Raw genomic sequence first — 287,135 nt, 5'->3', positions numbered from 1 at the left:
TGGCAAATTATTAAGCACTTGAGTCAGGCAAAGCTGGTCCTTTGCATTATAAAGCTGTATGAACAGACTTTTTAAGTTTTCCCCCAGCCCTTGCATGTGGCTTGAAAAATGTGGATGGTTCTTGTGTAGGTAGACTTGAGCACCTTCAGATCTGCCATTTGGAAATCTGGATTCTCTATGCCTTTTGGAGCAGCAGTTCTTTCCAGGCAGCCATCAGTATGCCTCTGTGTCACTTCCCAAATGCTTTTCATCTTCGGGTAGCTGTGCCTGCTCTTTCAGGCTTGCCAGACTTCTTAAATCTTTCCCACTGTTACAGCTGATCCATATTCCTATGGATGATTTTGCATTTCAATGTTGTGAAACTTCAGAGGTGACTTCAACTCGCCTTAGCCTTACCTTCTGCTCATGAGTCGTTTCTCAGAAGATACTGACTAAAGCTGGCTGAGTCCTGACAGGTAATAAGGTTGCAATCAGAAGAGGCAAAAAATGCTCTCTGCAAAACTTCTTCCCCATGTTCTTCTTTCTCTGAGGAAAAAAGTGCATGTTTGCAGGTGCTGAATCTGAGCAGCAGCAGATTCTGCTTTTTCTCATTTTCCTGGGAGAACAGGGAGTGACAGGCCAAACTCCTTTTTGCTCCCCTGGCTTGCTGGAAGAGTGGTGTGCAGCTCCGTGTCACGGGCGTGGGAATCTGCCCAAATCCTGCACGCCTGATCATCCGACAAGTAGTGTTCCAACTGAAGTTTGTGTGAAGGCAAACTGCCTGAGGAAAGGAGCCAGAGCAAATGGAAGTATTGCTCCACCTGACCCTGGGAGGTCTCTGCTTACTGCTTTTATTTTTTAATGCTTTATGAAGAATGGACAGGGAAAGCGAGATAGTGGGCCGCTCGTAAATAAAATCCGTGCATAGTTTGGAAACGCAGACAGTTACAGTTGCATTCATTTAGTCCTAAGCTACTGAAAGTTCAGAGCATCAGTTGGAAGTGCATGCAGATTTCCCTCTCTCCATCCCTAAACTGTTTCTCCTCTCTCAATGAACATGCAGAGATAGCATCTTCTGAAAATATCTTTCGGTATGTACTGTTGTGTGAGGCTGTTTTCTCCAAAGAACTTGTGGCTCCTTGGCAAGAGAGGACTTGACAAATGTGCAGTCCTCTTAAACATAACAACTGTTTTTAGAAACTGAAGTCTTTTGACCCAGAGAAGGGACAGATTACACACACATGCCTCTTCCCACCCACCCCACCCCCCACATTCTTAGGTTAAATGGCAAGTAATGGATGAATTGGAGACTTGGCTTTGAGCAGTCCATATTAATTAAAAAAAAAAAAAAAAAAGAAAAAGATGAAGTTCCTTCTTGTTCCCCCTCTCCCTTTTCTTTTGATTCTCTGTCAAGGTGATGTTACTAAATTTCTGTTGTCAGGCCAATGACTTACCCTGTGTGTGTCTAATGACCAGTGAACTTGGGTTGAATGTGGGAGCTTAGGTGGGAGTTTGTAGGTTATCTACAAGACAAAACTCCATCTCATAATGGCAGTGTTCTCAAAATGTTGGGTTTTTTTGCCACAGCTATGCTTCTAGACATTTAGCAGCTTGCATCCTGTCTCTACCCTCTGACTTAAAAAAAGGTTTGTGTGCTTGGTTTCTGCTGCAGTATATCTTCATTTCAATTGCAAACTGTGGCTATTAGTATTCCACAAATAACCATTTAGGCAATTGGGTTTCTCAGTAAAAGGAGAACTTAAAACAAGAATGGATGTGATACTCGGGATAGATGTCTCCAGAAAAGCTTGAGGTTTTGCTCAGAGGCTGTCAGATCTTGTTAGTGACCTGGGCTTATTTTATAATTGCCCCCCCCAATATTCTTCACACACACTTTTTCTGTTTGTAACAAAGGCAGACTTTGAACTTGCATTTTATTTTATGACTTTTTCCCTGTTGGGCACAGGGAACATTCCTCTTGCTTAGCTACCAAAAAGCAATACAGAATTGAGTGCTTTCTCCTGAAGGAGTTGAGTGAATAATGAACTATGTACAATTTATTTCAAGAACAAAGTGCCCGCGCTTTTGTTTGTCCAAGAGTTGATAAACATTCAGAGACCCTCACTACTGACTTTGGAGATGCACTAAATTCTCGAATTGGTGACGTAAAGAATGTACTAACTACTGAGGCTTCGGATTTCTGTTATCTTTAAAAAGACACCTGGTCCTAATGATATGAAGAAATTGTATGGAAAAGGGACAATAAGTTAAGTGTAAATATATTTACTCAACGAATGTAGGTATAGTAATTAGGTCATGTAACCATATAGTTTGAAAGAAATAATTAATGAAATAACTAATGAAAGAAGGGGTCTGTTTCTCTAACTTTCTCTGACAAGGGACCTGTTTATAAGTTATCTAGAGGGAGCGACTAAAAGAAATAAGAATAAGACACAGATGGTTGACAAGGACATAAATTAGTTCAGCCCGATAAGAACACTGCAAGCTTGCAAGACCATCACATTGCAGGCAAAGGGTGAAAAGTACACCATGAGGAAGACCTACAGCCTTCCTCCCAAAGACCACTGCCCATGTCCCGCAGACCCCTGCCCACAATTCTTGGAAGAATTTGCGCAAGCACGAAGGACTGATAAGCTAATTAACATACGAAGCGAGAGTAGGCGGGTTTAGGTAGTGAATATGTATAGGCGTTAATTGAGTATTCATTGTTTTATTATATGAATATGAGAGAGTTCGTCACTTAGGGCGTGCATAACTTTGGTGGAGCGATTCCCCCCATGCACCCAGCGCTGCCGAATAAAGATAACCTCTGCTCACTTGAATATTGGTGACTGATTCTTTAAATCATGAGGTAGCTTGTGCCGTGGGAATTCAGGGAGCCTGCAGGTCGAGCTGGTGAAGGCAAAGTGTGCTGGGAGGGAGCCTACTGCTCCTCTTGGTCTGTGGCCTCAGGCAGCCATCCTCTGGCTCTGTTGTCTTGTTTTCCCTTCATCCTGTCTTCTGACTCCCATTCATCCGTGTCAAATAAGCATGGATAAAGCTGAATTGCTGAGTCCCTGGGACTGCACCAGGTCCCATCAGTACAGAGAAGCTAACTCTGCTGAGGAGCAGTTAGTGCTTGCCATGGCTGAGTGCGTCTGAAGAATGTAAAGGAATTTGGGATGCACAGACTGTAGTGTCTTTCATCTTACCCATGTATTACCCTACAGGATCCTTTCTGGGTGCTTTGAAATTTTTTGGGATTAAATGGGGCTCTCCAGTGACCTCTTCACTTGCCCTCCCATTCCTGCGAGGGAAGGCATCTTGGCTCTGGACTGTTAGCATGATGGTATTTTTACTGCAGAGAAGTTGTTTGCTTTGTTGTTGGTTTTTTTTTTCTTTTCTATGTTTTCTGATAGTTGAATCGGGCTGGTTCCAGCCTAACTTCATAGCACAGCCTTTCTGTCTGTCGTGAAGGGCTGAAGGCATAATCACTACTTTCTCATTTAAATTCTAAAACTGCCTTTCAAATCTCACCTTTTCATTTCTTTTGTAAAAGTCTTCTCTGGCCTTTTGAGGGATGAGCAAACACAGTTTCAGTAGTGCAGTTTTGGAAAAAGACTATAAATTGCTCTCTGTGCACTTAACACAGAATTTACATAATCCCAAATCGTGGCATTGGAAGAGTAACTTCTACCCACCTAACTACGCTTAACTTTTGTGAAGTTGGATCCATGTCCAGGGAATGTTGGTGCTTCTGTCTCAGGGGATGTGGTTTGCTTGTCCACTCTTTGTGGTTTGCTTTATTTTTAAAAGCTATGCTTGAGCAAGGTGCCCCTCTGCCTCTGTTCATCCCTGGGCTGAGCCTGCATAAGAGGGCTGCTTCCTTTGTGGAAAGCCACAGTGCTCAGCTGGGAGACACCGAGGTGCATGGCAAGCACCCCACGAGCAGCAACCGGGGACAGTGAGAGGAGCTGGCGGCAGACCCAGAGCCCAGCCTCAGCGTAGGGAGCACTGACCCTTGGAGCAGCTGAGAAGGCAACAAGGAGAGAGGAGTCCCTTGGTTTATCCCTGCTTCCCTCTTTGCATGCTCACCTAGGAATGGCAATACCGGTTTCAGACCCTTTTATTTGAGTCTATCACACTTGGTGCGTTTATGGTTTTGCCACTGCAGAATTTAACCTGCTTTGGTTTGTTTTCTGCAAGCTAGCTCTGGAGATTCAGTGCTCTTTTGGTATTTTTTACTGTGTTCACTTTAAAGGAAAAGTATAGGCAGATCCATCGCCCAGCTCAAGTTGACGCAGGATACTGTCACATAAATCAGAGCATCAGAATGTGTTTGCTACAGAGGACGGTCTGCTTTTTGATTATACTACCGTATTACCAAATATATTGCTCTTGGGCAAATGTGGGGAACCTTTTCCTTGCTAAAGGCTATATAGACCTTTCAAATAACTTTGACAAGCTATGTGTTAAAACACACTGGTGTGGGTTTTACCCCTTATGTTACTATTGAATAATTTTGCCGTGAGCTTTACAAAATAAGTAGTTAGCTGTAGTCAGCCGGAGGGTTTCGGATTCACCATATCAGTTTCACAGACTAATAAGCTTTCTCTTAATAGTGCCTATAAAGCTGATGCTGCTAGAGCTGTAATGCCATTTCTCAACTTGATGTCAAATACTTCCAGACGTGCCTGCCATGTTTTCTTAGCTGTGTTAGCCACTGAAAAACAGCCATACCTTGCTGGAAATGTTGATAACGGAGGGTATCTTTTGTAGCAGGATGGCCAGAAAATAGCCCTGAGTAGCAGCCCAACCTGTGTCATAAGGTGAAGAGACAGGTTGCAACTGCATGCGTGCATCAGGACTTGGAAGCTGGGAAAAGCAGAAATTCCCTTGTGAACAGAAACTTAAGTTTTGGCAGCTATCCTATTGGCCACGTGAATTTTTTTGAAAGAATTACATTTTTATTTTTCTTAAGAGAGTCTTGAGTGAAGTCAAAGGACTTCAAACGTGGCAAAGCTTTGCCATTAATGGCTGAGTTAATGAGGGACTGAAATGATTTGTCTTTGGAGGTAGCAGCATCTTCATCCCTGGTGGCTACTGAGGTCATGTTGGATAAACACCTTTGGGGAATGGTGTGGGCTGCAGCTGACCCTGTCCGTGACAGGGGGACAGATGAGGCAAACTTACTCTCTTCCTGCCCCGTTGCCTAGTGTTCTAGGACTCGCAACTTTGAGAAGTAACAATGGCCTAATGCATCTTCACCGTACATGCTGGCCCTGACCCTCAGCTCTTTTCCCTTTCCCAAAGAGGATTTTGAGCAGTGGCAGTACATTGCATTGACTGGTGCTTCAGTAGTGCAGGCATGCCAGTCCACACAAAGGTCAGCACTGCTGCTCACTTTTGGAGAGCGGTGCTGAAAAAACCTGTTTCAGGATCTAAGACTCTGAAGGAACTTCTCTAATTCTTTGAAGCTTTTATGAGTTTGCAAGTTGTTAAGAATAGGTGGTGGGTGAGGTCTGAAAGTGTTGTGTTGAAGCTTGTCTCCCTCATTACTAGCAAGTTATATAAAGGAGGAAGTGAGTAGGAAAAACACTAATGAAAGCATATAATAGTTTTTGCAAGCAATTAAGTAGGAGATAGCTTTCTGGCTCTGGAGAGAGTAAACAACTAGAAAATTATGGTCATTTGACAGCAGGAAATCTATTTTTTGTCACTTCTCTATATTGAAAAGATCAGTAAATGAGACTGTTTAAACCTCGATCAGTCACCAGCCCACACAGGATCACTTTCTTCTTTCCTCTTTCTTTTAATTTCATTGCTGAGATTGACAGATTCAAGTATGAAAGGCTTTAAATAGGTGATCATTCCCATCTCAAGGATTTGCCTGGCTTTTTAGTTTTCAAATCTCATTTCAGAACACATTGCAGTAAATGACATGAAATTACCAGGCACTTTAATTACTTTTTTTAAAAAAACAACAAACCATTCTTATCCATTGCTATTGCTTACAGGCTGTATGACGCAGAAAAGTGTAGTTACTGGTGTAATACCACGTTCTTTAATTGTATTATGCGTCAGGACATGAAGAGAAGTTACCCAGCTACAGCCGTGTGAACTTTGGGAAGCACAATGCAACTTCTAGTGCCAGAATTACAGCTTGCTGTAGGACTCTTCCTTTGAAAGTGCCTCCACATCTGCAGAGCCAGCTGTGTCTCTTGAGCTGCTTTTGCAGAAGAGAAGAAACCAATCATTGATTTGGAAATGAAGATGAATGGGTTGTATTATGTTTTTAGGTGTTGCTCCTAATACTGTCGACGTTGACTTGCTGCTGATGTAAAGTTTTGTTACCTGGGAAGGAGAAGTGAAGGAAGACAGCGCAACATGGAGCAAGAGATAAATTTACAAAGCTTCTAATAAAAAAGAATGGCAATGAGGAAAAGATTGTTGTTTCTCATTGGAAGGGACGGTGGGATCTTCCCATACAAATTACCATTTCTAATTGACTTGTAGGAGAGTGCTCGCTGTGTTTTTTCTTCAGTGGTGTTGCTAGGAAATGTTGCTAGGCAACTATTCAATGACTGAACCGACCTTTAAGATAAATATATGTATTTTTTTCCCCATTTTGATGCTGGAGAGCAGACCTCTGTTTTGTCTCTTGTATTGGTGTCTCTCTGCAGTAGGAGCTATTTGGGCATGGGGGTTGCTAAATAATAGTCCGCTTAAGATTTGGCTAAACTGTTTTGTAGGCACAACCTTTTTGTGTGTAACATTCTCAGGAGCTCAATTTCTTTCTTGCAATGTGAGCAGCAAAAGTTGGCAAATAATATCTTGAATAATTTATCTGATTAATTTTGTGATCTTTATTGAATAGATCATTGAAGAAACATTCTTCACTATTCAGGCTACACAGGGGCAGGCAGGGCAAAAGGAGAGCATGAAGTGACTGTTGGTGCAGTATGACACATAGGATTTTAAAGACTCTCATGTTGATTAGACCTTCTCGTAAGAAGTCTGGTAGCACAGCACAGAGCAGTTGCTGGGACCTATTGGGGAGTGTTTTCCTTTTACCAGCTGTCTTTGAAGCAAATCCTTTTGTCTATTATCATGTTCAAATGAATCATGCTCATAATTTTTGAATGCTTTTGCTTCTCCAAGATAAGTTGTGCCATGTGTTTTTGTTTTGGTTTGGGGTTCTTTTTGTTTGTTTTTGTGTTGGTTTTTTTTTTTTTTTTTCCCAGAGGAACAGTTTGAATAATCTGTAAGGCTGATAATTTGAGCATACTTCTACTTAAAGACAACTTGCAGAAAGCTATAGAGATACTATAGGTTTTTCCTTAGCTAAGACTGAAGTCTTAAAATCTTAAAATACAAAGACTTGCTGAGTGCATGCTGAGTGCCAGCCATGTAGGAGTCCTGTACTTTGTCTGCAGTCCTGTCGGAGAGCTGCTATGGAGAGGCAGCTTCTGCTCTGTGGAAACACTCAGGCAGAGGTTCGCATCCTTCAGGAGTGGGCTGTGCAGTCCCTCTCCAGCACAAAGCAGTGAAGAGGAGGAGGAGGATCCTGAAAGCTGAGGCAGAGCAAGTTATTTGATGGCTAGGAGCTGGTTAGTTTTGTTCCCTCTTGCAAACCCATGGGTCTCACAGTGGATGACTGAAAGAAGAGCATAGGGCTTAAGGCAGGGAAAAGCATGAACCCACCTGCAAGCACCTCTGAGGAAGGAAAACAGAGAAGCCACCAGCTGCAAGGAGGCAGGTTTTGTTTGGGTGGTGCACAGCAACTGCAACCTGCCACTCGCTGCATTATCTTGCTCCCTTCTTTCCTCACCTCTACCTGGACCTGAAAAGAGCTGCAAGTGAGAATACTCACTCCCCACCTCTAAACTTCCCAGAGACTTCACAGCTGGCCCTGGGCCCATCTATAACTGTCTTGAAGGATGCAGACAGAGATCTCTTCTTCCCTATACATTGACCCCCCACTCCCATATATACTCTGTGCAGTGAAGAGACCTGATTTCTTGCAGTGTGTTGCAGACATGCAGCTGATGCAATGCTGCTTTTGAAATAAACCCAGATATCCACCACTGTCCAAATTAAAATAACCCACGTTTGTTTCAAGCTTTAAGTTAGCTGATAGGGATTTCCCAGTGTCTGCCTCTACTGTGTTTGTTGCCAAGGAGGATGTTGCCAGCTTCTGCTTTTCCAGAACTTAAGCATGAAACCAGTCTGTCTCTATGTATGAAAGAAAGATGGACTGAGATTTATCCATCCTTTGTACAGCTTCTGTTGTAGTGGGGGGATTTACTTTGACCTAGCTGCAACCAGGGGAGAGAGTACCTGCGTCTGAGCACAGCAGTGGTGGTGGGAATGAGACTGCCAGGGAGGAGAGGGGAGCCTTGCAGTGAATAATGCCGCAGTAATTTCTAAAAGAAAGTGGGTTTTGCAGCACTTAGGGCACAGTACGACCTGTTCCTACTACATGTAGCAAGGACTTGGGATGATTAGCATGAAATTGAATTATGTGTTAATCAATCTAAGGCAGTAGTACAGCACAGAACTGACTAGCACATAATTTCATTCCTTCCCATCCCTTAAATAATAAGAGAGCTTCAGTCCAAACTGGAAGGGGAACACCCGCTCCTGCATGGTCATGGGAAAGAGTCAGTGCAAGGACTGCTTTTTGTAAAGGAACAGAATTTAGATTCAATGAAGCAGCCCAGGGCTTAACTGGTGGGGGGGTGGAGGCTTTGGTTTTTTAGTATTTTTATTAGTATTTGGTTTTGACCTTTCTTTTAGTTCTATGCCTAGGAGCAACAGTTGTTTTAAATTAGGCCAGAATGCAAGTTTTAGAGGACTATGACAGGGTATTGTGTAGATATTCTATTGCCAAATTTTAAAATCTAATCGGGTTTTGTAACCTCCTGATTACAAAAAAAAAAAAAAGAAGTCTTCGATCATAGTAGTACAAATGGACTTGTTTTATTCCTTGTTTGGAGAAAGCGTCATGGGTGCATGCAACACCTTACAGAGGCCAAAGTTTTAAGTCGTTTGTGGAAAGTCTAGATTCTGCAAATACATAACTCTCAGTACATGTTTAGTCACAATGGAATTAAAGAGTCATAGAATTATTTAGGTTGGAAAAGATCTTTACGATCATCAAGTCTAACTGTTAACCCAGCACTGCCAAGCCCACCACTAAACCAAGTCCCTTAGCACCACATACACATCTTCTACATACCCCCAGGGATGATGACTCAACCACTTCCCGGGGCAGCCTATTTCAATGCTTGACAAATCCTTTCAGTGAAGAAATTTTTCCCAATATCCAACCTGATACTCCCCTGGCTCAGCTTGAGACCATGTCCTCTTGTCCTGTTGCTTGTTACTTGGGAGAAGAGACCGACCCCCCCTCGCTACACCCTCCTCTCAGGTAGCTGTAGAGAGCGAGAAGGTCCCCCCTGAGCCCCCTCCTCTCCAGGCTGAACACCCCCAGCTCCCTCATGACACTTGTGCCCTAGCCCCTTCCCCAGCCCCTGCCCGGCTCTGGACACGCTGCAGCATCTCTGTGTCTGTCTGGGGGTGAGGGGCCCAAAACTGACCCCAGGATTCGTGGTGCAGCCTCCCCAGTGCTGAGTACAGGGGGACCATCACTGCCCTGGTCCTGCTGGCCACACAGTTTCAGATACAAGCCAACTTATTCCTTGAAAACTTAATTTCTGGAGGAGCAAGGCTTTCATTGTCTTTCAACTATAGAATGCCATCAGTTGTTAAACACTTCACCAAGCATTTATAATTGTTTTCAAAACTGAGTTTCCATAGTTGATTTGATGTTTTGGTTTGGATACCCCTATAACATCTAGATGGTATTAGCAAATAAAACATTAATATGTATTTGGCTTTACAGTGTTAAATAGACTAACTAAGTATACCATACCTCAATCCTTCTTGCAGGCTGCTGTCCTCTAAAATAGCACACTGCTGTTCAAAAATTACTTTCAATTGAAAAACAGCAAAAATGGGTAAGTTACATAGCTAATAAAGGACACAAAATTGTACAGCTTGCCACAGACTGCTATAGCTTTCAGAATATATTGATTTTGCAGCATTAAACAGCCTATGTGATGCCGGGGCCTAGATTGAGAACGTGTAGAATGAATAATTTACCACCTAGAGTGAGCGAGTCTGTCTGCAGGAATAAAAAGAAAACAGCCCTGTGAACTGAGACTGTGCTCTCAAAGCTGAGAGCTTTCTTGGAAGTGGGAGCATCTGATGTTGAAAGACCTCTGGACAGGGAGGCTTGTACGTGAGAAATTCTACGCAGCAAGCAAGAAGAAATGTGTGTGTCTCATCTTGTGGCTTCCCTTCCCTGTCTGAAAAGATGAGAAGCTCTGCAGATGCATCTTTGACCTGGGCAAAGCTTCAGGTCATCTTGCTTGGAGAAGGCAGATAAGGGCTAAGGGTCAAACCCTCGCCGCTTCATGTGGCCCTGTCAGCTTGGCTGCAGTGTGGAGGGCTGGCCAGGAGAGATGGATTACTGGCATATCGAAGGAAAACACAGTGCTGGAAAGGCTGTCTCTTGTTTAACTCCTTCAGGCTGTGGGTGCAGGTTTGTTGCTACGTGCAGGGAGATGACTGTTCCAGAGCCTTCTCTTGTTTCCTGTTATTTGGGTTAAAGGATGGATCGGTCCCGAGGAGAGGGTTAGCTAGCCCAACTAGCCAGGCCCAGGAGTCATTTCACAAAATGAATCATGAGAACAGCGGGTATTTCCAATTCTGTGGAAACTTTAAAACGTGATACTCACACAGAACTTCAGCAACAGAGATGGTTTTCCACAGAGCTTCTCACATCATCTGCAAGGCCATTTTCTGAGAGGTTTCTGACTGTTCTGACTTGTTTACTTAATTGGGATGAAGTGATTTTAAAGGCAGCAATCCCTCTGTTCTCCTCCCTCACCCAAAGTAAAGCACACGTATGCTCTGCCTCCCCGCATCTTTCTTTCCTGTCTCTTAAGGGGAGGACAAAAAGAATTAGAATCAAGGCAAGCACTAACAGGTTACAATTAACATACGTTTCAAGTAAACCAGCAAGTTTTCACTTAGTATAACAAGTGAAGGAGGAAAGTGGAGGTTGATAAACATGAAATGTAAATGTTCTTCTGCAAGCAAACTATGGGAAAGCACATGGTAGAGAAGTGTCATTCCTTACTGCTCATCTTCTGTGTCTCTTTAGCCTCCCTTTGCTTGGAGTTATGTGAAAAATTACAATTCAGAAAGTGTTACGTCTTACTGGTCAGGTCACGAAACCCAAGGAATCTGCAGACAGGGACTCATACCCTGCTCCGCTGTTGTTTCTGAGCACATGGTTTCACTTCCCCAGGCCTTCAGTTTCCCTCTCTCTGTAAAAGGGAGCAACCTCACATGTCTGTTCACATGTGGATCTTAAGGAAATGTGTCAAGGAGACCTCTGAAACTCAACAGCGTGTATTTGAATTCCTGGGAAGGAACCTAATACAATTTTTGATGTTTTTCTAACATTTGAAAACCAGACACAGTTAGGAAGATTAAAGCATGTGCTGTGAAACTCTGGGCTATGTAGATGCGCTAATAGATAGTAGTTGTACTGAATGGTTCAGGTTTTGGTTTCCCAGAATTGGCGCTGCCAGCCTTATGTTAATTTGTGTCTTGTTCTAAGGTACAAGTTCTTTGCCATAACATCAAAGCACATATTCTTTATTTGAATTACTATTATCAGCACAAAACTTGTGTTCACTCTTCTCCTAGCTTTACTTGAAGGAAACCTCTAGTCAATTGAAGTTCTGGGATAGAATAATACCAGGAAATGGAGAGATCTTTGTCAATTACCTTGTGCAATTTGTAGGGGTAGTGACGCAGATGACAGATCATACTATTTTTTTGTGGGGCTAGCAGGCAAATGAAAATGCTTACCTGCTGGAACAGCCACCATTGCCTCCTTTTGAACCTTTCAGAGGCTTGTAAGATCCCTAAAAAACATGGGGTTTTTTTCTACTATTTGAAAAAGCTGGTGCTAATTCTATTGCTGCTTGCCCAAAGAAAGTGATCTTGCTATAAAAGAGGCTAAATGTTTCCAACAGCTCCCAGAAATGAAGAAAGCTTTTTTTTTTTTTTTTTTCTTCTGTAATGACTGTAAATTTGTAGAGCCAAAGAAAAAGCCACTACTTCTTGGACAAAATTTTAGGGCAGTACTTCACTTTGCTTGTTTCCTTATGGTACAAGAGCAGTAAGAATGCAGTGTACTATGAAGGGAGATCTACAGGAACTGATGTCGGAGAGTCATGTGCATGGCTGGGTTGTACCTGTTCATCAAGAAAGGAAGTAAATGACCCTTTTTGCAGCTGCATTATTCATAATCAATGGCACCTAGAACAGCAGCAGGATTTTTTTCAGTCCGAGAAACCAAAAAGTCCTGAACTTGTTATTCTTTTAGTGACCCAGAAAGAATGTGGGTCTACCTGAATCATTGCAGGATGGGAGATGTAGAGCAAATGGAAGGGAACCCACATCTGATTCATGCACACTGGTTTATAAAGAGAGCACGTTGCTCTAGAGGCAGTTGTGTAGAAGGGAATGCAAGTTGGGAAGATTGTGCTGATAGCTTTAGTCCTCATATTCTGAGGCTGCATTTAAAGGGAAGGAAGAGTGCAGAGCTGCAAACAAGTAACACCCTTGAGCTTTACCCTCTGTTCAGTTCTTCACTCCTGTGTTCAGCCCCTTCCCTGTTGCCATACCAGCTCTCAAGTGCTGCTGCTGAATTCAGTCCTTTCCCCTCCCTTTCCCTGTTCCCATACCTTGAATGCCTGTGCTGGATTCCCCACCTTTGTACTCAGTAGTCGGACCTCACCTAGACCCTTTTGAAAATGCTGGGGTGAGGAAGCTGTGCTGGGGCAGACCTGTGTGAAGCAACCCACAGAGATACTACTGTGTTACGGGTAGAGGCTTTGCTAGCTGGGATCATGCAGGGTTGCACAAAGGAGCTAAGTGACTCTTCTCCTTTTGTTTAGACCTTGAATACCCAAACCCCGGCCCCCCTGTGGGACGCAGCGGGACTAGTAAGTGCTTACAAGACAGTGCAACCTTTGCCTTTTCTTTAAGCCTGATGCAGTCTGCATTCCAGCAAGAAAGTGTGCTCTGAAATTAAAACAAGTCTGTGATAAGTTTAATAGGATTCATGAGTTTAATCTCTCTTGACAAACTGAATTCATCATGATAGTAAAAGAGAGGAGTTACTAGGCAATTAAATTGTTTTAGTTTCTAGGCAGGGTATTTAATGGACAATCGGTATGAACATATTGCCTGATACTGTGTTTTAATACTAGATTATAAAATTGTTGCCTGCCAAAAACTTTCTAAATGTGGGAAGCAAGAAAATGTCTTTAAGCCTAAGAATGTTATTTAAGTATTCATAAAAGAATATTGGAAAAATGCTGGAGAGCATATTGCTAACTCCACTTTCCTTTTTAAATGAGAAGTCTTGTTAGTTGGAAGACCAAGTATTCATTTTTCTGCTAAGAATCAGAGAGGGCTTTCCACACTGGATTTACAGAGGCTTCTGGTTTTAGAAGTCCATGCCGAATCATATCAAATATATTGGTTAAAACTGAGAAACTGGCTGCAAGCCTCCAGCTCCAACATCTGTTCAAGAATGAATAGAACAAAGAAAACATAATGGCTGTGAATGATACGAGGAAGACAGTATTCTTTCATTTCTGAATAGGAGGTTTTTTGTATCACGGTAATATTTGAACACTTCCCAGTAGTAAATTAAATAATGGGGCTAACATCTGTATTCATTTATCAATTTTCAGACTGCAGAAAATTCATTTCACTTGCTCTCTTTGTGAGTGGCTCTCTTTGCTCCTGCAGCCACACACAAAGCTGTTGCATATCGCATTACTGCGCCATGTGGTCAGGTCTCTTCCAAATGGCCTTTATCTGCCTGTTTGCTTTTGATAGGGTTGTTTGCAGCACTACAGTGAGAAGTGCAGAACAAACACGTGGAGGCTGTGGAGTTCAGAAAGCAGGTAGGGCCAGGGAGGCTGCCTGGGTGTAAGTCTGCCTGCATCTCTTACCGGAGCAGCACCTCCTAAACCAAACCTCTGGGTAATGCAAGAGGGCTCCCATATGCTTTTTGTTACATAAACATAGATTCTTACATGCAGGTAGGCAGAAGGAGGACAAATCTATGCTAAAAAGCACCATATTCTGTAACGAGATACCTACAGTTATATTAGGCTGTAAGAGGAGAGAAGGCTTTGAAGAGTTGGAAGAAAATGACTGTGCTGTTACCAGCAGTTGTATCCTTCCAGCTTCAGGGATGGAAGAAGTGTAATGACCCCCTAACGGCTTCAGTAATCTACTGAATTATAGCAATGGTATACAGAGATGCAGCAGAACAAGTTTGCTGCTGTTTGTGTACTACTGAAGAGTAAGAAGTTCAGTGCCTTTTTTTTTTTTCCTTACTTTCTCTTTAATCCTCAGGGAGAAACTTCAGTGACCTGTATCCACAGTGGGTGTAATAACTTATTATAATACATCATATTCATGTTCTTGAGTCTGTATGGAGAAATATTTTAGGAAGCATCACTAAGGAAGTTAAACATTTTTTCTTGTCTGCAAAGGACTCTTTGGCCTCTGGAGAGCATGCTTTCTGGGTTAAAAATGAGACTTTTTTTGGATATATTTGGATAATGTTCGTTGCAAGACACTGTGACTTGCTTATGAATGAGCATGAAAATTAATCTCCTTCTTAAGAGGATATATAGATTAGGGGAAGCTTGAGAAATTATTATATCCTGTTTGAAAACACACCAAGTGAATAGAGCTTAATATTATTCATAATGATACATTTCTATCTGACATTAGCATAATATACCTGTACAGAAACTTAAAAATCTATTACTTCATTAGTGAAGATCAGTCGCATGTTTACTGTAATGCTTCAAACTGTCACTTTTGGCTATGGTTAAAAGTGCAAATTAGGCAGTAGTATTTTTGACTGAAGGCATCTGAATATATTGGTAATAAAGTCTGTTGTATTAATATGTCTCTCTTTGAGAATCATCTTGGGATGTAGCTCCTGTTTAAAGGCCATAGCCACACAAATGAGCCATGAATGGAAAAAGCAGGATGCATCTGGTCATTTGCTCATGAGGGAAGAGTGGCTTCTTGGCTTCATGGATGAGCAGCAGCTTTCTCATACGTCAACTGAGGATATGAACCTTAGGATAAATGGACAGATGTATGCTTTTGTCCGTGAAAATCTAACAGCCATCTAATAGCCATCTCTGTTTAACCTCTGTCTTCTTGTGCTCCAATATTTGTCACTTCTCATGGTATTGTCAAAACAACATCTAGAGAAAACACTAAATTAAGAATTGCTTAAAATGCATTTGGTAAATGTTGAGACTGTCTTGGGTCCCGTCCCCCCACTTCTCAATAATTAACTGAAATATTAATTAACAACTCCAATTCTGACTTCATCTCATAATTAAGGGTTTGGGAGTAGCTGGGAATCTGTGATTGTTGGGAAAGCAGCCTTTAGGATCCTTTAGAGTTTGTTTTCCTTTTTAAAATCATAAACAATGTTAGTGCTGACCTACACAGCCTTTGATTTTTACTTTCTTAATCTAAATTGTTGCAAAGGTTACTAATTATACCATACTCAAAAATAAATTAGTAAGCCATCAGTAAAAATTACATTAAAAGCAACATTATTTCCCATAACATTAATAAGGACTTCTTACGTGTGATTTATTTTTGCAACAATTACTGTAAAGTCTCCTGGAAGATGTATTTCTGTGTAGTTAATGTAATATACATGTATGCAATTTTCCATTTTAGTGCCTATTGATTGCTTCATTTTTCATCTGTCTCAGGCTATTCTTATAATTTCCTCTGGGCTTTCAGAAATGGCAGACATCAAGGGAAAATTGTAGTGGCATGCCCTATGGGAAATGCAAAAAAGCAAATAGATCAGAGTCTGACAGAAAGGACTGAGTTCAAGTGCACTTGCATCATGAGAATTTAAACTGCCTTCCAACCTTTTAGAGATCTGAAAGTATTTTATTGAAGAAACTTTGCTTTTATATCTTTTACCGGGAAGTGAATTCTAATTGTGAGTGAAGTCCTTGTGCATGTAAGAGAAGTGTGTCCATTCTGCTCTGTTTGGCAATCTTTAAGTTGAAAAGGTGAGGATGATTATTTCTCACTCTCAGCTATATCATTTGAAAACTTAGGTTCAAGTTATGGGTAGCTCAAAGAATTTATTAGAAGTCTAGTTCCCAAAACTCAGATTTGCTACTTCAAATGCCCAGGCCTGTCAGGCACACTAGTATCAACATACAAGAAAAGGTAAATTCTCTTGCATCCAGTGCGTGTGACCTTAGAAGCAAGTGGTTTAGTTCAAAACAAGAAGGAATGCATGCATGTGCAGTCTAGCTGCCCGTAGTTAATTACTAGCTCTTCACCTTCACCTCTCACAGCCTCCTGGTGGTGGTGGGCTCGGGGGAAACAGACTCTTTTTTCGGGGCAGGTGGTGCAATGTTAATTAGAGATATGAATTTACCTTCACAGCTCTGAGTAAGATAATTAAATGTCTTACTATTAATATATCCTGAGTGCCACAGTATGTAGCTCTTTATAATACAGTCTGAGATAATGTAGTTTATGCTATGTTGGCAGTGGTAGCTGTAACTTTTTGCTGGTTTAATGGTAACATGCTTTTACAACCAGTTGACAAAGAAGGGAGTTGGGTGCAGGATTTGGCTGCAATTGAAGAGCAAATGAACAAAATTAGAGCAAAGGAGCTGACACCTGTTGCAGCACAATCAAACTAGTAGACTGCAACAAGGCTTTACCGTTGATCAGATTCTACTGTCTGTGCTGTATCTCCTTCCTCCAGAGGTCAGAGGACCCTGCTCCTTCTTCATTCTGACATGCGCGCACCCCCCCCCCCAATCCTCAGGGCTATTTAACCACTTAGCAGGAATGAGCCACACCTGCACATCATCCAGGTCCATCAACCCACTGCCTCTGAGGCAAGGCCACAGCTGCACGTTATATGTGCTAATTAACCCACCACCTTCATTCCTCTACAAACACCCAATCCTTTAAGACCACGTTATTCTGCTGAGACCAAAGGTATTGCTTAGGGACACGGGTGAGAGAACCTCCAGCCAAACTTGTATGTAGCTCTGAGGAAATTCCTACCCTAAACCAGGTCACTGCATCCAGTCTGTACTTACTGGGGAGAGAAGGGTTATACTGGATGTTTCACCCAAACTATTTTACAAAGTGCTACAGTTTGGATGGATGAGAGTCTGGGTCCAGCTCAGCCCTCTGAAAACTTTTTCAATTTTGTCACAGAAAATAGTAGCATTGGAACCGATGAACCGGCCCACTTGTGATGAATGTAAGATTTTTCAGAAGTGCCTATGAAGGAGTTATCACACACCCAGCTAACCTTTTTGGAGGGATTTGCATGCCTGACTACTTTAGCCTAATTTGAAAATCCTAGTGGCTGTAACTATTCCGTAATGAAGACCTTTGCAAGTTACATGACAAAAGTCTTGCGCCTTTTTCCTTTCATGCATTTCTCTTCCTAGTGCACAGAGCAAAACATTGTAAAGAGATGTTTCCCTGTGAACAGTAATTTAGAGGTTGTATTTATGCCCTTCCAGAAAGGTCAGCTTAAAAACTCCATTGCAAGATTAAGCATGGGGTCAAGATAGATATTAAACAAATGGTATAAAAAAGTACAAGTTCAGTTCTTTTCTTTGAATTAATTTAACTCTTGATTGAATACTACCCTCTGCTCGTGATTTGGCACCGTTAGTGCTTTCTGCCTTTGCTATAACCTCTTCCACTGGCACTTCAGATTCAGGTAGGTCTTCCAAGGCCACTAGCTCCTGCTGTCTTGGGGGGGAAGAAAGACTTCTAGAGCTGAAACCTTCCAACTAAAAATAAAAATTTAAAAAAGTCTTTTTTTTATTGTGGCCTTATCTTCTGTGAAAGCTCCTTTTCTACCCTGATCATCCACTGGCCTTGCAGATTTCCTAGCACATTGCTACCTAGGACATTTTTATAAATGATGTATTATTAGATGTTACAACTTTAGCAAGCTGTTCCTCAAAGTATTTTGGCCTGTTTTGTACTACCTCTATAGTCAGCCTGCAGCTGTAGTACGTGGTGCTTTCGTTTGGGATACAAATAAACCTTCTTGAAGCCTCAGTACAGTGTTTTTATGTAATTTTCCTGCATGTGCAAGGATCATGCTTCTCCTGGATGATCTTTTGAGGTGTATGGGGGTTTTCTAAACTTAGTTCAAGTTGTTCTTGATTGCAACAAGAGTCTCTCACTTTTCTGTTAATCCAAGATGGACCTTGAACTGAAATACACAGGGATCCATGGGCCACAGCTGATCTGCATGAATAAGCATGAAGAACTGGATCCTTAGTGCTGACCAGGGCCAAGTCAAGAGTTGCTTTTCCTGTGGTTCCCTAATTAGCTTCTTAGTGAAATAGCCATTAATGGTACTGAAAAATCAGTCTTGGCATTATGCCTGGGTATGACATTTACTTGATGCACGTGTGGGTATCTGATTCTCCCATTACAGCTATGTTTTTTGGCACCAAGTTTCTCTAATCTCTATGAGCACACCAAAGCCATGGCCACTGGCAGCTACAGACAGTTGGTAATATAAAACTGTTCTTGTATTTCTCTTTTTAAGTCCTTCAAGATGCTACTGCTAGCTGTATGTGCAAGAGCTCATTTGTGTTGAGAAAAGGCAGCTGGGACAAGTGGGCTCTTCGTACAATGCAATATCCACATAACGAGGTGGTGTGGGTGAGTAAAGTGACTATTGGCTTTCTAATTTCATATACTCAAAACCCTCTTTTCTTCATCCATGTTAGGATCAAATTGATATAAAATACTAGATGTCTGCTGGAAGAGAGATCTTTCCAGCTAAGACTGGGGAGGATGAAGCACTATAGACCATATTTTGTATGTACCAACCTTGAAACCCTGATCAAAACCCCTGAGAAATCCTCACTGCTTGAGCTAGCTGGGCCATGCATGTGATGCAGGTGGCAGCCAACCTTTTCAGTATCATTGACTCTTCAGATGTTCTCCACTCCTGCTGCAGAATGTGCCAATTCTAACTGCACAAAGCTTACCTGTGTTCCCTAACGTGTTATCCTTTCCCTACCTTTGATGGGCCTAAGGATCTTTGTGGTTTCATTTCCATTGTCATTTTTTAACAAACTTCCTAGAGTAGCGCACGCATGTCCTATCATCTGTTTTTATTGGGTGTGATGCAACTAAGGAGGGGATTTCTGCTGGGGAGAAGATAAGCTCAGAAGGCCTGAGGATGAGCATATCTTAACTACCATTCTGCTTATTGCTCGACACAACCTGCTTAACTTTTCAATCACTTCCCCAAAGATGACTACAACCAAGAACCGTAAGTTTGGCTATTTTTCTGAAGCAACTGATAATACCAAACACTGTTTCACATTTTTCTAGGCTATTTTTTTGCGACATTCCCTTTATTGGGAAAATATAACATTTGTTAAAATTTTAATACACAGGACAAAGTTGCCTGAATAAATTTGCTGAGATAAGGCTGGAGCATTTTAGTGATGAGTTTGAAGGGAGGATTAAAGAGGTAGGTAAGACACACAAAATTAAGTAGGCAAACTGTGTCGTTGCTGAGCTGACGTTGCTCTTGGGAGTGTGGAGACTTTCTTCCAGCACATGAGAAATTTTATAAGGACACAGACTCAGGCAAAAAGCAGAGTAATTCAAAGATCATCCATCTCTTCTAGTTATAATTTTATAGCTTTTTATTTCTCATTGAATCTAAAAACACTTAGAAAGGAATTGGTATATGTTTTCCCTGCTAGCCTGTGGTCAACTAACAGCTGAACTAGAAATCAAATTTGAGTGCTGGGTTGTCACTCTGGTGAAACACTGGTATCGGGGTCTTTGCCAAGATGAGGAGAGGTGGCTCCTGCCTGACAAAAGTGGCGCTGAACTTTGCTGTCTCGGATTGCTGTACGCCTCCGCCTGTTTCTGAGGTCACAGCCGTTGGATACCCAGCGTACCTGCGGTGTGTGCCGCTCCTGATGCTCTGCCGCCTCGTGCGTGGCACTGCGCTGTGGCAGGGAATGCAGGGGAGGACATGGGGACTAGGGGTTGTGTTGGAGCTTTTGAGCCAATTTGCTCATTTCTTTTGGAGTGGGCAAAAGGGTGAAGAAGGCAGGTTTTGTACAACAAAGCTTTCTTGCAGCTGTACTGATTGCGCTGGGAAAGCAGGCCAGCCTGATAAATGATTGTCTGAATGTCATTATTGCTTTGCAGTGGTGTTGAATGAAAAAAACCTAGATTTTTTTTTTCTTTTTTAGTCTACTGAATCCATTGTTATCAGATGATTTCCTGTTATGGGTCCTAAATTTATTCAGGAGATTTTAAAGGAAACCCTTGTAGCTACAGATGTGTGTCTGAAGCGTAGGTTGGTGGGGTTTTGGGGTTTTTTTTTTGTAAAAAAACCCCACAGTCATAAGCTAGTTAAAAATAAGTGATTTCAATATATGAGGCAATGTTGCAATGACTACAGGCTGATTAGCTCATCATGTCGCCTGGATCAAATTACTTACATGTAAGTAAACCATTTCTGAATCCCCCTCATCAGGTTTTGATATTATCAGTGTGGACTTAGGCAACTCAAAATGCTCACAATAAGTACAAAGAAGTAGGTATTTTGTCTTTACCCAAGAAGCAGATAAAACCCTAGGTGTGTGTAATAACACGAACGTATGTCATATCTGGTTTCCTTTTATATCTTCTTATTCCAGTTGACGACAAGAGTCAGATGTACCAGATACGCTTAATCTGGAAAAGAGTGGCAGCGGTATCAATTCTTTCTGTGCTTTCTTATTTCTTGCCCTCCTAGTACTGGGACCCACTGATCTTATTTCTCCTGGCTGCACTTCTCTGTGTGCTCTTTTTCCTATTTCTATTTCTCTGGCTTTGTGCAACTCAGTGTATATAAATGTGCACATTCCTACCTTTACTTGGTTCTTCCAGAAGGAAAAGGAACTGCAATAATAAATGGAGTCTGGTAGGTGGAATGAAGGTTGAAATAATGTGGCGCAGTACATCATGTCTGTGACTGTAGGCTACTTTGTGGTAGATCTGTGTTTATTTTGGAAGTGTCTTAGTTACTGCTAGCTTTCTTTTACCTCTTCCACACTTTAAAAAATACACTAACAATTCTCATGCAGCAAACAGAATTGTAGCACTTTATGGCTTTAAAAAATTGGAAGCAAAGTCACTTTTCCATACTGAAAACTTTGCAAAATGATAATAAAAATCTTTTTTCATCAGAAATACAATTAAGACCAAACTACTTTAATATTTCTGAGAGGAAAAACTTGTAATTTGAAATGTTTAATTGAAATTTTCCTTTTCTTCTACATTCAGTGCGAGAGCCTATATTTCCAGGTCATTGGTGAGTTGAAGGTTGGTATAACACAATTTTTCCTCCTGGAATTTCTTCTGCTTTGTGCAATTTCAGTTAAATCGCCCGTGTGAGTGGGTGGGCACACTCACCACAGGGGCCAGACTGTGGTGGTGTTGTGAAAGGGTGCACGAACCTTTGCCAAGCTTGGGGGGCAGGTACTGCAGTAGTGGAGATGTTGGCCGGTGGCTTGACTGGAGTTTTAACCTCAGCAGTCTGTCTCCGTGGTGTTATTCTGAGATGTTGTTCAGAAAGCATTTGCAGTGAGTTGTTTTCCAGAAGATCAAATTGCAGGTGATGGCCAAACCGTGAATGTGGGAAAGGGTGGGGCAAGGAAAGCATGGGGGTAGTTTCAGTGGAAATGGGTCATTTGGTTTGAATTTATGTTTGGCGAATATTGTAGGGGAATTACAAGGAGGTTAAAGTCCAGTTCCTCCTGTACAGGGACACTAGTCAGGGAGAGAAAGCAGATCTTGGTACAATTCAGTGGGAGGAATTGACACATACCTCTGGTAAAGAGGGAAGAGAAATCTTTAATGCAGATGGGCTGGAAATTGCATAAAGGTATGAGACGCAGTGAGCAGGTGCACGAAAAGGGCAAGGCCAAAGAGGGCATGTCTGGGACCACCAGTTCAGCTACTTGGCCTGGGCAAGTTGAGCCAAAGCCACAAAAGCCATGAGGGTGAGGGGTTCTCTGGGCTTGCCGATGGGACCCGTGCCCAAACTGGACTGCCGCACAGAAAGCCTCAGCAATACAACCACCAGTGCTTGCATGTTCTCCTGGTCTTTGAAATGAATCAACAGTAAAAAGTAGAATTTTATTTTTTTTTCTCTCTGGACCACTCTGTTTTTTAAGCTACTGGAACTGGTACTAAGCAATTGAAATCATCACAAATACGACACTTGCATACACTGAGGGTCAAGACACTTGTTTCTGAATGGAGGGGAGAGGATGTTGTGCTGGTTTATATCAAAGCAAAACTGCATGTTTACATAAGGAATAGGAACTAGAGAAGTTTTAACACGGGTATTTTGTTTGAAAACTAATTTTTCATGTTAATTAAACCTCTGCAGAGCAAACCTTATATATGACACTTGGTGTTACAGATGGCAAGGGCTGGCTTCTAAGATCTCTGGTTTGAATCATTACCCCTATGTAATATACCGTGGGCCAACCATGCATGATATTCTTGACAAGGATAAACCCAGCTGGCTCATATTAGCAGAAACCAACATTTATTTCAGTCAGCTATTGAGTGATAGTCCTTTCAATGTTGCTCTTGTTGCCAAGTCTGTTTTCCAAAGCCCCTGAGGACATTGCTGAATGTTGTCAGGAACAGTGATTTTTCACACTCCTGCTCTTTGTGACCAACTTACCATTACTTTCCAAGTGTAAAACTGTTTTCTTTATTATCTAGCAAGAACATTTCAAATGAATTCATATGGTAAAATAAATTTGGAAAGCTTTTCCTGTCTGTTCTGAAGAAAGCTGCATTCCAGACATTGTCGGATGAGAGTCTTTTGGTGCATGTGATACGCTTTTTTTAAAAACAGCTTAAGAAAGTACATGAATAAGAATGCAGAAATTCAGCTCATGGGAACTAGAAACCGAAATGGCTCCAGGATCTGTGGGTCAGGAGGAAAACTTGGTGAACTTCTGCATATAACAGATACTTTCCTAGGGCTACGCTATACTTTTCACCTGTCCTAAAATGCAAACTGTGCATAGCGAAAAGAGAACCAAACGTGCAGTGGCACTAATGAGAAAAACAAATGGGAGGGGCAGGGAGTAAACTGATTTAGGCAGTGAAGTACCAAACAGTTGGCATTGACTTTGAGGGCACTGCAGCACAGCCTGATTTGGTGCGGAAGGGTACTTCGCATCCCAGCTGAGAGCTTGTAATCAGTGCTCTTATATCTTGCGATCTTGTTCTTGGTGTGACTGATCTTACTTACTTACTGAAGAGCATCAGGCGTCTACTGAAAATACTACAAACATGAGGAAAACTGGTTTTACAGTAACACAGAGAAATATCTAATTTAAAAAGAAATTTATTTCTTGAAGCAAGGCACTTCATTTTACTGTTACCTACATATTTAAGAAATGTACATATATGAAATTTGGTTTGCCTATAAACTTGTTGAATATGGGCTTTGCATTAGTTTGGACATGAAAGCATTCAATTGACCCTCCTTAGCATACATTACCTTAGTTTGAGTTTACTGTTGTTTTTCTCTTCAACTGTTGCCTGGATTTTTGTTTTCCTTACCGATACTCGTTCTTATTCATCCTTCTTGTTTGCCCTCATAATCTGTGAGTACATTTGAATTTTATTGTGCATCCAGAATTCCTGGTTATTGCATTTGACACACGTCCTGGATAGAGCTATTGGAAATGTAAACAAGGTGCTGAAAGCTGAGTTGCAGAAGGAATGTGTGAGGACTCTCTCAGCCCAGGGACATAAATCCACTCCTAGAGAGAGAGGAACAGGATTGCATTGGTTGTTATTGCCAATTCCAGGCTCCCTTCTGTCCGCAGAAGAGCTGCAGGGGACAGAACAGGCAGGATGATTTATACTTTATTCTTCTTTCCTGTTGACCCATCCTTGCTCTGCTCTTGAAGACTGAAATCTCCAGGAGCTCCCGTGTGTAAAGCTTATGTCGTCTTACAAACACAGAACAAAACACCCATCTGGTATAAGTGTTCATTACACGGAGGAGATAATCAGTGGCTTTAACAGAAACCATAAGGTTGCATTGCTCAGCTCACTGGATGACTGCCCCACTGTACCACTCTGTCCAGAGGGCCAGGTTAACTGTGGCCAGTTTGAAAATTATGTGCAAACCCTCTTGTGCTTGGTAGGAGGCGTGCCTGTTTGAGTACTAGAACTGAGTGTGTTGCCTAAATGCATGCTACTTGATCCACTTGACTGTGCTTCTTTATAAACTGTTTACATAAGTGTGCCCAAAATAAATTACATTCTGATTACTTCATCACTGTGAAGTTATTGTAATTGGGAAGATGGTCAGAGAAGAGTAGCTAAGAAATTAACAGGAGCCTGAAGGATCTGATTAATAAGGCAAATTGCTAGAAGGTGCTGAAGGTGAGGGAAGGAGGGAACAAAATACATTGTAAATATTTGAAGAACAAAAATACGAAGAGGGATTACTCAAGACAGAAGCAAGCTGAAACTAGAGAGGTATGAAATCAGTGCAAGGAAGAACAACATTCTTAACAGCGAGATGTTTCAGGCTGTGTATGCAGTACCTCGGAGGGACACTTGACCAACAGCATGTCTTTAAACTGAATAGAGAAGGAACAACAACCTATAGCAGGCAATCCTTTATGGTAAGGCAGGAGGAGATGATGAGCGACTTAAGACATTACTGGCAAGAGTAGGCACTGGTAACATGGATGGCACTCTGACATTTTAAAGTTGAAGCATCATGTAGGTGTGTGAATGGGAACAAGATAGTTGAGCAGTCTAGTGCATAGACCTTGTGGAAGGGAAAAGCTGGAAGCTGTCAGTCCTGTGATTTCTGGAACAGAAATACTACTGTCAGTACAGCTTCTAATTTCACCTTGGATTAAAGAATTACAATTTTGTGATAGAAAATGGATTTTTTTCATTGCATGTTAGATAGATACAGTTGTGGTTTAGACCTATCCCAGTTGCTCCACCGTGCAGCAGCTGTCAGATGTGTGAAAGAAGTCCCAAAACCACGCTGTGGAAGGAACCCTGCGCTCATCTGCCTCAGTCCTGCTGCAGGGTAGGACTAACAACCGCATGCTGCCTGCTCAGCACACTTAATAGAAAGCACACTTCTAAAGCCTATCAAGCAACTTCAAAATGCAAACCAGTGGGACTGCAAATAAGGGTGCAATGAAGTTACATGGCAGTGTACAACTCCTAAGTGTTCCCTGCCCCTGCATGGGGGAGTAAGGTCTCCCACTAGCCAGGCTCCTGCAGCCCTGAAGAGCCACAGGTCTCCTCTCCCCTCCTTCAACCACCTCCTTTCGGTTAATTCCATACTATCAGGCAAGAAAAATGAAATGGATAAACTCAGGTCTATGTGGTATGTCTTTATATTATAATGTTTCTCAGTTGTCCAAAATCCTCTGCAGGAACACGTCCCGGTAGATCTATATAACTATCTTCAGTATTTAGTACAAATTCAATATTGTCAGCAAGAAGGATTGCTTACAATGCTCACATTGTATTTTACTTTTAGCGAGCCATTACTGGAGTCATGTCTTTTATTTATATTAACATGTTGCTAACTGTAACCTAATAAAGATGCAAAATGCATGAAATCAATTACCTACAGATTTAAGGGCTGTACATAAAGGAAACTTCCTCATTTCCCTTTGCATTTGTTGAATACAGACCTTGCACTAGCTTGAACATGAAAGCATTCAATTGACTGTTTAATTCCATTAATTAACTTCTGTTATCATTTTCCTTGCCCATTTACTTCAGTTTAAAAATACCTGGATCCCAGTTAGAAAATTCCCTTAAGTCATAACGATTTCAAATTATAAGGTTTATTATAAAAATATCATTTGGGCTCTAAGAGCTTATTAGTTAAAACCTATGTTCCAAGGTAATCTTCAACTTCACAGAGGGATTTCGGGTTTTTAAGAGATTTTTGTTTCTGTTTTTCATTAATTTGTAATTTAGAAAGTGTGGAAAGCCTCTGATTCAATAGAGAGAACTTTTCAAAACATGCCCAAGCCGATAGTACTTTGGGGTTTTGGGGTTTTTTGTTGTTGTTTGGGGTTTTTTGTTGTTTTGTGTTTTTTTTTTTTAACAAGCAAAAAGCATATTAGCTTATTTTTTGCAGTATTTTGTCAAAAATATTGAAATCTCTATATATCAGTGCTATCAAATTAGATCTGGTAGGAATACTTTTTTTTTCCTGCACTGTCTACTTGTGAACCAGATTTCCATAATGCTTTTTTGTTGTTGTTAAAAAGCTGCTTCTGAACTGAACTGCAAATAGTGGCAACTGCAAAGCATTTGGGAAACTTGTTTGTTGGGTGGGTTTAGGTTCTTTTTTACTTGTGTTTAGCTTTTTGTACTGGCCATGCATGGATAGCATGCACATCCAGGTTTTGTTTTTTTTTATTTGTGTTTAGCTTTTTGTGTTGGCCATGCATGGATAGCATCCACATCCAGTAGCTCTACTGACAAAATAAGCATAAATGAGTCAGTAAGAATCTGGAGATCGGTCCTGTGAGCCAGTCATGTGGAGAGTTGCTAATGCCGATGTGCTGGTCTCGTTAAGATTTCTGTGCATGCAAGTAGGATGAGTTATGTTGCTGACTGGCTAATTGGCCTCTTGTCTGTCGTGCAGAGCAAACGAGCAGAGCTTGGTCAGTTTGGTCTCCCAGGGCTTTGATTCCTGCCAGCCCCTGGGTATCTGCAGTCAAAGGAGCCCCTGTGCTTCCCCATGTGATGGCGTTCACTTTGCTAGGAGCCTTGCTGTCCTACTTCTGGTGTAAACTTTGTCACATTTCTTTCAGATTCCTTACCAGAATCATTTCAGGTTGTATCTCCCCAGGTGAAGCCTCTCGGTCCAAGTGGAAAAAGCCCAGCTGTCTGTCCAGTGAGCAGAGCTGGCGGACAACAGGACGTGTGCAGTCTCTCAACAGCCTGCTCTTCAAAGCTGTGTGTGTGCACGTCGTAGAGTGAGGATCAGGCCAGTGTGACTTGTAGCTGGCAGCAGTCTTTTAATAAAGTCCTTTAAAACTTAGATCTCTGATGCATTGAACACGCTGCCCCAGTCTCTGGGCACCTGAGCGATGTTTGAAGGTAAGGATGTGAGTACTTGGTTCCACAGGCTTCACGGGGACTTCTAGGTGTCAAATTTAGTAAATACTTAAGTGATGAGTTAAGGGCTTGGAGACCGAGGATCCTGTGCCAAACAGTATAGTATTGAGCCTCCAAGACAGCTGACAATCCTAAAACCCATAAGGGTTTATTTTTACAATTAAAAAGGCAAAAGCTCATGAATAATGTATGCGGTCAAATCAATTGTGCACATTCAAAACATCAGTTAATCACAGAGAAAGAAGCAGGCTGTGTACTGTGCTTTAATGTCTGCTGTTGGGAAATTAGGGGGGAAGAGGCCACTTCTATTTGTTCTTTGAAAGTAACAAGCAGCAACAGCAGCTGTAGTTGGCTGGGGCAGAGGCTTGTGCTATGAGATCACTTTGGAAAACAGAATTAGTAATGGATTGAAGTTGTAAAGTTACGATCTGACCCATGGCTGTGTCACCAAGCGTTTACAAGGGAAGTGCATCCAACATGCTCCTAAATGCTTATCATCTAATGAGACAGAATAGAGTAATTCTTCAGGGAAAGGATGAATAAAGGATAGCAGATATGCCACACCACTCGATTCACAGTACTTGGCCAGAAAAGCAGGGGTTTTTAAAAGGCTCTGGGGGGTATGTGTATCGGTGGCTCAGGTGGGATATACCAAGCCAGGGATAATCAAAGTTTTTATGGCCACTGGGGCTCTGTACTGGTTGAACTCCATAGCTGTTACAATGGAAACAGATTTGGGTGGGATTTTTTTGGTGGGTTTTGGGGTATTTTTTTCGCTTTTGAAACCAAGTGGCTTATTCAGGCTTCCTTCATGGCAGTTATTTGTATACACTAACTGGGAATAATTTTCTAGGTAAATCTAATTTAAGCTGTCTCTCTTGCTGCTTCTCTTGGGGCCAGCTGAAACTGCGGAACGCCGCAGCTGGGGATGTTGTCTCCCATTACAGCTGGAGGCAGAGAATTCTTTAGGGACTAAGAGAAAAATTCCACCAGGACCTTGCTGCATCTTATAAAGAACAGGCTATAAGTGACTTTTCCGGTATGTGACTAAAAGTCCGTTGGCACAGCAGAGAGTTGTCATGGATACTCCAACTCCAGGACACTATAAAGCCCATCATTCGCTACATTTATAGAATCTTCAACACTTTAAAATCTGCTCTCGGTACCATTACAAACCTACATCAAAGCAGGTGGTACAGCACTACAATAACCTCTTTACCTCCTCAGGCATGGTGAGGGCTCTTGTGCAAAACACTACAACGGTGCCAATGAGCCATCACCTTGAGCACCATTAGGAGACTCTTTAATGTAAATAAAGGTAAAATTCGTCACGGTTTGACTGGAGATCCCTTATTGCTATAGATATGTGACTGCATTTTTCAGTCTAAAGCATTCTGTGTTCCCTTAATTGAGGTGAGCTATTTTGGATACATGACATCACTTGATAAGCATGGACCTGCAACCCCAGAGCTGGTTTGTATGTTTTGGAAGTTGGGGTAAATGCTAGGATAAAAGGTTGACTCAATTATTATTATTTTGTTGTTGTTGAAAAGGTGTGGGGAGAAATTTTCTTCATGTTAAAGTTGCAAACCAGAGAACATAAGGAAAAGTTGGAAATAAGACCCATTATTAAAGTGCCTTGATTTGGAGTGGGTCTATATTTAATAGTCTGGCAGACTCTACCCTATTTCCCTGCTTAATTGCCAATTAGTGCAATAGGTCTCTATGCATCTCTCTAGAATTAATTTTAGCTAGGTGATGACTGATCATAAGTAGAAGCCAGGCAAACAGAGGATATGTCCTGAAAGGCAACTTCTCCCATGTCTCCTTCCCTAAATATTCGTTCTAGGAGCTGACAGTAACAACAATGCCCATGTTACTGCTCTGTTGAGCAGATGTAAGGAAAACAAATACATTTTTTCAGAAAACTTAGCTTTCAGGCCTGGTTCTAGTAAAAATATTTAAAATTACTTCAATAAGCAAGCTGTCGAGTGCATCAGTATTCGCATGATTCCCCCTTTTCATGTTAAAAAGGATGAAATGTAACTTCTCTGAGAGCGTGGTGTTGATACTTGGTTGTCTTGAGTGAAGCAGATAGCTAATTAAGGTCTGATTGAAAAAAGTGTATGTGGTAATAGTAATGCTTTCTGGCTGTAGTTAGTATGGGATAATAAATTTGTAATTAAAGGTGGTGTTTGCTTCCTGAGCACTCTCTGCCACTCTGCAGTGAAGAAATACAGCCTCGCTGGCCACTGACTGCTATGAGGGCATCTCCAGCTGCCAGAGCTCTTTAACGTGTGCATCTGGAGCCAGAGCGGACCTGTGGGCAACTGCTACAGGTGGGTTGTGCTCGACAGGTTCAGAGCCTGGCCCAGGGCAGTTGTGGCACACCGTTGGCCTTGTTAGGTGAACAAAGACGAGCATGTGAGGGTTAAAACTTTAGAAGAGCTTCGGACAAATTCAGAAGAGAGCTGTCTGCAGGGGAGGACTGCATTCCTGAGTTGGACAGGATGACCTCTTGTTGTTCCTAAGGAAAACAGAGGGGTTGAGTTGGTCCATTTTCCTGATGAAAGTGCATGTCATACTGACGTCTTCTGCCTCATCCTGGCCCTGAGCTAAGCACGGGAGGCACAGAATGCTGCAACCCTTCTTTTCTGTCTGTTCTCCATGCTGGGAAGTGAATCCAGTGACAGCATGTCGCTACAGAACAGATTAAGAACAAATACAACCTCCTCCTGAGCTGTACTTCAAGGTCTTGTCCAGGGTCTATCAGAGATGATAAGAATCTTTCTTGCAGCCTTTGCTGCATTAGGCCCTTATTCGATATATGCAGTGCGTTTTGCAGCGGCCTCCTTTATCTCGGGCTTTGTCCTGTTTCCCAGCTGTGGTGTGTTTGATGTTATTTTCTACACCCATGTGAAACCCTGTACTACTTATCCTACCACTTACTACTACTTACCACTTATGCTGTACCTCTTTATGCAGAATATTTTTCTGGTCTCTCTCTTGCGAGTGAAGGTGAACAACAATATAATATTAGAGAGGATTAGGCAGGGGGTACTCTCCCTTCATGCTGTCAAAAAAAATTGTTTTGGTGGTAGTTTTGAACTTTCAGTGCAGGAATAAATACAGGAAGTTAGCATTTCTTTTAATCATGCCTGAATTGAACTTGAATGAATCATTGATTTTATTTTTTTTTTGGTGTCAGAGATATACTGCATCAAAAAAATGTGTCTGTACCATAAAATTAAAAGTAATGGGTTTGTGTACGTGCTTATAGAAAATGGTCTTGTCTTATTCAGTGTGATAGTAATAAATACTGAAAGCCATGCATCCTACTAGGAAATATGACAGACCTGTAAAAAGAACAACTATAATTTGAAGGCTCTCTGCAATAAAGCCTCCTTTGGTGTTTGGTGAATCCGCTGAGGTTAGTAGCAGTGAAGCAGTGTTGCTTTCAAAAGGGGTCAGCTTCCTGAGATTTTGGTGTAGATGCTGGCATTGTCCATGGGAATGAACCAGTGTAAAGATGCAATACCCTTTTCTAAAGCAAGAGGAAACTTTCTAAGAATAGTAACTTTTATAACATAGTTGTGCAGTTTGAGACTTTGAGGGGTTGCAATGTTTTTTCTTGAACCTAGGAGAAACTGTAAAGCTGTCCTCGTGATGGGGTTGAAAAAATGATTACGGTAAATCTACACTTCAATGGATCTCCGTCATTAGCTTCAGCCTCAGGTATACTAACCTTTCAAGGAGAATAAATAAAAAATGCTTAAAAGTTTTAGATATGCTGAAGGCAACACCCACCTTTTGCATAGTTAGAACATCAAAAGGGAAAGAGGGCTTGACAATAATGAAGTTTGGGAACTTGAGAAATTACAGAGGTCACTTCAGATCCCATTGGCCCCGAGGAGAACTGTTTCAAGGCACTTTTGTTTTCTGACCTTCTTTGTACGTATTTGAAAGCCACAGCTTTTTACCTGAAGTGCTCTAAAGAAGATTAAACAGCTTTTTAACATCTGCTATGTTCATAGCATGTGGGAAAAGTTATCAGGTTTGGTTGCTATTAAGATGGATGGGTTTTTACTTGATTTGGAAAAGGTGTTTAAACATACTTTGTTTTATTTTTTTATGTTCTGATATACTCTGAAAATGAAGGGAAAAAATACCTTGCTTTAATTTGGTGACTTTCATTTAAAAGGAAATAAATGCTTTAAAACCAAATTGCACCCACATCTAGAGGTCAGTTCTCTTGCAAGCATAAATAGCAGCATCTGTTTAACAGCAAGCAGCAACTCTGCGCAGTGCTGTAGTGTAGAGGTTTATCAATACAAAGGAGAACTGGGGAAAACTAGAGGATAAAAATATAGACTGGTTGGTTGAGTTGTAAGAGCAACTAGCATTTGACAGTTGTGTGCTGAATGAAGGATTAATCTGCCTGCCTGATTTTGTATGATCGTATCCTGCCTGACACGGTGTTAATCAGAGGCCCTTTTGCTCAGGACAGAGCTACTCGGAGCGGAGAGGAGTCCTGGGACATCAGGACTTGGCATGTCCCTACTGGTCTCCATGTTAGTTACTGGGTCCGACTCACCCCGGCCTGACCTGAGACTACTGGACGGCGAAAGGTCTTTGATCTGGAAAGGAGAGTGAAGCAGTGCCTGGATGAGGGGACTGAGAGGCGCCCAGGTCTTGCAGGGGGCAGTCAGCTTTGACAGGCCAAGGAAAGGCTCCAGAAGTGGCTTGTGATTTAGGTATGGAGACTGCATACGAGCACATCTCAGTGACACTCATCTCTGCATGAGGGCATCTTAAAGTCAATGAACAACATGTATTGAGATGATGACTGCTTCTGAAGAACTTTGATTAGAGACGCCTAATGAAAATGGTCTCAACTGGAGCAAGCAACAAAACATAGTTGCAGCTCAGAACTGGGGAAATTGTAAGTACCCAAGACTGTTCTTGATTAACAGGACCATGTTCTGGAGAAAGGTGCCAGACCTAGGGCCAGGAGGTGCAGGTGAGAAGGACTGAGAAGACTCTAGAACTACAATTCTTAACCTTCTGTTTTTATTCTTCCATGCCATTCTCATTTTTCCTTTGGGTTGGTTTTGGTTTGGCTCTTCATGTGACCTCAGTCAGTAAAAGGTGTCTGGCCACATAGAACATTTGGAGTCCTCAGTGGAAGCCCCCTGCACTTCACATTGGCATGTTACTGGATGTACAGAGCTCCCACCAGCACGGCAATGTCAACCTTTTGGTACAACTTCAGCTCTGAGGCAGTGGAGGAGCTCGGTTGCCTTGCCAGCAGCAGTTCCCAGCCTTAGATGTTTTGTTTTTTGTTTTTCTCAGGGGACTCTCATTGCAAGCACAAAGGTGAAATCAGGGCTGTACTCTGCTCGGTTTATGAATTCCCCAGGGATCATCTGGTAAGACAGAAGAGCAGCAGACATTGAAAGGGAAATGGTGGCGTTTGCAGTATGCTCTAGCACTGCTAATTGCAACCTGTGTTGCAGGGCTCTGATTCCTTCGTGTTCACCTAAATTCCCGCTTGGGGTTTCTAGCCCGGGAATACAGGCTTCCTGCCTGAAATGGCCTCACAATCAGATCTGGAGAAGTAACTGTGGATTTTTGAACTTCAGATGAAAAGCCAGTTGCTGAATCTCTTATTTATCTGAATTTCTCTTGACTTTAATAAGAGATTGAAATGAGCAGAGGATGCAGCGATTCAGCCTGACGTTTCTGGAATTCAAATTTGCTGTTGCCTGATACACATTGCTTTGCATAAGTCAATTAGCCTGTGTTGAGGATCAATATTTCTTCCTGTTCTATATTTACATGCTTTGCTTAGAGCTTGCTTCTGCTGGGATTAACAGGTTTCCTCTTTGTGAGGTTATTCCAGTGATGAGTATAAAACCAAACTTGAGCAGAGCTTATTTGATGTCTGGGCTCCAATAAAAGCATTCTGTAAATTACAGCAGTGGTTCTCTGGGCAGGTTATCTGCACATACAGGATGCTTCTGGTGAGGAGCAGGCGGCAGTGTCCAGATGCTTTTGTGTCCCCCAGCCTCTGGGATAGATTTCACATACAGGTAGGTGGGGCTTTGAATGCCACCTTGAACTTCTTGGAATATTCATGCTGTTGGAGCCAGCAGGACTGATCGTGCTTCCCTCAACTCTAATGAATACAGCACATCAGTTTGGTGTGTTTTGTCCCAGGGATAAAAGCTTTTATAGCTCAGCATATTTGCTAAAATCTCCACTGCTCTCTCAGTAAGGAGATTAGTTGAGGAAGTAAGTTTTGCTCCCTTAGGAACTGTGGTGCTTGCCAGTTTTTAAATACATAGATGCCATTGCAGGAAAAAATCCAAATAGTGTATCAAGCAGTGATGTCTGAAACATTGTTTTATATTCTAAAAGGCTCTTGCTTTAATATTGAAGATGTATATGTCTCAAAAGGGTATGTGTATTTAATTTTTGCAGGGCTACAGCTGAAGAGAATGGCAAATTGCTAGTGGTGGCTACTATTAGTATATTTGCAGGAAAAAACCCAAACATCTTACTAACGTAAACTTCATGCTGTATTTTCTGGAGCGTGTTAGTCACAGTGTAACAGTCTTCAAGAGAAGGGAAACAGGAATATAACCAACCCTCTCTAGCCTCAAACTAGCCTTTATAATTGCTCATCTCCTTTTGCTTAGCTCTTGGCTTGAGTGTCCCAGATGATTCGAATTCTCATGTAGAGTTGGAGGACAGTGAAGCTGCCAGATATTCTCCTGTAGCTTTGTGTTTGTCACATGAGATGTTTGGCTTGGAGAAATCAATTCCAGTTTTGTTTTACTTGAAAAAGGAAATACATGCAGCACCCTGCGTGCCATGAATAGGCTCAAATTATTTCAGGCCTGAATTTTCTTTCACGTTACAGTGAAAGAAAGATCCCTAAAAACTTGGTGATAGATTGGGCTGTTGGTGCATGAGATGTCAGCTGGCACCGTGGTCTTGGGGACCTTATCCCCTGCCTTTCTGCTTCCTTCTCACAAAGAAGTAGGTCGTTGCTAAGTTGCTTCTGGTGCTGCTGTATTAAGTTCCCTTGTTCACCTCATTTTACTCTGAACTGAGTGGGAAAAGATAATTTGCAGTAATCTTCAAGGACTGATGCAAAAATCCCAGTGTTGACATGAAAAAATGAGGTTATGTGAATCTGCGATAAACTTGTGGTGCAAACATGTTGGTAATTCGGGAGGAATGATGAATTTAACAAACATGTGCCCTGTGTTTTGGTGCTGTCACTGCTACCATCAGGCTAAAAAGGTCCCTGCTGTAGCTTTGACGTAGGGTTGGCTTCTTTGAGCTTTAATTTCTTCTGCTTCTAATTGCATGCAGATACAGTATTTGAGAAATCTATATACATGGTGGCTGCCAAGCTAAGCTGGGCTGTTGTCTGCCTCCAATACCTGGTGCTAACTGCTGCTCTGCCAATGCTGCTGCACCATGTCCTGCTGTTTGTCCCCAGCCCCCAGGAGCCGTGAGCAATGCTCCTGCTCCTCTGTCCCTCACGCTCCTGCTTGTCCGTCCCTCATGGCAGCTTAAAAAGCTTAAACACTTCAGGTCCGTGCCCTGCAAGGGGCCTTGCTGCTCTCTCCCACTCCACCACACCCAGGTGAACAAGCCCAGAATCTCCTCGCAGGCACATTTTAGTAGTTCTCTCTTACCATCCTTATCAGTAAACCTAGGTGGGGAAGAAGAGAAAGCATCTTGCTACGCCTCATGTTTTTAGAAGCTGTAAATAATAGAATATAACTTAAACTTTCCTGGAAAGGACTTTGTGCAATCTGATCATTTTTCACCCTGATTTATAATCTCTGTAAAGTATCTTATTTTCTTATAGATTTATTGTTTTCATTTGCCCAGTAATTCCCTAAGCCTGTCAGTGAGTAACATTTTATTTAGTGTATATACGATAAAGGGCTTGGCAATTAAAAAAAACAAACAGAAAAAACCCACCCAGAAAGTACTTTGAGGTTTGGTTATTAAAAAATTGCCCTGTCCCTGTGGAGTGTCTGCAACGGAGACAAGTAAAATCTCTTGGGTTTGATCTGGAGGTAGAGCCCCTTGGAGAAGGGTTGTGGGGAGGAGGAGGACAGGGGGGCTGGGAGCCAGCGTCGTGGGTCTGGACTCTCGTGCTCTCACTATAGGATGCTTGGGAGACCTCAGCACGTTGGCTGGAAATGAAGATCTGATACCCACTTTGATCTGTCAGGTTCATTAATGTTGTGGGCATGATCCCTTAATAAAAGTACCAATATGAGACAGTTTAATTGGTAATTAAACCTGATGAGCCAGGAGGAGGTCCCTTCCCGCTGTGAAGTGCTCTGTGGCAGAAGGAAGCGATTTAAATTCCTTGAAAGACAAGGGCAGCTCAGCAAGGATGCTGTACAGAGGACAGCACAGCAGTGTCGGGGGTTTAGTGGCATCACCCTTTGGAATTTCTGCATGGTTTGAGTTTATGTAAGCCACGGAGAGTGCTAGGCAGGCAAAGCATCACATTAAAATTAAAATAAAATATTCAGCCATCTTGGACAAGTTAATATGCACTAAACAAGTACATACGTGAACTGCGTAGATCAAAGAGAAGTGCTTGATAATGTCTGAATAAATGCTTCCCTTTAAGGGACTTGTGCTAAACTGTACTTTTCCTCCTAAGACACAGGTATGGGCTAATTGCAGTGCTGTCAGTCTGACAGCCTTGGGTGTAGCTCCTGCCCTATGCTTTCTTCTCTGAAAATAATCAGAGATTGCATTCATAGGCTTTTGCTTGTGGCTTTTTATAAATGACCACCAAAGTCTGCTTCTAATGAGTTTAGACATTAACAGGTACGGATTTACCTAAGGAGGACTTCGCAAGGAGGTACTAAAGATCCTCCTTTCCCCTTGGTACCAGTTGCTAGACACTCTGAAGAGCTGTGGTGTGATGTTATTAAACTCATGCATCCTCTGGTTTAGAACAGAGCTGCGCTCTTTGCAGCATAGCAGGGATTTGATGTTTGTTGGTTATTCTACTTGTTGTCCACTCAAAGCTGGATTAACCTATCATTTCAGATTTTAAAAAAGCAAACCCTAAAACCACTATACAGTGCAAGTAATTTTAAATAATGTCAATATATATTAGACTTTTTGACAGGCCTGTGAGCATGGCTTAGCATAGGTGGATCTCTGACCACGTAAAATTGTAGGGATTACTGTTGGCCTTTCCTGGGTTGCTGGAGGATTTCCCTGTGATGTCTGTGGGCCTGGAGCATTCCTTGGTTGCTGGGGTGGGTATTAACATTCCAATGCAAATGTCATTGTGGTGTTTGGTGAGGGCATTGCTATACGGTGCAACAGTCCTAATGACTTCCATATGATCTTAATTGCTGGTTGTACCTTCTGGAGTATCCATCTCCTGTTCCTCCTCAAGGATTCTCCATCACCTCCCTTCAAAATCTAGCCAACCCCATCTCCCTGGTGTACAGGCTCCCCCCCCCCCCCCCCCCCCCCCGCCCCTTTTTGTTGTTTGCTTATAATTTGGAGATGAGCTGTAAACACTTAAACACTGGCATGTTAGCAGGTGAACCTGCGGGCTGCTGCAGCAGGCATTGGACCCGACCCCGATGTACTGAGCTGAGCTGCAGCTACGGAAGACGAGGCTCCTGCAGGCTGAGAGGGATGGCATGCTCCTTAACATCATCACGGAGTCACCTGGAGCCAGGGTTTGGAAGAGGGCTAAAACTGCCAGTTGTAAACAACTGTAATTATAAGAAATATACAAGATATACGTTGCATTTAATATACTTAGAGAAGGCCAGGCTTTTCTATTCTTATTCATAAGATGTTAAAACTTACTTTGTGATTTATTCCAGGGATACAAATAGGCTTTACTAGGTAAAGTGCTACCTAGTATAAATAAAGATGTCAAATAATAGTCCGTAACAAAAATCCAGATAATGGGTGGAGGATGATGGCTTTCACTGTGTACCTAGGTCTCTTATATCTAATATGCCATAAAAGTGTTGTATTTTATAGCCATGGCTTATACTGAAGGTGAGTGATGTTACATTGCTTAGCCTCCAGTATTCCCTTTGAACATGCCTTTATGCTCAGCCATATACTAGCAATTGCAAAGCCCGGTAAGTTTTTCATTTAAGGACCATATGGGAAGCATGTGTGAAAATATCTCTTTGGTTGACCTGTCATTTATTAACGGCACCTTATGAAATCTATTGTTTGTCTTTGCTTAGGTGTTCTTGCCTTCCCTTGAAATTCAACTCTCCTCCTCTGGGCAAGCTGATACTGTTGTCTGCTTGCTGGGGAAATGAAAAAGATATGCCTGCTGTGGTGGGCTGAGAGGGCCGGGTGCCCACCAAGCCGCTCGGTCACTGCCCTCCTCAGCAGGACGGGGGTTAGAGGAAATGTACCGAAGGGCTCGTGGGTCGAGGTAAGGACAGGGAGAGATCACTCGCCAGTTACTGTCACGGGCAGAACAGGCTCCGCTTGGGGAAATCAGTTTAATTGATTACCAATCCGGTCAGAGTGGGAGTACGAGAACTAAACCCAAATGTTAAACCCACCTTCCCCCCAGCCCTCCCTTCTTCCCAGGCTTAACCTAATTCCTGATTTCTCTGTCTCCTCCCGGGGAATGGGGCTGGGGTCAGCCCCTCACACGCCGTCTCTGCCGCCCCGTCCCCCGCACGCTGCCCCGCTCCAGCGTGGGGTCCCTGCCCCGGGAGCCAGCCCTGCACCCCCTGCTCCCACGGGAGCCCTTCCCACGGGAGCGTCCCTCAGGAGCTGCCCCGGGGGGTCCCCGCGGGGTCCCCAGCCCTGCCCCAGCCCGGGCTCCTCTCCCCATGGGCCACGGGCCCTGCCAGGGGCTGCCCCAGCGCCGCTGCCCGCGGGTCACTGCCTCCGTGGGGCTGGCAGCCGGCTGGCATCGGCTCCGTCGGGCACGGGGGAAGCTTCTGGCAGCTCCTCGCAGAGGCCACCCCTGTAGCCCCCCCCCTACCAAAACCTTGCCACGCAAACCCCATACAATGCTGAGGGTCAAAGTTCAGTTTGGGAGAATAAGCAGCAGTAGAAGACAAGGACACTAATAAGGCTCTTGCTTCTGTGAAAGTGCCCTTGATGATTCAGATGGAAGGTAGATCAGCATGGAAAACTTGACCTAGATGTTCTTTCTAAGCAGAATACTTGTATATACACATAAATATATATATAATTTTGTTCCAGGCACTGGCAGCTCTTTAAAGGAGCAGCAAAAGCTCTTTTTTTCAGAGGAATACCACATCAACAGGCTTATTTGCCTCAGCGCAGTCCCCAGTGATTAAAGCTACACCTACAAGAAGAGCTGAAATCTTTGCCTACAAGCCTTCCTCCTTGCTAATGCAGCTGAAAGACCATTCATTATGCCACCCAAGGCAGAGTTTAAAAACAGCTCCTTTCCAGACTCCCGCATCAAAAAGGAGAGATTCAGGCATGCTTTTGTTCAGCAGCAGAATCAAGTATACACAGAAATATTTTAGCCCTTCTGCATTGATTCTGTGTAGGACACCCATACTATAGGTATATAGACTATCTGTGAGTGGTCAGTTGATGTGCTTATTCAGAAATTATGCACGAAGTTGTTTTGCATTATGAATGTTTTTTAACATGAAGTCTAATTTGAGGGTTCCTGGATAGCTGATAATTATAGCCATGAATAACTTGGATATGGTTAGTTAACATGAGCTAGAGAAATGTCATTTTTATAAGCAGATTTATCAAGTTATTAAAGTTCATAGCATTTGAATAACAATTTATTAAACATTAACTTGGTTAAAATTAACCCTTTCTTGGCTCACTGCATGTATTATGTCAAAATGTATTTTTTTCCCTGGTTGCATTGTAGTCCAAATTAATGTTGTGACCTTGGAGCTGTAGATCACAAATGATCTCATAAGCCAGAGTGGAACTAGGTAAACAGCATGATAACTCAAACACAGACTTGTACATGCTGATTATTCATGTGATTCAGTTCAGTGGGCTACTGTAGTGAAATTTTAAATACGGGGCTTAAATGGGTTTGAGTTATATGTAGGTATTATCCTGGCCATTTGCACAAGAATGATTAACAGGCTGTAATATATGCCTTCAGGTTCCTGTTGCAGTACTGAGACTGTAGTTATTTATTAAGAGAAATAAAATGTATCTTTGCAAGCAATTCGCAAATGCAAGATTTAAATCCTGTAAATGGTGTTTTCTTACTCATTGAATTGCTCAGTCTGAGTAACTTCTAGTAACTTTTCCCTGCCCTGCCCCGCCTCCAATCTAAAGCTTTATTCCAAAACCCAGTACTTAGGATCACCGTTTCAGCACTTACTGATGTAGTACATTTTGTCTAAATGAGTGGCATCGCTGACTTCAGTAGGACTCTCCATGTGCTTGGAGTCAGGTGTGCTTAAGCATCAGCAGTCTCAATAAAGCGATTTCTCGGTGTCTGGATGTCCGACTCCAAAGGCCGTTCTGTGCCTGCAGGGCTCTGGACACTAGGCCTTCAACTGGTAGCTGGAACTGGTCAGCTTAAGACCTGAAGTCCTTAATTTCAGTTATTTGGAGAGTTACTCTAGCAAGGCTGCAAAATAATTTGTATGTGGCACCTCTCCCTCTGTTAATCCTGAAAAGCGATAGCTGGTGTGCTCTGTGCACTTCTTAGCCTATTGAATTTAACCTATTGAATAGTTTCTTGTGATCCTGTCCGTGATTCCTCCTTCATCTGTACTGAAGGCAGCTTAGCAGATAAACTGAGTGAGTAGCTTTAGTTTGTTTTGGTTTTTAAAATGTATGTGTATATATAATTTCCACATGACCTACTCAGTTTTTACTTGCTGCAATTTTGTACAAGCAGAAAAAAAAAAAAAATCTGTGTAATTTTTCTGTTCAAGATTACAAATGCTTGGTTTGAAAGCAGGTTTCTTCCACTGGGTTAGCCACAAAGCAGGGATAGTCAGGCACATGTGTTTGCTCGGAGCTATGCTACATGCATCTCACTCTCCAAAAGCCTGTTCCCTGCGTGCACATGCCTTTCTCCATATCCAGCTGCTGCAGAAATGGGCTTACAGTGTCGGAGATGGAGATGGCCAAAATTACGTCAAAGAATCCTCCTTCCACCTGATTCAAAGAATCTATCACCAATATTCGAGTGAGAGGAGGTTATCTTTATTCGGCAGTGCTGGGTGCGTGGGGGATCGCTCCTCTAAAGTCATGCACCCTGAGAGAACCTTTCAGCCCCCTCTGTGTACAAGTCACTCATGTCTATTCCTTAACTTTCGGGGAACACATTAACATATCTCACACCTGGACAATTAGCACATTCCCATTCAAGGACCTAGTATATCTTCAAGTTAACAATATTAACATATCTCGTGCCTGGACAGCTAGCACACTCCAACATTAACATATCTTGTCCCTGGACAACTAGCACACTCCCATTCAAGGATTTAGCATATCTTCGAGGTAACAACAAGGGTCTCCTCAGATAAACATGAGCACACCGTTCTTTAAATAAATCATATATGGCCCATTATTCACACCTTTGCGTGAATTTCTGAACAGCAAAATGCCGCATACTGAGAAGAGAAAAGTTATGTCCCATATTAGCTGTCCTGTCTTATCTGTTGTGAATTTTCCCTGGAGTAGTTGTAAACAGCCTTTCTGAATAGCCAAACCTGTGGAGTGAATTCTGGAAATGGGAGGATGTTTCCCAGCGAGAGCAAAGCAGTTTGCAGAGCTTTGGGATGTGTTCAGCCTCTCAGGCCTGTGGATCTTGCTCCTCACGGACTATGATCTCTGTGGGTCACAGTAACCTTTCTTTCTTGCCAGAACCGTCTCCTCTGTACTTCAAGTACTTTGTTTGTAATTATTATACTGCTAGTGACAGCGCCATGGAATGAGTCAACTCCATACTGCTTACACTCGGCTGAATGAAGGGATGCTGAAGGCATAATTTCTTTATTACTGAGACCTGGTTTTGAATTCTAGAATTTTAGAAGCATTTTAGAATTTGGTGCTTCCTTGTAGATATGTGTGTTTAACTGATCAAAAGCAAACACCAAAGCATCATGTAGAGATCAGAGGCACATCACTGTGGCAGTAAGTTGCATGCCCCAATATCTGCTGATGCAGGAAAATAAAAGCAGCAATGCTCTGGTTATTTAATCTGCTACCTCCCTTCCTTTATCTTTTGTTTGTTTGTTTGTTTTTAGGGGGGTGGGGGGGAATAAATTGTTGCATGTAGTAGGTTATTTCCCAGACAAATACCAAAAATATATATTTTCCATGAGTTTTAGCCTTTCTGCAGTAACTACTCTGTAGAAAATGCAAATACACTGTCCAGGCCACACACAAACCCACGCTGGGATGGCATCACCACCAGTGTGTGGTCCTGGCTGTATTTCTCCATTTCATCATCTTTCATTTCCACCTCTGCTGCCTCTACCAGGAGGCTCGAGCACATAGCCACAAGCTAGAAACTCACCTTATGTCCTCCTCATGTTTTCCAGTTCTTTGAGGCTTTGAGGAGCTTAAAGATCACCTTACTCGAAATATTTGACAAAAGTATCTCTACTCTGTGAGAAGGTAACTCCTGCATTCCTCGCCTGAAGCATTTTTCCGTCTGGCTGGTCTTTTCATGTTCTCTTTCCCAGAAAAATCACCTTCCTCCTTTTTTCTGTTTCATGGCCTGTATCCCCTGGCAAGAGGAAAGTTCAAGACCAGGTACTTACAAAGATAGGAAAGAAGCAAGGGATGGAACACAATTAGGCTTTGCATATGAAAATCTCAAACTTTATTTCCCGCTTGCATTACCCAAAGACTCTTTCCTCCCTGTCCCCCCATCTCACGGCAGCTCAACCGTTCCTCTTGCAAAGCCCTTCAGAAATAACCAGGGCATCTAGGATTAATAGGTCCACTTTAGTGTTTCCATCCACAAAATGGATATTGCTCATCTGGTGGTTATGGTCAGTGCTGATGGTTCTAAAGCTCCTTAAAGATATGATGCCATAAAAAAAAATGCAAAGGCTATTTATAGTTTATTATTTTTTATGTGTAATATTTACTGCCTTTCCCTGCCTTCTTGCATAACATAACAAATGGTATTCTGCTTCCTGAAAATGTGTGGTAAATCAATTGTTCAATGTTTTTTTCAAGTATCCTTACTTAATGTTAGTTTTCACACACACATTTTGGAAACTATGTAAAATATGTCTTAAATGGCAGAATAAAATAAATGCCAGGGCTCTTATAGCTTTTTCCACCTGCTTTCAATGCAGACTTGCCAAACAATTTCAGTGTTTTATAGCCTGTTGCCCCAAATCAAATTCTGTGTTGCTTTTGGTTTAAGGGCTAATAGCTTTTTGAAATATATTAGTGCTTTCTGGTGACAGATCCAAGATTAGCTGTTTATCCATAGTTCCAAGAGGTATTCTATAATCTTGTGGCACAGTAAACTTTATGAGGAATTTTACAAGCTTTCACGAGTGCGTTGTGTTTTAAAATGCTAAAAAAACAGTTAAGGAGAGAAGAAAACAAAGCACTGCAGTGTCTCTGTCTGATGTTCCTCCGGTCTTTGAAGTGCAGCATTGCTGGTGAGGGAGGAGGAATGACTGCAGGAGGTATGGTGAATGAGGAAGCCGGCAAGCCAAAAGCTTTAAGTGCTGCAGAACTGGTTTACTAGAGGCAGATAGGCCTTAATATCATGAGCATCAGGCATGGTGTAACTCTGCCTTGAGCTGAACTCGCTGGCAAACCTTGAGCATGCCGTCGGTGGCGATAGCACTGGGAGAATGACATCCATCTGATTCACCTTCACCGATTTTTTGCTTAATTTTTGAAGCAGAGTGGAAGCAGGACCTTTGGAGCACATTCCCTGCACCGCTGCCAGTCCTTCGGCAGGTGGTTCACGCAGGGCAAGGAAGAGACAGAGCACTTCTGGGGTGATGGCAGGGCAGAGGATGGCCCTGTTTTCTTGTGCCATCACACACTGTGGATGTGACTTGAGGGGATCCCCCCATCCCGTAATGCTTTATTCCCTTTCTCTATGTAGAAAAGAGGAAATACCCAGGTGCTATGATGAGGCAGACCGAAGGCTCAGCACAGTGTTTTTTCCCCTTAAAAAATACTCTTCTCTGCAAGATCTTCAACCCTAGACATGGATGTATGTTCCTTCAGGGGATGCATTTCAGAGGCAGGGTCTAGCACATAATTCTCCCTCCCTCTGCTTCCTTAAAGCTGTCATATCCTTCACCCACGACAAATGCTATTGTTGGAAGGGAAACAGAAAATCTTTCTGGCCATTCTTCTAAAATGAAAGCAGCAATCCTCAAAGCCAAAACCAATCCCTTCAGGGTAATGCAGTAACTGCTTAGACCTTATGAAAACAGGCAGTTTGTACTTGTGAGGTATCAAGATTTGTAACTGTTTCATTAGGCTGGAGCTGCCTGTGGAGACGGTTGCACCTGGCAGTGGCTGGAACCGTGCTTCCCCCAGGTAGGGTGGCTGCGCTTGGTGACAGGGAAGATTGCTCGAATCCTGCTTTTATAACTGGGGAGAAAATTGCAGTCTGGTTTGGGCACAGGTTTTGATTTGATGGAGCAACTTACAAGTTTTACTCAGCCTGGGATCTGCCTTTCTTTGCAGCTCTGGCCGTCCAGTGAGCGGTGTGAGCGGGGCGGACTTGGCTGTGGCTGGTTGTCCTCCTTCCACATTCTTGCCTTGTGCAGCCTGGTAAGAAAGTGCAATGCAGCCAAAACTCTGGTTTGTGTTGTCCCCAATCTCCTATAGAGCTTCACCTAGACATTAACGAAGGGGGGGGAGACAGGGTTTTGCCCTGAATGACTTCCCAGCTGAGAATATTTCCAGTAGAAAGGAGACTCCACCCTGGAAAGAGCTGCTTCCAGGAGCCTCCACACTGGGTTTTGCAGTTTTGTGAACCCCATCTCATAAACTAACCACCCGAAGCTTGTGATGGGGAATATTTCAGCACCGTTGCTGAGATGAAGATTCAGATCTGTTTCTCAGGGCTGCTTAAAAATATGAATGTAGCAGCAGAGAATGTGGGTTTGCACAGTATTTGTGCAAGAGGACAGATCTGCCAAAGAGCTCCCTTTCCACGCAGGCACCAGCTGTTCAGAGGGGCTCAGCACACTGGGATTTATGTGCAGAGTGGAGCTCTTCTGAATCCGTATGTCTGAATATTTGATCCATGACTACCCTGAAAACTCAGCTCTGGGCACTTTGCCTGGGGACACCCAATGAATCAACAGCAAATCTGGAATAAAATCCCATTTTGGTTTGGGTTTGTGGGTTTTTTTCCCCCACCCTACCTTTCATTGAACTGCACAAGGATACGCAGCATCCTGTATTTATCTATGAGATATTGCAGAGACATGCACTCAGTATGTTTTGGCAAGTGGTAAAACAGTTGATATCCAGACTCCTAAAATAAGACAAAAGGCTACCTGACAGGGAAATTCAGTTGTTTAATTCGAAGTATAAACATATATATGTCTGTTTCTTGACCTACTTGATTTTCTACATGTTAAGAACTGCTTTGAAGTATTCTTTTTGCTGAGATGCAGGCCTCTTGAAAATTTTATGAGATGTACCTTTCAACTTCTGTAACAAGAACTGTATTCATATTTGTCAATGATAGTTAATTAGTGGGAAACAGTACATAAACTGGCATTCATTAAGCAGTTGTGGCAGTCTGTGGTACCTCTTACTGGGAGGTTTACATTTTTAAAGTTAAAATTGTGCATTATTTCCAGATGGTCAGCCTACCATTCAGAATCACAGCAGGATAAAAGCTGCCCTAGCATGACTGTAACATAGTTTAAGCACAATTCCAGTGCAAGAGGTATCTTCATTATCTGGAAAAAAAAAAAAAAAAGTGAAAAAACTACATGACAAGACATGAAGAAGCAAGTCTTTGCACACACTGGCTTGTAAAACATTTTTTTTCTTGGTTTTCTTTATTTAAGATGACATTCTTTGTATTTTTGACATCAATTCTTGGAGAGCTCTCACAAATGTGGAAAAAACCATCAGGTGTCAGTTTTCCATTGATTTCTGTGGCTGCACCACAGCCAAGTCTAGAATATGTAACTTCAGCGCAGCCTCCGTGGCTTCGAACCAGGCTCCAGCCCCAGCACTGCTCTTGGGGTGGGGGGAGCAGGGTGCAGGTGGGAGCCATGCATTGCACCCCCAGGAGTCCATGGGGTCAGAAAAGGCTTTGCATCTTGACGCTGACCTGAATACTTGATATAAGGTATAGGACAATAAGTTATCCTTGAGCATGAGCTGTAGCATCTAGGCAGTCCTGAGAGCCAGGCTTAACGAGCAGCAGACAGAGGGGATACTCTTGTTTCTAGATCCCCTCTGCTGCAACAGAGGCCAGGTTGCTACGGGAAGCAAGATCAGGCTTTTAGGGAGAAAACTAAACCCTGAAAGGTTTTACTACATCCAAGCAAACTGATTTCTTGTCTATGTTTTAGTTGCACTATCAGATCTGCACTTCTGACAGTCAGGTGAAAGGCAACGCTGATGTTAACAGGAACAGGGATATATTTAAATTGGCTTTGGGGATCTTTGTGGATTTCCCTGCTTTCCGCTGGCATGGACATACTAGAGTGCTGATGAAGGAGCCATCAGCTGAGTGTGTTGAACTTAAGGGGCTGGTGGCAAACTGAGCTCTTGTGCTAAAAGCTCTTGGTTTGATCCTGGGCAGGTTGTTTTTGTTACATCTTCATTTTCTTGGGAATTTAAAGTAAACTTTTTCATAGGTCTTTAGGTATCTTTTTATTTGCATGTGTAACATGAAGAAACAATAGTATTCCCTGGCTCACTTGAGATGCTCTGAAGGACTAAGGTGATTAGGTGCTGAAATTATATGGGCTGTATAGATATCTTCTGTAATAAAAAGAAGAGGGGAATTTTTTTCTAGTCACACAAAACCCCAACATTTAAAACGTATTTTCTTTTTTTTAAATTTTGTCAAAATTTCAATGAACTTGCGCATCTCTATTTCTTCCTGCTTTTTGAGAAAGAAGCTGAAACTTTTCAAACCAGTTTTAATAAGAAAATGATCTAAGAACTACATTCTGGTCATTCAAGATGAATACTGAAGTTCAAAGCAGCAAAACTGAAGGGTAGTTGAGCTTTAAGCCATGGTTTTCATAGAGTAATAGAATCACAGAATGGTTTGGGTGGGAAGGACCTTAAAGATCACCTCGTGCCACCCCCGGCCACGGGCAGGGCCCCCTCCCCCCAGCCCAGGCTGCCCAAAGCCCCGTCCCACCTGGCCCTGAGCCCTGCCAGGGATGGGGCACCCACAGCCGCTCTGGGCAGCCTGTGCCCGTGTCACCACCCCCACAGCACAAATTCCTTCCGAAGAGCTGGGGTAAATCTCCCCTCTCAGCTGGAAGCCATTCCCCTTGTCCTGTGGCTACAGGCCCTCATAAAACGTCCCCCTCCAGCTTCCCTGCCGGCCCCTCCAGGCCCTGGGAGCTGCTCCAAGGTCTCCCCGGAGCGTCTCTTCTGCAGGCGGAACAGCCCCGACTGCCCCAGCCCCGCTGCACACCAGAGGGGCTCCAGCCCCCCGAGCATCTCCGTGGCCTCCTCTGGACCCGCTCCCACAGCTCCGTGTCCTCCTTATGCTGGGCCCAGAGCGGACGCAGCGCTGCCGGGGGGTCAGAGGGGGGGAATCCCCCCCCGGCCCTGCCGGCCACGCTGCTGGGGATGCAGCTCTTGCATTTCTGAACTCAGTCAAGAGTTGAAGCCATTCTAGAAGCTTTAGAAATGCTGATCCTGAAAGATCCTTATTGATAACCATGGCAAAGATATCTTTTTAATATCCTTGAGGGAACCATAAAGCAATCTCATAAGCCAGAAATACAATAAGTTGCTTGTTTTTTCACAGCATTTCCCTGATGTGTCAGTGATGAGCTGTCCATGCTCGCAGGCTGACCTTAAGAATTCATGAAATATGAATTGAATTATTGTAACGTAGAACTAAATATGTTCCCAAACTTTGAAGATAAAACTGAGGAAAGTTACTTTTGTGCATTAGCTGTTCCCATAGTGGAGGAAGATTTCATGGTTGGAGATAAGGGGTTCGCTCCTTGCTGTTGAATATTTGCCTAAATTACTGTCAAAAATGAATCTGGAGGGAGCAGACAATGCACCGTCAACTTGTTAATATTAGATTCTGAAAAAACCCACCAACCCAGCTTCGTTTGCAAGCACTCACTCATTTCACATGGCCAGTAAGCTGGGGGTATGGAAAGCCCAAGTGACAGTGGTGACCCTCGCAAGGCCGGGACCACTGCTGCACATGAGAGGTGGCCCCGGACTGGGGGTGGTGGTGCTGTGACCCTCGTTAAGCTCCGCCAGTGGGTGGGCGCACGCCCCAGCCTCCCGTGCAAGCACTTGGCACTTGGTGGAGCAGATTCCTGCGTGGAGAGAACGTTGGCATGAAAAACAAAGAGCCCATAGGCGATGTGGAGGCTTCAATTCACCTGGGCAGATGTGGGAGGACCGTCTCAGGGCAGCAATTCTCGAACGCCTGAGAGAAAAAGGGAAGCCTAGCAACTCCTGAGCACCACCTAAAGCCTGAAAACAAAGGAGAAACCCAACTGCACTAACAATACTCCAGCAGAGCTTGCAGATTTTGAGGAAACAGCTCATGGCTTTAAATTCAACCCTTGGGTGTTTTTTTTGTTTGTGGGTTTTGTTGTTTTTTGTTTTTTGGTTTGTTTTTTTCTCCGGATCACGGTTTTCATACAGGGATTCCAAGTCACAGAAAGGCTAATGTATTTTAGACAACCCAAACATCTACTTTCTTACGTTGGTGTTTACAAGGCTGGAAATGTAGGTGTTTAGAGTTCTCCGGGTGGGTGCAGCCCCCTCCTTGCTGGCTGCCAGCCCTGGGAGCAGGTGGGAGAACTGGAGCTGCAGGGACGACGCCTTTGCTGCTCGCCCTGGCCAACACGCAGTGCAGCGCTGGCTGCAGCAAGTAGCGAGAAACCATTTTTTTCTGCCTGTTTTCCACCTACCAGAACGTGAAGAGAGTTTGCCCCTGATGCGTCATGGTGTTGTACTATCGTCGCAGACTTCTAAAGCAATCAGGATGAGAGAACTTCTAGAAACCAAGTTATTTTTGTGTTTTTAATTCTTCTTGTAACTGGCAGCTAGTGTTCATTATATTTTAAAGAGCAGAGATTTTAGCTAAAGGATTACTGTGTCATTAATCAATCCATTGAATATTCATGATTTAGAGATTTTTTTTCCCCCCACAGAAGGAGAGAAGTAATTATTTTGGCTAGCACTTGAAAAGTGCGTGTGTGCTGTTCGTAGAACTCCACTGTATGTGGCAAAAATAGAATTTTTCTATTAGACATGCGAACTGATCTTCTTCCCCCAATACTGATAAGTACCCTTTAGCTCTTCTTCTCTATTTAGTAACAATATTTCATGCTTTTTTTGTAAGAATGTAATGAAAATGGAAAAAATGGGGGAAAAAACCCCACCCAAAACCCCAAGCCCTCCAGTGGGGGTTGAGCTAGTCCTTGTTGAAACCCTGATTTACAGAGTGGGGTCTGGACAAAACTTTTCACATTTACAGCAAACTGCCGTTTTTGTGTTTGTTATTTCAGGTTTGTTCAGTTGCGCAGCGATGTGAAGCTCAGATGAAATACTGATTGTGGAGCGCATGGGAGGCTGTTCTGAAGACTTGTAACGGCACAAAGTGTAACCTTTTCTGGTCTCCTACAGCTACACCCCATGGTGTCCACCCTCAGTGGACTGTTTGGTCCTCATTGGTGTTTGTTATCTAAACTTTGCTGCTTTCTCCTCTGTCACCGCAGGGGAGGTATCAAGGTAATCTGTTAGTAGGTGACACTGCAACTCTCGGTGACGCGGGTAGGGTTAGGTGATTTGGGAATACAATGGAGTTGGGCAAGTCTCATGCTGAGTGTGCTAGTGGTCGCCTCTCAGGACATGCTAAAAGGGCACATAATGATTGGTGCTAATTCTTTGGGTTTTGCTTGATCATCAGGCCAAAAGGGATTGTAGGACAACTGAGCAAAACTTTAAAATCTTTCTCTGAGTAAAAGAAATTCAGAGAAGGTTGTTGCTGCTGCTAAAAGGAGCACACTGGAAGGAGTCCTGTGGAACATGCAACATGGCAAACCGGTTCAGGAGTGGGGGCTCAGTATTTTGTAAGGTTTCCCTCCACCCCCAAAAAGCCAATGCTGATTCATATCAGGAGTTTTGCAAAGGCAAAGAGCATGCCCAGCTGCTCCTCCTCCTGGTGAGGCCAGCAGCAAAAAAAACTTTCTGCTCTGTGATGGTTTGCAGGTGGCTTGGTGAATTTCTCAGGTGATGGCTGTTTGTGTCAGCTAGCAAAGCTTCAGAGCCTGTACTGCTTAGTTCAACCCTTCGTATAAAGAAAGGCAGCAACAACACCAGCTACCTGGGAAAGTTTTTGAAGTGAATCCTCCTGGACAGGGCAGGGGGGCTGTATGGTTGGCTGCGGAAAGCATCTGTATTCTTAATTTTCAGTCCTCGTGCTAATTTCCATATAGGGCATTTTTTTTCCCTACAGGTTTTTGGATGTTTGTTTGGCCCTGGCATGTTGTCCTCATCGGGACCACGTACCTGCAGCAGCCGGGTGTCCTCTAACTATACACACCAACGCAGAGGCAGTGCAAGTTGTTGCTTCCTCCCTCCCTCACTGCTTTCTTGAGGGACTTAATCCTGGCCCTTTCTTCTTGGGTGGAAGGGGGCAGAAATACTCTCCTTGTCCTTCAGCGAGGAGCTGATTCAAACTGTGAGGTTTTTTTTTAAAGAGGCTACAATTTTATTTTATTTTTGCATTAGGGTTATATGTAGTAGCCATGTGCCAAACTTATTTAAATTTAGCTTTTTCCAACCACTGTTTTGTAATTAAAATAGATCTTGCTGTTTCTGTGCAAGGCAACAACGCTAACTTCGGTGGGAGCATTGCGGGAGGAAGGACTTGCGGGAGGAATGGGTCTTCTTTATTTGAGATCGTTTTAAAATAAGCAGCAGGTAGTTTTTCTGTTTGCACAGAGATTTCTGCTCCTGAGAGTCCGAGGCCATGTGGCTTCCCTTTTTGGCAAACAGCTCTGCAAAGCTGTGTTGTTTTTTGTTTGTTTGTTTGGGGTCTTTTTGTTGGGTTTTTTTGTTTGTTTTGTTTTTGTTTTTTAATAAAAAGTGCTTTTTTATATAGAAAAATGTGTCAGTTGACAGCTCTGGAAACAAAACTCCTCTGTTTATCCACTTGCTAAGACACCCCAGCAGAACCCCCAAAACTCATGATAAGCTTCCCCTCAGTGCCAACAAAAAGCTCTCACGGTTTTTAGGAGTTTGTAAGGTTATTCTAGCCTCATGTCACCAAAATTACTCGCATCTTTACCCTTTTAGCTGGATAATAAACGTCGGCGTGGACTGACCGTGTTCTTTTAGACTCTGACTATGAGTTATGTGCCTGTCTGTCATTTTCAGGTTCATAGCAGGGTCCTGGGTCTGAATGCAGAAACAACAGAAGATTTCATGTGCAGCTAATACTAAATTAAAACTCCAAATCCTTTAAAGCAATTTAAGGTTTGTTTCCATGGCATTGATTTCTTTTTTTTTTCTTTTTTAAATTATGCCTTGAAGGTGAGAAGGGGATATTCTGACATCTTGAAAAGTTGCCTTGTAGGACACAGTGACTCAACGTTGTTTGAATTTCTAATCCACATCCATGTCACCTTTGGGAAAGGCCGGGCTGGCTGTGACAGCGGGACACAGCTCTGGGTACTGGGGTTACTGTGGCTGCGCGGTGGTGGCCGAGCTCTTGGTTGGGGATACCTGGCACGCTGGGGTTAGAGCCTGTGTTGGGGATGCCGGGTGCTGGTGTGCGTTGGAGATCTGCGTTGGGGACACTGGGTGATGGTGTGTGTTGGGGACGCGGGGTGCTGGTGTGCCTTGGGGACGCGGGATGACAGTGTTCAGCACTACCCTGTTTTCGTGTTTGAAGCATAGAAATGCAGGAGACCCTTGCTGGCCGCCCGGGTGCCAGCCCGGAGCCGCCCCCTCGCACGGTCAGGGTGCGGGGGCGGTGCGGAGCAGGCCGGTTTCTCCGGGGCTCGGTGCTGCTGCTGGGGGACAGCGCTCCCGGCCGGGGGCGGGTGTCACAGCCGGGGGGAGGGACACAGCCCGGGGGGGAACAGCCCGCGGGGGGCAGCCGGGCGGCTCAAACTTTCCGCGCAGCCGAGCGTCCCCCGCCCGTCCCGGCGCCGGCGGGGGGGTGGGGTGGGGGGCTGCCCGTTCTCGCCGCTCGGTGCCGGCTGCCGCCGTCGGGCGCCTCCGGGCCCCGCTCCACCGCGCGGTGCCCCGGCCTCCAGCCCGGGATTTACCGGCAGCCGGGCGGCGGCGGCGCCGCTCTCCGCAGGCGCGGTCGGTGCGCGGAGCGGAGCGGTGCCTGCCGCAACCTGCCGGCCCTGCAGCCCGCGGCGGGCCGGGGGCGGATCCGCCGCCGTGAGCCTCCCCCTCCGCTTCCCCGTGCGCCGGGAGGGGCGGCCGGCGCCCGCCCCCCGCGTTCCCCCCGCCCCGCCGCGGAGCGGCGAGGCGGCGGCGGCGGCTCCGGGCGGGGCGGGGCGGCGGCCGGCGGGGCATGCCCCGTCCGCGCAGCGCAGCAGCGGCCCCGCGCCCCGCGGCGCAGGCAGGCGGAGGCGGCGGCGGAGGCAGGCGCGCCGGTGCCGGTGCCGCAGGGCTGCCGGCCCCGCAGCGCTCCCCGGCCCCGCGGCCGCCCCGGAGCCCCGGCGCGGGTGCCCTGCGCGGGGCATGAAGTTGCGGCGGCGGCAGCGCGGCGGCGGGCGGGGCGGGGCGGGCGGCCCCGGCGGCGCGCGCTCTGCGGGGCCGTAGCCCCGGGCGGGCTCGGCGGCGGCTCGGCCAGCGGTGCCGGTCCTCGGCGGCGCCCCCAGCCCCCCCCCCCTCACCCCCGCGTCGAGCCCGGGGCCGGGCCGGGGCGCGCAGCCCCCCGCGCTGCGGCGGCGTGGGATGTGCGCGCCGCGGCCCGCCCCCCCCTAGCCCCTGCAGGCAGCGCGGCGGCCGGCGGAGCCCCCCGGGAAGTTTGATGGCTTCTTTGAGGAGAGTCAAAGTCCTGCTGGTGTTAAACTTGATCGCGGTGGCTGGCTTCGTCCTCTTCCTGGCCAAGTGCAGACCCATCACGGCCAAGAGCGGCGACTCCTTCCATGACATCCATCCCAGGGCAGAAGTGGTCAACCTGACAGCCCGCGGCATCAGCTCCATCCAGGATGCGGTGTTGAAGAGACTCTCCCTCCTGGAGGACATCGTCTACAGGCAGCTGAACGGTAGGAGTCGTCCCCCTGCTCCTAACGCGTCGGGGTCCGGCACGGTGGGCAACGGTGGCAAACGCCGAGTTTGCACCCTACAACCTGGCCTTGCCCCCTGCGTTACCGAGCAGGCGGAGGCTCGGTGGACTGAATCGTGATTTCCAAGTTCTGCTTGTGTTCAGCGCTCAGCGTGCCTCGCACAGGCTGGAGGAAGCCGTGCTAACATAACGCTGCCGTTCGGGTTGGTGGTAGCGGGCAGGCAGCGACAGCGTCGTGATTTCCGCATCAAACGCGGAGGGTGCTGGCTGAGGCAATGGCTTTTACTACTCCAGAGTTGGTTTTTTTGGAAGGGAGTTTTTCAGCGGCTGAAGTACGGTGCATCATTTGAGTGCAGAAGGTCAGAGAGCAAAATGTGCTTTCTCTGATATGAGTTGAGCAAACTATTCAGTATTTCCTATGGCTGAGCATTGACAGCTGCTAATTAAAATCTCAAGTAATGCTTCTCTTTATAGCATAACGAAGGGATTTCTATTAAAATCTCACCAGGTTCAGTAGTTCTGAGCTGCAGAAAGGGAGTTTTAAAGATGCCGTATGGGATAGAGAAACATGTTGTGAAGATGCTAGAAATCTAGGTGAGGTATCTAATTAAAACACTGACTGTGGAAGCTAATTTTTTTAAAATTGTTCCCCATAGATTCACAACTGGGAATGTAATCTCAATTAAGAGTCCCGTTTATTGCTTCCAATCTCCGTAGCTTTAATGACTGCAAGTTTTTGTGTATTGGAATTAGCAGAGTTAATGTTTTTGGCAATGTCAGTGCGATTCCCTCTCTGAGTTTTGAATATGAAGCTGATGCACGACTCTGTGCCGTGTCGAACTGAGAGCTGGTGTGCGCTGGGTCTCCGTACTGAATCAGAGCTATTGCTGATTATCCTTCTGCACCGAGGATGTGAGACAGGTGCAGGAATGTAACATGCCCTTCCTGGTGCATAGTCGTCCTCTCGGTCGGTGTGTGTGCGCTTTGGAGAAGGATAGGGTACGGAAGGAGAAGGGCTCAGCTGAGTCGGAAAGTGTTATTTATATTGCTACTTTATACGCTGGCATGAAAAACCTGTCCTGCCTGTGAAAGCGCCTCGCACCACGAGATGTTGAAGCAGCACTGTTGGGTGACAAACAAGGTGAAACTAAAGAATATAAAGGGATAAGGTAGAAAGCTGGATGTTATTTACAATCAAACTGTGAAACTGGCTGCTTCTGGATACTGCTGGGGCAGAAGTTCCCAGGAGGATTTAGGGCACTTATTTAAAAAGGGGTAATAGCTGCAGTTCAAGACAGGAGACTTTATGCTAGGACCTTGGGATTGGGCAAGTAATCATGCTGCTGCCTACTGTTCCCACAGAGGGAGAGATGAAATTGCAAGTTACTACCCTTTTCTGTGGGGATTAATGTGGGCTCCCTGCTCCAGCAAGCTCTGGGGGCTGCTTTTGGAGGTGGCTGGTGCTTGTAAGGGAAGCCGTGAGCACAGGGACGGCTCTGAGTGTGTGTCTGTCTGTAGGCTGCTGCGGGCACTCAGGGAAGTGTTAGTGGTGTAGTACAGGAGCCTGCTCAGTGCTGAAGAGCAGTCATGCACCTGAAGACCAGGGGAGGCAGAGGTGATGGGTATGTTGCCCATAGCACAAACGTTTTCTTAGGGTGGCAGAAAGCTGAGCATGTAGATGTGACGTGTTGTCTGGCCCTTGCATACTGGCGTGATTTATAGCAGTGCTGATGAGTCTGGCTAAAAAATAGCTCTGGCATCGCGCTTATGTAACTTTGGGTCAAGTATATATTTGGTGCATGTGTTTTTCAGAAAAGTACGACACGGTCTGTTCTCTGGGTGACACCTGTGTGTTGTGCGCTTCAGGAAGGCATGGGTTTAGAGCAAGATGTGGGGGGCCGGGTGAACCCCCGTCACCACCCACTGGCACTCAGAGGAAACAGCAAAGTGTGCTGAGACAGTCCATAGGGCTGAGGATGCGGAGGCAGCTGGACCAGCTTCCCTGCCAGGAGCTTTCTGTGCCGGAATCAGCATTCATTCTGGGCACTTAAAGACTACCTAAAGCTGAATTCCTGGTGCCCGCTTGAAGCATGCAAATACGAGCTCTTTTTTTTTTTTTTTTTTCTTTTTTTCTTTTCTTTCAGGGTAGGGAAGTTGAATGCTGGTGAGAAGTGCCTAACAAAACCCACCATATGCTCTTAGACAAGCTCCCTGCAGAATGCATCCACCAAGAGAATTCCCTTTCTGTTGCATAAGGTCCTGTTTTGTTTTAAATCTGACCTGTGGTTTAGCACCTACAAAATCACAGAATATAGTACCCCACCGTGTAGCATGTGGGAAGGCTGCACTTCAGGGAGCATTGGGAAGCGTTTGGCCAAAGAGAGAAACTAAACCACAGTTTGGGTGCAGTCAGCTGTGGATTTCTTTCTGTATTATGGGACTTGGCTGGATTTCAGTGGGAGTTGAAGCCATCTTTAAAAAACTGAATCTCTTAAAAAAGCTCCATTCTGTAAAGATCAAATGAGCAATCTGATCATACCATTGCTGTGGTTTTGTTTTTTGAATCATGTAGTGTAAAGCATATTGGAAATAACAGCTCGCTGTGGTATGGCAAACCTTATTTTTTATGTATGTATATTTATTTCTGTAAATGTTGGCCATGAAAATAAGCTAAACAACACTGCCTTGAGTCTGGTAAAAGAACAATTTTACACAGTTGTTCCTTTTGAATGATATTTCTCTGCAGTGCCATTCTGGAAATAACACCAGTGCTCCCTCTTACTTCTCCACTGTCCTAAACGTGGTCCAGTCTGCCTCCTGCAATGACTCCTCGCTTTCCAGGTGATGCATCTTGCTGGTCTTGCAGTGTTTTCCAGCCACTCTTAGCTGGGGTTGCAGTTGCACAAAGCCACATTGTCAACTGTGGGAGACTTGTTTCAGACAGTGTGTGGAAGGGTGCCTTGGGTGCTGCATGGGATCGGGGAGTCATCGCAGCAGACGGTAGCCTTGCTTAGTTTTCTCCTCGTTGTAATTCATAAGGTGTCTTTGAGAACTGTATGTGTGCTTTGTTCTTTCTGAAAGTTTATTATTGCTCCTTAGTTCATTGCACAGGTCTTGTGGGTTTTGCTTTTTGCTCTGCTGTTGCTCTTTGCAACTGGATGGCTCCCATGGTCACAAAGAAGTATAAAGGTGCCCTTTGGAATGAAGAGTTTTGTATGTGAATGCACTTATCTTAGAATTCAAAGGATTTTTAATTTCTGTAGTCGCTTTTATGGATGGAATTTTCTTGTTCAGCAGATGTTCAGAGAAAGCAAATGAAGGTCGGGAAGGAACGTGTGTATTTTACTTTGGGTATTAACTGCAACTTGTCTTTTTGATCCAAACCTAATTTTTTGTGTGCTGACATTTACATAAGCAAAACTTGTGGTCCAGATTATCTCCAGCTTCGGGGAGATACACACAAATGAACTTTTCAGTTTGGTTCTATGTTTACAAAGAGAGGGTTTCTGTGCTTATATGACAAACTAGTTAGCTAGTGAGGAGCTGGAATGAATAGAGACCCAGAAGAGAGCATTCAGCTTTTGCGGCTGCCGGCTGTCGTGTGCTTCCTGGAGAGTGCTGGACAAACTCTTCAATTAACCTAATCCTCTTCCTCTGGGGCTAATGTGGAAACCCGTTAATGACCATGAGAAATTTGAAATTGTGCTTTGTAGTATCCTGACACAGCAAAGGTGGGCCAACTTTTTCACATAAAAGTGACATATAGGATGAGTGACACGACTTGAGGAAGGGTGCAGCTTGTGTCACGAAACAGCATATAAAACTCACCATGAGACTCACCTCAACGGGATGGGTCCCATGTCCATTGCATGGTGAGAAGCTGCTCATCTCTCACATCCTATGAACGATGGCCTTGGGGGAGTTACCCAGGCAGCTTTTGTCTGGCTGTGTTTCTTCTTCCTTGGGCTCTTGCATTACTCTCTTCCACCTCCCTTGGTCCTCTTGAAGGTGTGCTCGATCCCACCCTGGGTGTGGGGAAAGGAAACGTTCATGGTGGTGCAGTGTGCGTTCACCCCCTCTGCAGAAGGAGAGAGGATGAGGCTGGTGCAGGCCCTTGGCGTGCCAGCCCTCGACAGGAGAAGTGTTGAGCAGCTGGACATCCACTGCTGAGGCACTGAGAGGCTGGCGGGATGTACAGGGTCCATAAGGAGGTTTCCTTATGTGCAGAGCGCTGGGGCTGCACCGATGTGGAGTATTCATCCCAGGTGGGAGGAAAGAGCCTGGATCTGACTTTGTGTGTTGGTTTTTGTCCCCATCCTTCGCAGTCTGATCCCGCCCAGAACTGGGCAGTCCCCTCTTCTAAACCTTGTTCACCAGAAGCTCTTGAAGTCAATATATAAATGATTTATTTATTAAATAGCACTACCAGTTTGAGAATAAGATGCGCAGGAGGGGAAGCACTCTAAATAAACCCTTGGTTTGCATGTGGGGAAGCCATCTTCCATATCTACTGTAGCTGAGCATCTTGAACCAACATAAGCAGATCAGTTTTCTGCTGGTCACCGATGATCTAAGGATGTGCTGGGGCCAACCCCTGCAGGGGCACGTGCAGCAGAGGCGGGGGTCTTGGGTTGAAGCCTCCAAGCAGCATGAAGGCTGTGAGCTCCCTCTCCGGTGCTTGTTGGCTGAGACACGCAGGCGCTCAGCTGCCTGGGAGCCAGTGAGCAAGGAACGGTGCAGTGTCTTTCTGAATTGTGTGGAAAAAAAAAAAAAAAGTATAAAAATTCTTTACTTCAAGCTAAGTATTATCAAGACAGAAATCACTGTGAAAAGGCACTGATGACTCATCCTAAGCTCTTCTTTTAAATGTTATTTTGTAAACTCACAGCAGCTTATGTATAAGATCAGGGAGAATAGAAGCTTTTTGCAAATTGTTGTAAACGAGAGGGCATTGATGAAGAACCGCAGAAGTGAAGCTGGCCAGAACATGGATGAGCAGAGAGGGCTTTTCCTCTCCTGCTAAGGCAGTGCACAGAGTAAACTGCAGCTTTACGAACGTTAAAGGTTGAAGAGGAACCTCAAATTCCTCAGCAGTTACATCAGCCTGTGCTCATTATTTAAACGAACTTGCATCTGTGCTTGTGCACATGGAATTATTTGCACACGCTGAGATATGAACAAGTGCATGTCAGCAGCCTCCTGCATACAGATTATGCTCTCCTCTGCTTATCCAATTAGGAAATTAACTTTGTGAGGGTTGCATATGGACATTGAGGCCGATACTGAAACACAGCCTTTTGCACGGTCTTGCTATCCCCCTTGTAAAGTGGCACTTAATTAACTTTAAACACTTTAGAGATATGTGGATTTACTTCCCGTAAGGATAAGATAATGCTTATCTTCTGTAGCACTTATCATCCTCAAAGTACATTACAAACTTAGCTAACTACCGAGTATAAAAATTATATATGTAAATAAGGCAGATTAAAAGCTGTTCTATCAGCCATTTAGTAGTATGTAATAGTGTTACACCCACAGACTAGTAATATTAAGATTTTAACAGGTATGTATTAACTAAATTGCTAAGAAATTCTCTGATTAAGATAAACAACTAAATGTAAATAATTGAGAGCAGGGAAATGCTGTTTGTAGGCAGAAGGGCCCAAACTTTAAATGTGTTAATGAAATAAAATACCTCGTTATATGAGAACAGCCTTGCTGAGGGAAATCCTTTGATACAAGAAATGATGATTTGGAGATAAAGTGATACGCTATGGGGCTGTGACTGCCGTGTTAGATCCCGTCTCATAACCATCGGTTGAGATGCTGTTTCCCTGTCTACCCTGCTGCTGTGGTATTTATGAAGTAGAAACTATTGTTTTATATGGCCTTGTATAGCAACTTGATAAAATTGCAACTTTAATATTTATTATATGCCTAACAGATTTGTTTACTGTATTCCCCATTAGGAATAACACAAGTTATTGAGATTCAGTACATGCTTTTATAAGTTCCCAGCCTAAAGTTACTAAGTGCGTAGCCTGCATGGTCTGCACAGGCTCGAGACGCCCAAGAGCTGCTGGCTGTAAATTATTCTTATCAGGTTCATGGAAATCAGGCCTGATACCAGTCAAAGGATGACTAAAAGAAATACTTCTTAGAGAAATAATAGAATCCAAAGATGAGGCTTCAGATAGCGATTTAGGAAGTATCTGGAAGCTTAGGCATTAACATGACATTTAGTTTACAACCAGGCTGACTAGGAACTGATAGATAATTTTTGGTTTTGGTAGTTATTTGGCTTCATCATCTGAATATTCACTGTCATTGGCAATGAATGAGTAATAAGCCTCTAACACATTTATCATGCAGAGACAACACAGGGTTCATGAGACGCAACAGCAATGACCAGAAAATAGTGACAACATAGGAATGTTATTCTTGCCTATTGATTCAGGTTTGCCTAACAGAGAAACAGAACCTTACCTCGAAGGTAAAATTTACAAAGGTAAATTTACGCTGCCAGATTAGGTAGGCAGCTTTTAGGAATTTTTTTCTAAGGATACAAAAATTTGAAAGATAGGTGCTTTACTTATGTGAATTACAGTATTATTTCCAAGCCTCAGTCTGAATCACCAGTGTGCTATTGTGTCTCCAGTAAGAGACATTTGGAAACGGATGTATTTGGCAAAACGTGGACATTTAGTGACATTTCAGTGCCAGAAGGCATCCTGCCTGGCTTCCAGCTGCCACTCCAGAAGGGCACGACTCAGCCTTCAGTGGAGTGTCACATCTGCTGGGTTTGCACAGCATCTCGGATACCCCGAGGCCTTTCGGCTGGCAGCAGGCACTGCTGAGACAACAGTGTCCCGTGCTTTGCTGTCTTGGAGATCTTCTGCTTTGATCAGGGAGGACAGACAGACAAAGTTAGCTTGAGGCATATGCTGTCAGTGGGCTTGGATTTTGGGGAGTCTGTCTGGTCTGCTCTTGGCCACCATCTTCCCTTGGTACTTCTCTTCTGGCAGAAAGCACGTGCATTTCTACTAAAAATATGCTGTACGCAACCTGTGAGCAAACTTACCTGTTAATAAGGCATAGCAGAAAAGAAAATAGAAATCAACCTTTCTCAGGTAATTAAAAAGGTTTTACTAGTTTCATGATTTATGCCACTAATCTTTATCTAAAACTGAACAATCTGGTCCAGATGTTACGGTGGGCTGGCAGACTGCCAGTTCCCAGCTCCTACAGATACGCCTGAATCCTGGGGTAGGTGAGGACGTTTTGCATGTTGAAATATTAAACGTAAAAGGGAGACATTTTTTTGGTAAGGTGTCATTACTGAAGTCTGTAAAGGGCTGTTCAAACTGAATGTGCGTAGTATTGACCGTACTGAGGGTTGACAACAGCGGTTCAGCTTCGGTAATGTATCCTAGGGGTACAATATTATTTTTCCTAAACAGTTTTGGGAGTACTGGCAACCGTATTTTCTAGCCCTCAGTCCCTGTGGTTGAATTTCTTAAAGAAATTGTCAAATGCTTTACATCTTATTGCTACAAGCATAGCTATTTCTGCCTATAAATCTAATAGCTATCGACCCGCATTCTGACATTCACTGATGGTTATCTAAAAATAATGTGGTAACGATGCAATGGGAGCCCTACGTAAAGCATTACGTGCAAGGCGAGTGCTGTGCTGAGCCTGGCTGTGCTGTCATTGAGCAATTACATACCGTGGTTCGTTCTGATGCAGTCTTAGGGCTTTGATACTTGTGCCACTGAGGAGATGCAAAGTTACCTGAAAAAGAAAGACAATTCCCCAAAATCGGGAGTGCGTTGGATAAAAATCACAGTTTGTCTTTTCCTTTTTTAAAAACCTGATGATCTGTGCTTGCATGCCTCTTGCTGTGTGATGAGTTCCTATGATACTGCCCTCCCAGGGATTCGCTCCCTGTGATTCACTCTGATACCCACAGACAGCGATGCTAAAGGCTATCTGCCATATTACAGCACTTGTTCCCTCTTTGAGCAGGGAACACCTACAGCTTCACAGGATCCGTGATATGGGAATAATAGGAGAATTCTTGGTAAATGGACTTTTAAAAAATATGGATCTTCCTAGGTTGTCCAACCTAGGCTGTTGTGCAAGAGCGCTGTTCTTCCTGCTGACAGGGAAAATGATGGATCTCTTAAAAGCCAGGGCTGTCATACGTGGTAAATCACCCCTTCTTGCTGCACAGCTGGCATGCCCTGTTGCACCCGATTACTTAATTTTAGCGCAGTAAAACCAACGCTGTGATGTGTCGGCATTTGGTGCGGAGGGAGGAAGGGGAATCCTCGGTCCCTCTACCCTTCGGTCCCTTCGGCGTCAAGCAGAAAGAGCTTGTGTGCCAGCCCGTGGCTCAAAGAGTGGCTGCCCAGCACGAGCCCCTCTCTGGGCTCTGGCAGGAATCTGGTGGGAAGGCAGGAGAGCTGGGCTTCGGGCTCTGCTGCCTTTGGACCCGAGCATCCTCTCACTGCACCCAAACGGGTTACAGGATTTTCTTTGCTTCCATCTCCTCTACGTAAGAGTAGGGCCTTTCTGTGTTTGCGGGCAATGGAAATCCAAATTGCTTTTCCTTGGCGTGTCTGTGTGTTGCTGAGATACAGAAAGCGGAAAACCATGACAAGAGAAAACCCAGTAGATTACCAGACACCAGCAGTGCCTCGGCTGAGTTATTTCGGGTGATTCCTCAAGGTGCAGAGAGCATGAGAGAGTCAAGCAAGGTCTTCTACCTGGTGGTCGTCAGAATTTATTTAATCTTCATTTGCTCTTGTATTTTGGGCAGTGTAACAGCTCGCCATGGTTGTGTGTGTTCTCAGAACATAAAGATGAAGCGGGAAGGTTAATTTTAAAATGCAACAATTACAATTTCTTTCTGGGTCTTTGCCTATATTACGCTTTAAATTAAATCATGAGAGCACTTGTGTTTGTGCCAAATTACTACAAATTCTTCCAAAACAATTGCTTTATCATACTCTAAAAATGCAAAGTAAGGTGGGGGGGCAGGGGCCGTTGGCGAAGACTGAAAAGCCGTTTTATGGTATTTTTAAAGCTTGCTTATATTCCGTTATTGAGTTTAAAATAATTTTTGCTGACCTTTATGTGTTTTTAGCGTGTACCACCTTTAGTGAAGTGTGCTAGAACACTGAATGCTTTAAATAATTTCGAACATAAACCTCCTATTCTGGTAGATTTTATTTCGTTTTTTCATATTTGCACTGACAAGACAATAATAGTAATAACCATTACACTTGTCTAAACCTGTAGTCAAGGCTGGGGCCCTGTTGTGCTTTGTCCTTTGCTAAGTGTAGACCAAATGCCATAATGTGGAATTTCGGTTTACTTGAAGATGTTATTGATGTAATCATGAGGGACTGGTGTCACCATTAAGGGCACCAGGCATCCAGGAGGAAAGGTTTACGTCCCGGTTTATCCCTCCAGTGTTCTGAGTGATACTGGACAACCCACTTATATTTTTTCTAATATTATTCTAAGAGTTAGGGATTCAGGTTCCTTTATGTATTACTGAACGAATGTCTCAAGGACAGAAGTGCTGATGAAGAGCTTTATAAGTGGGACGTGGTATGAGAACAGAGAAAAAGTTGCAGATGTGTTTTGGTGATTTGAAGATCCTTGGAACTGGCGTCAGAGAGGTAGGAACAGAAGAAGCGTGAGGGGTGTTTGACTGCCTCTTACTCCTTACCATAACAAATGGCTGGAATGGATCCTCAATTAAGTGAACTTACCATCCAGTGAGATAAATCAGGCAACAGAACGAGGCAGAAGATGGGGGGAGAATTACACCTAATGTTGTGTTAATTACCTCCGGCTTTTGGATTTAAAAAACTCTCCGTTGGTTTAAATCTGTATTAATTATACGTCGACTAGGTTGAAGGGGAGATGCGTAAGGAAATGAAATAGCAGAGCAGGGCGATGTGCAGGTGAAGCTGGAGGGAGGGAGGGCTGCAGCGGGGGGGAGCAAAGGCAGGGGTAAGGTTTCATCCAGCAGCAACACGCGGAGCGGGGTGGTGCAGCCGAAGGGTCGGTGGGCTCTGAGGGCTGGGGAGGGGGCAGGCGGCACATCCTGCCTGCCCTTCCTCGGGGTTTCTGCCTCTGGGAGCTTTACCTGCCCCTGGATTTATGGAGGGCAGCTCCGACATTTGGTTCCACATTAGGGAAATATCCGCCGTGCACCTGTGGTGAAGGTGAAGGGCCAGACGGGGACCTCGGCTGTGGGAAGGAGGGGGGACCAGTTGCAGTTTGGTGGGACAGGTGCTGTTTGGATAAAACTGATCTGATCGACCCGGTGCAATGCCCGAAGGGACAGAACTGGTTTCTGAGCTCTGCAAGTAGAGGTTGGAGACAAACCTGCATTATCTGGGGAAATAAATGAATAATTGACCGAGTGGGCCCAGGGTGGGTGAGCTGCCTTCTCTGATGTGAAGGGGGACGGTTCAAACGTGGTGCTCTTTGCTTGGTGCTTGTGTCTGAAGGGGCAGGGTGACGGCTGGATCATGCAGATGATTTGTGGGCATACAGACAGCTTTCATTTAGAAATCTGCCCATCAGGAGTGTCTAAAGGCAGTTAACAGCTTTTGCAGTGTCTTACATGGAAGGTGTTACTGGGGTCAGGTCATATTAACTTCAGTTGTCTTTGGATCAAGCGTTGAGTCAATAAGTGACTTTCTGGGGGACTTTAATAGCTGTTCTGCACAGACATAAAAGGGGTTAGACAGTAAAATGGGATTTTTCGCTTTTATCAGTCTTTTCTTAGGAAGTTGCTCAACTTCCAAATACTAACTAATGCTCTGTTCCTTCCACAAATTTTCCTCCTTACTGATGCCGCCTGTTTGATCCTGTCGAACAATATCAGACCTTGCAAATTAGAATGGCCTGACAGGCTGCGCTGTGGAAAGAGGCACTGAATGGAAAGGAGTAAAACTTTGATGTCACATCCTGATTTGAAGCATCCAGCATAATTTATACTCTTTATGCAGCTGTTTGGAAAATCCTGGAATTCCCTTGAATGGTAAGCTCTGATGAGAATTACTGGAACTGCGTATCCAGAAATATCCAGCTCCAATTACAGTTACTGGAGTTGTATATCCATGGAAAGTAACTCATTCCAAAGCTGCAGACCTGGGTGTAGACACCTTTGGGTAGCATCTTTTTATGACCCTGCCCAGCCTTTTCCATCATGGGAAACTGCTTTAATTTGTTTATAATTTTTCCAATTAGGCTAAGGTGGTCAGGTATTGTCAAGATCATGTTTGTCTTCAATCTCAGCAAACCGGTCCGGATGTTTTTGGAAATGATGTATGAGGAAAACGTGTACCATTGTCCCCATGGAGGGACAAAAGCTGGTACAAATGGGAAAAGGAGTGGAGGGACTGAACTGGCAGCTCTGAAAAAATGGGGCTGAGAAACCACAGGAGAGGAGAAGGAGGGAGATGAGGAGGCTGACATGGGTGGGCAACATGAGAATCCGTGGGGAGAAGAGGCATGGGACAAGCTGTCCAGGCAGGGAGTAGCGGCCCCAGGGAGCAGAGGTCCTGGGAGCATCTTTGTTTTGCTGCAGGGATGTTTGAACGCAGCACAGTTGCTTGATGTTTTTGTTACAAGCAGGCAAGAAAAGTGTTATTTTCAACTTGATATTTTATATAAATGAAATATAACTAGAAAGATAGGTTACTTCCAGAAATCTTAATGCCAAATGTGGTTCTTGGGATATTTTTGCTCGTTTGATGATTAAAGTGTTAGCCTTGTAGAGCATTCAGAAGATGTGTGGGTATAAAGCCAGGGCAGGTATTATTAGCTGTGTAAAGCAAAACAATACAGTCACTGTGGAAAAATTATGGGTTTTGTGCTGAAGCAGATATTTAACCTTTGTTTTTACAACTCCAGAAATGAAGCAGTTTGTTTCTTAATGTAGGCTTAATGCTCAAAGTGTATGCTGACTGGATTTTCACATCTGAATGTATGAAATACTGGGCTATTAGAATCTGTTTTAACGATCTCTTTTCCCATAACTCCTAATATTTGCCATTTACTAATTATGATGTGCCTAAGTAGTTCTCATTTGTAGTAGGTATTTTAAATGCTGCAGCTGTCCTAGTTTCAAGCTAACTGCTGGTGACTTTTTTACTGCCTGAGAATTGAGTAGCATGGGTGATTTTTTTGCAGGTTGGTGTTACTGCTTGCCTTGCACTGTTCTTCATTATAAAGTTTTTGATATGCAGGTCCCCAGTGGAAGCAGAAATAGGTTTGGCAGAGGAGCAGCAGTGCTGAAGAACACGTAAACTCATGCTGAGTCAGCAAGGGCATACCCAGGTGGTTGGTGTAAGCACTTGTGGATTTGGGAGTTCCTGCTCTTTTTTTTTTTTTTTTAATCCTTGGGATTTTCCAGCAAATTTATAATAGGGGACAGGGGGGGCGTTTGGAAGGTAACAGCCTGAGCAGCAGCTTTGCAGGCTTCCCAGGCAGCCTGTGGGGCAGGGGAAGGCAGGGTGTCTTTGTCAAGGTTCATTTTGCTGCTCCAAGGGCTGCTGTGACGGGACCATACGAACTAGTTTAAGGCCATTACTAGTTGTGAGGCCGTTGACATTTGTATGGGGTTTGCGTGGCAAGGTTTTGGTAGGGGGGGGCAACATGGGTGGCTTCTGCGAGGAGCTGCCAGAAGCTTCCCCCGTGCCCGACGGAGCCGATGCCAGCCGGCTGCCAGCCCCACGGAGGCCGTGACCCGCGGGCAGCGGCGCTGGGGCAGCCCCTGGCAGGGCCCGTGGCCCATGGGGAGAGGAGCCCGGGCTGGGGCAGGGCTGGGGACCCCGCGGGGACCCCCCGGGGCAGCTCCTGAGGGACGCTCCCGTGGGAAGGGCTCCCGTGGGAGCAGGGGGCGCAGGGCTGGCTCCCGGGGCAGGGACCCCACGCTGGAGCGGGGCAGCGTGCGGGGGACGGGGCGGCAGAGACGGCGTGTGAGGGGCTGACCCCAGCCCCATTCCCCGGGAGGAGACAGAGAAATCAGGAATTAGGTTAAGCCTGGGAAGAAGGGAGGGCTGGGGGGAAGGTGGGTTTAACATTTGGGTTTAGTTCTCGTACTCCCACTCTGACCGGATCGGTAATCAATTAAACTGATTTCCCCAAGCGGAGCCTGTTCTGCCCGTGACAGTAACTGGCGAGTGATCTCTCCCCGTCCTTACCTCGACCCACGAGCCCTTCGGTACATTTCCTCTAACCCCCGTCCTGCTGAGGAGGGCAGTGACCGAGCGGCTTGGTGGGCAGTCAACCTTGTAGCCTGTTAGACCTCCCTGCAAAACAAAAGTGTGGAGAATGCAAAAAAAATGGTAATGAAGAAGAACTTGTAAGGTGTAAGTTAGGAAGCCAGGACTGTACTTAAAGGAAAAAGGGAAATAATGCAACTCGGAACAATTTAGATGCTCTGCAAGCAAGGAAGGCCTGTTAATGCAGTTGTCTGTCCTCCTTGCATTTAATTTTATTTTGAATTTTACCTGTTCATGTTTGTTTTTTTCTTTTTTCTTAATCCCTTTTGTCAATCACCTTCACCAGAGGCAATCCAGCTGTGACTTGACAGCTGCTACTGTCTTCTCCAGCATGTGCTGCCAAAAATCCCAGTTGATTCTAGGGCTTAAGGCACAGTGCTGTCTATTTTATGTATTTCTTCCTACATATTAATATTAAATGCGCTTTCCAAATTCAGAAGCCTCCAAGCCTATTGCAATTATGCTATTTTTTTAAAGTTCAGTTTTTGGCAGGTATGTCCTGGCAGTAAACATGGCTTATGAGCACGTTGCGGAGTATGGGCAGTGCGGGAGGGCTGGGTGCAGTGGACAGTACTCGCGTCTGGAATCAAATCCTGCAGCTCTTAAGGAAACTTGAATGTGAGTGAAAGCTTTGAATACAGTCTTTTCACTTTACATTCTGTGAAATAATTTCTTCTGATTTGGAAGAAGAGACTGTGGTGCCAGGGGTGCGATGTGCTGCGGGTCCTTCTTGTGCTGAATGTTTCCAACCAGCCACGGTGACTCCTGCACGGTCCTGATGTGGTTTCATGTTTTCTGAGCTTGTTTCTTGCTTCTTAGCCATAGGCTTCCCTTCTGCTGTCTAGAAGGCAAAACGCTGCGGCTGTTCAGGCAGCGTCAGACCCTCAGCCTCTTTCTCTCTCTCTTCCACAAGGCTAAAAAAAGAAAAGGAGAAGAAATTTTAACTTTTTTGCCTGCTCCTTCCTTTGCATGTCTCACACCTCCATGCTGAGCCTTGGCTTAAAACCGTAAGAGCTGAAACTCAAGAAGCTGGGGGGAAAAAAAAAAAAAGCTGATCTAGGAGTCTTCTGACTGGATCAATGGAGCAAAAGAACAGGCTGAAGCTGCACAATTGTGAGTTAGAACTTTGTGGAACATGCTGCGTCAGGGTCTTGTACCAGGCGATTATCTTCAGAGGTGCACAAGGCAAATGCTTTTCCAGTCTTAGGAAATTCCTTTATGCTTGAATTTAAAAATGTTGATCTGTTTGTTTATTAATTTTAAAACAAAACTGCTGGTAGGGACATTGAAGCTATAATGAAATTCTTATGGGTCGTTTTCTTTGACTCATTTTTTGGAGGTTATTAGATAAAACCTTTTCAGTATTTGCCTTCTGTGAGTGCTGGAATTTCTTTTCAAGCCGTTATTTGCATTTCCTGCAGTGTGTATGCATACTCCGTCCTGCCAGGCGCCCAGAGCTTCCTCCGAGCAGCTGAGCAGCAGCATCCATCCCTGCAGGCTGCAGGAGCCCAGGGTGTCTGAGCCCCGGAGCAAAGCTCAGCTCCCCCCATGGTGGTCCCTTCTGTGTTCAGCGATCTAGGCTGAAATTAGAGCTGCTTGGTTCGATCAGCACGAATGATTCCTGTGAGGCTGTAGGGGGACAGCTCAAACTGCTGATAAGTGTTTAAAACCCTTTAGCCCAGCCTGTCTGGATTGGAAATTCTTCTGATGAGTGGATCCTGCCTGCATCCCTTCATATGGGTGGGTTGGGAAAAAGCCAAAGAACTCACTTTCATCATCACGGGTGCCAGCTGTGTCGTTTCCAGGGACTTCAGCAGGGTTAGGATCAGGCTTGTCTTATGCGCTTTATTAATCAGAAGGCTCTGTGTTCGGTTGAAGAAATGAAAAGGTAGGGCCTAATTTACAGGCTGAAATTGGTATGAGCTGGGCTTCTTTTACATCAGTCCCTCGAGTTTTTAGTCTAATTCAAGAGATTTTTTTTTTCTTCTTTTTTTTTGTCCCCTTGCTAGGTCATGAAGACCCTTTGTATTACATTTGCATTGTGTTATCTGTCAGGGACTTGGACGTGTAGCTACGTACCAAATTCAGAACTAGCTGTATGGCAGCTACTTTGCAATCTTCCATTCATTTTTCATGTTTCAGGGTTTTTTTGGACAAGTAAATACAGTTTCATATTTATACCCATGCCAGGAATAAATCAAATTAGTCTGAAATTAGCCTTTGCTCTTACAGTGCTTTGCACACTTCTAATATTAAGGAGATAAGGAGGGAGAAGAGCAAACCTGCTTTGAAGACGAGCTGATTTCCATAGCAGGCAGTGTGACCTACTTAAAGGGAGGGGGCGAGTGAGCAGAGTTGAAAATGGGCTCTTTATTTATTTATATAATTTTCAAGTATCTGCGTCACTGCTTCCCAGGCTGAGCCCTCCCCTGACACTCACCTGACACAGCACTGAAGAAACGTCGTTTGTCCTACAAGAGTCTCCTTTGTATGAAAGATTTGTGTTGGCTTTGCAGCCGGGGTAGGACCGCGCAGCTCAGTGTGGAGGCATTTGGTAGATGACAAGATTCAGACAGGGCTTTGGGGGGATGTTAATCACAGTTTAACATTTGTAGGAGATCTTCTTCATTGCTTCACTTAAATGAGAAGGAGCAGTGTGCGTTGCTTCAGGGCTCTTGAGCATTGTGTTCAAGAGCACGGGATGTTCGGGAACAGCCTTGCAGAGCGTTGCCAAACTGCTCAGCAGATCCGGAGATCCCCTGGTAGATGGGTTGGAGTAGCAGATGGGCGGTGAAGTGCTTCTATTCTTACACACTCCTGGTTTGGTAGCCAGGAGATGCACAGAGTCATGTGTGCACGTATGTGCCATCAAATAAACGCTGGCTGGGTAGGTGTATGGTTTGTTGCCTTTTTTCTTTAAAATGAGCTCCTTTAGTAATAACGTATGTCTGATTTGGGTCTGGTACCATCTTAGTAGGGAATTAACTACAAAACATCAATCATCAGTGTCTGGAGGGCTAATGCTGCTCGTGGGGCTGGAGTAAGCAACGCAAGCGCGTGAAGTTACAGGTTGCTGCCCTGTCCCTGGTACGGTCATTTCCTTTGGTGTGAAGTCAGTGTAACGTGCACCCAGATCAGAATGACCATGGATCGCACCAGACACTGAAATGCATTAATTTATCTAGTAAAAGCTGATTTGTCAGTCCTAGTGGTTTTATAACTTTTTTAGAGAGCGAACACAAGGCTGGCCATGCCCTGCTGGTGCTGGTTTCTGGTCTGCAAGCTGGGTTTGTGTCTTAACTTGATTCACATCATCTGTAAAATCATTTCTATATCCAGGACCTGAGTTGGGTGCAGCTCATGCCTTGCAAGAAACTGATGATCTGAACTTTCACATGCTCAGAAACTGATAGGCACTCTGCTCTTGTATTTAAAAGTATGATGATGTCTTGATGGGCAGAAGGGGAGACAAGTTGTTGGTCTGAACTTCTGACCGAGCTCCGAGCTGGTCTTGTCTGAGCTGTTCATGTTGACAAGGTTATGTAGAGATGAAAATTCAATCATTTAGTCAGAGAAGGTACCAAGTTTTCTTTGCTCACCCTGCATAGTAATAAGTGTTTTGTAAGAGCAATGTGTGTCTGGTTGTCTTTGCTTGAAATCTTTATTGCTTCCAATACCTGAGTAGAACGAGATGAAAACTTCCCTGCCCTGTGGGTAGTTACATTTCACTGGAGCCATATGTTAAGTCTGCAAAACCCCTTGGGAATTTGGCAGGATCTATGAACTAAGCTAAAAATTAAGAACTGACAAGTAGGTGAGAAAAGACTGCTCACAGCCACCTCAGGGCATTAATGCTCCCATAACACCTTTGTTCTATGCAATTATTGTCCCCTGTTGCTTTTTTTAATAACATTTCTTTTTCTTTGAGTCAAAACTCAGCTCCTTTTAACTTCCGTTCTTCACTAAGCAAACCTGAGAAGTCTAGAGGAAGTCTTATGGCCTGTTTTAAAAGTCTTGTATGTTTTAAGTACCATATATAAAATAGAACTGGACTGACCCATTGCAGAGAGGAAGATCTGTCAGGTCAAGCTGACGGTGTGATGCTGCTGCTCCACTGCCTAAAACACCACGCGGCTGTGCTGCTCCTCAGCCTTCCCATCCTGCCTGCGCTGTGCAGGGGCTCGGGGTGGCTGCTAGTCCCTCCCGGGTCCGGTGGGAGGATGAAGAGGATGACTCTTAACTACATTATGTTATGTGGAGAAGGAATGTTTCTTGGGATACTGGAATCAAGCACTTGATTGCAGTGGAAACACTTCGCAAGGAACATCAAGGTTCTGTGGGAAGCGCAAGCTCACCTGTGCCGAGGCAAAGCGGTCACAGCGGCGCCGGGATCACTGCGCGGTGGGTCCTGTGGCTGTGGGAGAACCTGGCTTCCCAGCTTGGCCGAGCCAAGGGACCACCTCTCCCAGCGCTACCAGTGGCAGAGCTTTGGGGAAGGACCACGGCAGGGCTTCTTTTTGGCTTTTAGCAAGTTCTGAACTGCCACTGGTAACTCCTTTGGTGACCTCAGCTTCTGGGGAGGGGCAGTGAGTAGCTGTATCTTTATCATTCAGCTTTGCAGAATTCTGTCATGTCCTCTGAGCTTATCTGCCTTCTTCCCAGGGTGGAAAGTCTTCATTTATTTAATTTCTCCAATATAAAAAAGCATCTTTAAAGTCTTTCATATCCTGTTGCTTTGTATTCCTAGATTATTTTTTTATATACTCCTGTTGGTTTGGTTTTCACTGGAGGTGACTCGAGCTGTGCCCAGCATTCCCAGTGTGAAAGCCAGGCCCAGAATAAATACGGACCGAATGCTTGTGCCAGACATTGGCAAACTGGCATCGGTATTTGCTGGAAGGTCAAAGATGTTCCTTTATATATAATTCGTACTATTAATGTTTAAAATGGTCCAGGTCTCAGATGGACGGTTTCCATACCCTGGATTGAATGGTGCTAATGGTTAAAGTCCTGCTCTCTCTACTTTTTTTTCCTGTGGTGTCTTGGTGCTGCAGAAGGCCAGACTGGGTGATCCCTTCAGTCTCTCAAAACTTTGGGCTGTTTAACAGGGTCTGTAGAGTCTCGGTGTATCAGAAAATAGAAGTAAGCTGCTTAAAGCTGAAGCTGGAATGACATGGGCTGCTTGAGCCACTTGTGGAACTTTAGACTATTAATTTTGTTAGTATCAGGATGTATGGGGTTCTTAGAAGCTGATGTTACTCTCCACCCCCAAGGACGTGTCTTACCTGTTGTAGATGGGATTGCAGATGGATTTCCATCCCCACACCCCCTTTCTATGAATGTGCATGTTGTGGAAGTCTGTGGAGCTCTTGCTGAGCAGAATTTGGCAAGTCTGCGCTTGTTCCAGTCTCCGTTCTGCAGCTATTCCTCTTGCCCAGTGATGCAGTTCAGTCTTTTCCAGTCTTGCATGATGGATTATCTTGTTAATGTCAGAAACCAATAAGTATTTGAATTTTTTTTTGTAGCAGTTGTATTTAATATGTACGTCGATATGATGCACTTCAGATATGTGTGTGCCCATGCTGCAGAGTATGAGCAGTCCAAACAGGAATGTAAAACGTAAGACCTTTTCCAACATAATTCTGTTTCATTAAAACAAGTTGTGTCTATGGTAGGAATTTAACGATTCCATTCAGAAGGATTTATTTTAATATAATATTTTTAAAAACCCACTTTAATCTGCTGAACTCTTGGAGAGCTAGCAAGGCAGTGCTGTCCTAGTCATTTTGCCATTTGATTGAACAGTAAAACAGGTAAGTTTTAATAAAAATCTTATATTACAGAGCACTTAGAGATTTAAGAATTCTGAAAGACCAACTAATTCATTTTGGCTCAGCCCTGTGTGGCTGGTTAGAGGGGGGGTGTAAACTGAGGGGTGAGTATTTGATTTACATGACTGAAGCCTGGGCGCTGGATTCAGCTCTAGTCTCTCCCTCCAGTTGGTGCTGGTACCAGCAGCACCTGTGCTGTCAGCCAAATGGGTCAGCTTTGAGCCGGAATGATTTGCAGCCTTGGGGAGCTCGTGTTCGAGTGCAGGTTGTCACCTTGAGCCCTGGGCCACTGGGTTCGCTCTGCTGCTGGCGGGCACGAGCCAGCCCCGGCCCGAGCTGTGGCAGGATCAGTGGTTGAGGGTGCGGAGGTAACAACCGGGTTGTAGCTTTTGTCTGCCCATGAATCTGGTCTTAACCTCACAGTGCTGTCAGACACAGCAGGAAAAGGTGGGGAAAGCTGTGAAATCCTGCCTCCCCAGCTATGCTGCAGGTCGCTCCCCAGTGGGGTGCAGTGTGCTTGAACCCTCTGAAAACAATTTGCAGTCAAAAGGTTGTTATACGAGCAGTGTTGGCGCTGCTCAAGGAAAGAGTCTAGAAATGTGCTCAGGTTCTCTGGCACTGGTATAAGGGAGAGGTTGTGAAAGGCAGGATATTGCCCAAATAAAAGCAGTTACCAAACCAGGATGCTTTATTTTTACCAGAAAGCCTGCTGAGAAGGGAGAGCTGAGAAGTGGCTCTGGTTCATGTCAGGGATTAACTCTGGGAAAGGCTGGCCTGAAAACAGGACTTGGGGATTGGTACAAACTGGAAGGTATCCCAAAAGGGAATAAAAAATCAAAGCTGTTTTATTCTTTGTTATTATAGAGCTGTCCTCAAATACATGGTAAATGAAAGCTTAGATTTTTAGTTCTGTAGCCTCTTGCCTTCAGCCGAAGGCAGTTTGTTATGGATATTGGCTTCAGATGGCTGGCAAGCCATTGCCAAGGTCTTTGGGGTACTGAACCAGTGGTGGCCATCTCTCACAGTGCCCAGAACAATAATCTGAAATCAAAGGTAGCGAGGGTGTTAGGGGATGCTGCGATCTGGTTTCATTTCAAATCTGAAAGCTGAGGCATTGGTGAGATGTCTCCCAGGGATGTGATTTAATCCTTGATACACATCTAGATGAAGGGTAAGTCTCCCCATGTAATAGCACTTGCTTTGGGTCAGCAGTTTCTCTGCTTCTCACCATCTTTTCATTCAGTTATTCTGCTCTGTCAGTGAGGTTATAAACACAAGGATTAAGCCTTATGCTTTGAAACCTAAAGCATTCTGTTATCGGTTGCTCCGTGTGGATGGCAGTGGACAAACTGGGCTGAAGCCTGATGATAAATACCCCGGAGTTTCTGTCCTCAGTGTTCGGTAGCTGGCAGAGTTTAGGTCTGGGGAGGGAGAGTGCAAAAATAGTTGAGCAGTGACAACGACAGTGTCCTTTTTCAGACATTCTTGTCCATGGCATAGGATAAAGACATTCCCGTGGGTCTGGCAATACAAATAAAAACAGTGGAGCTCTTGGATCCAGTTGTGAGAGATGGAACAGATGGGCCCTTGTGTGCAAACAGAGGGTGTTCTGCATTCGCTGGCACAGCAGCCACTGCGTCTGTTGTAGGAGTGGAGCTTTGATAATGCCAGGCCCTGTAAAAGCCCTGGAAAATCATATTTGCTTGAGAAAATTAACTAACTAGTTGGGTTTTTTTCTAATACATGTAAACTGACAACTTGTGGTGTTACATATGGAGGTTCTGCATCAGTGAGGCTTAGCATTCCTTCCCTCTTGCTCCTGTTAGGCTCCTGCAAATCCCTCGCGCTGAGGGCAGTGAAACTGCTCCTGCCCCTGGGGCTGCTGCCTCTGACCGCTGCTCCTGCGAGAACACCTGCCCCTGCCCTTGTGTAGGCACTAAAGAGATGCAACAGCTTTCTGGAGCCACGGGATGGATAAATAATGACAAAACGACTTTGAGATCTTACCTTGGTGTGGAAAAAGGATAGATGCAGCCACTTGGAAAGGGTTAGCGGCTGCTGGGGTGCCTCTGAGCAAGGCTGCGTCGTATGAGCTAAAGGTGTGCGGGTGGGGGCTGGGGACGGGGTACATCACCTGTGCCTGGGGGAGGGAGAGGAGTGTGGCTTTAAGGGCTGCCATCTGCAATGAACTGGGCTTGGGGAGAGTATCTTTCCTGGGAGCGAGAGGAGGGTGCAAGTCTGGATTTTGGAAAGAAATTCTTGTGTCAGGTTTCTGCCTTTAAAATGATTTTGTGCAGCTTGGTGGGACCTTGCTCATGGGGCTGTCCAAAGAGATGCTGGGATTGGTGCTTCCAACAGATCTCGGAGCCAGAAGAGGGGGTTGATATCAGTTCGGTGCTTCTGTTCAGGTGTGTAAATAAAGGAGCAAATGCTCTGCATAGCTCATTGCAGCTGAGTCTTCCTGAAGGGTAAAACCCAGAGTGCTGCAACGTGGAGACCTTGAAGTGGAACATCTGGGATGCCTCAGGGTCAAAAATCCTCTCTGGGTTTGGAAGTGAAATGACAAAGAGTGTGTTGGGGTTTTTTTCGGTTGGGATTTGGGTTTTTTGTTTGTTTGCTTTGGAGATTTTCTTATTTGTTTTGTGTGGTTTTGTTGCTGTTCTGTTTTTCTGCAGCCCCTGTGGACTGGCTTGCAGCACAGTGCTGATAAAGGGAATACAGTGGTGGTGGTGCAGCGTAGGTGGGATCTGAGTCTCAGCTGAACATCCTGACCAGTGCAATCTCCTTGCTTAAAAAAACCCAACAATTCAAACGACAAATGATGTAGCCACTTGTGTATGGAAGGAAACGTAGAAAACGATGTCAGAAGGAAAATCGACACTTAGGCCCTGTAAAATAGAGCTTTTTATATTTTCAAATATCTAGTACCTGTTGTCCAAGTGTGGCTTGATAATGGGTTTAATTTGCTGCATTTTTTTGGTCTGGCTGTGGCATACCTGAGAGCTTTTGATCTGTCCCAAGCCTGTGATAAGCAGCTTCCCTTTGGCAAGAGGTCTCTGTGTTCCTCCCACTCTTTCTCTTTATGGCTTAATTTCTTCGGCTGTGCCACAGTTTGATTTTATTTTATGGCTTGCCGCATGAGGTCCCCAAATCGTTTACGTTTGTTAAGCAAACACCTATTTCTGGGATTGATGTTTTAATTTAATAAAACATTTTCTAATGGGGGTCAGCTGCAGCCATGAATTTGTAACGAGCGTTTGTTGGAAGCCCCATCAAAGGGCAGCGTTTAGCACGGAGCACGTGAGGGTGCTTGTTCCAAGCTTCTGCAGATGGGCGATTTGTCGGAGGGGCTTTGCATGGCTCGTGCTTCTTGCCGTGCTGCTTGTGTTGGATCAGCTGCTCACGCCTGCGCTGTCTGAGCCCCCATGTTTGCCCTTTTCGTGTAATCTCAGGAACTGTACGGCACTGACATCTGTACGAAGAAAGGCATATTGGAGGCACAGTGTTTGGATCCAGCTGGAGACAGTCTCAAATGGAAAGAGCAAATACGTACGCAGAGGAGTTGAATATTAAAAGGCACTAGGGGCTGTTGCGAGGAGCTCAGCTAAGGGATGGTCTTCTGTAGCACACATGGGAGATTTTGCCCTGAAGTGTTCCAGAATATTTAGGTTGAGATTATGGCAGATGAAGGCGTTGCTTTCCCGCGTAGCCACTAGGAAGCCCCCGCAAACAAAGTGCTTGGCTTGTGAAAGCAGGTCCAGGGCTGACAGTCACGGATGCCCGAGAGCACCTCACGCTGGCTGGGGATAACTGACTTGTTGCTTAGCATCAGGCATTTCCTAACTATTTCTGAGGGTTAGAAAAGCCCCAAGACACAGATTGCTGCTCCAAATCTATGTTTAGGTAGAGTATGTGTAAGCCAGGACACAGGATTTTTGCAGAGGTCTGTGTCTAGTGAAGTTAATTGGGGTCTTGTTTGCTTGCTAAAGCAGCGCAGAGGGATTCCAGGCTGCTGGCTCTGTGCTTGGCCCTCAGGACACCAGGCAGAGCGATCTTGTATAAATTATGTAAGATAGATATATTAGTTTGTATATTCTTTCAGTATGGCCTTTCCTATCTTTGCTAATCTCTAGTAAATCAGGGTTTGGGGAAAGAAAACAGCGGCATGAAAAATCTCATAGTAACAGGTTTTTAATAAATTCTCCTTTGAGCCCTTCATTTCATTTTTCACTTTAACATGCTCTGTCCTGCTGCCAGTCCCTTCTGTTGGGGTAACATTTTAAGATGCACTTCCTTTGCCAGACTTTTCCAGATAGATTTGGGATAGAACATTAAGCATCTGATTAAATTTTGTTTTCTTTCCCCCTGTACCCTCCAAAGAAAATCCTGACTCTTTTCCAGAAGACGGAAATGAATTTCTAATGCAAGTCAGTGAACTTCTTTCACCACTGCCTTGAAGTGGTTTGCTTAGCCAGCCTCCTGCCAGCTCTGACCGGGGTATCGCTAGTCACACAGAGTGGTGCTGCCTTCCAGGGTATAAAATTATCTGTAACCTCTGATTTTAATTCCGAGATGGCTGTCAGGGACCCCTCGGGCAACAGAAGTTTTGTTGGCCTGTGTTAAATTCGAACTGGTGGTTTTAATTGGTGAGATTTTGCACCTTCCTAAGCCCCTCTAACTCTCTGCAGTCGCTTGTTTGTGGGTGACGTGTCATGCTGTGCTTGCACGGTTTTTTCTGCTTTTCCTTGAGAGGTCTGTTACCACCTGGTTTGGACCATGTGTGTGACCCAGAGTGGCAGCTCTAATGATCAACACCCATGCAACCTTGACTAGCAGTGTTAAGCTTTAAATCTTTTTTTCTGCACTCTTCATGCCTTCATGTCATCTTCCTTTTCCTTTCTTTTGTTCTGTTTTTACATCCCTCTATATACTTTTTTTTAATACTTCTCCCCTTTATTCCAGTGGTTATTGGAGTTGGGCTTTAGCACTGATCTACAATACGGCTTAAACCTTAGCAGATGGACAAGGGTACCCGTCTTAAAGTATTAGGGAGATGTAGCTGTCTGTAGGGGTGGTGGGGAGGAGGGAGAGGAGCGACGTGTGATGGCAGAGGTCAAGTAAAAGACGTCTAGATCCAGACAGAAAGACGCTTAAGCAAAAGCTAAACTTGCCAAGAAGTGTCATAGTTCTTTTGATTGGTTTAGGTGGTGTTGGTGCCCCAAGTTATGTAAAATATTCTGGATGCTTAACATTACTGTCTGTTGACCAGCCATGGGCACCTGTTCTTTAAAACTGTTGTCGATAGCTTTCACCAAGAATTATGCTCTGCTTACAGCTGGAGCTTTGCAGGTAAATAACTTGTTAAGATCTGTGGGAAACCTCCCGATGTAACCATTGTTCTCTGATTGCAAGGAGTTGATGCTTTTCTGTGTTTGCCTTGTATTTCTCTATTAGGGACGTATGATTATCCTGTAGCAAGCGGCATTGCTGTGCAGAGAAATCTATGCTCAGTATCTCCAGCCTTAACCATTATCATGAGAAGAATGGATTTCTCCTTTTCTGTGTATTAAGGATATGTTGTGACATTGTGGAATCACTGCAGGAGTAAATGATGTATGAAATGAGAAATCTCTGCTCCATGCGTGCAGACACAGCCAGTGCTGTAAAACGTTCAGCTCTGATGCAGCCAGAAAAATCTCTGAAGTATTCAAAATGACTCCTGGTTCTTTCTCTGGTTAAAGCATGTTCCACCAGGTTTGGCTTAAATTTCTTCCACAGGTCTTGATTGATCATTTTGGAGAGAGATGTCCGTGCAAAATGATGACACTGTTCCCCTTGAAGCCTGTAGTGAAGGACAGACGCTCGTTAGCTTGGGAGGAAGTTTCATGTTCCTTCAGAGTCCCTAACCCTTATATATTAAAGCCCTTATATAAAACTTCTTTTGTAGATATCCCGCTTCCCTCTTCTCCCCAGACAGACAGGCTGGAACTGGCAGGTGTTATGTGGAATTAATGCCCAAGTGAGTCTTGGAAAGTTCTGCAGTTTGCTGATTTATTGCTGTATGTGGATAAAGCCCAAGGCTGAGGTTAAATCTGCATCGTGACACACAGCTGCCCTTCTTCTGGGCCCTGATCCTCCTGCCCTGTCTCCCGCAGAAGAGCATGTGCTCCCCGTGCAGACGGCGTTTGCTTGAGGGTGAGAAGCTGATGGCTCATGGCTCATGCTGGTTTGATGACCATTGTCCAAGCTGCATGCGGAAACTCAACCGTTGCTGCCAAAGGGCTCGTTAAGCCGTCACCTCCAGTGACAGTGTTCACTGGCTTGAACCTACGCGGCGTAAGATGATGGTACTTAGCTCAGACCCAGTTCCCATTGCTACTATTGCTGCTTTGCAGACTCTTCCACAATACTTCTCTGTTGTCCAAGAGAGATGATGGGGTTTAGAGAACAGAAAGAAGTACTGCAAGAGGCGAGCACACAGGGTGTTTGGCTCTTGCAGCTTGTTCCATGTATGTTTGGTACTGCAAGATGGGAGGGAGCATGGAAAGGAAGATGGTTACTAAAACTAAACTGATGGAAGGGAGTTCTGTTGGGTGAAAAATGCAGAGGAGGTCTTCTGAAAACTTCAAAATTTTAAATGTCAGATTTAAGAAATTTTAGAGGAAAAAAACCCCAACTGTAGGAAACAACAAAGGTTCACATCAGAGAAAGGGTGCAAAATGTTTTAGTGGTCATTTCTGTGCTTTGGTGTATGGATCAGCCAAAAGGCACGTACTTTTTTTACACTGGAAAAAGGCAGCAACAGGAGCCTAAAACTTATTGTAAGGTAGGTTCATGGGGCTAAAAGGGTAGGACTACGTGTATTTTCTAAAACAATCTCACCTCCCTTCCTGGAAAAGGAGATTCTGTAGTTCTCTGTGAATCCCTGTAAGATCCCTGCAGATAATTCAACTGGAGAACAATTTGAAATTACAAAGGACATTTTTCTTCCTATCTTTAACAACGAGGCAGAATGACTGAGAGATAACTCCCTTGGATTTGTAGCAAGAAGCTGCATCAGTGTTCCTGGGAGAGTGCCTGGAACTCACAAAAAATGTATCATCTGTTTAGCCAAGGCTAGATGAGTTATCAATTCAACACAAACTGTACCTCTCTTGGCTGTTGTAAGTGGGTCCTTCCTACCATAGTATTTGAGATGAACCCTTTTCCTCTTCAGACTTTCTGTGTGACAGATAGGTGACATTAATCCCTGAGGTGCTTCAGATCTCCTCCACCTGCTCCCCTGGTTCCAGATAACGTTGAGGGATTGCATCTTGCAGTGGCAGTGACCATGTTGCCTCCTGCGCAGGCTGCTCTTTCAGCCCTGCGGCTGCCGCCGTGCCTCCCCTGCATCCCTCCAGCCCTGGTTCCCGGGAGCTCTCCTTGCCGTGCCACATTTAGTGCAGGGTGGAGACAGAGCGGTGCTAGCTGCTACTCTGCTGTGATGTATTAAAAATCCTGTAAATGGCGCTTCTCTCCATCAGAATGTTAGGTACGGGGATAATATGGGTACAGCTGACCTCTTGCAGTCCTGCAGACACCTTGCTCACTGTTTTTTGGCGGAGGTTTCTTGCTGCATTAGTCATGCATGGGGAAAAATGACGGTGTTCTGTCGTCAGCTTCTTAACTGTCACCCTCAGTAAGTCTCTGCCAGGAACAAATAACCCTAAGCTAGGGAGGGGGGGAAGTAAGGTGGTGGTTGTTGTGGTTGTTGTAGCACTGATGTGGCTCTTTTTGCTTTGCTGTGCGTTTCAGGTGTGCTTGATCAGCTGTAAGAGCTCCTTCGGTGATTGCAGAACATGGCTGTTCACAGCAGACCTGTAGCAAGGGTACCGGCAGTTCTTTTAAATTTTAAATCACAGCTCTATGTGATCTTCTATTGAGAAAATAGCTTTATCAAGCATTTGTTTGGGGGCTTCCAGCAGGCTCTGAAAACTGTTTAACATAGGTCCTCCTGCTGTCTCCTCCCAGGGACTGTTCTGCAGAGTTGTGGGATTGGCTCTTGTGTCTTAAAAACATCGGCAGTGCGTCTGCCCGTGCATGTTCATCTGGAGGTCGGTTCGCTTTCTGTATGGCACGTGGTGCTTTTCGTGTTTTTGTGCTGCTGTTTCAGCCTTGACATTTCTCTGCCTTTGCGTGTTGAGGACTTGTTTTTCCTACAGCTGCTGTTTTCTGTGCTTGAACCCCTGTTCTGCTACTGTTGAGCAAAACCCAATTTAAAACTTCTTGAGCTGCCCTCTGCGTTTCTGGAGAGACTCAGCTCTTGCAGAGCTTTTACCAGCACAGCAGCCACTTGCAACTGGCTCTTGAAAGAGCATTTTCACCAGTGCCATTCCCACATGTCCCGGTTTGTTCTCCTCCACGCACTCTGTAGCAGGGTTATTGTGTTGAGCCTTCTCATTGATGTTATGTAGTATTTTAACTTTTTATGTTCTCCTTGCATTGCAATGCTGTTATGTCTGCACATTTTTTTCAACGTGATTTGTTAGGTCTCTGCTGGCAGACATAGCAGCTCAATAACTATCTTGCAGTTGGTTTTCGACCTATCCCTCTTTTAACTTTTTTTTCAAATGTGGATTTGGGGTACCAGACAATACACTGCAATGACTAATTGAGCAGCTGATGTATGAGCAGATGGGGAGGTGCCTGCCGGATGGAGGGCTGTGCACAGATGGGGTGGTGGGCCCTGGGCTGCAGCACTGCTGGGGTGGCATTTCTGGGCCTGATTAGAGATTATGTTCACGCCATCATTAATAGTATATGAATTGCCTGGGCATTTAAATGTACTGTCTTTTTGGCCATTTGCATGTTGTAAGTCACGAATGCCAGACTTTGCAAAGGTGGCTACAAACACGCAAAGGCAAACCCCCCTAAATTTTTGTATAGAGTGCATTAAACCCCAGATTATTGGTTGTTCCCGATAGACCTGGATCAATTTGCTCCCAAGACCAGTGGTACCATATTTCCTTGTCCTTTAACATAAACTGATGAGAAGGTCCTTCCAGTGTCACATGGAGTGTTTGGCCATTAGAGGACAACTGATGACTTCTGTTTTGAGAAAGGTGTGTTTTATTTTTCTCTAGCATAGACCTGCAAAGGTCCCGGTGTAGTGAGCAGCAGAGCACAAGGAGGTCTCTGTGGGGCTTTTGCTTTGCTGTTTGAGGTTTTTGTTTTGTTTTCTTGTTATAGGTTTATGTTTATGAAAAGTGGTAGGTAGGTTCTTTGGTTTACACTTTTCGTCACAGTCTAATGGTTTCAGATGCGTGTTTTATAGTGAAATTAATAGTCTGCTTTAAAAATACAACCACATAACTTAGCTGTGGTAATATAATAATGTTCGTAGAGAAATGTAATAAGCTTGTGGTTGAAACCACTGTGCCTGGAAACCTGCAGAGCATGGCTGTGAGCGGGAGCCTTTCTGTCTGGGTTTTGAACCGAGGAGGGGACATGGCTCTCCTGAGTTCTGCAGAATGGTTCAATAAACCTCATTTTGTGACACTGGATAGGACCTCTCCATCAGGGCAAACTGATAGCACCGGAGGCTCGAAGCCCTCCTTTAATAATGCACAGAAGTATTGTGTGGTCTGTAACTGCGCAAGCTTCCCAAAGAGATGGATGTCTTTCATAAGGGTAGCTCACAGAGCCTGATCTTTTTGGTGTGTGTGCAGGCTTGATTCACCTAATAAACCCAGCCGCATGTTGTGCTGTAATTGTAAATCCTGGAGATCAATGCATTTCTTTTCCATTTAACAACTCATGAATGAATGCGGAGCCGCACAAAGGCGGGTGGTTAATGATAGTGGTTAAGCAAGATGTTACAGGCAGGTGTGGTAGTTAGATGAGCCAGCAATCCCGTGGGTGAGTCTTGATCCTGATCTATACCATCCTCTGCCAGCAGCAGAACCTTCACCGCCTTTGTACTAAATGCCCGGGTCATTTGGGGGCATTTAGGAATTGTTTTTGTCTTCATTTTCAGGAGGGAAATCTGCTTATCACCCGTGTTTGTGGAGCGTGGCGTTTGAACTGCCTGCCTCCCTTGCGGGGAAGGAGAGGACGAGGCGAGTGGCTGCTGGCAGCTCTGCTCTGCTCTGGGACACGCTGTGTGCAGCGGGGCAGGCGGGCAGAGCGGTGTGAGAGGCGCAGTCTGGTCCGATGACTCGCACACTAACTTTTCCCCAGCTCCCGCTGCCCTCCTCCTGTGCTTAATGGCCTCACAGCTTTGTCCTGGGAAGGAGGGCAGGATTTGTAACCCACAGGAGATGTGCTGAATGATCATTACCACGTTACATCTCTACACTTTGATTCCTGGCTTGCCAGGCACATCCTCTTTTCAGTGTTTCAGCCACAGGCATCTTCTCTCCAGCTGCGCCGTGTCCTGTGAACCCTCCCAGCGTTCCTCTTAGGCTCGTGTCCTCCTGGAGAGATCTCTAGCCGGGGATATGTACTGGCACCAGCCCTAATCAGAGGGTGACCCTGTGTAGGGGAAGCACTGTGGCAGTGATGTGAACTCCTCCCTGCAGCTGAATTTGGGGTAAAGTTTTGGAATAAGGAACTATGTTAACGTTTTTGCATTGTTAAAGGCTTGGGGAGCAAAGCTCAGAGCAAGGCTGGTGCGTCGCTGCTGGGGCTGTACTGGGTTAAGTCGCTGGACTCATTTAAATTCTGCCTGGGCTGCCTGATGTTCAGATTGTTGGATAACGGCTGGTGTATGGGCACAGATGGGCTGTGTGGTGCGTGCCGGGGGTTGGTTTCAGACCCGGTGTACCCAAGGAGCCCACCTGTGTGCAGGTGCTGCAGACAGGCACAGCTCCGCCACCCCGCGCAGACATGCTGGGGCTCCTCGGGCTGCCAGTGCCGGGGCGCCTGGTGCACCGCACCTCCTGATCTGTTGTGCTGTCATCTATGCTAATGTTGCACTGTTTATATTAACATAATTGCATTAACATAAACAAAATATTTATATTAAAGTCATCAAGGGAAAAATCTCTTTCACCTCCTTAATCTGTCTCGCATCTCCATGTTGCCCAGTCTTCTTTCATCGTGAATGTTTTAATCTTCGCTTATATTGCTAACAAAACCCCCCGAAGATCTCGAAAGTGCGGCTCACAAGGAGTAAGAGAGCTCGTACTAGAGCAGGAATGGTGTCAGCCTTTCAGGTACGGTTTCCAGAGCAAACGCTTCTGAATCCTGCTTTCTGTGTGAGGAGGAGATTTTCAAGGGCATGGCACTGGATGACGTCGGGAGGATTCAAAGGCAGTATTTTCAAAGGAATCCGTTTGGACTGAAGACCAAATTTTATTCAGAAGTCAATAAGAGTCTTTTACAGAAGTTAGGCTTTGGACAGTTGCATGTGCTTAAATAAAGTTCATCAGTAGAGCTGCTCAGCAGTGTATTAAGATAAAAAGATACATAAGTTTCTGCAAGATGGCAATTCTAGCGGCCTTTGGAAAAAAATCAAAGCATTCAACTTATATATAAGGCTTTGGAAATACATTCTTTAATCTCAAGACCTAGCTTGAAGAGCCTACTAGCTTTAGGGAGCCAGTACTGAAAATCTTGGCCTCAGCCCGAGGCATACGGGTTTTGTATCTCCCAGAAAGCAAGGGCGTTTTACTGTACCAAGACCAAAGGTTATAGTAATTATAATTAATAATAGTCTCAGATTTTTTTTTTTCCCTGTTGCTCTTTTCTGCTGCAGGAGGCTCTTAATACATTTTCTTAAAACAGTTGCTCAGGGGCAGAGGCTTGTATGTCAGGTTTCACCCTGGAGCAAGTTCCTCTTTTCAGCTGGAAGGTACAGATGTTCGGGGAGATGCTGACAGCCTCCTAACGACACGGCTCCTGCACTGCGCGGGGAATGACGCATGATGGTCTGGATCTTCCATGACATTGATCTGTGTGAGAAGAGAAGGAGATTTGATAAGTTCAGCTACACCAGTCATGAGTTGTTAGGCCTATTCTGTGTCTTGAAGATGAATGTCAGGAAGTACCTAAGGCAGCCCCTATTCTTTAGACTTTTGCCCTGAATTATTTAAGCATATTCATATCTGCTTTTGCACCATATTACATCGGTGGCCATATGACAGAGGTGCTGTGGTTTGTGCAGAATACTGAAGCAAAAACACAATTTCCAAGCTGTGGTCACTGAAGAGGGTACCTTTGTCTTGTCCACCTTTTCCATCTTATCCATGATATCTTGGTAAAAGCCACATTTTTTCATTTGCTGTCCTTCCTATTAAATTGTTACTCATTTTTTCATTTGACCCTGTTACAGTTTGAGGTTTTTGCTTGCTTACTTGTTTCTGTTTGGTGTTCAACCTGGGTCTTTCTTACATGTTTGAGGTTAAGGAAGTGCTTGATGGCTGTACAGCAAGGCATCAGTGTTCCCTGTTTTTTTGTTTTTTGGGGTTTGGTGGTTTTGTTTTGTTTTTGTTTTTGTTTTGTTTTTTTTTCAGTTGAAGCCCAGAGGAAAATGCTGTGTTGCATGCCATGGGAATACTCATGTTTTTAAAGTTAAGCACAAATGAGTAGACTTAAATAGTTGCTGGACCAGTGCTTCTGACTGTAGTGCTGCAGAGGATCTCTGTGCAGTGGCTCCTGTCCCCATGGAAGTCTGCTGGATGTATGGGATCCATCAGGAGCTCAGGGCGTGGGGAAAAGTAGTTTTAGTTAAGTTAGAGAGGAAAAGTGGGGAGAGAAGATCAAGGGTGATACCTTGGATCATGAGGGTCTCCTGTAGCCCACGTGAAAGCCTTGCTTCCTTTTAGACTGCAGACCTCAAGGAATTTACTGGTGCCTCCAGAGACATACTCATCTCCCTGTTCCCTTTGACCAGAAGCAGAAAACAGTGTAGATGCAATGAAGCATTTCCACAGAAGTGAGCATTTTGCGTGTGAGTTGGGGGTAAGCATGTACCAGCCCCCCATGCCTTGGCTTTGCTCCCCCATCCATGAATTATACAGCTCTCTTCTTTGAAGTGCTTGCTTCCACGCTGAAAATGGCTCCCGGGACAGTGCTCGTCAGGATTTAGGTTTCCAAGAGCGTCCATGCAGTACCTTCCCTCAGACTTAAATTCACTTTTAAAACCCATTACAGGTCCTATTATCAAGGGCACTATTAAACCCCTCTAGCATTCATCTCTTTGGTATATAAATTAAGTGGATGATCTATTTCCAGACTAGAAGATACTATGACACCATTTATCACAAAGCTGCAGGTATCTCCGTGCCAGCAGTTAGATTCTTGGCTCGGTTTGCAAGGATGCTAAGCACAGATAGTTTCCTTCAATGTCAGCCATGGTCGTGTGTCCAGGTAAATTTGGTGTGAGTACTAAGCAAAGCTGGGCTGACTGTGCTCTCCCACTAAAATATTGTCAGTCCTTGCTGAAGGGAGTGGGTGTCTTTTTCCAGGTACAAATGGCAGCAGGTACCGTGGGGATGTCTTTTAGCCAGGCATCAGGCTTCCTTTCTTGCCTGTACGCATCTGCCCCCTATTAATCTGTTTCATTGGCCTATAGAAGTGTTTTAAGACCCAGAACCACTTAAGCACATCTTTAGCTTGAAGTTGGTTAATAGCCACAATTTAATGGGACTGTTCACATGCATAAAAAAACCCCATCAGGCTACCAAAAGCACTTAACTGCCCCTTCAGCTCTACTTAACTGTGGTCTGGAGTGTTTGAAGTCCTTCTCCCAAACCCAAATGTTTCTTAGAAGCCCAAGGGTGTGTCACAGAGCTTTAGAGTTGAGCTCGGGGTTGGGTAGGCATGGCTGGCAGGGTTTCTTTTCTCCCCAGTGCAGGGTGCGACACGCTTTGTCCATCGGAGTTGTCTGGTTTTTATCATTGGAGGGTATTTTCCAGACCTGCCCATTTAGGTTGTGTAGGGTGGTGTGGGTTAAGGTGCTTGCTCACCCTCACACTTGTGGGATGCCACGGGGAGAAAATGAGGGGTTGCACCAGCACTTAGGATCCCAGACCTTCATCTGTGAGCCTGGGACGAGTTCCTTGGTGCATGGTCACATCGTGCACTCGGGAGGTGCTGGGTGAGCAGCAGCCGAAATACCACTGGTGCTGTGCCTGGGCCCTTGCAATGAAACTGGTTTTTCACCATGGCAAGGAAGATGCTGTGCCGTGCCGGGAGGAGTCTCCTGCCCTTATTCATCACCGGCGTGATAAATGCATCCACAGCTGCAAGGGTCAGGCGCTACAGAAGCAGCCAGGACTGCACTGAGAATGGGGACACAGATGGTGTCCGAAGCATCTCCTTCTGTGTCCCCAAGGTCCCTGATGTACCAGGAGGAAATATTATCTCTAGCTAAGTTTGTTGCTGGACAAATTGCAGTTCTGCCTCTTTCCAGCTGCCTCCTGTGACCTCAGGCAAGACAATTGGCTCAGACCCTCATAGATAATTTGTATTTCCAATATGATTTAACATGTAATGAAATTGGTGGAAATTGGAGTCTAAATACCCTTAGACACCTGGTTGTAGGTGCTTGTCTGGAAAATCTCACAAGGTATGCAAATTGTGTGTCAGATGCCTAAAATAGAGCTTTCATTTGGCCAGAGGACAGAGAATTTTTTTGTATTTCTTTATCACAGCTGGAAACATCCAGTCTGTAAAAGAAATGGATAATAAGTGGGGAGACAGATAATTTTTTTTTTTCCTGGTCAACTCCTGTAGCCACCAGCTGGTTCTCTGTATACATATTTTATATGCAGCATGATTCAGTCCGACTGGGCTTTTTGCTGTGTGCAGTGAGCTCTGTTCAAGGTAACAAACATTTGTGCTGCCTCAGTGGGAAGGAAAATGTGTTGCTTTGAGGACTTAAGCTTCTGCAGTTTGCTGTGGCACGTGCGAGCATCATGCACCGACAGAAGATGGAGTGGAAACGAGTTAAGAGCTCCCAAGACGATGAATTTGCTGATGTACACCAGTTTGGAAACGTGCAGCTCGTGCTGTGAATGAGGCTGGGGTGTGTAACAGGTTGTGATGTGCTTCAGCAATCTGACGGGGCAGTGACATGGGAGATAACTGGGGATGTGGTAATGCTGCTTGGATCTGCTCCAGCAAACATGCCGCCTTGCTTCTGTAGTGCCTTTTCTATAATCTCTGCACATTGTTCACCTTTCTTATCTTAATCATGCCTTGCTGCCTTTGAAAGGCAGTACTGTGATACTATTGGTATTTTATTTAGTGTTTGTGCTAGCACACTTGCATAGCACTAGCTAGATCTGTTGTATGGTTTCATTTTTCAAGGGGTGCACAGAAGTATTAGGAAATAAATATTAGAATATTAGAAAAACAGGTATTGGAAGAACAGCAGATAGAAAAATAGAACAGATACTAGAAAAAGAGCAGTTTTTCCATGGGAAAATTTGCCCTATGAAATCATTTTGCTTCTGATTCCGCTTAAGTATCGTTTAGTTGTATGTATTTTAAAGCAAAGGCTGTTCTTCCTTTGCCATTGGCTGTGTTGCATTGATACTTGCATTGTCAGATCCGAAACAGTTGTGCCTCAGAAGACAAAATCCAGCGGTCTGCAACTGAACTTACTGCTGAGATAGCGTGGAAACAGGGGACGTGCCAGTGAGCTGTGGAGGGCACGCTGGAGCTCTGCTGGGAGGGCTCGCCTGCTCTCCACCAAAAGCTGCAGAATCCAAAATCAAATGCAAAGAGGAATTAATAGCTCTACTCTTGCCGTTGCCTGCCTTTAATTACTATCATTATTTATTCTGGACCGAATATCTGAGTCCCAGCGCTGTCATGTCTCCACTCTGCTGTGGGTCTGGTGGTGTGGGGGGCGGCAGGAGCACACGCGTGGTGACACCAGGCTGGGGGCAGCTCCTCTTCCTGCAGTTGAATGGTCGCCACCGAGATTAAACAACACCCTTCATTTTGCAGCATCTTAACACTTAAAAATGTTTTCTATCCAAGCCGAAGTCAGATGCACAGAAAGATGCCAGAAATCTGCAGTTCCTCCACTTGTTTTTTATATCTCTGTTGCCCTCCTCTCCATCTGGCTGCCTTCCGTACGTGAGTGTTGGCTCTGGGGCTTTCGTGTGTCTCTACATACTCCTGGTTCCCGTGAGTGCTCTTCCTGCAGCCGTTAAGGGACAGAAAGTGCGTGGTTTTGGGGCTGTGTTTGATGGCACGTGGGATGGCAATAAGCGGTATCTGCTGGGGAGTGGCAGCACGTGCATAACCTGAATGTTCCCATGAGTGGCTGTGGTGGGACATCCACAGCTTCCCAGACCTTTGGCTTTTGAGGCTGGAATTCTCCAGACTTGCCCTGGAGGTGAATAGTTAGTTGGTGTATGTGTATGCCTGTGGATGATTTTTTTTTTTTTTTTTTTTTAGGCACAAGTAAACTTAGCGAGTCTGATTTGAAAACATTTTAACCAGCTTCTCTGTATTTCTGTAGCGATAACATGATGTGCAGAAATTACTAGAAAAAGGTCATGGATTACTTGCCTCTAACCTCGTTGCTGGTGCAGGGGGAGATTCTTGCTCTACCTTTACCTCAAATGGTTTAGAATTAAAAATAATCTTAACCCACTACGGTGTAAGACTTTTGAGGCCGCTCAGCTCTTTGCGGGGTTTAAATGAAACCTCAGGGTCCCAGACTGCTGGGTGGGATTCAGAGAGGTGCCTTCGGGAGCGCTGCGTGGTCCTGATGGAAAGAAAGGGGTGATTAGGCTGTCTTCTTTCCCAGGCAGCTGCAGACAGCTCTAATGTGTTAGATAACACTGCAGTTCAATAGTTGCATGCTAATACAGACCCATCTATCTTCATTTACTGTCCTGCTGCTGTTCTTTATTTTTTTCTCTCCTTATATTAGTGTTTTGGTTAGTTGACACAATTAGTTTATCAGCTCAGCAGGACTAAGCCTAGGTGTTGCCTGGTCGGGAGGCACCGAGAGGGTGCAGTGCGGATGCCCTGGTGTCAGAGAGCCCTCCAGTTGGCAGCACGCCGGTGTCTGTGTGATGCTGTTGCCGGTGATTGAACTTGGAGAGAGTTTAAATCTGTGGTCCTGATCCCTTTAGCAATTTAGTGATTGCTAAAGAGCTTTGGGCTCTTCCAGGAACCTGATATCAGCTCAGCTGGCTGCACTCAAATAACAGATTTCTCTACCTAAACCTTGATGTGGTGTCAGTAGGGATTTATTTCCCTTCCTCCTTTGGCGGTAGGATGTTGCAACTGCACGTTGTTACTTCAGTGTGGCTTTACGGAACAGATTGCTTGAAAGAGCGGTGTGCTGGGAGGAGGGTAAAATTAGCTTTGTGGAGCTCTCGGTGGTGGTTTGGGCCATGAGGTATGTGGTGGATGATGCCAATGTATGGATTTCATTTAAATTTAACATAGTAGCGAATCATGTGGATGAAAGCATGATGTGCTTTGCTTAATTTAGGCAGGGGAGCAGTGACTATGTTAGTCTGAACATGGGATCAAGCCTAAGAAGAAAAGTGACTGAATTTTCTCTTGGCCATGAACTGGGATTACCTGAAAACTTTTACTGGAATCTCGGAATTTCTTCTGTTGCTAGTAGTAGGAAATAGTACTTGATTACTAAGTCTAGGATATCATAGGATTAGACTTTGTACGTGTAATGATTTGCAGCTGTTTAGTATTTCATTTGACTAATGCAGAATTCACAAAAGCAGTTTTAATAAATGCCAGAAACGTGCACAGCAGGGGTTTAGTGTTGTTTTTTTTTTTAAACATAAAGAGCAAGTTGCTTTCTGCAGACAATTACAGGCATGTAACGTATGGGGAATTACGGAATGAGGTCTGCAGTCGCCCTGTATTTATTGCAGAGTTCATATGGGAAGCATTTGTCTTGCTGCTTTGTGGATAGACCTTCCTGTGCAGGCAGCTCTTTGGCACGGACCCCGGTGGTCCCGAGGGGCTGTGGTGCCCTCCGTGACTGAGAGCCCACACACAGCCCTGCATTTGGAAATTATTTGTGATTTCATTGCCCTGTGATCTTGCTGTAAGGCAAGAGGTAGGTGATGCTTGGGAATGTTGGATTTCATAGGCATTAATGTTGACGAATAAGAGAAAATTGTGATTGCAAACACCAAGTCCAGTTGGCTCACCCTAGGAAGTTACATGAGCTTCTCTGACTTGGAAACCAAGAAAAAGGTATGTGCTGCTCCTCAGATGCTAATAAAAGTTTCCTGCTGGTAATTCGTGGGGCACTTGCCTTTCCTTCCCCTCCTACATTGTGTAGCCCAGTAGCAGTCAGCAGATGGGATCTGCTTTCCCGAATGAGATGCAGCTCTTCTCTCCAGCCTTGAGAGGGGAGGGATGTTCATTTCATAAAACACAGACAAGTGTTTAAAAATAAGTCAGCAGAGTGGCAGCCAGTGTTTGCTGGAGATGGGAGTTTTGACATTGCAAAAGATAAAGCAGATTTGGTAAAACTCTGTTTAGTCCCTGAAATCTAACCAGTACAATAAGCAAATCCCGTTCAGTTTCCAGTCTCGAATGCAGTGTAGTTTCTGGTTACCATCTATTTTTCTTTCGCACTAGCAGACAGAGCCCTCCATCCAGGTTCAGGTCTGTGCTGAGGCACGTACTGAGGGTGATAAAGTTGTGCTGATTAACGCCTCCGTCCTGGAGTCTTGCAGTCACCTTAAATGTTTTGCATTTATTGTTGTCATCAGTTACTTACTCCTAGGTAGCATTTAGGAAATCCAGTCATGTATCAAGATCTCGTTGAGTTAGGCTCAGTACAAATAAACAGTAAAATGACACACTGCTCCACAGACCTTTACAGTTAACGGCTTAACTAATTGCTTTAATTAATCTGCGCAAAATTTGGAGTATTTGCCCCAAGACCTTTTGAAAATTAGTAAACGTGTATTATCTTTTTTGTCTATCAGATATTCTTATCCGGCGGTTTTTAATCTCGGCTCTCCATTACAGAGGAGCAGAATAGCCACGGTGAGATGTTGAACTGTAGCCAGAAATGTTGATTTTTGTCCTTATTTGCCGAAGCCCCTGCTGGGGGCAGCAGGCTGGCGCTGAGCAGCACTGGGGGTGCCCTTTGGGGGTGCAGGGGGTCGGCGTGTGCTGGGGGTGGGGGGTATTTGGGGGGTGTGTGGGGTGGTGTGTGGCACGTGTGCTGTTTCTCTGCTTCAAAAGACGTGGCCCAGGAACAATTGGTTTTTGAGGCGGGTCTAGTTGAAGTGAGCACCACGTTTCTTACCAGAGTGCCTGTATTGAAAATACGACAAATTATTTGGCCTAAAGAATGCAATGCTGTCCTTCTAAATGTATCCTCTTGGGTAGCTGACCTTTTAAAAAGGAATCTTTTTTTGTTGTTTGCTTTTTTAGCAAGTTATTTTCTCGTACCTCAGACTACCTTTTTTGACAGCCCCATAACCATAGCCAGTTTGGAATGAAACCTCAAAAAACTCAGAGCAGAGATATTATTTTTGTGCTGTGTTTTTGTGTGCCTTTTTCGCCTCCTCCCCCCAGTGCAGAGCGTAGAGCATCTGCATGCACATATGAAGAAACCTGGTGCAAACTGCTAGTTACCTGCCTGGTACCAAAACTAGGTTTGTACCTTTGAGAAGCGATGGCAGGTACAAGTAGGTAATGGGGGTGATGTGTCACAGAGAAAACTTTTCCTGCGTCTGAAATGAGATTCAGTAAGTATGCAGCTCCAAATGGTAGTGACCCTCAGCAAATTGGTAAGTTTCAGATAAAAAGGTATCTGTTTTAAGGCTTACTGAAATAAGGTGAAGGACTCCCGTGAAGCCAGACTGCTACGAAGCCATTAGCAACTTAGGTTCAGTAGTTCAGATGCTTGTTTTAATCTGTAGAAGGTGGTATGGAGAGTAATTGCCAATATTGCAGTGCCTTCAGGTGCTGTCATGCAGGTTGCAAGCCTTCTGCCCTTCCACCCAGGGATCATGACTTTGGTTTGTGATGCATATAACTTACTTTTGCTCATGCAAATTAATCTAATGGCTTGCTTTTAAGTTCATGTGGAGCACAGCAAGGCACCAGCAGTCGGATTCACAGGTTCTTTCTGCATTTCCTCCAGGGAAAGCTCTCACAGAGTTACAAAGTTAAACTCCACATTTCACATTTCAGAGTTCTGCAGTCTTTGTTTCAAGCCCAAGTGCATACCTGGATTGTGGATTGATGCCAAAGCAGCACCAGCCTCTGAGCACGTTCACCTTGGTAGTTTGGAGTCTGGATTTCTGATGGTGATATGCTTCTATCAGTACTTTGAAAACTGAGTAAGGGTGTATCCAGAGGAATAAATCCAGAGCAGCCTGCATCATGCTTAGCGTGGTTACACAGGGTGAAAGGGTTTTGGTCCCTGGCGTTATCTGCGGGTAAACTCATGTGGCAGACTGAAGTGAGAAGGATCAGTTTTGAGGAAAAGAGGGATGAATGCTGTCAGCCACTAGATGCTTTAGTAGTAACAAACACCAATATTCCCCTCTCTGGTAGAAAGAAGGTGCTTCAGCATTCTCGTTTCACTGGAGGGTGTTTCTGAGGTCCTTGAACACGTGTAGGAGTGAGGTGCCTGAGCCGAGGGGTGGATTGTAGTATGGAAAGTGTAGGAAAAGGGAAAGGAAGGGCTGGGTGGTGCAGAGGGTAGGGGTTGTGGGTGGGGATCCAGGGCTGTGGTCTGGAAAGCCACTTCCATGGAGGCTGAAGGAGGACCATGCGCGCAGGGTGATCGTAGCAGTTCCTGGTGGTCGCAGGGAAGCAGAGATGTGAACATCTGGCATGATGGAAAACTGCACTGGAAAAGCAGCACTGAAGAACAAGTGCTTACAATACTTCAGTCTACCACGTTCCACTTTGAGAGTGTGTACTGTAAACTAAAAATTTAATCCCCAAAGATGAGTTGGGAGAGCGAGTCCCCTGCTCTGTCTGTCTTTCCTTGCTTCCTGCTTGACATTTCTTATTCTCTTTGAATTGTAGATCCAACTTGCTCTCGGGTGTTGTCAAAAGGTGGTATATCCTTAATAAGTAAATATGGAGAAATGAATGTAATGCTTCTGTTTTTTCTCTTGACCCGCATCTGAAGCGGGTGCTGTGTTTTGCTCATAAATAAATAATTTCCCCAAGGAGAATGCAATCTCTGCAAACTCGAGGTGTGTGGGAGGCTTTGTCATGGCGAACGGGAAGGAAAAAGGTAGCAGATCCTGTACGGATGGCTTTGGGAGAGAGTGGTGGAAAAGAAACAATCCCTTTCAGCCCTCGTGTGAGTCTGGGGAGACTGTGACCCTGTCCTGCTAGAGAAAGGGGTTTGCAGCTTGTGTCCCAAGCTCCCTTTGTCTACCCTGAGCTCCCAGTAAGGCCTGGTTTTCATTCCTTGCTGTGAGCTTTGGCTTTGTAACCATTTTGGAGACTGTAAGCAATACTCTCCTTTCCTGAGAAAGAGCATCTTTTTAGGGCACCTTTTCCACAGCATTTCCAGGACCTGCTTGAGCAGTGAAAAGATGGGGCTGGGGATCTGGCAGCTCGATGTCCATTGCAGCTGCATTTTCCACTGGGAATCTGATTCCTGAACTGGAAAGGCAAGGAGCTGCTAAATGAGGTTGGTGACCCTGGGTATTGTACAACCACCTTTCCCCACCCCCACCCCACCCACCTTAAGTCCTTTAATCTGCTTAAGGGTGAAGAGGGCAGGCTTTTCCAGGTGGGTGTTAATTGCATTCCTCCCTAGATAGGTGGAGGAGCAAGAAGAAGATAAAACGCACTGTTTGAGCAGTTGTGAGGTACATCCCAACAAGTCTGGACCAATTAGCTTAGGCTAAGGCTAGGTTGGGCAAATTTGTTTTCTTTGACCATCTAGAAAAGCAGTCAGGTATATTTTCTCTTGTGTTCTCTTGTAGCACCAAACACAACGGGACCAAGACCCTGTTGTACCAAGTGTTTTATGTAAAGAACAAGGACAGCCCTACTTCAGGTAGCTTAAAATCTGAGTCATATATTTAGCTCCCTCTCAGGAGTGCTCTGAGCGTTAATTATGTTTTTAAAGTACTTAGTGCCTATCATCAGAGGCTCTCTATAGAAACACAAAGTTAAATAGTCACAGATCTGTGGCCTCTTAGGAATTGCTTCCAATGCTGTACGACATAACCATTCATAAATTTGCATTGATGGTAGAGAGCAAGCTCCAGTTCTCCTTCCTCGAGACCCCTGTCTGGCAAAGCATTTACACTTATGCTTTACTTAAGCACTTGAATAGTTTGACCAAGCTCAGTAACTTGGGTTTGGTAGCAAAGTACTTGAACTTAAACAGAGCTCTGCCTTCACCATATAGAGACCAAGACGTGCTAGATGAATTCCAGATTTTTATCTTAAGAGGTACCTATTGTGCTCGTATGTTCATTACAGTAATACATATATTACATAAAACATTTTGGATCCTTTAATAGTGGATATGGTTGGAGAATGTAGGGATGTGGTTGGAGAATGTAGATGTGTACAAGAATAAAAGCATTGCAGTGGAGAATTTCTCTCTGATAACTAAATTAGCATCTTTATTTCTGTCCTTAGATGTTGCAAGTCATGGTGTGTCACCTCTATGACCTATTTGCAAAGCACAGACAGATGGGAAGAAATTTGAAGAGCAAAAGCGCTCTCTGGGGTGTCCCGCACGTCTGAGAGTGCTGAACGCACGCCAGTAAACCAGCAACAGATTGGTTCAGTCTCTGAGCGAGAATAGCAGCTGAGCACAGCCAGAACAAGTATTATAAAAGGAATTAAGTGCACTAAGCAAAACCCTGCAAAACAGACTTTCCTGACCTTAAAAAGTAACTAGTAGGTCCTCAGCTCAGTAAAATGCAGTTAGCAGGAAGAAGCATGTACACACATGCTAAGATGCATGTTTTAACTCTTGAGTTTCCTTTCTGCAGCTACATTAACATAATATTTACATGTTGGCTTCAAATGTTCGTTCATCTTTTGGGAAAGCCCATTGTGGGCTATTTCATCCCTTCCCTAATGTGTTGGTCTTTAAAGAGTAGCTTAATGAGCGGGTTTAGGGTAGTCCAGGGAGGAATAATACGGATCGAAGGGCCCCGGTAGAGACACTTGGAAGCCCACTGAGGACCCCTCTGAAAAGTGCTATTTCTCAGGGTACAGTCCCACATGCCCTTTTTTCTTTCTGTCCACTGATTCCCAACGTTTTTAGCATCTTGTCTTAGTGGTGTGGCTCTGCTTGGGGCCATGGGTTAAAAATACCACCCGTGCTCGCCTCCTTTGCCTCCCACGCTTCAGGTGTGGGAGCGAGGGGAGGAGGAGGGAGCTCTTGGTTGCCCTGGTCAACCTCTGTAAGGTTTTAGAGCCTGACCTGGTACAGCACTTTGGTGACCGTCTCCAGTTTTCTGCCGTTTCCCGTTCCCTGGCTCCCGGTAGCTCCGCAGAGGAGGTGCCGTGTACACAGCCCGTGTGCTGAACGTGTAACCTGTCACGTAACCGTACAGCCCAGAGCGGAGTAGCCAGCTCTGTGTTTATGATATCTGCACTATAGTTATAGTGTGGTATCTCTTCTTTTCTTTTCTTACCAAATTGCAACATTTTATGCCTTTCCAACAGGCTAATCTATAGAGAGAGGAAATGTTTTACGAAAAGGAAAACAAGAATATGCATTAAAAGAAACCATAAACACTAACAGCTTGTTATAGAAACACAATCTGGAAATAACAGATTCCTTTTGAAAATAAAAGTGCAAAACATTATTTTTAACCTTTGAATGGGGTTTACACAACGTTGGCTTGTGGTTTTGTAGGTTCTGTTCTCTTCCTGTTTCCACACTTGTTCCTGTGGTTCTGCTCCTGTTCCTGGGGCAGTCCTGTCCCTGCTGGTGTAACTCTAGTCATGGTTTCTCTGGGGGCAAGGTGGTTTTAAGAAATTCTTGTTTCCCCACCTTGGGCTGTGTAGTCCTGTGCTGGCACTGAAGCTCAGCATCCCTGTAGTGTGCCCAAGTGGCAGCTCTGCCTGGATGCAAAAGAACTGTGGTGGGGGTGGGAATGGACTGCATTACCTAAAGAAGTTAAATTTTACACTGGAGCATGAACACAGCAATGTGGAGTCAAACAACCATTGGTCTGACCCTGGGTTTCTGGCAGTGGCTGGAAGGAGCAACTACCTGGGGATAAATAGTTTGCAGAATGGCCCCACAAGTCACTGCATCGGTGCAAACAAGAGGGGCGGTGTTTTGCTGCTGAGGACAGAAAGAGTTTGGGAACTTCTTAAACTGCCTGTACTAAAGAAGAGGTTATAATGAGCAATATATCCTAATTTGCCTTTGTGCTTTCTGATGCTTGGGCTGGATCTCAAATGAGGAGATCTCAGTGCAGACTTACAGAATCATGGAGCGGTTTGTGTTGGATTAATGATCATCTAGTTCCAGCGGTTGCTCAAAGCCCCATCCAACCTGACCTTGAACGCTTTCAGTGATGGAGCATCTAGAACTTCTCCGGGCAGAATTGCTGCGCCTGCCATCTTCTCTGAGCCGGTCTTGCACATAGGCACGTGTCTTGCCAGACTGATTTCCAGGCTACTCAAACAGGAAAGGAAGATAGTTTTACTTGCTTGAATTGCAGCCTACCTTCTAAAAATAAAGCTGCAGACAATTGTTTAATTCATCACCCAAACGGGCTCATGGCTGACCAGCATAAATATGCACGATTGCTTTTGCCCTTGGCCTTTCTCATTCAAGCTCCTGGGCCCTGAGCTATCTGGTAGGGACGGAGTCAGTGTGTGTGGGAACAGCTCGGGTGCTTCGGGAAGGTCCATCAAGTGCAGAGCTGGCGCTTAGGTGTTTGCTGAATCAATACCCCATCAGGTGCGTGGACCAGGGACCTTGGCTTTCTTTTGAATGGTGACGCACCCTGAATTGATCTTCAAAGTTACTGGAACAATGTCAGATGTTTAATGTGAAGTCCTGCCATGGTTTGTGTTATATTACGTTGGTACGCCACTAATACAGACACTTCTTATGATACTTCATCAGTTTTTAGATGGCTGTATGTTACCTCGTAGCAGATGTATTGCTGGACAAAGCTTTTAGTCTTGCTCTTTAACCTTGCTGCTGTCAACGTGAAGAGAAGCTGTGATGTTTTGCTCCTGTACAGAGCATCCCCCTCTCTCAGAGCACCCACAGCAGCAGCTGCGTGCCCAGAGTCCCCCACTGGCCCTGGAGCCCCCCGCTGGCCCCGGAGCCCACCACTGGCCCTGGAGCCTCAGCAGGTGGCTCCCAGGTGTATGGCAGGTGTATGCTCCAGGTGGTGGAGCAGCCAGCCCTGCTCGTGTGGGATGAGTCTGGTCTTAAGAGGGGAAAAAGGCCAGACAGGCCTGGTGGGAGATGCTTATGGAGCATCTTGTTGGCAGCCACTTAAGTGACCACTGGTGGAGGTAAGGATCCTTGAAAGAAATTGAACCTGGATCACTGATGCTGGAGTGCCTCACCATGAGGGTGCGTTTCAGCCATACGGATCTAGCTGTATTGCCTCTGAGTCCAGCTGCGTGTCCCGGGATGCTGGGCTGCGCTGGGGCAGACCTGCTCTGCTCTGTTGGGCATCTGTTCTCTCTCCAGTTAGGTCTCGTTGCTTGTATCTGGTCATGCTGGATGTTCTATAGATTATTTTCCCTCTACCCTCTCTGAGAATATTTGCTTTCTTACTGTTACCTGGGCATGACAGTTCTTCGTGATGTTTTATGCCAATATAAAATAACAGTGTGAAGATGGCTTCAGACTGTTCTAAACACTTCATGGAAATATGTTGCTGTGTGTTGGTGGGGAAATGATTGTGCCTGAGTCCCAGCAAGTCCCAGCAAGATTGAATCCTTGAAAGCAGGTCTTAGGCAGGGCTTAATAAAGTGATCTCTCGAGTTCAACATCTTGAACGTGGATGCAGTGTGCCTGGAGTCAGCCATCTCGATAAATTATCTTAGTGATATTTTGGAACCCAATTTTCCTTTTCGTTATGCATTGCGATCTACTACCTTTTGCTTCCCTCCTTCTCTGCACTCGATAACACAGGTATTTCCAGAATATGATGGTCCCATATGTTAGTCAGAGATACAGATTTCTATTTGTGTTGTAACGTGCATGTGGGATTGCTACAACACATTCATTACCTTTTCTGCAAATAGACTTCATCCATCCCCCTCGCAGATCCAAGTCTACTGTCTGGAATTGCAAGTCAGCTGCTGGTGCTGCATATGTCACTCCATTACTTGGCAACTGCCTCAAATACATCAGTGCCTTGCCTGCGAAATACATATATATATATATTTGTCTTTACAACGCATGTGTCTTGCACCCGCTGGTGTAACGATGTGGCTCATGACAGCATATTTCATCCCCAGAAGCACAATGCACTGCGTAGCAGTCACCAGGGTCCCTTCTCCCTCGGTTGATGCAGGGGTGCTGTGGGGTGCAGACACCAGCTGCTGAACACCGTGGTGAAGGGGGGCAGAGCACGGGGGAGCCGTGTCTGTTCCCTGCTGAGGGTGGCAGGGTGTAATTGGTCATTTTGAGACAAACCTTTCACAAATGTAAGCCATCAGCCTCTTGATTATAATTTCTTATTTGAAAGGGGGAGCTCCCAGCAGCAGGGCATCTCCCGGGGTCTTTTGTCGGTGCACGCTTGGGAAGAGCGTTGCTCTAATTAAATTGCCAGGAATGCTTTGCATGTGTCCAGGGTTTTCCCTGGGATATAAATCACCTTCAGTCTTTTGTATCTGAACGAGATGTCTATACATTAAGACTCCCATTGAAGCACTGCCTGTTCTCCCTGCTGAGCTGCAAAGAGCTTTTCCTAGCCTACGTTTTTTTGACTCTAAACCAGTTCTGTTGCTCCATCCTGTCTTTTTTTCCGCAAGTTATTCTAGAAATATGAAGCAGAATGGTAGATGCTAACATCTTCAGACTTTTGGGGAGCATAGATCTACGTCCAAGCTTTTCTACTAGTTCCAGGTCTTAGAATTAACTGAATAATTCCTGCAAACTAAACAGCTTCAGCCAGTTGTAGGCCTTCTGTTATTTTGTGCCTGAGGTGAATTTTGATCGGGAAATTATCACTTGGAACCAGAACTTGGTGGTGTAATGGCCTAAACGGGGTGAGACTGGCTTTGAAATTCTCCTGCTGTCTGTGTTCTCCTTGCAATGTGCTGATCCTCCCTCTGGCTCCGAAGGTAATTTCTCTGTATTTCCATATAGATAAGAAAACTTCAGTTCTGAATATGTGTGTGTATGTATGTACATATATATGTGTATAAGTGTATATTTATGTTAAAACACTTCAAATGAGTCTTCAGACTCCATGCAGTTTGCCTGTTCTCTTCTCCCATCCTTTCCATAGAGTGCAAGGTAGGAAGAAGCCTTGATGTTGTCTGACTGTTCTGATAACGGTGTAAGCGCAGCTGTGCTTAAATCATCCTTGACACAGGTGTTCATCTAATCTATCCTTAAATATATTTAATACTGAGGAGTTCTGCCCATCCTGGGCAGCCTGTTTTGGTCCTTGCCTGGCTGGGCTGCAGGAAAACGCGTACAATTCTCGCACACCCACCTGTCACAAGTATTTCAGTGAAATCTTAATGGTCTGTTGGACAAATTCATCTTAGTGAGAATTATTCAAATCATTTTACATACACAGGAGCTTTTTTTAGAGATGAAATATGTTGGGTTACAGGTGAAATATGCTCTATTGTCAGTTGGTCTGTGCCTGGCTAAATCCCCTGCTTGCCAAGCATGGGCGCAGCAGCATTCGTCTGCTGCTTTTTTTGAGTTCACATCTGGCATTCAGCGTGAAGCCAGAGGCGTGAAACTTTCTTGAAATCACCTGTTGCCAGTTGCAGTATTTTGAACCAACAAATCCTTTGCATGGCAAAGGACAGCAAACAGCTCTGCTGGATCCTTGCAGAGAAGGAGGTGTTCAGGTCAGCTAAAAGTGCACTGGGAAAGTACTGTCCCAATGGAAGGTGGTGGCATTAATCCTTTAGTAAGGGGGGTTTGTTGGAAGCCCGCTGCAGCACCTGGTTTTGGGGACATACTGGCTTTTGATAAGTGATCAGCCCTGTGAAAAACATACCTAGCATGTACACTGAATGAAATTGTATATTTTCCACTGGATTCTAGTATTTAAGTTAACAATAATAATAAAAAATATTTGGCTTAGTTTTCTTTTTAGCCAAAGAAAGTGATCTCTTTTTCTTCTAATCCCTTTACCACTATTTCTGGTTTCCTTTGCAAGAGTGTAAGGATGCCTGGGGAGGCAGCGGGAGCAAAGGAAGCTGCCAGAGCCGGTTCCATTAGGTAGTTCCGAGACGATTTCCATAGCTCTTGAACAGTGCGTGGTTGCATGTTGCATAGGTGTAAACCTGTAGTCAGAGGAACTTGCACTGTTTAGTCTAACAAACAAAAGGTCTGAGCAGAGACTGGGTAAAAATTGTGTAAAAGATGCTGCAGGGAGAAAAGAGAAAATCCCAGGTCTCGATTCCACCAAAGCTGCAAAGGAAAATTGGTGCCTCTTAGTCTGCTAATTGCCCTTTTCGTTAATGAGTCCTCCCTTTAATAGTCTGTATTTGCAGCAATCAGCAGGACAACACTAAAAACTTCAGCAGTTTTCCATAATTTCTAGCGTTACCTATGGCATTTCGCCCTTCGGTATCTATTCTAGTTTCTCATAAAATACTCCTAAAAGCCTGGCTGTTGTATCCTCTCTTTCCATCTTCACTGCGAGGTCGCGCAGAGGCGATGTCTGCAGCATAACACACGGCATGTATTAGGCTCATTTACTTCATCGGTTTTGGTTTTTTTTTTCCCTGAGTCAGATATTTCACGTTAGCCTTGAAATCTCTGGCTGAAGTGCAGCAAGCAGCACACATCCCTAGAAGAGCCGTTTGGGCTGGGAGATCCCTGGTGCTTAGCTTAGTAAGAGCTGTACTTTTCAAAGAAATCTACTTTAATTTTCTCTTTATGCTTCCCTTATTTTTCAATACCGTTTCAGTGTTGATTATTTATTCTCGAGAAGGAAGCCTTTGTGTTCCTCTTCCCTGTAGCAATCTGCCTTTCAATCCGAGCCCTACGTACTCTAACTCGTGCAGCAGGGTGACATGAACAAATAAGGATGCGATTAAAACATCTGCTTTTCCAGAAATCTTTTCTATATTATTTCTTCCTGTTCTTTTCCCTCCTCCTCCCTCGGTGTTAAGGCTCAGGACCCCTGTTTCTCAGAAACGCCTTTCAATTCCAGATGCTCTTCCCTGGCCTTAGAGGTTTCTCTGGCCGAGGTTTGTCGCGGTGGGGTTGATGCTGTCCTTCATCTGGGCTGACATGTAGCAGCAGAAATCTTTTCCACCACGCCTGCTGCCTGGGAGCCTGTTTGGCTGGTGCTGTAGAAATGAAGGCTGTGTATCCCGTTATATCGTATTTTACCAAAGGTTTTCTCTACCCTAGAAAACTCCTGTCTCCTCAAGAATTATACTGCCAGTTTAAGGAGAGACTAATATATTTACTATAACCGTACTCAGCCTGGGAATACTTTTGCTGTAGAGATTAAATTTTTTTATCATCTTGAAGAAAACCAACTCTTTTTGGGTCCCCAGGGGATCTGTTGTCTGGCCATTTCAGCAGGAGTGGCTCAGATCTTAGCAGCTCTAGGTGGTGGCTTTTTTTTCTTTCTTTTCCTGCAATATAAAGAGCAAAATCCTCCTTTTGTCCCAAAGTTCAGATGTGGTAGGAGATTCTGAAAAAAATTTAAAAAAATTCCTCGTTTCTTTTCTAAGGTACTTGTTGGGTAATGTGGTTTAAGTATGAGCAAAGCTCCAAAATGTTCAGAACTCTGATCTACACTGAACATCTAATCTTGATGCAGCCGATTACCATCTCATGAGCTTGAAAAATTCACCGGGGAGTGAATTCACTCCAAAGAACAAGCTTTTTGTGTTGGGGATTAGTGCTGTTGATTGCGGTAGATAGGCTGGAGCAGGCATCAGGAGAGGCTGCTTTGGCAGCGGTTCGGCGCTGCTGCTTTGGTGCCTGCCCAGAATGAGAAAGGATTTGGTCTGTGACCTGGGAACACTTCTGACTCTTCATTTTTTAGCCTCATTCTTTAAGGAAACAAGCTGATGGGGTCATGCTCGTGCTCTTCCTTGCTTGGTGTGTCTCTGTGTGTAACTTCTGGCTCTTCTGCACCAATTTTGAGCAAGTTTGGAAAAGGGCCAGAGGTTTCAAGATGTGAAGATGCTACAAGCACATCCTAGTAAGAGGCCACAGCAGAAGGCTCTGCTGGAAACCAGCCCTGGATGGTTGTGGCGGGGAACCAGTGGCTTCAGAGGGGATGTCCCCTTTCTGCTCCTGCGCCACCGGAGGCACTTAATCATTCATTTGCAGTGGACACAATATGAGAGATTGCTTGTCCTTTGAGACCCAAATGGCATTTCCCTGCAGGCTGTGGAGGGCAGACAGAAGATGAAGGGAAGCCTGTATGTGCTGTCTCTGGAAACCTGCAGGCTGTAGCTTTCTGCTCATGCCGTGGGCCAGGGCCCCGCTGCAGGGACTGGGAGATGATCAGGTGAGCCCTTACTTAGGCTTGGGAAGTGTGTGGGTGTCTCTGTGCCCCCAAACGGGGGTTAACGTGAAGCCCCGGGACCTCCCTGCTGAGCAGGAGCTTCCCTTGGGTTCCTGCCTGGCTGAAGGGACCACAGGGGCCGGGCTGGGGGTATTTTCTGAAGCTATAGCAAAGGCATCTCAAACTTAAGGAAATGCATCCTTTTTTTTGTACAGCCCTAAATTGGGGCAAATAAAAGGAAATGGATGAACGAACTGACTGGGCGAGAGTCTGCTGTAACCGTTTGTTTTCAGTCCTGCTTCTCCTGAGGCATCTTTCAGCCAGCTGGAAGCAGATTTCTTCCTCTTCTGTTTGGCATGAATTATCTTTCTTGCCAAACATTACTTGAATCTTGCTTCCAAGTGCTGTACACCAAAGTGACACCCCGGCTGCACAGATGAACTCTTCTGACAGCCCAAGCTGGAGGATGAAATGTTTAACCAGCACGGGGTCAGACACGGAGATCGTCCGTGTCACATCGCACCTGGGGGTGCTCGAGGTCTCTGTGACTGGCCCTGCGGGTGTGTTTGCTGGCCTGGCTGGCACCAAACGCGAGGGTGATGGTTTCACGGTAGTGCCCTGCCCAGCACCTATGGATCCATCACCTTCACAGATTCCTTTGGGTAAATGACACGGATTGATAGGTACTTACTGAGAGAGCGTCTATCGTAGTAGGGGGACCGAGAAGTTCATATGCAGAAATAAGGGAGTGTACTCGGTGAGGAGAGAGAAGTGCGTCCTGGGGTGTGTTTGTGTGTGCCTAGTTGTCGTGTTTATGGTCTTGGAATAAAGCAGCTAATGGCATTAAAAGCTTTTCAGTCAGATCTGCTGAATGTAAGTCATGCCTTGGCATTTCTCTGGTGCTTCTGTGGTCAACAGAGAGGCTTCGTTTCAGCAGGATCTTCATTTTGCCTTGTCACAGCAGAGCTGCTACCTTGCGACAGCCAAGGGCACTGGGGGCACAGATGGGTCCCTGTTGGCTCTGCCCATGTCGTGACTGTATTTTGGGAGAGACGGTGTGTGCACCACCCCCTTGTGTATCTCTGTTCCGTAATAAGACCACAGATGGGCGAGTAAAGATGTCCTTGTGCCGGCTGGCAGCTCGCAGCCTGCTCTCCCCAGTCTGCCTTGCTGGTGGATGAGGGTTGGAGGTTTGGCTGCAGAGTACACCCAGTCTGCAATTTCAGTGCAGCCAGCTGAATTGCTTGGCAGATACATCCTTGCTCCCAGTATCTCTGGCTGCTGCTAATACCAGCTCAGGTTCAGCAGGCTGAGCAGCGTGGAAGAGGCTGGTGTAGCTCATTCCTGTAGTTGTGGGTAGTTTGAACATGGAGAGCTGGATTCCTCATCTCTAGTTGCAGGTACTTTATCGAGATGCTGTAGCTGGGAGCCCAGTTACCGTAGCTGAGGCAGAGGTAAGAGACAGATTCAGACCCTGTGGTGGATGAACGAGCCTTGGAGGGACCAGTCCTTCCCTGTTGACTTCAAGTGCGGAGCTCTGGGAGAAGGTGCTGCTTCGGCTGTCTGAGTTACGCAGTCACAGCCTGCTGGTAATAACCCGAGCTTGTGGTTTTTAAACCTGCTTTAAATGGAGCAAGGTGCCGTGATGTCGGTGGTTTGGGTACCCCACTGAGCAGGACACCCAGGTGCTGCTGCCCAGCACCAAGGTCCGCGGTCCGCAGAGCCTCTGCCAGCCCTAACCCAGCTCAGAAACTTCCCACTTCAGCCCTTCTGACAGATGTGTAGATTCAAAGCAGCAATAGCAAAAGCACTGGGGAAGTGAGAAATGTGTTAAAATGAAGGAAGAAAGGGAAAATGAAGCTTTAAAAGCAAACTGGTAGATCCTGAGGGTGCCTATGGTAGAGGTGTGAGCGTGCTCCATGCTGCAGGAGGAGCTCGTAGCTCTGCGGCACCGTGTGTCTGGCTGAGAACTAGCACTGGCAGACAGTACGCATGTGGTACGGATTTTGGTGGAAACATTTCATGGGGAAGGTGAAGAAGGAATTAAAATTAGGAAGTGAATTTCTGTTAGAATGTGTCTGTTATAGGGGTACAAACCCCTCAGCTCATGAACTGAGGAAGCTGTTGCCTTTCTGGGTAACAAGCGGCACGATCTAGGGTACCCTAAAGGAAATATATGCATCAACAGCTGCACTGGTCTGGGGTAGAAAGGTCTGATTTTGATAAAGGAATAGACATTTTGAGAAGAATTGTCTCTCCATGAGAATTTTTTTTTTTTAAAAATACTGTTGTAATTCTGTTGGAGCCTATGTCTGCAATGAAATTGGTGTATCTTCTCTCCATAAGCAAGCTGAACGCTGACCCATGTCCCTCCAGCCTTTTGGGGCTAGGGGGTTCCCAGAGTGATCTGGCCTTCTGCAGGCCAGAAAGGTTCAGCTTTCCCATCTTTGACTTGCTCCTCTGGCTGTTGCAGAGCCTAGGGATGGAAAAAGGCTGCTTGGATGGCTAATCCATCCCCGCATCCCAGCCAGCTGCTCCTGGCAGTTAATTTGTTATTATTGTCCTCAGATAAAATCTGACCAAACCCAGTGTGGTCAGAGGGGCTCCATCACCACAAGCTCCCTAGCAGGGAAGGCTGTTTAGAGGTTCCTTGTCAGAAGGAATAATAATAATGATAATTCCTATTCATGTGCTTCAAACTGTGATGTACATTCACCGATGATTTCCTTACTGCCACGCAATGCTACTTTTTGATGGAAAGGCTGTTTAAATCTGTTTTGCTAGATGGGCAGACAGTGCTTTGTCCAGGGCAGTGGAAATAAGTGGTGGGTTTGGGGGCTGGACCACACTCATCGTGCATGACCTCGAGGTCATTGTCCCTTCTGAAGCAGCAGTGGAGATGATGGTCCGTTCTGCTTTCAGAGTCAGGGCTCTGCCATTAAACAAAGGGGATTATACCCTGGTGTCTTCTTTAAAACTGAAAACCAAACCCAAAACATCCATCTTTTTGTTGCTGTTGTTTCTGTGAAAGAGTGTGAGTCTCTGCTAATGAAAAACATTAAAATTTCAAGTGTCCTGTATAACAAATAATATCAGTATGAACTTGGGTTCCTACAATCACCACCAAATCATCAATATAGCTCTTTTTGTGCTGCTTGTTTTGAACTTTGCCTGTTTCCTTCAGCTATGCAGATATAAATAAATAATTCCCCTTGATAAAGGTCTGGGAATGCTATACTTAAAAAGATAAGAAGAAAGCTTTGAGGGGAAATTGGTTTTAAATCCATAATATTTGTATGTTGTTCCCTGTTCATACTGAGCAAAAATTTGTTCAGCTGGCAGTTAACCAACCCTATTTTATTTTTATTCTGGTTCAACTTATCCTTTTTCTGGGAACATCTAACTTTATGTGTAATTACCTCTCTGAGGGTGGGAAGGATGCCTAAATGACCTTCTTAAAAGCTAAATAAATGCACAACTGTCTGGGAGAGGTTATCAGTTGCAAGCTGGTGGCAGAGCTGTCAGGAACAGTGTGCCTGAGCCATGAGGAATTTCAAGACTTAACTCATTTTTCTTCAAGCATTGGGCCAAAGAACTAAAATTTGAATTGGTTTCAGAAAACCAAAACAGAAGACCCTGAATTTTCAGATTTTTGGTTTTTTTGATAGCTTGGAAATAACAGCGATGAATTTTAAGTGATGGCGTTTGCTGTTTTTTTTTCTCTCGAGGTCTGTCCAAGTCACTTGGTCTCATTGAAGGCTATGGTGGACGTGGTAAAGGTGGGCTTCCAGCCACCCTGTCCCCTGAGGAGGAGGAAAAAGCAAAGGGACCACATGAGAAATATGGCTACAACTCCTACCTCAGTGAGAAAATTTCACTGGATCGCTCCATACCAGATTATCGTCCAACCAAGTAAGTACCTGTTGCTCCTGGAAGGGGTGCGCATGTTGAAGCGTCATCCGAGAGCCAGGAGTGATGGTTGCTTTTATATTCTCATGTGATACTGTTCGCTTTTCCCTCCTTATCGTTCGCAGGACCATGCTCAGTAATGAGCCACCGATGTAGTTTGGCTGAAACTGAGAACAGTTCATAAAGCTGATTTATTGGGGGGGGGGGGGAGGGGGGGGGGCAGGAAGAGCATTTCTTCCCACTCTTCTCTCTCTTGCTGTTTATTTTCCTAAAGCAATACATTATTTTGGGTGGTAGTAATGCGATCAGAAGCTGGCATCTGCTTTCATCAGCAAAGGGCTGTTCACTGAGCTATTGGCCTTCGGTGTTAATTATCCTGTAAATATGTGCAAAGCTTCTCCCTCTCTCCCCCCTTGTCAGCTCCTTCGTGTCCCTGCAAGACCTCCGGGGCTGTCCGGCTGCCCTCCAGCTTCTCCCAGCACGGTCCTCCTCCTGGGATGCTGCTGTGGGGTTCCTGTTGGGGACCTGTGCAGATGCCTTTGGTGGGAGTCGAATGGCTCAGGTGCCAATATCCTTCCTCTGCTGGTTCCAGAATCACCTTTTAAGATGATTGTGGTGGTGATGTTTACCTGCTAAGCACCACAGAAGAACAGACTTTAAATGCGGTGCCACATCATTTTGTTCGGAGTATGAGAAAAGACATGCCTTAAGTTTATCTTTATAAAAGTTAATTTTAGATATGGCCAGTGGAGTGTTCCTCAAAATAGGAAGGTGTCAGTTTGTCCAGGCCTGGAGTGAAATCCCTGATAAAAAAATGAGCTGAGAGAGATTTAGATTCTGAAAGGATACGTGTCCGATGCCTGTGTCATCAGGGCAGTGACAAAGCCATTGCTTGGCATCTGCAAACGACTGAAAATCATGCAGCAGGGGGATGCAGCTACTTGTCTCCAGCGTACTGGCAAATTGTTAAGGATGTGAGAGCATGGAGAGCTTTTGTTTCTTCACTTCTTTGCATGCTGCATGAATTTCAAGCAGCCACTCAGAGTTTCCAAGGCTGTCAGCCACTGACAACAGAAATATTTGGATGAGTTTTCAAAGGAATGGCGGCCCAGCCTCCAATTCTGCTGCTGCAGTTTGTCTGGACAGAATGAATTGCAGGTACAAATTGCACCTTTGGCTAGATGATATGCAAATCCCGCTACAATGACAAATCCTTGAAGTGAGACCTTCTCTAGCAGTTACCTGAGCCTGAGCTTCTTATTTTCATTTCTCATCCAGAACTCTGACTTCTAGCAGAGCCAGCATTACTTTGTGAGAATTAATTTGAGAAGTAATGTTTTCTCAGATCTTGGGGGGAAGAGAAGGATTAATTCTGACATTTTTAGGTTTGCACTTATTCTTCCTCAGTGCCACTATCCATCATTTCATGGGAGGATGGTGGAGAGGATGGAGCAGACACAGCAATTTATTAAAAATGCACCATTTTGGAGCTGGGCTAATACTTTGGAGAGAGAATTTGTGGGCACTGACTGCAGCTGCATAACTTAGTGCCTTTTATCTAGATAAAAAACTTCAGGAGCATGTAACATGTTTTGGTTATTGCTGCTTTTTTTTTTTTTTTAGGGATCAATTGTCTCGGTATTGTAAGAGAGCAGTTGGTCTGGTTGTGAAATAGGCTTGAGTTTGATGGAGGATTTGAAAAGTTTCGGCTTTTTCTACTGACTTCAAGATCATTCGCTATTTTGTGCATGCAATTTTATGGCTGATTTTATGAAGGGTTTAATACAAACCATTTAAGTCAAGTATCCTGGTCTCTGATTAAAATGGATTCAAGTCAAAGGAAATTAGCCTGAATGGTTTTGAAATTGCTGCATTAGTGGGGAAAAACTGTTGAAAACCCTCCAGCTGATAAGCATTACAAAGCATGTATTAGTTTTAAATATAATAGTGAAGCCTGTTTGGTTCAACTGAAGACTGTTCAGCATCCAGAATGCTGATGGACTTGAACTGTTCCTAGCAGCCACTGTTGCTCATGTATTCTTTCCTTTTAGTCTTCTCTTTTTAAAAAGAAAGATTAATATGGTCAAGTGTCACTCTCCTGAGTGCTGAGCTATGCTGGATCAGACCTCTTTGTCCTTTTCCTGCCCCCTTTTTTTGTGGCTGCGGCCAAAGCGAAGGGGAGTTTAGGGGAAATCTGGCATATTTTGTAATCTTTCTGTATTAGGCTCCCTCCACCTCCTGGTCAGCATCACTAAGGGTTCAGAGGCACAGGTGTCCCTGCTCAGAGTGATTTGCAGGCAGATGTTGGCAATGAGGAGGCATGACGAGTCCCAGCTGGTGGCCTGAGTTGCTGCCCGGAGGCAGCAGGAAGGATAGAGGTCAGTTTCCCTGGGGAAGGTGGTCCAGGAGGTGCTGAATACAGATGGTGCTTGGGAGAAGGTGAGGGCTGTCCCAGGAGTGGGGCAGGGTACCTTGCTGGTCTTGATGCAGGGAACCGCAGTGTCTCTTTTTGTTAGTTTGGATTATCGCCATTGTTTTGATAATAAAATGCTGTTTATTTAAGCATTTTTCTTAAAAGATGAGGTTGCTTGCCTAGGCTGGAAGGTAGAAAGTTTACCCTGCTCTTCACCACTGGAGCAGTACTGGGCTTTATACTAGACTGATGCCCCCCAAAATGCTGCTGATAGTATGGATACAGGAGATGCTGTGTGTGGTACTGATACCATAAGGGAGCTGTGCCTGTAAGACCTTAGTCTTGATCTCATTAATACAGATGTTTCTGATCCTGGCCTTCTGCTGAGCAGGAAAGGTTGGGTTGGGTGTGCTTTGTCATCTGCTTTTAGAGTGAGTCAGGTTAACGGTGTTAAGATTTCGGGTGAGCGAGAAACCTACCCCTTTGGCTGAAATGAGGGAGGACTGGTGTTTTGGTTCCAGGAGCCTTCTTTTAGGTCTTGCTGTGAAACAGTTGCCTAATGAGATGGGCATAGGCAGCACATTTCTATCTTGCTTGATTAGGTTTTTGGACTTTAAGATGAGATTCTTGCGTGTTCTGGAAAACAATTACTGCTTCTGGATTAGAAGGACCCAAGGTGCTGCCTGCAGACTGCGGGACTTCTACACAAATCTCCAAAAAATGAGCCAGAGAGATTCTCTTCAATTTTCTGCAAAAACAGTGAAGGACAAAGCTGATCTGTGAATTTTGTTATTGATCAATTCACAGCATTTTCCGCTTGCCTATGAAGGCTGGTGGGGAGGGGAAGTTTAAGACATGTTGCTTTCTTCATTGAAAGTGAAGCGTGTTTACGTGGGATCCTGGGGGCTGCTAACGTTCCTGGCTTTGATACTAGATTTTATGCACCTCTCTTTTGTTCTGTGATGTATGATTTAATGGGAACCCCTCCTATGTGTGGCAGGAAAATAAAAATTGCTGTGTTAGTTCAGTGTGCCTGTCCATTTTATCCAGTATCTAATCTCTGATAGTGGAATTACCAGATGCTTCAGGTTGAAGAAATCATATTAAGGAAAACTATGAAATAATCTGCCCATCTGGTACGTTCTGTCTGCTCTATTCTCTCTTTTCAATCCTATCTTATATAAATGTGGAGTTCTCATTATCTCTTTAAAAAGTCTGTTCCTTTCTGGAATCCTGCTAAGCTCCGATTCAGTGGTATTTTATGGCATTATAGGATTAAGGAGTAGATTTAAGAAAAATAATACCCACAATTGTTAGGACTGTTGAATCATTGGGTGAAGATGACACACTCCTGCTGCTGTGAATCTCTTAACAGCTGTTCTTGTACAGGCAAGCGTCAAGATACTAAAGGGAAGAGGAAAGACAGTGGAAGTGATAAGCTTACACTTGTGGAAGTTGCTTATCACAGCTTGATTTTCAGGTGTTTTGAGGGCTTTCTAGCCAGCAGAGCCTGTCCCTTCCTCCTGCCGGCCCTGTGGGTCCTGCACGTGGGTCAGGCAAAGCCTGGGAGAACTTCGGCAGCGTGTATCAGGAGCGGAGTCTGCTTTTGTGTTGTATGCAGCATGTCCCTGGCAAAAAGTTTGCATTTACGAGCTGGACCACATGGCCTTAGAGCAATGTCCTGGGTAGAGCTGCACCATCGCTGGAAGCCATTGCTAAGGATTAAACAGTTACATATCACTGACTTGATTTTAATTTTTCCCAGTGGTGTGTTTGGGGGTTGAGTCAGAGTCATTACACTCAAGTGTCTCAAGTGGCTGAATCACCCGTTTATTTCTGTAGCTGCCTTCCTTGGGAGCCGGGGAGCAATTGGGCTTTTTAGCACCATCTGGCTTTAGCTGCTTTTATTACCTGAGAGTCCTGTGTTGCGGCAAGTTGAAAGTCTTTCTTTGGGGTATAGTGGAAAAGACAGAGTTTTAGAGAAGGCTTCGGGTTGTTCTTTGACAACCTAAAGGTATTAAATCCGTTCTTGGTTTATTTTTATTTCAAGTAGTCTGTGTGTGTCCTTTGGGGGTGCTCAGCGTGTACGTACTGGGTGCTAGGACATACTCTGGGGTGGAAGGAGCCAGCTGTGGTGGGAGACGCTGCTCCCTTTGGGGTCTCTCCCCATCCCTGGAGAGCCTCGTGCCCCCTGCCACGGGTCTTAGCCTCCGCCTGGATTACTGGGATGTTGCAGGGCCAAAGAATTGGGTTTGGGTTTTATAATCAAAACTGAATACATCTTTGGAAAGTCGTGGATGTGGATGCCACTTAGATCCATCAGGGCAGTCCAGGAGGATGGGCCTTGGAGACCTGTAATCGTCTCCCTCCTGTGAGACCACACGTGCCTTCACATCTCGGCTGTGCCGGACCCCAGCCATTCTTGTCCCATGCTGGACGCTGGCCATGCTGGCTCTCGGGGGCTTCCCTTGCAGACTCCAAGACTGGCAACGTTTTGTGTCCTGAGGCTCGACCTGTGCCCTCTGCTTGGCTGCAACATGGCTCAGGAAAGTTTGAGGTGCTGTCATATTTACTTATTTTCCTGTGAAGAAGGGCAAATCTCCTCCACTGTGGAAATAACTAAAAAGACCTGGCTTGGCACGTGCCGTTGTCTCAGTTTTCTCTCATGCCAAGATGCTGAGATGAGATCATTTCTTAGCACATACCATGACACGGGCAGGAGACTGCCCTGTGTGCTGCTTCATACATCTGGCACCACATCTGCCTCAGCCTTTTTTTTTCTTCCCCAAAACAGAGGTCATACAACCTCCTTCAAGCTTTGCTTGAAGCAAAATGCTTCTTGCCTTTCACTCCGCCCAAACGAGCGTATTCTTTTTGGTAGACATGGCTGAGATCTGCGAATATTATTGCAGCCAGTGAGAGCGCTCTTTATTGGTGGTTTCCTCAATTTTTTTATAGCTGGAACATTCCTGGAGCCACACGTTTGTGGTGGTGTGGCAGTTACTTGGTCACGTCCTGCCCCAGGGTGTTTAGCCAGGCTTGATGAAATGAGTCTGAGGAGAAGGACAGCGCTTAGGAAGACGAAAACAACCTACTTGAATTATGCTGGTGATATTTGCTGGGAAAAGATTTCATGAGTTTTTATTTGTAACCATTGCTGTTTATCGCAAACAAAGGAGGTCAGAAGAGCTCTTTCTCTCTTGCATGCACGATATGTGATTTTACCTTTTGCAAAGAGGTTTTTTGGTTGGTCTTTTTTTTTTTTTTTTTTTTTTTTTTTTTCTCCAGTCTTACATACAAACGATAGCAAGGAAAAGAGCAGCAAGACCTAGTGATTTTTCTTCATCAAATAACTGAAGGAAAAACTAGTGAGGAATCAAGACACTGTAAGAAGGAAAAAAACTATGGCTGTTTCAGATATGAAATTCTGTTTGGATAGCATGTGGGAGGATATTAAAAGACTTTCATTTCCAGGAAAAAGTCAAAGTTAGTTGTGCATCTTCTCTCCTACTAGATAGTTGTGGGTCAGATCCAGCAGTATGTGAAAAACTCTTGCCCTTGGGCGTTTTTTTATGGCTGAAGCTGTGTAAAAGGGAAGGTAATGTTTTCAAATACTTGGAAAGGTGCCACCTGAACGTTTTCTGGGAGAGCCAATAAAGAAATCAAGTCGTTGAGCATCAGTGTCAAAGGTCTGGCATAAAGGAAATGTGCCTCAGAACAAGGCTCATCGAAACTGGGTCCGTTTCACAGTTAGGAGACAGGTTGCCAGATGCTTTTGGTCTGTGCGTGCCACCCTGCCCGCTCCCTGATCTCTGCGTGGCTTTGGGCATTTCTGTTGTGCCAGGCTGCACATGTTCCTGGTGCTTTCCAAAGGAAATGCTTGTGGTTGTGCCCCATCCGTCCCCTCTCTGCTGTGAAGATGATGGGGGTAGGAAGGTACTTGCAAACCCAGGTTCAGACCTGAAACAATTTGTTTTTCCTTTCTCTGGCATCATCAAGGGACGTGAGCTCTGCAGAGCCACTGCAGCTGTGCTGGGCCTGCAGGTGCCGTGGGCACTGCCTGCCTCTCCAGGGACGGTGCTGCAACTTTGGGTGATTTTTGAATGATTTGCACGAGGAAAAAGCTGCTTTAATGCTGCGTTGCTTTTCCAGGACTAATACAAACCAGCGTGCTATTGAGTAAATGCTGGTATTGATCTTTATTCCGCAGCGCATACCAATGTGCGTGTATGGAGATATCGTTACTGACTTCCAGTCTTGGAAGTCCAGACTTTTTCTTGAAAACTGGTCAAGTCTCTAAAGACAGACTTTTCCAGCTGTGCTGGGTTTTTGCTGATTAATTTTTACGCCTGCTGCTGTGACCTCTTAGGGGGAGCCAGCTGCATGGCCCGGCACGGGTGGTGCCTGGTACACGCGTGCGGGGAGGCAGTGCTGGTGTGACTGGGGGTGATGCGGAATCACCCTGGACCTGAAGGTGTCTGACTTCCTACTGAAAAGTTCAGGGGTTCATTTTTTTTATTGCTGTTCTGGATTTAGATAGGGATGCAGGCCAGCTTTCCCTTCCCCCCCACCCCTTTGAAGTAAGGCTGTTGAAGTACACTCGGACAGCTGTGTATGAGTCAGTGTGTCAAAAGCCTTCGGTGCTTAGAAGTCTCAGTGTCTTCTTTAAACTCGGTCGCTAAGAAAGTGCTTTCAGGAAAGTAACTCGAGAGTTTGTTTAGTGGCTGTTATGATATTCTCCTGCTATCATTCTGCTGCGTAGTGTAATGTTGAGCTGATGTGGATTGATACACATGGTAGCTATTTTTCTTTTTAATGCAATAGATTCCAGTAATTGTCAATTTTCCCTTCCTGACTAAAAAATTATTCCCTATTCTTTGTAAGTTTGGAACATGATGCTTCAGGGAAGACTTCTATGAAGTGTGCTATAAAACATTTACTAATGTAAACGTAAGTATTAAATGCATGCTTTGGCAGAGGATGGGATTAGTATAATTTAACAACTTGCATTTGTGCTCTTCTGAACTCTGGCACTGAAAAATACCTGCATTATCATAAATACTTCTGACTAAACTATACTTAGGAAAATAGATGAACCAAATTAAGCTTTGGATACACTTCTTTTAAGTTGGCTTCCAAAGCAATCAAAGCTTGCGTGTGCTACTGATCTGCTGCCGTGTGTTGCAGGGGGCTTTTCTGTGGCAGCAGAAGCTTCTCGCTAGGTTGTGTGCTCACAGCCAGACCAGGCAGTGTGAGTCAAACCCTGGTGTCCTGACAGAGTCGGTCCTGAAGGAATTTATTTAGTTTTCCAGCATCCAGGGCGATCTGGTGTGTTGGGTTGCTGCCTTCAGCTGCCGCTCAGAACGCCCACAGCGGGCTGGGAAGGGCAGAAGGACGGGTGACCCGGACAGGGCTGAGCTTCTCCTGCGGTCGATGGCTTGTTTCAAGGGACGATCACCCGCAAAGCATGAATCCTTTGACATAAACCAGTATAACTATATGTTTGCATAGATTATAAAATAGTTTGAGTTTATTACTGAATTGTTCTCCTTCTCGTCCCTGCTGTCCCCAGTCGTGGCCGTTCAGTAAACCCTAGGCTGAGGAGATCTTGATGGCTCTTTTTCTTCATACATGTGAGATAGCTCATGTGCACGGGGCGAGATGGGTAAGTGGATATGACAGTCGTAATTGCTCTGGCTTTTATGTCCCTTACGTCTGCCTGAACCTAACGGCTTTATTACAAGAGCCTGTCACAAAAATAAATCAGCTTTGTAGATAATTTCTTGTTAGAACTTGTGACTAAGTAATGTGCATTTAGAAATGCCTGTATGTCCCTAAATATTTACATTGTAATGCATATTTTGTTCCTCTAATCCTAAAATATAAGGCATAGTATTTCTGAAAAATTAGTTACTGGAAATAAGGCAAGTGCTTTAAAATCAAGTTTCCTGTGGATATGTGGGGAGTTTTACAGCTTTAATGATCAGAAATAGTTTATGAGACTCTTGTGCTCTGAATCTATAAGCACTGAACTGTACCAGACAGCAGTAGGTCTGTTAAGATGTTTGGGTAATAGAAACTGGTTTGCTTTTCTGTGTACTTCATAGGGTAGACACAATTGATTGAATATTGATAATCCCTTTTGCAAGAAGACGTGTGCAACTGAATCAGCAAAATACAAACGAAAATAATCATTAATGAATGGAGCATGATTGGGAAGTGGCAATATGAATAGCAGTCGGAACACTTGATTTCTTTTAAGCTTGTTCATAATCATTACAAAAACCAAATGAAGATCAATTCATTTCCTGGTGAAGCTTTATTTTTGTGAGGAGAACAGGAATGAAGCTCGTTTGGTATCAGTAGCTTCAGTTTGTGGGATTGCTCGTCACCAGTGCAGAAGGATATGGTTGTTTTTTTCCTTTCCTATGGATGTTTAAGGACAAAAAGCGGTGCAGGTATGTAAGGAGTAGCTGGGCAGCAGTGCGTGTGGCTGGATTAAGGAAACCCGAGCAAGCTTGAACCTGCCTGTGTGTATTCACATGTGCTACGTGCGTGTAGATGGTGGAAGATGGTAACTTGATTTACAATATATTGTATTTCAGCCGTGGTGCTGTGCAGCCCAGTCACGAGTAAATCATTCAGTCCAGTCCGTGCCCCACTGATAGATAGGGATTTACCTCCCAGGTTTTCCGCTGCATCAGGACGAAGCACGTATCGGTTTTCTGTGGCAAAGCAGAGCACGTGCTGGGCCAGGAGGGAAGCAAAGCCGAGTCTCGGGTGTGTATTTACGTGTTGAGTTTGGCTGTGCAGGTTGGAGAAGATTTTGTGTTCGGTTTTGTGGGAAGTGGGTGAAAGTCAGATGGCATTCCTAAGGTGAGGAGGAGAGGGAAGAAGGCTCCTGAATTTTCCTGCTGTGTGGTTTTCAGGTGTACATCCAAACCTGTGGTAAATGACAAGTGTAGGGAAGATGTAAACTACGTGTTTCCATATTGTATGTGTTCCCATACAAGTTTGCTGTTTGTGCTGTGTGTCTTCTACTCATACCAAGTATATCATGGCCAGTGCTGCCTAAAAATGCATCTAGCACGAGGTCTGTACTTACAACCTGAAATTGCAGTATAGATCTATCTCCTTTGGAGGCTCTTGGTGGTGGCAGGGTAAGAAAGAAGCTGATGCCAAATGTGTCAGGCTTTAGATATGCCTGTTAATGTCTCTGATGTGGCAGCAAACAAATCTATAGCCTTAAATCATGTTCTCTTTGTTTAAGTAATAGTAAAAGAATTTCTAAAGTGTCGCTAGGTGTTGTCACTTGGATCCCTGCAGGTAAAGGCAGGCATTGTCCAGCCATAACAAAGATGATGATACCCAACTCATGGGGCATCTGCAGCTCATCACTGAAAATGACAGAAGTGTGTTTTGGGGTTGGGTTGGTTGTTTTTTGGTTTGTTCCTTGTTTTTTGGTTTTCTTTGAGGTGTTTTGGGGGAGTGGGGGTGGGGGTTAAGTTAGGCTTTTTGTGTGTGGTTTTGGGTTTGGGTTTTGTTTTTCTTTTTTAATCCTGTAGCAATTCCACTCTTTTTTGACTGATTGTATTGGTTTGGATCCTTCCCTAACCTGCTTACTAGGCATTTAAATGGTGTTACTGTTTTGTGCTGGACTAAACTGGATGGCCTTTCTCCTTGTGTGCTCAGGCTCTGAGTTGGTTAGCTTTGTCTCCCAGTCTTGCCTACCTTGTATTTTGTTTTGGCAAAGGTGGAGAATACAACCTGTAACATTAGAAAAGCCATACAGGAGCAAATTTAATGATAGAGTAGCAGTGGTGGTGTGGATCTTCATCTGTGGAATAAAGGGAAACTTCTAGTGTATTGGAGTGAATGCTTAGCCTTTTGCATGTATTGCAACAACAACAACAAAAAAAAAAAACGCATGAAAAACTAGAGTACAGACAGTGTGGCCAGTCGCTGCTTTTGAACTCTTACCACTGCCTGCCTATGTGGTCTTCAGGTTTATTAACCTCTCCATGCTTAATGTTCCCTGTCATTAAGGGGGCACCAATATTTATAGGCAGTTAATTGTGTTCAGTTAACTAGTACCTGAAATTGGAATGTGAGTAGAAATGCAAATCAAAGTCAGCCTCATCCTCTGGTTTTTGACCTTTTTCATATTGCTTGTGACTTGATTTTTTGGTTTGGTTGTCCCCCCCACCCCCCAGCTAAGCAGTACCTATCTCTGCTGATGTTGTGCTAGCATGACCAACTGGTTCATGGCAGTGGTGAGCAGCCGGCGCTGCGGGGGTGGGCTGGTGGTGCCAGGGTTGCAGAGCTTTCCTTTGTGACTTGCGCAACGCAGACATTTGCTAGACGGGGCTGAGCAGCGCCCCTCTGCTGAGGCTGACCTAATTCTGACAGAGGTTAAGTAAACTTAGACAGCGAGGTCTGCACATAACGGAAAAGGTTTAAAAACTTCATCTTCCCAGTTCATAAACCCGTCAGCAGAGTGGATCTGTTATTACAAAAAAACCCTCCCTATCTCTACAAATCCATTGTGCCTTTTAAGTTCATCATTTTTACACTGGCTGTTCCAGCGATGGCATCGTTTCACCCTGTGTTCCAGGCAGCACAAGTGTTGGCCACTTTTCTTATTCATTGCTCTAAGTATGTGCTGGGGATGTCAACATCTTGAGTTCCCATGAGATCTATTCTAGTAAGCCACTCCCACGGTAAGGCTATATACCATGGGTTTCATTTTCAGTTTGGCAGGCAAGGCTATAGCAGGGGCGGTTTTATCCCAACGTACCTGAGCAGGGCGGTGAGCTCCTTGGTAAGGCTGGCGGCTGTGATTGCCACCCTGCCGTCACCGGCCTCGGGGCTCTGATGGGGGCGAAGGGCTCTCTCGCCTGGACGTGCCCATCTGAACCTTCAGGCAAGGTCTGTCCGTGATCGAGGGAGGGAAAAGGCATGTCCACCTGCCCCAGAAGTAGCTGCGTCAGTCTGTTGTACCATCGGTGACATGCTTACACAAAGGTGGAGGGATGGAGCACATCACCCTTTGGCGGTATCTTGGCATTGACCTTGAAAGGCAGCTTTGACTTCTGCCTTCGACTGGATGTCTCTGCGTGAGCCACGTGCAGTACTGTGGCTGCGCGGTGTAGCAGACCCCGCCGACAGGGCATGTCAGAACATATGCTGCTAATTTACAATTTGACATTCCTGCCTTTCATCCCTCCGGCTCTGAGCACTTCCAGGCTTTCAGGTTGTGGTTGCCCCATTGTCGCGGAGCCAGCGTTCCTCTGCTTGGCCAGTCGTTCCTCGGTGGGGACGCGCGGGGTCTGCTCAGCAGTTCAGTGATGAAGTCGAGCACAGACCTTGCATCACTTGCTGGCTGCTCAGGACCCACGCCGCGTAGGAGGTGGGGGTTCTTCTCACTTGGGTGTAGCGATGCCTGCCTTCGTAAAATGCTACAGGCAGCCATTCTCAAAGCCCCTTCCTGCAGTCCGTGCCTATTTGACATAATTCAGTGTTCAGCTATGTCTGGAGGGGGCTGTTTTAAACCATACGGTCAAAAAAGTGCTCCTCAATTTCCCTCCTGTCTGATGCGCTGTGCCTGGAATGACGGAAAGGCCAACGGACTGGCAGAGCTGGTGCAGCAGGACCTTCGGTTTTTGTTCCTGAGCCCTGCTGGCCTCCTGCCACCTTGGGGTTGATGACTTAATTTCTTCATTCCTTTGTTGGAAGCGATGATAACGTTAACTTCTGATGAACATGATGTGGTGCTTAAATCACTGATACTTTAGAGCAGCCTCCTTCTCCTGAAGACTCCTGACAAACAGAGTCCCCAGCTCTGCTGGGGCTGTCCAGGTGTGGCCCTGGGGGAGGTGTGTTCAACTCCTTGCAACGTAACATGGTCATGCAGGGCGAAGGCACCGCTCTGTGTCCAGCCCTGCCCCTTCATGGGGTATTTTGTCACTGTGGGACTGATAAGGAGCAGACAAAGAGCCCGGGGGCTCTGTGCCAGAAGCAGGTACAGTGAACGTCACTGCTTGCGCTGTCCTGAAAAGGGTGTCGCTGGTGATGGGCACCCATGGAGTGGCTGTGGGATTGTAAATCACAGTGCGTGTTAACCCGCTCTTGAGACCCTGCTCCACCCAGAGAGTCCTGGTGCTCTGTCTCTGTCATGGGGTAACACTGTTGGTACAGTGTATTTGGGGGTGCTCTGAAAGTGCAGTTTTGGGAACCAAGGGGTTGGAGCTTCCTAGGTGCCGGGAGATGAACTGGTAATTCTTTTAGTTGCAAGGTGATGTTTGCCCCAGCTTGTCTTTGTAAGAGCTTAGTGAAACAGTAATCTATATGATAGTAATTTTGGGGAGAATTCCACTTAACGTGCAGAAATTCCAACCAAGTAATCTCTTACGTGCCCTTAGCTTTAATGTTGCAGTTCCATATATCATTTTAGGAAAGGCATTTAAAAATGTATGAGCTTATTACATTGAACTCTCGCTCTGCTGCTGCACCACATTTTATAGGAAAATGTACAAAATCCTGTAAAAGCTGTGCCAACATAGTTGAGCACTTTTGTGACGCTAACAGTATTTTTAAGGACACTAAGTAACAAGAATCATTTATTCTACTAATCAAAAGAATATTTGCCTATTTAAATATTCAAACCCTCAAGCCTCATACAAGAATAAAATGTCAGGAAGGGATAAGCTCCTGATAAGCATGTTAGCTGGATTTATTTTGTGTGATGGCCAGCAAAGAAATGATTAATAACTATACATCAGGAGCCAGATTGGGAAACTACTGGGTGCTCAGAATTAAAAATTGTGGTTGGGGAGGGGGGGAATCCAGTCACTGATATGTAGGAGGGGAGGAAATCTTTGAAAACCTGCTATCAGGATCTTAAATTGAAGAAGTGTGGTCTCCATAATTGGAACCACCAAATTCTTTGTCTACTCTGTCTTCTACAGGCATGTAGGATCTGGGTTCTGCTGCCCATTTTCTTCCACGGTACAAGTGGCACAGATTTTCATGCCTAATTATTTCTGTCTGCCCAGTTCATGAGTGTTTATTATGGCTGCTCACAAAAGAGATGGAGAGGGTTCAGTAGGACCCCCAATAGTAGCAAAAGGGGTAGCTTCATAGGATGTGGGGGCAATATGGAGCCCCAAAGACTTGGGGCATTCTGCATACCATGGTTGTTTAGCCTTCTCCATTGGTAGTTCCTGCTGTTGGAATTTAAAAGGACATGTAAAAGTGATGTTACCTTCATGCAGTGTGCGAGAATTGTGGCTTGACCAGCCCTAAAGAGCATTTCTGCAAAGGTGAGTAGTGGCGTAGTATCAAAGCCAATGATGATGCAGCTATTAAATAGACACACTGGTCACCATCCAGCCTCAGCACCCATCAGGTCTGGCACAGGGGGCTTCTGCTCCTGCCACCCTCTGCCACGTGGAGCAGGAGCAGCGGGTCTAATACCGGCACGTGGCCATCTGTGTGTTCCCTAACTTAAGAGCATACCACAGTGCTGTGTGCTCCCAGAAATTATCTCATATGGTGCTGCCTCATCCTTACCTGTGCCAGACCTAAGTCAGACCAATTAATTTGTTCCAATGGCTACAAAAAACCAGCCTCCTGTTACTTTGTTGACTTTTCTCTCCTGTGTATGTTTTTTTCATACTTGATGTTCACCCAAAGCAGAGCAGAGCCCTGGCCGTCCTGCTTATAACATGGACACTATATGTAGTGTCCCCCGTACGCTGGGTTAGGGGGAGGGGGATCTTAGTGGCTTTGTGCTGGAGGAAGGGCACAGAGTAATAGGTAGCCCAGGAAGGGCTGAACATCAGCTGGGAGAAAGTCAGAAAAATCTTAGTCTAATCTGATACCAGGGTTTTACAGCAGCCTTCTACGTTCCTGCTCTGCCAGTAACTGTCTTTGGGGCAATCACTCTCCCGTGTCTCTGCAGCTGTCAAGCGGTGACCCTTCCTGCACTGGTAGCAGTGGGAAGCTTAAAGCCTGCACCGCTTTTCAGTCTCCAAGGAGGACGTGCTACTTTCTCCTGACAACAGTTACCTTGCACTGATGCTCAAAGTGAGCAGGAATTAGTCTCACCTGGTGCTGTTCTTTGGGGTGGGACTGTGTTTTGGGGATCTTCAGCACGCTAGTGCCCTTTCCTGCTGTGCGCAGCATATAGGAGGGTTGCTGGCTTCTCTCGGTTATTGAATGTAAGGATTTGGTAAAATCCCTCTGTGCTTTGTAGAGCACTAAACGGAGTGCTTCACTTACTCATTAGGTGTGTGTTTAAAAATAAAAAAGCAGCTATGGGGATGGTAATTGTCCTCTCCTCAGGCTCTGATGTGGCTTCTGCTCTTTGGTTTCGGCACCATGGTCTTGTCCAGGACCCCATGCGCTGCTGCTTCCCTTGTGATGTAGGGCACGTTTGAGTGCTGCTTTTATGAGAAGGGTTTTTTTTGTTTTTCATTGGCATTTCTTGAACTTTCTGTTTGGCTTCACCTGCCGTTGTGTTGGCATCACTTACAGTAAGGAACCGAGCTGAGCGTGGGGTCAGAAGGGACCTTCACAGCAGGGGTTGTGCTGTGGTGGAGATTTGGGTGAGCGCTTTGGGGCGTGCATTTGCACACCGAAGGGTGAATGGCCAAATCCTGCAAGCAGAACCTCTGCCTCTGCTCCAAACCAGAACCTCTGCTCCAAACCAGAACCTCTGCTCCAAACCAGAACCTCTGCTCCAAACCAGAACCTCTGCTCCAAACCAGAACCTCTGCTCCAAACCAGAACCTCTGCTCCAAACCAGAACCTCTGCTCCAAACCAGAACCTCTGCTCCAAACCATGCCTCGTGCCTCGGGCAGCGCTGGGGTGGCACCAGCCTGGAGGAAAACAGCTTGTGGCAAAATGTTGTGTCTGTGTGGTTCCATACAATGCAAAAATACGTCTCAAAACAGATGGTGAGACTGTTTTACCCAAGTGTTTTAAGGCACGGTAGGTGTGAGGTTAGATTTTTCTCTACCTTGCTTAAAACTGTGATTTAACCACATCATCAGTGTTCTGGGTCTGCAGCAGCGGATACTTTTCCTTCAACAGTATTTGTCTAATACCTCTTTACCACCTGATAGTCCTCCCAGTTCATCTCTGGGTCTTGACAGACAACCTCTGCACCCCATTCCTCACTTGGAGGGATGGCTCCAGGGGACTCCAGGGTAGAGAATAGGCATTAAGAATGATTTATTAGAAATATATCAGTAGGAAAATCAGGTTTACTGATGGATCGTTTTCAGATAGCCCAATGAAGCCTGTTTTTATTTAGATCCAAGTATGACCTTTAAAACACTGGACATATTTGAAAGCCAAGGCACATCTGACCAAAGCAGGCTTTTCAAATTTATGGAGTTCTGCCTCCTCACTGCAAGTGAGGACAGCTATACTTTCTGCTTAATGGTATTTAATCGTCACTTAAAACTTTGGTAGGCATATTTATGTTGAACTGGGGGGAAGGAGGCAGTAGAAAAGGCACAAATTAGGGAAAAGTTGACAGTCATGAAGATTTGAGGTTCTGTGCAAAATAGATGTGTGTGCTGTCAAGAGTGGATGGCCTGAGTGAGACGTATCACGGAAGGTGGAAGATAATTTCTAGAGCCAGCGATGAATATAATCTTTGATGCAGCCCCTGGGATTAGTGATTACTGGATCTCTCAGCATTAGCAGTGTTTCTGCTTTGCAATCTGGGAAGGAAAGCAAGTTGCAAGTCTGTCTGTCCAGCCCCTCTCTGGACCGAACTCTGTTGCTCTTTTTTTCCAGAGGATGAGTTCATGGTCCTGTTGTCGGTGGTTATGGACTTTGAAAGAAAATAATGCGTTATTGTATCTTCAGTTAGATTGGTGGGTTTTTTTGTGAAAGGTGCTACTGGACAGCACCTGTCATCCATAGGAGGAGGCGCACCACACTCTACCTGTCGAGTCACACTGTCGGCGTGGACATCCACCGGCAGCTCTGCGCAAGCACGGCTTGGTCTGCAGCTGAACCGTCAGCCACGTGAGTGCCTGTTCGGCCCTGGGTCAGTCCATGTTCCCGGGTGTTCATAAGCTGCACTGATTAGTGATGATAAATGGCTTGTATTGGGACAGTAAAGGTGCAGAAACCACCTGAGTTTGGCTCAGTTGCCTGATACTGGACAGTGTGATGCTGGGTGATTATGGCAATAGCTTTGCGCCCCAGAAGACAGTTGATACGCATTAATTGAGTAATAGAGTGGGATAGTGTTAAATCTCCCTGAGCAGGAAGAAGTGTTTTGTAAATGTTACTTGCCATTTTGTGGCCTCTTTGTGCTCCAGGAGTGCTTGCTGTGGTTCCAGGCTATTTTTCTGCTGTGGGATCACAGAGCAGTAAATGATAGGATATCCCTTTTCTGTTGCTGGGACAGCCAGTAAACACCCTGATCTCACTTGCTGCACTGAAGAGCAGATTTACAGCTCTGTGGTGGGCATAAAACAAGTGATCGGGGGATTCAAAGCCAGGCTCCTGCAGCAGACAAACATACATAATAGCAAAACTGGGGTGGCTGGTTTGGGTTTTTTTTTTGGGGGGGGGGGAGGTTGTTGGTTTTGTGTGTGTGTGTTGAAATCAGTTTTCTTGATTGATACGGCCTGGTGTATGCCAAGCTGTCAGCATAAACTCAGCTGTATTTCTCCTTCCCCCATCTCCCCATCTAATCCTTCATTTGTTCCGAATGGCTTTGGACATAAAGCAGTAATTGCAAGGAATTCACAGTAAAAAATATCCTCCGTTAATATATTCTATTTCATATATTTCCTTGTGTGTTCTCCTGATTGCAAACTTGGGTTTCATGTAGAGTAAAGGTTTTGGACCCAAGAAAGGTGACAGTGTGCGTAGCCCAGTGGTGCCATAGCCCCTGCGCCCGTCCGCCACCCTGGTTCCCTTGCGGGGCCGGTGGGGAGGACACGGGGAACTGCTCCGTGGACAGGCTGGGCAGGGTTTCATGCTGGGTCCGGTATCTGTGGTTGGTCTGTCAGTCTGTTTTTGAAGTGAATAAAAGACGTGTGAGAGCTGTGGACCAAGGATGGAATGAACCCCCTTTCTCCCCAACTTAAGGACAAGTGACACCTCTCAGTGAGAGCTCAGCGAGGTGCTTGGATGCCGAAATGCCAGATGCCGGGAGGTTTTCCCAGCCTCTTGAAACTTGGTTTTGTGAGCATGATTTAATGGGACATAGTCAAGCATGATTTAATGGGACATAAAATGCCTCTTACTCTGATAACCCATTGATCTAAATGAGAGACAGGAATGTTAGGTATCTGTTTCTTTTGGCTATTGATTCCTGGTATTTTGATATAAATCCTGCAAGCAGGTGCCAGCCTACATTTAAGTGGAGAGGGCAGGCTTTAGCAGGGAAATGTTATTGTGTAACCTGTGCTAATTAATTTACAGCTGTTGGCAAGTAAGTAGTGTTCTGTGCCATACCAGTTGAGTGTTTCTCATCTAGCAGAGAGGGGATTGATTGCAAGGCATCAGCTGCAGCCTCCTCAGTTGTCCCTGGTCAGGCCAGGTATCGCCCTTCTGTGCCTGGGGCCTGCGGCTCTGCCTCGGGTCCACCTGCAGGTTCAGCACCTGGAACATGGGCAGGAAAAAGTGTCTGAGGCAGCCTTTTGGTAACGATGGACAAGTGAAAGTGGGCAACTTTAAATTTGAAACGAAGTGCTGGTCTTTAATCCCATGGGTAGCTAGTCACTGACACCAACAGGAACACGTTGTGGCGGTCTATCCATTGTATTTTATTTAAATTCAGTAGTTTTCAAATGTATGGAGCGTTCCCTTGAAAATCCCAACTTCCTGGACCGAGGCTTGTTTGTGGGCAGGCCAGATGCGGTGTGAGCTGAGTGTTAGAAATAAACCCTGAGATTCTCCCCTAGAAGATGTTAGGAGCTGCTGCAAAGGTTTTCCAGCCTACGTGTAAGATATGGATTTGCTTTGCTGTTAATTCAGGTTTTAGAAGAGCTTTGCAAAAGCCTCAGCACATGTTTATTCCTAGAGCTTCTTGTCTCCCGTGTGCTGCTTGGTCTCGAGCTCCCCTGAGAACCTTCTGGAGTATCACATTTATCTCATTGATTTGCTAATCCCCAAAGAGACCAGCCCACGGTCTGAGCTGAGGACTGCAGCGGTGCTGGGATCCAGTCCTGGCCCCATGTGTCCCTTTTGGGATAATTAGCAAGACCTGAATCTGGAATTTGGAAGTATTTTGGCCCGGGATCTGAATTTTGAAGGTAGCCCGGTGAGCAGCCAAGCGCTTTCTCGCCCGAAGGCGGTGGCTGTGGGCAGAGGGGGACATGTCCCTCAGGTGTGGGCTGATAGCCCCTGCATTGCCTGGGGCTCGTCCCCCAGCCCCTTGTCCCTGCCCCAGCTGGGCCCTGGGCTCGGTGCTGGCTGCCCTGTGCCGTTCCTCCACGTTCCGCTTGAAGTGCTGGAGGTGGCGGAGGTTTCACGTTATGTGTCTTCCCACCTCACGCAGAGAGTGCAGCCCCTTAGGGCTGGAGAGGTGCTGGGCTGGGCTGCGGGAGGTGGATGGGGCAGAGTTCTGCAGGCTGCAGCCATGGGCAGCCTCGTCTGCCGGTGGGACCCACAGCGTCCTGACCTGCCAACTCGCCGTGGGACAGTAAATCCTCCCAGAACTGCTGTCTCTGTTTCTAAGAGTAAACCAGTCATACCTCTTTGCCTCCCCCTGTAAATGGTCTGAACGATAAGGCTGAAGCACAGAGTCCAGGTCAGTCCCTTTTCTATTTAAAATACTTAACAAGAAAAGCACCGAACCACCAACCAACGAAAACCTCACTTCCCACCTTGTGTACTCATCATTCTTGCTATTTCTAACAAGTTCTCTGCTGGCCCTTCTAATTATGTTTGAGCTCAAGCACTTTTTAAAAATTATTTTTATTTTCCTTTTCCTTTTTTTTTTTTTAATTTTTATTTTCCCTTTCTCTGGCCGCAGGAGAGCCCTGGTGTGCCAGGTGTTTCTTTGCATGCTGCAGGAATATCTGCTGACAGGTCAGCTTGTCCGTAGCAAACCGCTGTGCTGGAGCCGGGGGCTGGAGTCCGCCAGCACGTGGCTGCGGGCAGAGCGTCGCTCAGCCTGGCTGCTTTTTGCACCAGCAGTTGAAGAGGACCTGTGCGAGGAAGACTGACAAACTTGATGTTGATTTGGTTTTAAATTGCTGCCTTCCCATCTCCTGTGGTTGCAACCAGAGCCACCTGAGAGCACGGTGTTCGCGCAAACCCTTGCCTCCCCGCCACCCCCCGCCCGCCTTTGGAGAATTGCAGCTTTGTGCATATGAACAATGTGGGTATTTGACATGCCCACTCCTTCCCCGGATTTATCTCTTCTCTGTGTATCTTTGTTCGCCTGTCCTCAGCAATCCAGGAAGGAGAACCCTGATAAAGAGTGGTGCAGGGTGAATGCGAATGAGCGGGAGATGAACCTCAAAGGGCTTGGTTTGGATTTTCCTCCAAACCTCTTTGATCATAAATTGAGCTCGTTATCCCCCCGAAGCACGCCCCGGGGGAAGGCTGCCCAGAGGTGTGCAATGATTAAAAGGAAATACTCTTGCTGCTGTGACCACCTTCTCTTCAGCTTAGCATGTATTGACGTGTATGAAAAGCAGGTTTTTAATCTCTGAGTCAGTTTAGTTTGACTCCCATGGTAGGATTTCAGGGTCATTTGTCACTTTACCCCATCACGACTGTTCGCTCATTCTAAAGAGAGATCTTCCCTTTGGAAGGTAGTTTTCTGTATTCGGCATGCTCCCTTTTGTAGAGAGCTTGGCTTGCTTTAGGGTAAGCAGTAGTTAAATCAAGAAATACAACCTTGTTTTTATCCAGTATACTTGCTTAACTAGAGAAGATTCATAAAGAACCGTGTTTCTGTGAAAATCTTTGTCTCCCAAGTCTCATTTTGGAGTCTGAAGAATGCCTGCTGTTGCCTGAGAAACACCCAGCACAATTAAATACGGAGTCGTTCTTGGGGAGTCAATGAGCTTGAAGCAACCCTGGGATGATGTCGTTTGTGCGTTCGGTCTTTCCTTGCTTATCTGGGCAGGATTTACTTGGTAAATGCTCATTGTAATTCTGCGAACACTGCTAATGTTGCATGTCTAATCTGTCATGAATGCGGAGAAGGGAGCGTGGTGGCTCATTTTCTTCCCTCACACACATTATTGTAGGGAAAGCCGGAGAGTTGGATTAATTTTTTTGAAGTATTGGAGATTGCGTGTTTGCTCTCTGCGAGTACTTCGTTAAGGTTTGTTTCTGGTGAGGATAAAGTGTGGCCTGAACACGCCGCCTGTACGTCGTTGGGAAGGATGTGCGCTCCCCGGGGAGCTGCAGCTGCCTGGGACATCCCTTCCACGTGGAGCTGCCCTGGCTCTGCTCCGTGCTGAGCTCCATGGGCTCAGGGTCTGGCGTGTCGGTGGAACGTGAACCTGTTGCTGGCCAGGGACAGAGCTGGTGAGGGTGACCTGAGAGCTCCCTGCGCTGTCGTCCCTCTCTGACACCCAGAAATGCGTCTAAGCAGATGCCCAGCCACAAACCCGGCCCGAGTTAAGCAATTACTCCTGGAACCCAGATCAGTGGTGGCAAGTTTTTGGTTTTAACCTGTCTATTCTGGCTGTGAAGTACAAAGACACCAGTCCATGGCAGTGCTCTGCTGGGGTGCTCCAGACAGATATGTATTTAGAAGTATCTGCAGAGAGAGCTAAAACATTTATTAAGACCATTTAACCAAGAGTCATTTCATATTCATGTCATTCCAAAGCAAATGGGAAGAAAATTCACAAGTGCCGTTTAAGAGCAAGGCTGGCTTCTGAGCACCAATTAATCTTAAAACAAAACAGGAGCGAGCAGTTTCACGTTAGATGGTAAAACCATTTTCTCTCCTCTGGAGGCTGGTTTTCATTACCCACGTACACATGGGTGGTGTCCCTGTGTGCCCAGCCTCAGCCGTGCTCTGCACGCTGCCCTCAGTGCTCTCGGAGCCCGGAGGAGGCTCTGGCGCTGCTGCCTCATGCCGACAGCCCTGTGGACCGCGGGTGGCACTGGCTGTGCGAGGCGGGGGGGATGTCGGCATCATCTGGCACTGCTCAGTGTGTGCCTGGCTCCAAACGCTGCGCTGTGTGCTCTGCTAACCATGCCTCTCTCTCTGCCCTTCGTGCTGCAGGTGCAAAGAGCTGAAATACGGCAAGGACCTACCCCAGATCTCCATCATCTTCATCTTCGTGAACGAAGCACTCTCTGTTATCCTGCGGTCAGTGCACAGCGCGGTTAATCACACGCCAGCTCACCTCCTGAAGGAGATTATCCTTGTGGATGACAACAGCGATGAAGGTTAGAGGTGCTGGGATCCCAGATCTCCAAAACACCCAGAGGGCGTTTCATTCCTTAAAACCTGGTGGAGCAGTCACACTGCTTTGGGAGCGGTGACGCTGCTGGGAGGTGTGGGGTGTGGGGCGTGCTGGCCGCCACACCAGCCTTCTCCTGTAGCGACAGTGGAACAGCATCAAACCAAAGTCAGAATCTGAGATAATTATTGATGGAAAGTGTAGCTGAAAGGTAGAAGGCTAAAAGAAACCAGAAATGATCTTACCTTTAAAATTCAGTCTGGTTTCAGTCCTTGTTTCTCATAACAGCACTTTGGTTGCGGAGGTGCACCCCGAAATACTTAATACAAAGTTGAGGGACAAGAGCCCAGCGAGCTACCCTGCACTGGCCCCTGGCAGGGGTGTGAAATGAGACTTTCTCTGCGCGTGCCTCAGTTTCCCTATCTGCAAAATACCGTCCAAGGCTTGCTAAATGGCTGGGCCCCTGCAGAGGCCCTCTGTCCTCTTACATTATGTTTTTGATATGAGAAGGATAAATAAAGAGGCAGAAGAGGAAACAAACACACTTAGTGTGCTCAGGTCAGGCCGTGACAGAATGCGGAAAGGGGCTCTCTGGCTTCCCACGTTACACATGTGTCGTTTGGTTCCACCTGCTCGGTCACTGCTGTGATCCCTTCCCTGCTGGTCTTGGTAGCACAAGGATGCAGGAGGTGGTTTCATGTGGAAGCATTTTCAGACCGAGATTCTTCCAAGATTTTTTCCCCCCCCCAATATACAGTTGGAGAATCCCATTAGGGTAGTTAAAATCTTAATGAAGAACAGCAAATAGTTAAGTTACTCTGATTACTGCCTTCTTGATTTGTACTGCAGGCTTTTAGTATTATTTAAAAAAAAGAACAGGCATGTGCTGTGGATGTTGCGATCGGAAGGGAAGAACAGGGAGGGTGTGGGACGTGGAGAGCTCATTTCCAGAGGGAGCCTGAGAGGTTGCTCGTCTGTCTGCAGTGAGATGAGATGGTATACAGCAAGCTATTCAAGCCTGTAAAAATAGGCACTGAAATACCACAGTAATGAGCACCATAGAAAGCTGATGAATTATAATTACCAGTAAAAGAAACAGGAGGGCAGCTCCTCAGCTGATGGAAATCACAGCAGCTCTAGTGCAAAACCTAGCATGATGTGCACCAGTGAAGCTGTGGGATTTGGAACTGGAATGGTTTGGCTAGCCAGGAGAAAGTGCAGGTGATCTGTCGCTGCAGTATTTAGCATTGCCCAGTGCTTAAGGGGTTCAAAATTTCAAAATGAGATGCTGCTTCTCAAAATCTTACTGTATCGATGGGTGGAGGGGAAGAACGCTCTTTAAGGGAGAGCCCACTGGTAATAATTACTGAGCTTCTCTACCCATTGCCATGCACAAAGAAACATGTTTCTGAACAGCTCCCACCCATCATTCAGTATGCAGCACTGAGGCTAATACTGAGTCAAGGACTCTGGAGACACTACTGAAAAGCACAAGACAATGAAACAAATCCTTTCAAAAAGCATCACCCTCCCAGTAAGCCGAGCCTGCAGCTGGCGGTGAGGATGCAGAATGAAATCTCTTTATCCGCTGCTGAGATTGCAAGGCACCAGCTTCTCTGGCAGTCTGCTGCGAGGGCTGGGCTGGTGCTGGTGGGGTCTGGTGGTGGGGCTGGATGATGGCAGGGTGTTGACAGGGCAGGGAGATAGGTGGCCGAAGCTTGCAGCGTGTTCAAACACATCCCTGAGCCTGCTTTTGCAGGCTGACCAAGCTGCCTTGGTTGTGTTGGAGTGTCCTGTGGCACCCGCCTAGCCAGGGATGCAGATGCAGGGAGCTGACCCACACCGAGGGACAAATTCATGCGTCACATGCAGGAGGTGGGAAAATCCCAGCCTCCTGTTGCACCTAGGTGACGTGTGCTCTGGATCCCAACAGAGGATGCATTGGTTGCATCAGGATTGCGAGTGCCCAGGGTCCCTAGTGATGGGCCGGGACTGGGTTGTACAACACCTGAACACCGAGGTGGTTCTGTCCTCAGAAACCTTGTAATGGAAGTGTACAAGGAGGGTGGGTGTCGGGAATGAGGTGATGCTACTAGCTGGTAGGGTTAGTTAGAAATGTCAGTACTGTGCTGTTGAATCTTTGTAGGCATCGTGACAAACGATCTTTTTAAGGAGGGGTTTGAAGGACGATAATGAGGTAACTTGGCAGGTGTTTATGGAGAGCTCCTCCCAAGCGTGTAATAATCTAGTTTTCTCATGTAAAAGAATGATACAAACCAGAATGTCTCTCTGGGACCCATACATTTGCTTTCTGCATCAACAAGGAGCTTCACTGACAGCAAAGAATTATTAATGGTAATAACGTTGTCATATAGTACCCACTAATGGTAGGAAGTAATTGTGAGCAGCAATAGCAGCATCATATTGTTGATGCTTTAGATATTAGAGTCATTGTAATACGTACATTTGGCTTCTACAGGAAAATAATTACGGGAAAATAGTTTCTCGTGAGTTCTAAGATTTAGAGATGAATCCTGGAGGATCAAGCATATGTGTTGAGCAGAGGATGGGGTTGCATGGATGCAGCTTTCGCGGTTGTGACTGAGCAAGGGAAGGAATGACTTTAGCCTCTTTATGAGCAGCCTTGAGTGTTGGAAAGACGATTTCTGTGGGTGTATGGCTCGTTGCTGTAGCCCGGGCAGAGCCTTTGGAGGCTGGGTTTTGTACCCCTGAAAGGATGGTGACCTTCAGAGAGCAGCAGCTGGCAGCTGGCGGGGTGTGTACCCCACGGGGTTGTTGTTCAACACTTATGTCAGGGCTTCACACCGTGGGGTTTCTGCGTAGGTTTTGTCAGGGAGCACTTTGCACAGATGTGAAGAGGAACTACAGCTCCTAAGGGTGATGGAATAACAAAGCGTGTTCCCAAAGCAAACATTAAAAGACCTTTGGGATTTCCAAGTCAACATAAAGTCTTAAAATTAGTCCCAGGGACAGAGGTAAGAGCTGCGCACCCTGCGCACCCCAGCTGTTACTTGCCCTTCAGGTGGGCCACTAACTAGTTACACAGACACGATCAAAACCTTGCGGTGTTTTGTGGTTTTCAGACTGGAACGAACTGCTTCTGAAGACTCAGTAGACGTTTGCTCTTAGCTTTGTTGTAACGTGGTATGTACAACACCACTGCACAACAGAGGAGTATACAACGAGAGATTAAAAGTTAATAAACACAGTCATTCTGATTCTTTATATCTGAGCTGTAAATAGATAAAAGATACCAATGTATTGTAATGGGGAGGAAAAAAATTCCCTCCTTGAAGGAAGAAGCTTGGGGAGTTGTAGTTTGAACCCCCTTCTCCCTTGAGCTGCACATTATACTTCATAAAGACTTTTTGAGGCTGCTTTTGTTTGTGTTTGTTGCAGGGGTGTAATTACAAAGCCGGTGCACAGGTTGTGTTTCTGAGTGATAACATATTTCCTAGGTTGTTGAAGGGATGCAGCAATGTGCCCCTGAGATGTTATGTTATCTTGCAGCTGCACACTTTGTCTGAGTCTGTTGCTTAATCATCACCTTCTTCTTTTTGTTGTTGTTGCTGTCTGCCTTTTAGTATTTTTAATCTGGGATAATATCTCTTTGAAAAGCAAACCTCTTCGTATAAAAGAAAACCTTTGGATAAAAGACTTCTTAAAGGAGCTGGCTACACTCAGGGAGACACGCTATGGGTTGTAATTTACCTCGGTGTAACATATTAGCTGTGACTTGATATATCGCTTTCTTGGTTTGCAGCTCATTTCAACAGCAACAACAGCAGCTTGTGCGCGCGCTCTCTCCCGGGAGCTGGCTCACTTGGGTTTTGTTTGTGTTTCGAGGAAGGTTTTAACAGAATTGCAAGAAGCCGAGTCATATCTCAGGTTTTGCTTGGTGCTGCTCCAACCCAAGTACCTCCTTATTCCAGCTGCTCCGACTGAAGATGGGTCGCTTGGCGCAGCCGCCCTGGTGCTGCCCCAGTGTGCTCAGGTCCGAGGCTTGCAGGCCCTGCCGGGGCGAGGAGGGCAGCAGACCTGCTCCCCTCGTCTCTGTTTAGCTTTTGCTAAACCAAACGAACCAGAGCCTTGGAGGCAAGTGCACCGAGTGGGGACCAGCTTTGCCTGTAGCCCTGTATGAGAATGGATTCATGCACCTGCTCCCCATGCCACCGTTTCCTCTTCAGTGTTTGCAGGCAAAGAGCTTCAGAGACTCACCCAGCTCTGAGTCTCGCTGCAAAAATTCTCATTTTCATTTGTTGCCTGTTGAAGGAGTTTCTTTTATGAGTTCGTGCTGCAGCAGTCCAACCCACGATGGCTTTGGTGTTTCAGGCAGGCGAGGGTGTGGGCAAGGGGGGGCTGGTGTCTCCCATGGCACTGGCGCCCTCCCAGCCCTGACTCCTGCGTCCCCCAGCCTTCAGTGTTTCTGATAACAGCCTCGGGCTCTGTAGACTTTTCCCACCCATCTCAGCCTGGCAAACACAACTATGTTTTCCTTAGGGGTGTAGAGGAGCGGCAGTCTGCTCCCAAGGACCACCTGGGCATCATCATTCAAGAAATTCTCTACTGTTGGTTGTTCCTTGGGCTCCTCTGGTGCCCTTGGTCTTTGTTCCTTCCTTTGTGCAGCAACGGGCAGTTCCCACCGTTAGTTCTGGGGACTTCAGCGGGATTTGGGGAGATCTGGGCAGGGTTTGCAGTGTGGAGCACTGAGCAGTGGATGTTCCCGTGGCTGCGTCTGGGCTGATGTCAGTGCGTGGTTACTTCCAGTGGCATCAGGTGGTTCAATTTCTCTGGCAGGCCTATTTCCCAGACAGCTCATGTAGGTGACAAAATACTTTGTGATAGATAATGTAAGTCACTGCAGCTGTCAGATTAGTTTTTTAATAGAGCAACAGGTCTATTGGATTCTAGTTCCTTGGACTTGCCCTTCCGTGAAGATTGATACGGACAGATGGAGAACAAAAGGCAGGATTGAAATTGAACCTGCTGGCATTTTCAGTAGGGTTTCTCTCTGCAAACCTTCCTTGGAAGTAGCTGATGCAACAGCAGAGACCAAATGTTCACGAGGACTCCCATGTACAAATACGGATTGCATCCTTAATAAACATGACTTAGGAATTACATGGGTGTGCTCTGAAGGGTGGTGCAGTGGGCTTGCTCAGAGGCTGCGTGAGTGTGGTGGCCGCAGGGTACAGAAGAGAAAGGAGTCTCTAGATTCCGTTGCAGTGCTTAGTTTGGATCAAGCTGTGGGTTGTGTAGGTCCACCCACTCGGATCCCTCATGGGTGCGTGGCCTAAATAAGTGATCCTTGGATTAAGAAGGGTGAAGGTGAGCTGGGGAGCCACTGCTCTGCTCCCACCTCAGCTCCTGACTTCCTTTGTCATTACTTTGCATCCAGAATTATTATGCATATGATTGTCACGCCAAAATTGTCATTGGCTTAGTATCTAGTACATATCCTCATTTTCAGCAGTGAGCTGAAGGGGTGAAAGCACCGTTAGGACCCTGTGGAAGGCACAGATGAGAGAATGGCAGCAAGTTATCTGGACTGTGAGATGCTTACTCCCCTGCTTTAGTTTGCATGAAGCCCTTGAAACAGCAGATCCAAAGGCCAGGTTGCCAGTTCATGTGGAAGCTGACTCCCTTCAGCGAAGGGTATCTGCTGTTGTCCGTTAGTGCAAGTCTTTTAATTCCTGGCATACTCCTTCAGACCTCCCAACCTTCCTATTACAGCCCTGGTGCGTGCTGCAAAGGTACAACAGTCGGGAGTGAAATATTTCTTAAGTTCATATGACAGACGAAAAGCTTTACTGCTACTGACCTTAATGCAGCAGCTCTCCGCACCTTCGGCCTGAAGCCACGTGTTTTTGGATAACGCACGTCAGAGCTGCCGTGAGTTGTTTTCCTGTTATGCTGATGGCACTCAATGAGCGGGTGCTGAGTGAAGGAGAACGTGGGGTGAAATCAGGAGTGACTTCAAATGACTTGGATTAAGATTAGATTTGCATGTGAGTTATGATTTCCAGCCTGCCAGACCTCATGTGGAAGGAGCTGAGCACACCTGGTCCCATGGGATCAGTGTCTTTGGGGCCGGGGAGCTCTGACGGTGCGGCTCTGCCCATGCGGGGCTTCCACTGATGCTTTTTGCCGCAGCCAGGTCAGCCCTACTCGGTGGCGAGGGGAGGCTTGAGCCAAGGCTTGCTGGATACGTGAGTGGGAGTTCTGCGGAGCATTCCTGGAGACTGGCATTTCGCTTCTGTTACCCAGTACCAGATTTTTCACACCTGCACTTCTGGAGGTGCTGAGAAATGAAATACAGAGCCCACCCCGTCCCTGTGCCTGCTGGCTGCACACCCAGTAGAGTGCCAAGTGTGTATCTCATAATACCAAAATGGTGCTTGGCAGCCACTGTGCACCATACCCCGCTCCTGCGGAGCTGCAGACCAGGGCGAGAGGCTGGCACAGGCCAGCACAGATGTGCGGCTGCCCTCTCTGCCCCCTGCGCTTGCGCAGGCACCTTACACAAGCGGGTTCTCACCCCAAAGGCACATGCTGTGGGCTGAGCCAGATGGGAAGGGAGGGCAGGGAGCAACGCCTGGAAATCTGTGCAAGGTTGTAAAGGAAGCCTTTGGTGAAGAGAGGGCCTGGAGCTACTTTTCCCATGTCTGGTTAATGCTTTCGTCTCTCTTGAGCGTTTCTCCACTTGGGTAGCAGCCCGTTTGGGACGCTTGTAGCGTGCGTTGTGGGCAGGAGAAGGGGCACTCTGGTCTCTGCTAATGAATGGGGTGATGGGTCAGGATGATGCTAATCATAAACATCTTCTTGACCAGCCCTCCATGGTCACCTCGCACCGTTTCGCAGGTGCACAGGTGTGCTGTACTGGCCTTCATGCTCCCAGCACCGGTGGGCGTCCAGCATCCTTTCAGAAAGGAGGAGGATGTGGCTGTGGCTCCCCAGGGAGTTTCTGACCAGCTGCTGGTGACACAGCGTGCTGGGCGTAGGAGTCTCTCAGGCTTCACTCTTCGCTGCCTTTGAGACATGACGTTAACAATTCTTCCCTGTTCCACTAGAGCTATACTCTCTTTCAAGCCACTCAGACAATTCCCATGGAGATTTTTCCTGTTTTCCTTCAACTGAGATGAAAACTCGAATTTGAAAGTTGTTTTAATTGTTCAGTCTAGGCTGTAATGCAGTGGTCTGCAACATTAATGACTTACCTTCTGACAAACCCACGTGAGATGCCAGCACTATGCTTTTGGGTTTTCATCTGTCAAGAAATCTGTGTCTCTGTCTCCTTAAAACCGTTTGGGAGAGTTGTTATCTCAATAAAATACTGTTTTTTTCACTGAGTGGCTCAGCATGAAATGGAAGTTGCTGAGTGATGTATGTATGTGATGCAGATGCTTTGAATTGAGGAAGGGGCTCATTTGCTTTATTCTTTTTATTCCCAGTTCAGCATAAAAGTGAAATTAGACTTTTGGGAAATTGATGTGTGAGGGGAACCATCCCAAAAAGGCAGCCTGAAGAAAGCACATTTTATGTGCTTGGAAGAGGGCACGGAAGGGAAGGGAACAGATAATCCCTTTTCCTTTGATGATTTCTTGGGCTGAGCCCAGCAGATGGGACTTGCTGTTTGCTCTTTTGCTCTCCATGGCCACGTTTCCTTCGTGTAGGAGCCCATGTGTGCTCATAGCTCATACGTCTCAAGTATTTTACCATGTGGATTATATTAATGGTAGCTCCCCCCCCGCCCCCTGCCTTGAGAGTGAGCATGTGTAAAGGGTAGTAGACTATAATTTGGGGTCACAGACCATATCTTAATTTTCTGCTGTCCTGGAGCCTCCTACAGATAAGAGACATTCTTGGGAACTGCTTTCACGGTGTTAAGAGTCCGTGTTGGTACACAGTGGTATTGCTTAGCTTTTACAGAGTACTTCTCATCAGTAGATTTCGTGCATTTAGCTGATACACTAGCAAGTAAAAGGATCAAGGTTTCTGGCAGAACACTAGCACTTTTCCAAATTGTTGAAAAAAAACATACTAGTACTTACCCCTTATTGTAACCTTTCATATGCTTCCATGTTCAAAGTCCTTTGTGTCTTTTATACTCAACACTTGTAGCAATAAAAAAGTTTAATGCTGGTAATGACTGCAGGCTGACAGATCCATTACCTTCACAGCCATAGAACGTATATGGGCTCAGACAACATAATTAAATGATCAAGTTTCCAACGAACAGGAGCTAGGCAGTATGAGGATCTCCTGAACAAAGCCAAAATCTCTTTCATCCTACCATAAAAGCGGGGGGAATTTCGACTTTTCTGGTGGCAGGCTTGGAAAACATACGGCAGATGCCAAGAACTCTGGTAGCTGAGTAAAAAGGATAGTGAAGCTCATACACAGTTTTGATGTAATTTAAGTTACTTCAGATGGGTTTTGCAGCATTTCTAGCAATCCGTTCAGCTAAAATCTCCATCAGGAATTCAGAGCACTAGTGTCTGGCATCCATGGATGACTTCTTTCTATTCTTGTGTTTCAGTGGGGTGATACCTAGATATTGCAAGGTGATCTAGCTGGCCTCTTGCTGCCCTTTGCCTCTAAAGGGCTCCTTAGTTATCCAACAGCAATGCTCTTGGCAGCCTTGAATTTCTTTTGTAAGGGTTGTGGTCGGTCCAGCATCGGTGTGGTCGTTTGCAAGTCATCAGTGATGAACTCTAAATTATTATATCCCTCCCAGTGGTGTTGAGAGCTGTGTGGCTCTAGTAAGTTATGCTCATATACATCAATAAAGTGGGTTTATTTCAGGTGAAAACTGTTGCACCATTTCAATGGGTTCTCTGGCGCTTCTTCTCTAGAGGAACTGAAGGCACCGCTAGAAGAATACGTCAATAAACGGTACCCAGGCCTTGTGAAGGTGGTGCGCAACCAGAAGAGGGAAGGCCTTATCCGAGCTCGTATTGAAGGCTGGAAAGCTGCCACTGGCCAGATCACTGGGTTCTTTGATGCTCACGTGGAATTCACTGCTGGCTGGTAGGTGCTCAACCTTAAGGTCTCTGTTAGAGCTTGTGGGGTGCGTTAAACAAGGGACAGTCCATCATTTTGTAAGGATGTGCCTGCAGATAAGTCCGCTCATTTATTAATCCTGTTTTCTGTAATGAATGGCCACTGATGAGATGCGATGGGAATGTACAAGGAAAACCTTTCCTTGCCCTTGTTTTCTGTAACCCTTTTCTCTTCCCTCCTTTTATGTGTGCACACTCCCCTGCCCTCTGTTTATATTTTTCAGGTTGATTTCCCATTTTCCTTAGCCTTAAATAATTTCTGTAAGTTTAAAAAAAAAGCCCAAGCAACAATGGATTGAAAGAGGAAATATTTCTTGCTTCCTTGCCTTTTGCAGCTGGACCCCGCTGGGGAAGGCTTGGATGGTTTAGATTGATTTGTTTCTTCTGCAGCTGGGAAATGAGTTCAGAGGTGCAGAAGCAGTGAAAGGTGTTTCGCAAGGATTTTTTCAGAGGTTCAAAACATTTGAGTTCCAGTGGCTTAAGTTTGAGTCTAGAACATGAGAGGAGCTTGACAGTGATCTGATTTTTTTTTTTTGCTTTTCTCTAACCGAGTTTAAAAAGTAAATGATCCATGTTCAGAAAAGTGGAGGTAGAAGATGCTAACTTGTGTCTAATTTGAACAGAGAGTAACATCCACCAGAAAAATGCTTTAGCAGCTTCAAACAAGTTCTGCGCAGTTATGAATTCTTTGTAACAGCAATGCAGCTGAAGGGTGTCTTTAAGAGTTGTTTCTTATGTTGATATCTGTATTCCCAGCTAAATGTTCCTCTCTTCAGGTCATGAAGTCCTCACACCTGATTTTATTGAAACACAGAGAAAGCTCCCATTTCCAGACCTCTTGAAACATCTTTTCTAGGGATAGAGAGTGAGCTTTTCTGCTGCGTGGGCTTGACTGGCACTGGTGTTCTGCACCAGCCGCTGTCACTGGAGGCACCCAGAGCGCAAGTTACTCCTCATGCTGGCAGCCTGAGCCCAGGGCAGTCGGTGGCTCTTGGGCTGCAGAGGTGAGGGTGAGCACCCCCCCAGCTCTGAACACATTCAAATGTCCCAGGGGTGAATTTTGTAGCTATAGTCCTCAAACTGTGTCCCAAGGGAAAAAAAGACCCTTCTGATAGTCCTGCTTTCAATACTTTACCCTGTTCTGCCTAGGGTCGCAGGTTGTTTTATTTTGTTTTGTTTTGTTTTTTAAATTATTTGGGGGAAGACTGGACTAGTTAAAGCATGGTTTAAGCAAAATGCATCTTTCATGGCCTTGCTGTGCAAAAGGGAAGTTTTTGAGCCAGGCTTCCCAGCCTGTGGATGGTTTTCATGCAGGATGCCCACCCGTGCGTGACAGCAGAGGAATCCGTGTGCAGTTCCCCTGCAGATGCACATCACGCCTGTGCACGGGGTAACGAGCCAGGTGGAACAGGAGTATGTGAGAGCAGCTGTGTTGCGTCAAACCGAGAGCCTGTCTAGCCTGATGTTGTGACACTAACCATAGCCAGAAGCACGGGAAAGCATAAACAGGCAGGGTTAGGATGTACAATATTCCTTCAGAGCATGCTAGCGAAGTCAAACAATTTGCAGATGTGAGGCAGACATAGTGTCTATATATTTAGATACCCTCACTGCATTTCTCTTGAGTTTTTTCCTATTGAGCCCATGTAAACCTCGGGTATTCACAGCACCGCTGGGCAAAGGTGCTCCACAGCTTAACTACCCGCTGTGGAAAGAGCTGACTCCTTGTTGTCCATCCTGAGGCTGTTTCTTTGGATGGTCTGTAGCTCTTGGATGGAAAGTCTCCAGGTGGTCATTGAGCACCTTCTCTGAGCTGCTTGTGCCTGTGCAGCTGGCCCATGCTGCAAAACTGAAAATTAAATAGTTCAGAATATGGAATTATTATTCAATAACGCCTTTTTAAACCAGCACACCAGAGAAAACATGGCATAGTAGGTCTGCAGGCAAAGATATAAGATCCACTTTCAGAGGCTTTAATTAATTTCCACAGCTTAATGCCTCTAGTTTGTGAAGATAGTCCTTTCCTTGTGCTGAAAGCTTCAGCTGGTCCATGAATTTGCATGGCCAGCTGAGCAGGAGAGCGCTAAACCTGCCCAGACCTCCAGGGCTGCAGCTCCTGAGCTCCACGTGTGGCAGCTGCCCCCTGTGCTCCTGTGGCAGCTCCACGCCAGGGACGTGTCCAGGTGGAGCATCTCCCTTGTAGCTGACAAGGCTGGGCAAGCCTTTCAGAAATAACCTTTTAAACTTGGTAGCATGACTGCTTTGCCTCTGTGCCATTTGCACACGGATAAAAGCCCAGATGAGTGGAAGGGCGAGGCAGAGGCTGGCGTGTTGCAGGAGAGAGGGATCGGTTATTCCCTTCCATTGACTGAATGGTGTCAGGAATGGCTCTTTTCTTATCCTCATTTAAGTGCACAAGCTGTACGAAAGCTACGGTGTTCATCTACAAATTACGGGAGAAATTAACTGTGTCTTCCTGTGCTTTGCTTCTCTTTACCACTCAGGGCTGAGCCGGTGCTTTCACGAATTCAGGAAAATCGGAGAAGGGTCATTCTTCCCTCCATAGACAACATCAAGCAGGACAACTTCGAGGTGCAGCGGTACGAGAACTCTGCCCATGGGTACAGCTGGGAGCTGTGGTGCATGTACATCAGCCCCCCCAAGGACTGGTGGGATGCCGGAGACCCCTCACTGCCCATCAGGTACATCATGGAGCCTGGGGGCTGCGCGCTCTGCGGCGGTGGGGTGCAGCAAGGCAAAATGCAGGAGGATAAATGAGATGCCAGCCTGGGGGGTTGGATGTAGTGTCATAACGTGAGCCGGCTCAGAGAGGCTGGAACACATGCCAGGAAGGGTCTTGAGAGGATGAAGGGATTTGGAAAGGGGTATTATTTGGTAACAATGTGCAAAACCTCTGGGGGAGTATAGGAACTGTGTAGATTTGTACAGTCTTACGTTTAACTGCATATGACAAAGTCACTTCACCTTAATTACAGCATTAATTTTTGCAAGTCATAAGGAATAAGGTGATTGATTATTCCTGTGTCATGAACTGAGCCTGAGTTCACAAAATACAGTACTGTTTTGTTTTTTTTTTTTTTTCTTGAATAAAAAGTATGTTTCCTCTCAGGCCAAACTTTGTAAAAATGTATCTCAGGTTGTCCAGCCCCTCCAGACTTCAGGTGTGGGACAAGCCCATTTGGACGAAATGTAAGGAGGAGAGGGAATAGCTGGGTGTGGGTGGGAGACGGGGGCTGCTCGGTATGCAGAGGGCAATGACCTCCCCTTAAGAGCCCCTAAGTACCAGAAGTGACACTTAATATGGAGAAGGCTTGTCCTCGGGCATATAAAGATGCATAGAATCGTTGTGGTTGGAAAAAGCCTTTAAGATCATCAAATCTGACCATTAAACCAAGACAGTTTTTACCTAGTGGAGAGTACGACTGTCCAAGCCATGAGCAGCCGGTTTCTCCAGGAGACGCTGTGGGAAACGGTGCCAGAGGCTTTACTAAGGTCCAGGTAGACACCATCCATGGCCTTTCCCTCATCACTGAGTGGGTCATCTTGTAGAATGAGGGGAGGTTCATCAAGCAGGACCTACTTGTCATAAGCGCGTGCTGGCTGGGCCTGATGCCCCAGGTGTCTGGCACATGCTGCATGATGGCATTCGGGATGGTCTGCTCCATGGCCTTCCCTGGCACCGAGGTCAGACTGACAGGCCTGTAGCTCCCCGGATCCTCCTTCCAGCCCTTCCTGTAGGTGGGCATCACATTTCCTAATTTCCAGTCCACTGGGACCTCCCCGCTTATCCAGGACTGCTGGTAAATGATGGAAAATGACTTCGTGAACACTTCCCCCAGCTCCCTCAGTGCCCTTGTGTGGATCCCACCCAGCCCCAGAGACCTGCACGTGTCTTAAGTGGAGCAGCAGGTCACTGACCATTTTCTCCTGGACTACGGGGACTTCATTCTGCTCCTTGTCTCTGTCTTCTAGCTCAGGAGGCTGAGTACCCTGGGGCTAACTGGTCTTGCTACTGAAGACTGAGACAAAGAAGACATTAAGGACCTCAGCCTTTTTGTCACCCTTTGTTCCCCCTTGCATCCGATAAAGGATGCAGGTTATCCTTGCCCTCCTTTTGTTTCTGGGTTTTTTCGCTTGTATTTGTAAAAACATTTTTTGTTATCTTTTAGAGCAGTGTATATGTGCAGATTTGTGCCTGATCTGAATCCTGACCCAAAATATCTGTGCTTTGGTCAATGATATAATCCCTGGAAGCTGAAATGGGATCTATTCCCATTTACACAGAGACCTATTTTATTCCTTTGGGCTCCCTTGTTCCAGACAGCATATTCAGCTGTCAGTGGAGGAACTGACAGTTTATTCTGGAAAGGAATCAAGTCTATGAGCAATAAACAGTTATTTTAACCAAATGCAAGCTGCTGGCCTTGTTCAAGGAGGGGCTGAAGGACTGGGGTATACAGGAGGTGAGCGGAGGCGTTGGGAAGCCCTCAGCAGCGCGCTGCTGGCAGTGCCCAAGGCAGCCCCACTGCGCTGCCCACGGTGGTGCCTCTGCAGGGGGATGGAAGTGGAGCATCTGTTGGGAGATAAGCCTTTCTTGGCCAGTGGGTGTAAAAGTCAAGAAAGACTTGCGAGGAAGAGCAGCCTCTTTTGTTAAACTGCTTTAGCTGGGAGAAACCAGGCAAGCTTTGACGTGCGGGATGTCTCCTGCGGCTGTGACAGCAGCCTGGGAGCTTGCTGTGGCTCAAAACCTGTCAGGCAAGGGGCACCAAGGAGGCTGGACCCACCCAAACCTCCTGTTCTGCTGTCTTCCAAGAACGAGGTTTGAATTTCAGTCTCCGTGGGCTGAGGGGAGCGGTTCCGGGGGGCGAGCTGCGGCAGGGGCAGGTGGGGAGGGACTGGCTGCCTTGTGGCCCTTGGTGCCTGGTGGCAGGTGAGAGGAGCAGGGGGGAGAGGTGATGGACTGAGGAGGGCGAGAGCTATGGGGAGCCGAAGGGGTGAGTGACTGTGAAGAGGCAGGGTGGGCAGGTCAGTGCCTAGTGCTAGGAGGATGTCATATTTTTAAGATGATTTAGGCCAGGAGTGTACATGGGGTCACAGGGATGCTGGATGCTTACGCACAACTCCAGATCTACCGACATGCTTTTTTTCTTGTTTCAGTGCTGAGAGCCAGCAGGTACTGCGAGCGAGCGGTGCCTGGAGGTTTTATGTGCTTCTAATACCCTGCTGTAGGAATGATGGGTTTGCTGTGGGACTTGTCTTGCGTTGGGCAGAATTTCGTATTGAGTTGTTCTGGTGCTTGTTTTACCTTTAAAAAAAAATCCGTGCATGGTGCTAAAATGTGGATATTGAGCCTCGTATTTCTGCTTTTAAGCAGAGTTCAAACAGTTACTGCTTAGGAGGAGCTGGAAGGTGTGAGAGGTGTTGCTCTGGGGTTCCTGTAATCTTTCTGCACCAGTTGCATCCATTTTCATCTCTGATGAGACAGCCTAGGAGCAGCTGATGTGTGGGGAGCCCCATGGCACCCACAGCCTGGCAATGCCAGGGGTCTGCCTGCTGGGCTCTCCAGTGCTGCTGAGATGAGCCACTAATGAATGAGAGGAGGCTCGTGGAGACACCTGACTGGCAGCAGCAAGGATGTGTGACCTGATCGTCCACTCTGACTTTGTTAAAGGCGTCTGTAATGTGGGCACGGGTGCTGGAGGCCATGGTGCAGGGGACTCGGGGCTTCAGGGGAGCCAGGAGGGGGAGGGGCACTGCCTCCAAAGCGAGCTCTGGGAAAGGGCTTCTTAACAGACCCAGCAGCCTCCCAGTGATGCTAAATAATTGAACAACATACTAAAATAACATTGTTAACATGCACTGGGGGAAGGATTATGAGAAAGATAAATGGGCAGTGTCCACAACAAAAAGCTAATGAAAAATACTGTCTCATTGCATTATGTTCTGTAACCACATACAGACCAGAAATAAATGACTACAGTTATTTTTTTTGTCGTATAGTGCTATGAAAACTGTACACTTTATAGCAATATTTGTGTGGAAGGGATACTAGTGCAGTGCTCCATGTAATTAGGCATGGGATTAGAGGAAATTCTGAAATTATAGTATACAGAGGTACATTAGTTTTTTAGAAGCTTTTTAGGATAGAAGAGTGGGAGCAAAGTAAAGCAGTTCATTCCTTTTTTTTTTTTTTTTTTTTGTTTTACTCTCTTTTTTTACTTTTGGTGCGTAGGGACCATGGCAGCCCCAAGAGAAGTTCCCCAGCCCACGAGAGCCGCTCCAGCGTGCTTGTAAGCCCTGGTGTGGCAGCCTCTACCCAATACTCCGCCGTGGAGACTGGAGACAGACAGCTGTGTGAATGTGTTTGGAGACAATTTTCTCTCATGGATAATTCACAAGATATAATTATCCAGACAAAAAGAGCTGATGGCATGAAACCCATCTAAAATATGGCCCAGTCTCAAACTGGCTCCAGGCTCGTGCTTTATCCAATAACTTCCCTTGCAAGAAATAGTCTCTCTCGGTGCCTAGGAGGGATGCTGACGCAATACCTAGGCTCTGTAATACATCTTCTTTTGTATTTATTTTTTTCATTAACACTTAAAATCCTGATACACAAAGGTACCCTCACTCTTAGCACTCAGTTGTGCATGCATTTCCCAGCGAGGCTTCCCTTGCCAGGCTTACAGACCTCTTCTGCCCAGAAGATAAAATTGTGATTACAGCATAGTGTATCATGTCTAAATGAGTTCTCACAGAAGGCAAGACAGTAAGTGACATATGAAATGGCCATCCCATAGATCCTGATCTTCATCAGCACAAGCTCTCGCAGAGCTGTTTTGATTTCCTAGTTCAAATGGTGCTAACGTGTGTGTATAAATGAATACGTGCTTGCAGCATTACGTATCTGGGCATACTTTGCTCCAGGAGATATAGCCAGGATATAACCAGTCCTTTGTTATTAATGATGTACCTTGCTCAGGGTTTACTGAGAGTCTGGAAGACCTGTGTGTCAACAAAAAAAGGAAGAAAGATGATGCTTTCCATGTCCTGTGAGAGGTCCAAAAAAGCTGTTTGGAAATGCTGTGAATTGCGGATCGATGACCTGATCTGGTCTTGGGGTGTCCCAGGGTGGGGTCTGCCTTCTAATGATCTCTGGGAATGATTCATTTCCCACCTGGCAGAGCGTGAGGTTTTGGGGGGCTTACTGGGGCCTGTCCAGTGGTGCAGCACTGGTGGGCGGCAGACCTCAATGCCAGCAGTTTCTTCTGCCTGACTTATTTAGTTCATGCTGCATCAGGTTTTGTCAAAAAGCAGCTTTGGAGAAATTGCTGATATCTGGAGGATTTACGGCTAGATGTGCTGATTGCGCTTCGGCTGCAAGACCCATGATTTATAATTACATATGTGAGATATTGATGGCTCCAGGGGTCTGATTCTGGAAAACAATTAAATGCACTCTTGCATCTGTGTCTCTTCAAGAAGCCAAGCAAGCAAATGGTGCATATTAAGCAGCCGTGAGGATTAGGAGCACTTACCTGAGTGTGGAAATTGGGGTCGTCGCGCTTTTCTACTGGCAGTAGTTCATGTATCCCACCAGAGAGAAAAGCAACTCGAATCTTTGCTGCTTGTCGATGGTTTGTGAGTCCATTGACAGTGCTGTGACCCCACAGTTCCCAACTGATAGATTATTTACAATATAATGCGTTTCCTGACTTTCTCTTTGCATTTTCCACACTTGGCCGGGCAGATCAGTTGAGTCCAAGAGGTAAAAGCGCTGCTGAATGGCTCCATTAATTAGCAGCAACCCCCTGTAATGTGTTGGGGCTGAAGGAGAAGCCCTCGGGTGACTTCAGAGGTGACAAAAGCGGCTCTTCCCAGGCACACAGTGCGTGAGGCACCAGCTGGGAGGCAGCTCAGGGGTTAAATTGGGCTTTGGATGGGGCTTTGCTGCAGCTGTTTTATGTGGCACTTAATCTTTACTGATGTTGGAAGACAAAAGCTCATTTAATTAGTATTAAGTTCACCGCGAGGAGGAAATCGGTTCTGAGAGTTATGGATTGTAAAAGAATAGAAAGGCTGTTAGGTTTGGGTTTTTTAAAGATTAAAATAATTTGAATTAACCCACCCAATTACCTGTTATCTCAGCCTCACAAATGCTAATGAATTTGCTCTTGCAACGTACTTATGAAAGAGCGAACTCTCATCTCGGTTGTGTAAATGATGCGGAGGTCGAGATGGAAAAAAATCGGAGGGGTTTTGGGTTATTGAATGCGTCATGTGGGTGGGGGGAAGGTGCCTAATTGTACTGCTGAACAAAATGCTGGCGGTGTTTAATATAAACTGTTCCCTCAGTCATAGACTGCAAATGGAGTTGAGGTCATCTCCCACTCTGGTTGCTGTGCATTTCATTTTCAGTAAGACTGGAGGTATTTGTGGTGATTATTATTGTTACCTATGTTTATATGTATTTCTATTTCTCAATATATATTTAATTCCAGAAACCACTAGCTATTGTTTTTCCTGAGTGCTTCCAGCAGCCATCCATCCCGTGATGACTTTCAAAAGCACAAAAAACTTGGGTGTTTTCTTTATTTTAATCAAATAAATGGTGTGTTCTTTCCTGTTTTAGTATAACCACTGAAATTTCTTCCAGGAAACCGTTCTACACTCTGAAACGTTTCTCCACACAGGATATGCACAAACCCTGAAAGAGCCACAGGAGTAACAGAGCTCTTGGGAATAACCTCTGCAGCGACGTGAAATGATGCAAGTGCATCTTCACGTCCAGAACAACGTGTTCCCTTAGCACGTCTCCACCTTTGCAGGGCTAAGCATGATACAGCAGCACATCAAAACCTCGACAGAAAGGTTTAGACAGGTTTGCTTAAACTAGCACAGATATTTCCACCAACATTTGAGTACTCAGTGTGGCAGTTTACCAGGAGCCATGTAGCGGCTCAAGAGACGTGGCAGACTGTTAAACGTAGGTGATGCGAGCAAAGGGCAGAATTTCAAGGATTATTTCTTGGGTTTCTGTTGGTTTGTTTTGAAAAAGCTCAAACTCCCAAGAAAACTATTTGTACAAACTGCTGAATATTTTTAAAATGAGTGCTTTGTGACTTAACATCTACAAACTGCAGGAAGATTCCCGTTTCTGTATGAGGGCAGCTGTGAAATGTTCCCACTCTTCTGGCATACCTGCTTTGGAAGTCAAGGGACAGCTGATTTCCATAGGAGCCAGACGTGGGGCGGGAAGGATAACTTGCATGTGGAAAGCTCACCTGGTATGTCTGGGAAGATACTTGTGTGCAGGTGTTCGCTTAGAGGGGCTGGATGTGTGTGAATGTCACAGCAGCTGCAGAATGCTTATGGAGCTCTTTAGCAGCTTCATATAAAATTTAAATCAAATGCAAAGATAAGATAATGGTACTGGTGATCCATCTCAGTCTCTAAAGCCTCTTTTCTCACACAGCTCACAGAAAGCAAAGCTCTGTGTTGCCCACCCAGATGCTTTCTCTTCCTTGAAGCCTGGTTCTCCGGCAAGCCCTGTCGGGGCTGCAGTTGCATGTCCCGGAGGTCAGCGTCCTCTTGTCGGGTTTACAGCAAAAATCCCCCTGGCCCCCAGGTACCTTGACCCAGACCTCAGCCCAGCATGGGGACAGGACGGATGTTCTTCCACAGGCAAGGTTTTGTTAGTGCTTCTGGGAAGAGAGCTTCTAGAAGCATCTTCTCATGTAAACGTCTGAACAAATCAAACCCCATCCATCCGTAGTGTGGTTGCTGGAGACTCGTGCTTCCAGGTACGTGGCTCTTAAGGTTTGGTTGCTCCGGGCTGGCCTCTAAGAACTTGAAAACAAGCTAACAGAAGAAGAAATAGAGGGATTTTTTTCCATCAGTGTTCAATTTGGGGCAGTCTTGTTTGGGCTCAGAATCTAGGAGTGGGAAGGTTTAGGTCAGTATCGTGACCTCAATAACTTTGTCATCCATTTCTGGATTAAATTAAAACCATCAAGTGCTTTACCACCTTCAAAAGTACTTGGACAAGAACGTTTTCAGTTTTCTCAGTTTGGGTTTTCCTTTTAGTCATGAGATATATATAATTTTTTTGTGTGTGATGATTTGAGGCCACAGATTGAAAAAAAAACATTTCATTGACTTTCTTGATTTTTATTTTAAAGGTATCAGGGAGAAGTGAACCTCAACCCACTGTACAAAGTGACTTTCACTCACTAGCATGCTAATTTTAAGCTCTTAAACTTCACAGAGATTCCCTGTGGTGTGAGATACCTGCTGTGAGCTTTGGACATTTTGAAGCTGAGGTTGCTGGTGTTGAGCATTTTTACAATAAATTCTTCATCTGGTCATTTTTAATATTACGTAATTTTGTGCAAAGCATTAAAGAAGAGTGTCTAATAATTTGCAATAGTGTCAGGTTTTACAAGATGAACAGATTTATGTGTCACTGCTTGAAAGACTATAAAGCCTGTGCTTGAAGGTGCTCCTGAGATACAAGTGTACGTAACCAGATGACCAACAATCTCCATGCAGCGTAGTGCTGTGTGTTGTTTCAGGTCTCTCTGTTTTTCTAAGACTGTCCTTGGGATTGCAGATGTTGGCTGCACCCAGAAGCTGGGGCTGACCCAAACCCCACTTGAAACACGGCGAGGTTCCCCCCAAACACCAGGGTTTGGGCATGGAGACCCTACAAGCCACGTGATTTTTGGGTGAGCTCGAGAGAAGCTGCTGGAGCGAAGGATCAGTGTTTCTGGTTTTGCAGCTTCTGAGCATCGTGGCCGATATTGTCGTTGTAGATGCCAGCGGGTCATGGCACGGACACAGCGGAGGGACCCGAAGGGGCTTGTGCTTGGCCACTTTGGCCAAGTGACCTTGAGAAGGCAGCATTTGTGTGCTTTTTAGGTAGACCATGCTGGAGCCTGGAGTGGGGTTTGGGTGGTGCCCAGAGAAGGCTGTGCTTGTGCTGGGGTGGAGGAGACCCCCATCCCTTGAGTTCAGAGCCTGGGGCACATTTAACCCCTCCTGCAGCCAGGAGCCCTTCACAGCCTTGAGTGGGAGCTTGTTTTCATTGAAACCGCGGCTCTTTTACCTACAGTAACACCTTCAGTTTGGCAAACTTTTAAGTCCTCCAAGCACTGAAGTCAAAGGGGGCTTCTTCCTGAAAAGCCTTTAAAAGTGGGCAAGGGCCGGTTAGCCTGCGGGCTTGTCCCTGCGGGAGGTGACCAGGGGGTGCAGGGAAAGGGAGCAAATCCTCCTTCCTGAGGGGAGTCATAATTTATTGGTATAAAATGTTAATGTAACCAATCTCTATAAAGAAAGCAAGCTGACCATACTGGAAGCATTTGCCTTTGTATTTTTAAAGCTTTGCACAAGGGAAGTATTTTGATTAAAAAGAAAAAAAAAAAAGAAAAAAAAAGCTTGCTCCTGATTTGAAAAAAGAAAAGTCACACTATCAGAACTTTTAATCTGAGCCCAAGTCATAAAAACAGCCTTTTCTGATGTCAAAGTTGCTTTAGAAAAGGAAAGAGTAAACAGGATTTGGCCTTTAATTTGTGAAGGGTTTTGATTTTTCAGAGGCGTTAAAGAGACAGAAAAGATGGGTATTGAATTATTTAACAATTTCTAGTAGAATTAAGCTTCAGACAGCCTGTTTTCACTGAAATAGTCTTATGAATAAAAACAAAAACAATCTGGGGCAACACCAATATACAGAGCTCATATCCCGCTGACTGGATTGTTTCAAAGTAGTCCATGAAGTGGTTTTGCAAGTCAAAGCCAAACGGCGCCTTTTCTGTGGTCTGTTCACACTCCCCCTAGGAGAAAGCTGCCGTTGATGGATTATACAAATGTCTTTTCTCTCTAAATCTGAAACTGAGGGGAAAATATGCAAAAAGGAGTTGGGGGAATTTGGCTCTTTGAATGTCTTTTTTGCTTTGGCAGATGGCATTTAAGTGATTTATTGGCCAAAACCAGTCTATTCTCGTTAAGAAGCAAGTATTTAATGACTTTGGAGGTGGGTATTCAAAATAAAGAAGTGATAATCGAGTGGATTGCGCTCAGTGACAAAATATAGCCGCCCTTCATCAGGCAGACTTAAAAAGAGTGTTTGAGAGCAAGTGCCGAGGGCTATGATTTTCTTTCATGTGCACTTTAATTCACTGTCCTTTTCAGTCAGTGGCACATAAATAGGCATAGTTTAAATTAAAAGAAAAATAGATCCTTATTATCATATCCATCGGCTGAAGCAGTGTTTGATGCCATGGGAGCTCCCAGCTGCCTCTGCTTGGGAGCAGCGGAGGATTTATGAACTGCCCTGCTCTCTCCATGCCCAGAGCTCTGGCTCGCTGCTCTGCCTTGGGTCGCCTCGACCTTCTCGAGGTTAACGTGCTGAGCGCTGTCATGGTGCTTGTACAGCATGTGCGCCTGCTGTGGGAAGCGGGGTTGCATGTCACAGGTTTAAAGGACAAAGCGTGTCGTGGGGGTTGTCCCTTAAACCCGGGCTTGGGCAGCACGGGGCGGGTGGCCGCGGTCCCATCTTGGGTGCTCACCTTGGCCACCTGTGGCCATCGCACGTGCCTCGTCGCCATGCTGGCCAGCCCAGCCAGCCGTGGCCACCTCTTCACCCCTGGGTCCTGGGGCTAACACGTTGTTTTGGGAATCTGCAAGTGGAAAGAGCTGGAGAAGGCCGGGTTTGTGAGTACCTGGTGGTTCTGCCGCTGTCACTTGTCCAGGTCACTGCTGAGCCTGCCTGTGTGTGGTTTTGGGTATTTTAAAATTCTGGCATTTGGTTTTGGTTTCTTAGAGCTTCTCAGGGAAGTTGGAGGTACCACTGCCAGCTGGGCTGTGTGGAGGCGTTTGCTTTGCGGTGGGATAGGATCAAGGCCACAGACCACCTTGTGTGGGGCAGCAGTCCCCTGCCTTGCTGCGGCATGTGTGGGGCTAGTGGGCTAGTGTGGACCAGCACCTCCAGAAACGCACAGTTGTGGGATCCTGAGGACCTTGGAGGTGTGGAAGGACGTCTGATAAGGTGAGAGTCACACAGGGGGCAAAGGGAGGGGATAATGTGGCAGGGCACAGTTGTAGGTAGGGTGTGACTTGGGGGCAGCAGAGAGGAGCGATGCTGTGGGTGTTCTGGCGTGTGTGAGAGATGTCCTGGCTGCCGGCTCTCTCCAGTCAGTCACTGTTACTCTGAAGACCGGACTTTCCTGGGAGGATTTGTTTTACAGTTGGTTCATGCCTGGATCAAGCAGCACCTTTGAGAGTGCTATGAGCTGGGTGCAGGTTTGGTCTGTAGCAGACACTGCTCTTCTCCGTGGTGGGCTGTGCACATGCATCCTATGGATGGAAGAATCACTGCTGAATGCCGAGCTTTGAGAGAGAGACTGCTTGTCTCTGGAACACGGTCCCATGGCCGCATCATTTGTCACGGGAAGTGACACATCAGAGAAGCTCAAACTTCAAACTGAGCATTGCAGGTTGGAATAAAGAAGAGTTTTGACAAGAGGCTGGCTGTTGGGTTCCTGGAGGCATGGCACTGCAGGGTGGTGGTCCCCCACCCCCACACGCATGCAGGTGCACCCACCCTTTCCCCACCTCCTGGTCTTTGGGGAAGAAGATGTGAGAAGTTGGTGTTTGCTGCCTTTGCAGCCAGGCTGGTGCTTGCACGGCCCTTGGCAGTTACGTGTGTTGGACTCCTTCAAAGAACAGCTTGGGGACTGGCAGCCCATGGTGTTGCCCGTGATTTTTTTTTGCATTCATATGTCAATGAAAATGCGTACGAACACGTTCTCATTGCTGGGTTTTGAGGCTCCAGACTGCAGCTCTCCCCGGTGCCTCTCCATGACAGTGTGCAGTGACTGCCGGGTGTCTGGCTTCGTGCCGTGGCAGGGGGTGCCTGCCTGGTGAGCCCCTGCTGCGAGGCAGCTTTCGGAGGAGCATCAGCTGTGCTGATCCTAATGGGTCTGGTGAGGTGCTGGGTTGTCACTGCTCCTGCTTCCCCTGCCATGAGCCCTGCCGCTTCAGCTCCTGCGCTTGAATCCTGTGTGCAGGGAGGGTGAGGTGGGGGACAGTCCTCACGTCACATTAAGGTTTCTGGGATCCCCAAATCAGAAACCGACTGTGCATCCAATCCCGAGAGGATCTGGGCAGAGCAAAGGACTGTTCGGGGGAAAGAGGAGGCTGGGAGCTCTTTGCTGTGATTAGCTCTCTGGCCAAGTCCCTGCCTTGACATGATGGTTGAGGATGTTGGGTTTCTCTGTGCTGTGCGCCGTGGTGTTTAATGAACACCTTTCTCAGATCCCAGTTGCCTTGTAGCTGCTCTGCTCCTTAGAAGATGAGCAGGTACTTGCTAATGAGCGTCAGGCTGGGGTTGTTCTTAGCGTAATCTGACTAGTGCTCGCTTTGCTCCGATTAATGCCTGGGCAAACTCCCATCTGTTCGAGGAAGGAGGGAACTGGTTCATGTCTGACACAGCAAAGAAATGAGTTGTCGGTAAGGAGGGGTGGAAGTTGGGCTCTGCACCGGGCTTGTCTGCCTTGCCCTGCAGCCCATCCTGGCCTTCTTTAGCCTGGTCCTTCTTTAGCGGTAAGAGTCTGGCGTGGTGTCTCCGTTAACCCAGCGCAGCCTGCGGCACTGCCTGCTAGCACCGCGTCGCTGCTCGGACACCAGCGGAGCATGGCCATCTCCTTCCTTACCCCTTCTGTCACTCTCTGTGGTTTCCCTTCAGGAAAAAACAGTTTTGGAGTGGGGGGAGACATGAAGTATTTAAGTGAACGCCTTTCAGTGGCTTTGCGTGGTGCCATAAGACCTCAAAGATTTTGTAGTTGGAGCAAGCTGGTCTGGGATGGGAGAACTGGGCTGAAGAGGAGGTTTCTGCGCTGGGATAAGGTGGGCTTCCTGGCTCGGCATGGCGTGGGCTCCTCCACGGTGCATCCGAAACAACCTCCACAAGAGAGGGAGGTTCAGGTTTGCTGCTCTTCGTAAATTCTTCCCAAAGTCCCTACCTAGAGGTGCTTTTAAAGAGCTCTGCTCTCTGCTAAGTGTTAGATTGATGTGTGAAAAGGCAACCGTCCGTTCTGTTACCATTGCTGCCCCCACCACCACAGCTCTATTTTTTCTTTGCAATTAGAAAAGCCATCAATCATTTTCACAAATGCACACCTTATAATTGCCTTCTCACGCTCCCTGTTTAGCATCGATGTTCTTGTCAAGTCCAGCCCTGGGAGAAAAGAGCATCCTGATAGGTTTCCCAGAGCTCGGCAGAGATTCTCCATAAATGCAGTTTCCACGTGGGATTTAATGACTCTGTGATTTCCTGTTTCTGGCTGCTTTTTTAGGGGAAAGAAGTAGTTTTGGTTGGGTTTTTTTTTTCCTATTACAATGACAGAAATTTTTCTTTAGGTGTGGGAAATGATCTAAGGCAGGGTGCCAAGAAGCAGTTTTGTGAAATCCTCTGTACAAACCTTGTGTAGGCAGAAAACCAGAAGAGTTGGAGAACCGCAGTCTCCAGGGGAGGAGCTGCTTTGGATGTTGGAACTGGTGGCGGTCCTGAGCAGGGCTGGAGCTGAACCATGGAACGTGTCGAGAATGGTTGTTACCAAAACAGAGGCAGAAGCAGAGGCTGGCACCGAGAAGGGGTTTGGGGATGCAGCTTGTTATGTTTTTCTCCAAGTGTAGAGGGAATTGGGATGTTCCCTGGTGCTTGGTGGGCTGTGTGCACTGGAAGGGCCGATAGACAGATTTTGATACGAAGCTGTTCGGACAGATTAATTCATGCAGCAAAATGGGTGTGTGAAAAGCTGCTCCTGCCTGCGTGTGTTTGCATTGCATAGAAAAATCAAACAGTTGGTCGTAAGAACGAGTGCTGCCATTATAATGTTTATTCTATCAGCTTGAAAAGCAGGTGTTAATTTGGTTTATAATGGAGGATGGGGTGGCTGAGAGTCGTTCTCCTGAACATTCCTTTCTCTTCTCAGTATCGCTGCAGCGTTCACAGTGACATGGGGTGTCTTACTGCCTTGCCTTTTTTTTCGGTGAAGGAAAGGGATGTGAACACTTGGTAACTAATGTTGTATCAGCCCAGTGGTTAGGCTTATCTTTTTGCTTCAGTTGACAGCTGTGCGGGTATCAGCCCAGAAGCAGGCTGAAAATACAGAGAAGAAATAAACGGCATGAGCACTGGGTTTTGGCTTTTTTCTTTGTCCGTAGGCATCTGTACTTTTATGTGGGCAGTCATGAGATTGTCACCATTTCCGAGAGAGGGGAAAAAAAAAAATCTCTTTTGTTTTAGATGGCAAGGTTTTATGGAAGGTATTTCACCTTCCTCTGAGTGAATTTCAGGATCTAGATCTATCTAATCTACGTGATGTTTGGTTTTCTTCACATTGTAAAGCTCTCTGTCCACTGCTCAACAGATGTAATGTTTCCACTATAATTCTGCTGGAAGAAAATGTGGTTGTAAGGAGAGAAAAGCAGACATTATGCAGTATTGCTTACTGGTGGGGAACTGAGCTCTGACTGAAGGATGCTCTAAAAATAAAGTGGAAAGTGGAAGAAGAGGAAAGGAGAGATTCCAGTTACTTCTGGAACAGAAAGGAGGGGATAGGGGAAGCAGATGGCTGGCTTGCTGCTAGCCATGGTGGGTTGTTCCAGCTGATTTTGGGATGGGGACTTGCAGTTATTGCCAAGGAAAATCACTTGGGCCTTCATGAGGACAAGTATAATAAAAGATTAATAGTTTTCCTGGACTGTGGCACCAGGCTGATGGCCTCCTCACGTCCGGGACAGCAAAGCAGCGATCAGCAGGGACTCTTAGTGCCGCACGTGGTAAAATTGTTATGGCTGGGATTTTTTGGGAGGTCTTGATGTAAACCAAGGAGCTTTGCAGACCTATTAGTTACCGGGGCTGTACAACAGTGGCACATTTTCCATTTTAGCAAGGAATAGCCTTGTAGAAAGACAATATAGCATGTCTTGCTTTTTTTCCAGTGATCAATCCTTCTCTTGCTGATTTATGGGTAGCTTAGTCAAGAAATCCCTGCATGTCTAGTAAAATAGGTCCATTTTTAACTGCGAGGGAGCATTTTCTTTTTATACAGTAGTTTCTTTTTGTGCTTTTGTGGAATAGACTTTAATACAGAAATAAATCATCAGAGCATTACTAAATTAAAAATAAGTATAAAACCAGACAGTGGTGCCAAGCCAAGGTTAAGCTTGGATCAGGAGATCAAATTATAGTTTCATCAGTCTTTCCTCCCACTCTTTGCTTAATTTGGTACTTAAATGAACTTAATAACCATTTCAAAGATATGTACACCCAGCTGCTTTGAAGAGTCTCCCGGTCCTCATGTTCTTATTTTGGGTCACGCGCATCATTGCACTAATGTGCTATAACTGTACTCCTAGATGCCACAATTTATTTGGATGCAAAAGAATTATGCTTGCTTGGAGCAGAGATTAACATCAAGTTTACCTATCTTCTCTGTGAAGCAAAAGAAGTAAAGGAAGCATTTTCAGTCTGTCGGCAGGTTTTTGGTTGGTTTTGTTTACTCTCAGATCTTTCCCCTGGCTCACTTTTAAAAAGTGTTGAATTGACAGCATCGTTAGGAGGAAAACTTACCACCAGTAACAGGCAGCTTGGCACTTAACAGTCTTAAGGGACAAATTGGCAAAGGTATATAGGTACCTAATGATTTACTGGAGCTGCAGAGGATTTATGAAAATCTGTCCAGAGTATGTTTTGTCCCTCGCAATTAGTCTAACCCAAGAGACCTGAGTTGGTGTTTCTAACAGCCTTGCATTTCAGAAACATTTTGTCCCTTTCAGGGGCTCATCTTTAATTACTCTGCACCTCTATTCCCATCAGTTAAATGTATGTGATGATATTTTCTTCCCGCTTTTCCCCTTTCTTCTACTGAAAGTGCAGTGCAGCAAAAACACTCAGGCATGTTTTCTTAACTTGAAGACCTAACCAGGGATGTTTAAATGGCGCTAAATGTGTTAAACAGCAAAGTACTTTGCTGAATCGTGGCCACTGTTTGTAATGGCTTCTGTACAGGTCTTTTTGCTGTTTGTTTGCTGTAATCTCAATCAGTTGTCTAGATGCCATTGCTAAACAAATGAGATGATAATTAACATAGCAACATCAGAGGAAGTTGATTTTCCATCTGTAATAAGGATGATGATAATTAAACATGCATGACCTCATTGGATTGAATAAGAATCAATTAAAATTAAAGCTTGTTGGCAATTCTTTTTCTCGTTCAGTTTTTTAAAGGAAGCAAGAACAATATAACAAGTCCTAATGAAAAGAAATCGGGCCGATTTGCACCCTCAGTATTGAAAAGTGAAAATGTTTTGAGATTCATCAGGGGTGGAATATTGAATGGTACCTCACCCACCCTGCCCCAGCCTGGTGTAAATGTCCATTTTAATGAAGTTTTTAATTTTTTGGGAAAAAAGAAGTTAAAAACTTTTCAGCTGTTCCTAATGATGTTTAGCAAGACTCAGATCAAACATGTTCAAATGCTTCCTGAGTGTGTGTGTCAGGGGAGGCATATTCCACAGGCGCTGTGGCCAACAGGGCGCATAAATTAGTTTTATAACACATTTTAATTTCCTATGCATGAGTGAACAGCACAGTGGAGCAGTTTATTTTCAAGGAAAATGATTTATTAAAGGCAAATTGCAGAGATAAGGCAAAAAAAAAAAAAAAAGATAAAAAAGGGGTTTTAAGTTGGAAGCCCAGGTCTGGTGCCCGAAGCGAGAGTTTGTGATGCCCTCACCCTCGGCCCGAGCAGTGGTACCCAAGAGGGCTCCTCTGGAGCGCAGGTGGGAATGCATTGGGTTGAATTCCTTCTTTTTGCCGTTTTTCAAAAATGACATTTCAGTGGTGCTGTAGCTGTTGCAGCCAAACTTGCCTCAGGCTTTTGGTTTTGGTTTTCTGAGAGCTGTGTAAAACTTCTTATCTGGGAGCAAGATGCAGCCTGGTTCAGTTCAGAGCAGTGACCTAGAAAATGGGAAACCAAAGCTTGTGTGGTCCCAGGTCAGTGTTCAGTGTTTTGGGATATGCTTCCAGGCCTTTTGGTTAGAGCTCTTCTAATCTGTATAATTTATCAAACATGAGAAGGGGTTGGAAGCAAAATACAATAGCTGATGCTGTGGTGAGGATGCACAGGGCATGTTCTGGATTCAGCTGCTGCTTGCCCTTTTTGATGTCCTGGTTGAATATCCTGAACAAGATATTCAGTGTGCTTGCCCTGAGATAGTGTTGTCCTTTGGTCACCTTTCCCCACTCCCCAGGAGAAAAAAAAAATAAATCCCATTGTATCCAGTGCAGAGTACAAACAAATGCTGAAGTCTTTCTTTTTCTCCTCTTCTGAAAGTGTTTTGTTTCTTGACTATCACCGTAATTGGTAATATGGAGTGTGTGGTAGTACATGTGTGTGGTGGGAGGTAGCTGCTTAAAATCTAGATGCGGTCCCTTGTGCAGGTTGGGGTTTGGTACTTGGCTGCACTTGCACAGGGGATGTTTACGATTCGGATTCTCAGTTAGCCTCGTATCACCTCATACCTGATGAAGAACTGTCGCACTACACCATGTCTATGTGGGTAGTAGTCGTGACCATGGTGTAAGCCATGTGTTGTCTTGCTTGAGCACGTATGATGTGTGACAAAACAGTATTGTGGCTTTTGTTTTAATATGTCAATTTAAACTTATGTGTGTCCTAAATGTTTTTGTTCATCTGTCATTGCTATCTTCTGTGAATGTGGAGAAAATTTCTGAGGAAAACGGTAAGATGCATCTCCGATAGCATCAAAGAAATAACCTATCTTAGACTAGCAAATTTTAGTTTTATTTCATTTACATCTCACTCTGGCTTTGTCTCATTTAGGCTTCATTTCTGCAAGATGGGGCAGTTTTAACTGAACGCAGTGGGTGTATTTTCTGTTATCTTTATAGACTTGGCTAGGGATACAGAAACTACTATCCACGGGTATCAACTTAAAAGGGGTTACTAGGGATGCAGAAATCGCCACCAGCTGAGTTCACATGAAGGCAGCATAAAATGCTAAACACTGCTCTGAACAATCATGCTGTCTTTCCATGTGCCAACCCCCATCCGCTTTCTTCTTTTATTTGGCCATGAAGCTGCACATAAGGCAGCTCTTGCCAGTGGCTTTCCAACTGGGAAGAATACTTCCAAGTTTTCTTTTAGGAAATCTCTACCCACTTTTTTTTAATTATTTTTTAATCACACACCATGTGAATTGTTCATGTAAGTGCCTCGGGTTCAAATCCAGCCTCGGGTAAGCAGCAGGGCTGTGTGCATGCTCAGCACGCAGGGATATGGGGGTACACTACAGCACCGCACTATTTGCTGAACTGATGCACAGTTTTAGTGGGGAAAAGGATAATGAAGAAGGTCTTCTCCTAGCTGTCTGCTCCTCATCAGGTGCTTCTCTCAGTGATGCGCATGGAAGAAGGGTTTATCCGTGGAGGAGCTCCTGTGCCAGACCCTGTGGGCTCAGTATGTGCTGCAGCCCACGAGTGCAGTGCAGGGCCCCCTTGCCTGTGCCTTCCGCCTCCGTGCGGGGGCTGCTGTGGCTGAGGGGGGTTGCCCAGTGGGGTCAGCACATCTCTCACCTGCTTCTTTGGTCTGACTGCAGGAAAAGAAGCTTCCTTTGGTTATGTCCATCTGCTTCACTGTCGTCTCCTGTTATCCTCAGGTCAGTAGGTTAATACCCCAGCTCGCGTTGGGTCGCTACCGTCGCGCGTGACCTGCTGAGTGACTCTTCTCCGTGGCTTCTGGGATAGAAAAGACCAGAATTGACTCAATAGGAGAAGATCTGCAGTGCTAGTGGTTAGGAGAGGGGGGAAAACATTCTTTAACTTGGAAACTGAGTAGGTGTTGCTGCCGGAGTTGCAGAGAGACAGTGGAGGTGCCGGGTGTGCCTATCGTCACACTGCTGTCTTCTTGGAAGCGGAAGTTAAACGTGTACATTTGAAGTGGGTATTTATAAAACATGATGAATTCCATTAGAGCTGAGGGTTACGTTGGGTTGGAGGCAGCAGCCTGATCAAAGGACGAGGTTTAACGTCAGGGCCTCCTACTGTTCATTAGGAAAAATCTTGGAAAGAAGTTCTTTCTTTTGCCTTTTAATTGCACTATCAAGGCCAGTATCAAAAAGGCAGGATGCAAGTGACTGCTGCTGCCCAAGATGCTGTTATAATTAGAGTACTCCCTGAACCTCATCCAAACTTACAATGTAGTATCAATTCAGGTTAAATTGGGAAACTGAGCAGAAAATTGCTGTCTGGTGTTTTGAGTGGGTTTTGCATCTTAACATTATCTGATATTGGATCATTATGTACTGATGCAAAATGCCAACAAGTAATGGCACGGCACCGCAAGTAATGACACTGGGACATGAGAGAAGGAAATAGTGAGAGAAATGTAATTTCTTACGCGGTTTCATGAAATAAAGTCAACTCAGGTACACACTCGTTCAGATTAAATATAATGATCTGTGTCTGCAACCGAACTCTGCTGGGAATGCATATCTATAAGTTGAGGAGAGTAGGGGGAGAGTTGCCATGGAAATAAAACCAATGTCATAGTTGCAGCACGTTGTAAATGGCTCATGTGTCATGGCTCATTTTCCAGAAGAAGCGGAGAGAACTGGGAATTAAGGGGAAACGTCTTTAAATGCTTGCAGCAAGAGACGTCTGGGACTGTGCAGGGACGGCTTAATAGGCAAATGTTGGAAGTCCTAAGCACTTTGTGGGGAGAAGGAAGCCGCAGGTACGTCTGTGACAGAGCTGCAGCTCTCATGTGCTGCCTGGTTCATTCTCCTTCCTCCTCCTGATGGCTGCTCTCTGGGGCTGCTTCCCTCAGGCTGGCACGGGACAGTGTCGGGTGAAACTCCGGTGGTCTGGCTAGGCTTCACCTTCCTCTTGGGAAACCTGGCTCCCTGCGCCGGCCGTCGAGGTTTCCCTCAGTTTTAGGGCCTCTGAAGTCTTTGGCAGCCCAGTTTCCTTCTGCTTGCTTTTCTTTCCTTGCTCTCTCTTGTTCGCTTTCAGCCTGCAAAGGAAACCTTGGGTGTCTGCGGCGGGTTTGTGTAGGAAGAGAGTTTGCTGCAGTTGCGGAGCGGTGCCTGTTCCTTTCCAAGTTGCTTGCATTATGCCAAATGGTCCAGAGTTATTGTTTGATCTAATCCCTTAATTGAGAATTAAATTGCTCACTGTTGTGTGAACTAACACATCGCTTACTTTAAAATTGGATGAAGCACTCAAGGGTATTTTTCTTATTTTTCTGATTTTGGGGGGAGTAATTTCTTCACTATGCAAAAATAAATGAGGCTGCTAGACAAACAGCTTGGGTCTTTATAGCCTCTCTTTAAGTAATTACGGTGCAATTCAGGCTTCTGAAATAAGAAGCGAACAATAAATAAATGATTAACCTGTCTTTATAGTATTGAAATCTCTATGTATTTTAACACAGTCCCATTTGCCACAGTGGGTAAATATGAGCAAATGCATATTTGAACATGCAGCATAGGAGTGACACGGGGATCAGGGGATTTGGTGCCAGAATCCGTGAGGGTTCACCAGCTGGGGGCTTGCCTGGCTCCCTGCGCTTGGGTCAGTTATCTCCGTTTCTGGTATCAGAGTTTCTCTGCGCTACGGGTGTAACAGCCCTATTGTGGCTGGGGTTCACCTGTGTTTGCAAAGGGACTTTCGGGGCGTGCACAGAAGTGGCACTAGCTGGAGGTTTTCTAAAGACAGGTCTGTTCTGCAGAGCAATTTCTAAATGCAGGGACACGAGAGCTGACCAATTCTTTGCTTTGGTGTAGATGGCAACAGAGCTCGTGTACGTAAATGAGTGCTGAACCTCAGACATGGGGTAATTTGGTCTGCTTTATAGAAATGCGAGTATATTCTCAGCTGTGTGAGACCTTGTGTCATAGCACAGCCCCCAGCTGGTGCCTCCAGATAGTGCGTTTTTAAAGGTGTGGACAAACTCTGCCGTTGAGTTGAAGCCCACCAAGCAAGTGGGGACCCCTTGACCCCGGGCTATGGAACACGGGCGTTCCTGCTGCAGAAGTGGGAGTGAGGCAGAAGTTAACACAGAGAGAAAAATACGTATCTTCCCTTTCCCCCCTATCTTCTACTCCAAGCGACTTGTCAACATCAGCACCTTGAGGTGAAAAGTGAGTAAAATCAGAATGTAAGTCTTCGGTTCCTCCACTGTAATAATGATGCTCTCATTTTTGTCAGCTGAGAAATGCTGCCTTTCTGCCAAATCCCACCTGGGTGTGAATGGTGGGGAGATATCCCAGAGCTGCAACTCTGGGTCTAGTTTATTTTCTAAAGCAAGGTGATGCTCCTTAAAATTAAGTGTCATTTCTCTTTTCTTGTTGATGTATTTCCTTTAACAGCAAAGAAAGGCTGCAGAAAAAAATTGAGTAGAGTTTCTACTGAATTCAGAAACACTGTAGTGATAAATATGGTTCTGAATAAACCTCCTTGTAGTCACAAATCAATTAATCTTTTTTTCCCCTGTGCACTCCATCCTAAGGATTTACTTTTTCATTGAGGTTTTGCTAGCTAGTGCAGTATACCTAATTCTTCACCTGGATAAATAACTAGTGGCATTTTTATTCTAAAGCAAACCAGCATTATCTTTCTTGCTGTGTACAAGCGAATGGAAAATAACCTTTATTTTATTTATTTATTTATTTTCCCCAGAGCAACCTCTGGTGATTTGTAGCTTAGAATAAAAGAAGAGTTGAGGGCTTGGCTCTGAGGAGTAGCGCGCTTGGTCTCTGAAGCCCTGGGCAGTGTCAGGCTGCTTGAGCCCTTCGGTGTGCCATTGCCCCTTGGCGGATGGTGCTCCCTGGATTCTTATGGCAAGGGCTGTCCCTTGTCCCACTAGTCCTGGCGAAGGTGGTGGATGGAGGCATGTTTGCTCTTTCTCCGCCTGGAGCCAGCCAAAAGCTGTGCGGTGAGTTCAGCGGAGCTTTGTGTGAGCTCGGCAGCTCTGGGCTGAGCGGTGCAGCGTGTGGGCTGAGCTCGGGGCAGGGACAGCAGGCACAGCGTCCCTGCGATAAGCAGCAGAGGCACACCCTGTCTGATGGAAGCTCTTTCTTCAGCCTTCTGCTTCTCTTAAGTGAGGTAGGAACAGAGACTGAAAGAAGACTAGGCATGCACAGGCAGCCCGTGTCTTTCTGTGGGAATCCCATGCATTGCCTCGGTGACACCTGGGTACCTGGAGGCGCAGCACATCCTCAGCACAGGTTATTGCTTGTGCTGCTTTTTAAGCAGGGAGACAGTCTGTAGTAAGTCCAAATGGTGACTTGCTGGCTGTGTGGGTTGGGATTTCTGGTGGAAGAGGTGTGTGCCCGCGCTGAGAAGCTGGGAGGTAGGGCAGAGCTTGCTTTGAAATGAATCAGAAAATTAACTTAACCAGAATGGGAGGATTGCTGGCTGTATCCTGATGTCTGGCCTGTGTCAGCTAACTGCACTATCCTGTACAAGAGTTTCCTGCGGGCAGAGTCTCCTTGTTAAACCCTTTTTTCTGCTCTTCCTCCTCCCCACCCACCCCCACCCCCCACCCCTTCCCCCTTTCCCATGCTTGCACGTTATGATCTGGACTCCACAGACCTACCTCTGTTCCCTGCAAAACACAGGGGAGAAACGATGAGAAATAATCTGCAGTGTTGTCCTTAGGCTAAACTTTAAAAACTAATTCCAAAGGTCTTCTGTATGACCAATTTAATACTAGATATGAATGTGTATTACCAAACGGCTTATGCCTTTGCAGAATGAACTCTTCGGATCTTTAGTGACTTAATACTTGGCTTCAACAAGATGATGAGCATCATCATCCTGCAGCCTAAAAATGGAATGGTGGTTTAGTTCTCTCTCCCGCCCAGGTGCTGAAGGTGAAGGATGCTGCAGTGCCCCCCTGTATGCTGCTGGGCATGGTGGGGGCAGCCAGGGACAGTCAGTGTGACAGTCTTGGGGAGTGCTAAGAGGCTGCATTGGTAACCTATGGGTGGAGGATTTGTGTTCTGAGTTACGACATCACCTTTGTTTTGGCACTGTGGTTGTCTTACAGAAATATTTCTAAGAGAATGAGGCAGAGGAGTGGGAAGCTGGAAGCTGGATTGCAGAGCTCCCACGAGCTCTTCTTTCATCCCTTGTAGATGTGAATGTTGATTGAGTTCTGAAATCCCGAGAAACAGAGCTATTTTAAATCTCTAAAGAGCTCTTCTGCTCTGCAAGATTGTCTCTCATTAACATCCAACATCAAGGATGCTCCCTGAAAAGAGGAATCGTCCGGTATATAAGTGCAGTGGCCCATTAAAGGTCCTGCTTGTCTTGTCCCCTGCAGTTTATGATGGAGAGATTTTTTCCTCCTCGTTCTGGGTGGGAGACAAAAAAAGGCAAGGGAATACTAATGACTTGCAAACGCTCTTTCACAAGTCATGCAAAGTGTTAGCCACTGGATGTGATCTTTGTGGAAAGCTCCCTGTGTTAGACCTGGGGTTTTCCCCTGCAGGGTCTGGCTTGTTAGGTTTAACCAGCAGATCACAGAACTCGTTTGCTGCCTGTTAGAGGTGGCAGGGAGCGAGGTGGGGCTGGAGGAAGGCAGAAGGATGCAAAGGGGCCGGCTGGGCTACCTTTGCAGTCTTGAAGAAGTATCCTGTTAACAGCAGTGTGAGTCATAAAAGCTAAAATTAATTTATAACAACATGAAACTGTGTTAAAATGACAAAGTTTAACAACTGCAAACATTAGCTACGTTGAATAGCAAAAATAAGCCAGTAGCAGATGGTTCATAAATGCATTTCATTGGCTGTCTAAATGGTCATGGTTTAATTTACTGATGGCAGTTGCAGGCCTTTATTGTCAGCTTGACCAACTGAATCTCATTTTGGTCAACAAGCTTTATCTCCTCCTCCTTCTTTCTTTTTTAGCCCTGGGAGGAAGGAGGAGTGTTCAGCATTAGCTCTTACGTGTAATGCATGCACGTGGTTGTTCCCTCCTTGACCTGTTGATACTGTGGTGGATGTTTTTTCTCTGCATCACAGTACTTCCTATAGAGGTCCCAAACAAGATTAAACATTTAATAGGCATGCATTGAATACGTAGAAGCAATGGGTGTTGGAAAGGCCTTGGAGTCTGAAGAGCTAGAGGAAGGTGTTTACAGGTGGAGTGAAGCATGGTAAGTATAAGTGGCTCACCCAAGGCCACGCATCAAGCTGTAAGGAGGATATGAATAGAGCCATAGGCCTGTACCGTGAGAGCAAAACACTAATTCACATCTTCTCTCAGCACATTTATTTGCTGTACCAGCCTCCTTTAGACTAAGCTCTCCTGTAAGGTGGTGCGTGCACTCTGTCTTGCACAGTATGAAGCAGAAAAGAAAGGATCCTGCTGAGAAAAAGTGCATTGTATTCTATACCGTCCCGTGGAAAACCTGCCAAGGTATGATACAACTTCCTAGCACATCCGAGACCACGACCTTTAACATCCCAAACCTTGAATGGATCCTGAAGAGTGATGCAGGTGCTGGATAGTCCAAAAATACCTCAGCATTGCTAGTAAATGGTGGCAGTCCCCAGGGCTGACCCCCACTGCTGGTGTGACTTGGCAGGTGAGCACCCCCGATGATGGCATGGCATGATTCTCCTGCTCTTTGTGGCAGGGCACTGCCAGCAGCAGGGTGATGAATTTGGAGCCACTGAGCCCGCTCTGTGTGTATAATTCATGAGGCTCGTTTGGTGACAGTTTGAAGGACATCCCTGTCACTCCAAAGCCAGATCCCTGGGGCTGTCGTGTCGTGAGCCAGCTCCAGGGAGCCCATACGTGGTTTTGCAGAGCTAAACTCTAAACTGCTGTTAGAAGAGAAGCTGCATGTGTAATGGATGGAGCAGTTTTCTCCTGTGTTAGCAATCAGCTGCAAAGCACGTGTGAATGCTAGTGCAAGCCATCCGGGGATATTGGTGTTTCACACTTTTTGCCCCTGTGGCACCAAGGGAATCCAGTTGTGGAGCAGAGAGATTTTTAACAAGCTGTGACAAAGTGTAGTGAGTTTGGAGTGATTTCATCCAAAGCAAAGGCTGCCTGGACAGCCACAAATACAGTGTGGCTTTGGAAGGAGGGAGGCACTACCACTGTCTTCCAAAAGAAAGTCTGTCTTCGGGAAGGCTCTGGAATAAATGTCTACTCAGGAATAATGTACCACAGGGCTGGGGTGGTACATGTCTGCAGTGGCTTGAAAGTCAGTGGTTTGGGGTTTGCCCTGGCACACCTAGGACTAGCTGTTGGTTGAACATATCTTTGGGATTGAAGAGTGGCTTTGGAAAGACTTGGGAGGGTGGAGTGAACATAGGAAGGGCATGTGGTGGGATATCCCCATGGCCCTAAGGACAAGGGAGGCCTAGGTGGCCTTGCCGTCACTTTTGGGAGCTCTGGAACATGTGGAGGTCACGACGCCTGGCTGCAGAGCTGGTCAGGGTGGCTGCTGAGTGTTATATCAGGGCCCAGCCCCAAATGCACAAACAGCTGGGAAGAAACATGAAAATCCAGGTTGCTACCAATATCTCTTCAGGTATTTTGATGACAAAGCTTCCTGCTGCATTGCTGAGAAATAAATAGTCGACCAAATAAGTCACTTTGTAGCAGTAACACCCCGCTGTTGATGTTGAGCGTCTCCTGCGGGATTAGGGGAGCTAATGGGATTGCAGAACCATTTTCTTCATTTCTCATAGCAGTAAGAGGAGAGAGGGGATCTGCCCCATATTGTTGTGGTTCATGACTGTAGGCATCCAAGTCACATTTGAAAACTGGATTTTGGTTCTGAAGACCTCTAAGCTCTATTGAGTGATTTGCTTCAGTGAAACAGCTGAGGTTTTAGGATGCAATTGCTATTCACTGTGAACCAAAACTTTGTGAACTATTATAAACTGCCATTCACTCTAAATGAAAACAACATTTATAGAAAATTAACTTCTCTATAGACAACTACTCCTGCCCTTAAACTTTAAGCCATATCCCTTGGTTTTCTTCCAGAGATCAATATGTTCTCATCCAACAGCAGAGTCTTTTCTGAGTGCCGCTGAATATTAAGCCTCTGAAACAAGAGAGGGGGAAATAAATGAGGCAGTGAGGTTGAAAATGCATCTTGACAAGGAGAGCTAGACGATCCCAGCAGCTGAGCTGGGATGCTGATGGACAAGAGGTAGTGAGCATCCTCATCACATGAGGTTTGGGTCTGTGGATCTGTCTCAAAAGTTAATGATCAGCACCTTGCAGGATTTGTCCCTTTTATGCAGTAATAAGAATCAGACAAATACTGGCATATTTATTTCCTTCCTGAGATTTCATCAGAAAAATGGATAAGTTCTGAATTATTCACCATATGTTTCACACTTGGGCATCAGGCTTTGCACTCTCTCTTCCTTGCTGATGGGGACTGGAGTGATGGAGCAAGGGTATGTTCTCAAACCTGGCTACCATAATCTTCCTCCTTTGCTCAGCAACTTTGAAACACTAATATTTAATGCAGTGTCTTCCCATCCTTCTGCTGCTATTCCCCCCAGACTTTTCCACCCACTTGTGTAGTCAGCATGTTCTGCTCCCCCTTGCATATGGTGCGCATAATTTCCCATATATTAAAAACCAAACGCAGGAAATATTTAATGTTCCAATAAACATAACAGTGAAATTAGAAACATCAAAATATGATAGCTACTGAAAGGGAAGGGAATTCTACCCAGGAAATAACAAAGGAATCTGTCTGTAACACGTCCTGTTGCATTAGTGAGTGGTATGTGGATGGAGCTCTTGGAAGAGCTGTGTATTTAATCATGGTGACTTTGAACATCTGGCTTTGGGAGAGGGAGTGAAAGATCCTGGCTCTGTTGTCTTGGTAAATGCCTTGCAGGTATGGGAGGCTATTAGCAGGTGTGTGTCCCCAAAGCCTTCTCCCCAGGCTGAGCCAGCCCTGTTCCCACAGCCGTCTCGGGGACCTCTGCCAAACTCAGCTCCCCATGGGCCAGTCCTTCCCTTGTCCTTGAGCCCCAGCACTGAATGATTTTTCAGATGTGACCTAACAAGCGCCCAGTAAAGGGAGATAGTCCTCTTGGCTGCTGGCTGTCGCTGCCAGCCCGCTGTGCTGCAAGCCTGGGGTGCTGCTGGGGTGAGCTGCTGGTCAGCCTGCTGTCCCCCGGGTCCTCCTCAGCCGCACTGCCCCCAGCCTGTCCTCGTGCACTGGGTTAGGCTGCTCCAGGTGCAGGGCTTGGCATTTCTCCTTTGTGACTTTCCTGAAGCTCCTGCTGGCCCGTTCCTCCTGTCTAGGTCCTCTGCATGGCAGTTTGCTGCTCCTGGAGTGGTTGCTGGAGAAGTCACCTTGGTGTTAACCAAGCAAGAAATTTTGGGATGGGCAGTCAGAGATACATGCTGTTGCATTTGTAGGGTCTTCAAGTACTCTTGGGATGACTCCAGGCACTAAGGGCATCCATGCAGCAAGCATCACATGAGGCTGTTTTCTAGCAGCTGTCAGGACTGGTCAGCCAAGCTCTGTTCTCCGCAGGGACCTTTGGGCCCGCGACCTGCTCAGTCAGACCCTGTAGCTGGCCATCGTTACTGGGGAGGTTTGGCAGAAAGGGCAAAGGAAAGCAATACAGAGGTCATTTCAGTTTCTCGTGAACAATGCCCCAAACCAAAAAGCTCCAAAGAATATTAGATCTGAGATCTGTCCAGTCCTGTTACTATCATTACTGTTTTTTGAAGGTTCTTCAGTTAAGCAAGTCCATCTTACATGCTTCCAACATATGGCCTGAGTAAGTGATTGCCCTATTTATATCCCTGGAGTTTTGTCAAGCATCTGTTTCAAGCACAGTGTGGCAAGCATGAAATTTTTGGTCACGCAAACGCAGTGTACTGTATGTATTTGTTAAGGATGCAGATGTGATTTTTAGGTCAAATGTCTGGAGCGAGCAGCTTTATACAGTTGTGTTGGCAGTTGCCTGTACCTTGAATAATGTTTTTTGTTAATCCTGGGACAGGAGTCCAGTTGTCTGTACGTGATTCTGTGATGACAAGGGGAACGGTGGGCTCTGTTTTCCAAAGGTGCAGTGTATTTGTTGGCTGTACGTGACCTTGGATCCAGCCTGCCTGGGATGGGGGCTTTCAGTGGAGCTGAATTATTTTGGAAACGTTGCCGCTTTGTTCTCGAGGTCCTGATTGTATGTAGCTTTAAACTAGCTGAGTGCAGTTATTGCTACTGGGCTAATGCACGTGTAATGTGAAATGGTATCAAAGGAAAGCAGAAACGATGTGCAGTTGGGATAGCATTACTCTCTTGAATTAACCTCATGGGTGTTGCTGAAATTCCTTGATCAGATTGCCGGTTCATCTGAAATGTGCTTTCTTCTCAGTTCAGTCATGTGTGGAGCAGCCCAGAGCTCTTGTGGTGGTTCGAAATGTCAGAAGTCAAAATTTTGATGCTGGGTTTTTGCCGAAATGTGTTTCATGGAGAATGAAGACAAGGTCCTTTTCAAGAAAGCAATATTGGAAAATCCACTGCTGCTGTCTGTTTATGACCCACCATAATGCTGTATGTATCGATTGTTGGGGCATCAAGGATACTGCCTTACATTTAAAGATATATAAGAAAACTAGTTGCCTGAATCATGAAGTTTTATAAGAATAATCATATTTAATGTACTGAAACCCCCATGCAGCTTAGTGTCCAGCCTCTGTGAGTGGGTGACAGGGTACCTGTGAAAAGCAGGAGTAAGGAAAGCTCAGGATGCTCTTTTTTCTCCTGCCTTGTGCTATGAGTGACATTGGACTCGGTTTGTGCCTCAACCTGGGTATTGAAAATGTGCCACAATGATCTGCTCTCCAGAAATCCTCAATATTAGCTTTTCCTTGTTCTCTGTAGCTCCCCAGCGTCACTTATATTTCCAATAACCTTTTATTTTTGTAATTCCTTGTGGTATGTTCCTGCCTCCTAGCATCTTCTCTGTAAGAAATACCAGGTAAACTATTCCCTACTGAACCTTTTAATTCCCTGGTTCACTTCACAGTATTGCACTTGACCTGCTATTTTTTCCTTCTTTTCTTTGTTGCTTGGGGAGTATGGAACTGTGACGGTGGAATTTGCTGGCAGTTCTCATGTTCCATCAAAATTCCAACTAGTTTTAAATTCCTTTCCTGGGCACAGGAGATGCAGCGCAGATGCTGAACAGTGAAACACTGGGAGTGTGTTCATGTTTCTGCAGGGTGTTATTTTCTGAAAGCACAAGCGCCATTCTCACTGTCTGAAGTCTTTAGTTGTATTCTATATAAATTTTACTAATAAAGTTATTATAAATTATATTCCCTTTCTTATCCTCTTTGGTCGATGGAAAGAAGTCTTATACCACTAGTTTTATTTTTCTGAAGTACTGTATTAAAGTGCATTTCATGTTCGTATAAATGAAAATGTCGTATTTTACAAATGGAACGTGTCTAGTTGTTTTGCAAACTAGTATTTGCATGGAGTTAAGTATGCATCGGTGTGTAATATTAAGATCCTTTAGAAAGAAAGATACTTTAAGTGGAGACTGAAAGTTTTTTGGAGGTTTTAGTTTGTGATCTGTTTTACCTGAAGCTTCTTGCTGCAGGTCTGAGGGTCGGCTTGTCGTGCATCTTGGTGTGGATTAGCTGGTCTTTGCCTGGGTTGGGTCATCCCCCGGTGCAGCCTGTGCGCCAGCCGTGTCCCCGCAGTGGCCACGTGCTGCCAGCGGCCTGGCTGAGCAGGCACCGGTGGGTTGAGCGCTGCTGGGACAAGCGTAAAGCCCCTGGGTTGCTTGTGTGAGAGTGGCTTGCAGTCCCCATCCTCTGAGCTCCACCAACAATCTGCTGGTTTGTGCAACAAGCCCACGTTGGTCCTTTGAACATGATGTCTTGGGAAAGATGGCTGGGGGTGCCGAATCCCTGGTGCTGCTGTGTAGGTTGTTCTCATAGTGAATTATTCCCTGCCCTGGGCGGGGGGGGAGGGGGAAATAACCCACCCCCAAAGGCAGTCTGCTCCAACCTCACTTTCTTTTTAATTCTTGCTAAGACATTATGTGATGCTTATGAGAGAGCCCCCAAGCAGCTAACTCCTGGTGTGGGCGACAAGGGAGCCTTGGGGACAGGTTTCCCTGCTTTGGGAAAGTGCAGGTTAGCTTTCCCTGGCTGCATAATAGAGCGCTGTGCAGGACAACTGCTGCTCACAGCTCATCAGCTGGCAATTTTGAAGACGACATCATTTTCTAAGCCTGATGTTAGGTTCTCAGTGACTTCTGTGTGTCAGAGATTTTTGTTTCTGTCATTATTTGATGTGAAGGACCTGCCCGTGTCTTCATGTGAGTGCAGCTGAATGAAAATCAGGCTGTCATCTGAAACAGAAATGTCACTTGGGGGATTTTTGGGGGGATTAATCTCATCTAAAATCAGTTTCCATGTCTGAGAAGCTTTGGGTGGCCTTCTTTAGTTGAAAAGTTTAGTTGGGTCTTTTGTTTGAATTAAATACAGCTTTTTAGATATTTTTTTTTTGTGTGTGTGTGAAAATGGTTGCCCGTCTCTGTCAGTAAAGTTTACCTGCTACTTGCCTTTTGATGTTGACTTCACATAGATGTTTGCTGCTAGATGATGGGAGATGGAGATGTAATGCAACAACAGAGCAACAGGCCAGGTAGTTATAATCACAGCGGCTGTGTTGCCATGGATAAAATAAAACCAAACTGGTCTTGATAAAGAACAGATTTAGAGGTTTATACTGTATCTCTGGATCCTGCCTTCTCTTAAAGCCACCAGAGATGACAGTATAACCACAGATACTTGGGGTTCTGCACGTGTCTCTGGTGTTTGACTCTCGGTGTGGTTAGTCCCTTAGGAAGAGGAGGTTTGTGTTGGCTTTTTCTCATACGGCATCATCATCTTCTAGCTGTAGGCCATTTGCCATCTCTCATAGCAGTGTCTTGTTGATTGTTTATATTGTCAAAGTGGGTGGCTGATAAAACTATAGAAAATTGTGAAGCAGCTGGTGTTTTAATTAGTGTGTTCCTTATATAGCTGATTTGCTGCACTGATTTCATTCTGACCGGGCTCAATGCAGAGCCGTTCAGTTGGTTGTGCTGGACGTTTGATGGAGTTGTGTAACTGAGATCATGAATTAGCATCATATGTTTCTGCTTTAATTAAAACCTGCAGTTGCTAGAAGAGGTGGGGCAGACACAGAGGGCTTAGCTTTCGTACTGAAGTACTCTGTCAAAATCCTCAGCATCATGGCTAAACCCCTGTACCTCACTGAAGTGATTGCAAAACTCTTTCTCCTCTTTAGCCAAGATTTTCCATTTATTGAAGAGGGAGGGGTAAGTTTTCAGCCTGGTAGTGTTTATTGTTGCAACAGCTCTGCTGTGGGGTGTGCTGTGCAGAAGCAAAAGCATGTATCCAAGTTACAACTCCTACACGCTGTTTCAGTCAGCAGAGAAAGTCACCTTGTCCCTTCCCCACTTGGAAGTAGCGAGCATCCAAACCAGGACTGAGATTAGACCTCAAGCCTCCTTCAAGTCTGGATGCATTTCAGTTTGGCTGTGACGTCTATAAAGCAATAAAGGAGCCTCTTGGCTTGGAAGAACTTGTGCTCAGAAATGCTGCTGAGAGGTCAGTTGTTCATGTTTGGATGGAACCCATTGCTGCTGGTGTGAATCAGCTGGTGTCAGCAACCGTTGCTTAAATGTGGCTTACTGTGACCAAGAGTAGGTGCAGCAGATAAAATGCTCTGCCTGGTGTATTGCCTGCTACAGCCTGCACAGTGTATCTGCCCGCACTGGGAAATATTCAGGAAAATAATGGAAACAAGCAAGGTTTTAGGATCTCCTCTGCAGGAATAGTTGTGATGCTGAATTCATGCAGTTCTGACCACAGAGCTACACAAATGTTTTCCCATTAAATAATTACTCTTGGCAGTTTTTCTGAAGCAGTAGGATTAGGATTTCCTGCTCATGAGTCCAAACCCGGTGGATCTGGGGGGCGGTGAGGTGGTGGTGGGGTACTGCCTCTCCTCCTGCATCATGGGATCCAGCGTGGGAGATTATCTGCATTGAAGAGAGAGAACTGTGTGTTATTTTTCCAATCAAAAGGGTCTAAATCGAAACGCAAAAAATAGGTTGAAACAGGCAAGTGGTAAGCATGAAAATAGTCTCATTATAACATGCAGGGCATGGAGGATGGGGTGAGGAAAAAGGCAGCACAAAAGGCTGTTAGCCAGAGCACCAACCTCTTTCTTTTCTGTTTAGTTTCAGCTTCCCTTAAAATTCCTGCTGTTTATCCACTTTGCCCACATGGGAACCAGAAGCTTTCCTGCTCTTTTCTGTCAAATTAAATTAATGGGGAGAAAAAACAACCACACAGATGCTCTAAATCCCAGGCTAATACTGCAGAGTTTTGGCTCTTGCATCTGATTCTCAGTGTGGTTCAAAAGCAACTCTGGAGACTCTGGGGCACTCAGAAAGGCAAAAAAGCAACGATTTTTGTGTTTAAATTGAGAGCTCAGTTTTTCGTCCAGTTCTGGAAGGTGAGATATGATATCAAATCCTGGGTTTGTCTGTGATCTTGCTCTGCATATGTGTGCATGTATGATGGGGCACACTTGCTGCAGGCAATGCACAGGGATTTTCTACCGACTACGTTGGCCAGATGAGCTTTTTTTTTGCTAAAATAATTGTATAGAAAACTTTTTGGGAAGCTTCTGTGAGAGGGAAAAGTCTCGCCCATCTGCAGCTCCCTGATTCCAGCAAACCACCTGGGAGAGACAGAGATGGAAACCCAGCTGCTTGCACAAAGCAACGTGCGTGTGCTTTGGTGATTTGACTTTTCTGGGGGCAGTTTGATTTTTCCAAGATCCCTTGAAGTCTTCTCTCTGCCCTGAAACATTTTGCAGCCAGCACAGGACCTGGAAAATATCTCCAGATCAAATGGCCCACCCGCTTAAGGGCAGAACCGTTGTGTCCAGTGAACGCAGATAGGATTTTTGTGCAGGGGAATAATTAAGGCAAAGTTGCGACAGTCGTAGCACAACAACAGCCATCTGCTTGCTTTTTGCTCATCATATTTTCAAGTATGGAGAAGAGCCAAGGGGAGAGTGAAATGGGCTTTTGGCTTTAACCATATCTGAGATCCCAGATCACCCTTCTGTAAACAGCTTTGGTTTGGCTCTTTATAGGCAGCTCAGATCATCTTTTCCTGTCATTGCACCTCTCCGATAGCACCTGCTCTGCTACTGTAGTTCCTCTTCCAGCACTTTCTTTCCTTTTCTTTATTGTGACCTGGATGGCTGGGTTACAAAGGATGCTCTTGTGCTCCAGATTTAGGGCTGGACTCATAGTGCCACTGGGAGTTTTGCATAAGCAATGCTATGTGCTTGGATTTGTCTTTTCTCTTAAAAACTGTTGGAGGGTGGGAGAGTTTTGCAGCCTTTCAGGTGGATGGAAGCAGTTTTATCCATATTGATGATAATGAGCTGTTTTGCCCTCACCGAAAGCTGAGGCTCTGGATCCAAATAAGAGTAAAATATGTAATGCCAGGGTTCTGAAGCTGTTGGAGCTACTTGTGGTTGATGCCAAGGGTGTGTTTATGGTTTAGCTGAGTTGGAGCCTATACAAAGATCAGGAGTAAGCACTGATCCTATGGGAAATACATATTTTGGACTTCTTTCATTTAGTCATCTTTTAATTGGAAACATATTATTAAAGTAGATACTGCTTGCAAGACAAAATTTGCCAAGCAGTATTTCTAAATGCTGATGGATGGATAGATGTTTTGTGAGAGCAAAGTTTTGGTTTGTTTTGTTTTTCTCCAATATGGGAGATGCTGCCAGCAAGACAGCTTGTTTCCACAGTGTCTTTTGCTGTACCGTACATGCCCTGTTAATGCTGCACATCTGCAGGCATAAAGCAGCGATTTCTAAAAATGTTTATGCTCTACAGTGTTTGGTATGACAGTATTCTTTTACTTTTTGAAAATTGCTAGGCCAGAATCTCTAAAATGTATCACAAGACACCAATACGGTTTTAAGTGGTGCTCTTGATTCACAGTAAATTCTTCAGCGAGAGCGTGCCATGCACAATTTAGTCTCTCAGCTGTTAAAATGTCAGGTTCTTGCCTCTCAATTAAAGCAGGGATAGTAAAGTGGGACCTCTGTAAAGAGGTTCTTCAGCATAGCATTAACACTGAAGTGTTTGGATGTATTTCACGTGCAGATCCTGAACCTTTTCATTATACCACTTGTCCCTGTGTAGCTTTTGTACAGCTTTACCCACAGCTTCAGAAGAGTTTGGTTTTGCTCTTCACTCCCCATTTCTGACTCCTTAACTTTGCAACCTGCTGCAGCTGGCTCTGGCAACCAGCAGGTTAGAACTTCCCTTGCCTCCTTTGCTATTCAGTGGTCTGTCCTTAGACTGTTGCAATAAAGACATGCTTTTTCTGATTAAAGGCAAAAGTGGAGTGGAGGTGCTTTTGACTCTTTTTGGCATGTGGTACTTTGTAGAAAGAGAGGGTATAATTGTTTTTCCAGGTAGTAAAACTGGCAGTGATTCCAAGCACATGCCTATATTATTTATCCTTCCCACCGTTGATTTTGCACAAGCAAGAAGCCTCTGCAAAGACACTTTGAAAACGCAATTTAAATTAATACTCATTTGTCCAAGAATCAGAAGGCAGTTTGGATTAGGTGGTGTGGGACACATCCTTACAGTATGAACTCATTGCAGCTGTTGGTTTAGTTCAACAGTATTTGGATTTGCAGGACTCCGCAGATGATCCACTGATAAAAGTTTCCCCTCCAATCCGACTTCTTTTCTGGCAGTTCAGACACTGACATCCACTCCCTTCAGTTTTTTCCCAGACCGTGGATTCAATCACAAAGTCTTGATTTGTTCAAAGCCTGCAGCGTGTTGGAGATCTGCCAGGGCAAACTGCAGATCCTTTCCCCCAAGGAGCCTGGTGCTGCTTAACTTTTAGGCAAAACACAAATAAAAATCAGCCTTTTGGCCACAAGCATATTATGGCATGGGACAAATGTTTCGTTAGCAAAACAGGAATGGCACAGCACTTGGGATTCCCTGTGTAAAAATGTCACCTTTCTCTAGAAAATGGGAGCAGCTCCCTCTCTGCTCCCAGCTGCGTTTTAATGCATCAAGCTACAAAACCCTATTGCAGAGCTGGAGGACTCAACCATCCAAATGCCCCTCCATCCAACCTGCACCACGGTGGGTGATGGGCAGTCCCCTTTGCCTCCTGGAGAGGAGCCCATGGCCATGCCAAGCCTGGCGTGTGGGGAGCTAGCCTTCTCTTGGCTTTCTCCCTTTTAGTCCTGGGACCCTTGTTGCCAAATTGGTTGTGAATTGCCAGAAGGCACCTGCAAAAGTATGGCTGAGTGAACATTCCTGCTGATTTCTGCAGTCTGACTGTGTATAATCAGTGAATGGTGTCATATTCCTTGGGATGACAATTTGAAAGGGAAAAAGGATCCATTTTCCACATTTCTATTGCTCCCTGAATGCTGACTTCAAGCAAGCTCCCATCATATGAAGTGTACAAATTAATTCCTGGCTCTTCAGGTCCAACTCTTCTTGGGCTGATGCTGCCTTTAAAGATGGCTAAGCCCATTCATCCCAACTTGTGCAGTTGCCTAATTGTCAGGTGCCAGAGAGCGCAAACTGGCTGATGATGTACACTGGCTGCTTACGTGAGCAACCTGTAGACCTGTAATTCCAACACCTTCCCACCCACCCCACCCCCCCGGCCCCAAACATTGACCATGAACTCTTGCTGCCCCAGGAGTTAGCTGAGAGTTTTGCCAACAACTTCAAGAGGGCTTTGAATTCAGGTTCTCCAAATCAATACATTTGATGTTTGGGTTTTTGTTTTGTTTTTTTTAAATAAAAACCAGAACAAACTGACTCGGGGTAGGTTCATGTTGACTGTGCCCCATTCCAGCAGAAGTCAGTCACAGGCTAGACTGTTGTGCGTAGGCTTTGAGCTTTGTACCAACTTGAAGTCAGTAGATCATCTACAGCAATTTCATTGCTTGCACTGTGATTGGCATCACTTCACGCCACCTTTTTGAAAAGCTCTTGTGTCAGAAGTAGTGGCCACAACCTGTGCGCATCTGTGAGAGGAGATGCACAGGGACTTAAAATTTTCATAGGTCTTTTGATGTGATAAATGTACCTGGGGTGGGATTTCTGCTTTTGAAACTGTTGGCCCTAAGTTGTCTGTCCTTTAAGCAGGCAGTTTGGTTAAATCCCTTTGCAAATATTGGGACATCAGATTTGTGGTTGGGCTCTGCTGTAATCCAGACGGAGGTGAATCCAAAACAGCCTCTCCACCTCCGAGTTTCCTTACCTGGCAATCATCTTTACTGAGTTTGCGTTTACATTTCAATACAGTTCTTCCCATATTCATTTTTCTTTTCTATCTGCTTCGCTCAGTGTTTAATATAAAATAAACCCCAAACCCTGAGAAATGAGAATGACATTTACTATTAAATGCTGGAGGCACGAAATGTATCTGTTATATTTCTCAGGAATTGTGCCTCTGCGCTATGGATGCGTGAAGGGTAAGATAAACCTGAGCGCTGCCCTCCCTACGAACAGGCTCATATCAAGTAGTTGTCAAAATAAATGCATTACTCAGCTGCTGTGAGGTGCTTACAGGCCTATTTCAGTGCACTCTCATTTACCCACAAAGTGAAACTGTTCCATCTGTCAATAACCGTTACTCATGTCCCTGTTCTTAGTACCAGCCTACTATGAACGTAAATGCTTTCGCCCAAATTCTGTCTGCAGGCATATACATGAAATTCCCAATAACTTCAGTCCTCCTGAATTTTTAACTTCAACATCCATTACAGTGATATATCAGAAAGCAACACGGGTCTGTGCAAAACTAATAATGAGGAGCTCAGTCATCACCCAATGCATACTTCTGATAGCACCTTGAATTTAGTGTTTAGGAGGAATTTAGGTTTAGGAGGAATTTAGGTTTAGGAGGTATTTCAGAGTGTTTGAAAGAAGACTAAGACTGGTTGGTGACTTGTGGTTACACTGTAGGTTTGAAAGCGACTGCAAAATAACCCCCTCAATGGCATTAATCTTTCACTGCCCTTCTATTCCTGTTGTTTCTTAAGAGTCCAGCTGGGCTGACAGAGACTTGTGCTCTGTTCCTGCCTGGCAAGGGAATTACTTTTAAACTCAACTCTACTTTGTGACAGCCCAAAGTTTCATTTGTGTGTTTGTCCCCAGATGCATGGGTTTGGCTTGCAGCATCTTTGTTACAGTCAATGATTCACCAAGAGAGGTTTCTGTCTTGATTTCTGGGGTTTGGCTTGAGTGCTTAGAGAATAAAAATGACGTTTCAGCCATAAACAGAACAGGTTTTTTTTAGAGTGATGCTCACCCGCATGGCCCTCAGAGCCTGTCTTCATATTATCACCACCTTTAAAAAGTCAATTTAACTGTAGATTGCAGTTTCTTTCGGTTTTTATTTGATAGTCACTTGAAGCAAGTTTAGGAGCTGGAGGAGTATTTTGGTGTAAGCGCTGCATTGGAGAAATGCTTTTTGGGTTTGTGCAATTAATGCACCAACATCTTCCTTGTGATGTTGTTTATCTTCATCCAAGAAGGGTGAAAAGGAGCCATGCAGTTGGGATGGGACCCATCCACCGCGTGGTGTCTGCCTTCCGAGCCCCTCTGCTTGGGCTTGTCTGTGTAGGTGTGTATCAGTGCAGACTTTGTGTCGTAGATGGGGTGGTGGCACAGCCTTCAGTGCGGGGGTTGGAAGTAAGCAGCTTGGCTCGTGTTTCTGTGCGGAGCTCATTCCGCTCCACCTGAAAAGAAGCTGAGAACAGAGCCCCCTGAAGAGTGCTCGTTAAGATTTGGGAGCTCAGCGCATTAAATGGGGACACCGATTTTCCTGTTCTAGGGCACAACACTTGCCCAAGTCCCGTTTTTGGTACTGAGAGGTCTTTGGCAGCTTGGACCAGAGGGAAGGATCAGGGTGGTTGGATCCTGATCCTTCAGCTCCAGCTCAGTGCTTTAACTGGGACACAGCTTGTTGCTCCATGGGACTGAGTTGTGTCTGAGGCGAAGAGAAGTTTGTTTACCTGTGGAATTTATTCACTGTGATTTTTATGTAGGGTGGAGAGAAAAAACAGGACTGAAAGTCAGCTGCTTTGCTGCCCTTGAGGAAAAAAAATACATTAAAAAAAGAAAAGTAAATAGCATGTTCCTGTTAAGTGCCTGTTAGTTATACTTATTACATCTAAAAGTAATTATCGTTTAATTAGCAGTCTAGCAGGAGATGAAGTTGGTTATGTTGCATTTATTACTGATAGCAGGCAAAGGGTCATATTCCTGATGAAGCCATTTCTACAGCATCGATTTGGAGCGGCCCTTCGGTGAGTGTGAGCATCACCACAGGGCTGAGCCCACCAGGGCTGGGGGTTGCAGCAAGCGGGACGGCAGAGACCCAGAGGTGGGGCCACAATACGCCCACTGCAAGTTTTCCATAATTGAAATCTACTTTGTCTTTAAGGAATTCGATGTTCCCGTTTGAAGATCAGTGGGAGTGGGATTAGGATTAGATATCGGATAAGATGAGCGTGTGCAGTCTTTGTCACCCAAGCTCTGGCCTCCATCCTAGGGATTTTTAAGGATAAATGTTTGGTCTCTTTTTTTGTTTTCCCTTTTCCTGCACCAAACATTTTGTTACAAGGCAGGGGTCAGAAGTGCCAAAAGATCCTGCGTTAGAGGAAAACAAGTACAAGAAGTCTTTCGCCTTCATAGAGGTGAAATCCTAGCGTTCACCTGCTCTCATGTTGCTGGGATTTTTGAAGTGGTGCAAATGCAATTCCTTAAACCTAGCCTATATAAAAACATTGTCTTCTTGAGGAGCTGGAAAATGTTTTAAAGGTGTTGGCTGCTTAGCTCTGTGTGTTAAATCAAAGTATCTAGGAGGACTGGTGAAGGTGCCTCCCATTCTGCTCAGAGCTGCCCAATGAGGTGGATTTCAGTCACTGCCAATTAGCAGAAATGAGGTTTTAAGCTACTTCTGGCAAAACTTTGAAGCCAGTCCCTTGTGTTGCCCTGGGGAGTTCTGCATCTCTAACATGATCTGATTTGCATAGACAAACACTGCTGTTTTAATGAAAAGTTCATGTGGGATTGAAAACCCCTGAAGAAACTGTTCAGGAGGGTGCTTGCCACTTGCATTGAAGAGGTGACTGACAGTCGATAGTAGGAAGAGACCGTGACGTGCTGTTGATTAATCTTTAAAGGTATGTGCTCTCCTTACCTACCCCGCGGTAAGAAACAGCAGCTTTCCTGGGCACGGTGTGGTGATATGCAGCGTGGGGAAGAAGCTCAAACTTCCTCTCACCTCCCAGCTCAGATTAAAATTGCAGACTGCTTTGTTTTGCTAGAATTTTGTCTCATGTTGGTTATGTTTTAACTAATGAGATATGAGAAAACATCTATTTTCCTAGTGGAGCCAGGGCTTTGTGGCTTAGCTCCTGGGTTTGATTACAAGATGTACGCTGGCTGGATAATTTCTGTGCAATTAAAATGTAACAACAATCTTCAGATCTTTTCTGAGTGTAAGACCTTTAGGGGACCAGTTATACAGGAAAAGTAAAACCAGGTTAACTAAATACTGCGCTGTTCTGACTCTTCATCTGTGCTAATCTGTGCTCCCTTTTGTATTCTGTTGTGACGTGCAATAGCTTTCCAGAAAGGGAAAGTATTTTTCTTGTATTTTTAATGCATTTTACAGTGGCTTCCAGTATGAGCCAGTGCATATATGGAAATCATGCTCTGTTTTATCTCAGCCTCCGAATCTGAGACTCTGCATTGCCTCTCCTGTAGGACTGTCCCTAATAAATCACTATGAGCGATTACTATTACTTCCCCCAATTCTGCCTTTTTGAATAAATGGGATACCCTTAAGGGTCCAGTCCCTGGCGTACTGATGCTTGCAGAGGAGCAGTTGCGATGCAGAGGTTTGTGGGAAGGAGCCTCTTCCCCCTGCGCTCTCGGGAGGACCGGAGCCCATTGCTGCGGGCCAGAGGGTTCACACCAAGTGTGAAAGATTGGGTTTCCCCTGAGTGCCTGTCTCTGCAACTGCCACCAGGAATAGCTCTGCAACTGCCATTAAATTAGCTAAAATGAAGTGCCATCTTTTAAGTATATCCCAAGGGAGAATGCTGTTATTGCAGCTATTTCCTCAAAACCATTCCTGAGCAGACACTGACTCCTATTTGAAGGGTAATTTTCAAATTGACTTTCTCCAAGGTGACTTATTTAGGGCTTGTACTCTGAGACTCAGAGCTGCACACCTCAAATGCTGTGATGCAGTGTTGCTCCCCTGTGTACACAGAAAGCACAGGACCAGGGCCATCGGAGCTAGCACCTCGTGCTGTTGCCAGCACTTGGGCAAATGATGAACAGCCCAAAAGGCCTTCTGCAGATTCTCATGACCCTGATCGAGGCTCCCATCTTAGGGCTCTTGGTCTGGAAGGGTTTCTCAAGGTTGGTGTCTTTTGCTACGATCCCAACAAGATGGCTGTGGGGAGATGGTTGGGCAATTGGCACATGGCATAAGTGTCTTCTGCTTCCAAGCAGCTGTGGAAATAGGGTTGTAAGCCCCGATCCATGTAATGGAGACCTTTTGGACTGGAGTTTTACATCAGCTGACAAAATGTGTGGAGTTGTGGACGATTAGTACCTGCAAATGAGCATTTTGACAGTCTGTAGTGGCAACTTTCTGTACGAAAACTCCTGCTAAAAGTGCTGAAGAATCATGCGCATGGAGGTGGGTGCTCAGGCATCCCGTGATTTTTAGTGCTGGGACATCCTTGACTTTTCTAGAACATACAAGGAAGGAAAATGCGTTCAGGCAGTGACCTCGGCAGCAGTGTTTATCCTGGCAGGGAACTTTGACAGTTGAGCTACAGTCCTGAAGCTTGGACTTGTAAATAGAAATCTGCTTTAGGCTTGTACGCTGTGTCTTAGCACACTGTGGGCACCATAAGGGTGTGCATGCTGCTGGTGGCTTAGAGCAAGGCTAGAAACAGCAAATTGTGTGTGCAATTCCTCGCTTATAAGGTTATTAACTGCCAGTGCTTTTCTCACCGTAAGTGACTTCAACTTAGGAGGTACATGGCAATACATAACAATATACAATACATAACACCATCAGTAGTTACATACATACATAACAGTATCAGTATTTAATTCAACAGCTCCAATGTGGAAGCCACTAAACTGATTTATAAATGCATTTTCTCAAGAGCATCCAGGTATACTTATCTGACAGATGAGGAAACAGAGGTACAAAGAAGTTAAATGCTTTGCCTGAGGTCCCAGAGCGAGCCGCTTCTTGACGTGGAAATCGGAGTAGGCATACAACAGTGACAAAGTCAAATCTATCTTGAGCAAGGTCACAGACATGGGTAGACATAATAGGTATTTTAATAAATACATAGTTTTCACAGCTTCTTTGCCATTAAAAGTTAAAGTCGTATTAATCTCCAGTAAATTCAGAAAAGGCATTCAATTCAGCATCTCTTTTATGTGGTATCTCTTATTTTAATTTGTTTCACAGATTCCATAGTACTTAGCAACAGCAGGAAAATAAACCCATTTGAAACAGACAATTAACCAAGGTCACTGGGGCAGGGAAACTAGAATTATTCAAGAAACAACTATTGCAGATGCCATCCCGGGGATAATATTAAGCAAGGTATGCTGCTGTGGGCTAAAATGCCGTTCCTTCATAGAAATTTTATTACATTCTTGTGAAAGGCATCCAGCTTTTATCTGCCCAAGCCATTACGCAGGCAGTGAAGGGAAGCTGCGAGCATGGCTCCTGCCTGACTCCGCATCTGCATGTCGATGCCCCGCCGTAGGAGGCAGAGGGATATGTATTTCTCCTTTGGAGATGTGCATCGTGTGTGACATTAGTTTTGGGCTTTTGCTATCGGCATCTCGCCCTCGTGCGCTTCTGTGAGCCACCTCCCGCGGCTGCCCTGCCGCTCAAACGCGCTTCCATTCCTGCAAAGTTTTCTTCAATTAATGAGCTCAAGTTCACTTTTAAAGCAAACACCGCTCCGTAGCACGCACCGGGGCTACGTTGGGTTTCGGGGGAGGCCAGGCCGGGGCGCAGGGGGAGGCAGGGGCTCCTTGTGGTTGCAGTCGCAGTCAGGCAGCTCATGGCAGGGAGGGCCGCCAGGGCCGGTGCCAGGCAGCAGGTACCCAGGCCGCTGCCTCGCCCCCACCGGTGCCTCCTGCCTGGGGCCGCAGACCCTGTGAGGAGCAGGGAAGGGAGGCAGAGCGCGGCGGTGGGCCAGGGCTGCTGGGGACAGGCAGGCTGGGCAGGGCCGGGTTTGCCTTGGGCCTCTGGTTCGCTCTGCCTGGCGCCGCCATTGCCTGGGCGCAGTCCCCTCTTGGGGAACGGGCCGCTTCCAGCTTCGGGCTCTGCCTGGCCGCTCCAGCGCAGGCCCCAGCAGCCGGGTCAGGCTCCGCAGGGCAGCCCCCAAGGCTGCTGATGGTCACCAAGCTGAGTGCAATTGAAAAACAAGTTGGAATTTTTAAATCATTCAGTTCCTCTTCCATTTCTCTGCCCCTAAAACCTGAGGGACCAGAGGTTTCATCTGTGGCTTTGCGGTGGGACTGGCTGCCACAGCCCACGAGTGCAGCGTTGCCTGGCGATGGCGCAGCCCCAGGTGGCCCTCCGCAGGCTTGGCGCTGCCCCTTGGCCACCAGGGCCATCCTGCAGCCACCTGCGCCTTCCGCAGCAGCCAGCCCGGCCGGGAAGGCAGCCGGGGTGGGAGGGCTCCAGCCCGGAGCCCCCTCACGGGGCGAGTGGTCTCCCAGCCCCTGGGTGCAGCTTGTGGCCGGTGGAGCGGTGGGCCAGGTGGTCCCTGCCCCATGGAGCTCTGCTGCCTGGGGACAGGCTGTGGTTGACCCTGCCTTATGGCTGGGGTGGACAACCCACAGGGCCACGTACTTGTGTTTCATTCCTGCGTGTGTATTCTTTTGCTATAAACTTGTGTTACTCATCCCGGTCTTCATTCTGCCATACATTCTCTGTGCCACAGATGCAGAAGCACAGAGGTGACGGCACTGACGGGTGTTTCTGTTTGCAGTCAGGTCCTTAATTTCATCAATGGCCAAAAGAAAATCAAGTGTTTGATCATAGAGTGCCATGTAAAAATAAAGAGGGTGTTCTTCCTTACCCTGGTATCATCAGGGAAATAATCGATAGGCCACTGTTTAAAGCCATGGGCTTAATTTGACTGAATTTGATAATCTGCCTGTAATTTTCTACACATTACGAGCTGGTTAAGCCTAAGGCACAGAGCTGAGTGTCTCCCGGCATTGGCTGCTGGGGCACTGACTCCCACCAGCGACCCCCGGCTGAGCAGTGGGGGTGCAGGCGGGCATCAGCAGTGGGAAACTGCACGTTTGGGATGAGTCCAGAACATCAAAATGGAAAATAAGAAGTTTAAATTTGGTATGTGAAATGAGGGATGGCAGGTTTGAGAGAGGGACAGATGAGCCTTTCTAGGCAGGTACAGGACCACCCCAGATGCACTAAACGCGGTGCCACGTCTGCTGCCGCAGTGGGGTTGCGTTGCTGAAGGTGAGCAACTCCATGACTGAAGTTTATTAAAAACAACAGCAGTTTAATGGAAACTGGACACTCCAGCAGTTCTTAAAGTATATTCTCAGCCTTCTTGCACTCAGTGGTATGACTGCTAATTATTTTTTTAATATCCTTTTTTCTACATATTTTATAACTTGTGCTTTAGTAGAAAATCAGAAGCAAAATCCAATTGTGTAAGAAAATTAATTTCCTTGAATTGAAGAAGCAATCTACTTGAGTCTTTTTAATCATTAGATGATAACTGTGCACTAAAGAAAGGAAGACCATTAAAGTAACTTAATAGACTAGGATGGACGTTTTTCCCTCTATCTTCTTCATCTTTATTTAGAGATTCATGCTGAGGATATTTCATAAAAGATGCTCTTTCCTGACCTTTCATCGCTTGCTGTATAGAGGAGCCAACCAAAATAATGGCAAGGGACTAACGCTCTGGATTTCTGGATACAAAACCAGTAATTCTGCTAAACATCTCCGTTCATCCCTTCCTGCCAAATTCCGCTTTTCCTTCCTCATTAAAGAAAGAATAGCTTTCGGGACAAATAAAAATGCATTTAGCTGAGCTGTGTGATTTTTAAAAAACAAACTGCGTTAATGCTTTTAATTAAGGGGCAGAGGAACAAGAGGCTTTATCAGCTCTTTGTCTGCAGGCCATTATTTCATTGTGGATGGGCTATCTATTATTGTAAACGTCCACCTTTTTGAAGGATTTACTACAAAACCAAATGGTGTTTTTATTTAAATTGTCGAGCGCCGCTTGATTCCTCATTTATTTAATATGGAGGCATTGTTACAAAGAAGAATGTAGCACTTAATTTGTATTGCTTGAGGGACCTCAGATCCGCTTGGGAACGCCGCTTTGCATGCTTCATGGTATTGCGTGTTGAAAACAGAATGTGCAGCAAAACGAAGAAGAGGAAAATTTGAAGGTGAAGTTCCAAAATCCCAATCAGGCTTTTCCAAGACCATTTTGGAAAGGATTGGTGACTCTGTGGTCTATAAAGTGAAGTCATGTTGTAAAATAATAATGAAAGAAAGCTTTCTTGGGGTAGAGCTCCAGAGCATGGCTGTTGAGTGCCTTCCAGTTCAGAAAACCTTGTTTACCTGGTGGTGAGTTCCCAGTGATCCACATTATTGGGTCAGAACTCTCACCTGGATTTTTTTCTGTCTTTAACTGTTCCCTGAGTACCTTTAGCAGACCTAACAGGTTTTGACTGGAGAAGTCAAAGGTTCCCGTGCTCCACCATGCCTATTCCCAGTGGAGGAGATGAACTGGGTTGTTCATGCTCCGTGTAAAATCAGAGCAACTTACCCTTCTGTTTAATTCCAGGAGGTAATCTAGGATAATGGAGCTATTAGATTTGGCATCTGTAATGTGGTTATCATTTCAGAAGGAATTGTTTCTGCTAATGGCAGTTAACTTGCTACAAATAAAGCAATAGAATTGAAATCTTAAGTACTAGAGTGGCAGCAAACCATGAAACATTATACCGCTTATTGGAAGGAAGGCCAACCTTGCTGTCAGGGAAGAAATCTATTGAAAAAAACCTCTGATGGATTCCAATTCTAACTAATTTAATATGGCAGCAGTGTTCAGCTGTTCTACCAGTCTATTAAAAGTATTAAAATGTCCATAAATAATAATACCTATGTGACTAGAGCTTTTCCTCCAAGGAGCTCAAGGATTTCGCAGAGATGAATTCGGCTGGCTGTTTGCAGAGCCGAGCCGTGAGGTCCTTGGGGGCCATAGAGCCCTGCGGCTGCCTGGGGTGCATTGGAGACCCCAGGAGCTCCTCTGGCACACAGGGACATTTTGTGTGGTGTGGATGGAGAGGCTGAGCGTGGGTCTGATCTTTGCCATCTGTAAGCTGTGTCTTGGGTATATGCAAGGGTGCTTTCCACCTCTGCAAGCCTGAACTGCTTAGTTCAGCCTTGAGCATGCTCCGCAGCATGGACAAGCTGTGAAACGTGCTTTGAGCCAGGATTTTAGGGCCGCTGTTAAAATACACTATCCCGTTGCCCCATTTCTACCTCAAGAATAGGTTCTCTCTGAAGAACAGGCCTTTCTAAGTGGTGTGGGATTTCTAGATAGGTGGGCTACCGTTGGTGCTACACCCTGCAGGTTTTCCCCAGGCAGCACAAGGCAGGTGTCCCCTAGTCCCAGGCAAGGAGCGGCAGGGGTGGTGGCCATCCTGTCCTGCATGGTGGGGTTTCCCTCTGCTCAAAGCTTTGAGCTCAAGGTGGGCCGGGGAGCCCCACAGCTCCCCACAAAAGCATATTCTGGCAGTACCTTGGCATGGATTAGCTTTAAAATTCATTGTCTCCTCCCTGCTGATCCCTCTAAGTGGGTCCTTGGGGGTTTTTTTCTTTCCAACATGGATTCACATGGAAGCAAGTTAAATGGGAGAACGGTTTTTATATTTCTATTTTAGTACAGAAAATATCCCAGGGGGTAAACTTTCCATATACCGTAACTGCAACAGATTAGTGTATCCCCAAGCTGCAAGAGCATAATGATATGGTTTTGTTCAGTGCCATGCTCTGTGGCAAAGTGTAATTTTATGGAGAGGGTCACAAGTGTTTAACCACTCAAAAAATGTCCCCAAATGTGATCTCAGCTTGTGTGAATCAGAATAACATCCTCATCTCAGGGCAGCTGTATCAGATGGAGATCTGGTCCAGTGTTTTGCAAGGTAATGAGGGAGGGACAGTGCATGTGCATGTTGCAGCCCCAATCGTTAGTAAACACAACCATCTATTATGTCCTTGAAATTGCATAGTTATTACAGATTAACCCCTGACAATGTGGTTTTCTTCAGTCTTTCTGCTATTCTATTGATGTCTGTATTATTATTACCACCCTCATTTTTCTCTTATCATTTTCCCTGAGCGGACAGAGCGCTTGGCTGCTCTTGCTGGAGGGGGAGCTGAGCAGCGCTGTTAGCTGGAGGGCACAAAGTTTTGCAGGATGAACGTGACAACTTGATCTTTTAACCCAGAGCTCTGTTGATACTGGTGAAACTGGGCAAATGACACAGCAGATGTTTCTGCAAACAGTTGTCTTGACATTATCAAGGATTTGCTTCTGCAGATTCGCAGTTTAGCTTGCTGCTGCTGGTTGGCGATGACTCCTTTGTGATATATTATGAAGTTCTGGATTAGAAACCCTTTTTCACAGGATACCATAAAAACTAGTGTCTGTCCTGAAGTCTACGCTGTTACTAAACGTGTGGGAGAAAGTAAGAAAAAGGAAATGCCATTATTACGTTTCCTTTGCTTATGGGGAGTGGAAACCCAAAGAATTTGTGCCCTTGCCCATAGACACACCAAGGTGTTTGCAACAGAGCCAAGACCTGAAAGCTTTTTAGTAATTTAATCCCAGGAGAGCTCTTTCTCCAGTCTATACACAGTGAATTTTGGACAGTTTCATTGCAGTGGTGAAACGATGGCTTCAAAGACACAGAGCTCACTCATTGCTGCAAAGTCTCTGGGATGTCTGTCAGAGGCAGGAAGCATATGGAGCCAACAGGAACTCAGCAGAAATTAGCCCTCCGTCCATTAAAAATTGGAAAATTTCAATAATTGTGCATTATTGTTGTTCTTCTCTTCATACAGGACACCGGCGATGATTGGTTGCTCATTTGTGGTGCACAGAAAATTCTTTGGAGAGATTGGGCTTCTCGATCCTGGGATGGATGTGTACGGAGGGGAGAACATAGAACTCGGCATCAAGGTTTGTGACACATTTGCAAGAAAAATTGCACCTAACTGTTTAGGAAACACAAAGCAACACTTTAACAAGTTAGCATAAAGCTATTAGAATGCTTCAGGGAAACAGCACCGATGTGTTTTATAGCATTTTAATTTAAGTTTAAGGGGGAAAAATTACTTGCTTTTAGGGGTGTGGGTTTTTTCCTTGGGTTCTTATCTGTTATTCTTACTGTCTTATTCTTATTCTTTTGTCTGACCTGATGCAAAAAGCTGCTGAGTTGAAATAGCATGCCAACCAGAACAGGCCCGGGTCACATTGTCACACCACTGCTCTAAGTCATAGGTATCCTAAATACCAAGAAAAATGCAGTGCCGTTCTCATCACGTGAACAGTTGTAGGGGTGGTGGTGGGACTCTTGTGACTCTCTCAAGAGGACACAAAGCCTGAAAATATTTTACAGGCATTTAGCATCTGCAAATGAAGTATGTTCATAAACAGGCAAAACTTGCTTATAAAAGTGAAACACTAATAATTAGCCATGTTTTCAGAGCTGCTTCAGTGCATCCGTGCAGACATTCGTCATTACAGAATCCACTGTGTCAACATCACTTGATTACTATGTACAATATTAGATGTGGCTTAGTGATTCAAGTGTTTACATACATCAAGTGATTCATAAGCAATGAATTCAATGTTCAGAAGCAACTTGGGATGGTGAAGTCTTTTGAGATTCTTCCAGGCATGTTTTAGAGTAAAGCACTTGTACATTAACAAGCTGATAGGGAGAGGCTTGAGACTTATAACTGGAAAATTGAATTGACTGTGCTGTTGTAAAAATGAAAAATCATTGTTCAGCTCATAGATTTACCAGAGGATATTTGCTTTGCTGGCAAATCAGAAGAAACTTAAGAAATCCATTGTTATTGGCTACAGGGAACAGTAATCTCACTTAAACCAGGGATTAGAAATTAAAGGCTTTAAATATGCCACATAGCTCTTCTCCATATGAAGTAATAATGGCACGTCATCATGCAGCTCACTGCATGGGTATGGAGAGATCCTGCTCTAAACCAAGCTTCTCTCGTGGTTATCCTTATTTGCTTATTTGTGGGATTTTTTAATAATATCATTGTGGAACGAGTCTTCTCACAATTAGTAAATCAACCCATCTGCTAGGTTTTTGGGGGATTTCATGGGAGATTGGCTTCCTAACTGGAAGAATAAGATGAATGTCTCAGGGACAAGTGATGAGCCTATGTCCTCTTCATTTTCACATGCTGAACTTTTTAGAAAAGCTATCTAATAAACATCCTTTTGGAAATAAAATAATCCCTATCTTCCCCAAGTGACTTTCCCAAGCCTGCATTTCTAACACACGTTTCCCTGCTGTTTGCATGCTCATATGCTGTGTGTTCTGGTCAAGGTTTTAAAAATATTGTTGCTTTTCAGAGCCAAAATAAATCCACCTCATGAAACTGCATAGAAAGTAGACATCCAAAAATCAGTCTCTGTGCAAGGGTCTTATTTAGAGACCAGGAGTTCATAGCACATCAGTTCTGTTTAATAAATGTTGGCCATTGTGTATGCAGGTCAAGTAGCTCATACAGAGAGTGGTCCCAGAGAGATGGTGTGTCTCAATTGCCACATATTTAAATTCCATTTCATAGTAAGATTTCAGTTATAAATAGTTTATCCAAGGCTAGTCATCGCATGTGTAAGGAAACAGAGTTGTTATGGGTTCAAGCAGATGTCAGGTCTCAGGTGGATATATCTGGTTCTAGTTGCCAGCCCTTCCTTGCGTGCTTGCAGTCTGCCATGGCTGGGGTCTGTAGCAGCCTTACCATGTTACCAGTAATGAAGGACTCTGTATTAATAAAATTGTTCTGAGGATCAACTTGAACAGAAAATTATTAGGCTTTTTGTGGGTGTTTTGCTGTTTTGCCTGGTAAGTGACTGCCTGTAGTCAGAAAAGTAATTTGGTGGTTCCTTGTTTGTTCCAGTGATCCTTGGATGAGAATAAATACAGAAAGTATTTATTTTCTTTTTAGTGATGGTGAAGTTCCATCCTCTTCTGAGAATCATGTGACATTTTTTAAAAATTATATTCTTGTATTACCAAGAATGTTCAAAGAGCAAAAATGAAATGATAAACCTGTTGAGGCTATGAGAAGGTCATGGAAAAAAATACAGTGTTTCAGGCAAAAGCACAAGCTAACTACATTATGGTAAAATTGAATGCAAGTAATCTGAATAACAAAATGAAATAAATAATTGAGAAAGCTGGTCTGTCCAAACCTAGAACGGCCAAGGCCATATACTGTACAAGTGTCTTGTTTTATTAATAAGCTTCAACGATTCTAAAGTAAGCTGTATGGCACCTATGTGTGGGGAAATATATGGGCTATATGTTTCAGTTGCTGAATTCAGTTAGCTAAATGGGAAAGTACCTGTGTGAGCCACTTGAAAAAATAACCCTGTTACTCACGTTCACAGAGGTGGCTCTGGGCTCGCTGCTCTCCTGTACGTGCTGGGAAGCATCCTCGGATTGCTCAGATAATAGTAATAAAGCCATTAAGCATGTTGCTGCCCCAGGCAAATTCCTGTTCTGCTTGCGGGGTAGCTTTGGCCCTGACGAGGGGAACATGCTGTTCTCTGGATTATTCTACTTTCTTTTATTGCACTGGAGTGTCTCCAGAAGGTTGTGCTTATTCACTCCTCTTGTCCCTGATGTCCACTACTTCACTTCCCGAGGCAGAATTGAGTCTAATTCTCCTTTTCTTGGCAGAGAGCAGAGAAGTGTTTGCTATGCAAGGCAGTTTAGGTTAATATTTCAACTGAGGGGTTTTCAGTGTGCTTTTTTTTCCCTCTCTTACTCCCCCTGCCCCGCCAAGTGTGCCATGCCGTTGAATTACAATAGTGCCAGGTCGTTCTTACAGTGTTGACAGCCATGGGGACAAAACATTTGGTCTGTCCCTGCGTCCGTAACTCTCCCCAGCAGACTTTTTGGGGAAACCAAAACCTGGTGACCAGGCGGTGCCAGTGAAGGTGCTGGAACCAGGGCGTGTGGAGACATCTCATACCTGGTCTCAGTCTTGCTACAGGAACAGGGAGAGCAAGCGTTGCTCCAAGCTGCCCGTCCTGGGGAGCGTGTGGGTGCTGTGCACTGTGGACCACAACCTGGCCCCTTCCCCAGGCCCAGTTTCTGCTGTTGGTCCCAGAGAGCATGACCTGCTCTCTGAGCAAGCCTTGACCCAACTCTTCTAATACTTTGCTGTACCGAACAAGTTTCTGTTCTGATTTTATAAACCTGGTGTCCAATTCCAACAGCTTGAAAGTGTTGACACTGCTGTGAGTCCCCACCAGCTCCATGTGTGAATTTTGGCACTGAGGCTTCTCTGACCATCTCTGCTCCTTCTGTTGAAAATTTTTCTTTTATTTTAAAACTGTTTGTGGCCCTGGTTTTTAGTGACTATGGGACTAAGTAGGAAGACTGCTTTTGCTGTGTGTCTTGCTGTTTCTCTGCAGGGAGGGTTTGATGGGTTTTCATGGTTAGTCACAGACATTCACTAAAGATGCTCCATAAAATTGCGTGTGTCTATTTGAATAAAGATGCAAAAGTCTATTGCATGACTATTGCCATGATTTCTAAGCATGGGATGGGTTACAAGGTTGTTTTCAGAGTATTTTGTGCTTCTCTCATGCACTGCTAATTAAATTTGAGTTGTCTTTTAAAGATAAATTTAATCAATAAGGAAATTATTACTACTTTGATGGTATCATTTGTACAAATTGTCACTTGAAGAAAGCAATTAAAAGAGAATGCTTATTAGCTGATCCATCCCATACCTTATTTGTGTAGTAAGAATCGATTATTGAATTCATTAAGAAAAGCACAATTCAGGGGTCCCTTTGAGGTTTAATGACTGACTGGAGCTACTCTTTACTATGGATGTTAAATTGTCTGAAGTTTGGGTTGGATCTTTTCAAATGATTTCCAGAGGAAAAGCACAGCGTGTCCTCTTAATATTCAGATATTTTTTTTCCCCAGATTTGTCATATAGATTCATCATGCCAGGTTTCTGGTGCTGCCAAGCCAGCAGTTGCATGCGTGGAGCAAGCAGAGTTGCACCCCTGTGCATAACTGTAAGGGCTGGGAATATGAACCTTTGAAAATCAAATGGGTACAACAAGAACATTGAGCATATTGTTGTTAGTGGTGATTTCTTTAATAATTGGACTCTCATCCTGCAGCTGCTTAGGCACAAAAGGGGCCTCATTGCTCTGGCAGTGACATTGATCCTCTCCCAGAGGGTACCGTGCCTGTGTACCCTTCAGTCTTTCAGAAACCCTTAAAATAGATTAAATAGCATTTTAATGGTACAAATCTCTTGTGTGCGTTTCATCCATGAAGGAGCCCATTTTGTTTATATGCGTACAATTATTCATGTGCTGAAATATTGAGAGGGTCAGGCAAAAAAAAAAAAAAAAAAGAAAAGCCGTCAAATAGGTATATTTAAATTCCACAAGGGAGCTTGACTCTCTGCATTCAGAAAATCAAATCCTTCCCTTCCTGCATACATTTTCCATAAAATTATGGCTGTATCCTTTTTGTTAAGAAGAAAACAGTGAGGGTATTTAGAGCAAGCGGTTCTTCTGGCATCTGTGGATTTGTTGCATCTGAGGTGAGGGATGGGCAGCCTCTATCCAGCCCTATGGGAAGCAGAAAATCCCTGTCATGGGGTGCTGGGTGGGAGCAGAGCAAGGATGTCAGGGCAGGGCTATGAGTCATGAGAAAGATGTTTTGATTATTTTTTCCCTGCTCTTTTTGTAAAAAAAAACATGCTAGCACAGGCTTACTTTCCCAGCCCAACTGGGAGCACAGGCTCCAATGCAAATACCCTATGTCTTTAAATGACATTGTGCACGTCTCTAAAATGGAGAGTGATAGACACAAGCGTAATGGGAAGCACATAAATATCAGTGCTGGATGGTGTTTGGCTGGGTTTCTACCTGCATGAACCTAATATCTAAAGAGTTAGTGCCTGTCATCAAAATGTAAAAATATCCCTGGTTAGGGTGGAATTTGTTTTTATAATGTCAGCCAAACGTGCAGACATGTAATATCAGGTGTCACGTTTTGACTGTGCAATGTGTGTTACTGCTGTCATTTGAAATGGTGTTTTGCCAGTGCTTTTTGTTTGATCATCTTCAAATGTCTCTCTCTCAGTTCTTCTGATTAATATCTTAAAGTCTGGGTGTAGGCAGTACCTGAAATCCCTTTTTAACCACTCTGTCCATCAGCACCTGGGCATGATTTCCAGCATTCCTCCATTGACTGTCACATCTGCTGGCTTCGCCGGCCGCTGCACGATGAGCGTGCATGCCGAGGCTTGCAGGATGCGGCGCATTGGTGGGATCCATGAGATCTGCAATGATGCATTGTTACATTTTTTATCACTTCGAAAAACAGGAAGCTGAAAAGCATGTAATTTATTCATAAAGCTTTATTAGCTTTGTGAGGGTTCACTGAAACACAGTAGTTAGGGTTGAATTGAGTTTCTCATGATGTGCAGGGTTTTTTCCCCATCTACACCTAGCTTTGCTGAGACAGAATTAGTCATGAAATTACGACTGTGGCAGTGAAGGGGTTTTTTGGAAAGTGTGGGAACAAATCAGCCTGAGCTTCTGAGGGAAGGATTTTGAGGAGCACAGATACACTTTGCTGTGAGACGCCTCCCAAGCTTTATTTAGAGCTTGGCTGCAGGAGGTGTCAACGTGTCTGGTTGCAAGGAAGGAGAAGAAAAAGCCTTTGACTAGTTGAAGGCTTTGAGGTAGAATTACCAGATATCATTTGGTTGTCACGGAGTATGTACTGTTCAAATATCCACTCTTTTGACATTTCTGAGAATTTATACTGAGGAACTGCAACCTATGCACAGTTGGACAGGTGCAGATGATGCAGAAGTCAGTGCCAGTGGTGGGGGATGCTCAAGTGGGGCTGCTGGCAGGAGGGGAAGGGGATGAAACTCTGGGCTCACCTGTCAGGGAAAGAAATTTTTGAGTTAGTGCAAGCAGTTTGAGAAGTTAGAGGCTAAACCATGGTAAAAAGCAACAGGGGAACCAGTGAAGCCCTGGGAAGTTGTATTTAACAGACACAGGAGTTAGTTGGCCCAGCCTGATCTGCAGGATGAAGGTGCATGGGGCTGGAGCGCGTCTCCCTCCTCTGTCTCCAGGCACAAGAAGCCTCACGGTAGTATGGAGCAGCCGTAGCAGTGGTTTTGGTGCAGGCTATCACAGACCCACCAATGGCTTGCCAAGACCCTAGAGACTGCTGCAGTTTAAGAAAAAATAAAAAAGAAAAAAACAGAAACACCACCCCCCCCAAACAACAACAACAAAAATCCCCTAGAACCCAAACTTGCCAATAATATAAACTCAAGACCAGCTTTTCAAACGTACTTTATGAGTCAGGCACCAAAATCCACGCAGAAATTGGAGCTTAAGGCTGTTTCCACATAAAAATCAAGTTAATCTGAAACAAAATAAGAGTCAGAGTAGTACTGACCTTGGAAAAGGTCTTAGAAATATAGCTGTAGAAATAGCGATACACAGGTAATGCATTACCTTTGTGTACAGCCACAACATGTTTATTTGTATGTGTATCCCTGTTAGAGAAGTTGATTTTTCTCTTCAGAGTGATTGTTGTGTGGTTGGAAGAAATATTTCCACCACTGAACAATATCCAATCACTGCCTGCATTTATTTTAAGAGCAGGAATCAGTACAAGTACAAATTCAGATCCTGTGTTTGGCATTTTAGTTGTCAGCTCGGTATTTACTGTAGGTGCTTGAAGATGCTTTATAAGAAGCAGTGGTGTAGTTTTCCAAACGGGTAAAATGCTTTTCATCACCACTGCCTCCATGGAAATGGAGCTGTATTTCGATTATTTCTAAACGGGCTATAACCTCTGTGCTGGGAGCCAGAGAGCAGCTCTGCTCTTAGCGCCGCAGTGCCTGCGTGGCCGGCAGCCGGCTCTCCTGGGGAAGGGGGGTTGCAGGCAGGCGGCTGCACAGCTCCCGTCTGGCTCCTTCCCCTTGATAGAAAATGATTTGTCATCCCTGCCTGTTACCTGCTGACTGATGGGGACAGGTAGAAGAGGGGGAAGGGACCACTATTTTCACCCCAGTTGATTCTAGTGTTTTTACTGACAAGTTTGGTTTTATGCTGACAAGACAGTGATCATCTTTGCTGGGAAACATAATAACTCTTTTCGTGCAATAGGCCGTGTGTTGCAGTTGAGGTTTACTGGTAAGATGAAGAAATCCATTTTAGGGCTCAGCCGTGCCTTATCTTCACCTGAAATGTGGCAGGTGCCAGCTTTTCACTGATTTTTACAGGATAGTTGCCTCTGGCAAGCAGTGGTTAGGGATCTGCCAGGCGGCGGTTTAACATTCTGGGTCATGGTCAGAGTCCACCCTCGTCACCCTGGGCTTGGGGCTTTGGTGGAGAAAGCCAGATGTGGAGAGCAGCCACAGCATCTCCATAGCTAAGGGGGCTGTGGGGAGCAAGGACAAGTGGCCGTGCAGGTTCGTAGAGACTTAGCGAAGTTTGGTTTATTTATACTTTTCACCAATGGGTTTTAGAAAATGGAGCCTAAATCATGAGCGAGGTTTCTTCAGTGCTCATCTTTAGTCTAATTGTGCTCCTTCTGAACAGAGCCATTCCCATGTTGCGCTTTCCACTGAATTTTGTGGCAATTTCAATTTGAATATACCCTGCTCTAAGTTTTGGACCACACTGATGTTGTCCAGTGAGGTTGCTCCAGGGGCTATGGACATCGAAGACATCTCTAGTATCCCCAAGACAGATGGATTTTTAATTTATATATTTTTTCTATCACATGCTGTGTTTCTTGGGCATGACACCCATTCCACAAGCCTTTAACTTCTGGGCTTCCAGCTTTCCATCCTCTGTGGAGAAAGATGTGGCAAAGTCTTGAGTCTCCGCATTTTCACCCTTTCCTGCGTGTTGCTCAGGGGCACATCCATTCCTGGCCACGTTCTGCCAGTATTTTATGTGGAAATGCCTGAACGCTGCTAGGTGTGAGGTTGGGGCGGGGGCTCAAGGTGCCTCACCATCCGTGGTTTGTATTATGGCTATTGGGATAAAACACGGCAGATACATAGCACCAGCTGCTCTGACATTTGCACCCGTTCTGGGCTCTGTTGAAGATGTTTGCATGACAGATTTCGGTTATCTGGCAGTCCTGGCTTTGATGCTCAGGCAATGGTTTCCCTTCAACCCCAGACATACCTGCAGTGCCGCCCTGTGTCTCAGCCAGCCCACCCTTGCTGTTGCAGGGAAGACTCAAGAGGCTTTGCTGTGGCAGCTGTTCCTTGCCTGGCTGGGCAGGGGTGCCGTGGCACACTGAAATACGGCATCTTTGCAGCATCTCAGCAGGCATTTTAAGGACTGTGTGGGTCGGAGGTTTGTTGTGCTGATGTTCACCATAGGCTGCTGTGTCTGGGAGGTGAAGGAGTTGGCATGAGGGATGCCAGCGGGCTTGGCACAGCCATGCTTTGGCTCTCAGCCTCTGTGTTCTTGCAGGGAAATAAATTACTTAAGTCCTCTTAAACAGCAGTGATAGGTGTGAGTAGCTGAAGAAGGATTCCCATATCATTTCAACTGACATATTCCCCTCTGTACTGCAAGGCACACTGGTTTGCTTCTTTATTAGCCCTCTGGGCCCTGCTGAGTGGAACAGCCGCGGGACATCCCTTCCCGTTCCCTGTTGCCTGGGCTGTGGTCACGTTTCCAGCACTGAGCACTCATTAATGTGGGGATGATGCATGAGCTGGAGCGGTCCCGGCTGTCCGAGTGCCTGGCAGCTGCAATTTGGTCAGGAATTGCTGAGATGTAGCAAAGTTAGTCCCCCTGAAAGCTGGTTTTATAGCATCACTCCCTGGAGGACAACTGTCCTTTAAAGTATTTCTGGGCGTCTGAAATAATAACTCTCTGAGATCTGCTTTTTCCTTTCACTCTTCACTATACAAGGTGAGCAGCAGCACATTTACTCTGTGCATGTGCCTATGGTGTCTAGGATATAAATTACTCTATAAAACAAAAAATAGGCTTGTGTCTTCCTAAAAACCAACTCCAAGCCAAACTGAACTTTGTCTTCTTACAAAAAGCACGCTTGGGAAATGCCAAGAGAAAATTTGACATGAAATTACACACCAATAAATGAGGCTCATAATAAACTGAGATGAGGAAATGAGGTTTTTTTCATCCCATTATATTCATAAAGCTTTCAGAAAGCTCCGTGTTCGTCATGACTGCAAAGGCAAGGTTATTTTTTTTTGTCTTTTCATCTGTCCTTTCTTATGAGAAGACTAATTTGTGATCCACTTGCTAGGGCTGTGGGACATGCAGATCTCTTCCCCATCCCATCCAGAGCCACAAAGCTGATTTTATCCCTCTTGCCGGCCTCCAGTGACCCAGGCAGGGCAGCAGCCTCAGACCTGGGAGCGGTCCTGTCTCATAAGCACTGAGCGTTGGGTTTTTTCAAGGGTAAGGCACTCTCTTCGTTGACTACAGATTTCTCTTAGGCTTGGGGATTGTTCCTGGTGAAAATGTAATCAATGCCGTTACACTCCTGTGATTTTCAACCAAAAAGCTTGTAGTTAGAAATTCCCAAGCAGCTCTTGGTGTGTTTAGTGTCTGTGTAAGGCTTTGCAGTCATCCTCTCTCAAGGACTTTCAGGTCAAACCTGTTCATTTTTACAAACGAAAACACTGTTTTCCAAGAGTCCCTGCTGCAATCGCAGCCTTGGCTCTGAGAACTGTTCAAGCTGTATTACTTTTTCATCTGAACTCCTCACTGATACAGAACGCAGTTAAAATGCAGCTGACAGCCTGATGGTGATGGCAAGAAACAGAGAGTGACTGCATTTCCCTGCGTATGTCTGTCCCAGCTCTGCCAAGTCAGCAGAAGATTATAGGAACAGTAATGGTATTCATGACCAAATATTGCCACAGCCTTGTAGTAAGGCCAGTTTCACTCCTGAATTAAGGCAGGCCTTTCTGTCCTGCCTCCTGTGCTCGCCCTTCAGGCATCCTGGTTTTGCTGGAGGACCCTGCATCTCCTCCTGGACTCCTTGAACATCCAAATCCTTTTGAAGCAGGTATCCTACTCTTTGGGATTGCTTTATAGCACTTTATTTTATTTCAGTATATGGCCAGGTTCGATGGGTTGTGCCATGTTACACCCATTCCTCCAAGGAATTCATTCCAACGTGTTTGTATGCCAGTCAGCTGCCTCCTGACCTTTTGCTTTTTGGTGTTACTGGGCATGATTCACCATTGCGCTGTCACAAGCTCCAGCATGCTGTGAGTACAAAGCAGATGTAAAAGACTTAATAAGGATTATTAACAACACAGTGGTGCCCAGCTCTGAATGTCTCTGCCTCTGGCAGCCTGTGCTGTGTCCAGCCCATGGCTTGCTTTGATCTAAACGATCCTGTGTACTGGAGCTCACTTTGCCTACTTTACTGTATTCAGGTAGCTTTTGTATACATGAAGCTCATCTCATGTTTAGAGAAGGTGTTGGCACCTTTGGATTGTAGCAGGATTAATGGCAGTGATAAGTAGCATCAGATTGGTGGTCTGCTCAAATTAGTTGGTTCACTTCTTCCACTGCTTTTCCAGTACTGGCTGACCTGAGTGGCTTCTTTGGTGTGATGAGGGAGGAGAAAATTCCCAGCAAAATTCAGTGGGAATTAGTCCGTTGTCTCCTTCAGCCATCCTGGAAAATCTCTTTCCTTTTGTGACTGGCACTGAATGCATGTCCCTCGATGTGATATCACTTGAGACTTGCCCTGTGCATCATTGAGAATAACAGTGGACATAACTAGACATGATTTATGTTTCCCAGTGCATTTATCCTTCAGTCTAGTGTGTCCTTGTGTGATACTCGATGGAGACTGCAGAGGTGGTGCTCTGTGGGGCTCGTTTTGAACAGCGTTCACAGTCGGAGCTTCCTGTAAAGCGAATACTATCACAGCAGTGAACTTTCTGGCTTCCCTGTGGCACATTTATTATTCATAGGAAGCCTATTGCCTCATGAATGATCTAATCGCTATGACGCACCACTGCCATAATGCATAAAAGGTAGTTAACCCGCGTAACACTGCACAGTTTTCATTCATCTCCTTGACTGCAGGGTTTCTCAGGAGTCCTATGGCAAGGGGAAATGTCGCAGCTTGACCTCTGAGTCGTGGGCTGCGTCCTTGGCAGCCTCCTTGCACTGGTATGAAGCTGCAAACCAAATACCTTCCTCACATTTTATAAGAGTTGAGGTAGGTGACCAAAACTTCCTTGGCTTTGCCTAAAATTGTGGCCACTAAGGTATTAGATACCATGGAACTGAAGTATATATTAGGGTGGTTTCTGCAGTCAGGATTTTAGCAATCTTTTTGGCATCCTTTCTCTGCCAGAGCTGGATAGAAGTCGCTGGTACAGGAAGCTGGTGAAGGCAGATCAGAGAATAAAAGGAAATCCACCTTTGACTAGTCAGGCTGTGATCCAGCAGAGCACTTCACTTTCAAGCACCCGGGCAGTCCTCTTAATTCCTGTGGCACTACTGTGCCTGCTTAAATGTCAGTGCTTCTTAAGTGCATTTCTGGATTAAGGCCTCTGGAGATGAACCTGAGCCAGAAGGGTTAATATTTTCAAAACACATTTTTTCACTGGAAGGTGGTGTCATTTCTCATCCTTCCACCCCTTGCCCCCTCCAAGCAGTTCTTCCATTTTATGAGCTAATTAACTCACCTAGCTTTAAATACAAGTGCATCCTTCTTGGATTTTGTCATGTGTCACCACCTTCTAGAGAGTTATTATATCTTATTTGCACAGAAAATACTGGGAGAATACACCAGGAACTAAGCTAACCTGTTCATTGAATAAATTCATACCTAAAGCTTCAATAATAACCCCATTATTTCATATTCATCTACAGACACAAAATATGTATTAATTAACTGAAGTACTGCTAGTGGGCATATGCAAATGAAGTGGCATTAAGCAAGCCAAGATCACCCCTTTTTTTTGCGTTTTTACTTTATTAGGAAATACTGCTTTGTGCTGACCGCAGTTCCTTATTATCAGATCTGTGCCTTGAAGCTCAGTGCCAGGACCGAAAAGAGAATCAGAATTTCCTAATGCTGCAGAAACTGCCGCAAATAATGCAGCTCATGATGAAGAATTCATATATAATCCAATAGAGGAGGTAACTGTTTAGATCTGCCTTGGGCACAAAGAACCCAAGTTTATTTTTGTAGAAGGTACTTCATTCTGTCAAAGCAACAGAGTTAAAATGAGAGAGACAATTGGGGATAAATTCACATTTGGACTAAATATATACAACTTAGTAAGTAAGATAGGAGTTTAAGCCTATAGCTCTGCTTTTCCAAGACACAAGATGATAGCAATACCCAAAGCAATAGATAACAAAGTATTTTCCACACTGGCCTGCTCACTTTAGGAGGACGATGATCCTTGGTGTTGTCACCCTTCCTTGCTCCCTGGGGTGCCAGCTGCCAGAACGCCAGGTCGAGCAGCACCTCCCAAGTGCCTCACCCCTGGCCAGAGTTGCTGGGGATGCTCCTGGTATGTTGGCTCTTAAGTGCTTCAGATGTTTGCCCAGCATTTTGCACATCCCCGTCCTGCACATCTCCCAAACCACGGCAGGTGGGTACCTCTGCAGGAGAAAGCACAGTAATAAACAGTCTCATTACTGACCTGTTCAGCTCAGCAGCCTGTTTCCAGTATCTTTTATCTTATTTGTGCTTTGGCGTCCTTCAAGCATTGATTGTGCTAAGGGCATATTTTTATAATTGCCTAAGGGTGCATTTTGTTTGCTTTCCAGATGAAGGATCTAGAGCTGGATATTAAATGACGAGCCAGAACTGTGGGTGGGTGCTGTAGCCTTTAATGCTTAAGAGCTAGCATTAACATTGCTGGCAAAGACATTGTGAGTGGTAAAGAAACTCCTTGCTATATGGTCTTTTCCATGGAGAGGTGTCGATCCACCCACCAAAGGAAGGTAACTGTTAATATTCTCCTTTTGCTTATGGGGCCCTGTAGCACAGCTGTGTCTGTGTTAACCCCACGCACTCAGTATGCCCCCTGTGCCTGCCCATTTTGTCTCCAGAGCTCAGGATGGAGAGAATTGGTCCAAATTCCTGGGTTGAAACATCCCTCTGTGACTTTCCTTGGGTTCCCTGTGCTGGCAGGACACACATTCCACCCCCACCCCCTACCTCTTCCCAGTCCTCTCCAAGCAGCAGAGAACTTCAGGAGAGTAAATCTAAACCCACACCTGAGGCTCGGCTGTCACCCCTCTATTTGGTCTGATTTGGTTGGCTTTGCATCTGTAGAGCTACAAATAAATGAAAGAAAGTTTGTATCCAGATGTAAAATGTTTCCTCTCTCCTTCCTGGGATTTGAGGTTTAAAACCATATAAAGGTACAGAATTACGTCTGGTTTTCTATTCATAATTTTGACTTTGGCCATTTGTACTTGAATCTATGTGTGGGTCATCAGAAAGCTCATGATCCTTGCTGGATTTTTCCAGGACTAGGAACCTGGGCTTTGGCTGTGAACATTAAAAGAAAAATAATATTCCTATAGCTCTGGTTTCTGCTCAGGCAGCTCCAGATCTTGTAACACCTCACCATCCTGGTGAAATTGGACTTTGGCGAGCTTTGTTTTCTCCTTAGCTGTCCTTGCTCCCATGGCATATCCAGTGGGTGCTCAGAGGTGGTGAGTCACAAGAGATGACACATGCTGCCTGCCCCAGGGGTTCCCCTCTCCCTGCTTTAATGGCCACCACAGATGTCTCCATTCAACAGTCTGAAAAACCCAGAGCTGGAAGAAAATGCAGTTTTGTGATCTTCCAGCTAGCTCTTGCAGTGAGCTATTCTGACAGCACCCAAACTCTTCTGTTCCCACCAAGAACTCCTGGCAGCCATGCCCAAAGCCACAAGCAAGGGGCAGTGTGTGGCCTTGGCACCTGGAGACCAAGAGATCTTGCCAGAGCACCCAAAAGGGTGATCAGCCACATTGTCCATCCCAACCCCCTTCGCAGCTCTTGCTACCTACATTATCAGAGGGTTGCAACTGCATTTCTAGTCCAAGATCATCACAGCTGCCAAGTCCCTGGTAGTTTTCTTGCATTTCTGCTGCCCAGACAGGGAGGAGCTGCTGCCCGGTGTTGAGGCTGTTGATGTGCCACGGCGATAGGTCACCAGCTCTGCTTGCTGCTCAGCCTTACTCCTCACCTGCCCATTCATCCCGCGGCATCACTTCTCCATTGCTTCACTTTGATAGCAGGCATGGATAGCCTCCCATACTGACCATATCTGCTTTACTGGGACTTGACCTCTTGGCCAAAGGTTTGCTGATGAACCCCGCCCCCCCCCCCCCCCCCCATGTCTCCTTGCAGGGCTCCCATGTTGGCTGAAAATGCATGTCCATGTGCTTCTGAGGCCATGAAGCAAAAGCTTCAAAATAAAGAAGACTTAAAAATTATTAAGAAAACAAACCTGTTTGATCACTGCCTTGGAGGTCTTAGTTACTGTGGTTTGCGAGAGCTGCAGGAACAGCATACAGAACTTCTTAAGCAGGGCATCTCAATGATAATTTTTGCTGACAGTCAAAAATCAGCCAAGTGAACCATTTTAAAAGCCTTTCAAAATCATTCATTTACATCATCTGCTGCTTTTGTCAAATACGCGAAAGAGTGTCTTGTCATGTCTTTTGTCTCATTTTTACAAGAGTTATGTTGTCTATTTAGATTATATTACAGGAGCAAACAGTTGTTCAGGGATTATCATTTGTGTGATACAGGGAGAACATTCAAGAACAGTAACAGGATGATTACCTCGGCTGAAACTGGCATTAAATATTACTTTTTTCTATTAACGTACAAGCTTAACAGTAGGCTGAAGCTGCATCCAGTGTTGACTGGGGTCCCCAGTGCAAGGACAGGCTTGTGGAGGAGCATTTCTGGTGAGTGAAGTGTGCTTTTTGATTTGGCCAAGCGAGGCGAGGGACCAGAGGCAGGTATGGGGTTAGCATAGTGTGAAGGCGCTTTGTGGAGCAGGTTTTGCTGTTCTGGTTTAATGACCCGACCACATGGAGCTGTGTCCCCTGGTGACTAGGGAGGACAGGAGCCATGTGCCCTGGAGGAGGGTGAAGGGCCGGGGGGTGGGCTGTGAACTGTGTGGGCAAGACCTCAGCTCCCTTGAGAGGGAAATGCTTCTGGCAAAAACCTGTGTTGGTGGGATAGAAGATGTAGAGACAGGGTGTGCTGGTCTCATTTGCGTCTTCCACAGCTCCAAAAGCTGCTCTTGGTAGAGATTTACACACCAGGCAGGGAGCTTGGCTGTATATTCTGCTTTGATTTCAGCTGGAAAGTATCTCTTGTTTTTAAATTCTCTGTTGTATTTAAAAACATTTGCAGCAACTGTATTTTTATTTTTTGTGACGGACACTTCGATGCCAAATTGCTCCTCTCCTCCCCTTTTCCCAGCATCTTTCTGAACAATAAAATTGAGAACTATCTACTTAAAAACTGAGCACCCTGGGGGAGCGTGTGCCTGGGCTGCTTTGATTTCGTTTGGGCGGGGGAGCGCCTTGTTCCTGGTGTAGCGGTGTGCATGTTTAATGGCTTTGCTTGACTCTTTCTGTGACATGTGTAAAAGGAAAAATGTGTTTATTGGTATCAATTTTAGAAGACCTGTAACATTTAAGAGGGCGATATGTTCACTGCTTTTGAAAATGTGATATGAAATGGGAAATTGTCGGTTTTGCTATCTTTGCAGAAGTTTTCTCAGCTTTACTGACCAGGCTTGTGCGGTGCAGTTATAATCCAACTCCTAAAAAATTGAATGCATAATAAAATACCGATGGCATGTCATCATTTTTGGTTATATTACTGTAACTGGTTTATATATCTAAAGGCAATCATCGCTATAGAGGAGGGAGGAAAATACAGAGGGAGCTTTAAATTTCTTTAGACATTGAAACATCTGAAGGAGGAACTATAATGGTAATATATAATAAACCTCTTTTTTTATCTTCTCATAAAATTGTATCTCTCTTCCTTTTTCTCATAAAGTTGATCTGACTTCCAGTATGCAGGTTTCAGAAATAAATCAATGATTAACTAAACAACAGGTATTCATAAAATTCCTTGTTTTATAGCAACATTTGAAGTAGTGCACAGTACATGCTCTTCAAGCAGATATACACACCTTAGGTACATTATTTGAACTGTAGATAAATGAATAGGTATGTCTGGTAGAGGTTGTGTTCAGTTGGTACTTATGCTGGTGGTGTAAATTCATGTAGGTTTATGGAGAGAGAAGAACAATATTTTTTTATAGCTGTAGGAGACCTGGCCCAAGGCTGAAGAACTTTGGGCACTGCGCTGAGGGAATGATATTGGTTCTGGCTTAGGAGTACATCTCAAGGGGTGCAAATGAGATTTTTTTCTTGGATTTCCATATTTCAATTCCAGTTAAGAGTAAGTCCTGAGGCATTTTGGGACCGGCTGCTTTCATTATTGGAAAGCTTCGCTGTAAAGGAAAAAGGAGAACTTTATTCTAAATGAGCAGCTTGTATTAGATTATTCTCATTGAAAGCATTTAGCTCTTGGCAAATGTGTATCATGTAAATAGAACAGACTGTAAAGAATATCTGTGTGGTGGGTTGACCTTGGCTGGATGCCCAGTGTCCGCCAAGCTGCTCTGTCACTCCCCTCCTCAGCAGACCAGGGGAGCAGGGAGAGAGGAAATAGAATGGAAAAACCCACTTTTTGGTCAAGATAAAGACAGTTTAATGAAGCAATAGCAAAAGTTGTATGTGCAGAAGCGAAGGAAGACAGAAGATGTTATTCCCTACTTCCCATCAGCAGATGATGTTTGGCCGCTTCCGGGGAAGCAGGGCTTCAGTGTGCCTAGGAGCTGCTCCAGAAGGCAAATGTCATAAATAACGAATGGGCCCCATCCTCCTCCTTTCTCTCAGCTTTTACATCTGAGCAGACGTTATATGGTATGGAATATCCTGTTGGTCACTCTGGCTCAGCTGTCCTGGCTGTGCCCCCTCCCAGGATCTTGCCCACCCCCAGCCTACTGGTGTGGGGGGGAGGTTGGAGAGGCAGCCTGGATGCTGTGCAACACTGGTGCGTTATCACCATCTTTCCAGCTGCCAATACAAGCACAGCCCTGTGAGGGCTGCTGCGGGGCTCAGCCAGCCCCAGTACAATCTGATAATGTCAACTGAAGGGCATGAACAGCCCTTTGTGCAAATGCTCTTGGTAATCACCTGGAAGGGTCTGTGGCACTTAGGAGTAAACACACGGGCAGGTTTCTCTGTTAGCATTGCTTCAGAGGCGTTTGGTACTTTAAATATAGAAGTATTGTTATGGTTGACCCACGTTTGATACAGAGTCGTGCTTGCCCACTGATTTATCTGCTGATGTCCATTTTTTGCTCTGTGAAACTCTGTCCTCTCTGTGGGGAGTTGGGGATTGGCATTTCAGTGGCTTATCGTGGGCAGCTCCTGAAAAAGTCATGTCTGTGTCAGCAGCCATGAAAACACTGGGATTTGTCAGGAAAGGAGCAGAGGGTAAAAATGAGGCCATTGCTAGAGCTGCCCACACCCTGACCATGCTGTGTAGCTCTGGAACCTCAGTCTCAGAAAATATTTTGAGTTGGAACCAGTTCAGAGGAGGGCAGTGGGGGTAATGAAGGGGTACGAAAGGTCTCCTGCACTGGGGAGGTGCTCAGCGGAGAGGGAGCCTGGAGCTTGGATAGAGGGGGGGGGATGAGGGAAAGCTGCAGAATCAGCAGGGCCACAGAGTAAGCAAATGGAGAGTTGTTTTTTCTTGGGCCCTTCCACTGGGGCCTTCCATTTCTTCTCTTCACCAAGCACTGGCTGTTGGCCACATCCAGTTTCACTCCCTTCTCAAAGACCTAGGCCTGAATGTGGCTGAAGGGAAAGAGAGGACTCCTGAATGTGTTTCCATCTCGTCGCACTGTGCGTGCAAAAGTGGTGCCACCGCGGACGCACCTGGCTGTGGCCACACGATGCTGCCGGCTGTGCTGCCGCAACTCTGGGCTTCTTAGTTGAAGAGTCTCCTCTTCCATCCCTTGCTGAGAAATCTCAGAGGGGGGTATGTGTCCTTTATAATGAGAAGAAAGAGTTGGGCACTTGGGGTGATTCATGCTGCTTAAGTTTAACTCCTGCAGTGGGAGTTTGGATAAATGCCTTAGGCTGGATGCCTGCATTTGGGATCGCTGAGAAGAGCTGCACCTTGCGGTCCTTATGTCACCTCTGTTTGCGTGGCCTTGCTTCACAACTCATGTATGTTCATAAGACGACTCTGGGAAAGCCGTAAAGTACGGAAGATGCGCACAAGTTTACAGCAAGTGATGTCCAAGTTGTTTCTGCACCCTGCCGCTGGCTAAATCATAATATGCAGGGGAAGCGCTCAGCAGCAGGAAGGATTTCTCCTGACAGAACAAATCAGCTCAAAATCTCCTTGCAGGAGAGGTTAAGCACAGCAGACCCAGATCTGTCAAAACTACACTCATTTCATCATCAAGGCAGACAGTGTCCTCCTTTCTGCTGTTGGGAGTGTGGTATTTGTTAGCCCTTTGCCCCCTTCTTTTCTCAGTCCGTGTCCTTTAATCACCTGTTAATCAGATTAGCGTGCCTGACTTCATCCTCCTCATCGCTGCTGTGCTTGCCAGCCCATCTGAGCCAGTTAAAAGTCAGCATTGGCAGGTATTACAGATTTTTCTATTTGATTTTTTTTCCTGCTGCTGTTCCTCGTTTGACCCTTCCTTGTACATCACTAGTAGAGATGCTCAAAGATGATATCTGCTTCCTTTTGTGTGGATACTGCATTTGGCACTCGTGTTCTGCAGCAAGGGCTGATGCGTCAGCGCTTTCATTTCAAACCACTTTAGGGAGGTTTAGATGGGCCATAAAAATGTGTGCTAATCTGAGAGTTGATGTACAGGTAGCAGGGACATGCACACTGGCATTGATGAGTTGTGGAGATGCAGCTGACAGAGTAGACATCTCAAATGCATCTTCTGGCACTGCTGTTATTGCCAGAATTTGTTTTTTTCACATAAACAGCGGGTTGGAAGGAAGACGAACAGAATCAATGCATCAGTGGCGCTTAGGTGAAAAAAAAAAAATCACTGCAGGAAACATTTATACTGTCAGGAAGAGCAGCTTTGAGAAATCGTCCCCACCTTAGAAAATATGTTTCTCTTCTAAGGGTGGTTGAAATGTTGCTTTAAAAAAACAAAAAGGAAAAATATTGCAGACATGTGAAGCGTAGTGACACGGCTGATATCTAACAGTCCCGGGGCTGGGTCAAGGAGAGACAGGCCTTGGTGGCCTGAACACCTGCAGTGCTTGAGAAGTCTGAAGCCAACAGACACCGTGGGGCTGAACTATCAATGTGAAGCGGCTCCTGCCTTCCAGCGAGCAGCATGACAGTCAGTCCGCTTATCTTAAATACTTACCAACACACTGCATAAGCTAGACACTTCACACCTAAGAAAACCAATTGCTTCTTCTTCCCTGTTTATCATCTCGGATGTAAGTTTAACTTTCTAATGCTCCTGCGGTGCTGGAGCACCCTGTGCCATAACTGGTGCATCCCCTGTCTCTGGTAACTGGCCCTGGCCCCCTCAGGCCATCAGGGTCCTGGGGCTGCCCTGCGCGGGGCTCCGCTCAGGAGGACCTGCCTGTAAAAGGCTCATTCCCAGACTGTCATTATCTACTTTTTCTTTTCCCTATCAGTTTCTTTGAAAGGCGATGCTATTTAAAGACAGCAAATGTTCCTCCTGAGCATGTACAAATATAAAACATATTCCATGACGTCTTGCCTTGCGGTTCGGGCATGTTACATAAGAATCACTGTTTAAATTATGATGTCCTGGAAGTGGCATGATCATATCCTGAAGAAGTGAGCTAACTTATTTCACTACAAACATGTGCAGGACAGCAGGTAACAACTGAAATTATTAGAAAATACCCACTTTTATGCTCTCGTGCCTTTTGAGCTGATCCACAATGAATTCCCTGTAGGTAGAAAATGGCAACTCCTTGATGTTAGCTAAGGGGAAATCTTAACGTATTAAAAAGAGTAAACCCATCTGGTTTTATGAGTTGTGCAAATATAAAAAAGGCAAGTCTTTATTCAGGCATTTTCCTATTTCTCTTGGTTCGTCACCACAGTAGGTAGAAATTTTCTGTTGGAATGGGATGCAGTATCTGGATCTAGGGATCTTTATTGCTGCTATGGGCATGCCCTCAGAGTAGAGTATTGCTTGAATCTAAGAAAGCACAGAACTCAAGTTTATTGCTGAGAACCCATTTGATGATGAAATAAATGATGATGGAAATGTGATGATGAGCATGATGAATTCCTAAGCATGGAAATACAGGGCCTCACATCATGCGAAGAAATCTGAGCATTGAGAACAAATCCATAGCCATCATTCGTTCCAGGGCAGGAACGTGCATCCAGCGCCAGCCTCTTTGTTTTGCCCTGCTGTTCTCCTTTCCAGATGCCTTCAATAGAGAGCAGAGTGAGATGCAGACAGGCACGTGGTTTTCTTTCATGATCCAGTTGTCTTGTCCTTGTGAGAGTTGTCCTGGCATTCTGCTCGTTGTGGTGTAAATGTTTCCAGTTAATTGATTCAGGTGACATTAGCCTTGCTCTGCTCTCAATATTTTTGGAAGATGTATGATCCTGCCGACTCATGATACAAAAAATAATCCCTGTGATTGAGGATGAGTTAACGGAGTATTTGAAAACGTGTTTTCCCTGAGTGTTTCATCAGTTTTCTGTTTTGATGATTGCTGCTGCTTCAAAGTAATGCTCATGGATGGAATCTGAGTCAAACCACTGGTCCGATTGGAACTGAACCTTTCTTTTGACAGTGTGATCGATGCTGATGGTCGTTGTAAGAGTTTGCAGTTCTGTAGATCAGATTTTCCGTGGGAGATACGCAGAATCCTTTCTAAACCTGTGATCTGGGTACAATAAGGGATTTGGGTCAGACTTGGAACTTACTGAAGTCTCCAGTGCTTGCCGGTTTCTGTGAAGTTTGACTGGGGTCTGTTCTCCCAGCTTTGCATTTCAGAGGACCTAGGCCATGCAGAGCTGTGGCACTGCCACCATCCAGGGGCACATGTAAGACCCCCAACATCCCTCTGGACACACCATGTTGCTGGAGCACCTACACTCTCAGCCTTTGCAGGTGACCAGAAGATAGTGAGGATCTTCTTGGGATCAGTTTACAGAGGGGTTACATGCAGGGCCTGGTGTCAGTCCGTGGGACCGCAGCACAGTGAAGGTGCATCTTGGCCAGCGTGAACATCCACCCGCAGCTCTCCCCAAACCATGCTGCAGCACACGCAGCCCTGCTCCTGGTCTGGGGCTCCCCTGCTCCCGCTGCCGGTCTCAGAGACGCAGCCTGATCAGGTTTTCTAAAAGAACCATAGAATTACCCAACAGTTTGGGTGGGAAGGACCTTAAAGATCACCTCGTGCCACCCCCAGCCACGGGCAGGGCCCCCTCCCCCCAGCCCAGGCTGCTCCCAGCCCCGTCCCACCTGGCCCTGAGCCCTGCCAGGGATGGGGCACCCACAGCCGCTCTGGGCAGCCTGTGCCCGTGTCACCACCCCCACAGCACAAATTCCTTCCGAAGAGCTGGGGTAAATCTCCCCTCTCAGCTGGAAGCCATTCCCCTTGTCCTGTGGCTACAGGCCCTCATAAAACGTCCCCCTCCAGCTTCCCTGCCGGCCCCTCCAGGCCCTGGGAGCTGCTCCAAGGTCTCCCCGGAGCGTCTCTTCTGCAGGCGGAACAGCCCCGACTGCCCCAGCCCCGCTGCACACCAGAGGGGCTCCAGCCCCCCGAGCATCTCCGTGGCCTCCTCCAGACCCGCTCCCACAGCTCCGTGTCCTCCTTATGCTGGGCCCAGAGCGGACGCAGCGCTGCCGGGGGTCAGAGGGGGGGAATCCCCCTCCGGCCCTGCCGGCCACGCTGCTGGGGATGCAGCTCAGGGCACCGATGGCTCCCCAGGCTCTGGGCACACGCTGCGGGGCCGCGCTGAGCCCCTCGTCCACCAACACCCCACAGTCCTTCTCCTCAGGGCTGCTCCCAGTCCACCTCTGCCCAGCCCGTGCTTGTGCTTGGCATTGCCCTGAGCCAGGTGCAGGACCTTGCACTTGGCCTTGTTGAGCTTCATGAGGTTCACACAGTCCCATGTCCCCAGCCTGCCCAGGTCCCTCTGGATGGCATCCCTTCCCTCCAGCACGCTGACCGCTCCGCTCAGCCCGGTGTCGTCAGCAAAGATGCAACTCTGGTTATTTCTGCAGGGAAAAAAAGGCTGGTGAGCTTCCACATCCAGGCAGAGAGGGTTATCTCCGGGTGAGAACCACATGTGTCAGTCAAAAGAGATTTTTATTTCTAAGAGCTGTGTGTGAGCCCGGTATCAGCCTGGCTGAATCTTCAGGCAGGGTGTTGCTCAGTCAGCAGCAGAGCAGGTTAGCTGGCGCAGTTTAATGTGGGTAGCCACAGCACCAGATCCTCCTTGTGTGAACTGGGCTTGCACCGGCATTGTGTCACCATTTATATCTGGTGTCTGGATAAAATATGCTGCTTTATTGAGTATTGCTTCTTCATATAGTAATGCTGTGAAAAAAATAATCTCCCTCCCTGGCATTGCCCCAACCTGGGAAAGCATGAAGGAAAACAGAGACTTGGTACTTTGCACCACATCCTGCGATTAAGCCAGGTGTTGTTGAGAGCAACGCTGGACTGTTTCAGACAAGTGCTTTTTGCTGAGGATGAGCGTTACAGGCTGATACCTCTGTGACCTGTGAATACCTGGGACCGGGTGGCCCAGCAAACACTGCACGTTATCAAACATCTCAGAGAGGGAAGCAGAGCAGAGCTGGCCATGGGAAGGGCGGCTGCAGCCGCTGCATGGAGCCTGGGCATACACATACATAGCTGGGGCAATGCATTGCTTAAACCTTGCTGCTGTGGCCAGAGTGGCTCCTGGTGTTTGGCAAACAGTCTGCTTAATCCCCAGGGAAGGCAGGTTTCTAATTGAGGAGCTGCGTGCTGTGTATTCACCCCAAGCTCTGATTTATGTGTGCTGCTATTGGAATACATATTCATGACATTTTTTGCATAAAGTAAAGCAAATTATTGTTGTGAAAATATATAGGGCAAAAATCCCTTCAATTTGTTACTTCCTGAAATGTCTCTTGTGATTTGAATGAAATGCAAAGTGGAGCGTTCGGGTTTGCATTAGGCTGGGAGGGAAGAGGGGGTGTCATTTGTTAGAGAGCTGTCCTTTCGTGAAAGGGATGTGGAGCATTAACGAACGATCATAGACCCTGTCATTTGTATTTGGTTGTATCCCCAGATCGCTCTAGCTTCTGTCAGCATGTGACATCAGTTATATTATTATCAGTTACATTACAGTAACCATTGAGGTTACTGTAGTACCTTCTGCTCATGCACGTGTCATATATACAGTGTGGGTTAACATAGCTCCAAATGCACCTGAAACCAGCTTTGCTGGCCCCCCGCTGTCCCTCAGAAATGTCACCAGTTTCCATATGTTTGTTGGAACATGCTGTAGCACGTGTGCGGTGCCGAGGCTTTGGGGTTACTGCTGAATCCCGTAGCCTTTCAAGATGCTTGTATTAATATGCTCATCCTAAGCTGTAAATATTTTAAACACTTACAAAATACCAACGCTTTTGGCAGTTCATAAGTGGGGAAGGTGGTTGAAATTGTTGCCTGAACTAGATAAATTGCTCTGCATGAGTTCTTGGCCCAGCCCTGGAACTGGCCGCTGTGTCATTCAAGATGAGTTACCGGGTTTGGGTGCCTTGCGCTGCCTGCCTAGGGATGAAAGGCTCTTGTCCTTCATCACCACTGCCGGAGTCAGGCCAATCAAAGAAACGGGGGAGAGGTGGTGCTTAGGAAGCGTGAGGCTGATTTCTGATTAAATGTGAGCTTTTAGCATACTATGTAGATGAGACCTACCGTTAAATTAATACACTGTGAGCTCTAAATAATTACTTGAAGGAAAAAAAGAGCTTGACATGATGGATTACTTGCCAGCATGCCTAGCGTTTCCCGAATGGAAGACAGGTTGCTACTGCTTCTCTCCTGGAGAGAAAAATACTTTGAAAAAGGCTGTGCCTGGGTCTGTCTTGTGCAAATTCAACCTTCTTTCCTTTTCCATTTGAATTATAAAATGCTTCTGTTTGTTTTATACAACCATTTGATTGGCTTTGAGAAGGAAAGCGATGTTATTTAATGTGCTTTAGCCTTGTACTTTAATCGGTTTTTTAGTAGCTGAACAAATTAACTGCTTTCTCCATCTCTGGTAAGAGGGCTCTGGTTCAGAGCCAGCTTAGCCTCAAAACAAAGGATGCTTTTAGTCACTGCATCTTCCCAAGCTCCCATCTTTGGTGGATTATTTTATTATTCTTCCTCTGATTTGAGATCAAAAGTGGATATGTTTAAAGCTATATATTTACAATATACTAAGCGTAAGCCCCAGTGAGCTAATGCAGTTTAGCTTTACACAATTTAGGGCACTGCATGTTACTCCAGATCAAATGCTTTCCCAGAGTAAGTGTGTTCTGATACGTGTGAAATCCTTTTAAATGGCAAATGCTGCACAGGCGACCAGATACAGCAAGTGATTATTAATACCAGGAATTAGCATACTGGCAAATTACAAGGCCAAAGAGAACTTCTGAAAGGGGGGCATCTTTTGGAGACCGCGTTGTAGCAAGAGTGTGCCATCCTGCAAGCCTAGTGTGAAAAAGCCAATTCCTCCCCAGTAGGGAAGAGCCTACAACTACTCCTAATGCAACTGGGAAAGAGCATACCAGAGGGTAAAAATGATGGTGATGATAATAGTAATAATAGCAGCACAAGTACTAGAGATAGATTTTATTTTGAAACAGTATTTCAGGAGGCATCACAGTCCTCTTCTCTGAGCAAAGCTGCACCAGTCTGGTGTTGCAGAGATGCTCATGGTCTGGGAAATCGGGGCAAGACTCATCACTGGGAACCAAATCTTCTGTGTCCCTGAAGGTATTACAGCAGGAATTTGGAGTAAAAGTGGTGGAGAGCTTCAGGGTGTTGCACGTAGCTGGCTTTGGATGAAGCTTTCTAAGCAGATCCTGCCAGAAGGGATTTCATGTCCTAGTAGCAGCAAAGTGCCCCAAACAGCCATTTTTCTGTACTGCTGGCCAACATTATCACAAAAAAAAATATTATTTCCGCACTGGAAAGCTGCTTATCAAAACTTTGCTCAGACCTGATTATTTCCTGGTTCTTTGGGAAGGATTTAAAGAAAGATCATGCCTATAAATTCACTTGCATTTTTTCCCCTGCTGCCTTCACAAAAAACCTAAAACCTCACATAAAGTATCTGTTTCTTCTCAGTCTTCAGTTACAAATCACTGGATTTCATGTGTTTTCCCACTTGTCTTTTTCAAATACAGATTGTGCCACGCACAGAAAGGCGTAATTATTTAAGGCTCAATAAAAAACAGAACACAAAGCTCTCAGTTTCTCTAGGTATTTCTGTCTTTGGGTTAAATTCAGGAGAAAACTGCTGGAAGCAGAAATCATATTCCCCTGTCCAAAAGGATAGTCTGGACCTTAATGAAGCTTTTCAGAAGTCAAAATAAACATACTGTAAAATCTTATCCCCATTTTAGTTCACATCCCTTGTCTCAGTTATAACAGTTGCATGACAAAGCCAGACATGAAATGATAGAATTCCTGAAATAAAACCAGATGCTGCAGGAATTACATGAAATAGTTTCACTGAGGAGAAAGGACACTTGGAATATTATTTTCGTGACTATGAAATGGAAACCATTTTTAGAAAATGAACTGGTTTTCCTACTTAAAAAGAAGAAAGGCACGATCTGTGCTGGCTGGAAGGCAGGCCCATTTCTGTGCGAGTTTTGCATGTTTTGCTGAATTAATTGGCTGCAAAGTTACTTGGAAGAAAACACTGAAACTTTCCCCATGTGGAAATATTTTCGTTGGTTTCACACAGCTTCTTGGGTGATGGAAAACTGTGCCGATAATAGATTACTTGCCTTAGAAGAAAATGTAGTACAGATTTTTTATAGCGCCTTAAACTTTGTTTGGTTTGAATGTCAGGTGGTGGTTCCATCGCTCAGGGGATGTTGGGATTTCTCGGTGGTCTTTCCCCGCTTCCCACCGCCGACGGAGGAGGGGGCTGGAGCCATCTGCCTCTGTGGGCTGTAGCCATTCCTTTCCAAGTGTCAAATAGTTTCCAGCAACTGTAAGTCTAAGGAAATAATCCTCTTTTTGTGTAACAGCCCCCAAACACCCACGTGGACATGGATTGTCTGGATCCAGCTGGATAAAGAGTTACTGCGGTGGACCAAGGTCTGAGGTCTTCAGTGCTGACGGTGTCCCCCTGCGTCTGCAGGCACCAGGGCAAGGTGGGGTTGAGCTGGGATTTGTAGGAGCAAAGGCTTTTGAATGCAAGCATCTCCTAAGCATGGAGGTGTGTGAACATTCAATTTTCCTCTGAAGAAGCCATAAATGCAAAGCGGGAGACCCTCTTCCACACTTCTCCTTCAACTTAGGTGGGACTGACAGACAGACAGCCCAGACCATCCCCACTGTCCCCAAATTCCAAACAAAACCAGGGACTTGGAAAAATAATCTGCAAAAACACTCCTGCAGAGAGCTTTAATGATATGTATATATATATGTGCAAGTCCCAACTTGGTACTGTGCTAATAGCTATAAGCAGTTATTAGAATTAATTAAAATATAAGACATGGTCTGGGAAATGAAACTCTATTTCACATTCAGTCTTTAGTCTAGTTATTCTGTTATGAACGCAGTAATAAGTGTTGAAAATGCAGGTGAATATCATGCAAATTAAAAGGAGGATGAAGTATTTTCTAATTTTATCTGGAAAAGGATAAGGGCTGCAGCAGGTCAGCTGGTGTAGCATTAATCACTTCCCACTCCCTGTGGTTGGGCTTTTGGGGCACTTGGGCGGCTGCCTACTTGATCAGGGAAAATAAAGGGAGTTTTAGGCATTCTAGGCATCCTGCCCAGCAAAAACAAAAGGTGTCATTAACTGGCTATTAGTGCCTAGTTTTTCCAAGTTAGTTTTGATGAAACATTTGTGCAATGTGATTACTCCTGATTATCTACATGAAGTTTAAACTAGTACCAAAAGATACTGACTTACACTGAGCTAGCTATCAGCATTTAATTCTTAGTATGCAGCAGCCAAGAATTAAGCTTTCTGGCTCTTTCTATTACATTTTTTTCCATCATTTTGTTGTTATGGATCTGAACTCCAGTTGACTCATAGGCTTAATTTTTTTGCCAGCAAAGCAGGCACATCCTATTGAGCAACTGAGCTTGTATGGAAGGTGGTCAGTAAAAAAAAAAATAAGATCTGGACTAAACTGTGCGCTGTTGGATGGGTGCAGGTTGCTACGGAAGAGAAGATGCAGCCAGCTTGCTGGTTTTATAGCTGGTGTAAATCATTGGATTTGGCATGAAATAAAAATCCTACAGCCCAGCACTGTCCTGGTGAGGTATGAGCCATTGGGAAGGTGACAGGTTCCTGTGGTGGCTGGGCTGCTCGTGGGGGTTCTGGATGAGGGGTGGGAGGTGTGGGACTCCTGTTCATGACCACCCCGGCTTTCCCTACCCCCCTGAGCCTTCATCGTCTCTGAAATGGCAGGAGGGTGCTGGTGTGTTTGAAGTGTGACCAAGGGTGGGTTTAGATCACCCAGCTCAGATCTTGGCGATTCAAGCCCAAATTGCCTGATGTCCTTAAACCCATGCCCATCCCTGAGCTTGTCACTTCAGGTAGGGCTGCAGGAGTGGGGTGGGATTTGCTGCCTCGCTCCTTTGTGGTGACTGTGTGCAACAGCTGCCCGCTGTTACTTCAGTGCTGTTGCTCACCACTTCGGGCGTGCTGTTGCTCCTCTGGTTTTCTGGCCTGCCGTGTGTTCAGAGGAACAGGATCAAAGTGCTTCGTTCACCCTCCTCTTTTTCCTCCCTCTTTGCACTGGCATATCGAGCAGGACTGAGCCCCAGTCCTCAGTTTTTGTTCCTTAGAAAGAATGAATAAAAACAAGGTCAGTGCATTGGCCTCAGACTGACCTTGCCTTCCTCAAGCCAACACATCTTAAGGGTTTTTATCATGTTGGATGAAATCGCATGTGAATGGAGTATCTTTTATTATGGCTGGTTCTAGTATGACGGGGAGGGCATGTATTGCGGTATATTTTATTCTGTGATTTTTGCTTAGGCATAATGTTAGTGTGGCTTAGGGACTTGGTCGTGCTTTTGTCACTTCAGCATTTGGCATTGCCTTCTAAGGGTGCCCTCAGCATCTCATGGTCTTGTCATTGCTCCAGAGAAACCCTGGGATGGCTGCTCAAAAAGGAGAGTTGTTGTCCGGGTGGTACTGATTTCAGCGTATGTTTCATCACATCTCTGGGACAGAAGTATTCTACCTCTGATGCAGCTCTTTCAAGTAACACTTCCAGCACTTGTTTTTCACTGCAAAGTGGCCAACAGACAAGACTAAGTGATTCTTTCGTGTGTTGAAGGCCCAGGAGGAGTCTGTTAAAATCCCTGGGAAGCGTGGCAGGAGCAGGGAGGCTGTGCAAACACATACATTATGTTACATGTCATATAGATCATACCACATACCTGAGATGCTGGGGTTTGCCAAGGACCTAGCAGCGGTTCCTGCGGCAGCCGGGTGGGATGCAGAGCTGTGGTCTGCGCTGGTGTTTGATGGAGGTATCCATTTCAAGATCTGTATTTTCATGCAGTTTCATAAATTTGAATGAAAATCCATGCAGTAACAGATTTTATGTGTTTAAAGTATGAGCTTGAAAAACTGTGGACGCTTCAGAATTTAATTTCAAATTGAATTGTGTTAGGTTTAAAGGGTTTATATTTATGACTTGTACATGGTCGTGAAAGTCACAGCAGCCAACTTTTGAAGGAAATATTGCAGCTTTGTATTACAGTTAAGTTGTACTGTGTTCTGTGGTCTACTTTCTATTTGTCTCTTTTATTCTAATATGTGAGAGTGTTCCTGTGCATAATAGTGAGCAAGATACCTTTGTGTCCAGAGAAGACTATATGTTATGTATTTTTCCAATAAACCACTTTAATGCTTGAATTATTTCAAAATGATACAAAAATAAAAAAAAATGAAAAAGTGAAGGTTTTTCAGATGTTACAATCTAATGGGGAGATAATTTTTGAATAGCTGATTTTCTGAATTTTTTCAGGAACGTGTTTGTTGTTGCTTTGCCTCTGAATTCAAATAATTTAGTGTTGAATTTTTCAGTATTACCAGAAGCTGCGTATTCTGTGGAGTGTAACGTCCCTGTGATAGAGTTCATTTCTGGGCTATTCGGGGCAGTCAGTTATCATCAGCAAATATTGAAATAAGGAAGGAGGGGCTCACCAAACTTTAAGACTTTTTGGAAGCACTGAATAAAATTAGTTTTATGATCTGAGTTAAATCTTTAATCAACATTCCACATTAAAAAAACCCGCCGTACATCTAAAAGGACATTTTGATTAGCAGTCCTGGCTCTGGTGACGTCTCATAAGTGAAGCAGCAAGAAGAATAAATGAGCCCTGTCTCTTGCTTTACCTTTTCTCTTGATATCACACTTGCTAAGTTTTAAGTGCAGCAGTTAGGAGAGGAGAGGAAAGGAGAGGGTTGGTCATGGCAGCAGCAGTGTAGCAGTGAGGACCAGGGATGGACCTCTCGCTTGCATCATGTGTTTCCAAAGTGTGTATTGAAGTCCAGATGATTTGAGGACTACTTGAAAAGTAGACCAATAAAGGGAATTTACCTAGATGAAGAGATTTACAAAAAAAAAAAAATAAAATCAAGGGAACAAATTCAAGATGTAGCCCATCACAATGAAGAGTATTTATCTTCCAGGCTGTTTAGATAGTCCTGTTCCTTCTCAGTGGTTGTGTAACCTCCGGTCACTCTGCTTCCCTGCAATCTTTTTATTTCTCTCTCTTGTCACTTAGAAGTTTTCCCTGGTTTGAATACCACCCTCGGCATTTCCTACTGTTGACGCTTATTCTGACTGGTTTGGACAAAGGTGGTGGATTGACAGTGGCCTTTATCTGAAAGCAGAGTATGAATTTTAGTCAATAGAGAATGAGCTTTACTCTCAGATTTCATTTTGTTTTTTTCACCCTAGTTAACTGTGGGCAGAAATTGATGTGCCTGTCTGGGCAAATTGGTGCAAGAGGCCGCCTTTCAATTCTTTAATTGAATTTCTGTATGCAAGGAACCTTTCGGGCTGCTGCAAATGTGAAGTCTGATTGTATCACACATGAAGGATTGAGCATCCCTGGACCAGTCACGCCCAGAATCTGCTCATGACAGCACCAGTCCTGCCCGGCATCCGCACCCTTGGCAGCCACTGCAGGAGTTATAGCTGTAATATGGGATTATATATTGGAGCTTAACGTTGTTGTAAAAGTCAGGGCTGCTTTGGTGGGGGGAGAGGGGAATTGTGGTAGCATTAGTTAACTGATATAAGGGGGAAATAAATACCATGCATTTCTTTGAAGATAGCTGATCCCATGATGCACGGGCTGAAAATGTTGACATTTGGGAGTCTGAACCCAGAAGTGCTGAACGGACATGGCTGATTGTGTTTTGGGTTTCTTCCTGTTCACAGCTGTAATATGTTCAGAGGGTAAATTGAAACTACAGCCTTTTCTCCTTCCTGATGATACCCGACATGGTTTAACATCCCGGCCAGGTCCAGGCTTGCATTTCATTGCAGGGGCATTGTGAATTTTGCCATGTTTGCTGCAAAGCAGGGCTCAAAGCTGTAAAATGACTTTTCTACAAAGTGAATGTTGTCAGTTTGAGCCTCTTGATCAGGGAAAAAGATCCATTTCCGTGTCCCTTGCGAGCCTTTTGTAGGGAATGTGGCTGGCTGGCTGTGGTTCTTTACAGTCTCGTGGGTGTGAGCAGGCACATGCTCTCCTGCAGCACAGAGTGGGGCAATAAATAAGACTTTTTCTTTTTTCCCCTTAATTCCTCTCATCCTTGCTTATTTTATGTAGTGAATGTAAGATTTCACCTATTTGCAGTGCATGGGAAAGGTCAGTTCTTTGCACAAAACCACCCCGTGAGTTTTGGTTCAGTGTCTGGCTGTTTCAGACCCCTCCTGTAACGCTGAGTGATGCAACTATTGCGACTTTGGTTCCCCATCTTTAAAATGGGAGTAAGAAACATGTTTTGGTGCCTTTTTATGCAGCATGTGAGCAGCAGAGAATGTATTTGGACACAGCGTTAAGCAAATCCAGCTTCCAATTAGTTGCCGCTAATTCAAAGAGCAAAAAGCCCATGTTACCTGGGACTGCCCAGCTTCCCGCGGCACTATCAGACGATGCTCTGCAAGGTTATTGTAACACTGTGCGGTTGTTAGAGCATTACAGATACAGTGGCACCTGCAACAGTAAAGGGCCATCGAGAGCACGTTGGTGAGACCTCGGGGGTGACCGGTGCCACGCACATACCCTGTCGCAGCCCTGTCGGTGGTACTGCCTGGGCTGTCCGCTTCACAGGGCTGAGCGTGCTGGCTCCATAATATATCAGAGTGTCTTTATAAGAGAAGTGAGCAGCACATATGTCGGGAGGACCTTGGATACGTTTTCATGAGGCTGAGCTTTCAGGTAGGTGGAGAATGAGGATTTTTGGAAGGGCTCAGCTGTAGCCAGTACTGTATCAAAAGCCATCGTGGGCCATCACGGCAGTGGCTGTGCAGCGATGGTAGCTCACTGACGCTGTTGTGTGTAGGGGTATTTTGGCCTGCTTATGATCTACTTTTGAATATTCATACCATTATCAGACTAATATTAAAGGAAATAAGACAAAATAAGCTTGAGCTGCTGTTCAAGCTGCTGTTGCCAAGAGGCTGTCAGGGGCTGGGAAGCCTTTACGTGGTGAGAAGCAAGATAAAAAAACCAAGCCCATGAAGATGGGATTTTCTCGCTGACTTTCATTTTCAGGGTCCACGTGCTCAAGTCAATGTGCACGCCAGCTCTGAGAGCCCGTGTGCTGAGCTAGGCAGCAGCACGGTGCTTATTCATGGGCTTCCTATTAATATATGCAATAACTCATCATGGACTAATTAAGCAGCTCAATTTGTAAAAGAGGCATAAGGGAATTGGATACAGGGCATTTGTTTAAAGAGCACAATGCAGTGTTTTGTTTTGGGCAGCCGACCGTTGTGAATCCTGCTGTCCCCTTGACACTGGCAGCAAATCTAGGGAGCGTGCCTGCTGGCAGCGTGGGGGTTCTCGGTGTTACACTGTCACCGCGTTTCAGAAAACAAATAACTTTTAACTAACCTGGAGTACCTTGGAGAGCAAGAGGAAATGCTTCTTTTCAAGGTGACATGGTACCTTCTGGCCTGGAAGCTGCCAGCTCTGAGCGCCAAAAGTCCTGATGCCAGCCACACTGCCAGCCTCGGTGAGCAGCTGCCGCCGATGGGAGCAGCTCATCTCTCAGGCAGCTTTAATAATACTGCTGCTTTGTCAAAGGGAGCCGACCTGGGGCTGCCTGGCTTCAGGTGGACCTTGAAGGGGCTGAGATGCCATGATTCAACACGTTTTTCTCATATACAAGCCGCCATGGGGATGGAATTGGTCACAAGTGGTCTTAGTCAAAGCACTCATCTGAAAGGCAGAAGAAACCCTTGGAGGATGTGAAATTGCCAGCAGTTCGCAAGGGTTTGACTGATTTATCAAAAAAAAACCCCAACCCTTATGGTTCATCTGATGGTGTCTGGGGGTGAAATGGCAGGGGTGAGCCCCGTGTGGGACCAGCCACAGAGAAGGGAAAGGTGGAAACAGAGCAGAGAATCTGATGCTGATAGCTGGGACGGAGGGAAAAGCCACAGCACTACAGCCCCCTGCTTACTGGAGGGCTCTCGGTAACTACTAAAGCTAATTAGAGCAGGGTTTTGGCTCAGAAGGATACTGGCAAATATTTTAAAGCTGCCCTAATACCCGGAGCACTGCTCAGAAACTGTAGCCCTAATGGCATGTTTATTATCCAAACTCTTTTGGTTGCTTCGGTCAAAGCAGCAATCCTGGTTGCTGTGTGTGCTGTGTAGTCTCACAAGTGTTGCATGGTGTCCTACTGGAAATCACATCTTGTTTACTTGCCTTTAGTACACAATTAGGATGAAGTGTGTCCACAAAATGGATAATAAAAGTTAGCAAGTAAGAAAGCAAAATTCTCCTTACCAGGGAAGACATCTGGAATGACTGGCAGTTGTAAGTGTGTACCTGTACTGCGTATGGAAAATGTTTTGACAGTTCAAACCAAAAGCAGGCTTTGGAGTTTGGACTGGTTTTTTTTGAGCACACTGATTATTTTTTAAAGAACCGTGGTGTGGAACATGGCTTTGATGCTTTAATGGAATCTAGAGAGCTCAATAATACGTTTCAGGTTTGGATAAAAGAGAGGAAAATTGCTTCTAGCACATTTATTCGCAAGAAAAACAAAGCCAAAATCATCCCTCTGTGATGTCTTATCTATAATATTTTATCAGTGTGGTGTCTGATTGTAGCTTTGGTAGAGCTTGCTGAGACTTCTCAGGTCAGAGGGGAGATCCAAGAAGACTGGAACATATTCTGAGTTACTTTCTATTGACCTTACTTTAAAAAAAAACCACAAGAATTAAGAGAATTGGAATTGGGTGGGTTGATTTTCAAGGTTCATCTGCCCATGGTTCACTGCAACATGCAGGAAGCCAAGCAAGGGTGACAGGAGGCCTGTATGGATGAACAAGGAGCTCCTGACAAACCTCAAATATTAAAAAATGTGCCATGGGTGAAAGCAAGAGTCAGGTCACCTGGGAAAACCCAGACACTCTCCAAGTGTGTAGGGATGGGACTGGGAAAGCCAAAGCCTACCTGGAGTTGAGTCTGGTGAAAGGTGTGGAGGCACCACAAAAGCTTCTGTGGGTCTGTCTACAAGTGGAAGGAGACCAGGGAAAAGGTGGGTCTGCTGCTGGGTGGGGCAGGGTAATGGGAAAGGGTCAGGGTCTTCAGTGCTACCTTCATCTTGGTTGGACTGGCCCTGAAGAACCCCAGGTCCCTGAGACCAGAAGTCTGTAGCCAGGAGGACTTACCCCCAGTGGAGGAGGGTCCTGTTAGGGAACATACACAAACTGGACATACCCAAGTCCATGGGGCATGAGGGATGCACCCGTAAGTGCTGAGAGAGCTGACCAGTTCCGTTATGAGGCCACTTGAACAATCAGCTTTGAAAGCCCATGGCAACTGGGAAAGGTGCCTGAGGGCTGGAGGAGAGCAAATGTTGCTCCTGTCTTCAAGAAGAGCAAGAAAGAGGATCCAGGGGATTCCAGGCCAGAGAGCCCTAACTCCATCCCTGGGAACATGGTGGAGCAACTGATCCTAGAAGCTGTTTCCAAGTATCTGAAGGATACAACGGCAGTTAGGAATAGTCCACATGGATTTACAAAGGGGGAATCGTGCATGACCAACCTGGTAGCCTTCTGCGGTGAGGTGGCTGGCCTGGAGGATGTGTGGGTAGCAGTAGATGTGTAGCTTGACATTAGCACAGCTTTTGTCACTGTCTCCTGTACCATCCCCATGGACAGACTGGTGAGGTACAACGTAGGGAAGAGAACAGTGGGGTGCTGGGCTCAGGCAGTTGTGATGCTGGGCACTACTCCAGCTAGCTAGGGGCATTTTGTATTGCCATGAGACAGGTGTGGGTTTGGGGTTTTTTTTCCCAGTGCTGGGCTTTCTGGGGGCAAGCACATGGAATTGTACGGGGAAGCTGGCACAGTCCTCGCCTCAGCTGCATCTCATCTGTGATACGTCCCTGCTCAGCAGCAACTTTCCAGGTTCCTTGGGAAAGACGGACGGACAGACAACGCTGGCCAGCTGAGCTGAACTGAGTTGTGACAATGAAGGCTTCAGGACAGCGTGGCAGTGCGCTGGCAAACAAGCATTTACGTAGCACTGAGATTTAATCTTCAAATCCTCCCATTTGCTTTAGTTGCTGCTAATTCCGTCCTGTGTGATTTTCAGCAAGAAGCCCTATTAACTCAGGCTGTGTACAGTGCCTTCATGAAATTGCACCACAGAAGTTAATCTCTTCTCTTTCATCTCTGTTCCTGTGTTGCTTCTGAGCGATAGCTTTGTAGGTTTTCGCCCTTTTTAGCATGCCAAGCATTTCCCCCATCTCTTTATCTTCTTTTTTCCCTTTATGTCCTTATCCTTCTTCTTGAGACAGCCTCATCTGCAGGGACCACTGTGCTGCAGACACGGAAAAGCTAGTCTGAGGAGGTTTAAGAAAATAGTTATCTGAAGATTAAGCGGAGATGGCAAACAGCTGTCTCTAGTTTTATCTGCTTTTGCTCCTTGTTAATTGCCATTGGAGAGAAAAAGGGGTTTTATGTTTCCAGTGATGGGGAGCTGATAACTTGTTTAAATTATCTTACAATCTCACTCGTTCCAGTCTCATGACTCACATTGGAAGGGGAAAAAAAAAATGTCTAAAAGATCATGTGAGATAGCTGCGGAACAGCTTCTTTCTTTGGGCCAAGCTTCTCCCTCTCATTCCCAGGATAAAATGAAGCCAAAGACACAAACTGTCATGCCAGCCCCAAGCGCCGTGTGTGGGTGTGGGTCAGACATCCTCAGGGGTGATTTCTTGGTGGCTCTTTTGATCCGTGGAGTCCCTCTTTGTGCACCCGACGCCTTGCCGGGGGGGAACAGGGGGTCCTGGCAGAGGTGTGCTTTTGCCCCACGCTGCCTTTTGCAATGCTATATATTAATTTTGGAAGTTGACTTTAGACCTGGAGCCTTTCTGGCTGGCCCCGGGGTGTGAGCAGAGCTGTGTGTCGGCAGCCAGTGCTTTGGGACCGTGCCGGGTGGGCTGTGCTGTCAGACAGCTTTGGCAGCAAGGGGCAGGGAGCCCTCGCCCTCCTCTGCCGCATGCTCTGGAGGTACCTATCGAAAGGATGAGTGGACACTTGCTGCGCACAGGTCTTTTCTCCTCGTTTTCAGCTGCCGCTAAAAATTCCTGCTGGAAGGAGCTGAGGAATTTCTTCCCTTTCTTGCAACCATTTGCACTTCATTATTTTTACGAAGGAGAAATAATGATTTGCAGATGGCAGCAGAAAAACCCTCTAAGAATGTGCCTCTCATTTTGGATATGCCTTTTTACTATGGTTTAAAGCCAGTAGAATTAAGAGTCAGAGTGAAATCACATGAGGCCAAGCAGAGACTGCCAGACACAATCTGCCCAGCTCCAGATTTTCAATTCCTCCTTTGGTCTGGTGGGCTCTTGTCCCAGGAGGGTCTCAGTAAGTGCCCAGGCTGTCCCAGAATTTGCCCTTCTCCACTGCAAACCCCAGCAAGGGGGATCCGGTGGGGTGGTGCCAAAGGGGAACGTGACTCATGGTTTAACAGTTCTTCCTTTAAGACTTGGGGTTCATTATTCTGTTTTTTAATCCTGTGATTATCCCAGTTCCTACCAGTTTTTGCGATCCTCGAGTGAGTCACCACTTCAGTTTTCAAAGACATTTTCTCCCAGCATTAGCCTGCATGTTTCCTGCTGGTTTATGGATGTGATTTTATTGTAATACGTGGATGAGCTCAGGAACCTGTAATTGTTTGGCCAGCAGTGGCCATGACGGTGTGAATTGCATCGTGACTGTATTTGTGTGGTGTTTGGGTTCGTTCCTGTAGTTACTGTAGGTGTAACAACACGTGTGGAACAGCCCTCGGCTGCGTGTGCCGAACAGCATTTGCAGCTCAATTCCTCGGTCTTACGGCACGAGGAAATCTCCTCCATGGCACAGCGACACTGCAAGTGGGATTTGTTGCACTGAAAGAGAGTCGGGTAGAAATTAGATATTTAGTTCTAATTAGCCTGACCAGTGCTGGAGGGGAGCTGGGTACTCCTGCGGGTGCAGCTCACCCTGGGGCAGCGCCTGTGCCTCCCCACCGATGGCTGAGTGACCAGCAGGGACCAGGTGCCTTTCTTGTGAGCAGCTGATGGCAAAGCGAGATGAGCCTGGCTTAAAGCTTAGCCCAAGAAATCGCTGCGTGTGGAAGCAGTTCACAAAGAGGAGATGAGGCACGGGCTAGGTGGGGACCCTGGCGAGGTGCTGCTGTTGCGTGTGCTGCCATGTGCTGCCGTGTGCTGCTGTGTGCATCCCAGGGCAGTGCGGCGTGTGCCATGTCCTGCACGGGACGGGCTGTGCCTATGTCCACCCTGCAAAGGTGAAGGCCTTTGGATATTTTTTTTTTAAGATAATCTCCTGTGTCTGCTTACTAAGGACCAAATAACAGCTTGAGCTTCTTTCCGGTGACTAAATATTTTAGTCCTTATTCAATGTCTGTTGAGGTTCATAGGAATGTTTTACTGATTTTGATGGGTGTTGCCTTAGGCTTAAAATACACTGCTCCAACCAGACACGTGGAAGTGCACTGGTGTGTAGAGAGCCAAGAGCATGGAGATGCCAGCTCCAGCCAAAGCTCTTTCTAAATAATTCCATGTGTGGATGAGCTGTGTAAGATCCATCTCACCTATCTTGAAATGTTTTTCTGTGTCTGGCCCCACATCTGCAGATCAGAGGGAGAGAAGTGCCTGCTGAGGGGTGATGCATCGCACCCTGATGTTCGTGGATCAGGCTCTTTGTGGAGGTGCCTCTCTTTCTACACGGGTTCAGGAAAAATGTAGGTGATGAGCTTGGGTTAGAGATCTTCCTGTTAAAAGCCTGGGAGGAGGAGGAGATGCTCCCTGCTAAAATCTTTTTTTCCTGCTTTACTTTAATTGAAAATCAAATGTAGGATGGAAGACTGGAGCTGAATAAGAACAGCGTAGACTGGCCTTGAATTTCAAGAAGGACCTGCCACCAGTGGGAAACCATGTGCAAGTCGGCTGGTTGGCTCGACGACCGCTTCAGACTTTGCACAGCCATGACTGCAGGGTTAAGGTCTCTGGTTTAGGTTGTTAAGTCAAATCCAGCACTAGATAGATGAAAGCCGTCACGGCAGTCCTGACCCTTGCCACTGTTGTGACTGAGTGGGTTGTGCCTTTGCTTTGTAGCTGCGGCACTTTACAGCTCATATGTGGAGATCATGTGTCCGTGAGCCCTGTGCTAGCTCGGGCAGGCAATGGTGTCGGCTTCAGCCATCCCCTCCCAACTGCTGCCAGATCTCCACTGATCTTCCAGCTTGGGAAGATGAACAGTGTTATTCTTGCTGATGCCAACTAAAAAAAAAATAATGCTGTGAACTGGCTATGAAAGTATTTGACTTGTCAAAAGCTTTCCAGTACTTTCTTTCCAGAGCAGGAAGGGAAAAGCAGAAAAAGAATGGTTTTCAGCTTTCTTTTCCTTTTTTGGTGTGTAAAAGTTGTGGGATTTGCTTTTCATTTAGTAAATGCAAAAAGGGAAACAGTACCAGTGTGAAAGTGAAATACAATAGGTTTTGGTCAAAGCAAAGCCCTTTCAAGAAAAACAGCAACTACAATACCATTGTCCTAAGTAATTGTTGCTGCCTTTTAGAAGGAGTTAAATACTGCTTAATTGTTGATCTGCAGATAGTGTGGGGTTCGACCTCTGACAACACATAAATTAATTGCTACCTTTAAACCATGCATTTACTTAACAGCTGCTATTAGTTCATTTTAAGAGATTTTACAGATCTGGGACTAAAACCAAGTCCCTCTGCCATCATCACAAGATGCCATTGGCAGCATCAAGGCTTTGGCTGCGCTTTGGGCAGCACGTGTGTGACCTGGTAATATGTGACCTTAACTCAGATGAAGTGAAATCCTGTCTCTCTCCTACATGTGTGGAGCTTAAGAGAAATAAAAAGCAGCTGGTGTTAGACTGGCTTGCCACTGACGTCACTGAGGGAGGTGTCAGTTGCTGATGTGGTTGTATGGGTTTGGTGAGGAGCGTTCATAATTAAACGTTGTGTGCGTGTTCTCCCAGTGCTCCCAGTAAATCAGTGCATCTGCTGATAAATCTGCTCTGGTGACTTTATCTGGGACTGGTGAGAAGGAAAAGGAATTTCCAAACTGCAGTATTTTTCAGGGAAGTGGGAGCTCCTGGTACCTGACAAGCCCACCCAGCCTGGGCTGTGGCTCCTCGACGGGATTTCTGCTGGGGACCTCGGTGCCTGTCTCTCTCTTGCTGAAGCAGGGCTGGCCTTGGACTCCTGGCCAGCGCAGAGCCCAGGACAAGGCTGGGGTTTAGGCAGAAAATCACCCCAAACACTTTCAGCAGGGTTTTCTTGCAGCAAGAGGGTGTTGGAGAACTCGAGAGTGCGTTGGTCTCTGGGAAAGCTGAGTCATCTCTCTAGTGAAGGCATCTATCTCAAAAGTAATTATACCAAGATGAAAATAGTCAGTGACAAGCTCTGTACCAGAAGTTTGAGTTCAGATTCTCATTTCATGCTGCAGAAGGATGAATAATTCTAAATAGCTCTGAAGACATTTAAAAGCACCCAAACCATGACAGACAGAATATAGCAAATGAGAACAAGGTAAGTTATTATATGCTTTGTGAGCATATACAAAGCCCTGTTATCACTGGTACACTGATACACACGTTATCATTGTGTGTGTGTACCTGTAACGTGCTTCTCTGGTGAGGGGCAGCTTTGATGACACCAAGCCCCATCCTTTCTTCCCCGGCAGCGCTGAAGGCTTAGGCAGCAGCCTTGTCGCCTCTGAGCCGGGTCAGGTAGTGGTGAAAATAGATGTGCAGCTGCTCTGTCGCGGTGCTTGCAGCAGGAAGCAACTTACTCAAAAATACAGGGGAACCGTGTGATGGTAGAAGGAAAGTCTTGCTCTCGACCCTCAAACAGAAAGTAAAAAATACACAGAAATGCCAAGGAGACTGGAGGAGGAGATCCCCAGCCTTTCCTTGCTGGGCTATCCATGGCAATAAGGAAGACGCGAGCATCCAGGCAGGCTTTTTCTCTGCCTCCAGCACGATGTGCATAACTGTGCTTAATGGTGTGCTAGAGCTTCCTCATTTACAGGAAAGATCAATGAGCAGCTTCTAGTTAAACTAATGAAGCAGAGCTGAGAGGTACTTTTCAGACCCAGAGCCTCGGAGGAGCAGATCCTTTTGCACCTGAATGCATCTTTTTAATTAAAAAAAAAAAAAAAAAAAAAGTTTTACCAGCATATTCTGATTGAAATCTCAGCCCTGGTAGGTAATGAATGGTATTGGCACCTCCCAAGCAAACCGCTGCCGAGTTTGGCATGTGGGACCACACTTGAGGCTGATTTAAAGCCTATTGAAGTGGATGGAAGTGTTTCCATTTTCCTTTAGGGACTTGGCTCATGCTTTACAAGTGTAATTTGAAGAGCCAGAACGTGGCCCAGGCTTCATTTTAGATGGAATTTGGTTGAAGGCTTTTCATTGCTTAAAGGTCTGCAGTGACTTTAAGGGTGCCCGGTGACCTACAGGTAAAGTGAAATATCTTAACACGCCGGTATGACTTGCAGAACTATGAACAGTGTTGGAGCAGCCCTTCTCCTGCGTGACCTTGCTAGAGCAGAGGGATGCATGAAGGGCCACCTCTGCTCAGCCTCCCTGGCTGCAGCGACGGGTATTTTATCCAGCAGGCAGTTCAGAAGAATTTAGTGACAGCTGTCTGGGAAGAGTCAATGTGGGATCTTCTGATTTTATGCTTTGTTTCCATCTCTTGTGGTTTTGTGTGTTTACAGACAATTGCTATATTTGTCATTTTAAACTTGTACCAAACCTGGGAATGCTGATGAATTAGGCACTAATAGCAATTGATGTTGGAATCTAAATGAATGAGTCATAATGGCATCATGACCTGAAGATGCAGTTCTGCTCATTGTCTCTTTTCTTCTGTGTTGTTCACTTTATACATTCTGGTTTCCAAAACTCACTGTTTCTATTTGGGTGTTGAAATGCATTTCAGAAAAACCTGAAAAGTTTCCAAAACTGAGGTTAAAAAAATGCTTTAATTGATGAAAATGTTTCATTTCAGTAAATCTGAAATTTTGCTTCATTCACAGCTTTTATTTTTATTATAATTTATTATGAATTTTGAACTTGATGCAAAACCGAAAATATAGATGATCTCCATTCTGATGAGCTCTGAATGAGGCTTGGTCCATTATCTTGAAACGCTGCATTTCCTTTTTGGTGGAGTTTCATTGAAATCATCATATTCTGAATTTTTAAAGAAAAAGTTTTTAGATTATTTTGACTCATGTCCATTTTCAGACATGGCCAGAACTTTATATGCTGAGTTCACAGCAAATCGCTGTAAGGTAAATGTGTGAGAGCAGAGCGGGGCGCTTCGCATCCGTGTCCTTTGTGTTTGTGGTGCAGTGGAGTCTCCCAGAGCAAAACATGGTGCATGCGTGCTGCAGATCTGTCCCTGAGAACGTGTCCTGTGCTGCTGCTCTGGGTTTTGTAGCCTCTGTCATGCATTTGAAAGGAATAAAATAGAAGTAGCTGCTTCAGCAGAAAAGTTATTAGTTCTGGTGCGCCCTTGAATGGCAAGCCTCGTATTAGGAGGCAAAAGCTGAAATGAGACATTTTCCATTTTACGATTTTGTCTGTGGAGAAAGGCCTTTTAATCTCAATTTAATGAAAGCCTGCTCAAGATGTGTGAGTGACTGTGAGTGCTTGGAAGAGGCAGAAGTAAAGCTTGAAGGTTGCTCTGAAGCAAGATGAATCTCTTCTTTAGACAAGGCAGAATTTGGAATGTGGCTGGGTAACCACCATACACTTACTTGTTTATAAGTACATGATACTTCATTTAGATAAATAGCTTGGGAAATACATCATATACGTGGCGGAAAATGTGGCAGAATAAATTAGCTCACTTACAGCTACATCAGGAGCACCCATCCTTTTCAGTTTCTCAGACCAAAATAACTGAGAACAGTCTGGCCTCGTTAATTGTTTACTGTTAATGGGTGATGTCTTTCATCCTTCTGCACTCCTGTTAAATGACAGGGGTTGCTTTTTCCACAGATTTTTTCTCCAGATGCAGCCTTTGGAATATGTTGGTGAGTGCTGATATAAGAGCACCCACCCCTCCCACCTAGATGTCTACAAGCTCTTCTGGGACTTGCTCCTGTCCTTCATCCGTGCCTTGCAAATTCCATGAGCCACCAGAATACCCTACGCAACAGGTCCCATTGTCCCTCCCGTCCCTGGTGTGCCAGCGTGTTGTAACAGGTGACTTTCAAGATATTAGGCCAGCTGAGAGAGGGAACAGGAATGTCTCCCCTATGGACCGGGGCCATCTCAGAAGCTGTGGTGCCCTGGCCTCAACCGGATATATATCTAGAGCAGATGTGTACCAGGAACTTGGCCAGATAGGTGGATGGCATCGTGAAGAACTTGAAACTTGCTGATTTTTGAGGACATAATATCTGATGGCAAAACTATTTTGCCCCTATAAGGCAGGATGATTAATACAGGCTGTTAATTTCTGATTGCGGAAGCCTACCTGATTGTCCCCTTGCTGAGAGCTGCCATGAGTACTTGAGAAGCAGCAGTGCTTTTGCTGGATTTCTGTCTTGGTCCAAAGCACTTGTTGCCTCTGGGTGTTGGTGCCACCGAAGTCCTATGGCATGCAGCTCAGTCTGGGAAGTCCTCTTCTGCTGAATTGCTTCTCTGTAGATGTAGAGCACAGCCAAACACGACAGGACCGCCCCGTGATGGTGCAGTATCCCAGCTGCACCCACACCACATGGGCTCCTGTTCTTCCATGTTCTATACATCCTTCACCTGGAAACTCTCACTTTTCATCTTCTTCCCATGAAACCACACTGCCCACATCTTCTCAGCTGCTCTCCGGAGCCAGCTGATGTGGAGGAGCTGTTGTAGCAGGGAGTGAAAGCCGGCTGCGTCAGCCAGCCCTCTGGTAAGAGAGCTCCTTTTGTGGAAGAAATGCATGCTCTTCCCTGGACTCTTTGCTCTCTGGCTGTAATTGAGGGATGGGAGGGCATTTAGCCTCCTAAGTAGCCTGGCTTCCTTCCCTGCCTGCTCCAGTTAGCCCTCCCCAATCTTGGAGCTGCTGGAAGGAGAAGGGATGGAAGAAACGGCTTTCCCACAGGATACTTGAGTCCATAGTGTAGATGTGTAATCAAATGATAAAATGGTCATCTGTCCAGGCAGTTTAAGCAGAGCTGCTCTGGCCTCACTAACAAAGGTTCTGGGGAGCAAAGCCCCCACAGTCAGCCAGTACTCAGCAACCCAGAGCTTTGCTGCTTCTCTTAGACACCAGAGAAAGAAGAGGGAACGTTTTTAGGGAGACCAGCCCTTCTCCATGAGATGGCGTGTCCCGCTCCAGTCAAAGAATAACAGCTCTGTTTTTCACAAAGAACTATCCCTTCTTTGTTGGTGCCAGCTCAGACTCAGTATAAACAGCCTCACTCAGCTGAGGAAGACAATAACTCTATGTATTGGTGTCACTTTGAATCCCATAGAGCCCCACTGGATTAAATGCGATCAGAGCCCTCTTCTCGCAATGGCCTGAAGCAAATTAGTTGGAGAGAGATGGGATATAAAAGCACAGGTCGTGATGTTTAAGACATACCATGGTCGTGACATGCAAGAGCCCTGGCCTAGCTTTTGCAGACATTTAGAAAAAGTGAGGTGCTCTCCCCATGTCTGCTCCTGGAAAAAAAAATGGAATTAAATCTGCAGAGGGTTGTTGAATACAAAGTTTCCACCTCTTGCTCAAGGAGTCTTTAAGTCACAGATTGCCTGAAGCTGGGAAGGAGCTGGGGGCAGGTTGTCACCACGTGCTTGCCCTGTTCTTCATTCTTATCCATGGGTACCAGCACATGGTTGCCATCGGAGAGGCCAGCTGTAGTGTGTGTACAAAGCCAGCTTGTTGTTGTATTGTTTGCACAGCGTAGGTAAGGCGTGTGTCCCTGCGGAGTGTGGAGCAGAAGGTGGGATTTTCCCATTGGAGAGGCGCTGCTGGACCTTGCACCTCTGTGGCCATGGGAGCCTGCAGTCATGGGACACTCCAGTTGATAAGGCTGCCTGGAGTTGATCAAAAGGAAAAAGGGAGAAAAACATCAGTCAGACTGCGTGGCCCCAGTGGCTGCTCTCTGTCTGTCTCATCAGACGTGTGCGATACTCCCCTGTGCTGCCTGCAGCATCTCCAGCACTGGCTGGTTGAATGCCCGCTGCTCTGGGCATTCGTAACGCTTGGCAGTGTTGGGTTAGTGGTTGGACTCGATGATCTTAAAGTCTTTTCCAACCTAAATAATTCAATGATTCTCTGAGATGGTGGCATGGACTGCGAGGGAATGGGTTGGAATGCACGTGGGAGGTGGATGCCACCCCATGGGGTAGCCTGAAGTGCAGCCCAATTTTGGCAGGCTTGGAAAGCAGCAATTTTGACTTAAAGACAGTTTCTACAGCGAGAGTCTGTTTTGTATGCTGTTCCAGGCGTCGGTTGAAAAAGTAGAAATATTCTCCCTGGAAATGTCTGATTAGAATATAATCACCACTTTCATACTTCTTTGTGCTTTTTGAGGCTCTCAGTTACAGGGAATGTTAATTGGTTTCTTCGTGTTAGAACAAAATATCTGAGTATATGTGTTCATAAGTATGTATACATATAAATAAATGAAAACATTAATTGTTTTTATCAACATGCTTCATTGGGAAAAAAAAAATCCTTATGAGCTCTTTTTATGGCTCTCTAATAGCCATTTGGGTGACAGTCTGTCTGAAACCAGCATTGTGGGACTGTATCACTTCCACCACAGTTATTTCTAGTTGGCAAATCAAGGACAAGAAGAGTCAGGGAAAAACGGGTAAGGACTGTGCTCCTGTTATTAAAATGCAATCTCAAAATCGGCCTGTGCTGAGTGAGATGCAGTGCCACTAACTAGGCTTGCGGCACCTTTTGCAGGAATTGAGGGCGTCATTATTCTACAGAGGTTTTCTTTTTGGTTTTTTTAGGAGTAGATTAATTAGTGATTTTAAAAAGGCATGTAATGTGAAACTAGAGGCAGGTGGATTTTAGATGATCTTAATGACTGTACATTTGGAGACTTAGAACTGTAATTCTTAAGACCTGTTAAATACTCAGTGAGATTTTTATACGTAACAGGACAAGGGAAAACACAGAAGTGTGGTAATCACAGTAGTATCAAGTGAATAACCACCAGCCTGTCAAATAAACACATGAAAGTCTTGCTGCATGTTCTTACCAGTATCTCCATTCTGCACATTTCATCCAAAATAAATAATATTAGTTCCTAAACTTTGTAAATAAATAAATGAACTGAGTCTGTGACCCGTTCAAAGGTGTTTTGATTTGCCTTGATCCACAGACTTCACATGAAGCTCCTGTGGCTAAGCTGTGGAGCATTTGGGGAAATAACTTTTCTCACCATCTTCCAGCACAGTTTAATTCACTTGAGAGATTCGGCAGTTCAGAAAAATAGTGCTTTTATTGAACCTCAGAATTCCTGAAAGTTTATCCTTTGACAACTGGCAATATGCCTGTGTTGCCCATCTCTTTTCTCCCGATGAACTTCTCTGTTACAACTTTGTTGATGATCTTTGATCAGTTGACGTAGAAACTGACGTTTAAAAGACTCTTAACCATGGCTTCCTTGCCCACCAACCTGTGGTTCTTGTAGACCTCAGCCACAGTTGAGGTCTGTGTGTGTGCTGTTTGCTACGTGGACAAAAAGGAATATATACCCTGATCCACCTCACCTGTGTTTAGCTGTCTAGTCTGGCAGAATCACACAGTGGATGGTCCCATCTCCTCCGTGCTCCAAGGAACTTGGAAGATGTCTCAGACCAGGTTTACAGTCTGGTACAGGTGGACAGTGTCTGACCAATCTCTGTGAAGAGAGTCAGGAAAAAAAGTTTGTATATGATGCACAGTAATCTAACTTGGAGAAGTTTCTGAAGGGATCTTCTCAACTGGAAAATTTCACAAGACTTGGAGATTAGAAACATCTGAAAAACACCATAGTAGTCATTTAAGTTCAAAATACCCCTAAAATCCTGCTGTACAAAATAATTTCTTATTTTCCAGTACCTTGAATGAGCGCAGCTGAGGTTAGGCTGCCGTTGCACTAGGAACTGTCTGCAAGTGTTGTGACAGCTTCTCTGCTCAAGTGATTGTATCTCAGTTAGACTACATGAGTTGTAAAAGGAGAGAACGAAACAGATAGCACAGAAATAACTTGTCAGGATGCTCAGTGGAAGAACCAAGACAGTATTTCTCACTTTCTCTACCCTAGCCCAGTGGCACCCTCGCTGTGACCTCCAAACATCTGTCTTAAGCATCTCAGCACAGGAACCGTAGAATAATCCAGTCTGGAAAGGAATTTCAAAGGGCTGTAGGCCACTTCCAGCACAAAGCTGGCCAGGCTTCCAAGTCGGATCACCTTTCCCAGGAACTTGCCCAGTCAAGGACCAAGAACAGAGGCTCCACAACCTCTCGTGGTCCCAGTGCTGGATGCTGTTGTTGTGCATCCTGGCTGTGGGAGCTGGCCATAGGGGTGGCACAGTTTCCTGTTCACGTTAATATAAACAGTTGGAAATCAAAGTAGTTACAGACCCAGAGCTTGTTGTAAGGTGCGTGTAGGAGCAGGGACTGCAGCCCTGGGGTGCTCACAGCCATGCACCCAGCCAGCTGGCACTGCAGGGGCCGAGGGGCTGCGGCTCTGCTCCCCACCCCTCTGCTCCCCAAGATGTTTCTTGGACTACATACTACATACAGCTGCAGGGGAAAAGTCAGGAATCTGGGATATTTCAGGCTTTTCATAAGCACAGACAAAGGGCTAAACACCAAAGCGGTTGTGCGTCCGTGCGATTTAGCTTCTGCACAAAGTGCCTGCTTCGACCCGTCAAGCACAGCCGTACGTGCGATTGATTTGCAGCGATTTTGTGTGTGTAGCTTAATCTTCGACCACCGTTGAGGGCAGTGGCCGGACACGTGCCAGGGTGGAGACCCCAGCTGTCCCTTCTGGGAAGGATGATCGAAAGGGCATCCTGGTAGAGCAGCTTGTGCCACCTCTTCTGCAACGCGGCAGCCAGGTAACGCTGTCACGCGGGGACGGTGCAAAGCCAATGCTCCACTTGGGTCTCGCCGCCGTTGGGTTGCACTTGAAGAGGTGTGATGTAACGAGCACAAATGCCAGCTGGCATTTGCTTCCTGAAAAATCATGAGTTGTGATGCTCTTTGAAGTGGTGTCCGTGCTGTGACTGGACCCCAAGGTAAGTGGAACGAAATGAAGGAGATGCTTTATGGCTGGGCTTTCGGGAGTGGGGAGCACTGAAGCGTGCTCCTGGGGAATGGGGTGCCAGCTGTAAGCAGCTAATGGTGTCTGCAAGCAGCAGAGGTAGGATTTCAAAACCGCTTTGATCTCTGCTCTGGAAGTTCAGTCCTGTGGATCAAAAGAACGATTTGCAACGTGAGTTACAAGAGGACTTAATGTGAAGCCACATGCTTTCTGGGCAGCCATGAAGGACACTTCCCTACCACAGCAGTGGGATACGTGCACACAATGGCTGCCTGGTTGGCAGTAGGCAGAGGTGGATGTGGCTGTGCTGGGGAGGGTTACTGCTGCTCTCCTGGACATTAACATAATTTCAGATCTCCTAATGGAGCTGAGACCAAAGGTGCTCTTGTTCCAGTGGGTTGGGTCACTAGTAAATATGTTAATAATAATATGTGGAGACCAGTGACGAGTGGTGTTCCTCAGGAGTCGTTATGGGGACTGGTGCTGTTCATCATCTTTGTCGGAGACATGGACAGTAGGATTGAGTGCACCCTCAGCAGGCTTGCCAATGACACCGGGGCTGAGCGGAGCGGTCAGCGTGCTGGAGGGAAGGGATGCCATCCAGAGGGACCTGGGCAGGCTGGGGACATGGGACTGTGTGAACCTCATGAAGCTCAACAAGGCCAAGTGCAAGGTCCTGCACCTGGCTCAGGGCAATGCCAAGCACAAGCACGGGCTGGGCAGAGGTGGACTGGGAGCAGCCCTGAGGAGAAGGACTGTGGGGTGTTGGTGGACGAGGGGCTCAGCGCGGCCCCGCAGCGTGTGCCCAGAGCCTGGGGAGCCATCGGTGCCCTGAGCTGCATCCCCAGCAGCGTGGCCGGCAGGGCCGGAGGGGGATTCCCCCCCTCTGACCCCCGGCAGCGCTGCGTCCGCTCTGGGCCCAGCATAAGGAGGACACGGAGCTGTGGGAGCGGGTCTGGAGGAGGCCACGGAGATGCTCGGGGGGCTGGAGCCCCTCTGGTGTGCAGCGGGGCTGGGGCAGTCGGGGCTGTTCCGCCTGCAGAAGAGACGCTCCGGGGAGACCTTGGAGCAGCTCCCAGGGCCTGGAGGGGCCGGCAGGGAAGCTGGAGGGGGACGTTTTATGAGGGCCTGTAGCCACAGGACAAGGGGAATGGCTTCCAGCTGAGAGGGGAGATTTACCCCAGCTCTTCGGAAGGAATTTGTGCTGTGGGGGTGGTGACACGGGCACAGGCTGCCCAGAGCGGCTGTGGGTGCCCCATCCCTGGCAGGGCTCAGGGCCAGGTGGGATGGGGCTGGGAGCAGCCTGGGCTGGGGGGAGGGGGCCCTGCCCGTGGCCGGGGGTGGCACGAGGTGATCTTTAAGGTCCTTCCCACCTAAACTGTTCTGTGATTCTTTGTTCTGTCTTCATTGGGTTTGGTTGAGTAAGGTTTAGGGAGGGCTCATGCAAGCAGCTTTGCCAGAAGATCCAAGTATTTTGTTAAGGCGCCCTGTGATTCTTTAATTATTATAAATAATCCAAACGTGTGAGTTCACTGTAGGTAGGGAAAAGCATGAAATGACCAAGATACATTTGCCTTTTTTAAGCCACCAACATGAGGTCCTTTTTCATGTGGAGGGCATAGCAGCCCGGGTGTGCAGATTTACCCTAATCAAATCCACGTGGGTCCTTTCTGCAGCTGACACAAAGCTTTTGCTGCGGCTGGTTAGAGAGAGGCTGAAGTCCTGGCTGACGATGGGAGTTGTGCTGCTGATCCCAGGGACCACAGGACTTAATATCCAAACAAGGCTTTGATCAAGATTAGATTGTACAGGAGCCATGTTAATACTATTATTAATAAAAATAGAAACCAGCTCTGTTTTTAAACGGTGCTGTATGTAAAGGGAGGACAAAAAGCATTTTGCATCAGACACATTTTTGCTTCCATCCCTTCCAAATCCATCCCCACTCGCTGCGCAGCCTCACTCCTCCTCGCTGTTGCTTCTGTGCGCTGGTTGAAGAGCTGCATGTCTGGCTGCTGCAAGCAAGTTCAAGTCCTCTGAAGTCAGTGGCCGTGCACCCAAAGTATGTCTGCATCAAGGGAACGCTGCGGTCTTTATTAAACCAACATCGAACAGTGAGTACGAGCACTGGCTGCTTGCACTGGAAACTTTTGAAGATGAGAGAGAGAGAGTCCAAATGGATGGCCACCAGGGTGATTTGATGGTCTTGGAGCATTCCATAGATAGATTCAGCAGCTGCACCACAGTTCCCACCCCAAACGCTGCCCCCAAAGACAGGGCTGCCAAATTTAAAATCACAGCTCCGGCTTAGCAGCTGTTCTGTCCTGTCAGGAAACGTTTCAGGAGTTGGCCAGACTTGAAGCAGTGATGTTCAAAGGGTGATGGTGCCTACCATGTTGAGATGAACAGCTGTTAGTAGCTTATTAATCTTGGAGAGCCTTTGCACAATGCTTTTACCTGCACATGTACCAGAATTTTAACATCGTTTTTTAGCAGAGGTTGAAGGCTGGCTGTGACAATCAGTTATCAGTGGTTTTGCTGATGATAGCTTCAGAGCTACAGCAATTGCTCAGGCTTTAAACTTTCATACTTGCTTTGAGTTGCAAAGTATTCATTATTTCAAAGTATGAGACGGCTCCACTGAAGAGGGGATTTTAATACTGCCAGAGAAAATAAGCAGATGGCAGAGTGAATGGCAAAAATATGACAGAGCCACCCTGGTCTCTAACCATCTGGTTTGGACCTTAGTTTAACATTTCAAACTTGCACACGCTAAGTCCATCTGCAGCAGGCTTGGTGCTGGGAGGGGGAGCACACTGGGCAGCGGAATGCCACTGCCCACATGAGGATCGGTAAAACGGGCAGTTGCTTTTTCCCCTCTGCAGCAAAGGGCAGACAACAGCCAAGTTCCAGATCTTGCGTGTGCTGCCTGAGCTGCCCATAGGTCATGACTGAAGTGACAGTGGTGGCCATGGCAACACTGCATTGCTCTTGGTTTTGGCAGGACCAAGAAAACAGATTTTGTACTGGCTCCTTCCAACTCTTCTGGACATCAGTTCTGAGCATTTCCTCCTGTCTAATCCACAGTCAACTAAAATACAGTGTTAGAATTGGGAATGGAGCATTTTTCAAAGGAACGTACGTACCTGTGGTTCAGACACATCCAGCTCTGTGCACCAGGGATGGACAGGAGCCTTTGAAGCGCCTTCTAAGAAGAACAAGATTTAAAACTACCCTGGAGAGCCTTAGATAAACCTGGCAGTTTGTTTCAACGCTGTTGTTCAGGATCTTTCCTGAGCATAATGAATGTGAAAGACTAAGGCAAAACCAATGGAGAGCTTGGGAATGTCTGTCCACCTGGCCTTGAGCTCTGACGAGGCGTGAAACACCGTGTGCATGTGCGTGTCTGTACGTACTCATAGGCATCCGCACCAAATAATAGCCACACACAGACACTGCGTACGTTTCCTTCCTCTGTATTTGTGTGCTCTAGTTTTAAACTCATTAGCTGCTCTTTTTGGTGAGTTACTTGAGCAGTTTTCTGCAGGGAGGATAGGCTGAATCACATGCAATCGCAACCATCTATGAACATCCATGGAGGAGCTCGGCTTCCTTCCAGCGCCTTCCCCGGCAGGGTCTGATGAGAGGATATCTATAATTACAGATCACAAAAGCTGCAGTCGTGATGGAGTTAAGAGGACTGGAAAGAGCTCAGTGGATTTGGGGTGCTGTCAGCTCAGGAACTGCTCTATCACGCGCCTGCCTCTCTCTGCATAAATAATTCTGTTTCAGAACTGCCTCTTATGCTTAAAATGATACATGGCACTTTCCCCCTCCTCGTGCCGCTCCCCCTGTGAAATCGTGCTAGTCCAAAGAACCATCTATGGGTAATTTTCTCTAAAGGCTTTTTTGCATGAAAAATAGATCAAAATTCTGCCGAACTATTTATGCTGGTTTATTTTTACAGCTTTGACAGAAACGGTAATAGGAAAATGAGATCAAGATGCTTTTGGTACATTACGGGCAATAAAATAAAATAAAAAAAAGAGCAACCTCCAAGTAGTTCAGGGTCAAATCTTGCAGGTAATTTCTGTACTACAAGCGTATAAAGCCCAGCGTGTTCCTCTCATTCTGAAAGGGCTTACAGGTATTGTGATGCTGTTTTTAAGGCACTTGTCTTTTATGAGTCTGTAATAATCTTTGCATTATACTATTACAACATAATCAGGTCCTTGTCATGCTGCCAAGACTGATCAGATAACATCAGAGCACTGAGGAAATTTTAGTACTAAAGTTATTAGGACAGACCCAGATTTATACCACGATAGTTGCAAACCACTTCAGCGCATCGCTGGAGCTCGGTACTCTGCAGGAGTGCGGGTCTCAGCCCTGTGGGAGCTGGCAATAGAAATGTTGGCTGCAGCTCCAGCCAAGGCTGGAAGTTCAGGTGTGAGAGCATCTCTCCAGTGTCACCAAGCATTTGTGAGATGTGGATTTAAAAATACTCTGTTCCTCTAAAAAAAACCAAACCAACAACAACAAGCATTTGGAAGTGCTAAAATGACACAGCTACAGTCGCTGTGGTTGCAATAGTTTAATTTTGCAGCAATTAAAATATCAAGCCCAATGCACCGGGAAGCAAAATGCTTCTTTTCAGCAGCTTTTCCAAGCCAAGTGGATGGGGACACTTGTCATTATAGCTAATCCTCCCCGTGCTGTGCTTTGCGATCAGAGTCTTTTAGATGTAGCTTCCCACCAAGCCTATTCTTATGTATCTTATCTGGTGATAAAGTCAGATCAATACCTATTGTAGCCGGGAATGATGCTCTATTTAGAACAGGTTGTGTTGCATTTGTTGGAGAAGCACAGCATAATTTTTTCATTGGAAAAGCCTCCAGTTTGAGCAAACACAATTGTGGTGTGTGTGTATCATTCTCCTTGAACTGTGGCAGCGCAGAGAAATCACTGCTTTGCATTGATGCGAAGCTTGCTTTATTCTAATGTCTCCAATATGTCAAATGTTAAACTATTTATGTTCCTTGCTGAGTTAACAGGATGAAAACCGTGGCTGCTCCCCGATACTGCTGTACGTTAGGATTTGTGGAGTGAATTGTGCACCTGAGTTCCACTTCTATTTGGCATTTTTAAGTGGCCATTATAAAAGGAATGAATTCAGTGATCTCAGCAGGAAAGGTAAGACATTTGGACACTGGACAATCTGGACATTTCTGTTATTGGTCTGGCACAAGATAGACAGGAACCTGTCCAAAGTGGTATCATCCGTGAGGAGAAAATGTGAGAAAATTAATGCCAAAAAAAGAAAAATGATTTTTTTGAGTGTAGTGTTATCCTTTCCTCCCACTTCCATTCTCTGCCTGAACGGACGTGGTTTGAGATGGTCAGGTGGAGACATGGTCCGTTCATTTTTGAAGGAGGTGGCACATGAGTACCACACCTGATCTGGCTGCTTGGTGCGGATCTTCTGAGAAGGTTTTCTGTGGCCTCATGGCAGAGAAAAGAAACGTACAGGTTTCCTGCAGAAATTCCTCTTCCTGTTTCAGCTGCAGGATGCCGAGTCTCTTTCGCTTCTTCATCGAGGTTTCCAAGAGAATTTATGAGTTGTTCAGAATGAAATTATATTGAGATTTTCGACAAAATGTTCTTTGTTGGGTCTGTCAGGGCACACATTGTCCCTGCCCGTGTGGTGTTGCCAGAGGGTTTGTCCCTCCTCACGCTTGGAAAGGCTTCATGCCTGGGGGGTCTGGGGTTCACCTGGCCGTAGATACAACGCTGCACCTCGGCCAGGTCTGTAGCAAAATGGCCTCAAAGGTGGGACCTTCACTGCTTTTGCAGAAATTCTCACACCACCAGTCTTCCCTTGAGGTGAGGTGAACTGTGAAAATCCGCATACCCAAATTCAAAAGCAGTCCTCTTCAAGGGGTGCCTGTGTCCACCTGCAGAGGTCACGAGTGGTGTATTCCACTGTGGTGGAAGTGAAAAGTCCCCAGAGAGCTGGTTTGCCTTTTCTTTTCCCCCCTCTCTGTGTGGTTTCTTTACTCACCTTTGTGTAATTCAACTTAACGTTTCTACTGAAGTTCTTGCAGTGATTGTTCCATGCGATAGCAACATTCACATCAGCTTGGAGGAGCACTTCAGTGATGATACAGGAGATATATATATATATATGAATATTTTAAAAAAAATTAAAAGCTTGCTGTGTATGAGAGTTATGCAACTTCTGATCGTCGCCCATAAACAGCCATCAGCCACTGCTGTGGAGCTGTTTATTTACCGGAATTTGGATTTAAGAGCCTTGCTGTGGTACGTTCTGTCACCACTGTGGTACACAAGCCCTGTGCCAGGGAAATAAAAGGTACTACTGCTAAATTATGCTTGTAAGTACCAAACCATAAGGCTTTCTAGAGGGAGTAAGGCCAACACACCGCCTGTGCACTGCGCTGAGGATGCTTAAATAACAAGCGGGTGCTGCATGACTTCTCTCTTCAAGAGGGATTTTGAGTGTAAGGGATGGTTGCTCCAAAATTCTGGTGTTTTCTTGTCCTGCACAAGCGGTTGCTGTGGGAAACCTTGGCCCCAGTGCTTGGGGGTGTGTGTGATTGGTGTGGGCTGCCCTGCCCCATGTCAGCACTGCCTGCTCCAGTCTCGTCCCCGCTGTCATGGAGCACCTGTGCCCCGCTGGAGAGCGGCAGCCGTCATGCTTTGGGCACGAGGGATTGCAGAGCTTGGGAGGGGCAACTTCATCCCATTCCTGACTCCTTTCCTGCTCTGGCATCTTGGGGAGCAAGGACGTGGTGGCAGGGGCTTGGCCCTGGAGATGTCCTCCGTGGTGTCTGCAGTGACGTGGGATGGAGCACAGCCACAGTGGGAACAGAAAGTGCAGAAACTGCTTCAGCTGCGTGGCTGGAAATGTATCTGTACGTGTTGTTTCTTCCGACAAAAGGAGTAATTTGGAGAGATATCGTCTCTCAGAACTATACAAGGGAGCGTGTGGAGAAATGATTATTTCTTTGCCTTTTTTACTGTTTCTCACTTTTATTATTTAGGTCTTTGTTCTGATACATCCTTATTATTTTAGCTGCCCTGGGTAATTGTGGTTTTCCCTTAACTTTGGAAGTTACTTTTAAAAGAAGGGAGGGGGGCGAAGATAAGGCAAAGCTGTTAAATGGGAAATCTATTGCTAATTAAGGCATGGTTTTGCTAATCGCCTTAGAAATGAAGTTATCAGCTGAAAAAGCCTGGAGTCAGTGTAATGAAAGTTAGGAGCAGGGTTTTTTTCCCCCGTTTCCTTCTGTCACAATACATTCAGAGATTAAAAGTTTACCTTGCAGACTCATCTTGACACCATTAGACATGATGTCTCTTTGCATTAACTGCAGGCAGGCTCGAGCTGTTCTAGGATATATTTCAGTCTGAATAGTTAAAATTTGGCAAAGTTAAAAGCAACTAAACTCAGGATCCTTTAATGGGAGCTGTCAGTGTTCATCATAGGTGTCACTTCACACTCCAGCTAGAACACCACGTCCAGGACCCAAGGTAGTCACTGTCCCTTCTTATCTTAGTATTTTTTTTAATTATTATTATTATTGATATCCCAGGGATGAGGAGGAGACAGCATTATATAAGGTGGTGGCCCAGGGGCACCAATAGTAGGATTTTTCATCTGGAGATGCTGATGGCTGAGAGGAGGAGGTGCTGTGCTCAGGCAGGGCACCATCCTGGCACTCCGCCGGCTGGAGGGGGGCAAGAGACCAGCCCCAGGTTTGCCTCTGAGCTTGCCAAAGTCCTTCTCTTTTTTTTTTTCTTTGTTTTTTTTCCTGATAGCTTTCTTTGTGCAAAGAACAGATGGTGAGCCTGGATTCCCCTGTATGGCTTGCAGCCACGTGAAGGGGAGGGGGATGTACAAGTTTTTCTGACATGCCAGGGGAAGGAGCCCTTGCGTCAGTATTTTCTGGTGAAAATATTCTCCTTAATTAAATAATTTTATCTTCTGCTTCCCTGCCAGTGGGCACCATGGCATAGCAAGGGCTGCTTGCAGAAGGCTAAGGAGGGTAACAAGTTTTTCTTAATATATATGCATTAATTAAACCTCTGTTTTCAAAGTTGATTTTTTCACCTATTCTTTTGCTAGAGCTGTGGCTGTGCCTCCCCCTGTGTCCTTTGCTGCCTGGTGGGTGCTGGCTGGACTTCGATGCTGCTGCACCTGCACCCAAGGGAGGGAGCCCCCAGGGTCCCAGCGCTGTGGGGTGAGCGCAGGGGGACAGCACGCTGTGGAGGAAGCAGCTCTGTCCTGCTGGAGAGGCTGGGGTGGAACAAGGCAGCAGCCTGTCGTGCTCAGCATCCTCCTGCTGCTTGCCCCAGGTGGCATCCAAACGCATCTTCTGGGTTGCTCCGTCCCAGCAAACCAGGCCTGTAAAGCACTGCTGGCACCAACACTGCCAGCCTCAAGGCGTGGGCACGGCCAGCCCCTCCAACGCGTATCTCCAGCCCTGCTCAGCTGGGGAGCACAGATGGTGCCTTCAGCCTGGTGTGGCACAGGACAGGCTTTCGGCACCCTGCCGGGTGCTGGGTCTCCTCTGGGTCACCCTTTGCTGCCTGGCTGGCTCCTTCGACATCAGGCAGATTGCCAAAAGCCTTGTTTAAATAATGCTCCTCGGGAGTAATTGCCAGCTCTGGCAGACAGGAGCAAAGCAAATGGATAGCTGCAGTGCATTTTTGAGGGCAAAGGGGATTATGGACAGTAATTGTTCTGAACTGCATAATACTCGGAAAACTGTTTCTGTGGCTGCTGCGATGAGCTGGTCAAGCGAAAGTGGGATTTTCTCCCTGTATCTATTACACGCCCAGAGGACTAACAGTACACAGTGTTTTGTGAGCAGTCTTCTATTCCCCCTCCATTAGCAGCAGTGCAGTAGCCGCAGGGGATGTGCCCTTGCCAGCAATGCCAGGGTGCCTCCTCCCTCGCCTTGCTTCTGTCCCATCTAACAGGGCTGGTCACTGTTGTTTTCCAGGATGCTCCCAAATGCTGCGGTTAGTCACGTCCTAGATGCATGAAGGATGTGTTCTAGGAATGAAGACCTATAGAGTGCTCCATAAAAGCACTGTAAAAACAACTGATTTTGCAAATGGAGGCTGAAGGCTGGTGGCAGAGGAGATGCTGATGTCTTGGCCGGGAGGTACATGTGCACACGAGGGGTGCCTGGACCTCCCTTTGAAGCTCTGCTGCTGTATTGCATCAGACCTGCTCCCCATTTTGGGTTATCCCAGTGAGGTCACTGAGATGCCGGCTCTTTCACAAATGCTTTCGCACCCTATTGACACCTTCCTGCTTCTGAAGGGTGACCAGAAAGCGAAGGTGGGTTGCCCCATCACTGGAGCATGGTGATGAAGTCTCACACTAACCAGAGGTTGCCTCCCACATGTGCAAAAGCTTCTAGAAGGTAAATGGCTGGTGCAGTTTCAGCTGTACTCGGATATTTCACTGCCTGAGAGGAATTGCTGTTTTTCCATGCTGAATTGTTAGGACAGTTACATTTTGCTTGGAAAATAATTGCGGATGTATTACCCACCAGCTATCTGAAAAACACATCAAAGATCTCTGGATGATGGATTTGTTTTCTGTTTGTTTCTCTCGGATTTCTTCACTAGAATTTGGGGTTAGCTGGTTATTTATAAATCCAGGCATCTTTCTGTATGTTTGATTACTCCTATGTGTAGAGTAATGGAGAATTTACTGAGTCACCATCATTTACTGGAGGGGGATGCTTCTATTTTAATTCTGTGTCTCTTTACGGGTGGATGAATGGCAAGCTAATAGTTGTGTTGGAATTTGAATGTCAGAGAACAAGAGAAACTTGAGACTTGCTCGTCATATTTAACCTGTTGTGTTACATACTCTTTCTTTAACATGCCTTTACACAGTCTTTAAACATGCTTTTACATGCCGTCCATGCATATTTTGTCAAATGAAATGAACGTGACTTCATCCTTTGTAGGAAGCAATATAAAAGACACTGCCTTGTTGAACAGGCTAAACATGAATTAATTTGACAATGCCTTATTTTTCTGATTGGTCTTAATGTTGTCCCGGCTCTCGATTACCCATCTACTAAGAGATAATTCCTCAAGGAATTAGCAGAAATAACTTGCTGGATTGATTGTCCTGTTAATGCTGTTAGTTGCAGTAAATAGTCTGTCTTAAGGGATTGTAGGTTTATTTGCTATGAACGCGAAAAATCTACTTAATGGGAAGGTAATCTATCTGTTAAAGGTCTTTGGTGGGGCAAATAATTGCTCAATAGGGACATAAATGAAGGTTCCCAAAAAAACATCTGCCCTCAAGGTCTGAGTGCTACAGGGGTGAAGTTGCTGCAGGTTGGGACATCAGGGCGTCAGTGAGGCGATGACTTCCAGCCTTGCTGGGGGGATGGAGGTCCGCTGAGCCCTTTTGGTTGCCGTGTCTCTCAGCTTATTGGCACCAAGAGAACAAAGTCTGGGGCCTTTCTGTGGGCCATTCACCACTCCAAAGTCATGGTTATTGCAAGGATGAAGCATCACACTGAGGTTGTAGGGTAAGTGCACCTCATGCTTCGTGGCCAAGGAGGGTGTCCCTTGGGTTGCAGCCCCTGTGCTGTCTCCTGTGGACCTGTTCCCATGCATTTTTGGATTTCAGCAGGAACAGAAAGTCCTTGCCAGGCCACATGGGAATAAACAATGTCTTCCTGGGGCCATGGTTTACTCCTCTGTATGCTGAGGACAGTGATGCTGGGTGTGACTTGGCCATTTCCCATGCAATAGCTCTCTTCAACCCCATTGTTACCAGCAGATACATTTATAAATGCCTTGTAAAAAGAGTTATAATGACAATTTATGTTTTATTTAGGAGATAGAACTATGGTCTTTCCTTGCATAAGTGCCTTTTTTGAATTAAGTTTTTATTGATCTCTCTGGGACTGCGCTTGGATACGTATACAGCCAATGCCCTTTGCACAATGCCCAGCACTCTTTTCTCTCTCAGGTTATTCCAACCTGTGCATTTCAAGATAGTCTGTACAGATATTTGAGAAATCTCGGAAAGCTGTCTACCATCAAGCTATGTGAATTATATAACTAAATCATGGAAAGACATGGAAAGGCACCTTTACTGCTGGAGGCAAGCTTGCTGGAAAATGACATTTTAATTGTGGCACAGTTTTTACATTTTTTAAAATAATTATTCTGATCTCAAATCAGGACAAAACCTAACAAATCTGCCAAAGTGCAAAAAGGGGTGGTGCTGGGGATCTTCCAGGGCTGGCAGTTTTATTCAGCGTTGAACCCAGCAGCTTTGGGAGCACCCAAGGGCAGAGCCTAATGCTTCGGTTTCACCGCAACTCTGAGAAACTAAAGAACTGAGCAGGCAAAAAGCACAGGCAGTTTCTGTCAGACTGTGGCCTTGGGAATATTCTTTTTGAAAGTATTTCTTTTCCTCTAGAACTATCTTGTTCACTTCTTATTTGCTTTACCAGTGTGTGGCCTGTTGCAAAACTTGGAGCAGACCTTGTGGACTTGGCTGGGCAGAGGCGAGCGTGGCTGTGCTGGAGAGGAGGGATGGGCATGCCCCTCATTGCAGACATCAGCTCTGAAATTGCTTTGCAGTCACGAAATTGTATTTTAAAGTGTTCATAAAGGTCAAATGACAGAACAGGAGTAAGATAGGAATTTTTATTTTATTTTATTTTTTCTACATGTTTATGCACTAGCTAATAAAACAGGGCTTTGATTTTTTGCTGATACTCTGCAGTGCTGCGAGTGAGAGCAGCACGGGTGGCAGGATTACGCTGAGTGAAGGTGTCCCTGCTGCACTGCCCCTTAGTCGCGTCAGCTGGGCTTGGGATGTGCGCGTGCCCCACGCCGGGTGGGCTCAGCCCACTGCCGAGAGATTAAAAAGGGGCAGCTGATAGAGCCAGGAGGCTCCTTGTGCTGCCGGGAGAGCGGATCGAGCAGGGTCGGTAAAATTTAGGGAACGCAGAAGGGGTAAAAGGTGGTGAGCCTGGAAGAGATCTCAGAAATGATGGGTGTTGTAACAACTGTGCAAAATGATAATGCAGAGCAGACTGCAAAACAGGCAAAACTGGGATTATTAGGCCTGTTCGGCATATGTGTTTGTAATGATTGCCCGGTGCCTGGTGTCCTGGATACGCATCTTTAATTTAAGATAAATAACTTCTTGATGTAGACAAACAGGGGGGGAAGAACCCAGGTGTAGCAAGTCTTTCTGTGAATTCCTTTCCGTGTGATGAAAAGAAGACCTTGAATTTATTAACTTGTACACTGTGATTTAAGGGAATTTTAAACAGCATGTGAAAAAAAAATAATGAACAAATGTTTTTAAGTGGGAGAAATCTGTCCCTGCCATATGTTTCACTGAGTCATCCCTTTTTTGGGAGTTCTTGCCATGGTTTCAACTATTCCAGTTGCGAATCCTTTTTATTTAGTAGCAACATCACTGTAAACTCAGCGCCTGATCCTACAACGCGTTGAAACCACATACTGGATATAGACCTGATCCCTCTGAAGCTGACGTGTGTTTTGCTCTGGGCACAGGTTAAATTCTCTGTGTGTCTCACCATTGGGCAAAGACCAAACCTGGCTATGGGTTTTGGCTTGCCAGCCAAATGGTGTGATGCTCGGTGCTCACCAGGATATTACAGAAACCTCAAAACCCACCACTTCCTTCTCTTTAACATGTACGTGGACCTGTTGGCATCACGGCAGAGCCCCGTGCTGACAGTGCTGTGCGGTTGCGTTGCAGGTGTGGCTGTGCGGTGGCAGCATGGAGGTCCTGCCCTGCTCCAGGGTGGCTCACATTGAGCGCAAGAAGAAGCCCTACAACAACAACATCGGTTTTTACACCAAGCGCAATGCTCTGCGCGTGGCCGAGGTGTGGATGGACGACTACAAATGGCATGTTTACATTGCGTGGAACCTGCCGCTGGAGGTATGGCCTTTGCACCCTTTCTTAAGTCTTCACTTTGTTGGGTTAGAAACTTGAGTTATAGAACATTAGTGCCCCTGGGTGAAGGAGAGCCATAAATACCGTGGGTTGCATCCCCAGCTGTGGAAGTCAGCAGAGCTCGCTCGGCTTTGACAGAGATGCTGCAAAACCTGCAGATTTTGGAGGAATTCCTACTGTTCACATCAGCCTTTTTATTTTCATTTCTAAAAATTAAACCTGTGTTATAGTGTTTATCTCTCTGTGGTGTGTTTACACAACATGGGTTTATGTCATGATACTGCTCCGCAGATGGAGTCTGTGTAAAGTCAGTTGGCAGAAGGTTACTAATGCCAGCATCTTTAGTACATGAGGGTTTTTTCCTGCTGCTCAGGCAGGTCCATGTCATGTGCAGCCCAACCCAGGTTTCCCAGTTTGCAGATGCTGTCACTGCCCAGAGCTCACTGCAAACAGTATGTGGTCCAGGTCCCTGGGCCATTTGGTTTCCCAGTGTTGGGAAAGTCGAGACCACCAGCACTTCAAAATGGTGTTCACAGGTAAAGGATTGGAGGTTGGTGGCTCACAGAAGGAGATCCCCTCCTAGCAGCACCACATGGAAGTGCCCCAGAAATGCTCTCTTTAAATAGCTTTGGTGGTTGTATTTATTTTTGCACGGAAATGCTTGGATTTTCTTAGATCTGAAACATTATTTTTCATGTAAATCCTGCCACATCCCAGTGTGGTGCATCATTGGAAACCGTGGGGTCCCACCAGCAAGACAAGTTGGCCAGGCCCAGGGGACACATGCTGTGTGTGGACCTCTCTAGGTGATTCCCAGCACTTCTGCATAAAGCTCTATGGGCTCCAGGAGGGCTTTATGGAGGTCTGAGGCTGCTGCTCGGGCTCTGGTCCCTATGCAGGTTATGTCCAATCATGAAACCCAAGAGCATCTCCTGCCTCCCGGCTCTCAGCCCTGCCTGGAGTGCACTGGGAGCACCCCCAGCTGGGCTGGTCCCTCCATGTCCTGCCTGGGGTCCTGCCAGAAGAAGGGGTGGTGGGGAGGGGGAGACAACGATGCTCTTCAGGTTATGGGTGGGTTGAGAATTCTGGTGGGGGCCCTGCAGAGTCCCCCAACACCCACTCCACCTGCAGTGTACTACAAGTGCTGGGCTGCTCTGTTCAAGTGTGTGGAAAAACTGTTGCCACAAGTGGCCAGACCCCATGTGAGCAGTTATTTACAGCGACCCTTTTGGTGCTAAAAATAAACATGAAATATTCATAACTTGCAGATCACACCCCTGCACAGCGCTGCTGTGGTCCTGATCCTGCTGCGGCAGCATCCCTGGCTGGCAGCTCTGTGCTCCGGGGCATTTTGGAAAACATTAAAACATAAAAACATGAGCTGCTGCTGCTGCTTTCTGAGGAAAGGTTACATCTGGGGAGAGTTACTGGCATTTAGAGCCAGGGTAGCTGCAGCTTCGTACTGCATTAGGGAACAACAGGTACCTGGGCAGGGTCGATGAGCTGCCTGCGCTGACGGTTTGTGGTCCTGAGGGTGGCAGGGAGCCCTGGATTAGTTCGTTATTGAGAACAGATGAACAGAGATGGAAAGAAATGCTGTTTATGCAGCGAGCTGCAGGAGGGCGCTGGTGGTGATGGGCACCACTCCAAGTGTTCCGAGAGGCAGAGAGTTGCCTGCAGGACTGAGTGATTTCAGGTCTGTCTTAAAAATAGGTTGCAAGATCCAAACATCCATAGGCAGGAGTTATAAATTGCTGCAGGTTCAGCCCCAGTCCTTGGGCTGATTCTTTTTCAGAGGTGAGACACCATGCTTCTGCTCAGGAACAGCTTTGGAGCACAGCAAAAACGTATTAAAATTAATTGGGAACCCACAGGTCCTGTACGGCTCAGAAAAGGCAGCATTACATGGACCAGCCTTGGGGGATGGGTCTGGAGAAACAGACCTGGGTTACCCTAAAAACAATTTGAGGTTTTTACATAGGTCTTAGCAGTAAAATTAAGATTTAATTTTAGAGAAGCCTTGTTTGACAGGCGGTGTTGTGCAGGGGGTTATGGATATACAGCGAATTACTTTGTGATGCTGCTATATTAAAAACCAAGCCAAACTCCATGCACTGAATATTTCAGGTGCTGACTGGTTTGTGGCCCTGTTTTGCTCTGCATCCCATCTCGCCCACTCAGATTTCAGCCTGTCCTACCTGTCTACACTGAATCATCTTTATTTTTACCTATGAGCTACCAGTCGTGCATTAAAATGGTGTCTTCTCTAAAGCAGAGTGAATAATTCATTAGAAGATCATTACAAGTGTTGTAATGGAAAATTGCTTTCCCAGCTGTATTTAATGATCACTACAAAAGACAAGAGCAGGAGCTAAAACAGAGCAGAAACCCAGACACCTGTAGGAAGGAGCAGAAGGGGCTGCAGTGTGCCTTTGGTTTCCTTCCTCTGCCTGCTGCATTAGTTCCCCAAATTCTGTAATGGAATAAAAGGTTAAAGGGGGGGCAGCTCTCTTCAGCCCCTGCTCCTGACTCCTGTAAGATTATTCCTTCGGGGACAGGTACCATAGCTTTGTCTGCTTCTAAATTGTCTTGAGCAGTGGGGTTCCTCTGTGTCTCCAGGGAGACTATTTCACTGCGTAATTGTCAAAATTGTCAAGAGGTTTTTCTGAGGTTTAGCCTCACCTTCTCTTCTGTAATTTTTATCCTTTATTCTTCGCTCTCTGCCTCTATTATATGAGTCCTAGACCTTTCTCATTTTTCTTCTTTTCCCCCCTTATTTTATACCTTTTAACCGTGCTGTCCTCTGTGTTGCCTCTTAGTAGGGTCATGCACCCTTGGTGTGTCAGGGGAAGGGTTTTGGTGCTCAGTGCACAGACGAGGGGTTCCACTTCCAGCATTCAGCACGTGACCACCTTTTAAATCCTGATGTACATTCACCGTTAAGTTCTTCTGGAAGTCCTGTACGTCAGTACCTAAACAGGAGGTGAGATCTCTCAAAAATACTTTGTCATTGGGCCCGTTGACAGGTTCAGTCTGGCTCAGATGGATCCAAAGCCCAGGGGAATCGGTGAATAGATTCAGCTCTGTCACACTCCACTTCTTCTGTTTCCTCCAAAACCTATTCTTCTCCATTTGGGTCCTCTTTTCTAAATTACATCCCAGGACCAAAATGTGCCCAGCATCAGCCTGGTGGCCATTGCAACAATGCCTTCAGAACCTTCAAAACCTATGAGAGAAGTACATGTCCCATGCTCACAGTGGCTCTGAAACCCAAATCTTCTTTCCAACTTCTGTGAGGATGGTTTAAGCCTTGGACACACATGCCAGAATTCCCTGGCATAGCCTCTGTGTGGAGTTACTCAGCTGTTGGCAGTTTCCAGGCAGCTTGGAAGTGATATCAAACATCAGTGAAATATGCTCGTTTTTAATCTTTGTTAAGAGTAACTGTTCAGTGATGTGTTGTGTCTTTGTTTTTCAGAATCCAGGTATTGACATTGGGGATGTTTCTGAGAGAAAAGCGTTAAGGAAGAGCTTGAAGTGTAAAAATTTCCAGTGGTACCTGGACCACGTTTATCCAGAGATGAGAAGATACAACAACACCATTGCTTATGGCGAGGTAATTAAGGCTGAGAATCCCTTAGATCAGGCTGGTAATACTTCCAGCTGGTGAGGCTCTGATGGGAAATAGCCCCCAAGGAGGGGAATATCCTTGATGGGGAAAGCTGGGCCACTTCAGCCTGGAGAGGAGAAGGCTGAGAGGGAAGCTCATCCATGGCTACACATATCTTAAGGGCAGGCATCAGAAGAACGGGGCTGGGCTCTTTTCAGTGGTGTCCAGTGACAGGACAAGGGGCAACGGGCACAAACTACAACACGAGAAGTTCCTTCTGAACATGAGGAAGAAGTTGTGTTACCCTGAGGGTGGCAGAGCCCTGGCAGAGGCTGCCCAGGGAGGCTGTGGGGTCTCCTTCCCTGGAGACAGTCACAACCCAACTAGATGTGACTCTGTGCACCCTGCATGAGGTGACCCTGCTTTAGCAGGGGTTGGACTGGATGGTCTCCAGAGGTCCCTTCCAGCCCCCACCATGCTGTGATTCTGTGAACATGAATCAAAACCTATTATTTGTGTATAATTTTCTAAATTTGTATAAATCTGTTCACAGTTTCTTCTAAAAACCTATTTTGGGATTTATTCTCATCTGGAGACCATATACAGTAAAATATTCTAATACCTCATTTACTGATTTGACAGAAAATTATCTATGTTACCCATTGACTCCATGGATTAAGCAGCTGTATGTATATTTTTAATGCATAGTCATCTTATAAAACCCATTGACTTAAACTCAGCCTAATTCCTTACAAGGTCTCTGTAGGATGCAGCGCGTTGTCACAACAGCTTAAGGAATAGATAAAGTAAGGAGACTTAATTCAATCTCTGCTGGCTTTGAGACCATACTGGGAATATAAAAACAGGCATTTATGGGCTTAATACTCTGTTGCAATAGGTCTTGTGAAGCAGTGGCAGTTTGAGAAGGCTTCTTGAAGCAGAGCCTGAGCACCCCAGATGGACATCAGTTTTAAGAAAGATTTATTACCAAACTTACTTAATGCCTTCAAGCTAAAGCCTCAAAAAAAATAGTGTTTTCAAAGGCGTTATTGCAGTTGCCCTACATGGGGAGCCTGAAGAGAGGACAGCTCTGTGTTACCAGACCTGGTGGCTGGGGTTCAGCAGCCACTTGGCTTTGCAGCATGAGCCCAGCCCTTCCACGCTCCGTCCGAAGTGCATCCTTCAGTACCTGACGGCTGGTTTGCCATCGCTGTGCCTCCTCCTGCATCCCTGTGATGATTCGAAGGGGCTCCTTGTGCTAGCTGGACTTTTTTCCCTGCCTAGTTGAGCACTTTGAGATTTCAATGAAATACAAGCGATTCGGCATTGATTTCAGACTCCTGGCAACATGCTGACGATAGTCTAAAAATATGTTTGTTACCACCATGCACGGCCAAATACAAAGAAAACTCTGTTCAAGGAAGTTGGCTGCTTTGAATGGTGATTATTATATAAAAGCAGTCATCATTAGGCCTTGTATTTAAGGAAAACATATGGCGCATTAAACCTTTCTCTGCCTGATTATGCCTAGTGATATAGCACCGCATGTTCGTTCTGTAGCAAGGGGCTAGAGGCATTGCCGCGTGCCGGTTTATTGCTTATCTCTGAGGAGACAGGACCGTATAACTCTGCGCTCTTTATTTCTTACAGCTTCGAAACAACAAGGCGAAAGATGTCTGCCTTGACCAGGGCCCACAGGAGAACCACACAGCAATATTGTACCCGTGCCACGGCTGGGGACCGCAGGTGAGGACTTGCTCTGTGGGGACCACGTGTGCCAGGAGCAGGCGGTACCCGGCAGAGGCTGGATGGGCAGAGGTCAGCCGCGCACCTCGCCTCTTGGCTTCACCCTCAAATGTATAAGGCCCACCTTCTTCTTAAAAATACCTCAGGTATAAAGGTACATTTTCCCAGCTTCTCTTAGAGTAGCTATTTTCTGGATCACCATAATCACGCCAGAGCTTCAAGTAAAAGCATAATTTGGAAAAATCTTCCAAATGAGGGTAAATAATGCTGAAAGCAAATAGCCAGTGAGCAGAGCAGAACACACACAAGCAGAACGTTTTAAGACCTTTCCTTTCTCCTTCACCCAGCAGAGTAAAAACTACCCTCTGGGTAAAGAAAACAAACAGTGCTTTTTAATGGAATGATAATTAGCCATTTCAGCTGGACTGGGGTTTACCGTAGCATTAGTTTTCTAGCACTCCTTTTGCCTTTCCAAAAGTTTGGAGCAACCCAGAAGCTTCTTATCCTAATTCTAGATTAAAAATTATCATTCCAAGATCCACTCTAGATCTCATATCTTATAGAGGATTAGTGGATGTGTCAAATACTGAAAGTTAGTGATGATAAACTGATTCAGCCTCTTCTGTGGTTTTATCTCTTACCATATTTTAAAAGGAAAGCAGCATGGGCGTACTGCTGGTTCCGTCGCCGTAGAGCTGGAACAAAAGGGGGTACCACACCTGCTCTCACTGCTGGCATGTGTTAAACCAACAGCAGACTCTAAGCTGGACTTTCAGGATTTGCAGCTCCAGGGATCTCTGCCTAGTTCCCCACTAACTTTTCCTGGGTGCTTTTCTTTTATCTCTGCCCATATCCCCAGTTCGGTATTTTGCCTACATTTCCTTTGTGTTTTTCTTTTTGTATGCCTAGTGGTCATCATCTGATCATGCAAATCCCTTAGCACAGTATCCTTCTCCCCTACAATCTTTAAGGAGAAAATACAAGTTTCCCTTTAAGCCTGGAAGCAGAATGGCCATCTTATGACATACGGGGTTTTCAAGAATTACAATGTGATATTTTAGGGTTTTTTTCATTACCAAAATCATGACTGACCTTCTTAAAGCCACAAAGTAGCAGCACTTGTTCTTCTGGCATTTTAGCTCTATGCAGTGAGGCCCTGGGTGCTTATCCTCAGGATCTGATGTGTGTTCAGGATCTGATGTGTGTATCTTGTATCTTGTTTGCATTTCCCATGTAAATGCTGTGGCTATCTATGTTGGAAATTTAGCCAAGGCAGAGAGGTTGCGGATGATGGGCTCTTCTGTCACTGTGCTTGCCTGGTGTGTAGTGGCGATGGGTGGAAACAGGGATAAACTCCTCTGTGACAAGGCTGTTTCTTCTGTTGCTTTTCTTTTCTCTTTGTTGAAAAGTCCACGCTTGTTGCCAGACAGAAGTATTTCCCTGTTATCATGGATCATCCGCATTTTTACTGAAGGGGTTGCGTCTACTGATCAGCTTAGAAATTAGGGGAAAACTGTGACTAAAAGCGGTCTGAACACCCCAGTTTGTAGGCTGGTACCATCACCTACACTCTCTCAAAAGAAGGCAGGACGTGCCACAGGAGGAGACCGTGGTACCTCCCACAGCGGGTAAGTCCCGCCTGTTGTTCTCCATCGCCAAGAAGATGAGTCTTACACTTGGAGGGACACCTCACATTGATCTGGGAGAGAGTGGGTGAGACAATCCCATTCCAGCTGTGCCTGGATGCTGAGTCAGGTAAATTTAAGGTGTCTACAGAGATTTCTTTTTATTTGCAGGACAACAATCTGTCTTCGCATGTTTTAGGGAAGACCTGCCCTCTCATTGAACATATTCTCATCACTGTGCTATATGGGCTGTGTTCTTCCCTCACCCAGGAAGGCAGCCATGGCTTGTCATTCCACCATTTTCTGCCTTGGCATCATGATGTTGATTATTCTGGCATTGGCCATGCCTCCCAACAGCTTATTTTAACATCACGACTGCAGCCCAGAGCTGTCAGTGCTGGCAGGTGACACAGGGTTTAGGCTGAGAACTGCTGGATGGGCAGTAAGCCTTGTGAGCACCAAACTCCGGGTGAAATTACTGGCATGACAACAAACTGCCGTGATGAAGCACCACAGGTGACACAGCAGTGTTCCATCAGAGGCAAGGTACTGTATCAAACCTTCGTCTCCACCCAGAAGTGTATAAATTACATAGGAATGCTCAACAGCAGGGTTTGAATTCCTGCTCTGTAAGCCTACCCTGCTCTGCTCCAGGTCACTGGGATCTCCGTGCAGGTCTGGGGAGGGAAACTTCTGGTTCCTTCGTAGTGTTAAAAAAGAAAGCAGTGTTGGTTGCATTCATTAAGACCAAAACTGTGAAATACAACATAATAAAGACCAGCCCATTAAGTACCTTCAGGTATTTGCGTAATAAAACCCTGCCTGTGAAAATTTCTCCCATGAATCAGAAAGGAGATCAGGGAGAGGAAGAAAATGCCGCACCAGGCAGTAGGGTTTCCCAGTTTATTTGTGGTAATTTATTTATTGAACAGGTTTCTAATTTAAGCAGCAGAGTGTTCCAGTTCAGAGGCTGCTGTGGCTAGTTTGCTGGGGCCAGCTGCATTCTAGCCCATGAAGGGTTGCAGCCTTTGGGTGTCTTTTTTTGAATACCCCAATATTCAATACCTGTGTGAATACCAGAGGTAGGTAAGCTCAGTCTTGGGAACAGAACTTTCTTTAATCCATTGGATGTTGCAGATTATGTCAGTCTGGCTCCTTCCCAGTGCTTGTGCAGCCCCTGCATGGGTGGGGGTCTTTGCGAGGTGGGGAGATGCCCCAGCTGCTGCTTTTCAGGTGGAAAAAACAGACTGGAGTTCACAGCAAAATCTTGTAGCTGTTCCCTCAGCTCTGGGAACATGTAATCCCATTCCTGGTAGCTTTCCTGAGACAAGATACAACTTTTTTCTCACGTCTTGAGGATTAGCTCATCAAATCTGGATGAAAAGCTGGGGCATTAATTGGAGCTTAGCAAAACAGGATGTCAACGCTCTGTTCTACCACAGGCCTCCGATATGGCTTAAACATGCCTTTTATTTCTTCACCTGCAAAATAAGCCTCGTTGGCATAAGGATGAGTTGCAGATTGGGGTGGAACCCAGTGGGGACGCAGAGCTGCAGGACACTGCAGTGGTGGCAGCCTTAGTGAGTATCTGGTGTCCAGCGTGCTCAAGGAGCTTCATTTTCAGCCTAAGAAATACATAGTTCAAGTGATGGGAATGCATAAAGAGCCCAGCCTCACAATGTGGTCACCCTGAAATGTCCAGGCTCACCAGGACTAAGTACTCCCAAAGCTCACCCGAGCCTGAGCTGTGAACTTCAGGAGCCACCTGAGCCTAGGAACCAGCTGCGGGAGTCCTTCGGGGTAGAGGTAAATCTCACTTTGGTTTATCTTTGTCTTTAAACAATGATCAGTCAACTGTGGCTGATTGAGTTATTGCTAAATATAACCTAGTTGTTGCTTAAAAGGACACAGGCTTTTTCTTAAATGGCGCAAACTGCCTTTTGGACTTTCTGGATGGAAACTTAAACCCCAAAGTGCATTATAGTACGAGAAACTGAATTAGCTTGATAGTGTCTGCTAACACTGGGCTTTAAGATGAATGGTTAAAAGCAGGCTATTTATTTTTTCCTCAGCTGTTTTTGTGATTAAACTTAACGATGTTTTCTTTTCCTACCTGATGTTCTGAAGTCAGATGTTGCAGTGCTGCTGGCTCCCTTCAGCTCACCTGTCGCACAAGCTCAGCACAGATTTTTCTTCCTGGTCTTCCACCTCCACGCTGTCCCTTCCTTCTCCAGCTGAGAGCCAGTTCTTGGCAGTTCTTTTGTTTCACGATACATGCAATTAGTTTAACTCCTTGAAAATGCTTTTTAGAAGTAGCTATCAGTGAGTGCAGAAGCTTTGAAATTAGCCTTTTGCAGAAGCATGAGCGCCACGCAAAAGAAATCGGGCTTTCACTACTACTGTTTAATTAATGGGCTGCGTGTTGTAATTTATTGCTGGGAATATAGTTAGAGGTAATGTAAACGCTTTGTTCAAATAGCTCGCTTTTTTTATAAAGATATATGTGTAAAAACCACTAGGAGTTGTAATTCCTTTGGAGTTTTTCAGCATCTGAAAGACACGCATGGTGCCTGTGCTGGGTGTTCATGTGGGGCCCCAACATCACCACTTCTCTCCTTCACGGGTGGCCTGTCACATACATGTTGAAAAGCATTTCACAATTAAGGAGCAGGTTCCTCAGCGTCGGCGAGCGAGGCTGAGGTGTAGGCTCCTGCTGGCATTTTACTGGTGCAAGGACAGCGGTGTTGTGGGTCCTGCTCCCTGCCTTGCTGGGTGACGTTGGGATTCTGTTGGAAGTACTCACTCTAGGTCCATGCCCCACCCCCACCCCCCGGCTAGTGTCTGCTCAGTATCTGTAGATGAGCAGCCCCGCTCAGAGAGAGGGGGAGGGGTGTTCTCTGCGGGGAATCTGTCCCATTTGAGGCAGGGCAGCCTGTGTTATATCTCGAGTTTCTGCTCTCGCTGCTGGTGGCTGCTCATGGGTGTAAGCTAAGCATGCATCGTTCAGGTGGGTGCAGTGGGGTGTGCTGGATCCCTGCCTAGTGCTGAATGCAGATGAGATCTTGGCTTTTGCTCACAACAGCTCTGTTGTAGCATCTATCAGTGGGGAAAAATTTTGGTTTTTCTCTTGTTTTCCCTTTAGCTTTCCGTTCTCCCTGCTTTCATTCACTTCCAGGTCAAATCATTATCAGCTTTCATGATGAAGTATCCTTTTATCCTGTAATTATATTGAGCCTGCTCGTGGATTTTTTTTTCTTCCTGATGGCTTCATCTTTTAAGCAATACATCATGAAAACACCTTGCCGTAATGATGTATTGCGCTAATAATATAGTAATACCTCATTGGAGTGACAGAAGTATGATGATATATTTAGGTGATAGAAAGCACTATAATACTATAAAACTTAAGATAATGTTCACCCAGCAGAGCATTTCATTTAATTATAGGATAAAATATGTTTTGCCCATTTAAGCATCAGAACTTGAGGACAAAACCATCAGTACTGAGATCATCCAGGACACAGCAGTATCAAGGGTGACAAAATAGCACATCAGATTAAATTCTGTTAAAAAGAAAATACTGTATGCTTTACTTATGCTTGCTAATTGATGATCTGCTTGGTGCAGAAAGGAAGCTAAGCAACCCTAAATTATTTTCCAATAGAGTCAATGAAGGTCATCAAGGCTTTTATTTCCCAGGTGCTAAGATGTCTAATTAACTTTCCCCCATCCCTGAGATGCAGCCAGCCAGAAAAAATAATCAAAGAAGATGTATTGGTGGTGCAAGTTTGCCAGTGGGAGATCAGCCCCAGCGAGGTGCCAGGCACGTGTGTGGCCCCTCCGCTCCCAGCACCAGCAGGGCTGTGGGTCCCCCCCCAGGGCACAGCACCCCCCGAAGCGGTACCTGGAGGCGGGGGCTTTACAAGGTGCCATTTTACCCGGGGTGCAGTTTTACCTGGAAGGGTGTCCCTGAGGGGCTGGGGTATGAATCGGTGTGTCTGCCTGGGGACGTGCCTTTTGGCCCTTTCCATAGATTGAGAGTTTAAGACCCCATCGGTATTAACCACTTCTAAATGGTGAGCTTGTTCATCTTTTTAAACTGGTTTTCTTTGGTCCTTCCTCTTGGTCTTTCCCTTTGTCTCCTGTCCTGTGCTGGGCTGGTAGCTCCATGTTTGTTTTTTTCCTGCTGGATTGACCGTGCCCCTCGCCACTGGTTCAATGGTGCCTGGTCCTGCTCCGCGGGCAGCCAGACACGGGACAGATCACTTTAAAGGACAGACATATTTGGGGGGGGCAAGAGAGCAGGATTTGAAGTCAGATGATTTCAGTGATTTGTCTTCCCACAAAGCCAGGAAAACATAGTCTGGTTACATGTAGTATCATTGGATTTAAGAGGTTCTGTGATGTGGGCTGTCATTAACCTTCTGAGGCTGGACCGCACTTTGGCAAAACCTCCTTCTCATCAAGGAAATCGTGTCCTTTGGAAGAACAGACAAACTTCTATTGTCTTTAAGCACCGCAGTGACCATGTGAGGACGTCATTGGTGACTGCAAAGCAGCCATGGGATCTCCAAGGGATCCTGAACAGCCTTGTTCAGACACTTGCTGGCAGAGACAACATTTTTGGGGTGGTCAGCAGTGAAAGAATGAAGAAGAAGAAGGACAATCCTTAGGAAACATCTGAGAGGAGAAAGCTGATGTGGACCAACAGGTGGAAGAGCCTTCCCAGATCCTGTGGGAAGCGCTTACCTGGCTGTGCTGTGAGGGTGAGGAGGGAAAGAGCACAGACCATTCTGGTGGTGCTGGGTGGATTGCGTACACCCCTGGGCTAGAGGGCAGGATTTACACAGCTGCATCACCAAGACTCCCAGACATGCTGCCCAAAGAAGGAACAAAGTAAAGTCCTGCTGCTGGGAAGCCCTTTGTGTGCTCCCCTGAGCCAAGGAGCGGTGTTGCCCCAGGGGTATTTTAAACTGATGCTGAATAGCCCTGTGAGCACTTCCAGAAGCCTCTTACATCTTGTTCACTCAACCTTCATACGTAGGCAATGGATGAGTTCTCAGAGATCATCACCTGGGGCTGTGCTGGCCACGTTGGAGCAGGCAAGTTTGTTTGAGGTGCCGAGTTGTTGAGTTGGTGAATTGCTGCAACCACTCGGAAGGTTTTAATAACAGCAGCATGTGTAATTCACTGATACCGTCAAGTATCTGTATGGCATCTTCAGTTTCTAAGGTAGGCTCAGGCACAAGCCCAGCATCTGGAGCTGCTGTTTAAAATGTTGGTCACCCTCCATGGTGATGAGTCAGAGGTGCTTCCCTCCTCTTACCAGGCAAATCCAGATAGAAAGTGCCGGCCAGGCTGCAGCTCTGCTCCCCGCAGCTGCCTGTGTGTTGGCCTCTGCTCCCTGTTTTCCTTTTTATTGCTCAAGAGAAACCCAGCAGCAGCGGCAGCAGTGCCTCAGCGCAGGAATCCCCTGTACCCGAGTGCTTCACCCCCCACTGTCGCCTTGTGGTTGAGACCTCCTGCTTGCTCTGGAGAGGAGCAAAATAACAGGAATTAAGGCATGAAAGGCAAAATATCCCAAAAGAAAAAAAAACTGTGAATGTCTTAGGAGCACGGTGGAGCTTGCACTTGCAAGTTAGATGGGATTTTTGGGAATAATTGCTCTCAGGTTGGACAATTGGACAGGCTTGAGGGCTGTGGCTGAGCCTCCTCCAGGCTCGGCAGAGCAGATCAGGCATTAGGCGGTGTGCTAGATCCAGACGCGTGTTTAGGCTTTATTTATCAGGCTATTATACATAGTAGGTGACACATCTAATAGATGCACTTAATGCATTTTTCATAATACCCGTGTTTGTTTTTCAGCTTGTTTTTTCTCCCTGCAGCCCCCGCCCCGCTCCCTTCTCAGGAAAGATTTGATTTTTGCTTTACTTACTTTTCCCACCACATTAAGCGATAACATGTAAGAGTAGAAATCATGTTGCCTTGTGGGCATTAGGCCAACTGTCTGAAGACAAGCTGCCAAACATCATAAAAAAAGAAAGTGTCTAGCACGCTAATTATGCATGTGGTAGGAAACATTTCGGAAGCAGGAGAAGGAGTAACTTGCCCATTTGGGACCTCAGTGATTTCTTCATCTGCCGTGGAGAGGGCTTGTCTTTTTTTTTTTGTCTTTTCCTTCCTTGTTGCGAGACAAACAGCCTCATCCTGGGTGGTTGTGCTCAAATACTAACTCAGATGAGTTGCGTGGTTAAAAACATGCTGTCAGGATGCAAGCGCCGTCTCACTCAGGGCTTGGCTCATCGAAACGTCCAACTGCTACAAACAGACCGTGTGAGTCTAAGCCTTCGGCAGGGCTGGAGGTGCCGGGGGGGTCATTCCCAGGTTGCTGCAGCCTTGTGGGCAGGGCAGCTCCCTTGCTGGGAGCTTGGCACAGCGTGAGCTGAGCTCAGTGGTGGGAAGGATCCCCATCCTGCGGTCGGGCACCCCACACCTGGGGACACAGGGATCGGTGGGAGCAGGCGGTGATGGCTATGACTTTAAGCTCTGCAGGCTGCCCTTCCTTTCCACCTCTGCTGTGCCAGTGCAGCAGTTTGGAGGGGAAATTACTGTAAAGCTTAGAGAGACATGTACTGCTCTACACCGTCTTGCCAAAGGCTTTGGGGGCAGAGGAGCAGGTGCTGCACTGGGGGACAGGATGGGGCAGCTTTGCCCTGGGCTAGCATCAGCTTGGTGGTGTGGGCTGCTGCAGCTGAATCTGCCTGGGGTCAATGCCTTGGGAAGAGACCTCCGTGAGATGTGAAGTAGCAGAGGCCTTGCTTTGCTATACAGCACATTGTCTAAAAGTGTAACTCTGCCAGCAGCTGGGAGCAAAGCACCCCAGGCAGCCATCTCAAGGAAGCTGGAGGATTCAGCACACCTGTACCTACAACCAGCGTCACTGAGAGAAGGAAATATTGGCATCAAGCACCATACCTGTATCTGCCATTATTAGCTGCAGTCGGACCCTGCTACATTGTTCTAACTTGATTTTCAACATTTAATTATTCTAACTGAGATAACCCGAACTCCCAGTGTGATTTACTGTCTCTTTTTAAGCATCTGGGTCACAGATATGCTCAGTTAATTAACGTGCTGAATACTCTTTATTTGTCTGCTAGATAATGGATTGATTCATAATTTAAATAAGCAGCTGTGTATATCCTTCCCTTGAACTATAAAAGGCAGGCCACTGTCATTCATCTCTTTTCACTCCTGAATTTAAATATGCTTAGGGAAATATTTGGGTGAGATTCCTTAAACACTGCAAATGGAGGAGCCCTTTGTGTGTGGCCCCTCTGTGGCTGTCTCAGTGTTGTCTGGGTGCCAGCTGGGTGCTGCCCCCGAGAGCCTCCTGCCCTGCCAGATGCTCCCAGCCTGCATCCCCTTGGCAGCCCCGGCAGGTCCCTGGGAGCGCTGGCTGGTCGGATGCCGGGGGTGTCACAGGGGTCAGCTGCAACCCCGAGCCTTTGCTTCAGTGCCGAATCATGGGGGAGATGTGGGCTCGCATTGCTGCGGAACACGGCTGATTATAGATTGGCCCCCTTTGGCTGACGTTGCTGTCCGGCTGCTGTTGGAGATCTAGAGGGCTCTGCCAGACACTAGAGCAGCATCGTTAACAGGCCAAGGCAAGGCTGGCTCAGCAAGCATGCGAGGAGCCCCAGGCTGGGCCAGCGTGACTGCCAAGCCAGCTGGCTGCAGCTGAAAACCAGGGAAAATCATCCTTTGCCCCAGCCTACAGTGGTAAGGCCCAGGGGAGGCTGGAGGACTCTGCCCTGTGATGGGTTGAAGGCTCAGAGTTGTTCTTGTCCCTTCTCTGTGCCCCAGCTCCTCACCTGCATCTGCAAAAAAAACCCAAAAGCAACACACAAAAAAAAAAAAGGCTGGAGAAAGTTGGGTTTTTTTCCTCTTGTGAGTTCTAGTTTCTCCGTGCACCATCCTCACAGTTTTTCCCTGGGGCTCTGCAAACCTGTTCTTTCCTCTGTCACTTTTTAACGATGCATCAAAGATACCGATGGTTGTCTTCCTCTCCTCCCTTGCTTCCCAGCTTGCACGCTACACCAAGGAGGGATTCCTTCATCTCGGGGCCCTCGGGACCACGACTCTTCTGCCCGATACCCGCTGCCTGGTAGATAATGTGAAAAGCCGCTTCCCTCAGCTCCTCGATTGCGAGAAGGTCAAGAGCAGCCTCCATAAGCGCTGGAATTTCATACAGGTTTGTTGCGAGTATGCCATGGATACTGCTCCTCTGCTTCCCAATCCATGAGTTGAGGCACATCATCTTTGGCATGAGAAGGTGTGGGACGAAGACAGAATGGTCCTGTGCAAGAGCAGGTGCCAGGTCCTTGGGCGGAGGGATGAGGTTAACAGGGATCAGGGGCAAGGACAGTATTTTAGGACAATTCACAGTAGTTTCCCTTTCTGATACCTTCAGGTGTATGTAACCTGCCCAGCTGATGACTTGCAGATTTCTTTTTTTCTTACAGATAATGAATGATGAAAAATACATGATAACACGGTACTTTTGTCCCAAAGCAGAGCATCAATAATATTCACTCTACAGAAGCATCACACCTTCCTAACGCAGGGGTATAGCCATGCTGTTTAAAGGTTACAGATGTCCTTTGGTTGCTGACATGTTGGGATACATGTTGCCAGTGATAGCGGTTGCTCATTCAATAAACATTGATTGTTTTAGGAATTATTTTATTGTTTGGATTGCATTACCGCCCAGCTAAGCGCTGTGCACTTTCCAGCGATGCACACAAGGACACAGCTGCACTCCCGGGCAGCGCACAGTCTTGGCTAGCTTCACAGGCTGCCCCACATCTTCAATTTTTTTTAATATTTTCCCCATATCCTTTAATTTTAGAATGGTGCCATCCTGAACAAAGGAACGGGACGATGCTTGGAAGTGGAGAACAGGGGAATGGCCGGCATTGATCTGATTCTTCGCAGCTGCACAGGACAAAGATGGACAATTAAAAATTTCATCAAGTAAAGGGCAGAAGAGTGAGAGGAGTTTGACTCAAAGCACGGCTGACTTGGACTGATCTGACTGGACTCCTTTGGAAAGGACGAAATATCAAAACAGAGCTTTATTCGTGTTATTAGGAGAGGACATGGGGGAAAGGGGCATTTGTGTCTTTTTATTTTTATTGTGTATTAGTCTCCCACAGCTGATTCCAACTGTGTGAAATTGGGTCAGAACTGCTATTTTCTTCTGGCAAGCACTCTAAAAGGTACCACTTATTTCTGCTGGAATGACTGTAATAAGCTCATGCAGTCTTGTGAGCATTTTACTGACAGGGAATTGTTGCTTTCCCAGACAACCCCACGCTCTCCCAGAGGGCCGGGTAGGTTTGCGCCGCAATGGGAGTCGAGAGACCCTGGCTATATCTGCCTGGCAAGCACGAAAACTTACATGCTTGTGAGAGGAGAACATTGCCGAGCCCCAAATGAGCTGAGTTTGAAAGATGTGGTGTTTTGGTAGGTCCTCCCTCCTCTTCCTTTCTTGCCCCTACATCCAGCAGCCCCTTTCTTGAATCTGGGAGAGGCAAATCTCACCCGCAGTAGCTCCCATGGATCTTTCCAACCCTTAATCACAGATGCCATCAAGCAAAATTCTGTTGAATAAAACCAGTGATCTCCCATCGTCTCCTCTCCACCGCCCACGCGCTGCTGTTGGCCCAGCCAGCCCCGTGCAACACCAGTCCCTCCCACGGAGGCTCCAGACAGGTTTTCCTTGGAAAAGACCTGGGATGTCTGCCTGCCTGTTGGGGCACTTGCCTGCCCTTGCAGGTGGCAGTCAGACTGACGCGTAGCGCGTAAGGCTTGGGAGATGCCTCCTGCCCCACAGGAGCCTGGGCAGCTGCAGAGCTACCATGCCCTCCCGGCAGGGCTCTCAGCCTGGCACTGTCCCTTTGGAGACTCACCTTTACCCTTTTTTTGCTCTTTTCTTGTTGAAGTGAGGATGGATGCGCTGGTGAGTGCAGCAGGCTGAGAGCAGGCAACATGAGAGAAAGTCCTGCTCGGGCTTCCCTCCCGTGGAGGCTGTAGGGTTTGGTTTAAGGCATCCTTGCTCTGAACAAAGACATCAGTAACGGTAGTCTCATAACTTGGTAGCAGTGTTCTCCTCCTGAGGCTCAAGCCCACCTAATCCCACCTGGTCAGTGTGTGACTGTGGTGAAGGTCCACCCCAAACTGCATGTTGGTGCGGACCTTCATGAGCTGTGGTGAATTGAGGAAGGGAGAGGGAGGGCAAGAGACCCATAAATTCTTGACTTTGCAGTCACTTGAGGCTTGTTAATATGGTGGGGCGAACTCATCTGCTTTTTTTGGCCTGCAGTCATCTTGGCTACCATATCTACCCAGGCATCATGGGAGACCATTGGTTTGAGGTCCTGATGTCTGGCTACCTGGAAAAGGGAAACGTGGTCTTGTAAAGTTGCTTTACAACAGATGCTAGACTAATGGGTGGATACAGGCTTTGCTCAGTGGAAAGGAGAAGCCAGCCCATCTCCTGTCCTTCTCTTTCTGGTTGCCCTCTGGCTAGGGTGCACTAAAAATGTATTAATATATGAGCCGTATGTGTAAATATGTTTCCCAAAGACGGGATGTGCACAGAGTTGTTTGCTGCAGAGCACTCATGCCTGTCTTCCATTTGCATCAGGATGAAGCTACCTGGATGTTTAATGAGTTCAATTTTCAATGCCATGCAGCAGGTTTATAACTGATGTTTTAGTAATTTATTGAACAGAAGCAGATATATTTCATGGTTCCTTCTACAGCAATGAGCGTCACATAGGACTGATTGTTCATTTAGGCTTGACAAGACTTCCTCATCCATTGGGGTTGTCTCTGCTGTTTTTTTTCCCTTGCTTCCTTAATGAAGTAAAACCTCTTAGTTGTCCTGAATTGCAAAGTAGGGAGTCAATGTAGAATTTTGCTCTCTTAATCGCTGTTGCATCATCTCTTGTGTAATAAATTCTAGCACTTACAAAACCAATATGATCACAATGTCTTTAGATGCATGATATGTTTGCCCTTACATTTGTTGCTGCCTTCTAAGAAAAGCAATTCGTTGATCAAGTGGACTCCAGGAAAGTCTGGGGGATTTGAGACTTCACAGCTAATGGTCAAAACGCTAAAATGCCCTTTAATTGAGGAGTTTGCTGTCATTCATCAGTGGAAGCCACATATTGTTTAGTGTTGGGAAAACCCTGCATGTTTCAGGATAAACAACCAAAAAGCCCTTGGATGTTGCCTGTGCTATAATTCACGGTTCCCAGTTCAGCTCTAGCCCTGCCAGTGCTCAGGGCGCCAGCAGATGGGCTTTGTCAGATTTAATCGTGATGGTATAAGGTGTCGCCGCCCCCAGCCTTCCATCTGCTTCAGCTGCTGGAGGGTTTTTGTCCCTGTCACCGGCAGCAGAAATGAATGTGTGGCTACACCTCGGCTACTGTCGTTGGCAGGATGTGCTTCAGCCACCAGACAGGAGGGACTTGCTCTATTTAACACACCGGATTGTCACCCAAAGTCACTCCGGGATGTCTATGCGGCTCCGCTCGGGAGGCAGCAGCCCTTGGCAGAAGCAGGGCGCACCACCGAGCATCTCCAGCTGCCTGGTGGCATTTGTGCTGCCTGTCGGAGGCGATGCACAGGCGCCCGGGAGCTTGCCTGCAGGCGATACAAGGTGACCTGGCGATGAGGATCCTGTTGGTGACGGCCTCTTTGATCCTGTAAAATATTAAGGTTCAGAGATGCCTTGCCTTCGTGCTCCGTAAGGGAAACAAATGGCCATGTATCCAAAAGGAAGGGGACAGTGGAAATGAACGCTTTGCTCCAGGAGCCTCAGGTGGGGCAGAAACCCCGCTGAGGTGGTTTGCCCATTCTCACAGGTATACATCGAGTGCTTTCAAATGACTGAACAGAAGCAGCATGAGTAAAATCAGGATTAAAAGTGAGAATTTAATCTGCTGTGTCCATGTAACTGAATTTCTGTTCTGACATTGGTTTGTGACATGCAGAGATGATTGCCGAGGCGATGAACCGAGGTCTGCACCCTCCTAAACCGTAGAAATCTGTCTTAGAAATCTGGATCTAAATGTTGCATCTTGCGCTTATCTCTAATAATATGTTAATTGCTTTAAAAAGTGGTATCGAAGTGGTTCTTATTAAATATATGATTTGAGCCTTGCCTCTTGAGTGATTTTAAAAAGATTCACTGATGATGAGATACGGAGGCAGTCATTCTTCTCTGTTACTTATTTAATAGAAAAGTGCTGCCGTTTTAATGGAACTTCCATTTTAAAAAAGAAATGGAAATGAAGGAGAAATCAAGAGAGATGGCCGATGCAGATTAACCTCCCATTTCATCCATCCCTGCCAGCTGCTGCTCACCAAGATAATGCAGTTACATTCAAGAAGCTGAAAAGAGACGTTACTTGGTAAAAAACCCTCGCTTGCAAGTGCCTTCCTGTGCTCGGGCTGGGTGTCTCTACATGTAACCCGCAGGTTGGGACACCCCGTAGACCCACTTTCTTAACATCCATATGCTCCTAAAATCCAGATTGCCTGGGGGTGCCGTGTGCCCGTAAGGACAGCAAGGGATGGGTAGGTGCATTCCGGTGCAGGAGGGAGGTGTATCGGTGGGCGCACCGTGTAACAGGGGCGCCCTTGCAGCCCCCCGGTGGGAGCAGCAGCTCTCCCACCCAAGCGGAGGATGCAGCAGGCTGTTGGTATCAGACCAGGTAAGTGCAGCATCCAGCCTTGGGCCTGTTGGGGCAGAGCGTGGGAGATGGAGCTCCGTGGCGGAGCGTCCCGTTTGCAGCTGGAGCTCTCATGGAGGATGTTACGAGATGAGACCTGTGCTGTTAGGGCGTGCGTTGTCCACGCTCCAGACTCTCTAAGGGGGAAGGTCCAGGTTAGAAACCAGTACGATCTGATGTGCTTTGTGGCTGATGGAAGTCAGCAGGGAGCTCTTACTCTTCCAATGCCCTTAGCAGGACCTTTCTGCTGCCCAGGGCAGAGAGCCAAACTCTCAGAAAGTTCCTTCTAAGCCCTCAAACAAATTAAACTGCTGTTATTTCCAAATCAGAAGTTTAACTCGTGGACTCCCAATAGAAAAGCCTCTCTGCTTGATCACAGGAATTTGGGCACTCATCCACTGCTAATAGATACAGATTTAAGCACTCCGCTATGCAGTGTGAAATTAGGCATTTGAAATCTCTGCAGCTCATCTTTGCAGATGAGAAAGCCATCTTGCATTGGGTTGGGGAGTGGGAAAAGCATCTATGACCATTAGGCATCTCAACTGGATTTCCAAGGACATTGGGATGAAGTATTAAGGGCCTTTGCTGTCACTGCTGATCCAAAGTGATCTGTAGATGGTCCTTTAAACATCAGGAAAACTTTGTGCCATCTTCAGGGACATGAGCCCTTCCAGCCCCACCAGCCTAGTGCCAGCAAGGTGAGGGGCTGAGCTCTTCTGCATTTTCACTGAAAAACTAAGATCTTCTAGGTGGGCTGAGCCTGCGTGTTGGGAGGAGGAGGTTCCTGGAATCGCTGATCTTATAAATCAAAAAATTCTCCGATTATCAATGGCTTTAATTCTTAGTACAGGCAGGAGCCACGCAACACACTGAATCCAGTAAAGTTACTCAGCTTATCCAGGTTTTTGGCTAAGCCGGCACTGGTGGGACTGGGATCTCAGCTGCGCCTTTTGCTCAGGAGCAAAGTGACAGCATCCTTCCAGCAACACATTCAAATAAAGTCACACAGCAGAAACAACAAGCTGGAAATCCCAGCTCAGTGGTCTCCAGTTATCCAGGCTATCTCGTCAAGAGCAAGTGGGTGAAGTGTCGCATCGCACGAGGGTTACTGTGATAGATACGTGCCAATGTCTCATCTGTGGCTCCTCACCCTGGGGAGGTCTCACTTGTGGGCTGAGGTAGGAATTTATAGCAGAAAAAAAAAAGAAAAAAAGAAAAAGCGTTGGTTCCTGTTGACAGGACTGCTAGTTTGGGTTCCTCATGCAAGCCCCAGCTGAGAATTTGGCCCAGGCGCTGGAGCTGAGGTCCCTGCACGCTGGTTGTGCTCAAGGCAGTGCTAGTTACTGGGAAAATAATAACCGAGGCATTAGCTGCAGGGTCTCCTAAACTGCTAAGTATTTATTTTGAAGGCACGCAGGAATCACTACCTAGAACAGCCATCCCGATCCTCTGTGTCAAGTGGTGTTCCTCTGACAGAAGCAAAGTAACAAGAAGAAAGATTGTGTAACCCGGAGAGCTCTTTCCAGAGGAGTTTCTTATTTTATTCCCATCTGGTGGCTCTGAGATGTGATGGGTAATAGCTCTCCAAATGTCTTTCCTGGCTATTGTAATTCTAGGTTTTATTGTTATAGGCAAGTATTTCATAGTTAGGCAAGAACCCGTGCAGGAGCTAATTTCTTGTTGTGCTTTTCCGAAATCACAGCCAGGAGGAAAATAACAGCAGCGAGGGGACAAGGTGATTTGCTGTGCTGAGATGCAGAATTGGCACCCAGCACTAAACCGGTAACAACTCCTGGCGTTTTGAGAGCAGAACAGCTACTGCGAGGATCCTTTTAGCCTCGCAATCCCCCCCTGAGGGGGCTGGGTTATTTCCCGCAGTGCTCCTCAGCACTGAAAATGTGCTCGAAGCCTCATCTGGGGAAAAACAGCCCAGCAAGCAGCCCGGCGTGGTGGATGGAGCAGGGCTCCCACGCTAGTCATGGGCATGTGCAGGAGCTTCCCGAGGCTGCAGAGACGCTGAGCTGAGGAGGGTTTGGTGGTTTGATAGTGGCTGGCTGCTGGGTGCTCACCCAGCTGCTCTCTCACCCGCCCTCCGCGGCACAGCGGGGGTGAAAATAGGATGACAAAGCTCATGGGTAAAGGGAAGGGCAGGGAGGTCACTCGCCAATTACTGTCATGGGTGAACAGACTTGACTTGGGGAAAAATAATTTCATTTATTGCAATTGAAAATGGAGTGGGATGGTGAGAAACAGGACTAAAACCACCTTCTCCTCAACAGCCCTGTTTTTCCCAGGCTCAGCTTCACCCGGTCATTCAACCTCCTCCCCATCCCTGGCGGTGCAGGTGGGTGGGGGAGGGGGGTTGCTGTCAGTCCCTAACACTCTGTCTGTGTTGATCCTTCCTCGCACTTTTCCCCTGTCCCTCCCATGGGATAAAGCTCTTTATGAACTGCTTCAGTGTGGATCCCCCATGGGCCACAGTTCCTGCAAGAAAACCTGCCCCAGTGTGGGTCACAGCCTCCGTGGGGCACCCTCTGCCCGGGGAGGGGGTCTGCTCCCCCGGGGGACCCATGGGCTGGGGGCACAGCCTGCCTGGCCGGGGGCTGCCGGGGAATGTCTGCTCTGGAGCCTGGAGCCCCCTGGCCCCCTGCCCTGGGTGGGGGGCTGCAGAGCTGTGCTCTCCCACATTTTTCTCTCACAGCTGCTTTTACCCTTTCTGTAGCACGTCATCCCGGAGGTGCCACCAGCTTCGCTGTGGACCCAGCGGTGGCCGCAGCAGGTCTGGCCTGGGGCCAGCTGGGCCCCGCTTGCCTGGCTGGGCCCTCCACAGCTCCTGGGGCAAGCAGGGGGCAAGACAGCCCCGGTGTGGGATGGAGGGGGGAATTACCACGGGGAGGAGGGCTGCCCCTTGCCACTGGGGTCTGCGACACCTCGGAGCGTCTGGGGAGCTGCTGGACTTCTGGAGGGGCTTCTCTGGGCAGAGGTGGCTGCAGGCCAGGGATGGGACCAACCCTTCCAGCCCTGGCCGTGGGCTCTGCCATCACCCGCTCCCTTCCCACCCTCGGCAGCCCCTCCTTGCCCCACAGGACGGGGACAGCATGGCACAGGCGGGACGGGGACAGCATGGTACAGGCGGGATGAGGACAGCATGGCACAGGCGGGACGGGGACAGCATGGCACAGGCAGGATGGGGACAGCATGGCACAGGCGGGACGGGGACAGCATGGCACAGGCGGGATGAGGACAGCATGGCACAGGCGGGACGGGGACAGCATGGCACAGGCGGGATGGGGACAGCATGGCACAGGCGGGACGGGGACAGCATGGCACAGGCGGGAGGAGGACAGCATGGCACAGGCGGGATGGGGACAGCATGGCACAGGCGGGAGGAGGACAGCATGGCACAGGCTGTGTCTGCCCCAGCACTGACCTCCCTCGCTGCCCCCACGCTCTGCTTTGCACCTCAACTCCGGTGTCATCTCACCCGTACCTTTACTCCCTTCATATTTTCCACTTTGATGCTATTTTTGTTCCACTTTCCTTTTGTCTTTAGTGCTGTCTTGGCTTACTTTTTGTGTCTGGGGCTGCCTTACATTCCCCTCTTTGATCCCTGTGTGAGTTTGTTCCATCTCTGTCCTCTCTTGTTCCTTTATTCACCCTGTGTTTTCTTTTGTTTGCTCTCTCTTCCCCTTACTATTTCTTTTGATTAATTATTTCCACTTCTGACTTTTTTCAGTCTTTCTTACTTTTTCCTGTTTCAGCTCTCTCTTTTTTTCCTCTTGCTTTGTTTTCTCTGTATTCTTGTTTTCTCTCCTAGTTGTTTTGTTCTTTGTACACCATCGTTTTGCTGTTTAGATTCCCCATCTACCGCTTTCCTTTCTGAGTTTCCATTTTGACTTGGAAACCAGCCTGTGTTTCTTTAAATTTTAATCATAGTGCCTATAATCCAAATCCTTTTTTTTTAATTCTTTTTACTGCTGATAAATAGACATCGGCGCAGCTTGTTACAGCAGCTGGTCCCCATCCTGCCTATGCCAGTGCTGCAGGGCTTTGACACAGGCTGGGTGGTGGCGGTCGCATGGCCAAAGCCATGGTATTTCCAGACTCCGAGACCTCCCCACCATGAAAAGGTGCAGGCAACGGGTAGACCCTGGCAGCAGAAAGCCCTGGTGTTTGGGGACACATCTCTCCAAGGTGGTGGAGTGAGCCTGTGGTCCTTCCTTTGGAGGGTCCAGATCACTCATGCAGAGGGAGTGGGAGAGGGATTAAGGGTGGATGGGAGGATGTGGGTCTCAGAAACCTGGGTTTGCTGTAAACTGAGTTTGTCTTTTTTTTTGTAGTAAGGAAAAAAACTCAAAATACTTTACTAGTCTTTATGCTACCCTAGCTGAGCTTGAATGAGAGCAGAAGAAATGCCCCAAGCCTCCTCTGCAGCTGCACCTGTAGTGGGGTCGGTGGTGGGACCATAAGCACATGGCACTTCAAAGGGGGAAACCGGGATCTGCAGGGAAGGAAGGGAGCAATCAGGAGAGGGGGAAGAGGTAAGGGCCAGGTTCAGTGGGCTGAGCAACGGGGCAGTGGGCAGATACCTGGGCTGCTCCACAGGATGGGTCTGCCCTTGACCATGAGGAAGGTGCCCGACTTGGCACGGGGGGGCCCCAGGAAGGGTCAGCCCTGGCATGCCCAGCACCGGTGGGTGGGTCACCCCAGCCCCAGCTTGTGAGGCTGGTCTGGAAGGTGCCGAGCAGCTTCCCTGGCCCCCCAGGGCAGCTGTACCCTGGCCCCTTCCTAGCAGAAGTTCATCCCATCTGGTCCTGAACTGCAACTGATGGTTCATCAGCACTTCCTCAGGCATCACTGTCCTCACTGTCAGAAACATTTTTCACGTCTAGGCTGAATTTTTCTGCTTGAATGGCAAGCCTGAGCCTTTCTGCCTTCCCCAGCCCTAACAGGGACGCTGGATGGATTTTTCCCTTCTACTCCTGTTGCCTGTGTCATGTTTCTTCTGGTCCAGAAAAGCGCCAGCTGCGGCTCTTTCATGCTTCCTAGCCCAAAAGCGGCAGCTCCCTCTTGCTTATCCAGGACCACTGGAGTCAGGAATCTCTCCATGTCTGGTGCAGAGGGGCTTCACATATCCCAAATCCTGAGTGGGAAGTGACAGCAAGGGACCATCCAGCTGCTGAGTGCATGGCCCACTGGCCTGGGACTGCCAGGTGAAAGCTTGGCCACAGTATAAATCATAAACCCAATTAATTATAAGCAATCTATAGAGCAAGGTCATGGTCTCACATTTACTTTCCCACTAGGATAATTTAGTTGACCTCCTCTGTTTAAGTGTAACAGCTCCTGCTGAGCTGCTTTGTTGCAGTTGATAGCAAGATAATTATAATCCCATCAGTGGTTAAACTGTTTCAATAGGCAAAAGACACACTCTTCAGGCCTTTGATGGATATCTAACTGCTCCCAGAGATTTGATATTAATCAACTGCTATCTCTCCACTGCTGAGAGGCAAGTGATCGCTGACAATAGCAGGCAAGGGAAAACATGATTTTTCTGAGATGCACATTTTAAAAAAATAATGCTTTGCAAGGAGTGTGCTTGCGGGCTGAATGCTGGAGCTGGCTGTTAACCGTTCCTGCTTGCTTCGCTACAAAAGCGGCCTCAGAGCTTGAAACGCAGCTAGAAATCTTGCTCCCAGCGCTTGATGATCCCCGTTAGCACCAATTTCCTTTTACTGCAGGTGAAGGGATGTGAGCAGGAGCGTCTGTCCGTTGCAGTCAGAGGAGGGGCACCTTGTCATTAGTCTTGCATGAATTATTTAATGGTTGGAGTTGCAAAATGAGGAGTGAAAAATGCCAGTTAAAATGTTACTTAATATTTGATTACACAGAAAATGAAGGCACTGTTGTATTTGGATCCTTCCTGGAAAAAGGTGGCAAGTAAAATATATTTATTACTCAAGCCTTTGAACCAGAGTCCTTAAAACCTTAAATCACACAGGCTGCTTTTCATGTTTTAATGAATGATTTTCCTGATTTCCTCCATACTGCAAATTTGTGTGTGAAATTAGGAAATGTAACAAGCTCAACCATTTCTCTGCAATTTTGCTATTAAACTGCAATGAGACAGAGAATCCAGTCAATAATGCTAATACTGTTCTTTGCAAGCAGGCGGCTGTGCTGAGGGCCTTTGAGCACACAACTCTTCCCGCTCCCATCCTGCAGAGCAGGGACATGGGTTTTCCCTAAATACTTGGGATCTTAACCTATGTAATTGCATCCTATAATATGTCTCATTAAAAGGCTGGACCCCTCTGAGACACTGAATAGCTAAACAGTGCAGAAAAAGTGTAATTGTTTTCCAAGGAGGGTTTTATTTTTTGCATTTTTAATCTGGTTAGGAGTGCCCGCAGTTCTGTTGGTTTTTACCTTAATTATTGTTATTTGTGTGTAAACATACAGAGCTGTTGTTGTAACCATTGGCCTGGAAAACTACCTAGGAGTAGTGCTCCTCTCTGCAGTGTTTAACATTTTGTGACTGTTATTTTTCAGCTTTGCTGTGTGCAACATATTCCAGCCCTTTATTACGAGGGACCCCACATACCCCAAATAACATGGTGTCCCCGTGCTAGGAGCTGTGCAGAGCATGGTGAAGGAGATGGCTGACATGCCTGAGACGAAGGACGGAGACTGTAGAGGAATGAAGCGGGGTTAATTAGCACTGATAATACACAGCTGTGGGCTGGCTTCAGGCATGGTGGGTTGGCCGATGTAGATAAGGTGCAGGTGTGGCAGGTTGAGTGAAGTGGTTGAGAGTCAGTGAAGGGAGAGCAGCCGAGGAAGAAAAGGTGAGAGAGGAAGAAGCAGAGGGAGGAAGAATTAAGAGAAGTAAGAGAAGAGAGTGCGTGCCCTGGATGAGGTGAGGAGAAGGCAGCAGCAGAGGGACTGTGTGAAGAGTGTGCTGGTATGAGATGGTAAAAGCCCTTGTTGCACCTTGATGGTTTTGAGAGTGCTGTGATAGGAGACAAGGAAGAGTATTTGGGCATGGTGTTAGTGCAGGTGGGGTTGTTGCTGCTCTGAGGCCGGGGAGGTGGCTGCGGGTGATGCCCCTGCCTGTGCCCCTGCCTGTCTTGGGGGCCAGTGTCCGCCCTGCGAGCCAGAGATGAGGCACGGTGCTTTATTTATTGCTAGATCTGGGGTTCTCTCTCTTGCTCAGCTGTCTCCTTGAGCCAGAGGGCTCTCTGAATATCACAGAAACAATGGCGCAAGGTCCTTCATGTTTTGGCTACAGTCTTTATTTGCATCCACCTCTCATGCTGGCCAGCAGTGTGTGGTTCTGCTGTCCCCTGGCCTTTCTGGAAAGGTGCTACCTGTCCCCTTTGCAGCCAGGCTCAGGTGGGACCAGTCAATGCCCAGCCTCTTGTGTGCTCCTGCAGCTGCCTCGTAGCTGCTCCCAGGTGGCCCTGGGAAGGTGCTGGTGCTCCTTGGCCATGGGGCCGGTGCCACCCAAGTGGTGCCCCATGTCCCAGGGCAGAGCACTCTGCCCTCTCCTGCCTGCTCACATCCCTGTTGCCGGGAAACATGCTGCAGTGCATGCATATATAAAAAAAAAGTAAATTTAAAATAATAATAAGTCCCTCAGGCGAGCTGGAAATCTAAGTGTAAGAGTACCTCGAGAGTGCCCTGGTGGGGTAAGGAGAATGGGGGTCCTTGCTGGGGAGCCGCGTCCCTGGTGGGTGCCGCATCACCAGCCGGAGCGGTGACAGCAGGGTGGCAGCGGCTGCTTGCAGGCAGCATGGGGTGGCCCATGGTGGGATGCTGACCCGCCCCGTGCCCTGCGTGTGGTGTGAGACCTCGGGGGGAGAAGGCAAGTCACGTAAGGGCAACACCAGCAGGTGCGATGGGTTTGGTACCCTGGCTGGGGGGCGCGGGAGGTGTCCGGCGGGTACCGCCGGCGGGGTGATGCTCTCTGGCGGTGTCTGAACCCCCGCAGGGGAGGTGGAGCTGTGGGTCGGTGGTTTGAACCCAGGCTCTTCTGCTGCCTTTAAAGTCCGCGCCCCGGCAGCCCTGCGTGGGCACCGTCCTGCCACAGACCAGCCGCACGGAGGGGAAAGCTGCTCCCCCAGTGCCACCTTGTGCCCGAAAGCCAAACAGCCCGGCGGTTCTGCAGGGCTATGCAGCACAGGGGGATGCCAAGGCTGTGGGCAGCCCGGGACCTGCCTTATAGGCCAACAAACCCCCAATGGGGGCAAAAAAGGGCTTTGGGGTGGTGCTGTGAGTGGCTCCTCCCCGAGAGTGGTACCCTGGTGACAGCGTGATGTGAAGCTTCTACCAGGAAAGCTGAGCCTTGCCTTACCAAAAGGTGTACTTAGAAATGGTTTATTCGCACAGCTGGAGAGGGGCGCGTAGGCAGGGGGCGTGCAGCCAGCACCCTCAGGGTGCTCGGTAAAGGTGGCAATAAATAGGAACGTGACTCTTAAGCTCAAGGCGCCTCATGTGCCTGTGCGTCAGAAAGGGGCTGCCCTTGCTAGTGAGGCTGCTCACAGAGATGCTCTCCTGGTGTCGGCCACACATCCCTTGTTTGCTGTATACAGAAGCCAGATGCTGAGCCCAGGACAGTGTCAAGGGGCACAGGACACTGTCCAATATCCTCTGTGTGTGTCTGCGTGTCTTTTTAATGCTGATCCTTAACTAAAGCAAATGCCCTGGCCATCAGTCTATCAAAGTAGGGAATTACACATTCAGGCAGGGAGGAAAGCTTGACCTCTTGAAAAGATGCCTGGTAGAAGGTGCGGGAGGGGGAGAGCAACGGAGCTGTGTTGCCTTAGCATGGCCAGGTGCCAAGGCTGGAAGTGTCTGCTGAAAACATGTTGCTGCAGGGTTGCACCTCACCTTCAAGCTCAGCTCTGCCCACATCTCTCCTTGACCAGGAAAACTGCAGGCACCTCAGCCTCATGCAGCCACCTGCCTGCTCCCCACCAGTGGCTGGGTCCCCTCCCAGCCTCTTGCTCACCCCCAGCCCTCTCAGGAGGGCAGTGTGGGAGGCAGAGATGTCCCTGATGCTGTCCAAGCAGACAGAAAAAGCAGCAAGGTGTTATCACCACTGGGAACTGCAGGGTCTGGAGAAGCCTAAGACTTTTCCCACACAGAAATCATGCAAGCTTAATAAACCTCTATCCAAACTACTTGGCAAACCTTCAAAGGCAATGTCAGAGCTATTAGAGGCATCTCTACAAATCAGAAGTGACAGGATGGACTTCAAAAAAGCAGGGAAAAGAAAACAAAGGAAGAGAAACAAGGAGAAAAGTTAAGAATTATAAATCTGACCTTTGAGCAACAACATCTGGGGCAAAAGGCCTGGATTCCACAAATTATCCATCTCTAAACACCTAGAAGAACAGATCATATCATATGGCATTAGCATAAATCATCGCAAAAGATAGATTTCCTCTGCTGACACAGCAGTGGGCTTGTGCCAGGTCCCTGTTCACTGCGGGGGGGGGGGGGGGGGGGGCGGGGACAGGGGGGGACACGGACGGGACGACAGGCTGAAGGATGGGGTATCCTGCGGTGGGCTCGGCTCTGCAAGGAAAGCCTGGTTCCCTGGGAGCAGAGTGGTCCCAAAGCACTCCTGGCGGAGGCACTGCTAGTAATCAATGGCAGGTTAGTTATTCAGGCACTTGGAGACAAGAGAGAGATGGATAGTGGAGCTGTTGCTGGCTAGTGGTGTGCAATCATAGCTTCAGGTTAAAAAACTTTGGCATGGCAGGGAGGGTCCTCCAGCGGCTTAGAGGAGGGAGGAGGACTTGCAGGGGCTGCTGCAGCGGGGGCTTTGCTTCAGCAGCGCTGCCCTGTGCTCCTGCGCTGGGACCTCACTGGTGTGAGCCACTGGTGACCATGTGGGCTGCCACAGGAGCATGGGCTGTGGGACAGCCAACCTAAGCACGGCCCCAGCTTTTTGATATGCTGCAGAGGAACATCCATGGAGGAAAACAGCTTTTGAAAATTACACCATGTTTTTTTTCAGAGTAAGAACAAAGCCCTTGTAGACAAGCAAGCCAACTGTCTTCTCCACAGGCTTCCCAGCTCCGTTTGCCTTTGGGTGGGTCTTCATGGGCTCCTTCCTGAGTGTATCTCATATAGAGCAAGGCTGAGTGGGGGGTGATGGATGACGCTGACACCCATCCTGAGCATCTGCATGCTGTAGTGTGACTTTTCAAGCAGAGCTGATCTTGCCAGCTGACTGGAGAGGACGTCAAAGATCTTCAAAGAGATTAAATCACCCATTGTTCCTTAGCAACCCACTGGCATTTTGCAGAGGAACAATCTCGGCTGAGGTATTTTGGCTTTCTATTCTTCCGTTTCCCTGCCCTTCGGCCAGCGTAGTCTTAAAACAATTAATCCAATTCTGAGATCCACAAGTCGGCATAGCAGCGTTCCCCTTACCTCCTGGTGGTGAGCTCAGCAACCTGCCTTGTTTGAGGCCTCAGTCCTGCTCTTATCCCCAACACAACGTTTACCTTCAGCCCAAAGCGCTGAGCTGCGGGAGGGTGGCAGATCGTGCATGCTGGGACCTTCCTCTGCACATCGAGCCACTCTGCTCTTCCTCATCTGAATTTTTTCTTACTGAAAAAAGCCTCGAATTAAGCAGCCAGCCACGGCCGGGTGGAGGGCTGAAACGCCAGCAGGAGCATGGTGAAGCCCGACCGCATGAACGCCAGCAGGGATCGCTGCTGCGGGCAGGGTCCTGCGGGGAAGTGGCCGCTGAGCCCAGCTCCAGAGCCCAGTTCCCAGGGGCTTCACGGGGACCTCCAAGGATGGAGGCAACTGCCCGGGCATCACTGCAGCCCCCTGGTTTCAGGGTTGTGGTGTTTGTGGGGTAAACCCAGGAACCATTATTCCCTGTATCTCTGTAAAGGCTGCAGGGACCTTACCTGGCACAGCCTCTGTTTGCATGTGTTTGCAGCCTTTCCGGGGGGGGGGGGCGGGCCGGGCCGGGCTGCGGGCTCTTCTCTGGGAGCAGCCGGTCGCCTCCTTTTTCCGTTTCTAAAGTTTCTTTAAGGAATCTGCGCAGCCTGCCAGCCTAGGCAGCTCAGTCCACTTCGGAGATAAACACATTTGTACTTTCCACCACAAGAGGTCCCCAGGATCCTAACGCAAAACAAACAAACAAACAAAAACCCAAACAACAACAACAACAAAGCGCGCTCATCTGGGAGCGAGGCTTGGAAGCACTGGTGCTAAACCAGTGGTGGGGAGGAAAGATTGTTCCTTCTCCCAGTCATGATGCTTCCAGCACATCTCTCGCTGTCTGGGTTTGGATCCTTGGGGTGAGATTTCAAGCTTTCTTAGGTGGGGGAGCTGGTGGGCGAGCCAAGTTACTCCCAACGTGGGCTGGGAGCTTCTGCTCGAAGGGGAGAGCTGAACTAGGGGAAAACAAAGTTTTTCAGCAGTGGAACGCACCGAGGCAACGCATTGGAGGGGCTGGCAGCTGGGACAAGGTTGTTGTCTCCTCAGCAGTCGTGGCATCTTCTGCGGCTGTGATCAAGTGTCTAGCCTTTCTCCCCTTCCCCAGCTAAGGGGAGCTTGTTCTGATCCTGCAGCCCTGTTATGAGGCTAAATACACCTCTGTTAACTTCCACTGCGGTGTTTTCACAGGGAGTGAAATGAAGACTGGTGTTAACTGAGGAACCGCAACCCGCGATGCTTTGGGGCTTCATGAGTGGTACAGGTTTGCCCCTCTTCCTCCCTCCATGCCTTGCAGTAAAACAAAGCTCTGTTTAAGAATATTTCAGTGCAGAAATGAATAGGGGTCAACTACAGGACTGTTAAGGTGACAACAGAAGTTGTTACTGGAGAAGATTTAGGGCCAAAACTGGCTACCAGGTAGACAGCAGCCCATGTCCTTTCACACAGGCTGCCAGAGAGCCCCCATGCCCTTCCATCATGCTTTCCTTTTCCCCGCATATGGCCTGGAAGTGGGCAGCAGAGATGGAGTTGGTACTTTGCCGTGCACTTTGGACATTTGGTTTGAAGGCAGATAAATGGCTCATGCAATTTAATGTTGCAAACGATGGGAGGCTGGAGACCACAGAAAGGCCGGATAAAGCAACAGGAAGCCCAGTTCAGACCACGGTGTTAAATGAGCAGCAGCAGGAAAAGGTAGGCAAGGGCAGTGGGATTATTGCGGTGGCTGCGCCTTTGGAGTCCCCTCCGAAATGCCACGAGCAAAAGTGCTGGTTGTTTCAGAGGCTGGTTGTGAGCATCTCCTGGTGAGCCAGCAGCTCTTAGCTGCTCTCGCCCATGGCTGCTGCAGCAGAGCTCAGGGAGGGTTAGCTCTTCTCCAGTGCTGGACACGGTGTTGCTCCTGCATCCTCTGTGGCTCTTTTATCTCTACTGTTCCCCAGTTGGTGCTATTGGGATTTTTGCTGGTGGCCATTATGCGATGCACTGTATGATGGTGCCTGTCTGGCTCTAGTGCTTCCTCTTCCATTTCATCACCTGCTTACAGTATAAAAGGTGTAATGCTTTCTTGTTTTGCTCGTTTTGGCCTGGCCTTTGCTGCTCAGCCATGCTCCCCTGCCACACGGTGCAGCTTTGGTGGCAGCTCTGAGCACACAGGTCCACACACAGATGCAGTGACATCCCTCACCTGTGCTGTAGATTTCCCTTGGCCTTTGCATGGCCAAGTCAGTGGTGAAAACTTGTTTGGCTTGGCTTGGCCTGGTTTTCTGTGTGTTCCCAAGCATGGCACTCTCTCCAGAAAAAAGGGGAAAACAATTGCCTTCCTTTCCCCATACACCAACATTGCCTTGGACATCCTCACTGCTTGGAGGGACCACGGGAGCTCGTTACCCCCAGCCTTTCCCTGGCAGGAGCACAGGCTCTCTCACCCTTCTCCCCCAGACCAGAGGGGTACTGACAGTGACAGAAATATGAGTCCTGAGCTTTCTTTTTAATAAAACACTTTGGTCACTCAAAGGCTCATCACAGGATGTCAGTATGGATATCATGAATATCTTGAGTTCATCAGCAGGTAAAAGTGAAACAATCTTTCCTTTAAAATGTTAGGAGAGACCTTTCTCATTCTTATCCTGCAGGCAGACTTGGTGATGTGTGATTTATTCATCTTATTCTTGCTCTTTCTGCAGTACTGGCTGAATGCTGTATATGTATGTGTATACACATGAGCACGGTCTATATTTCTGTACTTAGTCATGCTCTCTGGTTTCTGTCCATACTGTACTTCCAGATCCGAATACTCAAGACCCAGAGATATCTCTAACCACCTGCTGAAGGCCATGCTTACAGAGCTGGCTAGTAAACTATCCAGTCCGGGTGCAGGGCGAAGTCCCAGGGGACCACTCTCATGCTGAGACGATGACTCATGTCACGTTGGATCACCAGGGAACTAGACATGCCTGTTGTGGATGAAACCAAGGACACCAACCGAGGTCTCTCCAGGAGTTGGTCAGTGTGTTGGGGTCTTCTGACAGCCTTGTGTTGGTTGTGTGGTGATGCATGGGGAGGTGATGGGCATGTGTCTCGTTAGGACATGCCTGGACTTGGTAGAGTGGGAGAAGATATGAAAACAAACCTGGCAGAGACTGGATTCAGATTAACACCCTAACCCGGGGCTCTAGGGATGCCTGTGAGAGGGAAATGGCTTGCTAGAGCTGACAGATCTTGTACGAAAGCACAGCGCGTGGTTCCCATAAAGAAATGAATATATGTGTATTCTTCTCTAAGAGACTGTCAGGAGGGTGCATGAGAGGAGCTCTGGCCAGGAGAGCTTCAGACAGGCTGTGATTTAATCAAAAGAAATGCTGGGGCTGGAGTCGGTGAAAGGAGAATTAATTATAGGGTATGAAGGAGCAGAGCTCGTGTGGAGATTGTCGCTGAAGTGGTCAGGGACTGAAGAGCTCAGTAGTATTGGCTGGACTCAGATCACCGGTGAGGAGGATGCAGTTGTGGGAATTAAGGACAATGTCATCAAGGGGAAATTTTGGGAAGGGAGATAGGATAGCATCTGGGGCCAGACAGCAGATCATGGCTCTGGGAGTGCAGCTGGTAAGCACACACAAGATCCTCCTTCTTCCCATCCCACTGCCCCATAAGTAAGCGTCCAGGTGTCTCCCAGGGAAAGGAACCAGGACAATACAAAATAACACTCTCCTGGCCCAATCCACTCATTCCAAAACTGTTTGCGTGGTTTACATTGGTGGAGTTAGGTTACTGGTATAAGCCCTCAACCGCGGTGAGGCAAAAGTTCAAAAGAAGCTGTAGGAAGGAAACTGTGAACCCTATCATTCCTTTTGAGGTGGCACTTCTCAAGCTCTTGAAGTGAAATTACTGTTGAATAAATCAATGAGCTTAAAGCTGGAGCTTGCCTACAAGAAAAAAGGTAGTTTAAATAGAGAGAAGAGGGTTTAGCTCAGTAAGAGTTATCCATGGAAATGAAAACAGTCAAGCTCTTGCTGGGATCTGGCTGTGGAATGTGATGCTAAAGGCTTCCAAACACCCGCTCAGAAAGAGCTCAACACGTCACCAAAAATGCTGCACTCTTCCCCACTGAGGTACCAACTCTTTGCCCTCTCATTGCAATGAGGCAGCAAATGTACAAGAAGTATTTGGGTTTTGTTACCAGATGAACAGCTCTTCCTTTCTGCTGCAGATGGACACCAAGAACAGCCTGTCTGGCTTTGACCCCAGCTCATTTCCAAGGACGGTTCTTTTCTTAGATGTGGCCTTTGTGAATGGCAGAAGAATTATTTTTCACTGTAGTCTCCCGATCTCTTTTTTAGCTAAGCAGACCCTGTTCTCTGGGCTTGACTCTGGGAAGGTGGACAAGTTCCCAGTGCACCCAGTGGCTATTGTCCCAAGAGGTGGTTTGCATTTTCCTCTTGAAAAATGCTTTTCCCTTCTTCTTCCCACGCCACACCCTAGAAAATGTACCGTGCTTCATGGAGGAGGGGGATGGATTTCATCCTTTCACAGCTGAGTCAGCATAGTACACAGACCACTGACAGGTCCTTTGTGAGCATCTCAAAACAAACAAAAAAAAGCTTTTTTTTTTTTTTTTTAAGGACTTGCAATACAAACTTAAAAGCTGTGCTAGCAAAGTAGTGCTGCCTTCTCTTATAGTGTCCTTTGGTGGGAGAGTTTGGTCTCCTGTGACCTGGCAGAAATGGCAGGAACACAGGAGAATCCGCTTCTTATCTGGCTTGGCTTGTTTTATGCAGCTTGGTCCCCTGTAAGAGCTGTAGATAACGCTGATGTCCCAGGGAGCGGTGTTAGCAATGTACCCATTGCCATGGCATTAATAAAGTGTCCTGACAAGTGCGCTGGGTGCCAAGTGCTCTGCATCAGTCACCTTGTCCTTCCCCTGGCGCCCAGACAGTCTCCCAGACTTAAAAAGTTATCAGGTTGTGAGTCTAAAGCAGAAACTGTAGGTTTTTGCTGATCTTTGAGTATGGCAACTCTTCAGACAAAGGGTTTTTAGCAGTAAAAAGGCAAGTGTTTCAGCCCTTTACAATATGTACTTTTTATAGTTTAAAGCGTTGCTTTAAAAGGCAACCAAGGACACGGCTTATTCTCTCCAAACATTAATATTCTTCTACAATGATCCTCATTAATTGACTGTGGACAAATCTCAGTTCAGTGTCACATTGTTTGTGCTCAGTTGTTAGGTGGAGCAGCTGAGGTTTAGCAGCACCATGGAGTTGCGCAGTGGCCAGGCAGGCATTGCAATATTTACTTTCCCGCTTCCAAAGGCATGTCTACTCTTTTCTTATCCCTTCTTCTTTTCAGGGTTTTTCTTTGGGTTCAGGGGGCCCTGATTCACCTACTCCGGGCACCGTCACCACCCCTCACGCTTTCCACTTGCTGATCTTCAATGTATGTCACAGCAAGACCAAGCGGAGCCAGCATTCAAGCTGTCAGGCAGCTCCCACAGGCTGTAGGAGGTGCTGGCCACCCCTGAGCGTGCTGGTTGCTGGTTGCGTTGACATGGATGCCATCATCAGGAGGAGAACTGCACTCGTAGAGCGAGGTGTTTTCATTCTCAGACCCTAGAGATCTCTGCCCATCCCTGGTGGGTGCAGGGACCCGAGCAGAGCTGAGCCTTGCAGGCAGTACTGCCCAGCTTGCTCACAGTCAGCAGGAGTCCTTGGTGCAGTGAAGAGTGCCAGCCAGCCGGAACAGAGGAGAGCGTGAGGAGGAGTCTTGTGCCTAAGCTTTGGTGGTGGTTGTTAAGCAGAAGGTCAGATTTGCGCTGGGTTGCTGGAGGGAAGCACACGGACAGCCCTGCTGCACTTCTGAATTAGTTCTGGGAGGCGCCGAAGGATGCTGTGGCAGGGGCTTTGCTACGGGGAAGGTCTGTCAAGCTCTGTGGGGGTTCTTCCAGTCATGGTCTCCTGCAGGACTGAGGTAGCTCTTGCGTGGTGGAGGGCAGCACCAAATGACCTAGAAAAGCTGTTTACCCTGCATCCTGAAGCAGCAATCTGTTATGATCACAGTACTTCATACAGAAGTGTCTAGAAAGAATGCCAATAATTGACTATTTGGAGAGCAAGGTGGATCTAAAGGGCGTGGAAGGAGATGTTTTTGCACAAAGGTGCCATCTCTTAGTGCTGCAATAAGACAAAAGCACAGCTACGCCAGAAATTGTGTGCACTCTGCGGTGTCATATAGCCTCTGTGCGTGCTTCCATCACCTCAGCAGTGGCAGGGTCAATCCAGACATCCCAAGCGCAGTTCCAGTAGCTCTTTTCTTACTTTAACATGGACGTTTTCCAAACCAGAGGAGCGAAGGATGCAGCCAGTTATCATTTCTAAGAAACCAGCTACAAGGTTTATAATAAAAGCTCAGAGATATCTGGGTTTAAGCCGGAGCTATCTTCTGTTGTCGGTACGGTGTCTGCCTACGCCAAGGTCTGTTTTCCTGTGTGCAGCGTAATTGGTGGTGGAATTGGAAGCGCTCATCCGTTGCGTGTAGTGCCTTGCCTTTTGATAGGCCTGCAAAGGAAGAGTTTACACTTTGCACACAGATTATTGTCAAGAAGTGCAGGTGTAAATACAGTGAACTTGTTGCTGAAAATAGCCTGGTGCTTCTGGCTGGTGTGCGAGCGGGAGCTTCACGAGCTCCATGAGACAGTGTGGGTGCACGTCTCCTTTTACCACTAGATGTCATAAACTCCTTTGCTTTCCTCATTTTCAGAAGCTGCTTTCAGTGCCTGAGACATCACTTGATGGAGACAGTCACGCTGATAACCCCTGAATAAGCTTCCCCTTTGGGGTTTTAGGCGTGTTGGCTTTGTGTGGTTTTTTTGGTTGGTTGGTTTTTGTGGTTTTTGGTTGTTTTTTGGGGGTTTTTTTGTTTGTTTTCTTTTTGGTTTTGTGTTGTGGTGGTTTTTTTTTTTTTTTAAAAAAAACCCCACCTCTGCATAAGACTGGACTATGACATGCAATATGCTTTTTTTAATGTCTCACACACGTGCCAGAACAGTATTTCTGCCATGCTGCAAATGACACACTATGAGACGTTTGCTGCAATCTCAAAGCTCATTTGGGCTTGATTTGCATTTTTAACTTTAAAATGCTTCAGCATCCTCCCTGAAAGTGGTGATAACACTATTCTACTGTTTGCTGATGGTGACAGTTTTAGCTTTTCTTAGTTCAAGTCCAGCTCAGAGCTTGTTCTGTGCCCACGCTGTGGTGAGGCTGGGAGGTTAAAACCAAACCAAGCCAACCCAACCCAAATCAAGCCAAACCAAATCAAACCAACCCTCCTCTGTACCCTGATTGATGTTTTTTGCCAAGAGGTGAAGCCTCCCAACAGGGGAATTGGGGAGTGTCCCAACAAGCGTAATAACTTTCCTGGAGCTAGAGGAGTTGCAGTTTCCACATAGGACAAAACAGCAGTTTTTCACGCTTTACCCCAGCTTTATTTGAAGACGGGCATTGTAAAATCTCTGCTCTGAACTGTGCAGCCATGTCAGGCACAGAAGATAGACAAGACTACACTTGTGTGGTGTCACATCCCTGGCTGTTCCCTTGATTGCCTGAAGAGATCGCAAGACATCTTCCTGATGAAAACACATTTATATAGAAGGTGAGCTTTGCTTTGGAGTGTGCATAGACTGGGAGCGCACAGAGCATAAGCTGCACACTTGGGAGAGATCAGACATTCCTGCAGACCCGATTAAGGATCCAATGCAAATGCTGAACAAAAAAAAAAAGTGCTAGAAAACCTACTCCTTTTCTCTTTCTTCTGCGTTTCTTTGGTGCTTACTTCATAGCTGTTTTGTTTCCCTAAGTAAAAAGAACTGGAGAATATCAAAGGGGAAAAAGAACAGGCAAAACCGAAGCTGTGCTACTTCTTCAGAGCAAACAGTCTGCAAGAATCTGAAATAAAATCTTTTTTCTTCCAAAAATGTCCAACTATCTTGCAACCAGTGGCTCAGCGAGTGCTGGAAATAATTTAGAATTATCCTGACAACCTCAAGAACAGGGTGCTGTCCTCACCCTACACAATTTCAGGGGCAGGCTGGGCATGTGGCCTGCTCCAGGCTTTCGGATGTTCCCAGATGTTACTTGTGATGTTAGTGGTTCATACTAGGGAGAGCACAGCAGGTGCCAGGATGACACTGACATTGCTCCAGCCAGGTCTTCCCAGAAAGGAGCATGGCCATGGTCTTTGGTATGGAGGAAAGTAGATGGGATGTATCTTCAGCCAGAGGGATGGCATCCTGCAGCGCTTGGTTGAGCTTTCTCTGGCCTCTCCCCAGGGGTCTTTCAAAAATGGAAGATTTTTGCTTGGAAAAATGCTGGGAAGGGGCAGTACTGTAGGGACATCCTGGTCCCACATGAAGGGGTGCTGGTGCTCTGCCTGGTGCAGCGTGACCTCTTTGTGTGGTGGAGTAGGTGTGAGGCTTGGCATGAACATAGTCATGGCTTCCCTGGTGTCATGACCAATTGTTTTGTGGGATTTTGAGTTTTGGAGTGGCAACGAAGAAGTAAATTTCATGTTAGGGAGTCAATTCTGAAATGGATGAACCCATATTTGATTCTCTATGCGGGGAGTTGTGTAGGTGAAGCATAGAAGAAGAGAGGTTTGTGGGGTGATGTGGGCTGAGTTATCCTGGAAAAGACCTTGTGAGTGAGCAGCCGTGGGACCTCCAGCACCCATGTCTGCTCAAAGCCATGGGGAGAGACACACTTTGCTCTGAGGAGGTTGGGGTGAAGCTGGAGCCTGGGTACCCCTGCTGTGTGCTAGCTGACTAAGGCCCGTCGCTGGGGCTGTGACCACTTGGCAAGTCTTCCTCTTTGACAAAGCTGCCAACTGTTAAGTGGGTGGTTGATAGCCATGTTTACGCTGGACACGCTTGCTCACACAGCTCAGTTTGGGGCTTTAAAGGAAAGAAACACTCTGTGGAACCAGTTGGGAGGCCCATGCAAATGCTAGAAAGAGCCATATGTAAGATGGCTGCAGTAGTGTGCTCAGGGGCTGAAGGGGAAGCCAGGGGTGTCCATCTCTGGGCTTGGGAGAGGCTTGGCCTGATCAGGAGGCCCCAAGTGTGAAGAGCAAGGGGGAGAGCAGCTGTGAGAAGAGAAAAACAGGTGAGCATGGCTGCATGAGGCTGAGAGGATTCAAAACTGAGTTTGCTCTGATGAGGGGGGGTTTGCTCATCTCTAAGAGGGAGAAGGTGGGGGTGGGTGATGTGGGGCAACATCTCTGAGCTTCCTTCTTTACCATTTCCTTCAACACACCTTCTCTCCTCTCTTTCCTCCCTTCAGGAAGGACTTCCCCATTGTTCTTGTGCAGGGGACAGAGAAGTTTGACTTGTGTCACTTAATGCTGAATATGGCAGGAAGAGTGACATTCTCCATTT

The 287,135-nt window shown here is 46.2% G+C and overlaps 1 protein-coding gene across 1 annotated transcript; it reads left to right on the top strand.

The window, feature by feature from the left end:
• The first annotated feature begins 51,905 nt into the window (after window positions 1-51,905).
• GALNT17 (polypeptide N-acetylgalactosaminyltransferase 17) lies at window positions 51,906-265,479 on the top strand. Its single transcript, XM_005236543.4, has 11 exons — window positions 51,906-52,820; window positions 106,315-106,498; window positions 128,141-128,307; window positions 137,198-137,372; window positions 139,909-140,106; window positions 186,828-186,945; window positions 247,251-247,436; window positions 250,930-251,067; window positions 252,712-252,807; window positions 262,519-262,686; window positions 263,344-265,479. Exons 1-11 carry the CDS (start codon window positions 52,583-52,585, stop codon window positions 263,470-263,472), a joined length of 1,797 nt encoding a protein of 598 aa, XP_005236600.1. The 5' UTR covers window positions 51,906-52,582; the 3' UTR covers window positions 263,473-265,479.
• The last annotated feature ends 21,656 nt before the right edge of the window (window positions 265,480-287,135 follow it).

This window comes from Falco peregrinus, chromosome 2 (assembly GCF_023634155.1).
Source record: "Falco peregrinus isolate bFalPer1 chromosome 2, bFalPer1.pri, whole genome shotgun sequence".
Taxonomy (NCBI): domain Eukaryota; kingdom Metazoa; phylum Chordata; class Aves; order Falconiformes; family Falconidae; genus Falco; species Falco peregrinus.
Note: the sequence above shows the minus strand (reverse complement) of the source record. Positions and strands in the feature narration are given on the sequence as shown.

Excerpts from the sequence above, each read along its gene's own strand:
- GALNT17 (XM_005236543.4), top strand. The coding sequence starts at position 52,583 with ATGGCTTCTTTGAGGAGAGTCAAAGTCCTGCTGGTGTTAAACTTGATC. Across the intron at positions 106,499-128,140 it reads CCAGATTATCGTCCAACCAA|GTGCAAAGAGCTGAAATACG; the intron begins GTAAGTACCTGT and ends TTCGTGCTGCAG. Across the intron at positions 262,687-263,343 it reads AGCGCTGGAATTTCATACAG|AATGGTGCCATCCTGAACAA; the intron begins GTTTGTTGCGAG and ends CTTTAATTTTAG.